General features: G+C 44.3%; 3 protein-coding genes and 1 long non-coding RNA gene across 8 annotated transcripts; 2 read left to right on the plus strand and 2 right to left on the minus strand.

Annotated features, from left to right (window-relative positions):
- The first annotated feature begins 11,774 nt into the window (after window positions 1–11,774).
- On the plus strand, window positions 11,775–32,889 carry Pla2g12b (phospholipase A2, group XIIB). Of its 2 annotated transcripts, none has more exons than XM_006256432.4 (4): window positions 11,775–14,734; window positions 23,092–23,180; window positions 28,972–29,137; window positions 32,361–32,889. In XM_006256432.4, exons 1-4 carry the CDS (start codon window positions 14,524–14,526, stop codon window positions 32,477–32,479), a joined length of 585 nt encoding a protein of 194 aa, XP_006256494.1. In that variant the 5' UTR covers window positions 11,775–14,523; the 3' UTR covers window positions 32,480–32,889. The 2 variants fall into 2 exon arrangements, with proteins under 2 accessions (XP_006256494.1, XP_346132.5); XM_346131.9 differs by having other exon boundaries at window positions 12,117–14,734; window positions 32,358–32,889.
- Window positions 32,890–34,260: 1,371 nt separating this feature from the next.
- Window positions 34,261–54,838, minus strand: Oit3 (oncoprotein induced transcript 3). Its single transcript, NM_001001507.1, is given in 9 exon segments — window positions 34,261–34,977; window positions 36,343–36,442; window positions 38,760–39,175; window positions 40,708–40,868; window positions 42,127–42,249; window positions 45,272–45,394; window positions 50,755–50,862; window positions 51,572–51,946; window positions 54,673–54,838. Coding segments are annotated over 9 exon segments (1,641 nt in total). The 5' UTR covers window positions 54,734–54,838; the 3' UTR covers window positions 34,261–34,803.
- Window positions 54,839–61,674: 6,836 nt separating this feature from the next.
- Window positions 61,675–224,258, minus strand: Mcu (mitochondrial calcium uniporter). 3 transcript variants are annotated; one of them, XM_039098623.2, is made up of 10 exons: window positions 224,102–224,238; window positions 209,024–209,137; window positions 208,370–208,418; window positions 104,342–104,411; window positions 79,898–80,068; window positions 78,776–78,880; window positions 69,931–70,091; window positions 68,068–68,271; window positions 65,767–65,883; window positions 61,675–63,507 (listed from the first exon to the last, which is right to left on the minus strand). In XM_039098623.2, exons 3-10 carry the CDS (start codon window positions 208,394–208,396, stop codon window positions 63,430–63,432), a joined length of 933 nt encoding a protein of 310 aa, XP_038954551.1. In that variant the 5' UTR covers window positions 208,397–208,418; window positions 209,024–209,137; window positions 224,102–224,238; the 3' UTR covers window positions 61,675–63,429. The 3 variants fall into 3 exon arrangements, with proteins under 3 accessions (XP_038954551.1, XP_038954552.1, NP_001099868.1); XM_039098624.2 differs by lacking the exon at window positions 224,102–224,238 and adding an exon at window positions 210,519–212,829; NM_001106398.1 differs by lacking the exons at window positions 208,370–208,418; window positions 209,024–209,137 and having other exon boundaries at window positions 63,129–63,507; window positions 224,102–224,258.
- On the plus strand, window positions 78,877–85,607 carry LOC134483912 (uncharacterized). Of its 2 annotated transcripts, XR_010061106.1 has the most exons (4): window positions 78,877–79,224; window positions 79,590–80,098; window positions 80,973–82,614; window positions 83,260–85,607. It is a non-coding gene; the product is annotated as an uncharacterized LOC134483912 (long non-coding RNA). The 2 variants fall into 2 exon arrangements; XR_010061105.1 differs by lacking the exon at window positions 83,260–85,607 and having other exon boundaries at window positions 79,590–81,379.
- Window positions 224,259–288,358: the final 64,100 nt, after the last annotated feature.

Here is a 288,358-nt window from a genome sequence, read left to right on the forward strand (position 1 = left end):
TAGAGTAGAAATGCCTTAGGAGAAAGTTGTTAGAAGTCAAACTTGTCACTTACAAAACTAGAACATGGTGGAATTTCTTTTTGCAATGTAGCCAAATGAAAACAGTTGGAGTCAACCTGTGCATGATCCCATACGTTCAAAGTTCTAGAGCAAGCATACATAGAATGAGAAGAAATAGGGAGAGAGGAGGATTAGAGACCTAATAGCCAAAGGATTGGCTTTTCTTCAGCTGGGAATGGAAACACTTGTGGGTTGTGTAGGCTGGGGGCGGTTTGCACACACTGGAGAAATGGAGGTGGGAGGCCAGAAATTCAAGGTTGTTCTGCTACATCGTTAGTTTGAGGCTAGCCTGGAGTACAGGAGACCCTGTGTCCCAAAAACAAATGTCTGGTGAAATTGTTTTAAGTGGTGACTACAATCCCATGACTAAGCCATTGGATTAAAACTAAAATGTGTAACAACTATATAAAACATAGGTTTCAAGGCAGTAACTTGGATGGTATGAAATATATGCTCAAAGCCATTTTTAAAAGCTAGGAAAATAACAGAAATAAATGAAACATATACTGGGCCAACCAGAGAAAACTTTTAAAAAGCCAAAACTTGTATTTTTACAAATGATAAACCTCCAGCTAAGAAAATTGCCAATATCTTTATGACAAGTTGGGAAGATTATGAAGTTAACAAATTCCTTAAAAGGCAAATTGTAAAATCTCCAAAACTCTCAATATCACCATTATTGAATAAAAAAATTAAATGCTTAAAAATGTTACCAAAAAGCAATACAGAATCCTAGATGGTTTCATTGAACTCTACCACACAGGAAGAATGCCACCAACCACAGACAGATGGCTTCAGAAGTTCCAAAATTCCCAACATACTTTAAGACACATCACTGATCTCTAAGCAGACTAAAGAAGTTAGCATTCTGGCCAAGAGAAGTGATGATAACTAAAAGGAAATTACTTTCTCTTCATTTGTGTACCGTGTAACTGGGTATATGTAGAAAAACATTGAGCTAATGTCATATAGAAGTCATCGTGGGGGCTGGGGAGACAGAGCCCTCTGTAACCCTGTGCTCAGGAGACAAGGACAAGACAACCCCGAGCTTGCTGGACAGACAGTCTTCCCAAATTGGTCCTGCCCAGGTTGGTGGCTGACTCTGTCTCAAAAGCTAAGGTGGGGAGATAGAGAGAGACACCTGACTTCGACCTCTAACCTTCTGACCTTCTGACCACACGCTTGCGCACGCACTCACACACGCACGCACGCAGGGTGCTCCATGCACATATACATAAACACAATAACCACACTCCCAAAACTTTAAAAGTGTTAAGAAGGCTGATCTTTAAAAAAAAAAAAAAAAGCTAGGTTCAGAGCCGGAAGAGAACCTAGCTTTGGAGGGCAGGGCACAGGGGTTGAGGATGGACAAGATGCTGGCTGCTAAGAAATGGATGCAGTTCAGAATGTAGACAGACAGTGGGAGCCGAAAAGTAAAGGAGCCGTCAGGGCAAGGTGGGAAGTTAATGCTCTGGAGTCTGCGGTAAAGGAAAAGAAGAAAACGGAAAAGTGAGGAAGTCCACCGTGGACTGGGAGAAGAACCGGAAGCGAACCCAGTAGGGAGGGTGTTCGCCGGGGCGTATGTAAGTGCGCATTTCAGAGTAGAGGCAGAAACACCCTGGTGCAGGGCCCTGTAGCTGGAGAGATGAGAAAGGTCAGTTCTCTAAGGGTTACAAAAACAACCTCCTCCGGTGGGGTGACTGACAATTCACCTGCAAGGTTACCTTTCTTTAAGCTCCTCCTTCTGGGGGGTCGGGGGTGGGGGAGGGCTCTAGATACTTAAGTTTAAAAACAAATACCAGATACTCTTCTTCCTCCAGTCACAACCCTCAGCCTGCTAAGGGCCTGTGTGCCTTATCTCAATTCTTTTAACTAGAGCCAGGAAATGGCTCTTTTCAGTTTCCTCACTTAAGCCCTTGGCAAACACTGGCCGTGTCCTCCCTTTTCTTCAGATGTTCTCCTGTGTAGACTTAGTCTGTCCAAAGTGCAGACTTCCTGCAGGGCCTCCCTTGGGTTAGTCCTGGGGGCTCCCTTGGCACAGTCTGTCCTTGAATTTCACCCACACCATTTCATTGCCCAGTGACTCAAAGCTCTGTGGTTGAATAAATGAGCGAAGCCTGCAAAGCCTGCGGGTCGAATGTCTCTTCACAGTCTCCAGCCAGTCCCAGGTCGACCGATCCTCATTATGCAGGGAGAAGAAGCCTTGCTAGAGACCAGGCAATGAATATGGAGCCCAATTCCCAGAATTCACTGAATACAGGAATGGTCTGAATGAAATAAGGAGAAACATTAAAAGGAGAGGTGGGGTTCTCAGTTTCAGTTTCTCAGCAGCAGTTCCTAGGCAGGTGGGGATGAAGATGGGAATGAGGATGGGGGTGAGGATAGGGGTGTGCCAGGAGGTTCTGAAAGGGGACAGGGGTGAGGGGTGGGGGGAGAAACCCAAACAACAAAACCAAAACACACACAAAATAAACAACAACAACAACGGTGAGCTGTGGCTACACCACGGGACTTAGCAGGAAACTTGGTTACTCTCAGGCTTCTCTTGTCCAGGGCATAGGACGAGGAGATCTACATACTGTCTCCTTTGGGCCTTTGTCAGGGGCTGCTCCAGGGTAACTGATTGCCAGGCTACTCCAACTGGACACTTGCAGATCTCACGAAGAAGGTTCAGGTCACTGAAGTCAGTCTCTAGGGAAAGCCAGCAGGGCTCCAGGGGCAGAACTTGGCTCAGGAGAGAGTGGGGTCGGCTACTACCCTAGAGGCAGCTGTACCACCCCTCATAGGATCGAGAACTTCTGCTCAGCACCAGTGAACCAGGAGCCAAGACCTGGCAGTGTGATGCAGGCCTGGGAACGAAGGCAGAGCTCTGTTGGGGTGTGTTCACCACTCAGAATCTCACCTCAAGGTACTCAGCCTGTTTGGATACCTAACTGTGCTTTCCCACGAACACTGGCGACAATATCTACCTTACCCAGCGCTGAGAAATACACCCGGAAGGACAAACAGAACATTTTAAATGCCAGGCTGTAGAGAGACTCAATGATCAGTAAGTGGACTACACATAAGTCTAACAGAGCTATGGAGGATGGGTCAGAGCCAACCAGGCACAGACAAGCTTTTTGGAAGTGATTCAGGACCATGTGGATGGACGGCTGGGCTTGTCAGCCATGGGACAGAATGCTTGTCCAGCATGCAGGGGACCTTAGGCTCATGGATGATGTGACATGGAAGGACTGTAGAACAGGACAGACACTGACTCCTATAGAGTACACTGCACTTCCTCCACCACTCATGGCTTCCTGCTAGGACCTGTGTATGCCACCGCTCTGCCCAGGTTGACCTACATGGGCCCTCTAGGTTCCCATGGGCACTTTGTCTTGTCCTCCATGCTCTCCCAGCAGGCTCACAGAACTGTAATAGAGGCTATAGTCCAGTGTCCTGAATATACAAAACACGTGTACATGTGTGTAGCACACTGAGCTCTGGAAAACTGCTGTAGAGTCGGGGTTACAGACTCATCTTACCCTGCAGAAATCCAGTTTATATGAGGCTGACAGACAAATTAGCATGGTTTTGAACATGCTACGTGGAGATAACTGTGTGTGTGGGGGGGGGGAGGGTACAATCTTTTAAAAATATTAGGCAGTCTAATTTCTATTATAAGCTTAAAAAAATTTACAGTTGTGAGGTTGGCCAGATAAAGCCATTGTTAAAGTGCCTACCAGACCTGGGTTCTCGGGATTCAGCCAGGCGTGGTGATGCATGTGTGTAATCCCAGAGCCTAGAGACAGAGACAGGTGGCTCCCTGGGCTTGCCGGGCAGCCAGCCTAGCTGAGTTGGCAAGTTCCACACCAGTAACAGACTGCGCTAGTTTAAAAAAAGTGTGTGATTTTCTTAATTTGCAACTTTAAAAAATAATAAAGTTTCAAATAAATAAATAAATGCAGTCGAGTGCACAATTTTATACTTTTAATCCCAGCTCTCAGGGGGCAGAGGCAAATGGATCTCTGTGAGATTGAGGCCAGCATGGTCTACATAGTGAGTTCATGCTGGCCATGACTGTACAGTGAGACCCTGTAAATATATAAATAAAATTAAAAGGTAGATGGCACCTGAGGAAGGACAGCTAAGGGTGTCCTCCACCTTCTACACACATGAGTTGGTGCACACAAAGGTACATGTACACTGTCTGAGTCACTCTTCTGTTGCTGTGAAGAGACAGCAGGACTGAGGCAACTCTGATAAAAGTAAGCATTTATGTGTTTGCTTACAGAGGTGGAGAGCATGGTGGTCCACAGGCAATGGTGAGAGCTACTCCATGGATGTGTATGCAGAAGAGAGGGAGAGACAGAAAGTCAGACGGAGAGAGAGAGAGAGAGAGAGACAGACAGACAGACAGACAGACAGACAGACAGAGAGACTGGAGCTCAGGGACTACCCCTAGTGGCACACTTCCTCCTAAATCTTCTAAGTTCTATTCCCCGATGACTAACCATTCAAATAGATGAGCCTATGGGGACCATTCTTATTCAAACCTCCACATATACACTTGCATGCACACACACATGTACAGACAGACTGCCAAACAGACACACACACACACACACACACACACACCATGTCACATTTGTGTTCTAAACTGCTATGCTGTCACCCATCACTCCAGAAACCAACTCTCTAGTTCACAGTTGCAGCTGAAGAGTTATCTACCCCTCAGTGGGCAGAAACCCATAGAGCACCAAGGAAACGATGGGCTTCAAAATCTGCTCTGGACAGTGTGCCCTCTAGTGGTAGAGCAAAGGCCCTCATGAAGCTAGTCTTCACCCACCCCGTAACTCATGTGAAAGTTTTCTTCAAGAGTTCAAGACAAGGCCTGCATGGCCACTTCAGAAGGGATGGCGTGATGGTGTGATATGGTCCTGCCCCTGTAGTAGAGTCCATTCTGGCCTGCTCATGAGCCTCCATGAGTGTTAATGGTTGCTGTAGGTGTAAGGCTTGTTCTTCCTTTGGAGAATGCTCTCCCTCCCAGGGTTGATGACTCCATGATAATTAGAAACAGCAGGAGTCTGAGAAACAAGAATGTGTCTATGTCCTCAGCAAAATGGTAACTGCTGTGACCTTCAGGACCGCCCTTAAGGCTGTGGGAAAGAACTCTGAAAACGAGTTCAAAATGTATAATTTCTCAACCAAGCAAAATATAAGGATGCAATATGAGTTATATGAGAGACTTCATGGACCTAAAAGAACAGAGGCAGCTGCACTATGAGCTTGTCAGAAAGATACTAAGGAAGAAGATAAAGAGATTTCAGGAGTGGTGATCTCAAAGTGAGATCCCACCCAGCTAAACTTACTGTCTTAAAAAGGCAGGCAGATCTCTGAGTTTCAATTGCTATGTTAAAAAAAAAATGTACTTAGTATCTTTTCTAAGAATCAAGGGGCTAAGGTCATAAAATGCTGGTTCATGGGATAATCAAAAAGGAGCCTGGGATGGAGGATTGAAGTGATATGCAAATAAAAGACTGGGCTTTGATGTGCAAGAGCTGAGCTGTCTGGAGATCAATCTGGAGAGCTGTCCTGAGCAGAAGACAGGGCTGTCAGCTTGCACCTACGATTAACTTAGAGTCATTTCTTTCAACACTCCCAAACACCCCTCACTCAGGACCACCCTCTCCAAGCCAAGACTGGTCCTTGGCATGTGGTGGTGCACGGCTTTAATCCTAGCACTGGGGAGGCAGAAGCAGTCACTTCTCTAAGTTCAAGGCCAACCTGGTCTACAGAGCACGTTCCAGGACAGACAAAGCTACATAGAGGAAAAAAAAAAAAAAAAGGTTTGAGACAAAATCAACACCATGTGTTTGGGAGACAAAGGTGCCTTCAACTGGCCTTTCTGAAGATGCCAATTCAAGTTGCAAGCCTGACAGTCATGTCCAAAGACTGCAGCCACCTGCTTAAGAAGCCATTGTGATGGGAACTAGTTCATCATGGAAAATGGTCTTCCTCTTCATGTAGCTCTGGAGTTATGTAATTCCACCACCTCCATGGAGTCAGAAAACTATGATTCCAAGTGGAAAAAATGAGGCAGACCTCTGCTGTTGCCAGGTTTTCTGTCTACATTCTCTGTAAGGTTTTGATACAAATGCTTAAATGTAAGGCATTAATATAAGAAAGTAAGAGAAACAATACATACCAAAGTGTTTCTGCGAACAAGATTTTACAATTCAACTTTGTAATAATTTAAATAAAACCATTAATTTTTCAGGACAATACTTTTATTTGGACTTTAAAGAAAAAAGTCAGTTGAGAACATGCTTAAGACTAGGATTAAATATGGCGTCCATTCGTTCATTTGGACTCTAAGTGGGGAAAAGTGGAGCATCATGGGACCACCAAGATGCAGCTGAAACAGTGGGATCTTTGGGTCTGTGAAATAAAACCTTCGAGGAGGTTTAGCTGTGAGCTTTGTAACACCCTGTATACAGGTAAGCAAAGATCACTGGGGTAAGTCAACTGATAACGGGGTTGCCTCTAAATCTGAGTTCCTTCCTGGTAAGAGGAGTCTGTCCGTCTCCGGCCTAGCATGCCAGTGGCCTGGCTTCTATCCCCAGCACTACCATCCCTAACAGCACTGGGAGAGAGTAAGCAGCACACTAAAAGACAAGGGAGCCACCTAAGCTCCCTTTGGGAGCGCAGAGCCTCACTCCACTGAGAGGAAAGCATCAGATGCTGAGAACCAAGATGCCAAGCCTGGAGAGACCTCCCTGGCTCTTCTCACGTGAGCTTTGTCCTCCTCCGCCTGTTGGGTAAATCTGGGGAGACGTTCCCTAGGGTGCTGCCGCCGCTCCCAGAAAACCTTTGGGCTTGACTATTGCCAGCGATCCTGAGTTCTAAAGTTCAATACAAAATTTTAATCAGAGTCTACTGAGAAAGCAGGGAGGGAACATATTACGGGGGTGGGGGTGTTTTCAGCCTCCAAAGTTACATGCAAAGAGCCAGGTGGAGGAGGAGTTTCAAAGGCCAGTGTGGGCGTGTCTCTAAACTGTGTGGTGGGCAGACATGATTGACAGCTGCCTGTAAGCTCTATACCCAAGGGTCAGAGTCAGCAGGATTGGGAGTTCAAAGCCAGTCTGGGCTACACATGATCCTGTCTCAAAATAACCAGCCAACCCAAGCCTTTCAACAGCCTTTATTACCCTTTGAAAAGTGGTACAGGCTGTTATGTTCTTAGATTTGGGTACCCGAGCTGTGGGGATAAAATGAGCCACTGAACGCTGAGCCTTGGGTACTCGGCTGTAAAATATTACAGAATGCCAATATTCTCCAGGCTTCCAGTTTTAATGTTCATCTTCAGTTGTAAATACTTTATGTAGTTATTTACTTACATCATACTGTTTGTAAATTTACAACCAGATGTTAGGCCAGATGACAAGCATTTAGATGACCACTCTGCTATTTGAGATTTATAGATATCGATACTCATAAACCAAACCCAACAGTTGTGTTTTATGCTTACAGAACACTGATCATAAACACACAAGTCATCCTATGTTACAAAATGGCAAGCTGATTCCTCGGTGCCAGCAAGCAGGCATGCAGACTCCATTGCCACTGTCCGTTTCTAACCAGGTTGTCCTGCCTGCAAGAGCTTATTTTGAATGCCCCCTGTCTGTTGTGCTTACTCTGTAATGGTAATTAAAGATACATTTCTTCCCTTAAAGCTGTTAGCTTTGAGCTTGTGTTGTATGAATGAATTCTGTTGGCACTGAAGCATGTCACCGAGCAGTGGTGCTGGGACCAGATCTGAGCATACAGGAAGAGTCCCCGGTGGCAAGCAGTGGGCATCAGGGTTGTGCAGGGCTTCAAGGGACACAAGCCAGCAGGGTTCATCCTCAATAGGACTGTCCAATGCCTCAGCAGAAGGCACAATGGAACAGGAGCAGAGTATCTCAAGAGGGGAAAGGGAAAGAGATTCTCGTTTAGTGAGAATGCTCTATCTGGCAAAGTGTGTTTCAAAAATGAGGAAAACATAATACGTTCCTGTTGGTGCTGTTTTTTTTACATTTTACTATTTTATTGCGTTCTTATATCTCCACCTCCCTTCCAACCTTTAATCCCCCAATCCTTTCCAACCCCCCAACAGTAGGAGAGAAAGAAGGTTAGACAGAAAAGGGGGCATAGATTTCTTTCAGCCAACAACATAGACTTCCTGCTGCTTAGGGGCCTGGGCTCCTTGGGGCAAATCCTATCTTTGTCATCAGGATATTTCCTTCTTCTTATCAAACCAGAGCCATAGCAAGCAGGAGCAGCAGGGACCAACAGCAACCACATTTTCCTCCTCCTCCTCCTTCTCTTTCTTTTCTTCCCCTTCCTCTTCTTCCTCCTCCCCCTCCTCTTCCTCCTCTTCCTCCTCTTTCTTCTTCAGAGTGCCCCAACCCTCTCTGAGCTCTGGCATTTATTCCCTCTCCTGAGTCCCCAGAATTAAAGTCTCTGCAGCTCACAAAAGTCACACCCTCCGAGTTAGCAATCACAGCGGCTGTGGGCAAACTGAAGCAGCCCCATAGCCCATACCTGGGATTAAAACAAAAAACATATTCACATAACATAGCGCCTGCACAAACCAAGGAGACAAAAGGCTTCTACAGTGAAAGGTTTAAGAAATTATAGAAGACACTAGAGGTTTGGAAAGACCTCCCACACTCAGGGATCAGAAAATTTAACACCATGAAAATGGCCATCCTACCAAAAGCAACACAAATTCAGTGCAAGCTCAATAAAAATTTCTGGGCCATCCTTTATGACATAGGAAAAAAAATCTTAAAATTCAGACGGAATCACAAAAGGCCCTGATAACCAAAGCCACAGATCCATCACATAAAAACAGTATGGTACCAGCACAAACACCCAGGTCCCTGGAGGAGAGGACACAGATATAAGCTTACACAGCCATGAGTAATACAAGACAACATGCAAAAGCTGCCCTAGAGAAAAAACAGGTCTACAAATGGTGCTGGGGCAACTAGACAGCAGCCCATAGACGAACAGAGCCAGACCCTTACCTCTCATACAAACGCAACTCCAAATGGATCAAGGACTTCAGCACCCTAAAACCTAGAGGAAAATGTTGTGAGCATGCTTCAAGATATAGGCAGGGGTAAAGCCTTTCTAAACAGGATTCCAACAGCACAGGAAGACCAATAATCAACAAGTGGGAGCTCATGAAACCAAAAGTCTTCTCTACAGAAGATGAAACTGTCAGGAAGGGAAGGGGCAGTCTATATGCTGAAAGAAGATGTTTGTTTTCTAGAGAATTATTGTCTAGGATATACAAAGAACTAAGCACAATAGAGCAAACTACCCAATTAAAAATGAGCTATAGAATTGAACAGAGTTCTCAGATGGAAACCAGGGATAAATTTTTTTTTAGTGTTTGAAACTTTTAACCATCAAGGAAATATGTATTAAAAACTTCTTTGAGGTTCCATGTTCCCTGAGGCATCATTGAGAAAACAAAAAGCAACACACACACCATGGATATGAGTAGCGAGAAAGCCTTTAACTCACTTGTAACTTTATATAGAGTGTGTGTGTTGCCTGCATGTATGTCTATGTACCGTGTGTGGTTAGTGCCTATGGGGGACAGAAAAGGGTGTTGTACCTTCTGGAACCGGAGTTACAGATCATGGTGAGCCACTATGTGGGTGCAGAGAATCGAACCCTGGTCCTCTGGAAGAGCAGAGAGTGATCTTAACTGTGGGCCATCTCTCCAACTCAAACTCTCACATACTATGGGTGCAAGTGTAAACGAGTGTCACTGTGGAAATCAGCCTGGAGGATCCCAAAACCCAAAAATAGACCTAACACATGACCCAGCAATGGCGCTCCTGGTCCTGTACCCAAAGGACTACATCTTACTGCAGAGTCCCTACATATCCGTGTTCATTGATGCTTCACTCACGCTGGCTAGGAAATGGAATTGGTCCCAGTGTCATAACTGATCAATAACAGGAAACACACCCATACATGAAACAGTTTTATTTAGCCTCAGTAAAACGTGAGTATGGTTGGAACTAGAATGATTTGCACTGAGCAAGGTAAGTCAGGCCCAGAAAATCAAACAGCACGCGTTGTCTCTCATATGTGGTTCTTAGCTTCACCTTTGAGAGGTGAGTAAACCGGAATGTCCGGTTAAATCTGGAGGCAAAGAAAAGGGCCAGAGAGGGAAGGGCTGAGGGAAGGGTCTGTGTAGGGAATGGAGATGATAGAAAACCGGAGACAGGGAAACAGAGGGAGGGAGGACTAGGGGGCGGCAAGGCTTAGGGAGAGAGGAAGGCACATGAGGAGAGTTAATGAAAGCCAAGGATGTATGGGGCCTGGGGAGGCAGCTTGGTGGCTGAGGAACTTGCTGGTCTTGCAGGGGGCCCAGGTTTGGTTTCCCTGCACCTACAAGGTGGCTCACCACCATCCATAACTCCAGGTTCAGGGGATCTAATGCTCTCTTCTGACCTCCTTGGCCATCAGGCTTGGAGGTGACACACACACACACACACACACACACACACACACACACACAGACACACACACACACACACACACACACAGGCAAAATATACATAAAATAAACAATACTGCCTTTTAGAAAGGGGGCCGGAGAGATGGCTCAGTGGTTAAGAGCACTGGCTGCTCTTCCAGAGGGCCCAGGTTTGATTCCCAGCACCGACATGGTGGCTCCTCGTTGTTTGCTACTCCAGCTCCAGGGGTTTCAGTGCCCTCTTCTGCTGTACAGGCACTAGGCACACATGAGACACAGACATACATGTAGCTAAAACATGCATACAATTAAGTCAACGTGGTGATGGAGAAATACACACAGTGTATGCAGAAGCTATGTGGAAATCTGCTACTTCAAAAGCTGATTTATAAACACAGTTCCAAAGAGAATATAAGTGAGCTGGGTGGCGGCGGCTCTCAAAGCGAAGCCAAAAAGACAAGAAAGGAGAATGGTCACTCGGTGGAAGGCGGGGTGGGGGCAGTGAAGGATAAATGTGACCACAATGTACTGGGTACATGTATAAAACTGTCAAAGAGTAATTTTTTAGAAAGATACGGAGAAATGGAAACCCACTACTCGCAGTGTCTTAGTAGAGCAAAGAACTGAGTAACAGCTCTTCAAAAGGCTAAATAAAATGAGCACATCCAGAAAACTCAATTCCAGACCTACACCGCACAGAACCTGAAGGCAGAGCTCAAGAATCTGTGTAAGGAGGCAGCGGCAGACACTGCAGGAAGACTGGAAACACCACGCTAAGCAAAAGAAGCCAATGCGGGAGCCAATTGCCTTAGGAAGCCAGAGGCAGAGGGGAGTGGAGGACGCCGGTGGAGAGAGTTTAGCGTAATTAAAACGCTTGTGTGGTGCTTGTCACACAACAAAGCATTAACATCCCTAGTGCCAGACACTACACCTTCAAAATAGTTCAAATGATAGCTACGTTTCCTTCCCTCAAAACTCAGACTGAAAAGAGCAGTCGCATAAGCTAAAATTCTCCTTGTGTCTGTTCAGAGAAACCGGACTTCCTTCAGCTCTACTGACCGGAAGCAGTGGAAAGACTAGGCTTGGTGACTTAAATGGATTTTCAGAAAAGTAAATAAAAAAAACTCATGACCAGCATAGCATGTATTATTAAAATAATACGCATTGTATATAAATCTATAACATGTATGGTACTCATGTGTCACTATTATTTTTGCACTTAAAAAGAAAGACTTTTTTTTCATTTCAAATTTGGTTTAATTGTAAAGAACAATATGATCTTAACATAATACCAGATTGTTTACATTCAAAGGTCTTCCCCTTCATTATGGGTTGTCCTGAATGTTTAAGGTACGTGAAACTGGAAGAACACTGATTACATGAATCACATTTATCCCATAATTTTTCTTCTTTTTTTTTTTTATCTTTATTAACTTGAGTATTTCTTATTTACATTTCGATTGTTATTCCCCTTCCCGGTTTCTGGGCCAACATCCCCCTAGCCCCTCCCCTTCCCCTTCTTTATGGGTGTTCCCCTCCCCATTCTCCCCCATTACCGCCCTCCCCCCAACAATCACGTTCACTGGGGGGTTCAGTCTTGGCAGGACCGAGGGCTTCCCCTTCCACTGGTGCTCTTACTAGGATACTCATTGCTACCTATGAGGTCAGAGTCCAGGGTCAGTCCATGTATAGTCTTTAGGTAGTGGCTTAGTCCCTGGAAGCTTGGTTGGTTGGCATTGTTGTTCTTATGGGGTCTCGAGCCCCTTCAAGCTCTTCCAGTTCTTTCTCTGATTCCTTCAATGGGGGTCCCGTTCTCAGTTCAGTGGATTGGTGCTGGCATTTGCCTATGTATTTGCTGTATTCTGGCTGTGTCTCTCAGGAGCAATCTACATCCAGCTCCTGTCGGCCTGCACTTCTTTGCTTCATCCATCTTGTCTAATTGGGTGGCTGTATATGTATGGGCCACATGTGGGGCAGGCTCTGAATGGGTGCTCCTTCTGCCTCTGTTCAAACTTTGCCTCCCTATTCCCTGCCAAGGGTATTCTTGTTCCCCTTTTAAAGAAGGAGTGAAGCATAAAAAGAAAGACTTTTTAAAGGGGAGGGGAAAAAAAACAGGGACCAGGGCTTAAAAGTTAAGAACTCATCCTGCTTTTACAGAGGCCTGAGTTTAGTTCCAGACACCTGTGTCAGGTGACCCCCAATCTCCAGCTCCAGGGCATCCCCCAGCCTCCACAGGCTCCTATACTCACATGCACGCCCCCATCCCCAAACACGTGAATACACGTGACTAAAGATCATAAGCTTATAAAAACCCCTTCCAAGTCTTTTTGTATCTTTAACAGCACGCTCTCTTTTGGAAGGCAGCTAGAGACTCACACACACTAGGTGAGTGGTCCACTACAGAGCTGTGTCCCCGGTTTTCCTTACCTTTGTAAGGACGAGTCCCACGGTTCTGTTTTGATATGATCTCATCAGTTATGGCCCTGGCCCAGCCTGGGCCTGACATGGGACCTAAGTAATGAAGTCATTTCACCTCTGCCTGATTTCTTATTCCTCAAATAAAAATATCAACCTGGCCTAACAGAATAGGTGTGAATGTGTGGAGGGAGGGAGCGAAGGAGAGAGGGAGAGAGAAACAGGAAGACAGGGAGACAGACAAACAGACAGACACACCCACACACACAGATAGAGAGACATAGAGAAACAGGAAGACAGGGAGACAGACAGACAGACACACACACACATACACACACGCACACACACACACACGCATACACACACACGCACACACACACACAGAGATAGAGAGACATAGAAAAACAGGAAGAAAGAGAGAGACAGCAAAGGAGAGACAGACAAGAGACTAGTTCAGAATGTGTGTTTTAAATACTTGTGGTGTGGTTGTCCCTATTCTTTCTTGTCACACAATCATGATGCACACCTGAAACACATTTTAACCACTACCCTTCCTGGACCTTAAATCTTTAGATGAACACAGTTCTTACTTAAAATGAGGATATTACTGTATTTAGTATTTTCTGCATGGCATTCCTGACCTCGGAGAAAGCAGCTGAATGATAATGTGGTCCACAGTGGGGTCGCTTCCCAGACTGGTGGTTTTGTAGGCATTTCTTCACGTGACCAAGAGCAAACTACACTGAAGGTGACGCCCAAACACTGGACTCCAGTGAGCAATCTCAAAGCGTGGAATCTCAAACAGGCTTTCTGATAGCAGCCTGGACTTTTATCTGCCTAAAAGGGAGGTGGGCGGGAGGATCACCACCAGGGACGACAACCCCAGGATATAGCACTGAGTGTAAAAAGACATTCTGCAGATTCGGGAAGGGATTCATCCCTGGGAGGACCTTTGCCAGATGGAGTTAGAGCCAAGGAGGGACCCAGGCAGAAACTGGGCTCGAAACCTGAACTCTCACCAAGGCACACTTGGAATTTAGCCCCTGGTAATCTGACCGCTGGTGAAGGTGACCCCAATAGGGCTGCGAAGTCTCACACACACCCTCAAGGGCCTCCCCAGGATAGGTATAGAGGAGGAAGTGGTTCAGGGGTGTGGCTGAGATCTTGGGACAAGCTCTGCAGTCAAGAAGCCTGGGGAGCCCAAGTGTGCTGGAGAATCCCGGGACTGCCGTCCCCCTTGCAGAGTGTGCAGTCATCCCCTCCAGCGTGTTGGGGTCCACTGGGAAGTCCCCTCTTGGGCCATCCTCATACAGCCCCTCCCACGGTTTCACCTTTGTCCTCTCTAATCGCTCGGATCGGCTCCCAGCCTCCATGGCTGTGTTTAAAGTCCACCTCTGGGGAACACAGACTGACTGTTCCGATAAGCCCGGGCACGGGGCTGTGCGTGTCCCCGGGCGTCCAGGGACCCTGGCTGGGGTTGGGGACAAGAGCAGCAGCGAAGTTCTACTTGTGCGAGCAAGATGAAGCTGCTCTGTGCCTTCTTCCTCCTGTGGCTTGGCCTGGTAGGCAGCCTGGCTCAGAGTGACCCCAGCCCCAAGGGAGAGGAGTCCTACTCTGACTGGGGCCTGAGGCAGCTGCGGGGCAGCTTCGAGTCGGTCAACAGCTACGTGGACTCCTTCATGGAGCTGCTGGGAGGGAAGAATGGAGTCTGTCAGTACCGGTGTCGATATGGTGAGTGGGTGCCTTCTCTGGGGTGGGGGTGGGGATGGGGAGTGACGACATGAGCAGCAACACGGGTCACATCTGTCCTACACTGGGTAGGCCAGGTTGCCGGGCAGAGCAAAATCAGGTGTAGTGACATCAGAAATCCAAGCAGACAACTAAATTCTGTGAGGGGCCCGGAGTGACAACTGGGATCGATATCTCCTGATGAAGTATGATTTGTCTGAAACTCAAGCTCTACTCAGCTTACTAGGAACCTTCGCTGAGAGGCCTTTTAGGAGTTGGGAGGCAGGCAGGGCCTTAAGGGAAGGCAGCAAGGTCTGAGAGGGACCTCAGAGACTCAGAGATGCTCCCAAGGGAAGAACACTGAACCTGAGAATCTGCCCGGGGGTCAAACAACTACCCTTGCATCCCCAAATCTCTGCTTCGGGCCTCTGACTGCCTGCGATTAGCCTAGATTCCACCAAGGGAGCCCTTGTCTAGTCACTGCATCACTGAACTGGCCTGCCTGCGGACCACCAGGGCTCCCAAGCACCGCCCCAGAGCTGGATACCAGAGACACAACTGGGAACCGGGGTGGGCTCCCATGCTTACCTTACAAAGTCAGCAAGGGCAGGAGCTGGGGCTGAGGCCAGTTCCCCTTCACCCTCCTGGGAAGAGACTGGAAGCTGAGTATCACGTCCCCCTGAAAATGTCGTGGGTTCAAATTCTGGGCCCCTCAGCCTCATATTTACTCAAGGTTATATGAATGAGCACAAGGCCAGTCACCTCATTAAGCCCAAATTTCCACCAAGGAGGCAGGAAAGGGTTAACGCCTGCCATTTGAATCAACAGGGATATTGTCAACAGCCCCAAGGCTTAGCAAACATCTCACAACAGTAGGGCTTACTTCTCGAAAAAAGACTTGAGTAAATTTTGGTTGGGCAGCCTCTGACTGGACGGCACCAGCAAGCTTTTCGATTGCTTATGGAGAAGGGTCTTGAGACTGTGGTCTCAGCTACTGGGAACCTGGCTACATAGTGAGATCCCCTCTCAGCCCTCTTCCTCCTAAAGGATGCTTAAGCATAAATCTTTAAAACAAATTTGAATCAACAAAAATAACAGTGGCTGTTTATGGGAAAGCCTGATGTTTTGGGCCATTGTGGAAAGGTTCAGGGCGTAAGGGAGCCTCCCACAGACTCACTGCTTATTTGTGGGGAGAACATTGGGCTACTTTCTCACTGGCTACAAATAATTTAAGGAGGGAAGGGCTTATGTTGGCCGAGGGTTTCAGAACGTCTCTGTCTGTTATGGAGGGACACCAAGGAAGCAACTGTGGGCGGTGGGAGCTTGAAGTGGAGGCTGGTTGGGAAGCAGAGACAGCTAGGCTGGGTGTAGCCTTCAGAGGTGTGGCCCTGGACAGCGTCTTCTGATACACAGGGCCTCTCTCAGAATTAATTCTTCAGCTTCCCAAAACAGTAGCATTGGCCAGAAAACATTTAAAGCAAAAACCTGTGGGGAGCTGTGTGTTTACCTGTCCAAATATGTACATGGAGGCCAGACATCTGTGTCGCAAATTATCACACTTCAGCTTGTTCCCTGAGTCAGAGGCTCTCACTGAACTTGGAGCTAAGCTGGCAGTCAGGAAATGCCAGCCATCCTATCTCTGTATTCTTACAGCCTTGGGGTGGCAGATGCATGGGCAGCCATGCCCAGCCTTTTACACAGAAGCTATCTGACCTCAGGTCCTGATGCTGCACACCAAGCATCAGATGTATTTACCCACTGAGGCATCTCCTAGTCCCCATGGTTCAAATTCTAGCAGAAATATATAACACGAAATCATTACCTATGGTCTTCAGTATACTAAACTACTAAAAATGACTCCTTCCATCAAAAATGGGCCCTTTGACCAAGATCTCTCTTTCCCAGTTCCTCCACTGCTCAGCTTCTCCGCTCTCTGCTTCTAGGAAACTAACTTCTCTCTCTTAGGTTCCACACTGGAGATCACACCATGTGTGCTTTTCTGATTCATCTCCCACCAGTGCAATGGCTTCCAGTTCCAGAGTGCAGGGTTTCCTCCTTCCGATGGTACAGCATCCCACTGTGCACACACATTTTCTTTACTCCCTGTAGGCGTGTGTTTGGCTTGTTTCTGTGTCACAGGTAATGCTGTGAGGAGCAAGAGAGAGTCGATGCATTTTCAGCTCGGTTTTGATGGATATGTACCAGGCGAGGGATTGCCGGGCTACACGGCAGTTCTGATTTCAGTTTTTAACTTGCCAAGGAGCTTCCACATTGCTTTTCAAAATGGCTACGCTCATTTTGAGTGACACTCCCACCTTTGGGGTATGAGCTCCCTTTGGCCATTCATTGTAAGGTGGTGTCTCTTGTGGTCTCCACTTGCATCTGTCTGGTAACAGGAATGCACCTTTTCAATCCACCCATCATTTGCTGGGCTTCTTCAAATCGTTTTTTGGATGTATTTATTTTACTTTATGTGCATGGGTGTTTTGCTTGCATGTAGGGGCGTCACATGGGTGCCCGGTGCCCATGGAAGCCAGAGAGGTTGCTGAAATCCCTGGAACTGGGGTTATAATCAGTTCTGAGCGGCTAAGTGGGTGCATCCTTTGTTTTGTTTTGTTTTGTTTTGTTTTGTTTTGGTTTGGTTTGGTTTGGTTTGGCTGAGACAGGTTTATCTGTGTAGCCCTGGTTGTTCTGGAACTCACTCTGTAGACCAGGCTGGCCTCAAACTTAGAGATCCACCTGCCTCTGCCTTCTGACTGCAGGAATTAAAGGCATGGGCCACCACAGCCAGCAAGGAACACGTTTTGGTCATTCTAAAGTCAGGCTGTTTTGTTTATGCTATTGCTGGGTTTTGGGTGCCAGCCCTTTCCTAGCTGCAGTGTATGTACGAACACCTCCTCCTGTCTCTCTGCCGTCTCTGGTCTGTCACTGCTCCTTCTTACTTCGCTGTAGCGAATCTCCCACCTTTTTAAATAATGTGAGACAATAATGTGTCTCATACAACCCAGGCTAGCTCCAAACTTTCTACGTAGCCAAGGATGACCTGGAACTTCCGATCCTCCTGCCTCCACCTCCTGAGATCATACACATGCCAACACGTCCAGTTTCCTCACATCTGAGGATCAAATCCACAGATTCATGTCAACACGCACTCCGCCCACTGAGCTACATTTCAAGCCCTATCAGTTTTATTTTTTTAAGAGACTTTTTTTTAATCTGTCTGAAATTTCATAGAAAAACTTCACATACTTGTGAGTTTGCCTATTTTCCCAGCAACAGACTTTATTGCAGCCTTCACTGGGTTCTCAGAAGCCTGTGGGAAAAAAGAAAGTCTGTTCTGTGGATGGGATGGATGATGCTGTCTTGCTGCCTCCAAATCACAGTGCTGGTCATTTGGGCAAACCTGGAGGTTGTCACGCATGTGTGTGCCCTGTGCCCTCGCAGGTATCTTCTGGAAAGCACCTGGATGAGGGCAGCCTCAGCCTCCACAGGAGTCATTCAGACCCCTGATCTCCACCTTTACAATAACAAAGATGAGAGAGGAGAAAGGCTGGTCAGGAGTGTGGGGCCCGTGGCCGGAGGCAGCATTGTTGGGCATGTAGCTGACTCTTCCTGGAACCTCCACCCTGATGTCTGTGTTTTATGGGGTTAACTTTGCTTAGGCTTTACATTTTATCAGGGCAAATTTGTCTTCTCTCCCTTTTTACGGCCCCTGACTTTTACATCTTGGTTAAAAAAGCATCCTCGGTTCAAAATTGCAGCAATCTCCTGTGATTTCTTTTCCCTGTGGAAACAGCCACAGCTAATGCATAATAAACGAGAGTGGCTGTGCCCCAATAAAACTTCTTTATGGGCACTAAAACTTGAATTTCATATAATCTTCACATGTCATAAAATATTATTCTTGTTTTGGTTCCGCCCCTGATCATTAAAATAGACGAAGCCCACTTGTAGCTGGCAGGCTATAAAAGGCTGGCAATGAGGGGAGTCACCATTTGCAAGCCAAGGAAACAGAGTTTCCAGTTCTCAACCGCACCAGGAAATAAATCTACACGTAAGTGAAGCGTGTTGGGGACACTCAGGCTCAGAGCATCAAAACTATAAGCAGCAGCTGGAGGCTGTACTGTCTCTGCCTCCGTTCAACTGACTTCGCTAGAACTTAGACTCCACGCTGCTCTCCCAAGCAGCTTCCTGCAGCGAATCCGGCAGCTCACCACACCAACACCGGGGCAGCCACTCCATTAGCTTTCAAACTGACTTTAGAGGCTTCTCTTTGGTGATTTCTGAAGTGCAAAAGACCAAGGGGCAACTTGGGAAGTCACCAGAGCCTGCAGCAATCACCTCATGCAGTCACTAAAATGATGCTTGGGGGGGGGGGGGGCTGGAGGGATGGCTCAGTGGTTAAGAGCCCCTTCCAGAGGACCAGGGTTCAATTCCCAGCACCCACATGATTGTTCATGATCATGCTAACTCCAGTTCTAAGGGGTCTGATACTCTCTTCTTGTCTCCGAGAACACCAGGCATACATGCAGTACAAAGACCCACGTGCAGGCGAAGCACCCATACACATAAAATATAAAAGGCAATTTAAAAAGAAACTTTAAAAATGCATTGCCTGTGAATTCAGACATTAGTTTTATTTACTTCTTTCCTGATGTCTATAAAGGTAGCTGTGTGGAACGCTTATAAATGAGCAATCTGGAGAAGAGATAAAATCCAAGAGACAACATTAAATTATACCACACGGCTCCATTGTTTGTCCATGCGTGACTCAACTACTGATGTCAGACTGTTCCCCAGTGTCACACACACACACACACACACACACACACACACACTCTTTCATACTCACACCCACACTCTCTCTCACACTTTTTCTCTCTCTCACAGGCACTCACACTCTCACACACATGCTCACACCCACTTACACACACACACACACACACACACACACACACACACACACACGGTGAGATGATAATGGAAATCTTCAGAGAGGAGGAGGACCTGAGGAGGTGATGATGGGCAAACCCTAATGCTGCATACCCTAGTGCTTGGGTTTGAGAACAGAGAGTAACGCCAGACGGAGGACAGGGTGTCCGGTGCTCAACACCAGGAGAGGTAACTGGCGCCTGTAAGAACTGGGATGCTGAGCTGAGCCTGCGCCGCTGCAGAAGGAACTGAGTTTCTTTCATTTTCACAGAGGCGTATCTGCTGTATACATGTTTTCTGAGAGCCCTCGAGTTGGTCTAATTTACTTAGGGTTTCAGAACTGGGAGCCAGTGCTGTCCTGTAAGTGCTGATGGCACTAGCACGGATACTTGTTAGGAGGAGGACCTTCAGGTCCTGGCCCATGTGGACACTGGGCCTGGGGGTACTTGCTTATAACCTAGCCCTGCAGGGCAGAGACAAGTAAATCCAGTCACCTTTCCCAACATGCATAACACACACACACGCACACACACACACACCACATTACACACACACACCACACAATTACACACACCACACAATTACACACACCACACACAATATACACATACTACACATACACCATACCACATACATGAACACACAGAACAAACATACCACACACATCACACACATGCACATAGATGTGCACACACATATACCACACACATGTACATGCATATATATATACACTATACATGCATGTACACACATACACTGCACAAGCACGTACACACACAGATGAACTCACTCACATGTGCAAAGAGATTACAAAATCTCAACCCACTATTATAAGAAGCATGAAGCCGGGGTTGGGGATTTAGCTCAGCGGTAGAGCGCTTGCCTAGCAGGCACAAGGCCCTGGGTTCGATCCCCAGCTCCGAAAAAAAAAAAAAAAGAAGCATGAAGCCTCTAGCAGTGATGAGGGTGAAGAGTGTCCGCCTGAAGCATCCCCAGCCCCAGAACGCCTCACACGCAGGGAATGAGCAGAACTCACCTGCTCTCCTATGGCCCCAGGAAAGCAGGCTGAGCAATACCTGTAGGTGTTAGTCAGCCTGAGACTCACAGTCACAACCTCGGTGTTGGAAGGATGGAGCAGAGACCAGCAGCAGGGTATACTCTCACAGTGTGCGAGGTCCTGGTACAGTTCTACAACATCCGCTGTCGAAAGCTTCTTTGTGCATAAGAGTTGATCAACTTAGACGAACTCTTAAGAGGTCCTTACCTGTCTGGGTTTCCAGCTCTAAATGTGTCCTAAAGCTGTGCCCTCGGCGGACATCAGCACGTGCCCACTGCACCACCATGCAGAGCCACAGGCATGCACAGAGCACACAGAAAACTCACAGAACAAAACAAGTGGTTTAGACTTTTAATTTTATTCTTTTTTTTTCTTTTTTTTCGGAGCTGGGGACCGAACCCAGGGCCTTGCACTTCCTAGGCAAGAGCTCTACCGCTGAGCTAAATCCCCAGCCTCTTAATTTTATTCTTAAATGCTGTGTGTGTGTGTGTGTGTGTGTGTGTGTGTGTGTGTGTGTGTGAAAGAGAGAGAGAGAGAGAGAGAGAGAGAGAGAGAGAGAGAGAGAGAGGTATGAGCATTTGAAGGACGTGCATTTGGGGTCTGTACATGCAGTGCCCAGAAGAGGGTGTTGGATCCTCTGGAACCAGAGTTACAGACGCCTGTGAGCCACATGATTTGGGTGTTGGGAACCAAACTTGGGTCCGTTAAGCCTCCTCTTTTTTTTTTTTAAAGAATTCTTACAAAAATTACATTCTCTGTAAATTATCTATCATGGGAAAAAGTGGATCAGCATTTAAAATGTGAGAAACAGCCAACTATGGTGGCACATGCTGTTGTTCCAGAATTCAGATGACTGAGACAAGAGAGCTGAGTTCAAGGCCACATATGAGAGAGAGAGAGAGAGAGAGAGAGAGAGAGAGAGAGAGAGAGAGAGACCCTGGCTCAAAAAATAAAACCTCAGGTCAAAGCCCAAACACACTGAGAATCAATCAGTGCCCCAAGGACTAGAAATCATAATATAATATTTCAAATTATCTATTAAAAAGAAAACAAAGTTTTACAAGCGAAAGCCAATGAAAAGTGAAGGCCCAAATCCGCAGGAAGAAATCAGTAGAACTCAATTGAAAAAATACAGTATTTGAAAGGAAAACTTCAGTGAGTTAATTAAATGGATTAGTTGACCTAAAGAAAATTAATAAGTGGAACAATGTAGTTCAGTATTTTAGATTAGAGCAGAAAATAGATTAGATGAGGAACGCCCGGATTCAGGTGAGAGAAAAGAAATAAAATCCGAAAGGGAGATTGATACGTATGAAGATATATGGAGGATAGGAAGAAACTCAGCCCAACATGAAAAAGGCAGCTTAACAACGAGTCAAGCAAAGATGTGTACAGCGGCCGCGGATGAATGGAAGCCACGTCTGTCCTCTGATCTGGGAAGCAGGGGAAGGACAGATGCCCTTCTGGTTAAGGACAAGGACGTGCGGAGATCGGAAGCAAGGACTGTGAGGGATGCCGATAGTGAAGGTTGGTGCAGCTGTGAGGAGAAACAGTGCCGGGTACCCTCAAAAAGGTCATGACCTTAAGCATGGGGTCATGTGACCCAGAGGTTCTACTCCTTGTGTACTGTGCACTTCATCTCTTCCATAAACACCTCGGAGGAGAAATTTAAAGCAATTTAAAGATTTATGTTGTCTCATGGTCTCAGAAGGTATCAGCAGGTAGGTCTGTGTGTGTGTGTGTGTGTGTGTGTGTATGTGTGTGTGTGATGGTGAGGACGGTATGGTAGAGCTCCTGGTTGTGGCAGGGGTTTCTCACATTCTGTTACAGCAGGAAGCAGAGACCGGGACAGGAAGCAGATGGGTCAAGGTTATGGGATGACTCACCATTACGCAATGGAACCAGCTTCTTTGACACATCACGAAACGATTCTTAAGCCCTATGACTAAGTTAAAGCATCCAGACTGTTTGCACAGAGTTTCTGAACACCAGGCACGGGCTTTGCTCGGTGGTCAGGGACGCTGTGTCTGCGCCTGCGGAGACGCCCCACGCTTTCTTCAATGCAAACTTAACCTCTTTGGTGACACAGCTGCCATTCTGACGCTGCTGATGTGTGACCTCCCGTGTGCTGTACTGTGTTGGGGGGGCATGGCCCCACTCTATCTGGAGGAGATATTCAACTTGTAAAACAGTAAAGAGAATTCCTCTGTGACCTCCTCCTCACTACCTATTTAATGGGAATATCTTATGGGAGACGGTGACATATTATGGGAGACGACACATACACTTTAAGGACATTTTTATTGGATGAGTAAGGGGCAAATGTTTGACTTCTAACTGTTTCTTCCGCTTTTCTCCTTCTTCCTGCTAGGAAAGGCACCAATGCCCAGACCTGGCTACAAACCTCAGGAGCCCAACGGTTGTGGTTCCTATTTCCTGGGTATCAAGGTTCCGGGAAGTGTACGTACCTCTAACATTACCTTCTGGATTGATATGTTTTTAAGTAAATAAGAGCAATCCAAGTGGTATCACCGACAGAAGCGATCATTTATGGAATCTACCAGAACAGTGAGATTTGGAATTTTAAATAGACGGGGAGAAGGGAGAGAATTTGGGGGGGGGATACTTGAGTTTATTTTCTCAAAGACTGCTGGTTTTTGTCAACTTCAATGTCACCATTGTAAGCATCAGCCAAGATCTACGACATCGGGAGACACATAAAGATGATTGGATGATGGTGGTTTACTTAAATTAGTAATTCATTCTAGTGGTGGACTCGAGTGGCTGGTGCTAGGCAGAAAGAACGGATGCTATGTTGGCTGACCTCTGCAAACAGTAGCTTTGTGTTCAAAGTGTGAATTCAACAACGTTTGCAGTTTGGGCTGGACAGATGGTCAGGGGTTAAGAGCAGAGGTCTTGAGTTCAATTTCCAACAACCACATGGTGCCCCACAATCATCTATAACGGGACCTGATGCCCTCTTCTGTAGAGCAGGCATACACGCTCATACCCATAAAATGATCTTTTAAACACTTGCATTTGACACACCCACTGCTTCCTGAGATTCATTAGCATGTCACCGACCCTTTCTCAAACTCACAGCCTCTCCCGGAATCAAGTGACTTGATCTCCTTAAAGATTTCCTGACCCTTTCTGGGGTTTGTAGAGTGCTTGCCTTGCACGCATGAGGTTCTAAGAAGCACCACAGAAACTAGGTGTGTGGCACAGGTCTGGAATCCCAGCGCTCCAGAGGTTGAAGCAGGAGGACCAGAAGTTCAAGGTCATCCTTGACCTCACAGTGAATTTGAGGCCAGCCTGGGCTACATGAGGCCCTGTCTCAAAAATCAGGGGATTATTGTGCTGGGAGGTAGCTCAGTCGGCATAGTGCTTGCCTTACCACCAAGAGAGTCTGAGTTTGATCCCCAGAACCCACATTAAGAAGCCCGGTCATCGTGGCACACACTTGTAATGCTGGCCCTGGAGGGATGGATGAAGGCAGCCAGGTGCCCACTGCTCCGCAGGCAGCAACTAATTTATTTGGAAAGTTCTAGGCAAAAGATGGACCCTGACTCAAAAAAAAGCAAGAGAGAACTGAGGATGGGACGCCTGTTGAAGGAATTAGAGAAAGGCCTGAAAGAGCTTGAAGGGGCTCGAGACCCCATATGAACAACAATACCAACCAACCAGACCTTCCAGGGACTAAGCCACTACCCAAAGACTATACATGGACTGACCCTGGGCTCCAACCTCATAGGTAGCAATGAATATCCTAGCCAGAGCACCAGTGGAAGGGGAAGCCCTTCGTCCTGCCAAGACTGAACGCCCAGTGAAGGTGATTGTTGCAGGGAAGGCAGTAATGGGGGAGGATGGGGAGGGGAACACTCATATAAAAGGGGAGGCAGAGGGGTTAGGGGGATGTTGGCCCGGAAACTGGGAAGGGGAATAACAATTGAAATGTAAATAAGAAATACTCAAGTTAATAAAGATGGAGAAAAAAAAGCAAGAGAATTGGTAGCTGGGAAATAATAGCTGAGGTTATTCCCCGGCCTCCACTCACAGGCCTACATGGGTGCACACACACACACACACACACACACACACACACACACACACAAGCACAGACACACACAGGCACACCTGAGCATGCATGAAAACAACAGAGAGGGGGAGAGAGAAAGAGAGAGAGGGAGGAAGGGGAGAGAGAGAAGGAGGGAGAGAGACAGACAAACAGAGATCATGCTTTTGACCTGCACTTTAGAAGCGAGGTTTGATATAAAATGGAGCCAGAGGGACATCAGCTGTGATATTGAGTTGTGCTGTGTGTGTGTGTGTGTGTGTGTGTGTGTGTGTGTGAGCACACACGCATTCTGGAAGGCAGAGGGTGGCACTGGATATCCTCTTCCTGTGCTCTGCACCTTATTTTTTCTTGTGTGAGTGTGTGCTTGTGCATGCTTGTGCACATGCACACGTGTGTGGAGTCCTGGGGTCAATGCTGGATGGTTTTCTTATTTACTCTCCAGCTTTAAGTTTTTTAAATTATACTTTTATTTGTTTTGAGCGTGGGACCACGCATGCCACAGTGCATGTGGAGGTCAGAGGGCAACATGCAGGGATTGTCTCCTCCACTGTGTGGGTGCTGGTGCCTTGTGCTTTTACTACGACGGGAGCCATCTTGCCTACCATCGGCCTGCTTTTTGGGTGGGTGGGGGTGTTTTTTGTTTGTTTATTTGTTTGTTTATTTGTTTGTTTTTGAGGTGGGTTCTTTCATTGCACCCAAAGCTCATCACGTGTCTAGACCCGCTAGCCAACCAGCTTTAGGGATCCAGCTGTCTCCACCTTCCCCTGCACTGTTGATTGAGAAGCTACAGTTCCTGGGTTTTATGTGTGCACTGGGGACCAGGACTCGGGCCCTCCGACGTATACAGCTGGCACTTTATCGAGTGAGCCATCTCCTTATTTCTTACCTAGAGCTCACCAATTTACCTAGACTGCCCCGCTCACACGCCTTGAGAACCCTCTTGTTCCAGGCAGCCAACCTTGATACGGACACGGAGAGTTACCTCTCAGGTCTTCGTGTGTGCGGCAAGTACACCACTAAGAGCCATCTCAGGTCCCAAATAGTGTCTTTTTGGAAGTTTTTTTTTTAATGCGTTTTTTCTTTTACATTTTGATTTTATGTGTTCGGATGGTTTTTTGTGTATGGATGGTTGTGCTTGCAGGTAGGTCTGTGCACTTCATGCCTGCAGTCCCTATGGAGGCCAGAAGAGGGCATCAGATCCTGGGGATGGCGTCATAGATTGTCGTTGAGACAACATGTAGATGATGATGCTGGACTCAAACTCCAATCTCCCACCTCAGTGTTCCTAGCCACTGAGCCACCTCCCCAGGCCCCTGGATTATATTTTAATACATACAGCTAAGCCTCAATTTTAAGCTGATTTAATAATTTCACTGGGCAATAGTCTTCTAAGCAGCTCTGGGACCCTTGTTCTATCTGACCTGCTGCTTGCCTATTAATTTAAATCCAATTTAATTCTGTACTAACTGCAGGAAGAGTCTCCACCCTCTAGGCAATTTCCATGCGTCTGTCAGAAATACGTGTTCACACACTGATTGGCTAGAAGAAGCTTGACTGCCATTGGCTGAACATATTTTCTTAAGTATGTGAAACTAAATGTCTTGCCTCTTTCCATGCAATGTTTTGGTCCCTTGCACAGCCTGGGACCAGCTTATTCACAATCGGTGGTAAATGTGTGAACACACTATCCTCTTGACTGAGTGTATTAGAGAAATAACACATTCTCCACTGTGAGCTTAACTCTTCTAGAAGTGACCGCACAGGGCAGCGGATGGCGCTCAGAGGTAGAACACTTGCCTAGCATGTGCAAGGCCTTGAGTTCAGTCCCAAGGGCTGCCAAAATCAATCAGTCAACCAATCAATCACCAATCAATCGATTGCTCAGTTAATGTAGTACAGTGTTGGTGCACACCTTTAATCTCAGCACTCAGGAGCAGAAACAGGTGGGCCTCTGAGCTAAGGCCAGCAGAGCTACACAGTGAGACCAGCTCAAAAACAGACAGACAGACAGACAGACAGACAGGCAGGCAGACAGACAGACAGACGAACAAACAGATGCACACCATTCAAGAGTCTCCCATTCAGTCAAGTGGAGTGAGTGGTGGTCACTATATTAGGTAATGGGCAGTTGCCTTGTCGTGTGTAATTCTAGTTTGGGGGCTGGGGCCAGGCAAAGTCCTTTTGCCTTAGGCATTGAAAGACCACGCCTATGAAGACTTACGGAGCACAGCCTGTGCCTCTGCTGGTGAGCTGGGCTGTCTTTAATGGGATTTTGTTGTTGTGTCGCTCAAAGGACATTTCAAATTGTGAAAGTCCTCACTCTGCATCAGGTGAGCTTGGGTTAAGAAGAGAACCTGAAAGGCGCTATCGAGGAGAGGCTGTACCATCACTGATGGCACAGTCCTCACACATGCCCCGAAAGCAGCTGTCCATCCCTCACCCGCATCCCAGCCCAAAGCCAGGTGTAGAGGCAGGAGGATTCATTCAAGGCCATAATGAGTTTGTGGATAGCCTGAGCTACATAAAAACCAGTCTGTAAAAACAATAAACAAGAAACCAAGCCTGTGTTATCAGGAAACTGCAAAGGCTTCTAAGATGCCCTCCCTAGTACTAACCTCACCTGCTCTGTAATTTCATGCAGCACTGAGTGCACCCATGCACCACTGAATGCACCCATGCACCACTGAGTGCACTCACTCATGCAGCACTGAATGCACCCATGTATCACTGAGTGCACTCATGTACCACTGAATGCACCCATGCACCACTGAGTGCACTCACTCATGCAGCACTGAGTGCACCCATGCAGCACTGAATGTACTCATGCATCACTGAATGCACCCATGCACCACTGAATGCACCCATGTACCACTGAGTGCACTCATGCACCACCGAATGCACTCATGCACCACTGAATGCACTCATGTACCACTAACTGCACTCATGCACCACTGAATGCACTCACTCATGCATCACTGAATGCACTCACTCATGCACCACTGAATGCACCCATGCACCACTGAATGCACCCATACAGCTCTGAGTGCACCCATGCAGCACTGAATGTACTCACTCATGCACCACTGAATGCACTCACTCATGCACCACTGAATGCACTCACTCATGCACCACTGAATGCACCCATGCAGCACTGAATGCACCCATACAGCTCTGAGTGCACCCATGCAGCACTGAATGTACTCACTCATGCACCACTGAATGCACTCACTCATACACCACTGAGTGTGCACATATACCCATGTTTTTGGTTTTTAACACCATCTCTTTCTTGCTCAGGATCATGTGTTAACTCTAACTTGGAAGGCAAAGCTATTTATCAATTTCATGAAGAGGAGCAAACTCAGGGCTTCAGGCATCACCAGTGAACCTGACCCTAAGGTCCACACAGCTTCTCCCGTGTGTGCATGTGCTTGCATGCATGTGTATGCGTGTATATTTCATGCTAACCCCCTTGACACACTAAGTAAATTGACTTGTTAACCTGCACATTCTCCTTCTGGGCTCTGATCTATTTTCATTTTACTTCATCTTCCTCCTCCTTTTTTTCCTTCTCCTCCTCCTTCTCCTCCTCCTAGTCCTCTTCCCAACCCTCCTCTTCATCTTCCTCCTCCTCCTCCTTTAAAGGCATGGTAGTCCAGGCTGGCCTCAAACTTGAAAGGTAGCCAAGGATGACCTTTTCCTTCCAATCATCCTGCCTCTGCCTCCCGAATGCTGGGATACAGGCGTGTGCTGCCAGGCCTGGTCTTTGCAGTTCTGAGGATAAAACTTCACAAACATGAGGCAAGCACTCTTCCAGCCCAGTCATTTCCAATCTTTTACTTCAACAGGCTCTCAGAACGTTGCTAAGTTTTAAACTTGAACCTCCTGGTGCCCTGTGGACTGTCCCTCTAATATGTTTTCATCACCACACACGGCTGTGGATTTGAAAATAACTAACATCACAAAAGGAAAGATGAAAAATAGGCTAGCGTCACTTACAAAGCTAGTAACAACGTTAAAATCAACATCCTGTGACTTGGAGCAGCTTTTTCCCAGTTCTTGGTGTCTCCGAACTGATCTAATACGTGGCACGCACTGGTTCACAGTGAGGGGGCAGGGTTGCCTCAGGTCCCTGCTCTTAACGTGGCACACCCTCCTGCTTCACTTTCACAGATGGACTTGGGCATTCCAGCAATGACCAAGTGTTGTAACCAGTTGGACGTCTGCTATGACACCTGTGGTGCCAACAAATACCGCTGTGATGCAAAATTCCGATGGTGTCTCCACTCCATCTGCTCTGACCTCAAGCGGAGCCTGGGCTTCGTCTCCAACGTGGAAGGTAAGTCTCTTAAGGACACTTCCTGGTGACGGGTGTGGCTGGCTGTGGGGTGGGGTTTGCTCCTGTCTTCACAGGGAGCCAGGATTCCCTGGACTGGAGAGATGATGGGAGCTTGCAGGAAAGGTGGAGGGAGAGATTGGGCACTCTTTCATTAAAGATCTCGCTACCCACAAGCCGCTGGAAAAGGCCACAGTGGCGCCTTCACAGAGAATAAAAACCTGCCTTTTAAGACTGGAGAAAAAGCTTCCATGCCCTGTTAAACATTTTTCCACTCAGTAGTCCCTCTATATGGGACCACGTGGTTTGGCCAACACCCTGTTTTCATAGTTCGCTCTTAGCTTGGCTTGGAACTTTATAAAAATTCTCTTCTGTGTGTGCATAGCTTTCTGTGTGTTTTTGAAGCACTGCCTAACTCCTGGGCGGCCAGCTCTGGCTCTCTTATTTTTTTTTTCCTAATTTACTGTTCAAAAGTTTTCATCGCTCTACTTCGGAAGCCAGAACATGATAACCTGGTGTTAATGTTCAAAGTTTCCAGATGGGAGAGGTTGAGAATCAGGCTCCTCTGAGTCACAGAGATAGCAACTGTGGGGATGTGGTTCTTTTATAAGTTTTTTTTTTTTTTTCGGAGCTGGGGACCGAACCCAGGGCCTTGCGCTTGCTAGGCAAGTGCTCTACCACTGAGCTAAATCCCCAACCCCGGGGATGTGGTTCTTAGAACGGTGTCTAGAAAATGGTCTTCATGTGAATGTGTGAGGGCCTGGGATGTGGAACACTAACCCGGCCTTGTAAAAGTGAGATCTTCTCTAACCCGTGTCCACAAAGGGTAGGAAAGAGCTGTTGTTGATGTAGGCTTGGGTCACGGAATGGCTCTAGGCCAATGTCCTATTGATTTTTCTTCCTAAATATCTCATTGCTCTCTCACTGGCCAAGTTGCTGCAAGTTCTGATTTTGTGTCCACCAGCCCAGGGGCACCCTCTGGGACCAGCTCTACTTCAATATCACCTAACTCTGACAGCCTTTGCCTACACTTGAAGTTGTCTTCTCTATAGGTTAAATGCAAGCACCATGTTCTTATCCATAGGTCTTGCAGGGTTCTGGGCTTTTTTGCTTTGTTTTGTTTTTTCTCTGTGATATTAAACGGAACTGTTTTCTTAATTGTCTTTTTAAATTTTGCTTTATTTTTCACATGTGTGTTAATGATGGAACCGCTGTGAGGCCAAGGGACAACTCCGAGTGTTCATCTCTCCAGTGACTCTCCTGACCTTGCCTCATCTCATTACAGGGGAGCTGGGTCCAGCCTCTGCTTTTGTTCTTGTCTACTGGAGACAGCATCTCACTAAATAGCCTTGGCTGGCCTGGGACTCACTACGTAGACCAGGCTGGCCTCAAACTCAGGGGTCGTCCTGGCTCTGCGTCCAGCGCTGGGATCAAAGGTGTGCGCCCCTACTCCCGACTCCAACTCTTGTATATTTTTGATTGTGAGCGTAGCCTTTAAACAGCTGAGCTGCCCCTTCAGCTGCCAACTCCAGCCTTTGTATATGGGCTCCTGGGATCAAACCCAGGCTGTGTCAGGTTTGTACAGCAAGTGCTGTTACCCACTGAGCCCTTCCTTCCTCCTGCCCCTTTCATTGTCTTGACCAATGACTTATTGATGCTGTGCAAAGAGATGATTGATTTCAGTCTATTGATTTATTCTTTGATCTTGCTGAATTCATGTATTAATTCTAGTAAGTTTTCAGGGCATCGTAAGATGTCATCAGCACGTCTTTCCATTGGGATTTAAATGCCTGCTTTTTGCTTGACTTTTCTGGCTAGAACCTTAAATACCCATTCAATGGAAGTGTTAAGACTGCCTATCTTGCTGGGGATTTAGCTCAGTGGTAGAGCGCTTACCTAGGAAGCGCAAGGCCCTGGGTTCGGTCCCCAGCTCCGAAAAAAAGAACCAAAAAAAAAAAAAAAAAAAAAGACTGCCTATCTTGTGTCTTCTTCCTGTTCTGCAGGGAAGAGGCATCAGCTTAGCTCTGAACATGAGTACGACCCTGGTCTTCCTATCAGGCATGGAAGTCCTCCTGGTTTGTTGAGTGTTTCTATCACAGAAAGGTCTGCAGTGTGTGGTGTGTGACTTTTATTCCATTGGTAGGGGATGTGCTATACTGAGCTCAGTGTGTAAAACCAGCTTGAATTCTTAGGATAAGCCCCACTTGGTCATGGGTATGAGTCTCGTTGACTGGAATCTGTTGAAGATGCTGCATTTAGCCAGGAGAGATACTTACCAGAGGTTTGCTGTCGCTCTGCTCTCTCTGTCTGATTTGGTTATCAAAATAATACTGACTGGGGTTGGGGATTTGACTCAGTGGTAGAGCGCTTGCCTAGTAAGCAGAAGGCCCTGGGTTCAGTCCCCAGCTCCAAAAAAAAAAAAAAATAATAATAATACTGACCACATACATACTCCTAAGTTTTGTAAGCACTTAGAAGTAATTGCTATGAGTTCTTTAAACATCTAGCAAACATTTCCTAGAAACCACATGTGGTGGATTTCCTTGGGAGATGCCTTTTTATCGACCAGTCATCTGTTTTCATTTTCGATTTCATTGGGTCAGTTCAGTGGAGAATTTATATTTCCTCTAAGTTGTTTACAATGTCTGCATGTCCGTGGTATCTGGTATACAAGTGAACCAAGGTCTTTTCCTGCCCTGTCCCTCAGAACTCCTTCTCTCAAGGGACAGAATCCTTTCCTCCAGTTCCCAGTCACCTTGTGGTTTCTGTCATCATGGTGTATAATTAGCTACTGTCCCATTTGTTTGCTCCATCTCTTGGTCCAAACTGAGGTCCTTGAGTTGGGATGATGTATTCTGTCTGTCTATCTCTGGTACCCTGGAGCAAGGCTGGTATACCTACATCTCATACACATATTCCTTCCATCGATAAATAACTGTACACCCATGGTTGAGCAGGGAAAAGTAGCTTTGCATTCTAAATGAGTATTCTAAAATCATGAGAGCATGGGACTTCTAATGACTTCCCCCTCCCAGGGAGGGCACGAAAGTGAGACACCAGCAAGTGTATCTGCTTCATTGGACTAGAGGGGAGCTTTTTTGAAAGTGCATCTCTTGAAGCACTTTAAACTCTATACTGTCTCTGTCACCCTGGGAATATGCTGCCTCACGTGCCCCTGGGATAGTCTGTGCTGGTCTTTACTTTTCTGTTTATCTTTCTCAAGCAGCCTGTGATTCTCTGGCTGACACCGTGTTCAACACCGTGTGGACCTTGGGCTGCCGACCCTTTATGAACAGTCAGCGGGCAGCGTGCATCTGCGCAGAGGAGGAGAAAGAAGAGTTATGAAGATGAGGCGGCTTTTCCAGGCTCGGAGGCACATCGGGGCTGTTTCAGAGACGGTGGTGTGGTACAAGTCCTGCCCTTTCTTCCAACCCTTCAGAGGTCACGAGCTGGAGAAGGGAAACAGCAGGCCTTGTCCTTTGAGGAAAGTTAAGAAAAAGACACACAGAGTCTGAAGGCTGTTTGCTCTAACACTGGTCTCCCCGGCCGAGAACCATGTGCCTGGAAATTCAGTTCTTAGTTGAAAGACAAGCCATAAGTAGACCCGGCTATTCCTCGACCTGGTCATGACAGTCAGAAGCGAAATCTGGGGGAGCCCAAACATTGGAGGCAATGACTTTTCTCTGGCCCGTGTTTCAGTTGCCAGTTGACACCTCACGTTTAATAAAGCACACTTTTTAGAAAACTCTAAGAGAGATGAACGACTTCCAGTCTCCTCTGTGGTTCTGTTTCACTTAATGAGAACGGAATCCAGGCCAGTGAGTAAGTTCTGTCCGTGAGGATCTCTCGGTGGGGAGCAGAGCCTGGCTGATGAAGGTCAGATGGAATTGGGGCCTCTGAGATTCCATTACTCCCTCCGGTGGCCTGCTCCCAGGGGTATGCTTAGACTTCAAGCTCTGTGAGAGCCATCTGCAGATCTGAGATATGGTGGGGATGTGTCTGGTTAGGGGTAGGGGATGTGCTTGCAGCTGACAGGGAGTGAAGGCCATTCCCTCAATCGTGGCTCTCAGCACTGACTGTGCATTAGGACTACCTGTGGACCCTTTAAACTAGGCCAGTCAAGACTCTGTGGTCTCTGTCCAGGCCACTTCCATTACTCTGCAGGTGGTCTGTTGCTCCAAGAGGGCCACTAATGAAGATTATAATTAGCTAACAAAGTCACACTGGCCAGATTCAGTCCAAGGCCCGCTGTTTTGTACAGCATTTCTGAACACAGCACACTCACTTTTATATTTGTTTCTGTTTGTTTAAAGCTGCTCTCACCCTGTCACGTCACAGAGAGAGAGAGAGAGAGAGAGAGAGATATTATGACAAAGACTAAAAGGCCCCCACGTCTAAAACAGTTACTTTTGACTATTTCTAGAGAAACGTTGCTTTCTGACCCAAAATTCCCACTCCTTCTATTTCCCTTCCTAATTTCATTAAGTTAAACCAGAATTGTCCATCACCCCAATGGCAATTAAAGAGTAGAGCAAAAAAAAAAAAAAAAAAAAAAACCACAAAAAACAAAAAACAAACTTGTTCACTGCAGTCATTCTGAGAAAGAAAAAGAGAGCTCAGTTGATCACATGTAAAGTCAGGAGTTAACTGGAGTATCAAGGAGCTGAATCCACTGCAGACAACACTTGTCTTTATAGTTTATGATATTTATTTCAATAAAATTTATTGAGCACCTGCAAAGTAAGAGTATGATATAGTTTTATACCTTTTCCTATTGTCTTGCCTAACCAAGGGCACAGAATACTAATATTCAGAGTACATGGGGCCAAGAATTAGTTTTGCTTATAATATAGCCACTGAACTACTTATGTGCATTCTGATAACTTAAATTTTAATTTATTTTACTTGTCTGAATATTTTGCCAGCATGTATGTCTGTGTAGCATATGAGGGTCTGGTGCCTGGGGAGTTCAGAAGTGGCCATTGGATTCCTGGAACCAGAGTTAAAGAGTTACAGATGGTTGTGAGCCACCATGGGGGTGCTGGGAATCGAACCCAGGTCCTCTGCAAGAGCAACCAGTGCTCTTAAGCACCTCATGGATTTATTTTTAGGTGAAAACATTTCACTCAAGGCAATATGAAAGCACTCAGAATTACTATGAGACGTTAACCTATTGTGTTTTCTCTTACACATTATTTTTATTGATAAACTTTCAACTCTCCTTTAAATAGTCTATATTGGGGTTGGAGTTAGGTCACAATTATTAGATGCTTAGGAAGCCATGGGTTATATTTTAGTAATTAATTATTTTAGGTTTTTGACTTGGAATGCCATCCCAACTCTCATGTTAGAGGTCCTGTTACATCATAAACGAGGTATTTCATTGTAAGAAAGGAACGGAGGAAGTGAAGGCGATGCCCTCCCATGAGGACAGATACAATTCTTTGAATCCAGAAGCTGAGGCCCACCTAGGCCACATGGGCCAGCAGTGCTGCGATTTGGACCAACACAGGCACAAAGCCAGCCAGTCCTGTCGTGGAGCGGGCTTGTCTAAACTCACAGTACAGGATTTAAAGAAGCCATCGTGGAATCTCAGGAGGTTCTCTGATGCTCCCCAAGGACACAGGAAGTCGTTCTTGAGAGGTCAGCTGGAAGCCAGGGAGCAGGAACTACTCCTCCCAGTCGATGCTGATGGGGCCGCCTGTCAGTGTCTGGCTCTGCAGCCCAGCAGAGTCCTCGTCTTCACCAGCCTCTCGACGCACTCGCCGGTGGCACCCCTGGGCACAGCGGGAGCGTTCATCCAGCACCCCACACACAAGGACCCGGCAGTGTAGAAAGACCTCCTGAGGGGGAAAGGACAGTAAAACAGCAGCGTCCACTGTCACTGTAGGCGACAGCAGAGAGCCACCCACAGTACCAACCAGAGGCGACAGGGACCATTTTGTATTTATGGACAGGAAGCTGAGACTTAGGATAAGAAAATTGCTCAGTCCACACATTAGTGGCTGGAAAGGTCCCTTAGAGCATTGTGGGAGAGAACGCGCTCTGTGCAGCTTTCCTTGGGCTGGGTTTCAGCACTGCCAACAGCAGCAAAAGCTCAATCTTGTCGCCCACGGCCTCTTGGGATAGCCTCTTGCCATCCCGACCCATGTGCACACACGCTGTTAGGACACTTCTTCACACCTGCTTTTCTCATGTTCACAATCCTAAAAACTGCTTACTGTTCCATTAAATTGACATAGTGTGGCCCCCTTGGTTGTATTTATTTGAGGCCTCCCTCTGCCTTCTTATGAGCATGGTATAAAACATATCCAGCAAACTGTTCTGTTTCTGTGAGACCGACAGACATGTAGTTAGACAAAGATCATGTGCCGAGTTAATGATTATGCACACTGGCGGTAACATGTGTGTGTGTGTGTATGTGTGTGTATGTATATATGTGTGTATGTATGTGTATGTATGTGTATGTATATATGTGTGTGTATGTGTATGTGTGTATGTATATGTGTGTATGTATATATATATGTGTGTATGTATATATATGTGTGTATGTGTGTATGTATATATATATGTGTGTGTGTATATGTGTGTATGTGTGTATGTATGTATATATATGTGTGTGTATATATATATGTGTGTGTGTATATGTGTGTATGTGTGTATGTATGTATATATATGTGTGTGTATATATATATGTGTGTGTGTATGTGTGTATGTATATATATGTGTGTGTGTGTGTGTACAAATATGTATATAAATTTTACCATTATTGTTCACTTCCTATGGCTTTGAAAGCCTTGTAATTTGTAGTTTCCCATACATTCCATATAGAACATTCCATGCTACAAAGTTGTGTCCTATGATTAGCATTCTGGGTTCTACCCTCTCCCCATTCCTGTGCTGTCTGTCCACAAGATTCCTGTCTAAATTCTGAACTGACAGCAACACTGGCTTTTCACGCTAGTCTGCCCACAAAGATCCCAAATTGTGGTCCTGTGATATTCTCTGTGCACGGCCACTTTATGTGGGGGTGGCATGGGGCAGGCAATTGTAATGTGTGTGAACCCCGACTTTCTCAATGCTAGTTTAACTATATTCTCCCAGAGGTCGTTCAGAAGCTAACCACAGACTCTTAAAATGTCAATGGACCAGGACAATGAGAAGGAAGGCTCAGGCATGGGGTTGTGAGACAAAGGTGTCCCACTTACCTTGTGGTCTTTGCCCACAAACTTGAAGACGGGGACTTGGAAGTGCTTTGCTAGGTGGTCCCTGGATGAGTATTGCTTTACCGAGTCATCGGAAACACAGCTAAAAGTAGGAGAGACAGCAAGTCAGACCTGATCGCTTCCATAGAGGCAGCAGACACCAGCAGCCAAGGCATTTGGCCCAAGGAGAGGTAAAGTGGGTGGGGTGTACTAGGCTGCACGCCAGCCTTGTGAGAAGAAAGAATAAATGGCTTCCTCTCCTGGAAAAGGCATCTTCAGATCTCCTCAGGGCTAAGTATGATGTCTGCCTGACCCTCCATTCATGGAGCCTCAGAGAGTACAGCACCCCCTGCTCAGGTAAGGGCTCTACGTAATTAGAAGCACTGAGATGTGCTCTTCAGAGAGACCGTTGGCTAGTAACGTTGTCTTTCCATCTGTGACATTTTGTAGGAATCTAGGTTAGTCTAGCTGTCGGTCTGAGAAGGCTCTCCCTTGATTTACACCTATTTCCTGGACGCAATCCCCCGAGGGTGGACAGAGGTGACGGGGCCATCTGCACACATACGTTTAAACTTCTTAGGTGACAAGTAGCCTCAAACGATTCCATCCCTCTCTTCCCACAAGTAACAGCAAGTCGCTATTTTACAGTCTGTGTCTTTTTTTTTTTTTTTTTTTAGTTCTTTTTTTCGGACCTGGGGACTGAACCCAGGGCCTTGTGCTTCCTAGGTAAGCGCTCTACCACTGAGCTAAATCTCCAGCCCCAGTCTGTGTCTTAATCTTGGTTCAGTTTGGCACATTGCTATGAGGTGCCTGCCATGGTAAACTGGGGAAAGGACTCATTAGCTGACACGCCAAGGCCATGGCTTTGGATATCAATGCACGTTTTCTCCTAAGAAGCTAAGGTGTGATTTGACCCATTCTCACTTATTTTATATCTTCGTACATGTACATACATGTGTGCACACACAGAGGCATACACACACACACACACACTCTACACACACACACATACACACACACATATTTTATATGTATTAAGGGTCAAGGGAGAAACAGCAGAGCTGGCTTGAACAGTCTGAACCGAAGGTTACAGTCCTTTACCCAGAGTCTATATGACAAGTACACGAGCAGACTTCCCAGCATAAGACAGCAGCTGACTCAGCAAATGTAAGAAATGGCTTCTAAGCTGACCTCATCGCATTAAGGGTCAGAAACCTCTGTTCGGGGCACTGAGGTCAGGGTGAGAAGGGAGCTGTGGGAGAAGAAAAGCAAGATGCTGAAGTGAACTGGAAACCTAGGAACTGGGCAACAAGAGGAGGGAAGGACCAAAGCCCAAGGAATGTTTGCACACTACATCCCTCCCCATCTAGGAGGCTGCAGTTCCTCACTGCCCGAGCTACTTCCCAGCTGTCATTTAGGCTAAGGAAGAAGGAGATCTTGGCATGAACTAGGGAAGCAGCTGGGTTCACTGACACCATCACACATCTAGGGCCTTTCAGCGACACCACAAAAATCTCCATCTTTCCCTCTAGAATCCACCAAGATGTCCTCCCTTTCCAGTCCTTCCCAATTCACTTCTCATTTCTATGCATGTCTGTATGATGTCTGTGCACATGTGAACATGTGGGTTCATGCATGCATGTCTGAAGGTCAAGGGTCAATATCTTCCTCCATTGCTGTCCAGCTTATTTTTTTGAGGCAGGATCTCTCACTGACCCTGGAGCTCATGGATTGGGGAGACTGTTTAACCGAGTGAGTGGGCTCCTGGATGCTAGGAATCTGAAGTCTTCTCTATAGGGCAGGCATTTCACATACTGAGCCGTATTCCCAGCCCCCCACCATCAAACTTCTTGAAAGTGGAGTCTGCACAAGCTGTTTCCGTGTCTTCCCACAGCCTTCCTTTGCCTTGACTCCTAGCACATAGCTCCTCCCTCTGAGCAGGCTAGTGGATCCTACTCTTAGGGACATGTGAACAATTTGCTATTCTCTGTCTATAGTTCTGATCATGTTCTTGAGACTGGCAGACATTTCTAGTGGCCCATCAAACGTCTTAGATATTCCACTGGTGTTTCACGTGAAAAACTATTTATTGGCTTCTGACCAAATTCAATGGTATCTCAAATTTGTGTGTATGTGTGTGTATATATATATATATGTATATGTGTGTGCGTATGTATATATGTATGTATATATGTGTGTATGTATGTATATGTATATATAGTAGTATATTATATATGTATATATTGTAGTATATTATATAATATGCAATATATTATAATATATTATATATGCATATATACATATACACATATATACATATATATACACATATATATCAGCACACACACACCATCACCATCACCATCACCATCACCACCACCCCCACGACCCCCACCACACCAAAGCAGCGCTGTGCTCACCCGTCCCGGATCAGGTAGTACTTGAGGATTTCGTCCACCTTCGCAGTGGGCGTGGCAAAGCAGCTCTCTACCAGGCTCTCCAGGCCGCTCACATGAACCAGGGGCTCGATGCCAAAGTAGAGTGAGTCTCGAAGCTTGAGCGTGGGCAGAGTCTCCCGGTACGGTTCCTCGAACTCGTGGTCCTTGAAGATCTCCAGTGTGAAGGGGAAGATGCCGTGGTTCCGGCTCCTGATTTCCAGTGGGGCGTTGCGCAGGTTGGGCACGTACCCTTCTGAGATGGTGTACAGGCGTGGGAACTCGCAGGTCACCGGGATCAGCAGTTTGCTGGTCCGAATGATGATGTCCCCGCTGCTCCCAGGGGTCTGCTTAGGCAGACCGGTCACGAGGTTGCTAGCCACGATTTTGTCATTCACCACCTGTGCCGGTAGAGGGTGAAGGGAGATTGTGAGGTTTGTTTCTAGTTATTACCCCTGTCCTCCCCTTGACATCCTCCAAACACCCAGTCCGTCAAATGTTACAGATTTAGTTCCTTAAACCAGAGGGGCTTTAGCTCTGAGTGTGTGCGTTTTGAGAGGGGGCTGTTTATGTTGCCCGGACTGGCCTGAACTGGCCTCAAGCAAATCTGCCTGAGCCCTTCCTCTTTGTTGGTTAGTAGGACATGCAGACTGCTAAGCCAGCCGACCCGCTACTTCTTGGTCAACCCAGGCGTCCTTCTGGTGCATTAGTCAGGAGAGCTGATCTAGGGAGATCATCAGTGATCCCCAAGCTCACAAGAGGACAGTGCCACATGTTCTCTGGCAAGAATCCTAGATCCTGTTGCACCGAAGCTAGCCCTGGATTCATCCCGAACCTGCACCCATACCAATATGGAGGGATTTCAGCTCTTTACCCCAGAAGTGTTTCTATTCAACCAACAGGAAGTAGTACCAGGCAATTATGGGGCTATTCTCTCAGGCTCTCCATAGAAACAATCCACACGGCTCGCCTGAATGGGGAACCCCTATTCCTCCATAGCTACCTTGTATCGTACCCAAAGTAATCAACCCCTGCGATTCATTTATCAGGACTCATAAACAAATGATCACTAAGACCTCTGCCCTGACCTCTATCCTGTATCTGTGTATATCCATCTTGTATGTTGTGAGGTCAGAACTTCATTCAATTTTGGGGGACTCAAACCTGCTCCCTCCCAAGCACCCAAGCCAGGCCTTGGAAACAATCTCTACCCCGTGTCCTTTCCAGCTTCATTTTCTGCTGAGGCTTCCTTGCAGTGCACGTTGCTCTGCCCGTTCACCTTAGCACCGACCTGAAGAGTCCCCTGAGGTGGGGCTCCTGTGTTCCCCATCACCAAGGCCCTTTGCCTCTTTCCTTGTGTGTATCACACACAGTTCTACCCATGTCCAAGCCACAGCCCTTTCAGGGACTCCTAGAGTCCGTGTATGTCATGTGTCAGTCATCCCAGCCCTTGTTTACATTTTATATCCTGTCATCTCAGGACCGCTGTGTGCTTCCTAACAGACAGACACTCATTCCATATTCCCTTCGGATTTTCAGCGTGGGGGGGGGGGTGAGCATGATTGGAAAAGAAAAATATTAACCTTTTACCTCAGCCCGGATCAATGTCTGGACTCATTCACCTGTCATAAATGAACCGCTGGTCCCCTATCCCATATCATCTTAGCCTCCAAATAGCTGACTACAGGGTGCATCCGGCCTCTTGCTACTGTTGGGATTGATGTGGGAAAATACCTTGCATACGGATGTCTCAGGGCTGTGCACGAACAGGGATGGCAGAATTAGTCATTCCATACCTCACCGTTCCAGGACCATGGCTCGGGGCAGCAGATGTCTTGAGCTCAGTTCTTTTGTGTGGACCTATCTCACCCTCTGTCAGCTACCTCCCCAAGTAGCTTTGGTCACTACCTAAGCATCCTCTAGGGGAACCTACGTCAACCACGGTGCCGCAGGTCTTGAGGGAGAAGATGATGTTGACGTGTGTGCCATTGGACACTCCTCGACAGGAGGTGTTGGTCAGGAAGAGCTCCAGGCCTCCAACCAGCTCCCGGGGGACACTCACTTCAATGGCGCTGGACTTGCACAACACAGGGACTGTGTGAAAAGGGATTCTGTTAGAACAGGAAACCTGGCTGGGGGAAGGCTAAGGAGGCTTCTATGGGAATGCTTTCTCCTCCGTGCAACCTGCATTCTTAGTTCTTTCCTCCAGGAAAGTGCTCGAAGCAAGTCGATGAATGTGATCAAGATCCCTAACGCCGGAGGTCGTGGTCAGTGAGGCTCCTCAGATCACACATTCTTTTGAACAGGAAATAGTGTGGTTAAGCTTCCGCTCAACAAATGCCTGTCCAAAGTGTGGCTGGCGTGACTCCATGGGACGAGACCTCGTAAAGATGAACTTTAGTGTCTACACAATTTACAGGCAGCCAGGGAAAGACACCGCTGACATAGCCTGGGAAAGACACTGCTGACACAGGATTAAATGTGAACAACAGAGCTACTTTGTTCTGACCATTAGTTACTGCTCCATTAAACAGGCAATAAACAGTGTTCATGCACTTTGGAAACCTTCCAAATTGTCCTTGAGCTACTCAGTAAACTGTAAAGTCAGACTATAAATCCCACTTTAACTCAATATTAAAAAGAGGTCGCTTTTCTGCGGCGTTCCTGCACTCATGTTCTCTCACCCTGTAAACATCCCGGAAGATCCTAGGTACTGCCAGAGTCCCGTCCATGAACACACATCTCGGCATCGAGACGGACAAAATCAGACATTGGTGCTCGGTCAGTGTTTGCTGGGTGATAGGGACACCAAGAACTGGGGGACAGTTCTCAGAACACTGTTGATGGGGAAGAATTCAGCAGTCATCACTGTTGGAGCTTGGCTCGGCCCCTGAAACTCTGCGGAATAAGGACTGGCTCAATAGTTCTAAACCGAGGAGCAGTTGCACTGTTGGTTATAGAAATCAGAGACCAACTCAGAGGCGGTCAGTGAAGCAAAGTTATCTTTTCTTGACAAGAGAGAGAGAGAGAGCGCTCTTCCCATTCCTGTCTGAGACAAACTCTCTCTGGTAGCTCAGGATGGCTTTGCTCTCTCAGGCAGGGTTCTGGCCTCCACCACCCAAGTGCTGGGACTACAGAGTGAGCTGTCACACCCTGGAGGGGGAAGGGTGGGCTTGGGGGAGGGGATGGGGGAGGGGTTCTCTGTTGAACCATTCCTGACTGGTGACTCAGGAGACACTTGGTGCTCAGACAGTCTTCAGAAAGATAAGACTCTTCCAGTCTGGGAGGAGGGAAGGTGAAGGTGGGAGGGAGGAGAGTGTGTGAACCAGAAGGGAGTGAAACCTGGCCCTACCTTGGCAAGTGTGGTTATCTTCGGACAGCACCAAACCCCGAGGACATTCGCACTGATAACCCTTCTCAGACCCAAGGCAGGAGTGGCTGCAGCCGCCATTGTTACTGTGGCATCCTTCGATGTCTGCAGAGGGAACCCACAAAGATGAGAGTCATCCTTCTGCAGAAATCCCAGCATTAATCACTAGAGATCATTCTTAACTCATGATGCAATCCCCTGTGGTCTGATGTGGTAAGTGGTAATGAGGCAAATCCACAAAAATGTTCATTAAATGTTATGACTGTCAAAAGTAACCCTCCATCCTCAGCCACACTTACTGAGGCTCTCCCGGCATTTTGTAGAGTGTCTTTCTAGTTTTCTCATGGCTTTTATGATTATGGTGAGGTCATAAATATGTACGAGACTGAAAAACCATTTCTTAACTGTTGTAATATATGAACACATAGATTGGAATTTTAGAGGCCTATTGGTGGATGAAAAGAGAGTGAGTAAAAGTTCTTCTGGGCCAGCTGGGTTAGAGTGGCTGCAGTCGGAGCACTGGCGCCTCTCCTAGACCCTCTAGGAATAAGAGCACCAGATATAAAGGTCTTCAGCAGGCTGGGGGCTGCGGAAATACCTGTCACAGTGTTTGCCTGCCGTTCCCAAGGCCCAAGTTCCACCCCTGCCCCAGCAGGTCAGTGACCATAATCTTTTTTTTTTTTCCAACTCACCCATCCCCTTTTATTTTCTTTTCTTTTTTTTATTAACTTGAGTATTTATTATATAAATTTCGAGTGTTATTCCCTTTCCCGGTTTCCGGGCAAACATCCCCCTCCCCCCAACCCCAGAACTTTGGAAGCAAAGGCAGGCGGATCTCTGTGAATTCTAGGCCAGCCTGGTCTATATACTGACTATATATGTACTCCAGGCTGACCAAGGGCACATAGTGAGACTCAAAAAGAAGCGTTAGAATCAGCATTAATGGTTTAACGCTGAGATCATACCCGAGGCCACACCTGACTCAGCACACACTTGGCTCCCTGCCACCCTCAAAATGACCTTTCCTACGTCAGTTTATCTCTCTAAGTTGCAGTTTCAATATTTGTAAGATGAAGAGGTAGCCCTAACCTCTAACCACACTGGGTATTTTCAGGTCTAAAAATGCAAAACAAAAAATAGGCCCCCTCCAAAAAATCCAAATTGTCTTAAAGGATTTAAGCCCCTCAGGATGGTGGAAAGAAGCGTTCAGGGTAGAAACATCTAGCAATAGACAGGGGGGGGGGTCACTTATATTTTTCCTCTTTTCCCTTTTTTCCTATTTATATAATAAAGCATTAAAATTTACTTAAAATGTAAAAGTATAATTAATTTTTAAAGAGCTATAACCATTTAATAGTCTCACTAAAGAAACAAATACACTTAGCCTTTCAATAAAAGTTAAATGTTATAAATAGAAACAGTATTCCTAAAATACTGCTCATATAGACACATAAAATCTTTATCATTTCTAAGTATTTTTTAGTTATGGTTATTAGGTTTTGAGATTATATGAATATTAACTATAATGGTCTCAATAATGTGTTCATGAATCATTACAAATGTTCTTCATGAAATATTTTATTAATATTCAAATATGCTAAAATTATTATGTAAAACTATTAAGATTTAGGGAGGATTCCAGACATTCTTTATTCAATAAAATTCAAAATAATTTAGCCTCATTATAAGGACAACAATTTAATACTCCATTTAATGATTTCTGAATTAATAATGTAAACTTTGTAGGGTGCTCCTCATAAATTTTTCTCTTTGGGATGGTATCTTATTATTTTGAATGTGACAAGAATAAGATGAGCTCTTATATATAGATTATAGCTCTATTAATAAACAAGTTCAATGCTACTGAAGGATGAATCATGTAGCCTTTGTGACAGGCTCTGCCGGGAGTGTTAGGGCAACTCAGACTTGTGAAAGCAGGTGTGAGGTCACTTTAGCTGTGGTGAGGACATGACCAGAGTCCCACAGAACAGTAGCAGATTACTGTCATTACCCATAAAAATGTAAAATGTTATATCAATTAAAAAGCAATAGAGTAACAACAGATACTTTTATTTCAATTCCTTGCAAATACATCAGTAAGGTTTTGGTAATTAAGCCATGCACACAGCAACTCTGTTATTAAAGGTAGGTAATAGGGTTAGGGAGCAGCTCAGTAACCAGTGAAGAGCCCTTGCTACTTTCCCAGAAGACCTGGGTTTAATTCTCCCAGCACCCACATGGTGGCTTACAACCATCAGCCACTCCAGTTTCCTAGCCCCTGTGGACACCAGGCACTCAAAGTTTTAAGTAGATCATTTTACCTCCAAAAATACACTAATCTCCCCAAAGCAAAGGAAAAATAATTCAATGTAAAAGGAGTTTCTCCAATTCTCCGTTTTCTTTGTTTGCTTGGTTGGTTTGGTTTTTGACAGATGTTTTCTTTGTGCTCGTTGCCCTAAAACTCCCATCCTGAGCCAGGATGGCCTCGAACTCAGAGAGATCTGTCTGCCTCTGCCTCTGGAATGCTAGGATTAAAGGCATGGGCTACCACCACCTCCTTTCCAAGTGTTTTCTCGAGTTTCTAAGCCAATGAGAATCACCGGTGCAATTTGTCCAAATTGTAAATTCTGAGGTCCCATCCCAGCCCGTCGAAGCAGACTTCCCCGCCTATAAGTGGGGGTTGGGTGGGAGCCCAGTCTCAGGCCTAGGAGGGTTGAGAACCTGGGCTGTTGCCTGTCACTGTCAGCTTCTGGCCAGCAGTAGCTGGCACCTAGACATTACTTAGCAACATAGAACCTCAGCCTGAGCCCAGACCCACCACCAGTCAGAATCTGCACCTTAACAAGATCCTATGGGATTTGTGGGTACATTTAAGTTTGAGGAAGTGGGTATTATCCCACTTCAGTTTCCCCACGATGCTCCACTTCTCGCAACACCCCCGCACCCTTCAATCTTGAATTCTGTTCACAGCTTGAGCACCCTCAGTGCCCCTGAAGCCCTGTAGTCATTTTCTTAGGCTGACAAACTTACTTTCCTCTACCGCCAAGCCAGCTTCCCAAATGTCAAAGAACAAGCTCGTGGCCCACTTTGGAGGCTGGGTTCGGATCCCCTCCTCACCCACTCTCACCTTCGCAAGTCTTTCCGTCGCTCCTGAGCACGCGGCCGACCCCGCATGCGCAGCGGTGTGAGTTTTTGAGGTTCACACATATCTCACTGCAGCCACCATTGTTGTGCTCACACTCATTTTCGTCTGTAGAAGGGAAACCCACATCATTGTCACACCGTTGAGCAACCTTACTCTGCCCTCAGCCCCAGAACAGAATCCCCTCCCCTGCGTCTTCTCAGACGCTATCGGGTAGCCCCACGCCCCATCATACAAGAGCCGGTATAGTCCAGTCTACCGGCCTGGTCTCCCTTAACCAAGCTGTTAGCTCATCTATCTTCTGTTCATTTGTCCTCTGTCAAGCAGAAGGTGCCCGAGGACTTGTGAGCTCCTATCCTTTAGGGTAGAGCTACGGGACTGGCAAGATGGCCCGGCAGAGAAAGGCGCTTTCGGCCAAACTTCACAGCCTGAGTTTGGGTGGAACGCATAGGGCGAAAGGTGAGAACGGACATCTGGAAGTTCTATGACCTCTACATGCATGGCATGGCACGTGGGCACACATGCACAATAAGTACATAAATGTAATAAGGTAAGGCCACGGGGGATGAGGTTCCTTTTGTGTGCTGGGCACACTTCTTTGTTTTAAGGAATTCCACTTTCTCCAGTAAGTTCATGAAAAACTGTTCTGTGCAAGGTAATAGACTGTGTTTAGCTTTACAGCATAGAAAGAACTTACAGTGAAGAAAGACTATCTAGTAAAACACTGTGTGAGACAGTCTTTGGTTATTGCATGATAAACTATCCTGAAAACCAACTTTAAAGATTGAAATAGTCTCATCCCAGCACTCAGGAGGCAGAGGCAAGCGGGTCTCTGTGAGCTGGAGGCCAGTTTGTCTATACTGGGAGCTTCAGAACAGCCAAGGGCTATACAGTGTGACCCCGTTTTTTAAATTCATGTTCTCACATTATATTTAAGAAATGGTTTCTAGTTTTTAAAACATCTGTGTGGATTCTTGTTGTAAAAAAAAAATTAAATGGACAATAAACACGGATCTCTCTCCTTCTACAGAGAAAAGGGAACCTGAGAGTAAATGTGTCTTTTTTCTCAGGAAGGAACCCGGATTCAGGATGTGAGCCAAGGGCAGGAGCTTAAACGATCATTGGGCATCAGATAAGCCGTGGGGAACTCCCCTTACACCCAGAGCCCCGTGGAGTTGGCAAGATGGCTCGGCAGATAAAGGGGCCTCCTCTCTTACAGTCTGGGTAAGTTCTAAGCAAACTCTAGCTCATGTATTGGATGTTCGTTCCCCAGTGTGATGTTACAAGGTGGTGGGCCTTTAAGAGGCGGGGCCTATTGGAATAGTGAGGGGCATTGCCATTGAAGGGAACTGTGGGATCCCCTTTCACACTGCCTTTCTTTCTTTGCTTGTGTTCTTGGTTGACCATCTTCTGCCAGGTCTTCTCTGGAGCTGAGCCAGTGTTGGCAACATGCCTGTGAGCCTCCTTGAACTAGACTTCCTTTTCTTCATAAGTGTCTGACTTATGTCTTTGTAAGTGTCTAACTTCATAAGTGTCTACTGAGCATCAGCTCTTTCACTAGACTAAGAGAGAGACCACTGCATATGTCAATAAATTTCAGAGTAGAACTCTGCCACAGTAGCAAAGAGGAGGCTCCCTGCAGGAGGCCTGAAGGGAGAGGGGTGCACTTCCCTTGCCAACAGTGGAACCCCTGGTCAATGCGCTGCAACGGCGGAAGCATACACTTCCCGCTCAGGATGTCAACCTTGAGTTGAGAAACTGATGTGCAACCTGACCTGAGCTACAGATACCCTTGGAGACCTGCTCTGGAGTTGAGCATCCTTGGAGGAGGTGAGAAGTGGGGAGAACCACAGAAAACCCTTAATGGTAGATGAGGGCATAAAACGTTGCAACAGCTTATGGTGGAAGTGGATAGGCAAGATCTAGAGGCTTTGAACTGGAGATAAAAGAATAACCCAGAGAGCCATACAAGCATTTTTTTAAAGAGAAAACAAAACAAACAAACAAAAAACCGAAAGAGGGGAAATGAACTAAATAAGGGAAAGCCAATGTTTAGAGCTTGCAGTAGAAATACAAAACAAAGCAAACAACAGTAGATGAGAGTCTCGTGTAGCCCAGGCTATCCTAGAATGCACTCTGCAGAAGAGGCTGGTCTTGTACTCTTGGTCTTCCTTTTCCACTTTCCAAGTGCTGGGGTCCCAGCTATCTGCCACCATGCCTGGGTCCTGAACTTCACTTCACTACCCGCACCAGAGAGGGCAGGAGGCTAGCAGCTACCTTGCAGAGGTGAGACCATACCCATGCTGACTTCTTCCTGGCCTCCATGGTAAGCCTCCATTTTTGCTTTTGCTTTTCTGTGAGGGAGAAATTAACTTGTACTTATTTAAGCTCTGTTGCTTGGGGTTGTTAGTTACAGCTAGTGGAGATATCTTGATCACTAGCAATTCCCGCTGTATGCTAACGCCCTAGAGAAAATGTCCGGCATGGAGTGGGGTATCATGTAGGCTAACTTTAAGCACTGATACAATAATTCTGTATGGTACAATGTTACACATACACACGGCAATAATAAAAGGTAGAGACAGGGCAGGAAGGAAGCAGGCTCCCATTCAAGCAGCAGCCACTGAGGATGACAAAGTGTGGTGGAATCCAGTGAGAACATTTAGCTCAAACACCAAATTCTATTTTCACCCATTTTTTTTTTCAAAAGAAAACAAATTTTAACTACAGTTCCGTCTGGGTACATGTGTAGCTACTTTGTTATTTTCTTCTCCCTCCTCTTTGCCGAAAAAAGCTAATTTAAAACAAACAATTAAGGGCTGGAGAGTTGGCTCAGCGGTTAGGAGCACCGACTGCTCTTCCAGAGGTCCTGAGTTCAAATCCCAGCAACCACATGGTGGCTTACAACCATCTTTGATGGGATCAGATGTCTTCTTCTGGTGTGTCAGACAGCAACAGTGTACTCATCTACATTAAATCAATCAATCAATCAATCAATAAAATCTTTAAAAAAATAATAATTAAAATTGTCGGGCTGGTGCTGGCCCCCTAATGATCTTGAGGCCCACTTGGCAGAGAGAACCAACTCCAGCAAGTTGTCCTTGACCTAGCACATACACAGTAAATAAATGTAACGAAAAGTTTAAACTTGTTTCATTTCCATGGAAACTAAATATAAACTAAACTTGACATGTGCTCCTAGACACAGAAGTCTCCCTACAGTCATCGCTCTGATGCTTGTGGGAACTTGGGGCTTCTGATAGGCAAAGATACTTAAGGAACAATGTCAAGGAGAGATAGGTATGATGGCATGCCACCTTTGATGCAGAAAAGAAAAGGTCAATGAATAAACATATATTTCCACTTTAATATCTGCCTGAAGAAGCTATGCATGAGACAACAATACACGCCTTTGGAACCGACTGTGAAATAACCTTATAGTGTATCTCAATTTCGAAGTCAGATTTTCTGTTTTTGTTTTTTGTTTTGTTTTGTTTTGTTTCTCTTTTGAGTCAGAGTCTTGCTTATGCAGCTCAGGATGGTTTCGAACTCACCACTCTGCTGCCTCAGACTCCTGAGTGCTGGAGCTACAGAATGCACCACTCCTTAATGGAGGCCAGTTTCCACCAGAAACACTTCATCTGTGTTCACAGTTAGTAAAAATGGACAGTTTTACTAACTTGTAAAATTTTAGTCATTTGAGTTTTCCCAAGCATTTTTGGTTGTCAATGACTGGATCAAAAGTCAGTTTTCATCGGCAACCAACAGATTGGGAAAAGATCTTTACCAATCCTACAACAGATAGAGGCCTTATATCCAAAATATACAAAGAACTCATGAAGTTAGACCGCAGGGAGACAAATAACCCTATTAAAAAATGGGGTTCAGAACTAAACAAAGAATTCACAGCTGAGGAATGCCAAATGGCTGAGAAACACCTAAAGAAATGTTCAACATCTTTAGTCATAAGGGAAATGCAAATCAAAACAACCCTGAGATTTCACCTCACACCAGTGAGAATGGCTAAGATCAAAAACTCAGGTGACAACAAATGCTGGCGAGGATGTGGAGAAAGAGGAACACTCCTCCATTGTTGGTGGGCTTGCAGACTGGTAAAACCATTCTGGAAATCAGTCTGGAGGTTCCTCAGAAAATTGGACATTGAACTATCTGAGGATCCAGCTATACCTCTCTTGGGCATATACCCACAAGATGCCCCAACATATAAAAAAGACACGTGCTCCACTATGTTCATAGCAGCCTTATTTATAATAGCCAGAAGCTGGAAAGAACCCAGATGCCCTTCAACAGAGGAATGGATACAGAAAATGTGGTACATCTACACAATGGAATATTACTCAGCTATCAAAAACAATGACTTTATGAAATTCGTAGGCAAATGGTTGGAACTGGAAAATATCATCCTGAGTGAGGTAACCCAATCACAGAAAAACATACATGGTATGCACTCATTGATAAGTGGCTATTAGCCCAAATGCTTGAATTACCCTAGATGCCTAGAACACATGAAACTCAAGACAGATGATCAAAATGTGAATGCTTCACTCCTTCTTTAAAAGGGGGAACAAGAATACCCTTGGCAGGGAATAGAGAGGCAAAGATTAAAACAGAGACAGAAGGAACACCCATTCAGAGCCTGCCCCACATGTGGCCCATACATATACAGCCACCCAATTAGACAAGATGGATGAAGCAAAGAAGTGCAGACCGACAGGAGCCGGATGTAGATCTCTCCTGAGAGACACAGCCAGAATACAGCAAATACAGAGGTGAATGCCAGCAGCAAACCACTGAACTGAGAACAGGACCCCCGTTGAAGGAATCAGAGAAAGAACTGGAAGAGCTTGAAGGGGCTTGAGACCCCATATGAACAACAATGCCAACCAACAAGAGCTTCCAGGGACTAAGCCACTACCCAAAGACTATACATGGACTGACCCTGGACTCTGACCTCATAGGTAGCAATGAGTATCCTAGTAAGATCACCAGTGGAAGGAGAAACCCTTGGTCCTCTAAGACTGAACCCCCAGTGAACATTATTGTTGGGGGGAGGGCGGCAATGGGGGGAGGGTGGGGAGGGAGACACCCATAAAGAAGGGGAGGGGGAGGGATTAGGGGGATGTTTGCCCGGAAACCGGGAAAGGGAATAACATTCGAAATGTAAATAAGAAATACTCAAGTTAATAAAATAAAATAAAATAAAAAGTCAGTTTTCATATTAAAATTTAGTAAATTTAAGAGCCGGATCCTCAAGCACACTGGCCACTTTTCAATGGCTTCATAAGAGAGCAGATGGTGTGGTTGCAAACTGTCCCTGATCACACCATGAGCTTGTCCTGCGGTTTAGTTCTGATCGACAAAGACAAGCTCAATTACAAATGCTCAGAGATACACTGGATGTCTCGTCGATCCTGAGGGGTCATTTCTGCCTTGTGACTAGTTCTTACCGAAGCAAGTCTGCCCATCTGGGCCCAGCGAGGTTCCCGGAGAGCATGCGCACTCAGTGGTGTCCAAGCAGCTGCCATGACAATCCTCATCACAAATGTCATAGAAATCTGTGGAAGGACAACAGTCACTTTCTGTGAGTGTTGAGGCTCAGAGGACCCTGTCTTTTGAGTTGTCTCATGAAGGCAGGCGTGGGCTACAGGTTCCTGCCATTTCTCGTGTCTCACCAATGGAGAGACAACATGGACAGTGTGGTCCTTTCAGATAGCCAATCCCAGCTACAGATCTCAGGCTCATGGTGGCCAGAGGACTTCAGCAAGCTGAACACGTCAGTGCATATGAGTTAGGTGCTCTGGGTTAGGTCATGCTTCACTGTGGACTTTCCAGAATGTGCACAGGAGCTGGGAACACCAGCTTCTGTGGGCCCTGGGCTTGAGCTCTACTGTTAAGGGTGTTTATGAGGTCCCCCAGATTTTGATGGCATTAGTGATGTGATGAAATTCACTTTGAAGGTTTTATTGACACTAAGTTGCTTCTTCCTGTTATATATTGGGTCTAAAAGGTAGTGGAAACAAGCACAAAGCTACCATGTAGATGTCTGGGCATCTGTCTGATGTTCATCCATTGCTCCTCTCTCAATAGGGAGATGACTGAGGGTTCTTCCTTACTCAGGAAGGTGAAAATCCATCACTTTTAACCTTACAGTTTTAATGAATAAACATAAAAGACACAGGCATCACAGTAACTGGGATTCACATTTCCCTTTAACTCCATCCATGGCCTTGCCGGGGAAGGAAGAGAGCACAGGAGGGTACTTACGTCCACAGTAGATGTGGAAGCAGACGCTGGGCTTGGCCAGCCGATACACATAGTAACCTCCAGGGCAGGCCTTGACCTCCACCGTGGTGTTCCACAGACAACAGTTCCCTTTGAAGCTGGCACAGGCCTGGCGTTGCACAATGCCATCCCCTTCTAGGGGGTGGCTGCCATTGAGCCAGACAGGTGCATGGGTCCCGCAGTGATTTTCTGGTATGCAGAAGGTGGGCATGGCGTCCCCCGCCATACCTGTGAAGCGGTACCACTCCCCATCCATATGGTTGTCGCAGAGAGGCTGACTTTGGGACTCATCGAACTGATGGTCAGTGTTCCTCCAGGGCTCATTCAGACTGATATAAGCAGAACAAGGATCTAGGACTGGGGATGAAAGGGACCCAGAGACACCCGGTGATGCTTCAGATCACAGTGCAAACAGCTACATCTACCTCAGTCTGTGTGTGTGTGTGTGTGTGTGTGTGTGTGTGTGTGTGTGTGTGTGTGCGCGCGCGCGCGCGCACGCGTGTGTAAGATATCAAAGGTGTACTTCCTTAGGAACCATTCGTTTTGCTTTCTTTAGACAGGGTCTTTCTCTGGCCTGGGCTCATTGACTAGGCTAGACTGTCTGGCCAGTGAGCCCTAAGAATCCTCCATCCTCCTGTCTCCACCCTCACTGTTGAAATTAGCAGTCTGTGCCATGCCTGGCACTGTAACAGCTTAAACTTGCTGTGCATGGCCAGCACCAGAATGAATGGACAAATGAATGAGTAAATAAATCAATATACCGAGGGGATCACGTGTCTGGGGATCTAGGAATTTTGATACAAGGATGGGAAGAGATGGTGTGGAAAGGCATTTTGCAGTTCAGCTATGTAATCATGGGAGAGGCCCTGTTACATGTAATTAGGCCCTCAGTTTCAGAAATTAAAAAAGAAAAGAAGGCCTTGAATTGCCTTTGCAGAAACGGCTGTCAGGTGTTGCATCAGTATGAAGTTTGACTGGATAAAGAATGTGGAAAGCTCACTCCACAGAAAGGGAAAGGGTCCAAGGCACTCAGCCAGTTGCTTTGAAATACACAGCAACCTGGGAAGAGGACTCGGGAAATAACCTCACGGTCTGGGGCAAGAAGTGGTCAGGACATTGCACTTTCTGAAAATGACATTTGCAGAATTGTAGGTAGCACAAGCAACCTTCTCTTCAAGTTTTGTGAATTCCTTCCAAAGTCTTTAAAATGCTTCTGAGCTATCCCAGCTCAGGGCTACCTAACCATTCAGTGTTCCCTGAAGAGGAGGAGGTGTCCTCAAATCCCCTCTCTTCTCCCAGGGGGCAATCTCGTTTGCCCCTTTGGCTATGGCTCTCCAGTAAGCAGGACTTCCAGAGCAATTTCACAGGTGATTATAACTTCATAGAAATATTCCACTCATCTTCCTGTCTCTAATTTTACAAGAAATAGACACTCAACCTTTAATGGCATTGACAGCAACTCCCATAATGACTATTCCATGATTTCTAAAGTTTTCCTTAAAGTTAAATGTCACTCCTTATACTGTTGAAAAGTTCAGCTGCCTTCCTCTTGTAGAGGACCAGTGTTGTGAAGAAGAGAGGCTGACCCTGTATGGAACGCTCCACAAACACGGTCACTGGATGTTTGCCAACAATAAATTCTTCCCCCTCTTTTAAAATGCCCATTCTGTGTCAAGTCCTCTTCTTACTCTCAATGTGGAGCCAAGAATGTGGCATTGCACACACTGATCCTAATGAGCTCGTACATCCTCAGCGTCAGGGCTTGAAAGAGAACAAGCCTGTGTGCTCCTCTCCAAGTCCCTCTCCCCCTAGAAGGCTCAGTGGCTCGGGAGAACACTTAGGGGCATCTTCGGTCTCCTACAAAGACCAACCATGGGGCCTGAGCAGACATATTTGTGCCCTATCTTGCTATGCTTGAGGCTGTTGTACCAGGAGCCCTGTACACTGCCCAGATCACAGTCTTCACAGAACCTGTGTCTTTGCTGTGTCTAGAAGCTCCCCTTCCCCTGCTGCTTACTGCCCACCTCCTCTTTCCTGTGTCCTAAGCAATGGACCACTGTTAAATATTATTACCTCAAGCCTATGGTCACTCCCATTGTCTTAGTTTTTATCTATAATGTTCCCTTCCCAAGATCCCAAACAGGATATTGCAATACATGTAGCTTCCGTAACTCCTCAGTGTCCAATCTTTTGTTGCTGTTGTTGTTGTTGCTTGGTTTCTGTTTTTCAAGACACGGTTTCTCTGTGTAGCCCTGGCTGTCCTGAAACTCACTCTGTAGACCAGGCTGGCCTCAAATTCACAGAGATCCTCTTGCTTCTGCCTCCTGAGTGTTGCAATTCAAGGCTTATGCCACTATTGCCTGGCTTCAGACTTTGTATGTGTGTGTATATGTATGCATGTGTGCATATATGTATGTGTATATATATGTACACAAATATATGTATGTATTTACTTACACATATATATATACACATACATACACACTTAAAGGTGCCAGAGCACGGCCCAATTCCGGCAGAGAAACCAATCTAGGACAGTCCCACCCTGAGCCACACAGACATGCCCAGGAGGATGGCTGGTTTTTGCTGGCTAGTTTTTTGCCAAGCCTGAGAGAACAGCTGAAGAGTTGGTTGGTCTCATATTTTTAAAGGTCAAATTTAATACTTGCTTTACCCAGGTCTGTACTCTTCGTGGGGATAGAACATTTGGTCCCTTTTATTCACTGAGGAAAAAGCTCTACTCTCCTCTCTAAAAGAAACAAAGTATCATTTCCATTCTTAAAGTTGGAACTCTAAAGTCCTTGTGCTAGACAGAGATGTAATTTCTTTTCACACATACTCCAAGAGCTCATGGGAAGGTTTTAGAGAAAAAAGGTCTTCGGACCTCCCGGACACTAAGGCAGGCAGCTAAAGGAGCATCACCAGAAACCTTCTGGGCATGCATCCGGGTGGGCTTGGTGACTGCTATTTTGCACAACCATAGGGCTGGATTTAAGGCCCTGTCATCCAGTTCTTTACATTTGGTACGCAAAAGCAAACAGCAACAAAAAATTACATTGTAAAATTTTTGACATGAGACTCACCCACGGGTGACTGCAAGGTGACAGTGGTGAAGAGGCAGGCGAGCAGCAGGGACAGAGGCATCTTTCTGATCCAGCTGCCAGAGCGGAGCAGAAGACGCCCGTGACAACAGTTCTGCCTTGCTCTTTTCTCAGGCACTTAGAGAAAAGTATCCCTCTGCAGTCTTAGGAAGAAACTCTATATCAGCACTGGCTGGGATGTTGTGGGACAGCGGAAGAAGGTGAGTGGGACAAAGCATCTGCTGCTCTGGCCTTGACTCCAGATAGAGGCCAGCTCTTTACTGTCGCCAGCAGTGTTTTACTGATACATTTCTTTAGAGGAAACAAAAACCAAAAACCCCCTCACCACCCCTCATCCTCCTATTGTGTAGTTTTTTTCCCCCTAAAGAACCTCCTGAAATGGAGCCTTCCTATCTTATCCAGAAGGGACTCTCACTCAGGGACATCCCCTCACGTCAAAGCTTGTTTTGTGACTTCTAGGAACTGAGTTCCTGATGCTGCAGCCATGCCATTGTGTGGCCTCCTGCAGCCGGAGCAGGGCAAGCCGCTCAGTTGGAACTAGGTACTGGAGAATTTTCTCAATTTAATGGGCCAGGAGCTAATAAGAACACACACACAGGGGTTGGGGATTTGGCTCAGTGGTAGAGCGCTTGCCTAGGAAGTGCAAGGCCCTGGGTTCGGTCCCCAGCCCCGGAAAAAAAAAGAAGAAAAAAAAAAAGAACACACACATACACACACAGACATAGACATACACACATAGACATGCATGCTCTCACACACAGACACACATAGATTCAGACATATATACAAAGACATGTAGATATACATACACAGACACACATGTAGTCAGAGACACACAGACACACAAAAACAGACACAGCGACACACACACAGATACACAGAAACACACACACACAGACACAGAGACATACACACATATGCAGAAGCACACGCATAGACACACAGAAACATACACTCACATACACAGACATATATACAGACACACACACACATACACACATACACACAGAGAGACATACAGAAAGACACAGACACACAGACATAGATATAAACACATAGACATGCACGCTCTCACACACAAACACACATAGACACAGACACACATACAAAGACACATAGACACACATACCCACACAGACACACATGCACACAGAGACACACACAGACACACACAAAGACACAGACACACAGACATAGATATAAACACATAGACATGCACGCTCTCACACACAAACACACATAGACACAGACACACATACAAAGACACATAGACACACATACCCACACAGACACACATGCACACAGAGACACACACAGACACACACACTCACATACACAGACACATATACAAACACATTCACACACACATACACACATACACACAGAGAGACATACAGAAACACACACACAGACATAGACATACACACATAGACATGCATGCTCTCACACACAAACACACATAGACACAGACACACATACAAAGACACATATACTCACACAGACGCACATGTACACAAAGACACACAGACACACAGAAACACACACACACATACACACATGCACTCACACACTCACTCACACACACAGGAGGTAGTGAGGGGTCTGTAAGGGGTCTGTAAGGGGCTGGTATTCTCTTGAAGAAGATTGCAGATGTATCTTATTCTGGTCTCCAGTCTCAAACCTTTTTTTTTTTTCGGAGCTGGGGACCGAACCCAGGACCTTGCGCTCGCTAGGCAAGCGCTCTACCACTGAGCTAAATCCCCAACCCCAGTCTCAAACCTTTACTTGGGCATTACCAACCCCGGCAGTGGTATCTGGTGGTGCCATGCTGGGGTCCTCCTCCATGGAGCAGAGGTGTCAGGGTTTTTATTTAACCAATTCTCACACTAAAATAGCACTAGGGACTTAAAATGCGAAACTACCCATTAATTAACAAGATCCTGGAAAGTTTAAAATTGCCTAGAGTTTTACTTTTGATCAAAGAAGAAAACCATGAGGACCAGCACACTAGACATCACCAGGCCTGGGTGTAGTAACTTCAGATGTGGGGTTCAAAGGTCAATGGTATTCTAGGCTGTGGGCACCCGGCAATTACCCTAAAAATACAAGGCAAAAGGGGCAGATCAGTGGGGTGGGCTAAAAGTGTGTTAAGATCTATTTTAAATAGATCTGAGGGAAATAAATTCTCTTTCCCCGCTCAACTTTAAAAGCCCCAAAGCCTGAACTTATCCCCACATCCCCTCGGTACCTGTGTTTGTTTTCTGAGTAAACATGTCTCTATCAACGGGTAAAAGAAGCCTGCTTGGGGAAGGCAGCCCTTTATGGTCTTAAACACTTTTTCTAAATGACCGTGTCGTTCTTCCAAGGGCTCCATTTCCAGAAACTATTAGTGCTTATTATCGGATTGCTCATTTCTAGATTGTGATGGTGAACGGAAGTGGAACCGGCTGGAGTCTCCAGTAGACAAGGGGTTGCATGGGTCTAACTGCGCTACTTCCTGTCCCTTAGGACCGGGGCAGCTTGACCATTAGCGCTGTGGTCTGATGGCAGTGATGGATGACCGTGGGACTCCACGGCAGGGGAATGCTGCTGTGCTTTTAACAGAAAGAAAACAAGCCTCAAGGTTTCCTGTCCCTGAGAAGACATCCGAGTGCTTCATATGTGTTTGAAAGAAACAGAGGACGTGTGCCCGAGATAAACCCAGGCTTGTTGCCAAGATTGATTGCCTGCCGGAGTCAAGGACTTGCACCAGATAGCCCTTTGGTTCAATAAACAAGAATCCCCGGATGCTAGGATTCTTCCCTCCCCCGCTCTTTGTCAAGTTTTTTTTTTCTGCTTTTAGTTGATCTGTCTTTAAAAATAAAGTTAGAAAATTTAAATATATTCAAGACAGAAGAGTAAAGCCAAACGCCCAGCAGCAAAGCTCACTGACATCTTATTAATTTTATTCTGGTCACAGTCCATGGTGCATTCCTTAGAGGTGGTCTCTCTTATGCACCCAGGAGGCTGTTACTTTTTTTTCTTTTTTCTTTTTTTCGGAGCTGGGGACCGAACCCAGGGCCTTGCGCTTGCTAGGCAGGCGCTCTACCACTGAGCTAAATCCCCAGCCCCCAGGAGGCTGTTATTACAGCTATGGAAAGCAGGAATCATTCTTCAGTATCTGATATCTATGTTTAGCTTTTCCAATAGTTTCAGACATCCATTTGTCTTGCTAGTATGAATCAGTTTTACTCTAGACTGCATTTGGAGATGTCACTTTTCCTCCTTTATACTATTGGCTGAAAATGGCCAGTTATTTAACCGTGAGCGTATGGAATGTTCCGGATTTCAGTTTTGGCTCATAGTTTCTTTGTTAGCACTTGTTTGTATCTCCACTTCTCCTAAAGTGTGTGTTATTAGAATTTAAGCCCCCAAATACCCTGGTGACAGGGAAGAAACTTTCCACTATACATCAGGGAGGGGGGGAAACCAGCTTGCTATTCTGGAGAGATCTCAGAACCATACCGGGACAGCTTTCAACATATAAATGGTATTTAGGGGAGTGGATGAGATTGCCTAAGGGAGGTGTGCCTCAGGTTAGAGCATTGTGGGAAGTAAACATTTAAAAATGGTCACTGGCAGGAGACTCTGCAGAGAAGACAGAGAAACTGAGGTCTTGGAGAGGGAAATCCAAGGGCTGAGTTGCAGGAGCCGTTTGAAGGACATGGCCCTGTTTAGCAGGTGCCATACTCATAAAGGATATGCAAATGATATGCAAATGTGAACATATAAAGCAGGTAACAACGTTCTGTACGATCCCAAGGAAATGACTCAAAAGGTGCTTTATGGAGGGAGGACATGGTGTGAGCCTTGTTAGGAAGAAGAAAAGGAAAGATGTTGGAAAAAACAATCAATGGCATTTATGTCATCCCCCTGTAAGGGTCAGGGAACGCTGAGGAAGAGGGGGCAAGGAGTGTGTAGGAGCCAGGAGGCAGGGTGACAGGCTTCAAAATGCCGTCTAGACTTAACACAATTCTAGTCGTGAACTAACAACCACGGCTACCCACACTGACCTGCACAAGGCTGGCCCTGTCAACCATCTGTCATGGCAGGGATTGGCTACTGATAGATTCTGAGAGAAGGGGCATCATTGTCATCACCAGGCTCTCATGGGCAGCTCCATGGTCACACAGATGACCCCTGTTTAAAGTACTCAGTGAGTCATTAAATAAAATGTATAGACATGACTTAAGAGAGAGATAAACGTCTATAGCAGGGACACGCCCCCGCAGTCATTGGCCTACACGTGATCTAGCTTTCTTTTCTTCCTGTTGTTTCTCTGGAGCAATGGTTCATCTGGACCACAGTCTCAAGAGAATGGGTGCGCAGAGGTCTAAGAATGTGCAGTTCTAGTACAGGACCCTCTGCTAGTCTCCCCTGTTCCCTCAGCCAAACTGCACTGCCCTACCCTGTTGCTGTAAAAATATAATAATAAAGCATTGTGGTTCTTTTACCCGCTAGGTCCTGCACCTCAGTGCCCCAAGATATCTGTTGGATATCTTGGCGGAAACACATCCCAGCCGCACACTTTCCTACACTCAAACCCTCAATAAAAGAACACACAACACAATAATCTTTGACCCAGTTGGTAAGATATAATTGCCCACTTAAACATACAAAGCCCAGTACCATCCATCCCTTAGGAACATTAATAACAACCTGTAAATACACAGAGCAGAATCTTAACATCACCGCCATGGCTTCTCACCCTCTCCTCTCTCCTGTCTCTTCCTTTCTGTTCTAGTCTCCTCCTCTTCCTTCAAACTTCTCTCCCGCCCATCCTTCCTTCTCCTCCAATGTCAGGCCTCCTTCTATCCTGTACCTGCCCCTTACCTGTACTTTACAAATTCAGTGGGGAGAAGGCTCTGGTGAAGTCACCTGATTCCTGAGTACTGACTAGGCAGCTGTCCTTGGGGCAGTGGAATTAGCATCAAAATACAGATAATTTCAGGGCAAACCACAACACCACCCAGTGACAGACCGGCTCTGATCAGTCTGTCTTTAGTGGCAATTCACGGCTTTAAATACAACAAACTATCCCTAACATAAAGATCTCCCCCAAAACTATCATTTATACCTTTGAATTTGACTAGATATTTCACACAAGTGGAATCGTAACGCGTTGTTTTAATGTTTTTTTTTCCATTTGGCATATTATTGTCACAGTTCATCCGTGTTAGAGCATGTCAGAACTTTTGTTGTTCATGGCCACATCCAGCCATCTGTGGCTGGAACCTCAGAAGTGTGCTGGTGGACACTTGGCAGTTCTTCTGAATAACGCCCTCATTATCTGAATCTTCAAATTCTTTCTGAAACATACTTAGAATTGCTGAGTTATGGCTGTTCTGTTTAGCGTTGCTTTTGACTAGTATCTAGTACTTAGTGGATAATTTGCAAAGCATCGTGTAATAGAACTCATCCATTGTCTAGGATTTGCCATGAACCCCCACAAGGTAGATGTTATACCCACATCTTAGAGACAGCACAGGCGTTTTCAGAAAGAATAAGTGCTTGCCCATTTCCCACGGAGAAGCCCAACCATAATTTACTCTTCATCTGCCTCAAATCCCCCAGGCAAACCCGAACAGAACTTTGAGTGCAGTTAATGGGAAAGTTTCACCTTTCCCTACTTTATGCTTCTCTTACCTCAGAGGTATCCTGTGAGGCTCTGTAAGCTGCAGGGGGAGGGACAGACTCTTCAGCAGAGCAGCCAGAGACCACATTGCTGCTGGGTGGGTTGTTTGTTTGTTTTAAAGATGTATTTATTTTATATACTCACATACACAGCAGTTTAGCTGTCCTCAGACACACCAGAAGAGGGCATCAGATCTCATTACAGATGGTTGTGAGCCACCATGTGGTTGCTGGGAATTGAACTCAGGACCTCTGGAAGAGCAGTCAGTGCTCTTAACCACTGAGCCATCTTTCCAGCCTCTTGTTTTTGTTTTTTGACACACCCTTTGATAATGGTGGTTCCCCATGATAATTTCCTAGTTAGTGATCATTATAAATTTGATTCCGTTTCTGAAAATAATGAATATTTACTTTGATTTGTCTTTGAACAGCTTTCTGGCATATCAGGTAATGGAGGAATGACATAGAAGTGATTGATTGTTTTCCTCCCTGTACATTAAAAGTCGAAGACACCAGTTTCAAGGATGCTTTCTACTTAACTACAGAGGTGACTTGACCTCTTGGTGTCTGAAGAGTTGGGGATATGATATCCATTTATGTTTGGGAAGAATTAATGACACATACATTCTAGGAAGAAAGCTTACTTTGATACTCCTATTTTTTTAAAGATGTATTTATTTATTCTATATGAGTACACTGTAGCTGTCTTCAGACACACCAGAAGAGGGCATCAGATCCCACTACAGATGGTCGTGAGCCACCATGTGGTTGCTGGGAATTGAACTCAGGACCTCAGGAAGAGCAGTCAGTGCCCTTAACCACTGAGTCATCTCTCCAGCCCCAATAGTCCTATTTTTATAAAAATCTACCTTGATTTATTTTTTTGTTTGTCTGTTTGTTTAGGTTTATTTTATGTACATGAGCACACTGTCACTGTCTTCAAACACACCAGAAGAGGGCATCAGATCTCATTACAGATGGTTGTGAGCTACCATGTGGTTGTTCGGAATTGAACTCAGGACCTTTGGAAGAGCAGACAGTGCTCTTAACCACTGAGCCATCTCTCCAGCCCACTGTTTGTTTTTGGAGACGGGGTATGACTGTGTATCTCTTGCTGGCCTGGAACTCTCTGGTCTAGAAATCACAGAGATCCACCTTCCTCTGCCTCCTGAGAGAATACTGGGATTAAACATGAGTGTCATCATGTCTTACCCATATAAAATAAAATTTTAGACAGAAAAATATTCCTAGCTACAATTACAGGAAAGGCAGTTTCCTTCTGGCTTTGTTGTAAAGAACAAGATGCCATGATTCAAAAATTGAATAAGTATTTATTGTTCCAGAAGGTACATTGCTTTTTATACATATTTCATAAATGATACAGGATTGTACACGTGTTCCACATCTTGCTTGCCCCCCCCCTGCCTCCCACACCACCCAGATGATTTGCTCATTGCACTGTGCCATTCCTTCTTAAGAACCCTGCACACAAACAGGATAGATGGCTTAAAAATACTCTACACAAGGAAAAGAATCAAGAGAGGTTGAACACCAGGAAGGAAGGAGGAGGCGGGCTGGGGACTGGGACATGCATCCTCTCACTCCGGCAGGCCGGTGACAGCTGGTGGTGGAAGCGGTGGCCCGGCTGGCCTACACCCCTGCAAGGCACCTGGAGTCTGGGTTTGTCCTCTGAAGGTTTTCTTTCATACACAATGATCCCAAAAAGAGGAGGCAAAAGAAACCCCTTGTCCCATGAGGAGGGGTGAATCATGTGAAGGAAAAAAAGAAAACCAAACACCCAGTCAGCTGTGTGGCAAGCCCCCGTCCTCACTGCCATCCTGTCCCCAGAACAGTTAAAAACAGGACGCTAGGTAGAGCGCTTTGACTTCGAGCGCAGGTGCCATCTGGTAAGATGATAGAAATCACTCTGATAAGAGTGTAAGAGTAATTCTTCTGTCTCTCGCTAAGATAAAAAGAAACAGGGTGGAGAAGACAGGCTACAGGAAGCCATAGAAAGGTATTCTGGGTAAAAAGAGAGCTGCACCCTTTGAGATCTGCCCTTGATTTACAGCAACTGGGGTGGTCGAGCTGTGAGGGCGCATGATGGTGAGGAAGCTTGTGTCTGATGACCCGAGAGCATCCTGGTTCTGAGGAGCCGTCTTTAGCTGATCTGTAATCCTTACATCCTCCTCCTTTGGGAACAGGGATGAGCACTGGCCTGATCCGTGGTGTGCAGGAGGCGAGGGTTATCATCAATGGGGTCGGTGTAGGAAGGAAGGGATCTCCTCCTCCTCTCAAGACTACTTAGTAAAAAAACAAAACAAAACAAACAAACAAAAAAAAAAAAACCCAAAATACAAAAAAACCCTCATGCAGTACTGCCACTGACTTCTAGACAGTGATTCGGAGCCCAGGGAGACAGACATGAGATCTCATTAAGAGATAATCTAAGTGTCAATTATCAAACAATTATAAATTAATTCCAATGATTACGTGGGCAAAAGCAGTGTAACCGACCAATTCCAGGAGTAGGTAGGTGGTCAGAAAAGGGTGCAGGACGGAGACAGTCCGGTAACCGCAGAGACTGGGTCCAGCTTAAAATGCAGGCTAACCGCACCGGCTCAGACTCTGCCAATCACGCATCAGAAGATTTGATTTTCTTATCTACTTATATATTCCTATGTCAAAAATAAGAAACTTTAAATTAAAAAAAAAAAACAAAATCTAGAGCTGAGTGGGATGCTGGTGTGTTCGTGTTTTGCACACCCTGCAAAGATGCACGAAGCAAACCCAGCACCCCCTCGAGCTGTGACGTCATCACTCTCACCCAGAATCGGGTGCTCAAGACGAGATTCGCAAAGCCCTTTGCACTTGGATTCCACGAAGCCTGATCCTCGGCATTTAAGATCCCCTTTCCCCTAAGATCCTTTTTGTGTTTTGTTTTTAGAATTAAAGGTAAAAACCCTCTACCCCACACGGCCCCAGCATCCACCTGCCATGCTTTAATTAAAAAGGCGTGAGTTACAAACAGGGGCGCTGACTGCCGGGATTCACGCTCATCTCTGATCATTCCTTTTCTCCGATCTGTCGGAGGGGCAGATGTACTTGTAGCGGGTCTCTCAGTCTCTTAAGATCCATTTCTGCCTAAAATAGAAACAACAGGTGAGGAAGGGCAGCTAAGGAAGCCCACAGGGACAGTGCCTACCAAGACCGCTCTCCTTCCTGACCATCCTCTCAGGGACTCAGAAAACCCTAAGTCAGATGTCTTTAGCCCAAGGCAGAGCTGCCCAGCCAGGCTCCCAGCAGAGCAGACCTGCTCGGGGGGGTAAGGAGCCCAGCCTAAGATTGCAGAGACATGGTGCGTGACAGCATTTCTCCATACAGCTTTAGGAGGAGCTGGTCTTAATCCCTGGCATTTAAGACTTCATTCATTCATTTGATATCTATTTAAGTATTTTAGTCAGCAAAGTTTAGGGTTTTGTTTTTGTTTTTTGTTTTTTTGTTTTTTAAAAGATAGGGTCTTTCTGTGTTGCCCTGGCTGTCCTGGAACTTACTCTGTAGACCAGGCTGGCCTTGAACTCGAGATCTGCCTGCCTCTGCCTCCCGAGTGCCGGGGTTAAAGGGTGCACCACCAGGCTTGGCTTTGCTGTTGACTTTTGAAGTAGTCTCACTCTGGAGCTTAGGTTAACCTCGAACTCATAGAATCCTTCCTACCTCAGACTTCACTGTGAGTCTTAAGACTGCTACAGCAGTATTAAGGGAGATGTGCAGTCAACGGAAGCATCCTTGAAGCCTGTCACATGCTTGGGTCTCATCCTTAGGTAGCTGTATTAGTTATCATGGGTGGGGCTAACGTTACTCTATTTGTATTGGTCCAGAGATGACTGGTCAGGAATACACGTGGCTCAGAGTGATGTCATGCAGCCACAGACGGCAATGTGAGTGTGCACTTACACACACTCTCTCTCACACACACATACATGTACATGATCATACACACTCACAAACACAGATACACACACATAGATGCACAGGCATACAGAGAGACAGACACAGAGACAGAGGCACACACAGACACACACATGTGCACCACACATACACACACAAGCACATGTACTCATATGCTCACAAACACACAGACACACTCACACAGACATATACAAAAAACACTTTCCTCCCCTCACAGACACACACACACACACACACACACACACACACCACACATACATATACACACACTCACACAGACATACACATATACCACAGACACACACACACACAGGTATGGACACACAAACAGACATAGACACAGACACACACACACTCACCACACACACACACACACACACACACACACACACACACATCACACCCCAGAGAAGGGCGGCCAAGCACTCTGAGGAGGGAAGGCCTTCTGGGGACTGTTGTAAAGCTCTAAAACCACAAGACTCTGGGGGGAAAGTGAGGGTTTACCCACCCAAGTCAAAGGAACTGCAGGAGTTTGAAGGAGGAGCAGCTTCTGTGAAAAGAAGCTCATATCCCCCAGCACGGCCTCGGCATGCACTGCCGAGCCCTCCCTGGCTCTCCTCAGCTCAGTTTGCTCTTGTGCAGCTGCTTCTGTCCAATTCACTTGGAAAATCTTTGGATCAGTCATTGTAGAAAGATTAAAAAAAGAGAAAAACAACAAGGAAACAGCAACAAAAAACTCTTCGGGTGACTCTAGTTCAAAACCAGGTGGTTCTGAAGAACCGACTATGAAAAAAGAAACATAGCTCTAAAATTTTCAGTGTGTTTGTGTCAACAATACAGTGGGGGCTCACCATTTTCATCTGCTGAGATGAGAGCTGGAGCCGGTGTGGTGATGGCACAGGGCGCACGCCCAGTGCTGGTGCCTGAGGCTGAGGTAGGAGGGTCACCTGGAGTTAGAGGCCAGCCTAGGGCAGGCGTCCGACTGTCTCTCCAACAACAGCAGCCAGCAAACCCAGCTGGGGTGAGAGCACCTGCCTAGCGTGTCTGAAGTCCTCATCTCAACACTCAGCGTCTCCTAAACCTTCGAGGTAGTCAGGCCAAACACTTGGAAGATGGAGGCAGGAGGACCAGAGTTTGAATCATCCACAACTGCTATATAGTGAGTTCAAGGACAGCCTGGGTCACAGACGGCACTGACTTAAAACAATCAAACAGAACAATATCCTTCTAACAGGAAACCAACCTCCCTTCAGAAAACCAAAAACCAACCTTCTAGGTAAACGTCCGTTGCTAAAGCTTTTTATTAACCACCTTAATACAGGAAATGGGGGCTGGACCCCTCCTTCAGGCTGTCTGATTGAAGGACCACAGTTACCAATAATAATGGTGCTGTGTAAGACGGGGCTGGGTTCATTTAATTCCTAGAGAACTTACCTGAGCAATTGCATCCTTGAGTTGATTGTATTTCTCTAGGTCGAAACGAGACTTTTTGGCTCCTTTATGGAAAAATAATAAGTATTGTCTGTCTCTGGCTTCAGGATAAACATATTCCTACAACACAAGGGAGAAATAGCCTATTAGTCGTCGGCAGTAGCACTCTAAAGACACTCATTAACTGTGGTTGGTAATTCGGACTCCATACGTTAAGTACACACAGACAGTCCAATATGCTGCGTGACACATTTAGTCATTTCCTACACATTTGTTCCAGGCTTTAGCTGTTCTTTCTCAGCTACTGTCTATTCATTTCCCATTGCGACCTGGTATTGCCCTGTAGACCCCCAGTGCTGCCGTCTCCTCTACCATGGCTAAGCTGGGACGGTGATAGGTATGTGCTAGCAGGCCTGGATTCACCAGCTTTCATTATTTCAAGGGGTTTGCTGTCTTACAAAGACCCTTTATGTTGAGAACGAATGTAGCCATCACTGTAACGACTCCGAAGTGTTTAGATGAAGCTTAACAGTCGTTTAGCTCATGGTGCTAATTAGAGATGCTAGTTAGGTAAGCCAATGTTTAGCCTAAGAAATTATGTAAATCGATTGGCTAAATGTTTCTGGTCAGAGGTGTGACCAAATTGTTTATATTGCTATGTCATAACTTGTCACTTGGGGGCAGTAACAGGATTCTGGAAGTCCAGTGGAGCATGGAACCCAGGACAGACACAGCATTAAAGATACAAGTACGTGGCAATGAAGGAGAGTTGCCACTGAGCTCCAGACTAGCACCGCGGTGCTGCAAAGCTCCAGTGACCGTGTACAAAGCTGAGCTTTCTGGGGCAGTGTCACCCCCGCCACCCCTCCCTCCCAGTTCAAACTGGCCTAGAATTCTCTGTGTAAATCAGGATGACCTTGAACTTACAACACTCTCCTGCCTGTTACCTACGTGCTAGACTATGGTTGTGTGACGCGTACCTAGCATCTTCCGTATTTCCACTGTTAGATAATCCAGATAAGTTAGTTTTCACAAACAGCTACTCACAAATGAACTCAACAGAAGAGAATGTGATAGGAACGTTTACCGGAAAGAAGCTTGGGGGCAGGACACATTTGGGTTCAGTTCACCTTAGCAAAAGGTGCACAGACATTTTGGCAGATGTGAGAGGGCTTAATCTTTTCATAATCGAAGAAATGCAAAAATCCACAAATGCCATTTTAAAAGTTTTAGACTGGCAAGAATATATCAAAAACTGTTTCTGAATTGAAATGTAGCTGGGAAGGTTCTAGTGTGTGCCCAAGTGTGTGGCTCTGTTTTTTCATCTGTTCATTTTATTCAGCCCTCGAGATGTAAGGAACCACGTTACAGGGCAAGGGAGCGAGACGTGAACACCACCAGGCTGGGCAGGCGTGATGGAGCACACCAGTAACCCCGGCACACGGAGGCCCAGGCAGGCACCAGGCCACATGGAATTACAAAGTGTGAACCTGTTCCCCAAAGCAAACAAACCACACCTTTTCACACGCACACACAAGCCAAGTAAAGGGGGATATTATAGTCTCCTTTGAAGGAAAAGACACTGAACCAATAATAGTGAGACAGCAAGAAATAGAAAAGAATAGTTCACCGCAGTGTCTCAAGAGAAAAGGGAGACAAGGAGCTGTAGAAAAATGATTAAACATTCCCGAAAGATGAGAATTTAAGTAAGCTTTGAAATAGGACAGAAAGGAATAGTGAGAACTTTCCAGACTGAAGATGGCATGAGAAGGGGAGGGGGTGGGAGGGCATGGCAGGGGAGGGAAGGAGAGGGGAGATCTTTATGTTAGGGATAGTTTGTTGTGTTTAAAGCCGTGAATTACCACTAAAGACAGAGTGATCAGAGTTGATCTGTCACTGGGTGTGGTGGAGTGTGGGGCTCAGGTATGGCTCAGTGGTAGAGCGTGGGGCTCAGCGGTGGAGCATGGACAGAAAATCAAGCCAGTAGGGCTGGGGAGGTAGCTCAATGGTAGGCCACCTGTCTAGGGTTTGAGCCTCAGAACTTTAAGAATAATATTACAAACAGCAAACAAATAACTAAATATCAGGCAAAAAGGCAAACATGTCCCCTACAGTGGCACACTGTTCTGTTCTTACTTGCCTTACCGTGCTCTTAACTCTGGAAGCATCTATGCACATGAATCCTAGTGGCCTGCACTTCCCTGTCCATGTTTAGCACCCCCGACCATGCCGACACCTAACTGAGAGCTGTCACGTGAACTCCATTCCCAGTCTGTAAAAGGAGGCGTGGAGAGGGACCCTCACCTGGCGCGTCATTACAAAATACGCATACATGGCCATGGCGCTCCCATACGTGATGAAGTAGGTGACCGGTTCCATGATGTCCCAGGAGTATTCCCACCAGGTAAGCCGGGCCAAAATGCCAAACTGTGTGGCCATGTAGGCAAGGCCTCCCCATAGCACCAGAGTGGTCCTCTTCTCCGCTTTCCTGCTAATTTCAATCCGTACCTATGGGGCACGCGTGGACAACATCAGTCACTTGCTTTTAGAGCCAACTCACAAACTCTTTTAACTGCTCTACGTCCATTAAAGGAACAGGGCCTTCTGGCAAGCTGGAGTCGATTCCAGCAACGTAACCTAATAACAGCTGCAGGGCTCACTGAACAGAATGTCTGTAGCGACAGCAAAGATTTCTGTGTTTCATTAGAGTTTTACCCTGGAAGTGGGTTCGTCCACCTGCAAGGCTAACTTTTGAAAGAGAAGAACAAAAGCCGCGACATCTGCTTATGGGTGTGCTGGACGTCATCCATTATCTGCTTCAGTTCAAACGCCGACGCCAGGACAAGAGGGTGAGCAGTCTGTGGGTGCTGAGTGAATGGACTCAGGACGACGTCTGCAGAATCCCCTCTAACAAGGGACACAGACAAGGACACCCAGGATTGTGCTACATGGTGGTATCGATGTAGTAACGACTGTCTTTACGAGAGCACAGGCACAATGTGAAAGGTACTTATTCTGCTCCTCAATCCTGATTATCCAGTTTCTTAAAATGAAAATATAGTCCCACGCCACACTGCCGTTTTGGTCAGTGAGGGACCCCATATACGACGTGCTCCCAAAAGACAGTGTGTGATTCACATGTTTGTGGCGATGCTGGCGAAAGTAAGGCCACTGCACTGTTAGCACATCAAAAGGTGATGTGATTCTTGAAGAGAAGCTAGGCTATGGGGAAGGTGATTCTAAACACCTCTGCTTTCTGTTGCTATGTTAGAGGCTGTTACACAAGCCTCATACGTGCAGGACGACCGGATCTTAAGACTGTAATGAGAGCCCAGCTGAATGAGGACCTCCACCATCTCTGTGCAAATGCACTCTGTGAGGTTCCCACAGTGGAATCTCGTAGAGACATTTCTCAGAATGTGTCCCCATCAGTAAGTGAGCTGTGGCTGCACTGGCAATGTTACAAACATTCAGGTTAATGTTTCTAAAAAGTGAAAGGAGAAAATCAGTCCTGGGCCTACAACTGTAGTGTCCTTCCTGTGTAAGTACAGACGAGTACAGGTACGTGAATGACACATTAAAACCTGAATCATAGTGGCTGTGAGGTGCTCAGTGGGTAAGGGAGCTTGCCAGCAAGGTTGATGATGTGAGTTCGATTCCTGGGACCCACACTTAAGGGAGAAAACAGACTCCTGCCTGTTGTCCTCTGCTGTCTGCATGAGCTCACTGTGTTGTGCGGGTGTTGGCAGATTTATAAATAAATAAATGAAACCTGGATCATATCTACACTGCTTTAGGGTTTATTTTCTGTATCAGTAATACCATAGACATTTCCTATAGCACAACTTTACATAAATAGTGTCCCATATACTATTCATCTGACACCCTCTACAACCAGAAGCTCTCGGGGTCAGCAGTAATTCTAGTCTTTGTATCAGCAGTGGTAAATCTGGTACGGGGCGGTACAAATGGACCTTGGGGTTCTTGGTCTATCGCTGAGCTTCAATTTCCTTTCTTCTGGCTGCGATGGAAACTTTTTTAGTGGTTCAGACCAAAAAGTTAATGGACCAATTTGAACGAGTGGTCCCGATTGTGTCACAGTGAGACACAGAAGCCCATGCGTACTGCGGGAAAGGGTAATGCAGGGGGAGGCTGAGGGAGTCTCACCTTCTCCAGGGGGGCCAGCTGCTGTCTGAGGTCCTCTAACCTCTCCACGAGCTCCCGCTCCTTATTAAGCTGATGCTGCTCAATGCACAGTGTGGTGTAGAGCTGCTGGACCAGCGTCTTCACATCGTTCAGGGTCTCTGCGTTTTCATGGCTCAGGAGGTCTAAAAGGAAGGGTTGTGATGGGGTCAGGATGTGATGTATGAGAGAAGAATAAAAAAAAACCTTAAAATAAAATAACAATTGAATATCTTGGCCAGGAGATGGCTCAGTGGGCAAAGGTGCCTGCCACCAAGCCTGATGTCCCAAGTTCAATCCCAGGGAACAACATGGTAGAGGGAGAGAAGTAATTCCCACAGGCTGTCCCCTGACTTTCACATGTGGACGAGTACGCACACACTCAAAGCATGTGAACCTGCACACCTACATAAATAAATACAAATGTAGGCAGCACTGAACACTTTAAATGATGAATGCTATTCCCAGAACTATTAGGAAATGACATGGCCATTCCATCCATTACAGGAGACCTCCGGCATTAAACTGAATAACTGCTTTTTAAAAAAATCAGTCTACATATCAAGGAAGTAAAGTCACATGAGGGCAACTCCAAACCCTGAAATCAACACCCACTATTTTATTCATGGACGTTCAAGTTCTATGAATACAGACATGGCCCAGGGAAACTCGAAGGGTAACCCTCGTGGTGGGTGTGGCTGGGGAGCTTGTGTAGCCAGTTCAATCCTCAGTCCTAAAAAGAGTAATATCCCAACAGACACAATTGCATAATTATCTCAAAAAGTTAATCACAGCAGTCTGTGCAAGGCCAGGATGTAGACTGGAGAGTAAATGATGAAGCCTTCAATGTGGGATCTTCAAGTCATCATGACAACAGGACCCACCCTGGGGCAAAGCGGCAATTTCACATGGGATACAGCATTTCCACACGAGGACACGCCATTCTGGATGGCGTTTCTTCTGTAACCTGTCTGGAACCTTCCTGTGATGTGGTGGAATCCACTGCTCCTAACTCCCAGGCCGAGAGCTGAGCCAAGGTGTAGCTGCTGCAAGCCCCTAGGACTCAGCCCTCTTTCCAAAAGATAAATCCTGAAGTTGACAAGAAGTCTCTGTGGATAAAGGGTTCTTTCCCAAACAGTACCCTGTGCTGTGTTGGTTTGAGTGAGAATGGCCCCATAGGCTCGGCTGTTTGAATGCTTGGTCCCCAGTTGGTGGCCTTGTCGAAGGAGTGTGTTATGGGAAGTGGGCTTTGAGGCTTTAAGCCATGCCCAGTGCTCATGGCCTCCTATTTTGGGTGGAGATGCAGCCCCCAGATGCGCTCTAGTTCCATGCCTAGTTGCCCGTGTGCTTCCATGGAGTCTGTTATGATGGCTGTGGACTTGCATTGCACTGGAACCATGCATGAGCCCAGACAAACCCTTGGTCTTGTGTTTGATCACAGTCTTTGGAAACAAGGTTTGCATTTGTTTTACAATAAAGGAAACTTCTATTAGCAAGTCATTAAAATGTGTTAGTTAAAAAACCCTCAGGCTATGGGTTCTACCATTCAGAATTAGTTAATTGATTAAGAGACAATGTCTCATTATGCAGCTTAGGCTGGCCTTGAATTCATCTCACGACCCTTCTGCCTCTGTCTCCTGAGCTGGGATCTCAGGCAAGCATCCCCATGCCTCTGAACTGTAATTTTCCATCAGTCTTCCGTGCTCACTAAGGTGGTACACTCCCCACCCCCACTCTGCTGGGTTGTTTTCTCATTCTGCAGTCATAGAAAAGTTTCTTCCAAAGTCTATCTTTTTAAACTTCTTTTAATATATGTTAATGTTTAATGGTGTTTTTTCTTCTTTAAAATCTGAACTCTGATCCACACTCCCTCTGTCGCAACAGTTCTACATCTTGTCCTCCCATACATTCAAAGTTGCATGTAAAAACTGTGTCAAAAGATCAAGACTCCAAGTCCTGCTGGCAAATCAGAAAACAAGCAATGGAGGACTGGGGTGGGTGGGTGGGTGGGGCACAGGACGGACAGATGATGGACAGGGGAGGGGGATGGAGGGGGTGATACACGGATACAGGACAGACCTCATCCAGACAAATACAGCAGGCGGTTGTGGAGAAGGAGGAATTCCTTACTAACTGGCCCGGAAGGGCCCTAGAGCCTCTTACTAGGTGAGGGAAGCGGGTTAGTTAGGCTTTTATGGCTGGTCAATGTGCAAAATTGGAGTGTTTTTCCCAGAATGCCTTTCTCTGCGTGGCTGTGAGATTTTTGGGAGGAGAAGTGAAGCCGACAGCACCACACTTGGACGATGCTGAGGTTAGGAGTGAGGCCGACCAGAGATGTCTGCTGCTACTAGCTGTACCCGCTCTCCCTCGCGTTTGCAGCATTTGTTGGTTAGCAGCAAACCCAGGCCCAGAACCTTCTAAAAATGGCCTGTCCAACATGGGGCCACTAGCCACATGCTTCTGTATATTTTTAACTATTGAGTAAAACGTGTGTGTGTGTGCGTGTGTGTGTGTGTGTGTGTGTGTGTGTGTGTATATACACAGATATATATGTATATATATAAAATCAATATGCTATTTTTGAAATACATACACTGTGAAATGACTAAATATTTATTATTTCACACACTTTTTGTAATGAGAATACAAAATCTACTCTTAGTGTTGTTCAACAATACAATGCGTTGGTGAACTTATTGAACTTCTGTCTGTCTGTCTGTCTGTTTAATCTTCTGACTAACACTCTATGCCTTCCCAGGTGTCAAATTTAAATTACTGAAAAATCCAGCTCTTCAGCTACAGTCTACTTACTTATGTACTATATTTGACAGGGCAGAAACAAAACATTTTAATATCACAGAGTTTTCTTTTGGGGCACTGGGAATTAAACTCAAAGCCCTGTGCCGGAAAGTTCCATTTAACAACACAGAAGGATTTCTCTACCTACATTAAAGTGCTTCATCACAGTCCTCCATTAAAACCTGGACATGCATGTATTTCCAGGTTCTTAACCACCATGGTTCATCCATGGTGCCAAAGCATCAACATTTCTGACTTTTCCCTGATCCTCTAAGCTCCCCTTTTAGATCCTCTCTTCTTCAGCTATAGCTGTAACTGTCAGTGGTCTTCTTCCTACCACGAATATTTTCATGCCTGTGTATGGGTACATGTGTACTCATGTATGTGCATGTGTGTGCAAAGGCTGGAGGACAGCCTCAAGTGTCATCCTCAGAACATGGTTCACTATCGTTGACACAGGTCTGACCTGGGCTTACCATTAGGTTAGACCACTTGGTCCGTGAGCCCAGGGATCTGCCTGTCTCTGCCTCCCCAGCTCTGGGTATGGCCACCACGCTGGGCTCTTCCTGCATGTTCAGAGAACTGCGAATGAGGCAAGCACTTCCTGACTAACTTTCTCCCCAGCCCCTTGCCATGGTCTTTATCTTATAATATTCACATGGCTCTGCTCCATGAACTGAAATGTGACCAATAAATGATACAAATAGTGTGTGATATGTCGCCATTTGCCCAAAACATGCTTCTGTGCCATAAAGGAAAGCTGGGGACAGGGATTGGGTGAGTTTATGTAAGAATATTTTAGACTTTTGGAGCTGAACCTTATGAAGGTGTTACCCATTACACCATAACAACAAAGTAACATACCACCCAATGCTTACTAACAGCAACTTAAAAACTGGACAGTGATAAGCTATAGGTCACAGAGATGGATTCTACCTGGCCGAAAGTGAAGTTATCTTTTGGAGTCTGCACTGGTAAAGCCTTAGTAGAGTCAGAGTTTATGATTCATTTGTCAGGTTGCCTTAACAAGGATGATGTGACTGTAAGGTACTGTCGAGACACAGGTGACAACTGAAACCCCAACCCCTGACCTGGAGAAGTCACTGAAGATGAAGTCATAGGAAATGCAAAAGCTTAGCAATGGCTTAGCAATAGAACTGAGGGCTGGATCCTGCATGCCACACACACACACACACACACACACAACACATACACACACACTGTTGTGTACACACTCTGCACACACCAGCAGTCCCAGAATAATAACGGCAGAGAGCTATGCTAATATAATGAGCTATGAGTTGGCTCTCTGGTCTCTAACGAGGCAGTCATTATCCCTGGTTAGTTTGCTTTTCGACCTCACTCCTGAGCCATATCATTAGGACGTGAGCTAGTGCTCCAGCTTCCCGGATGGCTAAATGGGAACTGGCTTTAGTGGTGCCAATCTTGATGATTCTCCTAGTGGGGAAGTCGGATCCTCTTGTGACACGGGTTCCCTTCCTTTCCAGGAAGAGAAAGGCAGTTAGCTGTGTTTTGGGCTTCGTGTTCCTTTCTATGGTCTCACTTCTGTTTGAGATGTCAGTGGCCACCAGCCGTGACTACTAAAAGAATGTGGCAGAGTTGGTGACTAGCCCTCCTGCTATGACACGTCTCCCTGTTCCAACCTGGAATACAGGTCCTCTTGTTCCCCTGGCTTAGGCACAGGGATGTCAACATTTAAGGACCCACACCACCTACAGCCCTTGTAAACATGGCATGTGGCCATTCTGGGCTGAGAATGAGCCCTCTGTCTCTGGATCCTGGCATGTGTGATAGTTTATACGACATCCAGAGTATTTTTAGTTCTCAAAAGCCACACTATGCCACCACACACACAATTTTTTAAAGCTATGTATGAAGCCAGACATGTGGTGACAGCAGAAGGGGAGGGATGGTAGGAAAAGGGGAGCAATGGTAGGAGAGGGGAAGGGATGGCAGGGGAAGGGGAGGGGGGAGGGGTAGGAGAGGGGAGGGTTAGGAGAGGGGGAGGGGTCGTAGGAGAGGGGTAGGGGTAGGAGAGGGGGAGGGATGGCAAGGGAAGGGGAGGGGCCGTAGGAGAGGGGAGGGGTAGGAGAGGGGGAGGGGCAGTAGGAGAGGGGAGGGGTGGTAGGGGAAGGGGAGGGGTAGGAGAAGGGAGGGGTGGTAGGAGAGGGGAGGGGTAGGAGAGGGGAGGGGTGGTAGGAGAGGGGAGGGGTGGTAGGAGAGGGGAGGGGTGGTAGAAGAGGGGGAGGGGTGGTAGGAGAGGGGAGGGGTAGGAGAGGGGAGGGGTAGGAGAGGAGAGGGGTGGTAGGAGAGGGGGAGGGGTAAGAGAGGGGAGGGTTAGGAGAGGGGAGGGGAGGGGTAGAGAGGGGAGGGGCGGAAGGAGAGGGGGAGGGGCGGTAGGATTGATAATCTGAGGCTGGCCTCAGCTCTATTGTAAGACTGGCTCAAAGACCAAAGATAAAAAAAAAAATCTTCCAGAATCCTGCTGAGTTTACCAAACCTCACCCTTTGGGTTACAGTTCTCTCCATAGATTTTAGACTTTTGACCCCTGAGAACTTCATATCCCAATCAATTTCTAGTGAAGCTGGGCAGATACCTCATAGTTTTGAGTCACAGAAAAAGAAAAAAAAATCGCCCGTGAATCAAATATTAATTCCTCCTACAATCAGTTTCTGCTTTAGTTTTCCTTAATCTGCTTGAGAGCAGCTTTATTAAAAAGAGAGAGAGAAAGAGAGAGAGAGAGAGAGAGAGAGAGAGAGCGAGCATTTATTTCCGTTTGAAAGCACCGACACATTATTGGATCATTACTGGATCATTATTTGGTCATAATGCCAAATGAAAGCCCTTAGTGTGTGCTCTGCACATGGAAACACATATTTACTTTCCTGAGTGTTACACTTCACTCGTTCACTCGCTCATTCATTCGTTTCCTGTTGTCAGACAAGGAAGTCTGGCCTCTGGCAAAGAAAATGTTCCCCGTTTGGTTCCTTAATTCCTTCAACATGGAGTGACCGTGAGTCACAGCCCGCCCTCTCGGAGGGCATTTACAGAGAAAAAGAAGAAGCAGAATTCAGAGGCTAATCTCTTTCAGTTTGTTTGGAGCCAGAGGAAGAATGAGCAGGATCCTTTGGGGTGTCATGGGCAAGCTGACATGATGATTTTAACATGAGAAAATGGAGGAGAGGAAGGAGTGGGGAGAAAGGGACCACGATGGGATGTGGGGTGATCTGATCTGGTAAGGCCAACATGGACTGTATTGGGGGTGTCAGACTTCCACGCTGAACATTTTCTTTGATATATTTAAAAAAAATTTTTTTTGAGACAAAAATTTGCGTGTTCCCTACTGTCCTGGAACTCACCGTGTAGATCAGGCTGGCCTTGAACTCATAGAGATCAGCTTGCCTCTGCCTCCTATGCGCTGGGGTTAATGGTGTGTGCCTCTATGGGCTGGCTTTAGTAAAATTCAGAGTAGGATTAAAAAGAGATGTCCTAGGAGGGTGGTTCTCAACCTGTGGGTCTCGACCCCTTTAGGGATGGCATATCAGACATTCACATTGAGATGCACAACAACGGCAAACTTACACTTACGGAGTGGCAACCGTAATTTTATGGTTATGGGTCACCAGACTATGGGGACTGTGTTGAAGGGTGGCAGCATGAGGGAGGCTGAGAACCTCTGGCCTAGGAAGTTCGTGTATGAGCAGAGACTGTGGAAGGGGCATTTGGAAGGGGAAATGACAAATATCTCAGGGCAAAGAGAGAGAGAGATGGTCCAGAGACATAAGAAGCAATGCTATTTCAGAGGGGCTGCTGGGCATCGACGCAGGGCAGAACCACACGGAGCTGGAGATGAAAAAAACCAGCAATACTGAAGCACACGGTTTATGTATGTGTGTGTGTGTGTGTGTGTGAGTGTGTGTGTGTGTGAGTGTGTGTGTGTGAGTGTGAGTGTGTGTTTATGTGTGTGTGAGTGTGTGTGAGTGTGAGAGTGTGTGTGTGAGTGTGTGTGAGTGTGTGTGAGTGTGTGTGAGTGTGTGTGAGTGTGTGTGAGTGTGTGTGTGAGTGTGTGTGAGTGTGTGAGTGTGTATGTGAGTGTGTGAGTGTGTGTGAGTGTGTGTGTGAGTGTGTGTGCAAGTGTGTGTGTGAGTGAGTGTGTGTGTGTGTGTGTGTGTGTGTGTGTGTGTGTGTGTGTGTAAAAACAGGCCATTGAAGTATTACCTTGCTTTGGTGCCCTCTTAAAATGTGTCCCCAAGGGGTTGGGGATTTAGCTCAGTGGTAGAGCGCTTGCCTAGCAAGCGCAAGGCCCTGGGTTCGGTCCCCAGCTCCGGAAAAAAAAGAAAAAGAAAAAAAAGAAAAAAAATGTGTCCCCAAGATGAACACCACTTTTCCCCTCCACACATAAATAAGTAAGTATGTGTATGTCAGAAGTTCCTAAGGGTCATGGACAGCCGTAGGACTCGGAACATTCTGAGTTTTATAGTGGGGACTATGAATTCAGCAGCAATCTGGATTCCTTGAAATCTGGTCCTTTTTTCATGTTAGTGATATTTGTCAGAGCCTGCCAATAGCTGTTTCCACTCAGTCATGGATCACAGAGATAATCAATCAACAGTCTATCATATGCTACATGTGTTGCTAGTGAGTTTTGTTTGACACCGTGTTTTACATATGTGCATTTAACTATGTCTAAAAAATACCCAGCTGTGTGTTGTAGATGAGATTATTGGAATTTTATGATAAAGCAGACTTTGTGTGAGATGATTTTGTTCAGTCATATGTGATGTGTTTAGGTTCTGTATATGCTTAAGGTAAACTTAGACATACTTTTTGTAAGTCAGGTCTATCTAATACAGTTTGTATTAATAATTCCCGTGCACTTACTAACCCAAGTCATGTCTGTACAATACCTGACTTTAGACTGCTGGATGTAAACCATCAGAGAAAGAGAAATGACTAATACCTAGCACAGTGTTTAATAGAACAGAGAAACCCTTACTTAAGCATAGAGATTCCCTGCATATTAGCTTAGTGTGTAAGAGTCACATGTCTCCGTCATGATAGACAGTGTTCCTCTGGAACTGTAAGTCAACTGAGATCCTTCTGCAAGGAAAGGGAAAGGCTGGTGGGTTAGTTCAGTGGGTCAGTGGGTCAGTGGGTCAGTGGGTCACCGTGCCTGCTGCCACCTGAGCACCAGAGCTCGGTCTGAGGGACTGCTGCCAGGTATTTGATCACACTGTGAACCTTGAGATCGTGTTAGTCACTGAAAAGTCCTGCTTCTAGTGGTCTGCTCAGCCCTTGGGACACACCTTTAACCCAGGAGCTTTCTGTAAACAGGATTAGATAAAGTCAGCCATTGGTCAAGAGGCAGAGCAAGCAACCAGCCACAGGGGTGGAACACACATGTGGAAAGGTGGCCATCGGGCTGGAGGGTGTTACGCCAGCAAGGAGAAGGAGAAAGAGCTTTCTCCTCTGGCACAACGGTGGAGCAGGAAGGTTAGCTGGTGCTGCTCCTGCCTCTGTGAGCTGTAGGCTGTCACCACAGTCTGGGTCCCGAGTTTTCAGTTGGTAAACAGAATGTTTGGCATTTTGTTTTAAAAACAAGGTACTTTCATGATGGAGGAAAAGAACTGATTCCCAAGAGTTGTCCTTTACTAGTATCCAATGGTAGACAGACAGACAGACAGACAGACACACACGCGCGCGTGCACGCACACACACACACACACACACACACGTATAATAAAAAATAAAGAGAAGAAAAAAATGGGTCAGGAAGGAGCTTATGGTTAGGACTTTCTGGTAAGTGAAATGGAATGAGCAGGCTCTCTAGGACTGAGGTGGAAGTCAAGTGTTGAAGGCATAGACAGACACTCATGCCCTCTGAACCAGAACGGTCCCCTGCACTGAGTGGGAAGACAGTGTTGTCTGTTCCCCCAGGCTACTCATGGGAAAACTAAGTTCTTCCCAAAGGTCTTCCACATTAACAAACCTTACTCAAGCTGTTTTTACCTCTCTTTGGTGGCCGTACGTGGTATGTTAAGTCATTAATGACAAGCTTAAAGTCATCGAGGAGCAGGAGGTCTATCCCCGTGGAGGCAGCAACTCGAACACCATCTGTGAACGATTTAAATAAAACGTGTCATGGGTCCATAATTATTTAAGAACGATTAGAAATAAAAACACAACATAAACCCCCAAATCTCAAATAGCTTTAAAGTGCTCTCATCTCTTCTACGTCTCTGTTAACTTTGCTCACCCCAGGCCTATGCTGGGCAGAGATTAGGTTGTATAACAGATGCTCTTTGTGTTTAGGCCAAATTGGATGATTTAACAGTCGCTCTCCCTGCAGCTGTGGCAACAAGCTGTGGCAACTGTTGCTCACAAAGAGACCGACCGGCTCAGCTGGAATCTGCCTCACCTATAGAGTGGTATGATGCCCGCCTTTACCTTGGAAGCTGGTGAGTAACCATGGTACTCAGCCACCATGGAGAAGTTGCTAATTAATTCAGCAGGGAGGGATGAGATAGGGAGCAAAGTGCAGCAAATGGCTGTGCCAAGGATGTGACTAGGTGAGCTTGGAGTGTTTAAAGCACGCAGTTAAAACTCAAAGGACAGAAGTCGGCAGCTTTCGTAGCTGGTGACACCAGCGAAGGGTAAATGGGTACTTGTCTCAATCTTTCTGTAGGTTTGAAAGACTTTTCTAAGTCAAAGCGAAAACAATTTTTTTGGCACTTAAATAAACAGATGTTACATCAAATGAGAGGTTTTAGTGTCTTATTGTATACTCTCAAATCACAGACCCTATTTTGGTAAACATTTGAAGGTTCAATTGCCGGAAAACATATTCCGCGCCTACGGTAATGACAAGAGGCCTCAAAGACATGAAGTGTGACTGCCTGCTGTCCTTGTGGTGACATTCGATGTGAGCTGCTTTTGAATGAGCCTCCCTGTGGGCACACATCTGCTGACATGGAGCCGTTATGTCCCCGGACCACTGGGACGGAAAGGGCTTTGTCTTCCACAAAGCAAAAACTCCCATGCGTTCTGATGCTAACAGGACAATATCCTTTTGTACCGAGCTGCTTGGGGTGGGGCATGAGGAGGAGGAATTAAAAGTGGGCCCGACTATACCTGGGGAATAGATGGCAACGCGGTCGATTCCCCGATCCTCCTCTTGCAGTTGTCGGAGAAACACCCCGACGGAGTCCGAGATAGGCTTGAGTGTGAACTGGCAGCGTTCTCGCCGAGAAGGTAGCCTCACAGATATCACCGGTAAACCATTTTGATAAACCACCGTCACGTCTGAGCAAAAAGACCCACAAACATATAACGGTTAGATTTTATTATAAGTAAAATCTCCTCATCGTTTTCCCTACTTGTGGTGGGAATACATACTACCATTAGTGTGACTTAAGATGTTTTTAAGGAAGGTTTAAGAACAAGAATTTTTAGAGTTAATCTGGGAACAGACTCATTGGAGCTTGAATAGATCAAGGGACTGTTTCAGATATGGAAAAGTGCACAAGGGACTTGTCTTCTGAGTGGGCCAGAGAGATGCTTTTGTGGTATACAACACAGGGAGCTCCGGGTGTGGCTGAGTCACGGCCTGGTCCTATCTGGCACGGTTCTAGTAAGTAGCCAAAGGAGCAGATGCAGGAGATTGACCTGGAGGAGGTCTTGCCATCCAGAGTCCCAAAGTCTGCCGAGAACTGAGGCTCTTCCTCAGAATGATAAATTTACGGTATAACAGAATAGCTAAATATTCAGTTATACAACACAGACACGCAAAGCGATAAGACACAAACCAGCCCCTTTGGGGTGCATGTGAGCATCCTCGTAAGATCACCCGGGAGTGAACTCAGAACAGAATCTCACAGCGTTGATGTAGGAAGGGGAGAACCGGAGCCACCAACAAGCTACACCGTAGGAACTGCATTGCTTATTTCCCTTCTCCTTTCTTGGCAGTTTTGATGCACAGAGCCTTAGTAAAATGAATCTCAGAAAACCTTCCCTAAGAATAATTTTCAGATATATTTTTAAAGCAACGTTTTCAGTCCCAAGCCTCACATTAGCAGCTAAACACTTAAAGTTGAAGCCAGAAGGAGAGGAAAAGGCTTTGGAGTAGGAACTGGGGTTGCGTCTTGGTGCGGGATCTTTGGGAATTACATAACTTCCTTTGGCTTCATGTCTTCTTTTTCCTACATAGAGAGTGGGCTCCTAATTCTCAGAATGTTGTAAGGAAGAAAGGAAACAAACCACTCTAGCAGCGCACTAACTGGCCACGAAGTGCTAATGAGCTCACTTGAAGCATCGAAAGGCTCCTCTGTTGTTCTCAGTAGCACTGCACACCTCAAAACTAGATCAGGAGGAACTGCCGTGGAGATTCAGAAAGCATCGGACTTCCCAGAGCTGCTACCCACTCCCGTGCTCTTGCCTGTCTCAACAACAAACCCCCAACCATTCTCATTTTCAACGGACATTTGATGACTGTCTCAAAAACATCCCTACGATTCCCCACAATTCCCTCAGCCCCGCCCCTGCAAAGCCCTAGGTTTTGTAGAGCTCCTGTATCGGATTTTGTTGTATCAAGGTGCTACTGGTGCTCTATGACAAGCAACTCTTTGTAAATGGCGGCTTTCCCATGGCATGGTTGACACATCCATGCTCTATGCGACCGTAGTTCATTTGTTTGTATCACTGAGCGGTATTTTTAAAAATTCTAGGTTAATGGAAAGTAATGGGTCCACCCTCGTATCTCCATCCTCCCATGCCCTATTCCAATGTAAAACCCACTGCAACTTCTCTTCACGCCCTTGACAGAAAGTCTTAGCTATCATCAATGAAGCTTCTACGATGACTGGAATGTTCTTGTGCCACAGTTAGCGTCCATCTGTGGCAGATTCAGCCTCCTGCAAATTGGTATTTGTGAAATCTTTGGGCCTATACTGAACAAAGCACGCATTATTCTCTAAATACTAAAGTGACCGTTTGCAAAGCATTTGTGCTTCGTTCAGTGCCCCAAGCCACCGCCTCCTTTCTGTCTGAAGAGCCACCTTAAACATGACTGCTGCACAAATGCACTGCCAGTGGGTTCTCTCCATTTTTGTATGTCTAAGAAAGTCACTGCACCTTGAGTTTTGGAAGATATTTTTAGTGTGTAAGAGAAAATCTAGCTGACAGATTCTCTTCTCCCCTTTTGGCACTTTTGGAAGAATTAGCTCCATCATCCTGTCGTACCTGGAACATGGAGTTCGGGCTTTTTGTATCTTTATTCTATCTGGGATCCGTGTTCCTCCGTGTGCTCTTTGTGGTCCCTGCTCAGCATGGTTTTCAATGGGCTGATTGTGACGTCACTTGTTTTCCTTCGTGATTGTTCTACTTAAACAGATGCATGTCGGAGAGCGGAGCATTCACCGTGTTCACCAAATTTGGAGAAAAATCTTATTTAATTTCCTGTCTGTCTTCCACCCTCTTCCTGAGAGCCCTAACTATGCTTCCGGTCAATCATGTGGTAGTCTTGACACTGAGAGCCCTAACTATGCTTCCGGTCAATCATGACACTTGGTGACCCTTCTTCATGTATTTCAAGTCCTTCCCGCTCAGCTTCTGGATCACCTTAGCACTATTCCCCTGTCCCCTACCTTCTTAATTCCTCCTGTATGGTTTTGTTTTAATTGACTGATTGACTGACTGACTGACTGACTGACTGACTGACTGACTGGTTGTTGGTTTTTCAAGACAGGGTTTCTCTGTGTAGCGCTGGCTGTCCTGGAACTTGCTCTGTAGACCAGACTGGCCTGGAACTCAGAGATCCGCCTGCTTCTGCTTCCCCGGCGCTTGGATTAAAGGTGCGTGCCACCACTTTCTGGCTCTATATGGTTTTTAAATTTTAGATATTAAGAAGCAAACTATGAGCAAACAAACAATCTCTAGAAAATTACTTTGTCTTTTCTAATGTCTCATCCCTGTCTTCACATTAACACTGTATTTCCCCGTTCCTTCCTGAGTTTAGTAAGGGCCATAGCCACATCTGCCATTTGAACACCAGCTGCTGACTTCATCTCTGTCATTTCTGGGTCTCTGTAGGCTGAGTTGGGGGATGGCCTCCCAATGTTCCATGGCTAGGTGATTTTAGTCACTCGTTATATAGCCTTAATTTTGTATTGCTCAGCACTGTACGACTCTTTCAAGACAGAGGTAGAGCAGTCTTCACTGTGGGGCTACTTCCTAGGTGGTCTTTCTGGAAATCTCTTGGGAGTGTCTCCATTTGTAGGCATTCTGGCTGGGTGCTGAGGTGTGCTCATTTTATGTTTTCTGCTAAAAATAATTTCTGAGAAAGTTTTTCTAGTCACTCTTGTGCAGTGGACTTTAGTCAGGCTCATAGGAACATGATTTCAGCCCCCTCCTCAGGATTTTTTGTACCACAATCCCAGAAGACGAGTTAGCCATCTCAAGGATGGCTGCCCACCCTAGTCTATTCTTCCTTTAACCAGACAACCTGGATCTGGCTGGTCACCGCTCCGCGCAGGAAGCTATCACACAAGCTGTCTAACTAGCAAGGCCTGTTCAGCGTCCTGGCTCGTTGTTCATCTCAGCAAGCCGATCGGGCCCTGGCTGTTTCTTCTCCTCATACATTAGTCTGGAGACTGCCTCCTGCGGGAAGCTGGGAAGATGCCTTTAGCTGGGATTGCAGGATTATGCTGCTTGACGTCCAGATGTCTGAAAACCGCTGCCACGGGTAAGTTGTGTGTTTGTGGCGGGGCAGACATCACCATTAGAGCTCATACTTCACGGACACAGATACGTGACTTGAGATTTGACATAGAAAGTTAAAAAACAACAACTGAGTACACACTCAAAGAATAGTGTTGTAGGAAATACTTAGTCTCGACCAGGGTTTCTATGCCGTCTTTGACCATTCAGTTCCTGGATAAAAGACACACAGCCTTTATATTTACAATAAGCCTTAATCAGCACAAGACCTAGGCAGATCTACTCTCTATGCCACAATGTCTATTTCTCTATGGACAAACCCACAGTATAACTTGCCATGTTCCATTTGGGCTGCTCTTAAATTCAATTGGCCAGCTGTCATAACTGTGATTTTATGATTCTTACCCCATGGCATCTTTTGCTCTCTCCACCTTCCTCTCTCTCTTCCTCCCCAGACCTGAAGCCTGGGAACCCCAGATCCTGTTCATCCCAATTCTGCCCAGCTCTAGGCTGTAGGCATCTATATTCACCAATCAGGGATAACTTGGGGGGGGGGTGACTGGGTACATCCCTTGGGTACATCTGTTTCAGGGCACTAGTCCCAAGGAACCGGTATTTAGCATTAGAATACTGACAAGCAGCGTCAGACCAACCCGCAACAGAGCAGAGGCTGCTTTCCCAGGAACAGGTCAAACAAAACACCCAATACCAACACCAGCCATATCTGCAACATCTAGACACGTTTGAAAAGATTATCATTTTCCTTCTCAGAAAGAATCCTTAGCCCAGCATTCCCAGCCTCTGGTATGTAAACACATAGGCTTCTTCTACAGACAGCAATGATGGTATATTAAGTGATTAGCGTTTTCACTTGGCATCTTTATAGCAATTATCTTCTTTCTGTTATGCAAAAGACAAGCTAACCACAGATCTCTAAAGGAGGCAGAGGGGATTTAAAGAAAAGATAGAATTCTTGGAGCTAAGGCTTGGAGCACATCATCACACCAACAGTTTCCACAGATAAACGCCCAAGGTTGCTGTCTTTAAAATAACGGAGCGAGACATAGTCAACAGGGAGTCTGAAGATCTTTGCATCTTCCTTTAAATACTAAGCCTTTGGAAGGAAAGAAATAGAAGAGTTTCGAGCAACAACTCTGCATGGAATACACAGACCTTCATTATAATACTACTTTCTAAGAGAAGCCCCAGGTCCTCCTCTTTCCCACACGTTGGATTGCAGGGCAAATGTTAGACTTCTTGGTTAACAGCCTACAGGGTAATCCCCAAAGGCTGTCAGCTTTAACTGTATCAAGAAAAGGCCCATGGAGGCTCACAGAGGCAGAACCTCCACCCAAGAGGACATAGGGGCCAGACCCAGGCCTTCTACACATTTGTAGCAGACGTGCAACTGGGTCTTCATGTGGATCCCCTAACATTGGAGTGGGGTTGTCTCTGACTTTGGTGCCTGCCATTGGATCCCCTTCCCCTAGCTGGACCGCCTGGCTGGGCCTCGTGAGAGTGGATGTGCTCTTAGCCCTGCTTTGACTGGATGTCCCAAGGTGGGGTGGTACTAAAGCAAGGCTTCCTTTTCTTTGGGGTCGGGGGATGCTGTAAGAGTGGGACTGGGAGGAGAGGAGGGAGGGGGTTATGTTCAGGATGTAAAGTAGGATTTACAAGGAGGGTCACAACACCCATTACTACAGAGACACTCCTTTAAAGTGTAAGTTCCACAAAGTAGCTTTGGCTTTGACTTCTATATTAATAAAATAAGAATAAACAAGCACATTTACCAAGAGTGTTGCTTCAAAGAGGCTTAGAAGTCACTGGGTTGTCACCATAAACACTTAGAGCCAGTCATAGTGCAACAAGGGCTTTAAGCATAAAACAGAGTATCTGGAATTCTGTAGGCAGAGATGGCTCATTGGTTAAGAGCACTGGCTGCTCATCCAGAGGACCCAGGTTCAATTCCCAACAGCCACATGGAAACTCACAACAGTCTGTAACTCCATCCCAGAGGATCTAACTCTCTCCTCTGACTTCTGCAGCACCTCACACAACATGGAATTCTGTGGGCTAAGGAGAGCAGTGCAGGTGCTCTGGACAGACTAGGAGTAGACTGGGAACAGACCTGTGGGTTGGGGTCGGGTGCTGGGGTGCAGGTGTGGGGGTTGGGTAGGGTGGGGCAGGAGGGAAGGAAGGAAGGTCAGTGGTAGAATACACATATTATCATTTGGTCAAATGTTTACGCTTAAAGGCTTGTAAAACCCCTGCCCCTTGTTCTCTCTCACAGCCTGTCAGCCTGGGGTAGTGGTTCATAATCCCAGAGCTGTCAAGGTGGAGAGAGGATCAGTTCACACGGAGCAAGTTCCGGCTCGGGATGGGTTAGAGGAGACCTTGACTGGGAAACAACCTAACTCTCAGACACCCGCCACTGCAAAGGGATACAGTTTCTCAGTTTGGTTCATGTTCAAAAGACTGGGTGGTATCTCTACAAATCAAATACCATTCATGAACAGGACTGTGTGTCTGGAGGGCTCACTGTGGAAGGGAGCAGTAGACAAAGCAGGACCTGTAGGGTGGGCTTTGTAAAGTTCCCTGGCTCTGAACTTGGTGTGACAGATGATTTCTGTCCCTTATGTTCTCCGCACACATTGCCTGCTTCTGGTAACACTAACGCATCACAAAACTGAGATGCAATGGCAAGGTTTTAATATCAGGAGCCAAAGAACCATGCGCTCTTCTTCAACAAAAAAATAAAAATAAAAATAAAAATAAATAGAGCTGCAAATACAGCTAAGAAAATTAAAGTCTCACAAGATCAGAGAATGACCCTGAAGGTCGCAGTTGGATTAAATGCAACCTAGTGTTCGTCGTTTGACTAATTCACTTCCTCAGTGTTTGCATCACATCTACCTTGCCTGGCTCAACTGTCATCTCTCTTAGATCACATACTATGTCTGCTGCTGAAATTAGTGGGGATTTCGGCCCATAGCTTGCTTCTTTTAGCAGCACTCCATGATGTAATTACTTCATTGGTTAAACATTTCCCTCTTTAGCTTTAATGGCTTTAATGTACTTCTCTAGTTGTCTGTCTGTCTGTCCATTTTTTTTTTGAGACAAGGTCTTGCTACATAGCCCTGGCTCACCTGGAACTCACTATGTAGACCAAGATAGCCTCAAACTCACAGAGATCTCTTGCCTCCACCTCCTAGTGCTGGGACTAAAGGTGTGTGACACTGTCTGCCTAGACCTAACTTTGAGTCATACTCAGCTCTTCCTCTGTTCACTCTTCAAAAGTTTCTAAGTGTTTTGCTCCAGAATCTGGGCTTCTCAGCCTACATATTCTCCAAGCAATTTTACATCTTTCCAGCTTCAGTTACCACACGAATGCCAGTGTTGTCTCAGTGCCCCCATCAGTTGTGTAGGACACACAAGCTTTCCGTACAGGCATTAAAACTCATGGCCCCAAAGAGAATTCATCTCCCTCTCTAACCATTACTACCTCAATTAAGACCATTATTTAGCTTTTATCCAAGGAAGAAAACTACCTCGTATCTGACCTTTCCTTATGCTGGAACCTGCACTTCCCTACTAATCAGTAACTGAGGCTTTTCAGGTCTAGCCTAGGCTACTACCATCTCTTTTATGAATGACAGTGACCTTCATCCCAGCCTTGCTACTATTTTATTATCCACACTGAATCAGGGTGATTTTCCTTCCTCCAAAGGAAATCCCAACTCTGAGATTAGAAGTTGGTGTTTACTACTCCCACCTACAACACACACATACACACACACACACACACACACACACACACACACACAATTGCATGAATACAGGCAGGAACATAGGCACACATACATGTCTGTGTATCATATGCAGTATTCTCTCTAAATATCTATTATGATAGAAGTCTCACCATGACAGCTCTCTCATCTGTAGGTGCTCACACAATATGTAGCCCCACTCATATCAAGTCAGGACAAGTCTGTAACCACATGGGGAAGCCGATATGAGGAAGCAGTGTCTCCCACTGACAACCCACTGAGCAGCCTTAGAATTGGCTTCTCTAGCCCAAGTCGTCTTCAGTGACAGCAGCCCTAGATGACACAGGACTACAATCTCGCTGGTCTCCAACGTGCTTAGCTAAACTCTGAATCTCCACCTCACGGAAACATGAGAATAAAGGACCCTTTACTCAAGGCCCTCCTCAGTAATATGCCAGAGCTAAATGCAGGTATTTTGTGCATTCAGACTGTGTGTGCGCGCGCGCGTGTGTGTCTGTGTCATATAGATATAGACGATATAGATACAGATATAGGTATAGAAATGGTCTTGCTATATGCAAACTTCTACAACTTGCTTGAATGTTCATCACTGTTTGGAGGTTTATTAGGGTGGAATCCTACTTCTGATTATTTACTTATACAGTTATAACAGAAATTCATTGTATGAACACAGCATTATTTATCTACGGAAAACAACCCAACACATTTCTCTCACTGTAAATACAAAAGGCTGAGAAGGATACCAGCTCAGTGCAATGTTTTAAGCATCTGGTATTTTTCCTTATGGAGGTATGTGTTTTATAACTTACTCCTTAAGCACCTGGAACTTGCTTCCCTGGTAATAGAAAGTACCATTTATTAAACAGCCTTCTCTCCTGCCTCTGATTTCTAAAACTAATTCTATCACATGCCAGCCTTCTATTGGCACAAGGTTCCTCTGACCTGAGGCAGTAATCTTTCCCACGCCAACATGTCACCTGTTTTGATGACAGCAGCTAGCATGGCCTTCAGGTACGCCTCGCTTTCCTATCCCTGAGCTCTGCCTGGGCTGTCTGTGCATTTCCTCACTCATGAATTCTGAGCAGCTTCATCAGTGTCTGCAGGGTTTTGACTAGTGTTAAACCCAGTTTACAGATTCCCTGGGAGAGAGGAAACATTTTAGCCACATTATCTTTACAAGCGCTAATGTGCCCAATCTGCATTTATTCTATGTCCTATGTCCTCCAATACAGTTTCTTCTTCCCAGTGGTGTCTCGGATACTTTTATTAGTTTTACATCTAGAAACAAATATTTTAACAGTACTACCCCCGTGGGCATGGTTTTTAGTTAAACTGTATGTTAGGCTAAGCATAAAATGATCACATTAGTAGAATGAATGAACTTTTATTGTGGTGATGACAAAAAGCCTCTTATGTAGTATACAGAAACGGTCTTGGGGGGTCTACAGTTAGCACACGTAGGTGTAATGTATAGTGTTGAGTTTTGCTACACTGCTGGCTCCTGGGGATTTCATGTGTGCACCCACCCTGGAGCTATCTTTGGGTCTGTGAATGAAAGACACACACACATTAGCTTCTTTTTAAAATGCCTTGGCTACCTCAAAGACTGTGCACTCCTAAACCTTCCCCTGCTACCCCAGGTGCGATTGGGGAAAAGGCTGGTGGAGACTTTACCAAAGTCTCACATCGCTGGTTGGCTTTCTCTCCTGTAGCTCCTGCGTCCCATCTCCTTCTACCCAAAGTCATGGTGATTCTCCTCTGTTCCTCGCTGCAGCCTAGCCCAGATGACTCTGAGGGACCTGCCCCATGCCCAGCCATTGCCCATTGGCATCGTTATTGATTGATCAAAAACCAACTGGGAATATGGACCATTAGCATTTGGACATACAGATTCCTGATTGAATCAAAGCATTAGAACTAATCTCCAACAAAAATATACTTGCCTCAAAATACCCTCAGAACAATCACGTATATAGAATATGTCTTTATTTAAAGTACTCATAATATATAGATGTAAAAACACATTTTACCTACATGTGCTAACTGTAGACCCTCCAAGAATGTTTCTGTATACTATATTTTTAAAAAGGCTTTTTGTCATCACCAAAACGAAAGTTAGTTCATTCTACTAATGTGACTAAATCTGTCTCATTTTCATTTGAAAAATAACCATGTCTTAAATCATTTTGTGTCACTATGACAAAATACTTGACATTAAATTATAAAGAAAAGATTAATTTAGCTCTCAGACTGGAAACATTTGCTGAGGATATCACATGGCTTCCTTCCACAGTGGATGACATCACATGGCTTCATCCCACAGTGGATGACATCACATGGCTTCATCCCACAGTGGATGTCATCACATGGCTTCATCCCACAGTGGATGAGATCACATGGCTTCATCCCACAGTGGATGTTATCACATGGCTTCATCCCACAGTGGATGTTATCACATGGCTTCATCCCACAGTGGATGTTATCACATGGCTTCATCCCACAGTGGATGACATCACATGGCAAGAACAGGTGTGAAACAGCACGTGTATATATATGAAGAGAGAAGAAGGGACATGCCAGCTTTGTAACCATTTGCTCTTGGGGAAGCAAACAAGTTCTTCAGGAAAAGCCCAACTCGTATAACACATTTTCCACTCTTGAGACATCTCGGTCAGTTTGTTGACACATAGCCCAAACCTTTCTGAAAACCCTTAAGCCATCACCATAAGGGTGGTGATCCCAAGACCCAAGCACCTCCCAAAGGTCTCACCACTGACAGTACTGCATCAAGGAAGCAGCCTCTCCAAGAGGTCTGGTTGGAACAAGTAAGTCACACTGGACCACACCAACGTATGGAAATAGTTACAGAAAATATCCTCCTAGGCTAGGCATGGCAGAACATACTTGCAATCCTATCACTTCAGAGGTGGATGCAGAAGGACTGCCAATTCAAGGCCAGCCTAGACAACCTAGCAAGTTGGTGGTCAGCCTGAGCTAAGAGTAATATCCTGTTTCAAAATAGCGAGAGTAGAGTTGGCAAGATGGCCTAGGAGATAAAGGCATCTGCTCACAACCTATATGGTAGAGTGTCCCATTCCCGTCGAGTGTCCTCTGACCGCCACATGTGTGCCATTGTATGAATGGCCCTATTAATAAATAAATGTAATCCCCACCAAAACACTGCTAGGGTTGGGGGATAGTGCAGTGATGGAATACTTGACTGGCATGTAGAAGCTTTGGACTTGATCTTTAGCGCACACACATACATACATACATACATACATACATACATACATACACACACACACACACACACGGGGGGGAGGGAGCGAGAGATTTATCTTTCCACAGTAATATTTGATTATTTGATTACATTTCTTTCTTTATATGTACATACCATCATGCATGTGTGTGGAGGTTCAAGGACAACTTTCAGAAGTCAGTTCTGTGTCTGGGGACTGGACTCTGTATCAGGTTACTATGTGTGTCTGGGGACTGGACTCTGGTTATCAGGGTTACTATGTGTGTCTGGGGACTGGACTCTGGTTATCAGGGTTACCATGTGTGTCTGGGGACTGGACTCTGGTTATCAGGGTTACCATGTGTGTCTGGGGACTGGACTCTGGTTATCAGGGTTACTATGTGTGTCTGGGGACTGGACTCTGGTTATCAGGGTTACTATGTGTGTCTGGGGACTGGACTCTGGTTATCAGGGTTACTATGTGTGTCTGAGGACTGGACTCTGGTTATCAGGTTTACTATGTGTGTCTGGGGACTGGACTCTGGTTATCAGGTTACTATGTGTGTCTGGGGACTGGACTCTGGTTATCAGGTTACTATGTGTGTCTGGGGACTGGACTCTGGTTATCAGGTTACTATGAATGTCTGGGGACTGGACTCCGGTTATCAGGGTTACTATGTGTGTCTGGGTACAGGACTCTGGTTATCAGGTTACTATGTGTGTCTGGGGACTGGACTCCGGTTATCAGAGTTACTATGTGTGTCTGGGGACTGGACTCTGGTTATCAGGGTTACTATGTGTGTCTGGGGACTGGACTCTGGTTATCAGGGTTACTATGTGTGTCTGGGGACTGGACTCTGGTTATCAGGGTTACTATGTGTGTCTGGGGACTGGACTCCGGTTATCAGGTCTACCATGTGTGTCTGGAGACTGGACTCTGGTTATCAGGTCTACCATGTGTGTCTGGGGACTGGACTCTGGTTATCAGGGTTACTATGTGTGTCTGGGGACTGGACTCTGTATCAGGTTACTATGTGTGTCTGGGGACTGGACTCTGTATCAGGTTACTATGTGTGTCTGGGGACTGGACTCTGGTTATCAGGGTTACTATGTGTGTCTGGGGACTGGACTCCGGTTATCAGGGTTACTATGTGTGTCTGGGTACAGGACTCTGGTTATCAGGTTACTATGTGTGTCTGGGGACTGGACTCTGGTTATCAGGTTACTATGTGTGTCTGGGGACTGGACTCTGTATCAGGGTTACTATGTGTGTCTGGGGACTGGACTCTGGTTATCAGGGTTACTATGTGTGTCTGGGGACTGGACTCTGGTTATCAGGGTTACTATGTGTGTCTGGGGACTGGACTCTGGTTATCAGGTCTACCATGTGTGTCTGGGGACTGGACTCTGGTTATCAGGTTACTATGTGTGTCTGGGGACTGGACTCCGGTTATCAGGTTTGGTAACAACAGTTTCCTTTACCTGCTGAGGCATTGTCCCAGCCTTCCAGGTTAACATGTGAAAATCCAATCATAATATTCACATCAATAATTTGATGATTACAGTTGTTTGGGTCTTTCTTATAAGCAACATAGTTGATTTTAATCACATCGGCTAAATATTTCATTGTGTACGCCAAATAAATTAGACAACTGACTTCCTCTGAAATTATATAAAATCCTGTCATTAAGGCATTGTGAGGTTTAAATTACAAATGTGAAAAAGCATCCTTTAGTGTTTGATAAAACAGCAATGTGACCTCTACCTTCCTAATTATAGTTCTCTTAAAGTCAGTTTATGAAAATAATTCATTCATAATTAAGTGTCAGAGAACCTTTGTATTACATAAAGGCCATTGTCTTAACTACGGTTCTAGTGCTGGGCCTGGCACGGGCTTTGGAAACCTCAAAGTCTACCCCTAGTAGCACGCATACCTTTCGGACACTTCCACTCCCTGGTGACCAAGCAGTTCCATACATGAGTCTATGGGGGCCATCTGTTCTATGTCGAGGATGGCACTATAGCTATCCTCTCTCCTTGTACTCCATGGAGATTAAGTAAGGGATTCAGTATTTTATTTTGGTTTTATAAAAATGAAATCCTGCCAGGTCGGGTGGCAAATACCTTTAATCCCAGCACTCAGGAGGCAGAGGCGGGTGGACCTCCATGAGTTCCAGGGTAGCCTGAGCTACACAGATGCACAGTGAGACGGTGACAAAAACAAAGAAGCAAAAAGAAAATAAAACCTCATCTTAATTCTGTATATTTCTCTTTTAAAATAATGCATTTGATGGTACTGTTGGGAAGTACTTTTAATTATACTTTGATCCTCAGCCCATTTTAATTTCTGAGTGATTAAAAAGCTAAACACACACTCAAATACAGACAGTGGAACAGTAGCAAAATTATGGGTCCTGGGGTCTCGGACTTGGTAGTGTTTAGCTCTCCCAGAAGGCAGCACTGTGGCTCTGTGGCCAGGCATTTAAACACGAGTGACCCTGTGATCCTCACCCATCATTCAGCTCTGCTCACGCTGCTGGGGCTGCTGAAAAGACTCAATGAAAACGTATGGGAGGCATTTCTGGCTTAGGAGTTTCTTTTGCTTTTCCTAGAATTGGGAGTCTAAAATTATATCACAAATGCCTAAGAAAATTCCCAATTATACCTTTGAATATCACATGAGCAAAACAGACTTCTTCCACTCAAGACCAGGAGGAGAGAAGGGCATCAGTTCAGACTGATTTGCCACGGGTATGGAGATGGCAGGTCATGGTGGATCACAGAAAGAACACACTCTTTCTTGCTGACCATGCTTCTTGATACCTGCCCCAAATAGTGAAGGTTTATGCTCACACGGAAACCAGCACACAGTGTTTTAGGAACTGTTATGGTTAGGTCTAATGGCCAACTTGACATAACCTAGAGTCATCTGGGAAACAAGTCTCAGAGACGGCTTGTCTGGATCAGGTTGGCCTGAGGGAAGACCTGACGTGTTTGTGGTGGAGCCGGTCCCAAGCTTTGGGCCCCGGGGTGTGTGAGAGCAGAGAGTGAGGTAGGTACTGAAGCACGCATGCGTTCACGTCTCTCTGCTCTGGGCTGTGGGTGCTCCCTCAGAGGAGGCCAGTGTTGACTAGGACTGTGATAGCCCTTCTGCCCTAAGTCGCTGTGTCAAGACGGTCCATCTCGGCAGGAGAAAGGGGAGCACTTGGCTCTGCTCAGGGTCACGAAAACCTTGGACATAACCAAGGGGACAGATCACTGTGGCGTACTCGGACTACTGTTTGGTGCGAAAGGGAAAAAACTCAAACCAAACAAACAAAACCCCACACTCTCCCCATCCCCGACTCTGTTTTTCAAGACATTACATTATATGTCTTCAGTTGGCATTTCTTAACATTTTTGGTTTGTTGACCAAAATGATGACCCTGATAAATTGTAGACTTCTTTAAATCTAAGCAGTTTGCATATAAAACTTTTATGTATAATTTATTTTACTGCACTGACAATTAATTTCCTTCATATTTCAAAAGTAAATGCTCAAGGAAGCTGAATTCTTTTCTCATTTAAAGCCAATGTCATGAATATTTCCTGTTTATTTAAAGAAGAAATACATCACCTGGGCAGTGGTAGTGTACGCCTTTAATCCCAGCACTTGCCACACAGAGGCAGGTGGATCTCTGAGAGTTCAAGGCAAGGCTAGTCTGGTCTACAGAGTGAGTTCCAGGACAGTCAGGTCTACACAGGGAAACCCTGTCTCAAAACAAACAAACAAACAAACAAACAAACAAAACACCCAAAACCAAACAAACTAACAAACAAAGAAATCATACAAAATTTAAAAAGTAATTCTAAATATTTAATTTAATAAAATTTAATTATATGTGAAGGATCACTTCAAGGCTGCTATTGTTTGACTGGAGTAAAGAAAACAAATATCCAGGAGTGAATGATGACCCACAGCAGTAATCCCTGTATTGGGGGATTGAGACTGGACGACCGGGAGTTCAAGGCCAGTCTGGGCTATGCCATGGGACCCTGTGTCAAAGCCGAAGACAATACAAAACCCCAAACAGACAGACACGGACATGAGCCAAGGGCCTGGCTTTGGAACTCGGTAACTTGCATATCCTTCTTGGCACCGGAGGTCGTGTGCCTTGCTCTTTAGATTATGGTGACAGGCTTGCATGGGGAACCTGAGGACTGTTACTCCCAGGGGTAGAGTCTTACCACTGTTCCAATGCCAGGTCACAAATGGGGAGATTACAAACCCACATCTCAACCTGGGGTTTTCTGTGTGTGGGTAATCCTCATCGCTCTGAGGGATTTCCCAACACCTGCAGACAGACTATTCCACAAATGATCCTCTACCGAGGCACTTCCTCCGCTGAGGGAATCCACTTGCTTGGCCTTGTCTAGCTGTCTAGTTGGGAGACAGCTCAGCCCCAGGGTGCATCATCTTCCTGCCAAACCAGTAACAACAGTCTTGAGGTCAAATGAGAAGACCATATTCATTCATGGAGCCCCACACTCTCCCAGGTGACTTCGGCCAGGAAGGAGTAATCCCGCACGCACCTCTTCTCTCATGAACACAAAATTCCACCCAAAGTCTAAGAAAAGAACTTTTATATTTTGATCTACTCTGTGGATTTATAAAACCTCAAAACCCTCGTTCTCAAGACCTGGACACCTGTGCAGAAGGCCGGACTTCATTTTGGCCTGTGAGAGGCCTCTTCAGAGCCATCGTGAATGGAAGAGTAAGGCTGTCACACCGGTGGGGCAGAGCTGCCTTCTCCCTGACAACCTAGTTATCCATGTTGCTAAGTATGGAGAATGCACCATCTGTGTAGAGTCCCGGGATCTTCCTTACAGTCAAAAAGCGTCTTTTCCCTCCCTACACGGTGTTTTAGCAAAGAAATGGAATGTTTCTTCAAAGATGGTAGCCAGTCACAGTGAGAGACCTTCCAGTTTCCTCCAGAACCCACACCTCAGAGGTTTTTTTCTTTGGTTGGTTTTTTTGCATCAGCATGCATATCAACAGAAACACCAGGATCTAACTGCTCAGAGCAAGGGCGGGTTCACCAAGCTGCATTGGGAGAGAAATGAGTTTCTAATTCCCTAAAATACTGAAAAGGATGCCGTCCCCTGAAACCTGACACAAGCTCGCTTCCCCCCAAACTAAGCCCACACACACCCTGTTGGCATGTGAGGTTTGCATCCTTTTCGATGTGGGGTGGCCATTCTTCAGTACAACGTGAACAGCGAGGCTTACCACATCCTTCAAGAGAGGGCGTCTGTGGCAGAACAAGTCTAACCTTATATTTTGGTAAGGATTCAAACTGAAACTCCTGCTTACAAAAAATGTCCAAGCTGTTGGACATGTCTTTTAAATAGGAAAATATAAGGTGTTGTAGGAAGTAAGGCTCTGTAATCTGTCACCTTCATGCTAAATAGCTTCCTTACTTCCTCTTTTTGTGGTCTTTTTAAAGGGAAGGTGAAAGATGTGTACTTATGTGTGTCCTTGGTGTACAATATTTGTAGTTGATAAGCGATATATATACTCAATATATTGTATGTATACTCAATATATGAGACATGTACTTGATATGTGATATATGTTCTCTATATGTAATGTGTACTTGATACATGATATATACACTCAATATGTGGCATGTGTACTCGATATGTGATAGATGCACTCTGTATGTGACATGTGTACTTGATATGTGATATATACTCTTTGTATATGACATGTATATTGATATGTGACATGTGTACTCTGTATGTGACCTATGTATTTGATATGTGACATATGCACTTAATACATGACATGTACTTGCTATGTGATATATATATATATATCACTCTACATATGACGTATGCACTTTATATGTGACATGTGTATTTGATGTGATATGTGCACTCTGTATGTGACACGTGTACTAGATATGGTAATAAGGAACTTTAGCTGTGCATGAGTGGTTACTAACAGTGCCATTCAATTCAAATCATCTTTCCCCTTTAAACCATTTTTATAAGTGACATATGGTGGCTGTGATGGCTATGCTCCTAGGACTTAGGTGGCTGAGGCAGGGGGATCACTGAGGTAGGTCAGCCTAAGCTATATAACAAGACCTGTCTCCAAAAATCAAGAAACAGAAAAAAAGCTAATCTTGGTTGTTGATTTGACTACATCTGGAGTCCACTAAATCCCAAGCATCTAGGCATGCCTGTGGGAAATGCTCTTGACTTGATCCCTTGAGGTCAGAAGTCCCACCTGAAATCTGGGCCACACTTTTGGGTGGCAGCCCATATAAAAGAACGTGGGACAAGGAAGCTTTTGCTTTTTGCCTGCTTGCTGTCATTCTTGCTGGCAAGTTCATCTACTCTGTTGTGGAGGCATGCCTTCACTGGTGTTAGGACCTACTTCTTCAGGACTCCGATATAGACTGAAGACCAGCTGAGACATCCAGTCTCATGGACTGAACAGCTACTGATTATTTTCCACTGGGAGACAGTCATGGTTAGACAAGCTGGACTACAGTCTGTAAGCCACTACAATAAATACCCCTTTTAATGTATATGCATCCATTCTCTCCTAATGTTCTCTTAGAGAACTGTAACACAGAACTCTTATGACTCAGTTGTAAGAAGGTAAATATCTCTTCCCCCCACTGGCTGATGCTAGATAATGTTTTCTAGACATGACAGGGAAGCTGCAGCCACAGTCTCAACAACATGGCTGCCTAACCAAGTCCTATATAATTAGAATAGCAGTTGACATGCCAACACGGAGAACGGAGACTTCGGGGCCCCAGCTCTAGATGAAGAGCCACAGGTAACTAACGACTACAGAGAAAGAGAATCAACGTTCTCTGGGGTTGAGGCCCTAATGGGTTATCCAACCCCAGATGGTCAATCCTCAACACACGTACATGCCAGCTACACCAAATGGACTCAGTGGTGTGTGTGAATGCGTGTGTGTGTGTGTGTGTGTGTGTGTGTGTGTGCGTACACGTGCGTGTGTGAGTGCGTATGTGTGCATGTGTGAGTACGTGTGTGTGTGTGGGTACGTGTGGTGTGTGTGTATGTATGTGTGCATGTGTGAATGTGTGTGCATGTGTGTGAGTGTGTGCATGTGTGAGTGCGTGTATGTGTGCATGTGTGTGTGTGGGTGCGTGTGGTATGTGTGTATGTGTGTGTGCATGTGTGAGTGTGTGTGTGTGCATGTGTGTGAGTGTGTGCATGTGTGAGTGCATGTGTGTGTATATGTGTGTGAGTGTGTGTGCATGTGTGAGTGTGTGTGAGTGTGTGTGTGCGTGTGTGAAACAATCATAATTAAAGACAAAGAAGACTTGAATTTGATAGGAAGTTATGGGGACATAGGAGGAGTTGGAGAGGAAAAAGGGAGAGAGATGATGTCAACACAGTACTAATGTATGGAATTGAACACGCACACATATTAAGATAAAAATGAACATGTTAGGGCAGAAACCAAAGTGAGGGGAACTAGGCATACACCTAGATCTGCACCCCACTCACAGATCCGAGCCTAAGAACTACAAATTCTTAGCTATAATTACCCTTGCCCAGGGCGGCCAAACAGACGTGTGTATAGCACTATACAGGATTTTCACTATGAAAATTGCCCCCAAATGATTTTTATGAGGCAGCCATAACTTCTACTGATTACAGAGATCATATAATTTCTACCACAATTCTTATGACACAGTGCCAAGTGAGCGGACTGCATCTCTGGACAAAGAAACGGAAGGCAGTGACACAGATTATTTTTCTCCCTCTTTTCTAGTTGGCCTTCCACTCTCCAGTTAGAGAGGAAGATGGGGTCTTGGCCTATACAAATCAGCTGACCTCACAATTTTTAATATCACCTTCTTTTTCTCTCTAAAGCCTGCCAGGCTCCATGTTAGAACTGCTTTCATCCTTGGCCTTCATTAACATGGAGGGACCCCTGAAGGCCTTAAGCAGGTCCAAACCATCTGCTACAAATGTTTCGCTATTAGTCATTTATAGCTGGGGGTCTGGGGCCAGAAAAACTGAGATGAGAAGCTGAAGACCAGCTTCCTGGGTGTAGGGCTTTGCTGTCATTGCAAGCTCCCCTCAGGTCAGCAGGGCTCTTTCTGCAAGGCAAGCGCATGCCTCTCTTTCAGTCATCACTTCACGGTGAGAAAGCAGGCTGTGAAGGACGACTTCCTGAGGTTTACATGTTCACACAGCAGAGCCAGGCCACACGTGTAGCTTGTACTTGTAACGTTAACCATACTGTTGAGAGAAGATGGGGTGAGGGTTGGGTGTACATGCATTTGCACCCAGGCTCAAAGACTACAGGATGGCTCTCCAGTTGGGGACTGCTACTATGGAAGCAGTCTAGGGCTTCACTCAGTCATCAAAAGTATATCTGACCCAACACAAGAAAAGTGGAGAATGTGTTAGATTGCTTTTCTTAGAAAAATTAAATGTTTAAGATAATCTATGTGGTCTGGAGAGGTGGCTCAGTGGTTAAGAGCACTGACTGCTCTTCTAGAGGTCCTGAGTTCAATTCCCAGCAACCACATGGTGGCTCACAACCATCTGTAATGAGATCTGATACCCTCTTCTGGAGTGTCTGAAGATAGCAACAGTGTGCTTACACAATAAATCTTTAAAAAAGCTAATCTAGTTTTTATAATATAGTCACAACTAGAAGGTCTTTCAAATGATACTGTTCATGAAATTATTGAGAGGCGGCATCTTTAAATTTGTAATGTTACACAACGTATCATTTTAGGGTGTATATTTTAAAACTGAGGGCCAATTCACCTTGAGATACTGAATATGACCCAGCAATAAAGACAAAGTAGAATGAGTGGTGGCGAGAATGTTTTTTTGTTTTGGTTTTTTTTTTTTGAGAATGTTTGTTAACGGTGACTTAACCTTCTTCACTGTATGTCAGGCAAAGTTTCTAATACACTATACTGACCTAAGGCAATATTAATTTTGCATGCAAAGTAAGAGGCTGAGGGTGTGGCTCAGCGGAAGGGTGTTTGCTTAGCACTTATAAAGCTCTGGGTTCAATGTCCACCATCACACGCACATGCACACAGGGCAGGAGCATGAAATAAAAAGACGTACAAGGAAGGCAGCAAGAATACGGAGTTGTAGTAAACCAAATGATGTTGTGCTTCTATTTCTTAATAACTAATATAAACTATGGGTTTTAAAAAGCATTTATTTATTCTGTGTCTGTAAGTGCCTGTGGATGTAGATGGGTACATGCCGTGCCTTATGTGTGGAGTTTAGAAGCAAACCATGGGGTTTGGCTCTCTCCTTCTATCACGCAGGTCCTAGGACTCAAACTCAGGTCATCAGACTTGAGGCAAGAGCTTTGACCTGAGCCATCTTGCCAACTCCAGGAAGGGTTTTTTTTTTTTTAAAGAGCAAAACTTAGTAAAAATTTGGGGAGCACCAGTCAGTAGTAATATACTTTTTTAACATGCCCAAACCCTGGGGCTGAATCCCAACCAAAATATATACACACGTACAAATTTGCATTCTTTTATTTTTAAAAATAAAATTATTTTAAAAGTGTGTGTGTGAGAAAGAGAACATGATATATATATATGTATATATATATACATACACACAGAGAGAGAGAGAGAGAGAGAGAGAGAGAGAGAGAGAGAGAGAGAGAGAGAGAGAGAATGCACACACAAATATGAGATGTGAGTAAGTGAGTGTTGTGTCTGAGGAAACCAGAAGAAAGGGTCTGATCTCCTGGAGCTGGAGTTACAGGTAGTTGTGAGCCACCTGATGTGGATGTCAGGAAGCAAACTCAGGTCCTCTGCAAGAGGAGTACATGCTCTCAACTGCTGAGCCGTCTCTCCAGCCCCTAGCTCCTTTCTTTCTTTCTTTCTTTCTTTCTTTCTTTCTTTCTTTCTTTCTTTCTTCCTTCCTTCCTTCCTTCCTTCCTTCCTTTCTTTCTTTCTTTCTTCCTTCCTTCCTTCCTTCTTTTTTTTGGTACAAATATTGTTTTTAACCTCTTGTGGAATATGGGGACAGCCTATTAGCACCCATTAATTCAGATAACATTCAGTCATACCCTTAAACAACTGTATCATTATTAAATTACTAGAGGTCTTCATATGGATTGATATATAGGAACACTTAGACTCAATGATTGGTAAAATAATACAGATGCCTATAATGGATTCATTAGCTCATATCAATCACCATGAATATCCCACCAACCAATGGCACCCAAGCTTCCTCTATTTAACCCTGATTTGGTTGATCTTAAAAATATATTTTCTAAACATATACTGTTAAAGAAACACTAACCATATAATAACTTCATAAAATCTAAAGGCTAGACATTTTTGAATGAAATACTCTTAGTTGGCACAAGCTAAGAGACTCAGTACTGTGGATTATTTCTTACATGAAGAGAACATCTCTAAATTGGAAAGGGCTAATGTTGACTAGTAGAGGAAAGGAATGGGACTCAGGAGTGAGATATGTGCAGATTTGGTTGTGTATGACATCAAGACCATGTTGGAGGAACAGAAATACTCCTGCTTTAGAGGGACTCTCGGAGAGAAGGGAGTAGGAGGTATTTCAGACTTCTGGCTCTTGGCTAGGTGGCAAGTTTTGCTACCTGGTGTACACTGGAACTAGGCCTTGACACACACATGTTCCCCAGCTGCAACACAGCCAAGTTCTGCTTCTTAGCTTACATATTTATCAGTGTTTCTCTGGAAGCCGTTTGTCTTCAGGACACAGGAACAAGGATGCCAGGTCGTATTTTCCTTGTTTTGCTTCAGCCTAATTTCCCTCTCAGTTGCCTCTGTTCTATAATTGAGTAACCACAGAAGGGTTTTGTCAAAAGCCAACTAGGAAAGGCTAAGGCACGCAAATGAATTTTCTGGTGATGGCCCACTATTTTGCATGTCCTTCGATAGGTAAGCTCTGAGATGCAGGGTCCTTAAAGACTTTATCCCAGGATTACTTCTTGTTGCTGATCTGTCTTTCCTGTCACTATTGCATAGTCTAATGATTCCTGAGCAACAGCCCACCCTATTGGGCAAACTTCCTGCAAATCAACATGGAGATGTACTCTCATATAGTAATGCTGTATAGACGAATTGATTTCACAATTTCTGATAATGATATAACTCTTAAATTGAGACAAGTAATCCCAATCCCCCTATAGAATAAAGCTGCAAATAGAGCTCTGTAAACCTCCATGTGTCATGGACTAATTTCACTAGGATAAGAAATTAGGCTTGAAACAAATTTGTGATCGAGGAAAACACTCATTCTAGGTCAAGTCCAAGGATGAAGCCACAGGTGTGCACCATGATAAAGCAAGGCCATGTTGTTTTGAACTTATAAGGAGCTTACAGAATGAAACACTGCTTTGAACTTACTATCAACATCCTTCTGTAGCTCCCCTATTGTGTAACATTTTATTTATGAGGAAATTCTTTTTTACATACAAAATTTGTCTAAAGACTATAAAAAGCTAAAAGCAATAATAAAGTTTTGGTATAGCCATTTCCACTATATCTGGTGTACATGTTCTCTGCGCAAATGACTTTTCTTCTTTTCCTTTTCTCTTTCAAAGTGTTAATGAACTCCAAGCCTCTCACATGGCCAGAGAGGGGTCCCTAGGTGGGGTCCCTGAGTCATAGAGAAAAAGGCCCTAGCTATTAAGCCTTTTTTTTTAAATCCCCTGCTGCTAACTACAGGAGTTAATTACCAGAAGTCAGTGGCTTTTGGTCTTAGAATAGCAAAGAAAGAAAAAAAATTAAAATTAGTAAGCAACTTTTGCCCCCCACAATCACTGATGTCACCCACAACTGTTGGCCTCCATCTACCTAGAAGCTGGGCTGGTCCCCAGCAAGGTTTCCTCCAAAAGCTGAAGAATCAGCAAACATGAGCACATGGTTATGCGTCCAGATTACCCAACAGCACTGGGGAAGGATTCCTGCTACAGTGTAAACTTAAACTGACAGATACAGAGGACTCTGGGGCTTGCATGATCCATTTTGGGCTTCTTCAGTTTTGGTGTTTTTGTGAATTTGCAAGATGCTCTTTTAATGCATGCCGTCTGTGAATTAATGTGTATAGAGTTGAAATTAGAACAAGATCAAACCGAGGTTTACACAAAAATGTTAACCCCTAAGCCAAACTCTGAATTGAAAATTTATGGAAGAAATGGTAGCAAAAGTTAGGAAACATGACCATAGGGGAGGAGGTGGGGGGCATCTCCAGGACAAGGATGAGATGTGGCCTAGGACAAAGGAGGTGCCCAAGAATCAATGAGGGTGACCTTAGCTATGACTTACTACATTGGGGATATGGAACCTGAAGAGGCCACCGCCCACCTGTATCCAGAAAGGAACTCCAGTGCAGTGATAGAGACACCAACCCACCCACAAAATTTTCAACTCCAAATTTACCCTGTCTACAAGTAATACAGGCATGGGGGTGGGAGCAGAGACTGAGGGAATGGCCAACCAATAACTGGCCCAACCTGAGACCCATCCTATGGAGAAGCATCAATCACTAACACTATTGATGATATTCTGGTTTGCTTGCAGACAGAATAGGAAAAAAGATTGTGGGACCCGAATGGGATAGGAACTCTGCAGGAAGACTAACAGAGTCAACTAACCAGGACCCTTGGGGCTCTCAGAGTCTGAACCACCAACCAAAGAAAGAACAGACAAAGGCTGGACCTAGGCCTTCCTGTACCTATGTAGCACATGTGCAGCTTGGTCTTCATGTGGGTCCTGAACAGCTGGAGCAGGGGCTATCCCAAAAGCTCTGGCCTGTCTGTGGGATATGTTGTTCTAGCTGGGCTGCCTTGTCTGGCCTCAAAGTGAGAGGAAGCACCCAGCCTTGCAGCTACTTGAAATGCCAGGGTAGGAGAGATACCCAGGGGGAGCTCCCACTTGCCCAGAGGAGAAGGGGACAGGGGAAGGATTGTGGGAGGAGTAACCAGGAGGAAGGCAGTGAGTGGGATGTAAAGTGAATAAGAAAAAAAATAAATAAGGAAAAAAAATAAGCCAAGTTTCAATCCTGTTGCTAGTCTGTGACACTGTGAACATTTACAAAAGCCTCTGCCCTTCCCTCAGAAGCTCTTCCCTATATAATCCAGACATTTTGGTCTCCCCTCTCTTTCTTCTTCCCCTTCTCTCCTGCTTCTCTCTGCATTCGTGATTTCTTTCTTTCTCTTCCCTGTCTTCTCTCTCCCTTCCCATGCAACTTCCCTGGCTTCAGTCCTGGGGGCCACTGAACCTATCCAAGAGCAGCTTCCCAATAATCCTACATTTAATTTAATCTAAACTGACTGAACTGGCTCATTTCACTGGCAGAGAAATAACTTATCACCTGTTTCTAAATGTGAACGGACATCCAGGACCTGGGAAGACTTGATGGACAAGCTAGTTTTTCATGGTTAACTCTCTGAATTCTTTGTCTTCCCAGTTCTACACCCCTCCTCTAATCGCCCCTTCCCCTGATCTCCAAGAAAACCACAAGAGGAAGCATGATTTGTAAATCAGTAAGTTGGGCTGGAGAGGTGGCCCAGCAGGTACAGGTGACCTCAGTTCAATCCTCGGAACTTACATTGTGGAAGGACAGAACTGACTCCCCTCAGGTTGTCCTCTGACTTCCAAACGCATGCCATGTCATACATGCACACACACACCCCAATAAATAAATGCAAAAATATTATTTAAACATATGTATGTGTTGACTAAAAGAATCTGGAAACACTAAGCTAAGGAGGGAAAAAAGGTAAGATATAGAAATGGATTTGCCAAAACTCACCATCAGAGGGCACAACCGTACTGCAATATGCAGCACCCACGCTCTGCCAGGACGCCGGCCTCTGGTGTGCCTAAGAGACAAAAGCCAGGCAAACTGTCAGGGCAAACTGATTCTAGACACATGTGCTCCAAATAACGCTAGCGTTTGAGTAAGAATGATGGACTCTTCATGGAAAAGAAGAAAATGCAAATAAATGGAAACAATAAAAGGTATTCCTAGCAGCCTAGCAACAAGCACACTGCAAACAAACACATCCTCCCATATACATGGGTAGTCTCACACTAAACAACATGAGAACCATACCTAAGCAATTGTCTTTACTGACTTTTGCTGTTAGACCTCAGACTGGCATCTTCCATCAGTTATGAGAACGAGATGCACTGAGCATTTCCAGTATTGAGTGGGCTCTGAATCTTGCTGTTTGCTTTCCTTATTAAAATCTCGGACAGGCAGCCTCAGTGCTTGAGCCCAGAGCATTAGAAGGAAGCCACAGCCGCACACTTTAGCCACATCTTCATAGCGCAGTGCTGCAGCCAGGAATCCAGACTGAAGTCCTCAGAATTAAGCTGGGCTTCAAGGAGAATACTGAATACATTTCTAAGTAAGTCTTTCCTTTGAACCTCTCTCCCAGTCCCCAAACGTGTGACAGGAGGAAGCTGGAAGGCACTAAATAAAACCCATCCGAGACATTTAGGATTCCAGAACAGTGCACAGGGTAACTCAGCTGTGCCACAGGACGCACGGATCTCGTTACCTCCCACCTCCTAAGACGTGGGGGACAGAAGGCTGAGTGTGGTGTCTGGATTGAGAACAGCCCAGCAGACTCTTGTGTTTGAATCTTTTGTCCCTAGTTGTTGGAACCATTTATGAAGGATCAGGAGGTGTGGCCTTGTGGGGGTAAGTATGTCACTGGGGGTGGGCTTTGAGGTTTCAAAAGCCCAAGCCAGGCCCAGTGTCTGCTGCTTCTGTATAAGAGTAAATAAACCTCTAGTTATCGGTCTGGCACCACGTATGCCTGCATGCCACCATGCTTCCTGCCATGATGATTATGGACTAACCCTCTGAGTTCCGAAAGCAAGGCCTAATTAAATGCCTTCTTTTGTAAGTTGCCTTGGTCATAGTGTCTTTTCCGAGCAATAGAAAAGTACCCAGGACACTAATATTTAAAAAAAATAAATAAATCATTTAAATTACTGGAGAGAAAGTTTGTGGATTGTTTTTTCTTTCAGTTTAAAATTTTGATTCATAGGACTTAATTTCGGTCACATTTAAGAAAGAAACACAGCTAACCTCTCTTCCACGACACCACAGCTAACGGATGTAGTGAATAACCCATCTTCATCTCACCTCAGACGGCACCTCCCTCCCTTTCCAAATACTTATATGAAATTTCAATCTGTTTCTGAACCTTTGCTCTGTCCAGAACTGTCTGCTCGCATCCTGACAACCATGATGGTTTCACGTTCCGGGTTTATGGTAAATTTTAGTATCTGATTTGGCTAGCTGTCATGAGAAATATGTGTGTGTGTGTGTGTATCTGGCACGTAGAACAGTACCTGGGCTACAGTAAGGGCTCAGGAAGTACAAAGCATTTTGCTTTGAGACCATGCTAATTCCACAGGCCTGGCACTGACTGGGTAGACCAGGTTATCCTCAAACTCACAGGGATTTACTTGCCTCTGGGATTACAGGTGAGTACTGCTCTACCTGATGGAGCCTGGAATTCCATGTCTCCTTTTGAATCTTTATCTGTATACTAGAGAAGCATTTTACAGAGTTCTCATCACAGAGTCTGCATCTGTTCCCACGAATGCTTTCTGTGTTGTAGTGTAGTAGCCAGCGTTGAATGCGTGACCCTGAGTCTTGATTTTCTTCGTGCACATCTGCTCTATTGGCCTGTTATCTCACTATCATTTCTGAGTTGCTGTTTTCTTTGTGATCTAATCTGGGAATTCTTCATTAGGAAAGTCTAGCCTCCTTACATTTATTTATAGGTATATAAAACATATATTTAGTCTTTTCCACTATGCAATTTTAGAGTCTTTTGTGTTTGTAATGTTTTTCTCTTTGTCAATATGGAAGATTAAACCCAGGGCCTTGACCATGATGGGCAAGCAGTATTGTTTGAAATTTTATGTGTGTTCTGACTGCTGCTTTCTTGTTTAAATAGTTTACTTAGTGAACTAAAGCATGGGGATGGATGCTTGCTGTCCCAGCACCCAGGAGAGAGAGGCAGGAGGATCACAAACTGCAGTTTATAACGTTGGTTTTTGTGACTTGGCTCTGTCTTTCCCCTTAGCTCTTTAAATGTTGTTACTGCTCAGTAAGGTCTACTCTGGCCACTCCTGTCAAACATTGATCCAGCATTTGCCTCTCCTGATGGCCTTCAGGTATATAGTCCTACCCAAAGTTAAGTAACTTTCCCCTGATTTTGGTAGGCCCAATTCTTTTAAGTAAATTACTCACTTAGTTTATGGCTGTATTCTCTGACCTACAGGACAAGAATTTTTGACTGGTTCAACCACTGACAGTGCTTGTGAAATAACAAGTCCTCATCAAATAAATGCTAAGTCAATATTGACAATGACGGCTTGTAGAAAGTACATATTATATTAAAACAAAGGTCTTCCCTCTGTTATGAGCACAGAGGCTTTTTTTTTTTTTTTTTTTTTTTTGAGCTGAGGACCGAACCCAGGACCTTGCTCTACCACTGAGCTAAATCCCCAACCCCGAGCACGGAGGCTTTTTATGTCCCTTTTCCAATCAGTTTAGTTCAGGTGTCAATTATCTACCCGCCTTCCTGCTTACCTCAACACTCATTGTGTGAAGTTTTGGCTGGCCTTTCTTAGATGACCATGGGTGGCTTACATAAAGCACGAGTTTATCCAGTATTAGTCCTTTGTTCTCCTCACTGCCCTTTGGAGGCCTCAGGGATTCAGACTCTGATCTGAGGGTATGAGCCCACATTTGTTTTCATCTTAACTCTCTAGAGACTGGGCTCCATGCTAGCTGCTGATTCTGTAGCTAGAGTTTCTGCTTTTATTGCTTCAAGGACCAAACTTCTTCCTGAAGAGGGGGTCTTGAGAAATGAATTTTCTGAAGCCTGACATATGAGTTCCTAACAATCTTTCCTGGAAGACTTGTTAAAGTCCTGAATGTTGCTTTTGGGGAGTCTGAGGCCAGCCACCAACTCTGGAGAACTTGCTTGCCTGGCTTTGCTGGAGATCTGCAACCACAGGTGTCACCGTTTGAGGTCTCTCTGGACGTCTGTCTGGCCTTCGCCAGGTTTGGCTGTCACCCTCTATACAAAGTGCTATGGGACCACTCCCATAGCATGGTTGTGTTGAAGACAAAGCTTAGAATTCAGTTTCTTACTCTCCTTTATGCTTCGGTGTGAGGAGAGAAGGGAGGGACGGTTACATTCACTGGGTCATCGTTATGCAGTTTGATATGCAGTTATGACCATCTGTGAGCAGGAGAGAGCAAAGTGGGAAGAAATCCCAGGCACTGAGCACTCCCTTCAGTAACATTTTGTCAGACTCAGTTTATCTAGGTCCATCTAGTTTGCTCTCTTCTTCCCCCAGTCAGTCAGTCTGCCAGTCAGTCAGTCTGTCTCTGACTCTCTCCCTTCCAGCTCCCTTCCCTCTGTCTCTCTTTTGATGTTTATGAAATACAGTTCCAGGAGGTCAAAGCTGGCCTGAGTCTTGCCATGTAGTCAACAGTGATGCTGACCTCTCACCCTCTTCTCTACACCTCAGGTGTTGGGATGATAGGCAGGCAGAATTGTGCCTCATTTCTCCCAGAACATCTTAAAAGACGTCCAAACCATCAGAACACTTCACCTGAAAATACTTCAGACCACATTTGCTGGAACACTGTAAAAACCAGAGGCCTCTAGGATTTTTACAAATTGTCCTTGGCAATATTTTCTGTAGAACAACAGTACAGGGCATGATTTCTGTTAGATGCTGCAGGGCATGGATTGGCAGGCCAGCCACCTCTGTCTGAAGAGTTTTATTGGAACACAGTTGAGCTTACTCATACCTACCACTGGTCAACGAACACTCTAAACAGCAGATTTCAATGGCAGTGGTGAGAGGGAGGAGTAATTGCAACAGAAACCACGGGGTCTTAGAGGGGTAGACTCTCTGCTGTGCAGCACCTTAAGAGACCCTTAGCTGGCTCTCACTATAGAATGAAGCTTATATGATGTGGGGATTAACTCTCCAGACCACGTCTGCACTGATACTGACAATCACAACTAAAAATTACATTTAGAGGCAGGTTTTCACTGCTGCGCAGGCCAGTCTCAGACTTCTGGCACAAGCTATTGTCTTCCTCAGCCTCCCCAACTTACAGCCACCATCCCAAGCTGTTATCATAAAAACGTCCAGACACACATATAGGTCTGTAATTTTCTTTAAGATTTCTCATGAGAAATTTGTTGAGACTAACATAAACAAGAAGGATTTTGTTCTAGCTGCTTCTCCTTGAAATATGGTAACACTACAGAGGAAAAACAATAAATCAAAAGCAAGCAGGAAATTGGTAATGGATGCTCAACACCAAAGAAGTGACTGCTGCTCACCCCTGCGTCCTGTGATCCCCACATCAGAGTTATCTGTGCTGCATCTCTTTATGTTACAGTAAAACAGTAAGCTTTTTCGTTTTCTTTTGTTCTAAAGTAGCAAGCATCTCATAAGTATTTGGCTAATATTAATATAAAAAACCTACCGGGAAGTTTGCTGGGAGCCAAGAATGGTGGTCTATGCATATCAGCACCTGTGGCCAGAAAAAGCCTCACTGTGCCATAGCCTAGATCTGTCAGATTCTATGTTCCTGTTACCCTCCATCAGTATGACCCACGTGCTTACAAAGATGGATCCCTTCAATACTGTCTCCAAGTGTCTTTTTCAAGACCAGAGTATTCATCTGGCTGGGCTAGCTCAGTGAACAAAGTGTGTTGCCTCTTGAGGACATAAGAACTTGAGTTTGGTCACCATATCCTAGCTGATATTCCCGAGGAAGCTTCCTACCCAACCAGAGGCAAGGCCAGCATTCTGAAACCCAGAAGCCCCTCGGCCAGATTAGAGACCCTTGGGTGGAAACCCTGTTCTACCAGAGGCCATCCAGGCCATCAGAAATCCAGTTCCCAACTCAGGTAGAGACCCTCTACTTAACCACAGGGCACTCCAGCCAGAGGACCAGAGGGAAAACAGAAACCAAGGACGAAACACCCATCCCAACAAAGACAAACCCAGCACCTAGGCCTACAATCGCTCCAAAGCCAAATGCCCAAAAGTCAGTGTAAAAACACAGTCAACAACAGCCAGGACAACATGTCACCAACAGAACACAGGAGAGGAACGGAAGAGGGAATCTCAGCTGTTGACGATACAGCAGAAGAGATAGAGACACATTGATCCAAGAAAATGTTAAATCTAAAAAACTCAAAATCAGGGGTACTATGACAAGGTCAAACCTAAGAATAATAGGAATAAAAGAAGAAGATTCTCAGCTCAAAGCCTCAGAAAATATTTTTAACAAGATCATAGAAAAAAAAAGATTTTAACCTAAAGAAGGACATGCCCATAAAAGTAAAAGAAGCTTCAGAACAATAGATTGGGCCAGAAAAAAGAATGCCCTTGCTACACAACAATCAAAACACCAAACACACAGAACAAAGACAGAATATTAAAAGCCGCAAGGGAAAAGGCCAAGTAACACATAGAGGCTGACCTATCAAAAGGACACCAACTTCTCAAGACTGATGGAAAGCCTGTGGAAACGTAAGAGCAGTAGATCCATGGGTACTGGTTTCCAGATGGACTATAGGCACTGTGATCGGAATGCAAGCCAGCTGTGACTTCCTGAATATCCTTCCCTCCCTCTTGTGAAGGGAGGGAAGGGAGAGAGGGAGGAAGGGAGGGAGGGAGAGAGGGAGGGGAGGGAGGAAGGGAAACAGGAAGGGAGGAAGGGAAGAAAAAGGAGGACACAGGATAGGAGAGGGCCAGTTGGGAAAGGAGGTTAATGGAGTAGATAGAAGGGACCTGAGAAAGGATGGACAGTGGATGTAGTCACAATGTATTACACACGAGTATGGCATTACACACACACACACACACACACACACACACACACACACACACACATATCACTCTTTAAAAGCAGACACAGTGAAATGCGTTTATAGTCCCAGTGCTGCGGGGTTGGGGAAGAAGCACAGGAGGAACCTGGAGACTTGCTGACCAGACTATCCAAATTGCAGTGAGCCTATCTCCAAAAAAAAAAAAAAAAAAAAAAAAAAAAAAAAAAAAAAAAAAAGGCGGCAGATGGTACCTAAAGAATGACACCCAAGGCTGTTCCCCAACCTCCCTCCTCTTCCTCCCTCCCTCCTTCCCTCTCCCTCCCCCCCCCCCCAGAGTCTATGGCATTCTATAATTAACAGTATAAAACTACTGCAGTTGGCCTACAGCAATACCAGTGTGCTCAATTTGTTTTTTTCCACGTTTATCTCCTGACGCAATAAAACTATTGAAGCCGCACACCAGTGACAGACTCTTACTACCTTCAACCAGTGTACCCACCTCGACAGAATGGGGGACCCTGGAGTTATTAGAAAAGTTATTCGTTATTGCGACCTGGAACTTCAGGCCCCAAGATGCAGTTTCTCACCTGTTCTATTAATCCTACCCCTGTCGATGATTTCACTTAAGGGTGAGCTTTTGTTTGAACTTTAATTTTCTCCAGTAACTCACTCACCAGCCATTTCCGTAAGGGATCTGACTCTTCTGAAAAGTCTCACTCGTTAGAAAGTATAGTACATTTTCAAAAGCACGAGGATCTGTACCCTGAAATCAGTGTAAGGTTAGCCCTCCCATGTGAAAGACAGAGAGTCCAAGTTTTTCAGAAACGTCCCTTTAGACAGCAACAAAAACAAACAATTACACTGAACTTCAGGACGTATTTTCTGTTTGGATAACAAGGAGACAAAGTGTCTTATGAGACCAAGTGTCTTATGCAGTTTAAGTTAGAGGGCTATTAAGATTTGTGACTTAGTGCTTTAATATCAGAAAGTTACTCATCCTTTGCTTATTTAAAATGATTGTTAGACTTTATTATATCTGGACTAATATTTTCCCCACTAGATACATTGTAATGTCATAAAAAAAGTCATGCTTAAATATATAAAGTATATGCCTTCAATTCCCAAGGCAACTTCTGTTCTTAGGAAGTTACTAAATCTATCCAAGAGAAGTGACTTTAAAAAACACTTACTGCCAGGAGCTGGAGAGATGGCTCAGTAGTTAAGAGTGCTTACCCCTCTTTCAGAGAACCCAGGATTGGTTTTCAGCACCTACACCAAGTGGCTCACAAACACTTGTAACTTCAGCTCCAGAGAGATCAGTGCCCTCTTCTGGAGTTCTCAGGCATGCTGGAGGTGTACATGAACTCACAAGAACCCACACATACACATAAAAAGAATAAATTAAAAACAACAACAACAACAACAAAAAAAAAAACCCGAAGTCTTAGCTGGGACCAAGATGGTGATCAAGCCTATGTTCCCAGCACCTGGGAGGTAGAGGCAGGAGGATTTCGAACTTAAGGCTATCTTTGACGATGTACTGAGTTTGAGGCCAGTCAGAACTACATGGGACCCTGTCTCAAACAAACAAAACAGGGAAGAGTTTTTGTTTTTGTTTTGGGCTGCGGTTCTCGGTTCTCTGTAGCAAAGGATGACCTTGAATCTCTTCTCCTGCCTTCAGCTTGAAAGCATGGAGGGTGAAAGGCAAGCATTTCCTCAGGGATCATTTGTGATGCTGGGTACTGAAGCCACAGCACTGGCACTGAAAACGTTAGGCAAGCGTGCTTACCAGCTCGGCTACACCCCAGTCCTTGTACTACTTTTAAACAAATTATATCTTAAAGCTCATCTTCTTTACCAAGTCCGTACACTGTTCCTGGATTCTGTCCATGCCCCTTTTGTTCCATAATGCTGTCTTCTAATATCTGTTCTGATGACCGACTTCCCTTCAGGGCTACGGTCAGCCAGTAGCCTGCATTAATCTCCTTACATATTGGTACCTCTCAGTATGCCGGGAGGATAGAAACTTCATAAAGACTTACTTCACTGAATCCTCGTGCCTTCTTTTTTTCAATCTCAGCTTCTTTGACAAGCTTTATGACGGCTTTGTACTCTACTCTTTCTGCTGGGGAATTATTACTGATGCTTTATTTACTGCGGAGGGATTCTGAGAAATGAGAAGAGATGACGACGGCTACAGACGTTTGGGGATACTTAGAGCATCCCTTATGTATATATTAAAAGTCTGTTTTACTTTTGGCTGCTGCCGGCGGATTCCACGTTACATTAAGGTGGTTAATAACTATACTGTTAACTATTTTTAGATGGCAAAATACCCAACCACAAAAATTCCTAAGAATCCTTATCCATGAAAATCCTTATCGTCATATAAATATTAGCATTTGTTCTTGATAAAAATGTATACTGTTCAAAAAAGAATCAAAGCAGAATGCCACCTGTCAGATTGACTGAAGAGACACAGTTTGGAAAACGCTCAATCGCGTGTCAAGAGTGGAATGTGATGTAGTGTTCTCCTTGGAACTTGAATCTGTGGGTCCCTCTCTATTCCCATTTAAGTCTGTGAAGTCTCCAGTCACCACTGCAATGACCCTGAGAGACAGTTGCATCTAAATGAACACACCAAAGTAAAACTTCTCTCTCTGAAGAGACTTAAAGGTAGAAAAATAGAGAGAACTTCTGGAAGTATTCGATTTTGGCTCGATGGTAGGTCAACAGGTGTTAATTACATCAGTCTGTGGGTTTTAAAGTACAGTATTGTGTGGTGTGTGAAAATACTCTTTCCCGTTTGGGGGACTCCTGGGGCAGTTCTGACATCTGCTCCCTGCACTGTGGCATCTGCATGACCCAGGAGTTTGGCAGACAGAGGTGCAGACTCCCAGCTCCCACCTCAGCCCTCTGGCATGGTAACCAGGTTACTAGGAAATTCTTAGGCACACAGAAGCTTGAAGAGCCTTGTGTAACTCACCCAAAGGAGATTCAAGGGCACTGGGGAGCAATCAGTGTGGTGGTCTCAGACCTCCACCTCTCTCTTGTCAAGACCCTGGCAGAAGCAAGAGAGTTTCACAGAGAATTCATGTGACAGAACAGAAAGAATGCTGCTCAGACAGCTTGTAAACTAGATTCTCAAGTCATATCTAGTTCCATGACCTTGAACCAGACTTCGTCTGCGAAATGAACGGGTCTTACAGCAGACACTGTGAGTCTTTACAACTCGGAAAGCTCTGAATTTGTGAAGACAAATAGCGATGTGTTCTCTCCCGACATGTGTCACACACAATGAAGTAGTTGAGGGAACTGATTTAACGGTTCGTGCAGCTGGGAGAAACGGTTCAAGAGGCCTGAGTATCGCGTTGGGGCCTTGCCCCTCTAACACTTGGGATTAATTCAGCTCTGAAGCTGAGCCTCTCTCTTTTTCACACTTGAATTCTGAAAGATGCACAGTGGTGAATAACTTAGGTGGTGGGTGGCAGCTATTAATAATCCCACCTGCTTCCTTTGTTCCCGAATACAGATAAAAACACAGGTAACAAAAGCGTTCCAGAGATGAAAACAGCTCTTACATTGTGCACCAGAGCTGGAGAATGAGAGTGTTCTTAGGAGATCAGGGTTAAAGCGTTTAGAGGTAAAGGGTCGAGGAAAAAAAAAATAAAACCAATATGTATGTGAACATGTGAATGCACCCATGTAGAGAAAATGACACTAATGTGCATTTGTACATGTGAACACAAATATGTAGATAATATGAAACTAATTGCATGCGTACACATGAATACACATATGTAGGGAAAACAAAACTAACACATGTGTACACATGAATGCACATATGAACAGAAAGGAAAACTAACACATGTGTGTACACATGAATGCACATATGTAGGGAAAACAAAACTAACACATGTGTACACATGAATGTACATATGAACAGAAAGGAAAACTAACACATGTGTGTACACATGAATGCACATATGTAGGGAAAACAAAACCAACACATGTGTACACATGAATGCACATATGTAGGGAAAACAAAACCAACACATGTGTACACATGAATGCACATATGTAGGGGAAACAAAACCAACACATGTGTACACATGAATGCACATATGTAGGGAAAACAAAACTAACACATGTGTACACATGAATGCACATATGTAAAGAAAACAAAACTAACACATGTGTACACATGAATGCACATATGTAGAGAAAAGAAAACTAATACATATGTACACATGAATGCATATATGTAGGGAAAACAAAACTATCATGCATGTGTGCATTTGAATGTATATATGTAGAGAAAATAAAACACACATACACACGTGTGAATGCACATACAGAGAAAAATAAAACACCCATACGTATATGTGAATGCATATACATAGGGAAGATAAAGCAAATGTAGCAACATATTAATAACGTAAATCTAGATGGGGTATAGGACCATATGTACATTGCATTCTTCCTATAATTTTCTTTAGATTTGAGAATATTCAAAATAAAAAACTGAGGGAGAACAAACTGACATGACTATCCACTGACTCCAATATGCTTCTTGCATTATTTTTTTAACAAGTAAAATGTATAAGATTTAATTTTTTGGGTAAACATAAAGCTTCAGAAAAGCTAGAATAGGGTGGAAAAAGGCAGTAAGCAGGGCATTTTAATAACTCGCGGTGCTTCTTTAATGAAGTAAACAATATCCAGCCACAGGGTGGGAGATGGCCCAGGCAGGGGGGCTTGTCAAGAAAGTGCCCTGGACCCATGCAAAGGCTCAGTGTGGGGCTCACTGCAAGCCCAGTGCTGGTGGAGGGGGCAGGGACTGCGTGCAGGGGACTCACTGGCCAGCCAGTTTAATCAAACAGAGATAAAGAAGAAAGTGGTAAGGAAGAAAGGGAGACACCTGAGGTCAACCTTGGGCTCTACACAAGTGAACTCACATAAGTACGCATGTACGTATACACACACGTGAACATGCATGTGCACATGAACACACACACACACACACACACACACACACACACACACACACACACCCCACGGGGGGGCAGTACATAAATAGGCCTGAAGTGACTTTCATTTTCGCTCTGGCATCAGCTAATATTGGAAAGAACACAGCTTTCTCTTCCTGCCCTGTGAGGAGAGGGGTGCAGTAGGTGCGGTGAGCATCGCTCTCCCGTATCGCTCTCCCTCCCACGTGCGCCTGAGCGGAAAGGATTTCTACTCAGGAAACAGACAACAGGCGAGTTCCAGCACTGCAGTAGGTGTGCTTCAACACCCTTTCCATGCGCTCATCACTTCCGGACCCAGTCAATGAGCGCATGGCTTTCTGGGATGATCACCCTGCTGCGGCACTGGTAACAGACACAGGGACCAGGAGCAGCCAATGCTCCTTCACCACTTCCAGACGGTCCACAGCGATGCCACCCAGAACAAACAAACAAACTTTAGTTAATGAGATATTTAAATACATTTGTTCTTAATACCCCGGGGCTTCATAAAAACATGTCAAATTCGAAGACTTTTTTCTTGTTTCTCTGTTAGCTAAGTGGATGGATTTGTTTTATTTTGCTGTTAAGCTTCACAAAGAGGCTGTTGTTAAAACTCTTACAAATCAAACCAGCACAGCGTAGTGTAAAGGGATGTAGACAAGGCAGTTGGGGTGATTTTCATACATAATTGAAAGCCCAACTCACCATAGCTCTTTGCTTATTCTGCCTGAAGGCAGCCGCGCTCCACTGACTGACTGGCTGGGCGTCACGTGCGACTAACCTCTCGGTCAACAGTTCGAGTCACAGCCTCACAGTCTAAGCAGGACACAGGCTCAACTACATATTAAGAATGATTCTTCTTACAAACACCACTACCATCTTCATTCTGCAAGGATTATGGACACCTAGGAATGATAATTCATGACGTTTGCTTAGTGCCAAAACTATCCATTGATTTAAAAATGAATAAATCTCAAAAGCAATGTATAGTAAATGTGTAAATTATAGTGTGCAACATATAAACACATTATTATTATTTTACCTTTACAGGTATATGAATGTATAGATATTAATGACTATTGAACATGTGAAATATATACATATAATAGCTAATTGAATATGTCAATGTGATTACTCTTAAGACACATGGAGGTGGTGTATCATTTTTACATTATGTAGCTCTGGAGAGAAAGGTTTGGAAATTGGGGATGGAAACAAAGAGCGTTGACAATATTGTAATATGCATTTTCTGTGGTAGTATTAAATGTCAATTTACCAGAATCTAGAATCACTTAGGAGTCATCTCCAGGAGCTCATGAGGGGATATGGACATAAAGGTTAGCTCTGAGATTGTCTACAAGGTATTATCTTAATTATAATAATCGATGTGGAAAGTCCCATCTTAACTGTAGGCCACTCCCCAGCCGAGGACTCCGGCCAGTTATATATAAAGTATAAAAAGCGAGCTGTGTGCTGGCACACACGTATGCACGCACGGCTCTGCTCCTTAAGCTTTTTCCATACAATACAGTTAGAGCATATTCTTTCCCCTCCCCCAACTCCCCCCAGATCTTCCCCTGCCTCCCCAGTTTCATGCTTCATGCACTCTCTCTCTTTTTTTTTCAAAAACAAAAACAAACAAACAAACAAACAAACAAACAAAAAAACCAAGACAGAAACAAAGCAAACCCACCCCAAATGATGGATACAGAGTGATCGGCTACCACAAGCTGTGGGAGGTGCTGTGCCCCTCCCCCACCACGATGGACAGTACCCTGAACTGTGAGCCCCCATAAACCTTCTCTTGTGTTGCTTTCCACAGAGCATTTTATCTCTGCAACAGGAAGTGAAGTCATCTTCTCAGTTTAAAAATAAAAGCTTTGACACAAGATAGACCAAATGTAGATATTTAAGAGTGATAAGTATAGAGTCTGTATTATAGAATCCTTTGTAAATTGTAAAAGTATTTCCAATCTGTGTTTGTTTGTTTGTTTGTTTGTTGTTTGTTTGTTTTAAAGCACTGTGCATCTTTCTGAGTCCCCGAGTCTGCATGCTTGCTAAGAGACGTGGGGAAGCTCTTTTCTGATGAGGCTTGGATTGTATGTGAACAGAGTCAGACAGCATTTATTGATGTTATCTTGCTGTGTGTTGGCCCACATTGGCTCCCCCAGGCTCTCCCCTGCTGGCAGGCACAGAATAGCTCCGATCCACTGTTGCAGACTTAGGCATCCGTTAAACAAGTCCACCACAATGGGCTTTTGGGCTATCTCTAGGTTGACCAATACACTGTAGTGTACATTCATTTTCTAAACTCTTTGAGATAAAACTAGGAGACGAACTTCAGGGCTAAGGGATGTGTGTATGTTTGTGGGGCCACACAGTGAGTTCTACCACAGGCTCTGCTATCAACACCCAGAGTTCCAGACTCTTTGCTTAAACAATTTTTTTTAAAATTACGTGTGTGCATGCGCATCTGTATGTGGGCATGTGCATGTGAGGGAAGAGCCCATAGGGGCCAGAGGCATTGGATCTTCTGGAGCTGGAGTTACAGGAAGTGTGAGCCTTCAGGTGGGGGTCCTGGGAACTGAACCTAGGTCTTCTGGTAAAGCGGTAAATGCTCTGACCTGCTGACCCATCTCTCCAGCCGCAGGCTTTTTCTATTTTTATTTTATTTTATTTTATCATGCCTAATATTGTCAGCTTGGCTAATTTCGGACTTCAGGTAGGAATGTAATTGTTTTCTAGTAGCTTCTTTTCCCAATGACCAATGTTAAGATCTTTTTGATACATTTATAACTCATTTGGGTATCTTCTCCTATGGGTGCCCCTTCAAGTATCTTGCGTGTTTTTTTTTACTATGTTACCTTTTAAAATTTATATAAAATTACTTATGTATTGGGATATAAGCCCTTTGTCAGGGCCTCATAGGTATACATGTGTAATATATGTATTTATTTATGTACATATAAAATGCATGTGTGCATTTCTTTTCCCACGATGGCAAGCATTTTAATGGAACCTCAAAGATGAAATGGAAGCTTTTAATGTAGCCCGACTGGTACTGTTTTCCTTCATGGGTAGTGGCTTTTCTAGTCTGCCTTAGGTATTGCTTCCTGTCTGAAGGGCAGGAAGATACTCTTCTGGTTTCTCTAACAAGTTATGCTCTTCTAACTTGGACATCTGTACCTGTGTTTTATGATTAGTTTTATTTGGTATAGGATTCAGCCAAGGTTAAATTTACTTTCTTTTGTAGCAAGCTGGCCATTTTCCCTCCCCTGAGAATATACAGAACCTGCAGATGAACCTGCAGGACAGAGAAGCAACAATTGAACACTGTTAAATCTCTCAGGCATGATCTTGACACTCTTTCCTTCCTGCTCTCCTCTGCTCTCCTCTCGGGAGGTCCGACATTTCTTTCACAGCTTCCTTATGACACATTCGGCTCACAACTGGTTTACCATGCGATTCACTTTCAATCACTTTGTAGTAGTCATAATTTATAACTTTCCTGTAGATTCTTTCAGATTTTCCATATGTACAATTGTGTCATCTGTATATGAGGTTAGACTTTTCTTCTTCTTCTTCTTCTTCTTCTTCTTCTTCTTCTTCTTCTTCTTCTTCTTCTTCTTCTTCTTCTTCTTCTTCTTCTTCTTCTTCTTCTTCTTCTTCTTTTTTTGGAGCTGGGGACCGAACCCAGGGCCTTCTAGCAAGCGCTCTACCACTGAGCTAAATCCCTAACCCCAGACTTACTTCTTCTTGAATACTGAAGTTCATTTCTTCTTCAACTTAATTAAACTGGATGACTCTTTAAGTTCAAAAGAGAATAATCCTACCTCAGCCTGGATCTTGATTTCAAGAGAAAAGTCTTCAATATCTCATCATCAGTTATAAACCTATTGGAATCTTGGGGTAAATAACCCCACCGGTTCCCCCGCATCCTCCTCCTTTGCTGGGGGGGTTGTGGTGGTTGCCCATTTGTAGAGAGCACTTCTATTTATCTGTATGAAGAGGCCCTTTTCCTTTCTCATAATGTCCCGATAGATAGTACATTATAAATTAGTCACATTTTTACATTCTCTGGGGAAGTTTAAGATTTACTATGTTTTATTTTAAGTGTATGAGTGTTTCGCAAGCACGAATGTACATGAATCACACGTGTGCAGTGCCTGATGAGGTCAGAAAAGGGCATAAGATCTCTTGAGTTGGTGTTAACAAGTGAGCCACCTTTTCAGCTCCCTCTGGAAAATGTCTCAAGCCTAGAGTTTTATATGTGTGAGGGGTTTTAATAATGGGCTAAACTTCTTTTAGAGCTATAAGACCAATCAGACTTTGTATCTCTCCTGGCATTGTTTTTTCTTGGGGAAGGTTTTGTTCTTGAGAGGCTAAAGCAAGAGAAGCTCAAGGCCGTCATCGTGGGCTGTACAATGAGCTTGAGGCCAGCCTGAACCATACAGTGTGAGTCCATCTGAAAACCTGTGACGATATGGTGGCTTGAGTACATACACAGAGTTGTATATGGCCCACCTCAATCAGTGGTACCATCGTTCACCGTCCTCACAACCTGACATCCGCTGGACGCCATTTCCCATTTTCCCTACTCCTAATCTTGACCACTACTTTCTGTTTGTATGGATTTGCCTGTTCCTGACATTTCATGTAAGCAGAGTGACTGAGGATGTGGAATTTTGCCGAGTGGATTTTACTTAGTAACATGGTGTCTTCAAGACAGAACTATATGGCATTGTGTACCTGTACTTCATTCTTTTCAATGCCAAACATCGCTCCACTGCATGGAGACATGGGATTCTGTTAACAGTGGAGGGTCACTGGGGTTGTTTTCACTTTCTGGCTAAGAGGAATAATGTCCCATGAATATTCATATGCAAGTCTCGTGCTCGGAGGTTCTGTCTATGTCCTCATCAATACTTCTCACCACATCTCTCTTACAGTTTCTTCCTTTGTAGATATGAAGTTGTACCTCACCGTGCCTCCCGTTTCCCTTTCTTAGGTAACCAATGCTGTTTTGTCCCATTTCAGGCTCTGGGCAGCCATAAAGATAGGAGAAATGTCTGCTCTGATCTTTTGACCATTCTTTTTTCTTTTTTAAAGGAGCCATCTGACTTTTTAAAAAGTTATTTATTTTATTTTTATGAGTATGCTGTCACTGACACAGCAGAAGAGGGCATCGGATCTCATTACAGATGGTTGTGAGCCACCATGTGGTTGCTGGGATTTGAACTCAGGACCCCTGGAAGAGCAGTCAGTGCTCTTAACCACTGGCCATCTCTCCAGCCCCTGGATCATTCTTAAGATCAGGCTTGCTTTTTAAAGTCTAATGTTAGTTTGGGGAATTATGTTACTCTAGGAACGTTTGAGGGAAAATTTAAGTTTATAGGCATCAAGCTTTTCTAGCTCTTTTTGGTTGTTGTTTTTCCAGTGCTGGGTACCAAGCCCAAGGTTTCCTGCTCAGCAGCAGCCTAAGCCGCCATCTTAGTGGCCCAAGGCTTTGTAGTGATATTCTTCTTTTCTGCTTTTAATCCTGGGAAACTGTGTATACTTTTAATCTCTTAGTATGGTTACTATTTCTCCTTTGATACACATTTCAAATCTTGGAGGGTTTCCCAGAGAAATGATTCATTGTTGCAGTGATCTCCTCCCTGGTTAGAGAAAATGCTATATGACTCCAGTCTTTTGGAATTTATTAGTGTTTGCTTTATGGCCCGATCTGAGGTCAGTTTCAGAAAATATTCCATGTGTGCTTGAAGCAGGAAGTATTCTACAGTGGTGGAAGTGGTGTTACCATGGGCTTTTAATAGCACATGATGGAGAGTTGGCTGTGTGTGTGTGTGTGTGTGTGTGTGTGTGTGTGTGTGTGTGTGTGCGCATATAGGAAGGTATGCATGACATGTGTGTGAATGGAGGCCAGAGGAGACTTGCCTCACGCACAGAGACAAGGTCTTTCACTGATCCTGGACTTTTCCGCATTGTGAAAGGCTGGCAGCTAGCAAGCCCTAGTGTTCTTCCAGTCCCTATGTTCTTCCCCCATCCCCATGCAAAGAGGTGTAGGGGGTTGTGAGCTTCCTGACATGGGGGCTGGGAACTGAACCCAGGTCCTCTTCAAGAGCAGCAAGTGCTCTTAGCCATTTAGTCATCTCCCTATCCACTACCCATGGCTTTTTATTATATGGATGCTGGAGAGCTGTCCCCAGCCAGGCTCTCAATGCTTGCACAAATGCTTTTACCTATCAAGTCCTCTCCCCAGCTCTATGCTCGTTTCCTTTTTTGACAAAGGCCTATTTCATGTTAAGAATACAGACAAGCACATCAATCTTATTAAAATCAATACTGGATAAAAGGACCAGAGTGAATCTAATTTGGAAAAGAAGCTCATCATGTAGCCGAGGCTGGCCTTGAATACCCAGTCTCCCTCTTCAGCCCTTCTAGCGCTGAATTACAAGTGTTCATTACTATGCTCAGCTTAAAACCAGCCTTTTAGAAGAAATACATATTATTCAAAACGTTTCTCACATACAATTCAAAATATTTAAACACCAGATGAAATTTAAAATTAGCCAACTATTTCACTACATTTTATATAGAGAGAAAACTTCATTAGAAAAGTGTCAATCTCTGGATCTCATGCAGATTTGCAGAATCAAATGTTTAGTGTGGGGGAATAAAACCTTAAGTCTTATGAGCGTCACCATAGATCTTTGCTTCCTTTCTAGTCTGTCTCCAACAGCACAGGAGGGTACTGTTCTCACGGACGGTAACAATTATTAGGAGGTAAAAAGACAACAGAGAGAGGACGATGTTTGAGATAATGGAATCCAGAAATAGAACCTGAGGCAGAGAGGCCAAGTTCAGGTGTCAGTACTGAGTGACAGGGCTGATTGTTGTGTCAAATCTAGTATGCCACCATTTGGGGGGAAAGTCCAGGACAAGAGTATAGATGGGACATGGTAGGGACTAGCTATTGACCCAAACACGATCCCTCTCTTATCGCAGCCCTCTAAGAATCCCTCCCACCAGGACGGAGGAGGAATCCAGAAGGCTATCCACCAGGACAGAGAGGAATCCAGAAGGCTGTATGCTATGCTGGATCATCTCCTGCAACGCAGCAGCTGCTTTTCAGCTTCTCCTCAAAGTAAGGCTGGAGCAACCGTGACAAATGTGGCAAATCACCCAGACAGCTGTCTGGAAGCTACAAGCACAAGGTCCAAAATAAATGTAAGGAATAGCCGAAAATTATATTTCTATCCACAGATTAGGTCAGGCAGTCTGTGAGTGAAGTTTGTCTAGTAGGAGGGTCAGACAAATGGAGGATTAGAAGTCAATCGGATCTGTGGCACGTGGCACATTATCCCTTATGCTGCACAGATCTAAGTTATGGAACAATCACAAAGCACGGGGCACATGAGATGGCTCAGCAGGTAACAGCATTTGTCACACACACCAAGACTCGAGGTCAGCACCAGAACCAACAGTGGAGGGAGCATCAACCACTTACTGTTATCTTCAGACCCACACACATGTGATGTGGCATGCACGAACCCCCCCAGTCCATAAAGAATGTGAATCTGTATTATACCCCTGCACAGCGTAGATGAATTTTGTTAAGCATAAATGGACCGCGTGTTGACACATTTACACTGACAAACACTGCCTACCTCAGGCACAGTGATCTCCCTACCCTGTCAGAAATATATACTACTCAGTGTCACAGAGTAAACGCCACACATTTCCCCCTCAGTCTTGTCAGCAAGGAAGAAAAGTGTTCCTCATTTAGGTGGGCCATAAAATAAACATTTTCTATAGGCCAACAACTCTGTCGTTTTTTCTCAGGTGACTGCCTGGTTCTGTAGAAGAATGTCCTTCTTAGAAGACTGAGCACTTCATGGATGGAACATCAGTGAGACCTCTCAGAAGGCTCAGTGGAGGAGAGCTAGCTGCACGGGCAAACCGTTAGTGAGAGTGCGCAGGCGAAAAGAGGTGCACGGCTACTGTGCTTTTTTGTCAGTGTGATTTTTTTTTCAAAATAAAAACTTAGGGAGGAAAGTCCCCATTAAAAATCCAAAAGTCCCAAAGATTGACAAGTTACCACATTGAGGGAGCTGCAATGCTAACTATTGACGGTATGGTAGCTTCTTGGTATGACAGCCTCTGCCTCCCATGTCAAAGGCAGAGTGTGCTAACATCAGACACTATGAGGTCTGAGTGGTTAGTATACTGATGTAAAAGGGAATGAATGGTAAGATATAGGAATGGCGACAACGAGTTAAAGAGTAATGGTCTGTCCTAGCTGTTCATGTGTGCACAGGTCTTAACTCTTATTTAAACCCCATGTCTCAAATTCTTCCAACTGGGGACATGCTAGGACTATAGGCATCCCTCAGCGATACCTTAACCAGAGCAGAGGAAGACAATGCAGTCTTTCTTTATGCAAGCCTGGTAGAACCTCGAGAACCATGGGGGACTATTTGCTAGTGACATTGATTTAGGGAATCCACTTGGTCCCATCAACCTCTGATAGGACATTACCAGCGTCGCTTTAAGGGTTTCTGCATGAAAGCATTTGTCCCCAACACCAATGCCAATCTGGTGTTAATAAAAATGCAAACGTATACCACAGCACCAAATGCATGTGTGGGTGACAATGACATCGCTTCCAGTCTCCATCACTATTTCCCTTCTCCTCAAACTCTAACTTGTCATAAAAGCTGTTTGCTCCAAGTAGCTCTTCCTTTAAGTTGTTAATAGCCGACAGGAGGATGACAACTCATTTCCTGTATTGATCTTAAGAGGTTGGCTGCCCCAACTTCACACTTAAGAGACTGCATCTCTGAAAATCATGTATGTCATCAAATATCCAGCATTTTCAATCATTTTCTCCTTGCCCACCAGAAGAGAACATTCTAGGGAGATAATGCTGTACAACATGCGGTCTGTTTACATGGTAGATTAAAGTTTCTATAAAAGAAGGATTAAGATCATTAAGCATTAGAAGTAACTTTTCTTTCCATTGAACACTGAATAGCACTATGTTTAGTGTCACTGACACGGGGACACAGCCCTGGAGTTGATGCTATCTCGTGTTCTGTCTTGACAATACGAGGTCTTTGAGGATGGCCAGAATATTACCTGATTGTTCTTAGAGTCCACACACTAAATAATGCAATGGTTGATTTTCACTGACAGTGGCAGTAAGTGAAAGCTGACCACCTCTATAACAGGGCGTATCAAGGACATTTACATTTTTAAAATGAAAGTCAAGAAGGATGAAGAATGTCAGTCAGTTCTCAGAATAGTATTCTCTTCTTTATATCCATAGAGAAATTGGCATTCTATACACAGTGAGCCCCACAGAGCACCAGTGGCTAATTCACACGTGACCTCTCCCCTCCCACTAATTTGGCCTGAAGCCCATGGAAATCTAAAGAATCACAAGAAAGAACAGTGACCCAGAGGAACTCCTTGTTCTAAGTCACATTTGCAAATCCATTATAGCCAGAGCACTGACTTAATTACAGGCGGCTGATGCCTTTCATGGTCCCTATTATTTTCCTATTGTTTAATTCTGTTCCAAGGGAGAAAAGGAACACTTGTTGACTTTGCATAGTTTAAACAGCTTCTCTCCATTTTCCATATTTCAAAAGAATAACACAAGTCAAAATACTCTCCACATCTGGAGGTTAGAGCTAGTATCAGATTTCATTTGTTAAGGAGTTGGGTATATGAAAGGCTACTCACTAAGTGTTTGTTTTCTTTGGGACAAAAATCTGAGGTCCCTGGGTCATTGACACTCACTACAGTGGATAATCTACTAATTATCATTATTGCTTTAGCAATAGGAAATGTTTCCAGCTTTTACTGACATTATTGATCTATTTGTGTCTTGAAAACAGAAACAGCATCATATTCTCCTGATAATCACTTCTAGTCACCATTTACTAATACTCCTGTTCAAGACACTAATAATTCTATCCTCAAAGATGGAGGTTACTGCAAACAAAGTCTTAAGACTCGTGTCACACCCTTAACTATGGTTTCCTTGTAGACCATAACAAGCTGTCACACTTCAAGTTCTCTTAAGAACAGAGTAAGAAGCTGGGCCTGGTGGTACAAGTTGGGACCTAAGGACTTCAAGCTTGAAGTCCACCTGTGCTACAGGCTGAGCTCAGGGTTGGCCTAGACAACTTAGTCATAAAGAAAGTTTAAAGGAGGTTGTGGGGAGGCTTTGGAATACAGCTCAGTGGTTCGAGCATGAACAAGGCTCTAGATTCAACATCTAAAACTGGACAAAAGCAAGGAAAAAATAGGGGGGTGGCATTGGCGAGTTCAATTAAGCCAGATTGGTGCTCTTTGAGGAAAGGCTGCAAGGGAGGAAGCTATGAAGGCTAAGCTATCCTGTCAATAGCTGACACAAAGGTGAGAAACAGTGGAATGGATGGACCCCCTCACCCAGGGCAAGCTTCCTCATAGTACTTACTCTGCCTGGAATGGCTATCTAGCAGGCATTTGCTTTGAATAGAGGCCTTGTGTTTGATGTAACAGAAATCACAGAACAAGCAGAGGAAGATGAAGAGAAACAGTAACCAGAGACTATTCTCCAGGACACTACAGTGTTTTTAGAATGTGCATCAGGGGATGAATAAGAAGACATTGACTCTATTAAGTAACAATAAGTAATTATAAAGTCACCAGTAATGAAATGGAGAAACCATATCAGCAGTAAGCTGGCTGCAGACCACTTGGTGTTAGTAATTAGGTTGTTAAGTGTAACTATTTAAACAATGACATTGTTTCCAGCCCTCCTCAGTATAGAAACACGCTGTTTCTCCTGGCTGCCAAAGAGCTTTTTGGCCTTTAAGTTCCTGACCTTGCTAAGTTACATCTTTACTCTAGTCATCCTATGTGCCTGTTTAAAACACAACAGCAGGATCTGAAGGAAGAGCCTTTAGTTACTGAGGCCAGGAAGCCTGCGGACTCCCTGTTTGCTGCAGAGATTACTGTATAACTGACTAACCACCACCACCCACGCTATTTTTAAAGGATTTTGTTGTTGTTGTGGGACACTTCTGTGCATGGCAACGGTTGTCTTGGAACCAGAGCAGCTGTGACCACTAACATAAGACCCTCACAAGGTCAGGCTCACTTACATTCCCTGGTGGAAGGGAGAAGTGAGTCATGAGGGGCTTTGAGCCACCGGAGGATCTGAGGATACTTAAGGGATGACTGTGGGGCAGGAGACTTTTCCCTTCTGGCTGGTGCGGCAGCCAGGTGTTGCTCACGCTCCTGTGAATAACTCACTGGGTTCTCAAGCTAGACAGAGGAGAATTATCTCAGTGCCTTACCTAGGGTTGTTCATATCAACCCAGGGAGAGTGTATACGATATTTATTTTAAACTTTCGTTTGTTTTTATTTCTGACAGGGGCTTGTGGTTGAGGCTGGCCTGAAACAGACTACATAGCTAAGGTGAGCTTTGAGCCACACTCCTCTCCCTACAGCTTCCCAAGTGCTGTGGTTACAGGCCTGCATCACCATGCCCGGCTAGGCTTAAAGTATTTTTATATTTGCACTGAATTATCTGGAAAAAATTATCTAATGAAAAATGGAAGGCTTGGTTATGAGTCTTGATTCATGGCTTAACAGTTGCTGAAGACCCTTCTGGGGTTAAAGAAATAAAATGATTATAAAAACATTAAGACACTGGCATGATTTTTAGTCCTGTTCAATAGTCAGATTGGTTTTAGTCACTTACTACTGAAGATAACAAGTTTGTTCTCCTTATTTTCCATGGCTTCACTTGATTATCATTATTTTCATAACAAAATCCATAAGCTTATAATTTATCCTAAAAGAATAATTCCCACTAAGGCATATTATATCTTCAAAGCAACATACTTACTTATCTACTTTTGAAATCATGTTTAACAGAGGGCAATGGGTACGGTGCCCGAGATCCCTGGCGGAGGGATTTAGTCAGCTATGCTCTAACTTTATACCTAAGCCCTCGTGCCTCAGTTCCCCAAGGATCAGCTATGCTCTAACTTTATACCTAAGCCCTTGTGCCTCAGTCCCCAAGGATCAGCTATGCTCTAACTTTATACCTAAACCCTCGTGCCTCAGTTCCCCAGGACAGACCTCTCTTCTACTTTCCTTTCTTCTTGGTTTTTTTGAATTTCAGAAAGTGTAGGGAAGAGTAAAATAGCTTCTCTTCCTGACATGTATTTTAGGACGAGGTAATCATTAAAGTTACAGGCGATGGTGTCAATGCACCGGGGAGCAGACTAACAGACCCCACCGCAGGACAAAGGAACGGTGTGGGGGAAGGGCTGTGCTGGGAACACTGGTGTGGAGATCCGTGCAGCTCTCGGATCAGTCGAATTAGGAGCACGAATATTCTACTAGGAAAGGCTTCTGTGTGGTCCTGCGGTTTACACCAGGATATAGATGAGCAGGTCACGTATCATCACTGACGTCCTGTGAAGCAGGATGGATTCAGGACCTGACCTTAACCCCTAGGGCCCACAGGACAATGCTAGATTTGATGGTGCATGCTTACAATCCCAGGGCTGGGGAAGTGGAGACGGTGGATTCCTAAAGCCTACAAAGGCCAGCCAGCCCAGTCTATGGTAAGCTCCAGGCCAATGAGAGACCCGTCTCAAAATAAGGTGTTCCTGAAGAATGACACTGAAGATGACCTCTGGTGTTTGCACACATGTGTGTACATAGACTGTGCATCTTCCGACCCATGAACATACATGCACACACAGTCGTGTGTGGCATTCCCTATTGATCTGATCCTATCTTATTGACATTTGTGTGTATGATTACCTTGTTTCTTGCATCCTCCATCATTCAGGTTGAACATCCCCCACCCAAAACTTCAGAAGGTTAGATTAGTTGATATTTGAGATTTATCATGCTGTTAGTTACAATATATTTTGTGGGGTAAGAAAATGAATTAAGTTTTTAAAATGTCCTGTAACATACTAGAAGAACATGAGATAGATCTATAAGGGACTATTACCATACAGTTTACAACAGTTATGTATTATTTTGCAATCAGAAAAAGAATCACCAAAATTAATATCCATTAGTGCAGGAGAGATGGTGCTCAGATTGACAGGTGTTTATGCATCTGACCTAACGTTTGGGGGTCTGCAGTTGGTGGAGTTGTTCATAGCTCTGGACTTCACAGCATGTGGCAGCTGATGCCATTGCTCATGAGAGACACTGACTCTAAACGTCCATTTCCAAATTGGCTGGTCAGCGGCTGCTCATTGCAGCCCGCAGCTGGCCATACTGTGGGAATTTGTGTGCTAATGGACTCTGCCCATCTCAGTAAAAGCCGTCTCATTTCGGCTGCCTATGAGGATCCCCTTGGATTCCCGCCATGAGTCAGCCTCAATACATGAAACATCCAGGATCTTGGATGGAGATGCTGGACTAGGAACTATGCTGCATTCCAAGTGCTGGCATTGGAAGCAGCAGCAGGCCATTGTGCTAGTTAATGTTTAGTACGGCTCGGAAGTGACAGTGGTGAAAGTGATCCCAGCATTAGATGTGACAGAGCACATCTTTACTCTGCAAGCCACAGATGACCAACATGTCAAGCTACACATTCTGAGTTTCCACAGAGCTCAATGCTCCCCTTCAGAAAGCTTGGATGGGGACACCACCTAGCAATAAAGAAATGTAAGCAGCTGATAAAATATTAGTTTGCTTCTTTTTCTATTGTTTCTACAAACTGATCTAAACTGTAATAGAACGTTGTATGAAGAAAAGTCCCTCACTTGCCATTGTATCTTTAACCCAAAAGGAGTCTAAATCCTAAAATATTACTTGCTTCATGTTACTGATGATCCTGATCTCTTCAGAGCCAATGCTCTAATCCCCATTCTAGAATTCCACTCTCTCTGCTCCATGAATCAGAGCTCTCTGCTCTCTTCTCTCTTCTCTCTGTCTCTGTCTCTGTCTCCCCCCCCCCCCCGTTTCTACCTCATCAATAATAAAATACAAGATGGGGTTGGGAAGTGGATCAGTGGGAGAGTACCTAGTCAGAGTAGGAGAGGCCCTAGATTTGACCTGAAACATGTGTGCAGGCATGTATACACACACACACACACACACACACACACACACACACACCCATACACGCACAGGCACATACCACACACCACACTCACGCACAGGCACATGCATAAACACACATATATGCACACACAGAAACTTTTGTTTTAAGCACAGTAACATCCCACCATGAATAGGTTAAGTATTTCCTAAAAAAATGTTCTGTACATGAAAGTGAGAGACAAGAAACAAAGGCTTTGCTGAGTGAAATTCATTTCACTTTTATCTGAAAAGCGAGGGAAGCACAGGGAATGTTTCCGGTTGTCCTTGTGATAAGGGAATAAGATAAGATGTAGTGTAGAACTGTGTGATTGCCAAACAAGACTAAAAAAGCCAGAAGGACTTTTGGCAAAATTCTTTTTAATGCTATTGGAATAGGCTATCATTTCTCTTCAAAGACAAGCTGCTTATTAAGGAATGCGTCTTTTAGTGATTTAAACCATTACTACTTAGCCTGAATTCAGAGACAGAAGGAAATCATTAAACAGCAAGTTCAACGGTAGCTTTAATTAACAGTGGGTTCTTCTATCAAATCAGACCAAGGCGAAGCTCCCTCTTGTTAAGGGATTCTAATGCGTTGGTTGAAAGGAAAAAGCAAAGAAGAGGAACTTTGTGTCTTCCCAGTTAAAAGAAACTCCTACTCCAAGGATAACCTGGAAGGGCCCCGCTGATCTCACATGGCCACCCTGTTACTGGGGCTGCTGGAGGACCAGTCTATTGGTTACACCAGAGCTCCTCAACATCCATCAGCACCGCAGGCACAAGAAAAATACAAAACTGCCGACTTGGTTCATCCAACACACACATCAACAAGAGCTCAGCAAATCTGGTTTGGGCTCATTGAGCCTAGAATGTGAGTTCCCTTGAACACCAATAACCATTTTCTCAAAAACAAAGCCATGCAACAGAAGCGCAAAGGCAATGCAGACTTAAACCCAGTCAGCAATGTGATGGCTTACTCTCCTGCGTTATGAGTGCACCCTCACTTTAAGACCCAGACGTAGGAGATCTGGGTCTTAACCATCTGGGACAAAAATGTGACCTTGTGGGGAGGAAAAGTGACAGGGGGCACATGGTGCAGCTGCTTCTGAACACACACGCACCTCGCACCACGTCCTGTGCAGTACAGCATTTTCTGCCATCTTACCTTATGAAACCTTATCTCCCAAGTTAGCCACAAATTCCCCCCACAAGGCTTTCTCTTTCCCCATCTTATCATACTTCATTGTTTGGTGAGCTCAACCTTCCTTAGACCTCCTATTACCCTCGATGAGAATAGTACATCTAGTCTTTTCTGTATTGATTTTCAGATCCAGACTTCCAAGTGCTGATTAGTTATCCCCCTGGTTCCTTGATTAAAACGGGTCTCCAAAACCTGTTCCACTCCTGTATCCCGTGCTTTGATTAACTGTAACCACAGTTTTGCTCAGCCTCTCACGACTAAGCTGCACAGTTTTTTTAAGAGTCTTCGTCTCCTGTTCCTGGGAAGTCCGTCATAGCATCTCCCCTGCCAACACTGTTGTAGCCCAGTGGTTAGGATCATAGCCTTTGCATCCTGGCTTCCACTGGGCATGCCTTGCCCTTTACCATGTATTTCTGCTGTGATGCCTGCAGGCTACATAGGTCCAAAGTAATGGTGACAATCAGCATAGATGGAAAGCCGCAAAACTGTGAGCCAAAATAAAACAGCTCCTCTTTTTTTTTTTTTTTTTTTAGATTTATTTATTATATATAAATACTCTGTAGCTGTCCTCAGACACAACAGAAGAGGGCATCGGATCACATTACAGATGGTGGTGAGTCACCATGTGGTTGCTGGGAATTGAACTCAGGACCTTTGGAAGAGCAGTCAGTGCTCTTTAACCACTGAGCCATCTCTCTGGGCATCAGCTCCTCTTTTTAAGTCGATCCTCTCGGTATTTGCCCTAATAGCAAGAAGGCAAACCAAAGAACCCTGGAACATCTGCTCATCAGTGCTTGCACCTTGGACGTGCTTCAGCTTTTGGCCTCAGGAGAAAATAAGTGTCTATGGTTTACGCACCCTTTCTTCCACCCGAGCACACATTAAATTAGTATGAAATCAGACAGGAATATGAATGGCCACAATCACTAGAACTAGCTATGAAAACATTCCACATATCCGTCTGGAGGGACACGAACAATCACACCTTGAAGTCAAACAGATCTGAGTCCTGGTCCCTTCATTTTGATGGTGATGTTGAACTCTGTGATTTTTAAAGCAAGTCTCTAAGCTTCAGTTCTACATCTACAAACCCAGATGCTGAAAGATTCCAGAGCATCGATATATAGTACATCGAGCAGAGTATCTCACGCTAAAAGTAACTGTTACTGTGATCTTCAGTCCTCCCGGTGCACACTCCAGGGTGCACCAGTTGCCTGAGTGACGTACCCTGTCTTCAGACACGCCCACCTGATTATTTAAAGAACAGAGCTGAAACTGAGATTGTTTTCAAGGACTTCTAGAAACAAACTCCAGTCCTAACTTGTCTTTCAGTCACCTAAAGGATGTCTCCTAAAACTGACCTTCGCCACGTATTAGAAGAGGCCTGCTTTCCCATCTAACACTGATGTACTATGTGGATATCAAGAAAGACCCTGAACTCACAGATTCTTGAGGTAAAACTTTGAACTATTTCTCAGGGTTCTGCAAGCCTCCGTGGAGAGTGCTTTTGGTCCCCACAGTTGTCCTACAGCCTACAGGAGGGAGAATCATCTAACTTCAGGGTAAACATTTACTTGAGTCTCTTGCTCATCTGGTCAGCAATGAGTGCTACATCAGAGGCCAAAGGCAGAAGGGTCTGGCTGAGTCTTAAAGACTTCAGGCAGTAGAAAAGGCAAGCCAACTACAAACCGTAACTAAAGAACCGTAATTCACACTGCGGTGATCATGCAGCCCAGTGAGACATCATCATTATTCCTTAATTAATACTGTCTTTCCCTATGCATCTCTCAAAGAAACCATCTGATTACCATTTAATAAAACAAGCTTATCAATAGATTGCTTAAAAGTTTCCTGCTTCAGGTTGCTTATTGATGAGATTTCATTTAAGTGCCTCCTTGATTTAGAAAAGTAATTAAATTCTCAAGCATCATTTGACAGAGATCAGGGAGTCTCTGCATTTTTGGATTTCCTTAGATTATCCTACTAATATCTTGCAAAATGCATGCCAACAGAGTGTTATTTTATGAACAGTACATAGTTCTGAGTGAGAAGACTGTCAGTGACCTATGTGTCTTCTCTTGGCTAACATTAGGCTAGGCAATCAAAACTGGGGTGGGGAGGGGGTGTTTGCATATTTCATTTTGTTTAAACATATTATATTTCAGACACATCGACCTCAAGGTGACTATCTAGCCCAGAATGACCTTGAACTTCTGTTCTTCCTGCCTCTGCCTCCCGAGGGCTGGGATTCCGGGTCTGTGCTACCACCCTGAGCACGCGGTACTGATGACGGAACCCAGGGCCTGGCTCCTTCCAGGTAAACACAACCAGAGCCACTTCTCCAGCTGCCCCACGTAAAAGAGATCACCATAGCATTACTTATGTGGAAGAGGTGAGAGAAGACAGAGAGAGAGACGTGAGCATCTGTGTGTCTGTCCAGACTGCTAGGAGGGAGAGCAAACAGTGCTAGACTCTGTCCAGTGAATGAATCAAACCAAGTTGCTTCAGAGCAAATGTCTTGACTTTGATTCTCTCATTATGAATAACCTCTTTGACTAAAAAATAAAGATACACGGAATTTAGGCAAATTTCAAATTTCATTAGTTCTCTTGGCATAAAACACATTCAAGTTACCAGCTCTAAGGGCAGGTGCTGCAGGTAATTTTTTAAGAAGAGTTCAGAAAAAGTGCATTTGGCATAATGGAAGCTATTAAAATGTTATTAACCTTAGATAATTTTAGTCTTCTAAGTTCTTATGTTTGACTTCAACCAACAGTATTGTCCTTATCTGACTTGCTAGGACCAGAAACATTTTGGATATTGTTCATTGTGTTGAATTTATTATATCTGCATATATATTTAATATATAATACATATAATATACAATATAATTATAATACTATATGATATATATAAGATATAAGATATAATGAGATTCTTGGGAGTGGGTCTAATTTTAAACATGAAATTGAACTGTGATTCATATATCCCTTACATATGCAGTGTCAAAATAATCTTGCCCAGCATTTGTACCGCTCCTGTGAGTGAGGTATGGAATTTTCCACCCATGATGTCACTTCAGCTCTTAAAACAGTTCAGAATTTTGGAGCGTTTAGGACTTTGAATTTTCAGAGCAGGGCTGCCGAAACCATAAGTCAAAATAAATCCTTCCTTTTAAAAATTGTTTCCATCAAGTATTTCTCACAGCAATGAGAATCTGGCTAACAGGACTGCTAAAGTGAAAACCATCCTTCAACGTCGTGTTACCCACACTGCAGGGCACGCTCACCCCCATGTTTGTATCTTACACTGAGCTGTGTTACCCACACTGCAGGGCACGCTCACCCCCATGTTTGTATCTTACACTGAGCTGTGTTACCCGCACTGCAGGGCACGCTCACCCCCATGTTTGTATCTTATACTGAGCTGTGTTACCCACACTGCAGGGCACGCTCACCCCCATGTTTGTATCTTACACTGAGCTGTGTTACCCGCACTGCAGGGCACGCTCACCCCCATGTTTGTATCTTATACTGAGCTGTGTTACCCACACTGCAGGGCACGCTCACCCCCATGTTTGTATCTTACACTGAGCTGTGTTACCCGCACTGCAGGGCACGCTCACCCCCATGTTTGTATCTTATACTGAGCTGTGTTACCCGCACTGCAGGGCACGCTCACCCCCATGTTTGTATCTTACACTGAGCTGTGTTACCCGCACTGCAGGGCACGCTCACCCCCATGTTTGTATCTTATACTGAGCTGTGTTACCCGCACTGCAGGGCACACTCACCTCCATGTTTGTATCTTACACTGGATTTGTGAGAAGGCTTGGTGTCACCAGGTGGAATGATGGATAGATTGCCGTACGGCCTAACACAGTCTCTTTCCTCTGTATTGTTTTTGTCTGGTTATCTTCTTCATCATTCCCAACCTCAGAGGATGCTGTCCTTCCATGCTGTGTCAACTGGCTTAACTGCACGACCACTCAACTTCATTCTACTTGCACGTCACCCTGTGTGACACTTCCTTTCTTACTGACCCATTATTCTTACCTTCTTCCCTCCTGCCTGCTTCTCCACAAGCATGCAAGGTCGACAACTGGTTTCACTTCACATTCCTGGCACCAAGAGTTTTGCCTGGTGCCTAAATGATATATTCATTCTAATAATCACTGTGTATTTGAATGAATTAATGGAAAAAGCTCTCCAAAGGAACTGACTGAAAACACCAACAGGATAGTCAGGAAGTTTTAAGCGATTGGTAGATATTTGATGCTATTAAAGTGTTACTGTTATTCATTTGGTAATGGCATTGTGGCTACTCTTAACTTTCAGAGAAATATTGGAGCATTTATGGAAACATTCACAGGATAAGTGATTTGCACAGAGTAGCCCAGTATCTGTATGTGTGCCAAGGACAATGACTGAAGTGAAGACGAAGTTAAGACTGTCCACACAAACCCAGACCAGTGGCTGTGCCTGTCATTCAGGGATTTGGAAGGTGGAGGAGTCTTGAGGGTCAAGAGTTTTCCCTTCTTCAAACTGCCGCAATACTGAATGGAGCCTTCTGGTGCTCACTGAGTACTTATCAAACAGGCAGTGTAGTAGCCAAGCAGAAGGTGAGAGGCGACAGAAGACAGCTGGATAAGGGATGCAGGAAATATCAGAGCTGCTACCAATCTTGTGGAGAAAGGCTTCTAAGACAAACAGCAAGCAGGGCAAACACTGCCAACGAACTGTTGTGTGTGCCAAGTTGTCCCCACAATGATACAAACCAAGATGGATAACCCAGACGGAAAAGCCGGCTTCATTTTGCTCCTGGAAATTATTGTCTAAGTCGATCTTGTCTTACAATAGGACTCAGACAGGAGATGAGGGGGAGTGTTACGCTGTTGTATGAGGACTCCAGAAGCAGCGTGTCATGAATAATACAAATGAAACATGAAACAATGCTCTTGGCCCCAGGTCTGAAGGTTGTTACGGAGAATGAAATCATCGCCGGTGATCTAGAGAGAAAAGTGGCCCCAGTTACTCCCAGGTCACGATCCGTGTAAGATGAGGTCTGCTAGTGATGTCTACCTGGTAACCGACTGAACAGAAAGGCCAGAACACGCTCCACAGCAGGTATAAGGGCATGAACCCCAAAGCAGAAAGAGAACCTTCGCAGATTCAATGCTTGGTTGGCTGGTTAAACCAAAGAATATTAGAAGACGCACAGACAATGCATTTGAGGAAAGCGGCTCTGGGGCAAGATTCTGGCCAGTTTCAGTGAAGCCACGGTTAAGAATTCCTGACCAAAGAACTGTCATCCCTGGGTTGCTCATAAACCTTTCCTTGTAAAGGAAAGCAGGTTGATTTATACTTTGATTAAGTACAAAATTATTTTAGAGACTAAAAATATGAGACTAACAAAAACTGCCTAACCTAATTTTTAGCTCTAGTCCGTGTCAGTGCTGAAGTTAATGGGCAATGGCTTATCAGTATTGCAAAAGGGACAAACAGGCCGGGGCATATGGAGGCTGCATGCTCTTGCTATGTGAGAGGTCTTAGGTTCAACCCAGCACTCCACCCACCCACCCACAAAAGGTCACAACACACTGACATACAGCTTCTCCCAGAACCAGCCAATCTGTCTCCCTAAAGTGTGCGGGAGAGACACACAAGATCGCCAGGAAATGCCTTAGGGTCCATAACCCAGCCCTCTTCATTGTAAGAGTTTCTGAGCTCAATGCTTCAGCATCTGGATTCCTCAAAAGCTACACCAGTGTCCTGAAAGGGGACTGCAGAGGAATGTAGACAGAATCAATTACCTAGAAGCCTCACCCAAAAGAACTTTCCTATTTTTAGTAGCAGCTGTAAAAACAAACTGACAGAGAGGTACCAAAGGTGAAAAGTATCTGGGTTAGATGGAGTCCAAATCCCTCAAGAGAAGGCGGCACGATGGAAAGAACAGAGTTAGGGTCAGAAAGCCAGCAGTGGGCAGCGGTAGCTCCAGCACTGGCTAAGGCTGTGGCCTCCCTCAGAGCCCTCACCACTCCAGACTGCTTTCTCTGTGTGATAGAAGACTGGATCGTATGACCTTCAAGGTCCTGGTTAGAAAATTCTAACAGGCCCTGTCCATCCTGAAGCTTCTCTGCTATAATTGCACGTCATTAAAAGTGGATTTATAGTCATAACAATGTCACTCAAGTACCCAGCAACAGAATCATTCTGAAGCTCTATTCGACAGTTACCGACCTTCGTTACCCAGCATCACACCCGTGGTAACTGAGAGTACACATTCTCTGGAGAGAGAAGCTGAACAAAGTCCTAAAGGCCCTTTCTCAAATCCTCCCCTCCCCCAAATTAATGAAACTATGTGGATCATCTAATAAACCCTGTGCTGCTTTGTGTTACGGTCAGTTTTGGGTTTGGGTCTTCCTGTGTAGACTAAGCTGGCCTTTGACTTACAGAGCAGTGCATGGCTGCCTCTCTCCGGAGCACTGAGCATGTGCAACCACACCCAACCCGTTCTTGATTTTCATAGACAAAGAGGTTTGTCTGAGGAAGTACAAGTCTCTCTTCCTCGGGTTTCGGGTACTCACACACCTTACCTTCCAGCAGCTGTGCCTTGCCGAGGAGAGCATATTTCAGAGCCCATAACTTTTAGGAAGGATCTCACAAGGCGTGCAGATTTATTAAAGCCATCCAGCAAATAAATCCTAATTTAAACACGAATGATGGGCTTCTCCATCTTTTCTGCATTATTTGTCGGATCGATTATAAAAACAATTAATAATCACAGAAACAACAGCTCAGATAAATGTTGGATGTCCAACAGGCCTCGAGAGAAACACATGGCCACACTTCTTATTTACTGTTTGTGGTCCTCGGGGTTGGGGTAGAAAATCCATGAAGGGAGAGGCTCGAATGGCAAGAAGTTGGAAAATGTTTAACTGTAAGAAGGGACAGATGTTTACATTGTAATGACAATTCTAAACTGAGACACAGTACATTCCTGTATTTCTATACTCAGGAGTCTAAGTCAGGAAGATGCTGAATCTGAGGCCAGTTTGAGCTGTATGCTCACTATGGTGAGACCCCATAGCGGGGAAAACACACACACACACACACAGCAACTACAACAAAAATAAGAATGAATTGTTTTAAAAGTGGAAGTAGGCCAGAGATGGCTCAGTATTTAGAGCACACTACCTGTGAAGAGAACATGAGTTTGGCTCCCAGCATCCTCTTTGGATGGCTCCCAAATATCTGTAATTACACCTCCAGAGGACATGATGCCCCCTTCTGGCACTTGTGGGCACTGCATTCACATATATAGACACACATATACACATAACAGAGAAATGTTTAAATCTTTAAAAAAAAACAACCCACAGGCGAACAGTAATGAACTCAATCCAAACACACATCTTGGAAAGCTGATCATTAAGATCTTGACTGCTAAAATTAAAAGGTAAAATAGCCATAATCTGATAATAAAATATCACTTGACTTTATCCGAATTAAAATGCAGAATGATTCTATTGTGTTTAAAACATAGAAGAACCAATAGCAAACTGCTAAGGTATCACACAAGAAGACAGCCTTCCTGCCTTTCAGTCTACAGACCTTTGGGTGTTGTGTAACTTGTTTATAAGTTTCATATACAACCCTAATAAATAATTTATAAAAACTAAAAGAATAAAGGCACCTAGGGGCAATTCCTGGAAGGATGACACAGATCAGGTGGTGGCTGCGGGTACAGGAATGTCACCTCTGTGTGCCTTCGTTTGCTCTTTTAAGAGGCCAGGCTGGGTACTTTTCATTTACAGTCTTGGGATACTTCTTTTTTCTTTATGCATGCAGGCTTATGTCTTCTTCCCTTTACACATTTCTGGGCTGTATAAATTTTAGCTATTATTACCTTTGTAATTAGAGGAGAGAGAAAGAGAGAGAGAGAGAGAGAGAGAGAGAGAGAGAGAGAGAGAGAGAGAGAGAGAACGAACTATGGAGAATCTCAATATGCAGATGCAGATACTATTTTATGACCACGCTGGAACTCACATAGGTTAGACCATATAAAAGTCACACAGCTATCAGGGTAAGCCAGGGTGAGCGCCAAGGGAGCACCCTTGGGGGTGGGGACAGGGCAGGGCAGCTATGAATGCTATGCAGAAGGATGGCATAACAGCTGGTTACCATGAACAGAGGGAAGCATGAGGGGAAGCCTCACAACACAATAGTAGGATTTTCCTTCACAGCCTGAGCAGATAAAAGTAACAGTGAACAGGCCAGGTAGCTCAGCCAGTAGAGGACTTGCCTAACATGTGCAAAGCTTTCGGTTCAATCCCCAGCACCGAATAAAAACAAGCCCTGTAATCCCACACACTGGTATCACACATGGTGATCCCAGCACTGCAGATGTGGGGGCAGGAGGGCCAGTTCAAAGGTTGTCTTTCTGACAACTGCCTGCTCCCCCTTGCAACAGGGGATCAGGATAACCCAGAAGAAACCTCATCCCTACAAGAAGGGACAAAACCCTATGAAATGGACTTATCATATGAACCTGCGAGATCACTCTGGGGACAGCCCTGGCAGGTTCCAAGTCAACACTGCACAGCACTATTGCATGACGTTTCTCAGCCCTATTTGCCATAGCAGAGGAAAGGACGGAGAAAACGGGGTGCGTGCACATGTGTAAGAGCTTCTTCCGCAGCACAGGGAAGAACGCAAGAGAGCTGTGGGCAGCAAAATGGACACAGCTGAAAATTATCATATTAAGCAGTCACGCCACTCTCAGAGAGAAAGATAATCTCTCATCTGTGGTTCCTATACTTTATATAGTTATATAAAGTCATGTGTGTATGTGTGACTTGAAAGTCATAGCGAAGCTGTCTAGGGGAAGAAAGGGCTAAGAGGGACCGGAAAGAGTGAGAAAATTGGGTTGAAGGGCTTGGGTCCAAAGAAAAAAACACATGTAAAATCATTTTTCTTTACCAATCTGTTTTCTAATTTATTTTGAACACAGGAAAACCAAGGCAGTAGACGTATAGATCTAATATATAGTAACATTACTTTGGAGAGAACTGTCACAGTCTCCTTTCACAGCAGACAATAAGCCTTCCTCCACCCTTGCACCTTGGTTGTGCCTGCTTTGGCTTTAGACTCATCAAGACAGGAACCATCGTTTTCGGTTTCAGAATTCCTAAAAGACTTTCATTTATTTATTTATTTATTTATTTATTTATTTATTTATTTATTTATTTATTTATTTTTAAGAACAAAACCGTACTATCCAATATACATGCATTTTTAAGTTCAAGTAGTTTTTTTTTTCTTTTTTTTCGGAGCTGGGGACCGAACCCAGGGCAAGCGCTCTACCACTGAGCTAAATCCCCAACCCCAAGTTCAAGTAGTTTTAATGAAAATATTTCCACCATTTAACTCACTTTCTGTAAAGCATACTGAATACACAGCAGATTTTATTTGATAACTCAGAGTTGATACTTCAGACATCGGATGCTGCCTTTTGAAAGCACGTGGCCCTGATACTGGGGTGAAGAAGCAGGTGTGGTGGGACCCAGGAAATGCCAAGAAGGGCTTTCTGGGAAGTGAGAGAATTTCACCAGAAGCCAAATAGTACTTGACAATGACAATACTACCCACCCCCCAAGGGAATGTGGGGGACAGGAGACTTATCTAATGACCCATCCCCCCACTCCCAGAGCAGACTTTGCGGCTGAACTTGGAAGGCTCTTTGCTTATTCAGCTGTCCACAGAACAACACAGCTCAGGGGATGAGCTGGTGGCAGCAACTTCCTTTGTTTGTAAGGACATTTTGGAGGAATTACATGATGGGTATAAAAGAAGTGAAAACCCACACAAACCCTGTGTCTCATTCTGTCACTTCTCAAACAGGTTCCAGGCAAATGTATGATACCCAGAGTAGACTTCTTATGACACTTAGTAGGACCTCAAATTTTTGGTGGTACTTACAGACCTACCCAACCTAAGGGTGTGCCTCAGACACTGACCACTACACACCTTTTCTAAGAAATGTAAGGATGCTGTCTTTATACCATACCACAAGGAATTCGAGGTGAAGAGGGTTTAATCCACAGATTCTGGACTGTGTTGGTCTAATGAAGCAAACTGTATGAGCTTGGAGTGAAAAGAGGGCAGAGGCAGAACAAAACTAAAGAGGGCCTTTGGAACTCTCAAAGTTGTATTGGAAGAATCAGGCTTTGTAATTATAGCAACCCTGGGGAGGCTGAAGCAGGAAGACCACAAGTTTGAGAACAGCCTGGTCTTCACATCAGGTTCCCATCTCAAAAATTCAAGGCAGGGTAGACTCTGGGTGAGGCTCAGTTGAAGAGCTCTTACCTAGCATGTGAGAGACCCCGGGTTTGATCCCCAGAGCGGCAGAAACAACACAAATCAACAACAAAAGTTGTGTAGGCAAAGGACAGTCAAGACAGCCACTCAGATGCAAAATCAGGCTCCTTTCACAGAAGAGCCCGGATGCCCGTGGGGTAAAGAGCCCAGTGGGTTCAACCTTCAGACACTGCACAGGCAGGAAGGCAGCTTCAGGAGAACAGGCAAGGAGCATGCTTGCTGAATTCTGGAAATGCTTTAAATCTCTTGGTTTCCCTCTAGGAATTACAGGATTTAAAGTGGTCGCTGATATGCCACGTGTTGTGGGGCAGGTGATGTAACCCTTTAGTAACAGGTCTTCAAATCCACACGTGGTTCTCAAGGAGTGGCTGGGGGTGAGCCTCAGAAGCCTCATCCACACAGGGACTTGACGGAGGTAGTCAGATAAGTCATAGACTTGATGTTGAGATCAGAATAGAATGTGAGTTGGGACCCTGGGCAGAAGGGGTGTGTGTGTGTGTGTGTGTGTGTGTGTGTGTGTGTGTGTGTGTGTGATGGCATAAATGTGTCACAGGGTATGTCACAGGAGTCAGGAGGTGACTACAGAACCCATCCTCTCTGTTCACTTCCACACAACATTGAGTTAGACCAGGCCGATAGGCTTCAGTGGTAGGTCCTTCACCCATGGAGACATGAATAGGCTGAGGAGTGCGAATTCTTATGGCTAAAGTCAGACTGGTAGGCTGTTGCCACAATACAGTGACGGGGATGTCCCTCCCAAGAGGTGGGGGACAATGATTCTCTGAATGTGGACAGCCTACAGATATGGAGTAAGTAATGACGTATCATTTCTAAGACTAGGTCATAAAGGGAAATGTAGTTTCCACTTGGTGCTTTTGTGACGGTCACTTGTAGAATCTAGCTACCATGCAAGTAAGAAATCCAAGTCACACACAAAGACCAGATATACACTGTCACCTACAACATCAGCATTGGAGCCACGTGTCAGCTGCCATTTGACTGCAACCACATAAGGTATGCCATTCCAGAAAAAAATAAAGAAAGAGCAAAACAAAGCCCTTCAAAACAAAAAACAAACAAACAAACAAACAAACAAAAAACAAATCAAACAAATGTGGCATTGTTTAAGAATTGAGGCAGAAGGATGGTAAGTTCAATTAGCAAAGAGGGCACAGAAACACCAATCCTGGGTTTTGGTTTTGGTTTTGTTCATTTTAGGATTTAGAAATAGGATCTCATGTAGCCCAGACTGGCCTAGAATGCACCATGTAGGAAAAGATGGCCTTAATTTAATTCCTGATCTTTCTGCTCCCACCACACAAGTACTAGGATTCTAGGTGATGAATAAGACATTGTGTTTAAAACAAAACAAATAAGAAAAGCAGAATACCCCAGTCCAGGCCCCAGCAAGTGCAAAACATTATGCCAAACAATGATAAAATGACTGTCCTCAAGCTGGGCACTTGGGAGGCAGAGGCAAGCAGATCTCTGTGGCTTCAACGTTAGTTTGGTCTACACAATGAGGTCTAGGACAACCAGGGCTAAATAAGGAAATTCTGTCTCAAAAAAAACAAAAACAAAGATAAGAACACGAAAATAAAACCATTGCTCTAAGTCACTAATTTTGATTAGTTACACAGCAATGGATAACCATATGCCAATGTATTCATTTTTGGCTTTGTTTTCAATGCATGGTTGTATACTGCAGCCCAGTTAACCTGATACCTGGAGTGACCCCCCGCTCTGCTCCTCCAGTTCTGAGACTGCTGAACCCCACCATACTCACCTTCTACCCCTGTTTTAACCAAGTATTTCCTCAGGTCCAGAGAGTTACAGAGTAGTAAGTGGGTCACCGGGCTCCTAAAAGGCATCTTCATGGTCCCCGTCTCCTTTTTTGGGAGGCAATCACTGTTTTTATGAGTGGTTTAACATCTGGCTCCCCGTCTGTTGCTTTACTTTGCCTATGGGAGGGCCTGGGGTAGGCTCTGCCTCATCTCTGTGACAATAGCTATTTCTAGGTACTCGGTGTATTATTGCAGTGAGGCCTTGAAAATTGGCACAATCACGCAGCCACCCATGTCTACTCAGTACCAAGCCTTGAGATATACTGTCCCTTCCTGTGAGCGTCTGTCATTTAGCCGACCAAGAGCCTCCTGAGGGGCTTCATAGAGAGATGGAATGTGAGTTCAGAAGCTCAACTCTATCATTGCTGTACTGATGGTGTTCTGATAAGGGACTGAAGCAGCAATCTCTTCTACATACAGTGGAAAACATCGAGACGGGGACATTTAAAATAAGTTTCTGTCTTTTCATATTCTGTGTGTGTGTGTGTGTGTGTGTGTGTGTGTGTGTGTGTGTGTGTGTGTTTTCTAGACAGAGTCTCACTATATAGTTCTGGCTGCCCTGGAACTCGCTCTGCAGTCCCAGCTGGCTTTGAACTCCCAGTGATCCACCTGCCTCTGCCTCCCGAGTGCCAGGTTTAAGGGCGTGGGCCACCACACTTGTCCCTAATACTCTTATTTAAGAGTGAAGAGGTGACTTTTCAATCAATATAACTACATGCAGATAGTATTTATTCAAATGAATGGGTGAGCTGTAGCATCGAAAGACCTGTGAGGGAAAATACTGGGTTTGGAAGGCTTCTTTGGAATTACTGTAAAATAAAAACAACTTCTGTAGATAAGTAGGTAACATGACTAAGAATAAACAGCAAAGGCAGAAAACATAGAGCCCTGTAAAAACAGAAACAGCATCTAAACCACTGAGCTAGGGTAAAGGTAAAGACTGGGGCACTGTGAGAGCTAAACTCAGAAGGAAGGATGACTGCTGGATACCCAATACCTAATGGTCAGTCCCGAGAACACACATGCACCTCTGTGCAAACCAGCCCACATGCACACACACACACACACACACGCCCACATGTGTCAACAACAGCCAAGAGGGAAATGACATCACTGTACTCCTAAAAACAAAACAAATAATTTAAAAATATTTTCTATTTAAAATATGTTTTAAAAGGAAAGAAGAGGGGTTAGTGATCTCTAGTGATTAAGGTTTAGAGCCCATGGGTGACATTAAGTTACAATTTCTCTTTTGCCCATAAGTACAACTTAACTATGGCAAGAAACAACTGCTGATGGAGACCTAACTTTAAGACATTAAAATCACTCCACAGAAAGGATATAAAATGGCAGAAGACCCATTGATCATTTGAAAATGCTGGGAATAGGTAGGGCAACAACCTCTTGGTTCCCACGAGGAGGCTCATCGACGCTCTGCCCCGCCTCTCCCCTTCACGCCCCTCCCCCACTTGCTAATATTAGATCGAGCATGTATCACTTCCTGGGGAGAATCAGTGGGCCTAACGAGCATGCACTGGGTGGGCGCCAACAGAGCAAGGCTTTCAAGACTTTGAGGAGCCTCCAAGATAGCTGACCTGTCTTACCATTGTTATACCACAATAAGTCTTTTTGTTTCTTGATTCTCTATATTCAAAATGAAAAGCATTATTACAAGCTAAGATATACAGTGGCTTTAAGGCCGTAGGAGATTACATTTCAGCTGGAATGCTTTTATTCACAGAAGAACTCCTGCAATCAAGGCTTTCTGGGCACAGCGGCGTACAGCATGCCTCGTGGCTTTTATGCTGCTACAGTACAGATCCTAGATACAGATCTATAAATAAGTAAGCACCCGGGAGTCCTGGGGATACCCAGAGTTATTTTATCAAGCAAACAGAGATTCCATTTAACAGGCGTTATGGATTTCACCTGTACACTCAACAGCTTCATCTGTAAAATGACAATTTAAATAGAAAATACACCAGGGTTCCCTCAGAGAGCCTCCCTCATCGTAGCAAGGCTTCGGAGAGTGAGCCTGAGTCGCCTTCGTCTCATCTGGTTAACCATCTTCACACTCGTGATTAGGCTTTGGGAGGACTGTGGTACACACAACTTCCTACGTAGCTTCTTCCTCTGTCACAGTGTTTCTCAACCTCCCTAATGCTATGACCCTTTAATATAGTTCCTCGTGTTGTGACCTCCAACCGTAAAATTATTTTCATTGTAACTTCATAAATTGTAATTCTGCTGCTGTAATGAATTGTAAAGAAAATATCTGTGTTTTCTAATGGTCTTGGGCAAACCCTGTGAAAGGGTTGTTTGTGACCCACAGGTTGAGAATCGAGGCTCCACATCCATCAGAGTTAAGGGAAGGAATTATTTAAAAAATGACTACTTTCCATGGAAAAGACTAGCAGTTGCTGGATAGAGGTGAGGAGTTACCTTTTCCTCCTGTCTATGCTGCTGAATTTTGCAACACGAAAGACAAACAGCAGACATATAAACAATCCACATGAGTTGAGAACTTTGGGGTACATTTTAAATGGTCTACAATCTGTATGTCATGGAATGGGTTCCCATAAAGTCTGTGGCACCGGGGGCACTTTCAAAGCAGAACGAAAGCCAGAAGATCTGTGTCGCAGTGCAACCAAAGATGGCTGCTGGGTGTCTGGTGGGCCATGGGCTGAAAAGAGAACCGGACATTCTTCTCCTATCTCTGATCACTCGGAGTGGGTTTCCCAGGTCCTGCCCAGTAGCCCATGTTACATTTGCAGTTAGCTACTCTATTTACTCAGTGTGGTCCGCTCTGGAATCATGTTCAAAGAGGACGATAATTTTCCTATGATTAGAAATAAAAAATCTAATTTCAGAAGCCAGGGAACACTGTGGATGTGGACATATCGATAACCTTACTTAGTGCTAATATGATGGAGAGTAACAATAGGCGGGTCTTCACAAGGATTGGTGGGAAACAGGAGGGGAAAGGTAAGGACCGAGACAAAAGCAGCCAACGTTACATTTGAGGAAAAGGAGTTAGAAGAGTTCATACTGTTTGTCAAATATGGTTTAAGCTAGCTTCATCTGGATGTAGTTTGAGGAATGGAATAGCTCCACATAAAAACTGACAGCTCAAAACATGATTGGACTATAACATACAGAATTAGCAATATAAATTCTTACAAGCTTTTACTTGACACGAAGCTAAAACTACCACAGTTGTAAATACACCACAGAGGAAACACACATTTTGGAAACCCTGTAATGTGTGATAGTACCAGATCAATTTCAAGCCTTTAGACTCCGTTGATCATTAACTGGTCTGTCTACTACCAAGAAGAAAGCATGGATTATATAATATTTAGATCTATAATACCTTACAACCTAACATGTTAAGATTATAGTTTTAAAGTTCTAAGTGGTTTCCAAGCCTCCACTCATTTAATTTCCTTTGTGTATTTGCTCAAATGGCTCAAATTATCAGGCTGTGGCAGATTGAATGGTGTGAATACTTAGTCCCCAGTTGGTGGACCTGTTTGGGAAGAACTAGGTGTGGCCTTATTGGAGGAGATGTGTCATTGGGATCTGGATTGAGGTCAGAGCACTGCTGCCTCCTGCTTGGTGAGTCAAGCCTTCACTCCACCACCATAGACTCTACCCCTCTGGAACTATTAACCCAATTAAAATCTTCCTTTTATAAGTTGCATTGGCCATGGTGTTCTGTCATGCAATACGAAAGTAATTAAGACTAGCTGTTTTCCAGATTTTCTTACCTAATACCCCAAACCTATTCCCTACAAGTCTCAAAGAACTAATTCAACACTTATTCCAGGCGGCACAGAGGAGCCAGTGTCAGACCTCATAAGTCTAGTGTTTTTAGGTCATAGGAGATTTATGAAACAGCACAAGTGGTTCTAAGACAACACACTCAATTCCCACACGGCCTGTGACTCAAAATTCTTTTGCTTCTGGTTCTCTGGAACTTAGATTATAGGCTGCCACACTCAACCCTGAGGAGTTTTTAAACACATTCGTCTCTGCTGCCTCTTAGCAACGTGGGCAAGGAACAGAATTTCCACTGCTGGTTTGTACACACACCAGGCTCCTGCTTATGTCCTTCTGCCCTTTTAAGGCTATGCTGGACAGCAGCTGCTGACTTCTTTAGCTAACTAGAGGTTTACACACGAATTCAACTGGTCTTTGTTTAGGGCAGAGCTGGCTGCTTACTGAATGAATAAGCAGGGTTTGTTCTTGCTTCCTGACGATTATAATCACTAGCCTCGGGGAGAAGGTATGATCAACCCAAGTGCCTGTGATGTACAATGTATCACCAATGAACTATCAAGTAAATAAAAGATTAAAACACAAGGTCAAAGTGGGCTGAAGAGTTGGCCCAGTAGTCAAGAGCACTTGTTCTTGCAAAGGACCCAGGTTCGATTCCCAGTACCCACATAGAAGCGCACCAACTCCTTGGGCATCAGGCATGGATGTGATACAAAAACACTTATATACACATAATAAAAAATAAATCTAAATAAATAAATTAAAGTAAAATAAAACGTTTTTTTTTTTTATTTAGCGGTCAGTGACCGCTAAGTGGCCACAATCTTTTTTTTTTTTTTTCTTTTTCTTTTTTTTTTTTTTTTTTTTTTTTCCGGAGCTGGGGACCGAACCCAGGGCCTTGTGCTCGCTAGGCAAGCGCTCTACCGCTGAGCTAAATCCCCAACCCCAAGTGGCCACAATCTAATGAGCAAGGCAAGATACATGTATGAAAACAGATATGCCTTGAATTATAACAAAACTGAAGTAGGGGGTCTGCTCAGTCCAACTTATATAACCAAAAGAAGTGAAATCTTCAGTAAGGAAAAGAAGGCTTTTCCCGAGGCTGGAGAGATGGCTCACCAGTTAAGGGCATTGACTGCTCTTCTAGAGGTCCTGAGTTCAATTCCCAGCAACCACATGGTGGCTCACAACCATCTATAATGGAATCTGATGCCCTCTTCTGGTGTGTCTGATGACAGCTACAGTGTACTCATAAATAAATAAATCTTTAAAAAGAATAGAAGGTGTTTTCCCATAGCACCTCAGCCAGGCCCAGAACGGGCACACATTATGTGCCGTAAAGTGCAAATTCAGCAGAATTGTCTTTCAATTTATATTTTCTTCAAGTTGATATAAAAATAATTTATAGTATTAAACTTGGAAAAGGTTTATTGTATGCTTAAGATGAAAATATGTCCCTCCAACAATACCTCGCTTCCTACATACAAATTTGTATGTGCTACGTGAGGCCCAGGCCACGGTGACTTAGAAAGAAGGCAGGGAAACATGAGCAGGTAGCGAGGAGACATCACTGCAGCATCTCTGCCCACAGGGCACGTCTCCAGGAAGGCTGCATTTAGTCAGAAATCCGGGGACCCTGTATGTGAGTGATTCCACGTAATTTAATCCCGACCCTCCCGTGACCTTACCCTTTCTATAAACACTGACGCCCAGAGCGAGCACAGAGCAGAGCCAGCCCGTGACTGAAATCAGACACAGCTGATTCTACGCACACTTCTTCCCACTCTGTGACTCATCTGGGGAGAGCAAAACAATGGCTGACTACTCCCTGCCATTCCAGTACAATCCATAGCAGCCTAGCTATTGAGCCAACCCGGCCGAAACCCCACAACCAGCTGGGACTACAGACTGGTGTTACCTCTCAACATGCGATTCCTATCTGCTGAAATGATCTCTCAGCAGATCCGTCGGCTAAAGAGTTGTTTTTAAAAGACAGGGTTTAACTATGTAGCTCTGGCTGTCTGGGACTTGCTATGTAGGCCAGGCTGGCCTTGAACTCAGAGATCTGCCTGCCTCTGTCCTCTGAGTGCTGGGATTAAAGGTGTGTGTTACCTCGCTGGCGATACGCCACCTTACATGTTCCCTGTGGTAAAGCGCCTTACTTGAGTCTCACAGGGGAGAGAAGCAGGTTAGCCGGGAGGACACTGTTACTCTTCAGGGTCTCTAAACTGCCCGACTGGTCCCTCTAACAACACACTCAGTAAACAACTATTAACTACGAGTTGCCGAGCAACGCGCCTTTGATTTCTATAAAAATCTCCTCTGTACCAGGAATCTCTTCATTCATTTCCATGCTCACACCGACAACTGACACTAGATTAAAACAAATGGCTGCACGTGCATGATAGTGCTTCTCTTGCAAATTAAAGTAAGATGAAAACTGCGGCCTTGTGAGGTCTTACCAAAGCCTGGCTCAGGGACACTTGGAGATGGAATTTGACATAAACACTCAAGTGAAAAAAGCTGCAAGTCTCGACCACACACCAACACATGGAAACAGCTCTTCTCAGCCCAGATGAATGGCCACCGAGCAAGCGTGCCCTCCTAGAGCACCTCTGTCTCTTTGACATTCAGTGTCCTTAAGCTGCCACTAACTGTGGCAGTCACAGAATGTTTTTGGACACTGGGGCTTCTATTATGCCCATTTTTATTTTTTTTTTTAAACTCAGAAGTAGGTTTTTAAAATGTCACCCTTGGGGCTGGGGATTTAGCTCAGTGGCAGAGCGCTTGCCTAGCAAGCGCAAGGCCCTGGGTTCGGTCCCCAGCTCCTAAAAAAAAAAAGAAAAGAAAAGAAAAAAGAAGTCTAAAATGTCACCCTTGGTCTCTGCATACCACCTGCAAGCTTATGGACCCCAGTGGGAGGGGTGACTGGGGAGGTTCGTGTTGAAGGCAGAGAAGGCTGAAGTGTTGGTAAGCTCAATCGCTAACCTTGCTGCAGAAACGCCAAGGTTATGAGGAAAGTCCTGGCAGCAGCGCAGACAGGGCTGTCTGGAGAGGCGGACACCACCGGCTCACTGTGTGATACTAGGGGACTGGGGAGATTCTCCTGCTGGATCACCAAAGGGCAGCTGCATGCCTAGAACAGTGGTTCTCAACCTGGGGGTCGCGACCCCACCAACAAACCTCCTATCTTCCAAAAATATTTATGTTACAATTCATAACAGTAGCAAAATTACAGTTAGGAAGTAGCAACAAAAATAGTTTTGCGTTTGGGGATCAGCACAGAATGAGGAACTGGATTAAGGGGTCACAGGATTAGGGAGGTTGAGAACCACTGCGCCTCTGAGAGGCAGGAGAACTCTGGGTGAGGGGAAACAAGGGCCACCCCTGCCTGTGTGTCGTGGAATTGCAGCCTCATTTGGCAGTGGCAAGATCCTGCTTCAACAGCTTCAGCAAGAAGTAAAAGCTGAATTCCAGAAGCTGATTGGCGTTTGAAGTCATTCTCTTCATGCTCTCCTGCTACCAAGAGCACTGTCACTCTGGCGCTGAAATGCAGGAGCATTTAGGAATTACCCAAATTGCTCTTGGTGGGAGGGATCCCCGTGGCGAGACATGGCTGCCGTGCAGCACACTTCAGGCGGAGTGCGCCCAGCTCTCGCCCACGCACACCTAGGGCCAGGCTTTCCCTGCTCTGAAATGAGCAGGCTGCAGCTTGGCCTCCCGGGACAGCACCACATTAGCATTGATGGGAGCTGCCCACAACCCAGAGGGCTTTTCCTGACAGACAAGGACAGTCTGAGATTTAATCCCTGCAGACAACTGCTTTGTGGGACTTTCCAGCATGCTTGCTGCCAATTCTTCAACCTCTCTTACAGCTAAAGGAAAATACTCCACTTGCTCTCGACAGAATTCAGGAAAATCAGACGTGACTACATGGAAGCTTGATTTTTAAGTTAATGAGTCGCATTCATGTTGGTTTGCTTTAAAACCTGCAGTTGCTATCTGCCCTGAGAGACTCTCTTCCAGAACATCAACTACAGCTGGGCAGCGCCCTCCCAGTGTCGCACTTATTACTTTGATAGCATCTGAAAAACCAAACTAAGAAAACAAAATTCTTCATGCTCCTCTTTGACGCTGATCAAATCCTGCCCCCTCTCTGCAAATCACTGGCATTGGGTCTCAGGGCAAAGTCGAATAAAGTCTTCTCTTGGAATGCTACCACCTCCTAGATCCAGGCCAGTGGGCTATCCAACCTTGCAATAAGATGGGTTAAGCCAGAAGCCACAGCACCCAGCAGTGTGGGTCTCCCCCTTGCACTCTGCAGCAAGGTTAATCGTGTGGAGCAGCCAAAAATGGTACAGTAATTGGATATTGACTTTTGGGGGTTGGTAATTTCTTTAACGCCTATGGCCTCAGACTTTCTAATGAGCTTTTCCTTAATCTACGGTTGAAACTGAAGAGTTGAGGACTTGGCAAAAGATTTTCTAAGAAGGAAAAGAGAGAGGGCAGAGCCAACTGAACATTCTGCCCTGTCACGGCCCAGCCTTTGGGGGTGAGCATGAAGACCCTTCCCCCAGAGCATCATCTCAGGGCATGCAGCATCTTCCCCATCACCCCCTAACCTGTGCACTTCACCTGGCACACTCCACTTTCTCCCTTCTTTAGAGAAAGAAAACCCTGTCTGCTCTGTATTAGCGATTTACAACAACCCCTCCATGTCTCTCTCTATCCTGTAAGGTTTAACTTGGACGTTCCACTCCTGGACTTTTCGCACAAAAGAGAGCAGGCTAGAAATATAAGCACACAGTGTACTTCCACCAAGAGATAAGACCCATCTTGAAAGCAGTCTCCCCGATGACGTTTGTAGCCAGCATGGAGGATGTGCAACGCGGTGACACCAATCAAACTATCTAATGAAGTACTTAAGGTAGATATCGATTATGCTTAAAGTGCATTCTGTAGAACTTCACCTCACTCAAGTTACTGTTTCCTTTTTTATGGATGGGAACTCCCTTCACACTTTCCTGTAGAACTGCAGGCTGCAGGTTAGACACCACCAGCCTCAAGCGCTTAGCTAGGTCTGCGCTGTTGGTTCAAGGCTAGACAGCTGCACCTCTCAAGGCAACAACCTCTGCTGTCCCCAGCTTGACAGCCAGCGCATACACACGGAACTAAACACATAGTGAGAGAGACAACTAGAGGCACACCGAGATGGAGCAAAAAACACAGCGACCTCCAGAGAAAAGGGTTTTGGGGTTTTTGTTTGTTTGTTTGTTTGTTTTTGTTTTTGTTTTTGTTTTGAGTCGAGAACTTCTGAGTTACCAAAGCTGGTCCGATCCTCCCGCCTCAGCCTCCCAGTGCTGGGCGGTAGGGATTTGTAAGTAGAGGAGGGAACATACAGACTGTGAAGGCAGGGATGTAGTCACACTCGAGGGCACAGGAATGAGCACACCTAACAGCCCACATCGCCCACCACCATTCTAGGTCCTGGTTCCTGAATACATGGCCAGGCAGCTCTTGTCCCTTGTTTTTGTTTTGATTCTGGTCGGCGAGGGTGATGGAAGATTCCGGAACACAATGCAGAGATTCTCGATCCAGGAACTGGAGCGAGAATGTCTGCAGCATCCTGGCAGCCCTCAGAGTTTCTGTCATGGAAGGGATCCCAGATATTTGATGGAGATGAGGGGGTGCTTCCTGCCTCTGCAGATGCTGCCTGGGAATTGTGCTAAATCAGTGTGGCTCTGTCAGCATCCTCTGTACAGATCTTTCCTCAACCGGACTGGAGGAAGTCCATGACTGTATCACAGCCACCAAGGAATGGGGGGTGGGGAGAAACTGATATGAGAATATTCCCATTTTCCTAAGGAATGGTGGAAGTGAAACAGCTTTTTCTCATTCTTTACCTGGGAATTAGCTTGAGGAAAGTTCTCTCAGTGGTTCCTAAGACAAAAAGTCAGCTATAGGACTCTCCAGACTGAGTCCCAAAGGCTGGTTTTAGCTAAAAAATGGGGTAAGTAAATGATACCCCCACCATCTCCAGCACTGTTGTTTTTGGGGGAGGCAGTGGCAGGGAGCCTATACCCCCTAGAACCCAACTAACCTTAAGCAGGCTTTAACTCCACACTGGTTCATTTAAAATCTAAGAAGCTGTATCCAAAAGCAGTCAGAGGCAAAATAAACCACTGGGAAATCCTGAATGTTTGCAGCCAGGCTGAAAACACCATTAGTCTCCAAATCCAAACAGAGAGGTCCCTGGTGGCTTCAAGCTGCCTCCACCTTGACAAGTTCAATTCCAGACTCTCCTGATCTCTAGTAACAAGAGGCCAGGTCCTGCATGCAGATCACTTCTCCTCACTGAATTTCTCCAGAATGCCAGCCCTTTCCTCCCACCCAGCGCTCCACTTCTGAGAACTGTGCTAAGGTGGGAAAAACCCCCCCAAACAAATATTAACTAAATGATGTCTCTACATTGCAGACCGTCGCAGTATATAGTAAGTGGCCACCACAATGTCACCAAGTTAAACATCATTCAATATTTCATGGATTTGTGTTACAGCCTCTAGGCTGTGCTTAATTCTTTAAGGTTCCTTTTCCCATCTAAAAAAATTGTTGGGGCTGGGGATTTAGCTCAGTGGTAGAGCGCTTACCTAGGAAGTGCAAGGCCCTGGGTTTGGTCCCCAGCTCCGAAAAAAAGAACCAAAAAAAAAATTGTTTTTAATTTAAAAAGTTTAGTGGAAACAGTAGCAGTGGTGTGCACATATGCGTGTGTGCACTTGCTTGTTCCAGCACGCAAGTGTGTTGGTCCTTAGGACTGCTTCACAGAGCTGGTTCTTCTTCTGCATTTAAGGGATTGAACTCAGACCAGCGGGCTACCGTGACAACTGGCTTTACCAGTTTAGCAATCAACAAGCCTCCATCTAAAATCTGATTTGACTCTCAAAATAACCCTGCGAGTGTAAGGAGATGTTTATATGGAGGACAACTAGAATGCATTTGACACGGAACATGCGGGCACTGCTATTCCAAGTCTTTCCTAGACCTTCCTTGGTAACGGGAGTTTAGGAGGCCAAGCATAAGAGCGGCTGTGTGGTCTCATCTGAATCACGCAGCCCCAGTGCCCCTGCTCCACCCAAGACACTGCAGAAACTGTATTTAACAAGTGATGACTATGGTATCTTGCCTCCTCTCTTCCTAACTCATTCACATCACTCACACACACACACACACACACACACACACACACACACACATCTATACTAGACAAACATTACAGGAACTGGCAGATTAATTTCCCACAATCCTTCCCCAGTGGGAGTTTTAAAGCATACATTTGATATGTAATTTATATTTCATAAAAGTCACATTTTAAAGTGTGCACATCGGTGGTTTTGTTACACTTGTAGTTATGTGACTGTCACCAGTCTGCCATTTCAGACAGTTTTTATCTCGGCAAAGAGAAATCCTATGCTAATTCTCACATGTCTTTCCTGTTTTCCCTGGCTTCTGGTAACCACCAATCCACTCTCCGTCTCTATGAATCTTCCTATCCTTGAACACTTCATACAATGCGATCAGATAGCTGGCTTGCTGTCAAGGATCACTCGTGTTTCGTCCCTGACACGACTTCTCTCTTCCTGTGGGTGAACAGTCCTGCTGTGAGGATATACCGCATTCCACACTCGGACAGCATCAGAGAGGTCCCTTCCTGTCTGTCTTTTACTGTCGTTATGGGCACCCTAGTGAGTATGAGGAGGAATCGGACTATATTTTTCAGTTTTGTTTCCTAAATGTCTAGTGAAAGTGACCATCCTTTCGCCTGCTTACCGGTCATTTATTCCTGAGTCTCCTCTGGAGAGTTTTGTCATTAAAACCATTCTCTATCTTTAAATGGAGTGTCATATTTTCATTATTGAATTGTAAGAGTTTTGAAAGCAAATATTTTAGGAGCAAGTCCTTGGTCACATCTAGGATACATAAATATTCCTCCTGTTTGGGGTGGGGCGGAGTACACTTCTAATTTTGATTTTGATGGCATTATTATTTAATTATTTTATTTTTAGACAGAGTCTTACTAGATAGCCTTAGCTGGCCTGAAACTTACTGATGTAGACCAGGCTAGCCTCAAATTCCTAAGAGATTCACCTGCCTCTGCCTCTCAGGTGCTGGGATTGAAAGCCTGAGCCATCAGACGCATCACTGATAACATCATTTTGAGGACCTGATTTTTACTTTTTTTACTTATGGTTCTGATGTCACAGCCCAAAGATCATATAATTAATTTCAGATAATCAAAAATAGATAGAGAAAAGGGGGAGAGGACAACCCCTGGAAAATTTATACCCATTTTCCCTACGAGTTTTATTGTTAGGCATTTAGACCTTCAGTTCATTTGGAGTTATATTTTCTCTGTGATATGAGGATTGTTCTCTTAGAATTTAAATTTGATCACCTTAACATAATTTGTTGGAAAAAAACCCACTCCTTCTACCAGTGCTTTGTCCCGGCCCCCTCCTCTGCAATCAGTTAGGGGTCTGGACTGGTTGACCTCGTGTTAGGAGTATCCATGGGTAAAGTGCTCATCCCCCAGCACCCACGGGGAAGGAAAACCATGAACCATGGATGTCGTGATTCATCTCTGGGGTCTCGCCTCTGTTCACCTTCATGCTCGGTCCGTGTTGCTTTGTAGTAAGTTTCGAAGGTCAGACTCATGTGAGTTTTCATGTCAGCTTTCAAGTTATGCAAAAGTGGAGTGGGATTTTGATAGCAGTCACGTGACTAGGCAGGATGCTGGCTGTCGCCCTCACAGTACAGCCTTCCGATCTGTGAGGTTTTGACGGTAACTGTTTGAGGCTGTCTTGCGTTCCGTGTCTCACAGTGTTGCCTATCTAGCACCTCTTCCACACCCTCCATACTTATTTAGGTCACAGAGACACAATAGAACTGAGGTTAACCTATTAGCAGGTACGTGATGGTCCTGGCTGTGTTTGGAGGGTTCCTGCAGTGCTGTGATCATGGGCAGTATGCATGCTAAGCCCACGCTCTACCACTGAGCTACTCTCTAACGTGCCATAGGCGTTGACTGATGAATTGCCTTCCACCCTATGCTTTTGTTAACTGAAGAGTCACATAATTTAAAGCTTCATGTAACCTTTCAATTTGTTGCAAAACCAGCAGACCCTGACCACACCCCATCGTCACCCCAACTCCTGACTTCCTAATCCTATGGGTAATTAATTACTTAGGGATTCTATTTGCTGTTCTGAAGAATCACTTGGAGCTTTCGATCACTGTTTCACATCTCTAATACAGGTCTAGTACCATTTTGCTTTTTTGCATTTTGACTGCATGCATCATTTACTGAGTGATTTTTTTTTTCTATGTATCCCTGGCTGGCCTGACACTCGATATATGATCCAAGAAGCCACAAACTCATCAAACTTCCCTTGCCTCCGCCTCAAGCATGGATGTTATGGGTGGCCGCAGGCCTGGTTTCTGCTGACTTCTTACTGTAAGGAGCACCTCCACAGGTGCACATCCCCTCTCCAGTTTCCTCCTATGATGGACAGGAAATCACCCACAAGGTGTGGTGTCATTGCTTTCCAACGAATTTTTTAATTTTAAGTTCCCTGTGGGAAGACTCTGCTAATTAAGGTCAAAGTCCACCATGACCCTGGCTTGAGAGCAATATGGGAGACTCCCTTCATTAGCACAGTCTCTCCTTCTCTGACCTTCTCTGGGGGATTCTAAGCCCCCAAACACACCTCTACCTGAGGAATGTCACATAGCCTCAATTAGATTACAGGACCAATTTCCTTTCTCCTGAGAAAATCTGTTCAGTCAGCATCTGAGAATCCTGAAATGCTTCCTGGTGCTAATGAGGCGTTCTGGGTGCCCTAAGTCCCCAGCCTTTGCCCATTCTGGATGTCCCTGCCCTCAATTCCCCAAAACGTTATAAGCCTTCAATCACCCCCAAGTAAAGTTGATCTGCCTACTGTCTGTGAGCCCCAGTGTGGTTTATTCACCACACATACACATGGGGCTTCCTCACACCCTGTTTGCGTCTGTCCCCACTGCCCTCATGGACTGTATCAGCCAACAACCCATGAGAACAGGGAGACCCACTGTTTCCTATATATCTAAGTCATCAATTCAACTCCAATCCTTCATCTATACTTATAGAAATCTCTTAACATATCTAATATTACCCATCAATCCTTTTTAAAGAAAAATCTCCAAAACTCCTTCCTCATGGATTGCTCTGGACAACATCATAATCTTAAGGCTTTCCTTCCCCTATAAGGTCCTAGTTTTCAGTTACATTTCCTACTACATATACTTTTCCATTTTTGTAGCATACATGCTCTAACAGCTCCTGAAAGCAAGTACTTAAGAGGGAAAATAGTAGACTGTACATGTCCAAAGATCTTTTTACTTTTCCTGGTGCAGCAGTTTCTCCTAACTGAAACATTCTATCCCAGAGGGAAGTTCAATTAAGAATCAATCAATCAGACAAACAAACAAACACAATTTTACCAGGTTCAGGAAGCAAACAACTAACAAGTCTCAAGAAGTTCCTGAAACCTAAACTCACAAGGCCCCATCCCAAAGTGACATAAGCCTCCATCTCAAGTGCTGAGATTATAAGTGTGTGCCACCACACCTGGTTAACTGCTGTGTAGCCATGACTGACCTGGAACTGACTAAGTAGTCCAGGCCTCAGGAAAGAAGAGACTCTGACAGGCTTAGCTGCCTACAAGTCCTACACGGAGCTTCAGAGACACAGCTTTCCTGAGCTCTCAACTATACTGGGTTGGGCCTTCTCATGATGCAGACACCTTTTAGATATCCATGTTGCTATAATTAACCCATCACTCATACTCCTGTAAGTTATAGCAATAAACTCACTGGCTCACTGAGCTAGACATGAGTGGAATCATTTCTTTGATCTGTTCTTGGTGCCTCATTAGTGATGAATAGATGTTTATTCTAGAGGTCATTTCTACAATGCCTACTAGGTTCTGTTGAGATGAAAGCTCTGATTTCCAATCCTCAATACCATTTTGTCTCTGTTATAAAATGTCACAACGATGCCTTTGACTTGAAACTTGTGCACGGCAATTGCTAGACCATCTCAGCTTTGAAATCTGCCTTTCAGTTACAGGAAGTTTTCTTGTAGTGTTTGTTTGATAATATCGTCTCCATGTTTTTTCTCTGCTTTTTTCTGGAATTCCTATTACTTGAGCCTCCTTTAGTTACTGGATCTTGTGCAATTGTCTCTTAAGTTCCCCACTTTCCTTCCCCAGGTTTGTTTATTTCAGGCACATGTACTGAATCACTTCAAAGTTTCCTATGGTTACTTATACACTATCTTAATTTTTATTATATTTTGAATTTCTAAATTCTTTGGCTTGGTGAAGGCCCTTTTAGTATATTTTATATTAGTTTTAGGCTACATTTATTTGTCTTTTTTTCTCCAGAATATTAAATATTAAAAAGCATATAATTCTGAGTCATTAGCAACTGAAAAAAAAACTTTGAAGAAAATTAATTACTTTTATTCAGAAGACATTTCCTCAATGTTTTTCCCAGTGGGTATTGTACTATATAAAGAAAGTATGGGTACTGAGGGTGTCCCTTAGTGGTAGAGCACTTGCCTAGATGTGCAAAGTTTGGGCTCAACACAGCATACCTGAGAGGGAAAGCTAATCTAAGTTGTAAATACATTAAACCTTAACAAGATAACATTTAAAGTTTCCTAAAACCTATTCTAAATGACTCTTTCACCATGCAAGTACACGTGTGTGGTAGAACAATAATCTCTAAGAAAGGAAACTGAGGGGTACACAGAACAAGGGAAATATGGGGAGGCTTCCCCTACACGTTGGACTTCCAACACCAAAGCAAATGAAATAGCACACAGCCCCCAGGATCTAGAAGAAAGTAGGCAGAGAAACCGGGAGACCCTGCCCTCACACTCCCCTGCTGTTTATCTCGGATCATCCTGTCTCCCACCTTCAGCTCCCATCAGGTTTAGACCTGGTGTAGATGATGTCTGGGTGCCTTGCATGCCCAGGGAGGTGGAAGCAGGACTGCGCGTAGCTGCCGCTCCTCTTGTTAAGGGGGCAGAACTGAAGGCTCAGCAGCTTGCAGAGTAAAACCTTAGTAAAGAGCAGCATTTTCTTCTCCCCGCCCTCTTCCAACTGGGGATGTCACACAGAGGAACCCTTTTCTTGTGTTTATTTTCTTGGGGTGGAATCAGGATACAAGAAACACTCACAGGCTTCAGGAGTCAGCTCAGTGGTAGACACACCAGGCAAACACGAGGCCCTGGGTTTGGTCCCCAGTGCCAGCAAAAATAAATCTCAAAAAGAACACAGATTTGTCCTCTCTTCCTGATTTCTGGCACAGAGCTCCTAAAACTCTGGGGATGTCTAGGATGATGAGTGCCTCTTGAATGTTAATGAAAAACCTAGGAGCCCCTAGAACGCTTCAGTGTGGAGCCGATCACCAGAAAGACCAGGGCCCCATTCTCCATAGACTAATGCCCATAGAGAGGACCAGGGGTCTAAGGATCCAGACCTGGGAAACACTGTTCAGCCCGCGGCAGCCAGCAAACTAAATTACTTTGATCATCACACAAAAGGAATTTCAGTTTCAAGCTTGTTACCTCATTTTTCTGCCGCAAGAATAAGGAAAAGCAAAGAAAGAGAAGGACCGATCTCCACAGAAAGCAATGAGTCCAGCCCCTGTTTGGGTGTTGGTGTCTCTGGGTGAGCATTTGGCAATAGAGCAGCAGAGCCCAAGAGCAGCAAAGGCGGTGACTCAGCAGTGTAAAGCGTGTGTGTGTGTGTGTGTGTGTGTGTGTGTGTGTGTGTGTGTGTGTGTGTGTGTAACCTCCAAAGGGCTCACCTTGCCCAACAGCCTCTTCCATTGGAGAAAAAGTAACAGCAGCAAAGGAGGGCCTTCTAGGCTGACCAGCTGGTCGCAGACAGCCTGATTCTTAGGGCTTCCTCATTCTACGTATGTGTGTTAAGGCCTGAGGATAAGTGGCTCACACACAGTATTTTCAGTATTAGAACACAGTAGGAAACTGATTGCTATCTGGCTATTTAATATATATATTTTTATCCACATATGTACAATTTTTAAAACTGCTTTGCTATATCATTGAGATTTTCTCTGACGTTCACTGCTTTGTGTTGTTACACTTTCGGGGTGGAGGTAATAAGACAGCATCACCCAGCACTTATGCACGGACAGCACGGACTCACTCTGGAGACCGTTGGAGACACTTAGCCTTCCACTGTTTGTCATGGGAGGCGGGGGTCCATTTATAGGCTGTTAATAGGTTCAGGGGGGCACTCTGATGTTGTAGCTACTACTAAGAGGGCAACAGCTCTGTTTTGGCACTTCTTTTTTTTTTTTTTTTTTTTTTGGTTCTTTTTTTCGGAGCTGGGGACCGAACCCAGGGCCTTGCACTTCCTAGGTAAGCGCTCTACCACTGAGCTAAATCCCCAGCCCCTGTTTTGGCACTTCTTGTCTTAGCTGGCTTTTGTTTGTATAGTTTAGTTTACAAACATGAACCATGATGAAGTTGGGTGAGTAGGGAGGTGTGGGGAGCAGGGGGGAGCTGGGCAGAGCTGGGAGGAGCTGGGTAGAGCTGGGGGGAAGGGAAACATCAAAATATATGAAAAATGTTTTAAATAAAAAAATGATGGGGCTGGGGATTTAGCTCAGTGGTAGAGCACTTGCCTAGCAAGCGCAAGGCCCTGGGTTCGGTCCTCGGCTCCGGGGGAAAAAAAAATGAAAAAGAGAGGGCAGCAGAGGTGGGAGCCATCGTGTGAATGTATGAAAAGGTCATAGTAAAACCATTACTATGTATAATTAACACATGCTAATGAAAAACAAAGCATAAAAACAGAGTAATCCAAAAGTATGAAGTAAGATGGTAAACAGAGCTGAAGTGCAGGGCTCCAGAACAGTGATCTGCACTACTAAATCATCTACTCAATGAAATGACTGTAACGGGAAAATAGTCATGGTCGTTTAAAGTCTGGAAATTGTCCTAAAAGCATACAATGAATGAAAAACTAGTCAAGAGAATCCCCCAAATCTGTCCAAGAACACAAAAATCCATAGTATCTGAGCCACAATCCGCTCCTTTTTTGACCCCTGACCTCCGGTTTGGCATGATGGTGTCTTCTCAAGAGGAGCCGGCTGCCCACATTTCTCAGCTGCAGTGCTTGTACCAAGCAAGGGTTGCTGAGACATCTGGGCTGTACCCAGGCTAGACTCTGGGCTGTACTTCCTCAGGCTAGACCCTACTACTAAGACAGACCTGGGTGGCAGGACCGCCATACTGGACCCCAATTGTCCTTGCACCAGCTTATCCAGGAGGTGAATCTTGGACAGTGGAAGAGACCAAGAAGACTGAGGAGAGGCAATTCTCCGGCATCACCTTCCCCTCTGGTTCCAGAGAAGCAGCAGAGGCATGGCGCAATCTAAGGCAGGGCGGAAGCAGAGAGCTCCAAGCCTCTTAGCAACAACGGGACACAGTGGAGAAGGTGAAGCAGGGCAGGACTGTACGAATAACAGGATTTGCATGGGGAGCACTATCAGAGTCCCACGCCACCCTTGAGCTCCTGGAATCTGAGAAAAGAGCAGAGAGAGAGCGCTAAAGCAGGGTCTACTTAGAACAAGCCTCACAGACTCCTGGGGTGAGATCAAACTGGCTTTCAAATGTGGCAGAATTAATCCCACTGATAACAACAACCAGGTTGGGCATGAGGTCACTTCCATATGGGTGTGCTACCTACAGAGGCAAGCGACTAGGAGAGAGACCCAGGAAAGCAACACCCACAGGCGCTGAATCATCTCCATCCCAGAGAGACAGACATGCCCAAGACACCGGTGGCGGGACACACAGACTCCCCAGAGATGATCCTGCCAGACACTGAACACAAAGCAGACGACCATGACGACTATGACGATGAAGACGATGACCACGACACCCAGCCGGGTGAGGAGGCTGAGAGGGGAGTCTATAGCCTCATTTGCTCTAATGTGAGCCACGCTGCTGGTTTTCAACAAGACATCAAACAGGGAAAGTATAACCCAAAGCAGGAGGGAAAACGAGCACAAAATCTGCCTTTGTCAGACTTAAAACTTAACAGGAAAACACGCAAAGCAATGGCATACATGCGTTCAAAGAACGGAGAGAGGCAAAGCTTCAGAAAGAGGGGAGACGTTGCAAGTGTAGCTTGGTGGCCTTCATCCTCAGTGAAGCACCCCAAAGGACAGAGTAGCCAAAGCTATAATGACTTCCTTACTAAAGAAACTATGTAATTTGAGAACTGCTTGGAAATGGAAATTATCCCTAGGCTAAGTGCATCTTTAATACTAGTTTTGGAAGACAGACACAGAAGATCTGGAGTTCAAGGCCACCCTTGGCTATGTCTGTGCCTGATGCTCAAAGAGGCCAGGAGGGGACACAGGATGCCCTGGAACTGGAGTTACAGGAGAATGTGAGCCACAATGTGGGTGCTGGGAACCAAGCCCCAACTGTCAGCAAGAACAGCCCGTGCTCTCAAATGCTAAGCGACCTCTGGCCTCTTGGTTTTGTTCAATAAGCATGCAGTTAAAATGTATAATAAGAATATCCTAATAATATCCTATGTATATTAAATGTATATATAAAATGTATAATAAGAATATCCTAATTAAAATAAATATATAAAAATATATATAAAATGTATAATAAGAATATCCTAATTAAATGTGTTTGGCCATGAACCCAAGGAAGGAGTTCTACCTAAGAGAGCCAGGCCTGTTTGTCTTGCCGGAGAGCTGACGGTCACTGGAACCCAGATTCCTGCTATCAGGAGGCTTCTGCTGTTGAAGAAGGAACTTGTGCTTTCAAACAGTGTCACCCGCTCCTGTAGCCCTCTGGGCCCCACTCTTCTGCTTAATTAATGAAACATGCTCTTTGCAAACCCTTGACCCGAAAGAGAGCTCTGAAATGTTGGTAATTATGATGTAAGTAGACTACAGTCACCCTAGAAGAAAGGGAAATCCCCTCTGTAAGTGAGCTCTGTGCAACACTCTGAGGCTTTTACAGTCAGCGGATACAATGCCTTAATGTAGCATACACATTGTTACAGAAGGGGTGTGAAGGCACAGTACTAAGACTGATTCGAATTTGCAGGATTTTAACATGAAAAGTGAACCCCAAATGCACTGAGATAGTAAAAAGTTAAAAAACAAAACAAAACAACAACAACAAAATTACCAGAACCCTTCAGAGACCTATTGCTTTTGAACGAAACCTGACTTTTGAAAGAATATCTAACCATCCTGCAGCCTGGAAAAGAAGCATTAATAATTTAAGAGTTGGTGCTGAGCACGGTAGGGCACACTTGTGAACTGAGCACTCAGGCTGAGGCAGGAGGGTCATGGTGAGGTCAGGTCCTACACGGGCTACATATGGAGTTCAAGGCCATCCTGGACTACACGGCTATGCCAATTCAAATATAAAATGAAATAAACTTCATAGTGAAGTAAATTTGCCCAAGAGGGTTCAAAGTCTTTATATATTAAGGATCCCACAGTAATTGGATGCAGGGAAAATGTAAATGAATATCGTTTTTGGGTCTTCTCCCCCTTTCTTCTCCAGCTCAAAGTTAACTAGTCTTTATTTTTCAATTCTCTTTTTACTTCTTGGAAATGTTTTGCTCCAAGGGGATGGTATAACTCATTTTAAGAATCTTGACATTTTCTGGGTTGCCTTAGAGATTGTTTTTTGAAGTTGATCTGATCATGTGATATCTGCCTAAATTCAAAGCCCAGGACCTGGGAAGACGCTGGTGAAACAGCTCATTCAAGCTCCCCAAACCGAAATGAGCCTCTTTCTGTTCATATGCTCCCTTTTAACTCCTTCACAACTCTGAATTTTTATTTAAGAAAACTCAAATGACTAGACATTTTGGCCAGACACCCAAAATGAGGAATAGGGGGGAATGGAATGCAAGACTCCAACTCGAGCCTTAAATCTTTAATTGACAGCTTTTATAAATTTTCCAGAACCTAAGAAGACAAACATAGACGAGAAGGAGCAAACCGATTTAATAACAAAACCCAGAGGCATGGCCCACTCAAAATACCCCTCTGCCTTTCACATTCTTCCTGAGCTTCGTTTGCAAAAGCAAGGGTCCCCTTGTCCCGGCGACCGCTGCGCCTGACACCTGTGCCAACTTCTTAGCTGTCAATTCCTCTCCAAGGCAGCCCAGAGACAACGCCACTGCACGCCATAAGGGAGTAGGTAGTAGGAACCCTTAAAATAATAAATCAGAATAATCCATTAAAATAATAAGAGTATAAAACAACCCCGGCTTGAAATAACGTTGTTTTTTATTTTATTTTATGTTTTTACGGAGACTCTAAACCTGTAGTCCATACAACAGACAGCAGCCCAGCGGTAACTCTGACTGCAGAGGGCGCAAGGGTGCTTCTGCGGTTGGGGGATGCTCATCGGCCTGATTTTGGCAGTGATTACACGGGCATGAACACTTGTCAAAGTTATTACTTGTACATGCAAAACAAGTTTAGTTCATTACATGGCAAATTATACCTCAGTAAAGTTGATTTTTATCCTGTAAGATCTCTCCTGAAAGAAGAATTTTTTTTTATTCTAACTTTATATCTAATTGCTGGGGAAAGCTGTTTAATGAATTTAATTTTGTCACTGATACTATCAACATTATTTATCTATTCATCCATTCATTTCTTTCGGGACTTTTGAGACGGGGTCTCATAGACACCAGGCTGGCCTACAGCTATGTAGCAGGGGTTGAACTCCTAGTCTTTCCTTCTCCACCTCCCAAATGCTAGGGTTATAGGCACCTAATACCACACCTGGCATGGATTTTATTTAAACCAGAAAAAAAAATTATTTATCTTTAAAGTTCATTTGAAGACTCTTAGAGTGTATTTAAAAATCTGCTTTCTGGGGTTGGGGATTTAGCTCAGTGGTAGAGCGCTTACCTAGGAAGCGCAAGGCCCTGGGTTCGGTCCCCAGCTTCGAAAAAAAGAACCAAAAAAAAAAAAAAAAAAAAACTGCTTTCTAATAGAGTAATAAACATGCAAATAGCAATAAAGGACCAATTTCAAAGGAAGTCAGAAATATCAGGAAATGGATGGCGATTTAATATTCAGTATCAATGCCCTAACTGTAAAAGACTGCAATATACTTAAGGTGCACGTAAGAAAGGAATTTTTTCTAAATTATTTAAAGGTAAAACTGAAAATAGTTCCTAGAACCAGGAAGTTTCTGTGAGTCGACGCAGCCCCATGGTGTAGACACTAATTTATGACCTCAATAATCTAAATGTGGACAACAAACATAAATTTTGCACACCTCCACCACTGCAGTACAGAGGCCGGCAAAGGGAACGTGCCAAGCCCTGCACTAAGAGGCTGCATCCCAATCAAAATGGCCGCGGTTAGGTCTGAACCTGAAGGGAATCCAGTCTGTCATACTTCTACTAGATGTAAAAAGACAACAGTCCACAGGGGACATGCAGCTTCCAACCCTCCATGCATTTCCCTTTACCGACTATAAACCTCAGCAGACAGAAACAGTAGTGTGAGTTGTTCTCTCTCTGGGCAGTTTTGAAAGAACTGTCGTGTGGTGAGGACAGGGATCCCTGTTCATAAATGGAGACATAGGCCTTAATGTCATAGGCAAGAGGAAGCCGTTCAGGTTACTAACATAATAATCTTTCAACTTGGAAATAATAACTTCACAGGAGATGGTGGCACAAAACAGAACAAAAAGCTGATAAAACTCAGCTACATGTAAAAATCTCTCCCATCATCTCTCATTTCTATAAAACCTCTAGCACAGCAGATTGGCAGATTCTGCAATATTTTACAGACAAAAGTGTTTTAATTATTGTTATCTCAAAACAGTCATAAATGTACTAAGCATTCAACAGCCGAGTTCTAGTAGACTGGGTTGACTTGGTAAAACACTGTGCTTTCCCATTCTGGGGGTGCACTGCTCTTGCAGAGGACTGAAGGTCAATTCTCAGAACTCATAGTGAGACACACACCCCAGCGCCAGGGAATCTGGTGCCCTCTTCTGGACTCTGTGGGCACCTGCACTCACATGCACATATACTCCAATGCAGATACACATAGAATTAAAACAAATATTCTTCAGGAAAAAAAAACACTTGTTCCGAATATACTGATATCTTACTAATATATCACATTTTTCTCTCTTATAATTTGTGTTATTAACAAATCTATATAACAGCTTTTCTTATGAGCAGTAAATTCATGCTTCAGAAACAGGTCAACCCCCGGCCGGATCAATATCTCTTCATACAGTCATATCAAGTCTTCTTGGGTTTTGTGGCAAATATATTTATATAAAATATATCAGTATATATAATTATATATTACATCAATATATAATTATATATTCTATTATATACAAATAACCATATACATATATACTTACACATTTATATATAATATATACTAATATAAATATATTTATATAATATAATATATACATAAATACAATGCAGTTATATATATTTATATATAGCATATATATCATAATATATTATATATAATATATATTATAATATGCACATTGTATAATTATATACCTATATATGATTATATTATGTATCTGTTCATAGACAGAAGCCCATATCTACTTAGGAATATTAAAAACAAACTCTAAATCTGTTTAAGAGAGTACAACTACTTAACTTCAAATGATACTTATTTTCCCTGAGGAAAAGTCCTAATGAAAATGTATAGTCACCTTTGCAGTATCCTGTAAGTGAATCCACAGCATGTAAGAAATCTTAGTTGGCTATTAAATAGAAAATACCTGTACACATGAGCTACATCACATGTTCTGTGAGCTGTGAAATAATAGATTTAAAGGCTGCATAACCATGGGGGGAAATACCATGTCTGCATGTTGTCCCAGCCCACATCGGTAACCCCTTCCCCTCGTTTTGCTGTCCTTACCTTTGGTGTGTTGTACTTCAGCCTCTGAGATCACACTGTCCATTAACCTGAGTAATGGACTACTTGGCAAGCCAGAAACTGGCTCCACCACCACAGCCCAACAAAGGGAGAGATGGCAAATTGAAGTAGACCTCTATAGTGCCCTGATTCCTTAAATCATTGAGTAGAGCTGAAAGCCACAGGCCAGGGGGAGAATAGAACATGTGCGCGGGCAGTCAACAGTACGAAAATGGGGTATGGACGCCAAGGGGAAAGAGCTTCTACTTCAGAATAGGAAGTCTAACAGGTCAACCTAGTTTTCCCTACATGCTAGGTTTTAAAGAAGTGAGGAAGCTTTGAGCTGCTGTCTGTCTGTAGCACTGGGAGATGAGAATCGATTGCATTCCTTGGGCTTCCCTGTGCTTTCTCTCCTACTGCAGATGGTATGACCCAGCAACCCAGGCCAAAACCATATCCAATGAATTATATATAAAGACACCTGAATGGTACCGGCATCTCGCTCGGCCTCCAGCCCTGTCCTCCCACCAGTTGCAAATGATCTCTCTGAAGTGAAATCTGATCACGTCACTCCCTGGTTCCAGATACTTCAATGTCACACAACTATTTGTCCATGGGATAAACAGGGACTCTGAGACAAAGTCCGACCAAGATAAAACCTTCTTTTCCATTTCTCTCTGGACTTCACCACCTCATACTACATTTGGAACTTTTTTGTAGGTTCTTGAACATAAACTTAGAGCCAGGCAGAGGGGAGGCACACATGTAATCCCAGAAGTTTCTATATGATACCGGAGGAGGGTGTCAAATCTGAGGCAGCCTAGACTATGTCATGAATCCCCATCCCAACAGTAAATACATATATAGGATATAAGTAAGAAAATGTACAGCATTCTGTGCATACTCCTGCATATACTCAGAGTCCCTGGAACTCAAATCTAAACACTGATCTTGGTATATCAATCCAACGACCATCTCTCTACTTCTTCATACGATCCAAGGTCCAAGTCATCTCCTCTCAAAGTCTCTCTGTCTTCCTAACTTAAGTTGTTTCATTGGTGTGCTGGACAAAATAGCAGCCCTCAGATATGTCCACATCCTAATCCTCAAAGCCTTTCACAATGCTATCTTGTTTGCAGTAAGAGACTACAAACATTGTTACACCCCCATCCAGGCTGGTGCAATTCAATCTGATCACATAAAACCAGAAACCCTTTCTCGATTATAGAGAACCTGAGAGATGGCAGCCTGAGAGAAGCTGGACCTCCTCTGTAGTGTTAGAGGCCCCCAGGCAGGAAATGCAGTGTCACATAAAGATGAGAAGAGGCAAAGTAGCAAAACAAGCATCTGTGCTACAGTGAGCAGAGGACACTGCCAGACTGACATCTTCATCATGGGGCAGTGCGATCCCGGGCAGGCTTCTGACCGACAGACCTGAAAGACACTAAGTCTGTTGTTAAGTTTATGGTGATCTGTTACCCAAGCATCGACAGAGAAAGACCAAAGAGGTCACAGGGGCTTGACTTAGATGGCACAGTGCTTTCCTAGCATGCGCAAAGCCTGGGTTGCATGCCCTGTGTTGAATGGCCTAGGTTGCATGCCCTGTGCTCATAGCCTGGGTTGCATGCCCTGTGCTGCATAGCCTGGTTGCATGCCCTGTGCTGCATGGCCTGGGCATGGTACTGCATGTCTGGAGGCCAGCCTGGAACGCATGATATTCTGTTTAAACAAACCAAGCCGCCTATGCTTGGGCACCATTTTGTAATGTTACACCGTTGCTGACTGCTCCCTGATTAGCACATACTGCTGCTTAGAGCAGGGACTCCACCTTACATAGAACAGTACTCTCAGTACAGACTCCTTCCTGGCGTGTGAAGTCCACTGCAGGACGTCAGAAGCAATAACAGCTTGTGACTTAACTCCAAAGAAACTATTACTATGATTAAAATGTGTTTTCCTCAATCCAAAATCAGAAGTATGAATTTTGTTTGCTAGCAAGCTATTCTGGAAACCTCTGTGGTTCTGATCACTTCTGACCCTCCCCTTTTGTTATCAAGGAAGCTTTGACCCAGTCTTCCATGAAACTCACATGTATATAGTTGTGAAAAAACCAAAATCTAAATTCTCAGACTAACGACTCGGCTATGACGATACAGGTGCCTGCTACGACTCCAGACCTGAGCTTAATTCCTGGGACCCGCAGGGAAGGAGAGACCGGAGTCTCTCAAGGTTGTCCTCTGACTTCCATCTGTGCGCTATAACACACGTGTGTGTCACCCCCTCGTCCCCACTGCCAATGACAACAACAAAGAATGTAAAAGTAAAATCTGAATTCTCTTGCTTCATACCTGATATGTTTTAATATCACATATAATCATAGGAACTCACTTTTTCTTTTTGTTAGTTCTAAGAAACAGCAAGAGCTACCCATAAGGCTTTGCACTTGGGTCTCCAAGGTATCAAATAAAACAAACTAGTGTTCACGCTTCATCTCTTGAATCAGGATTTAGAAATATTCAGGAGTACTAAAATGCCACTTTATAATCCTCTAAAATTGACTTTATTTACCCCTTTTAATAGGCAAAACCGGGCTGGAGAGGTGACTCAGTGGTTAAGAGCACTGACTGCTCTTCCAGAGGTCCTGAGTTCAAATCCCAGCAATCACGTGGTGGCTCACAACCATCTGTAATGGGATCCGATGCCCTCTTCTGGTGTGTCTGAAAATAGCTACAGTGTCTTCGTATACATAAAATAAATAAATCTTTAAAAAATAGGCAAGTGTGTGGGTGTGCGCTCACACGCGACTGCACGAGTGCACGAGTGTGAGTATGAGTGTGTGTGTGTGTGTGTGTGTGTGTGTGTGTGTGTGTGTGTGTAAGGGTAGAGTATGTGCCCATCACCCATCACTGTGCTAATTAAATCAATATCAGCACTGAAGTAATCACCCATCAAGCTGGTTCTATATATTTTCTCCCTCCTAAAGTGCACTGGGAAGAATGGAGATTCAGAGGCATTAGGATCCTGCTTCAGATTAATTTACACAGTTTATAAATCACAGAGCTGGGAATTCTAAAGGCAGGTCATTAGTAAAAAGCAAATTGCACAAATCAACATTTATATAGCTTAGTCTCCTTATCAACAAATGGAATTTGGGAAAAGCCAGCCTTCCCAGTTGACACAGAATTTTCAGGATGGCAGGGAAGGACAATGGCTACTCTATAAGATCAAAGGAACACTGAGCTGCAGCCCCGCGATGGAGCATCTGCATAGTGTGTGCAAGGTCTGAGTTCAGTATCTGGCAGTACACCAAAATCAAACTAACCAAAAGGGAGCCGAGTTATAAAGCGAGACAAGGTTCTCTGGACACAGATGACTCCGTCGTGACACACCTCTCACATGATGAAGCCATGCCTGTCCTGAAAGTCTTCCTGCCAATGACTACTTCCATTCTGTAGGACACAGAGTAAAGAGTCTACTTCAGACTCACTTTGTAACTTAAAATGGGTTCCACATCGAACCTGCAGGCTTTTGGGGAAGGCCACCTCAGGATGGGATCCCTGATGTGCTGATAGCTTCACATTAAGAACATTGGAGACCAGCAAGCTCAAAAAGAAGCTTTCGCATGATTCCAGAAGTGTGGAACTCCTTCTTTTAGGCATAGCAGGGACACTGCCATCTTAATCAGACCTGCCCAAGACCTCCCAAGGTAGGGCCTGTCTCCTCCCAGAGAGAGAGTATGGGTAGGTCCGTGAGCCTTGCCTGAGACCCCAGCCATTCTACCTTTCCCATTTCCTCTCTTCTCCTCCACGTGTGCATAATTCTGCCCTGCTAGATGTGCTCTTGGATGGAACAAAGTAGCCCCTCTCCTCCAGTATGCAAGCTTGGGGCTGGCAAGCATAGGGAATGGTTCGGCGACTCCGCTTGGTCTGGGCCTCTCTCCTAATACTGCATTTGGCAGCCTAAGGAGTCTTACCTGCAGGTACTACACAAACACACCCCTCTCCAAACAATGAAACAAATCTCTCTTCTTGTAATGATCATCAAATTTGAGACAGAATACTCTATGTTCAGCTATGAAAATAAGGAGGTCAACCTTGGCCAAACTAGTTTTGGGTACATGAGTAATAAGTAAACTATGTCAGTGTGAGTGAGGTTTTGAAAGAATCCACTGTTTGCTATCTTATGCCTGTGTGTGATTACGCACACATATGATTAAAAAGTCAGATGCATTAGGGGAGAGGAAATTCACAGTAGAGAAATAGATTCATAATGCAATCTATCAGAGATAGAGAACCACCTAGACAGTGCCTCGGGTAACTAAATGGCTTTTTCTTTCTCATCCCATGCAAAGAAGCTCCAGACAGTGAGGCCTTGAGGACCTTAGCTCATTGGATCTGCTGTCAATCTTGACCTGTATTCCTGTCTAACTTATTGTTGCTTCACTGTGAATAAAATTTTATTGCCACTTTTATAATCTATTTCAACTCTTTGAGTAAAGAGGCCCCAGGTCTGGAAACACATAGTCCAGGCCCTGAGCAAACTCAATAAAGTCACTGGATGGACTTGGGTGGGATTTGTCTTTGGTCTGTAGCTGATGCCCTATGTAGCTGAGGTAAACAGACATTTGTTAGCCTCAAGAAAAGTTCATCCAATACATATCAGCTTAAAGTTTAGATCCAGGAGGAAAAATACATACATACATACATACATACATACATACATACATACATGCATGCATACACACACACACACACACATACATACATACATACATGCATACACACACATACACACACATACATACATACATACATACATACATACATACATACATACAATGTTCTTCAACCGTGTCCCTGAGATTCCGCCAGCCAGAGAAGACTAAATGTTTATCTGGAAGGAAGAGGAGCATCCCCACACTGAGTCTGATTTTAACATCCATGATCGTCATTCACCTTTCTTCACAGAGAACCAATTACAAACCAGTCTGTTCTTGAGTCCTCTGTGTCCCCTGAAAATCATGTCTCCCCTCAAATCCCCCACGTTCCCTACCTCCTGATCCCTTACAAAAAGACTGCAGAAACGTCTATTCTCATTGGCTCGTAAATATGGTAATATGGATGGAGTAATAAATCTGTACGCTTTTTCTGCTAGTCATTTATCCACTGTCCGTTCACTTCAGCAACCATCAGAGGACAGAGGGGAAATTTTGTTATTGATAGTTAGGGTTAAAACATGTTTAGATTTGAACAACAAAACATTAGTGGTATTGATCTTCACACTTGACTAATTGCTACATAATCTTAAGTGAGTCCATTAACTCTCTTGTTGAGCCTTCTTTCTCATCCGTAGAACAAAAAGTTGGATTAACTGAACTAAAATCTTTTCCTAATTCTAGCATCCTAAAATGACGATAATCTTGCACTCTGCCGGGCATCCTACTGAGCTCCTTAGATGGATAGAAAGAAACGGGGCATAATGAAAAGCTTTAAAGCGCTAGGCCCGAACCTTAGCCTTGCCCTGTATTAACTATAAGACTGTGGATAAGCCTTGGGTGCCTCATCTCCAAAGCGAGATAGAAATGTCTTTTATCTAGGTTTCTTTTTTGTGAGGATTAGATTATAAAATACATTTGAAAAATACATCTAGGTCTTGAGGGAGGAGCCATAAGTCAATGGGAAGGTGTACACTCGGTTTGATTCCTAACACCAAAAGACAAACAAAAAAACAGAAAAGCCACCTAAAACCTACAACAGCAGTGTCCCTCAGTGAGTGCCCACTGCACGTCCTTTCTCTCAAAGCCTGACTTCTACACATCAGCATGATTTTCTTCCTTGAGAGGCATTTCTTAAGCCGAGATTTTTAACTTAATGAAGCATTAAGTGCGTCTTAACAAAACATCCCTGAGTGGGAAGGTTAAGCAGTAGGAATGGGTTTTCTTTCTCTCCTAGAGGCTCACAGCAGGCCTCAGGCTGGTGTCCTCTTTGGCAGAAAGAGCTCATATGTCTCACCTGGACAAGCTGCCACGTCTGTGGTGCAGGCCTCACTGTTAGGGCCCCATTTAACCTTTCTCATCTCACAGGTCATGTCTGCCCACAGCCAGGAGATCGGGCTTCCCTCAACAATGCAAGGAGAGCTGGAGACCCTCCATCTGTAACAGAGTATCAGCTCGCCGCTGTGCTGAGGGGCTGTCTTAAGGCAAAATGGCCATTAAAACTTCGTGTTAAGTTTTGAAGATGAGCAGAACAATTATCCTACATGCAGACTTGGGGAGCAGGCAGAAACGTACCTGCTAGAGAACGATTAGCCAGGCTACAGATTTGGGGCCTTGGAAGCTCATTCTATTGAATACTGCATTAAATTTTCTTTTTAAATGCATTATTTATCATTGTCTTCGCTCACTCAAACTCTGATTTTAATAGAAAGTTTAATTATTATGGAAGGGGATACTAAGCAATAAGAATCACCGAGCACTGGAGAGCAGAGGCAGGTGCATCTCTGAGTTCGAGGCCAGCCTGGTCTACAGAGTGAGATAAAGGACAGGCAGGGCTCCACACAGAGAGAGCTGCCCACCAGTGCTTACTGGGGAGACTCACCCACTATCCACCCACAGAGGACAGGACAGATGGATTTCACCAAGGTGTTTCAGTTTTGCCAGGAGACTTTGTGTGTCATCTCTCTGTGTACCAGCATACAACCATGTCAGTGGACACAGAGCAAAGGTCTCTTTAAAGAATATTCTTGAAGGAAGAGAGGGTAACTCTTTACCAGGGAAAACGCTGGCATGTATTTGACAGATATTACTAAAGCTTTCACACAATCTCATCAGGCTACTTTTACCAGCAAGGCATACACTATCCCTCTCTTCAGAAGAGTGTGTGTGTGTGTGTGTGTGTGTGTGTGTGTGTGTGTGTGTGCGTGCTGTTATCCTAATTTTTATGTGTATTTTTTCTACTTTTATCCTTTAGCACCGGCATGCAGGCTGGCACCTCGGCTAAAATGTGCAAAACTTATATTCAGAAATAGCAATTTTTACAGAGTTTTCTGTACTTTGGGGGAGGGAGAAAGATGGAGCATATTGTACATGTCCTTATCCAATCAAAGACCGTCCTTCCTTCCTGCAGTGTCTGGACCCCCTGTGCAACCATGCTGCGCCCATCTTCCTGCATTTCTCCAGCTGGAAGAGGTGAAGGTGGCGACTTCCTGTTGCTAATCTCTACATTACCTCCCTACATCCTACTTGGCTCTTGGCTCCCTCAATGCCTGCGTGAGAATTTTCCTGTTATAAATGCCTTCTGCTGTAAGCGTCAGAAACGGATTCTCTTTTCTTGAAACCCTCACTAATAAACCCACCTACTAGACAGTGAGCCATTCACTGTTTTCTGAATGCTTATTTACTTTTTCATACATTTACCTTGCTTTCATAAGGTCAGGGATTAAAATCAAAACTCTGATGCAGTGGGGCACACATCAAAAGTACAAGGACTGAAGAAGAGAGAAAAAGGACCAAGAAGATCACAGTGTGAAAGACATGGCCAGGGCTACTTGGGTAACAGGCTGGCTTTACCAGCACACACTCAGACCGACAGGTCTCAGATTGTCTCTGAATACAAGCAGAGTACTATTAGGAACAGCTCAGAAGGGACACTGCAACAAGCCACAAGACTCCCATTGTAGTTTCTCTTCAGAAGCTCGCCAAATAGACAAAGGATCCAAAAGAAAAAAAAATGTTATGAGTAAATAACTCTTAGTGGCTGTAACCTGGAGCGATGTGTTGAAAATGCAGTTCTTTAAACACTAAGCATCCAAACACAGACTGGTGGACGACATTAGAGCATGCAAACACCATGGCCTCAGTAAACCGGAAACAGCATATGGTTGTGGAAGCCTTGCGTTTAGGAGGTGGTTTCAGAGAGCTGGGGACATAGCTCAGAGGTAGATCATGCACATAGCCCGGTATTGCCAAAGATCAAAAATAAAGAACTGGTTTCAGTTGGAAGGGCTGTCCTTCAACCAAGGACTCTGATCGAATCTTTGCAAAGAACTGTTGGGTGCATGGGCTCATGCACACATACTGCAAGAAAGACTTCATTAGGATGCAGATGAGGTTTGCATCTCAGCAATTCAAGCTGCCTTCTGTTATACTCTTTGTCCATGAATTATGATGATTGGATGTTAGTAATACCAACAGAAGAATTACCTCATCTATGTGCCTACCAAACATAATGTTGCAAATTTTCCTAAGGGTCAAATATGAAAGTTTAAGCGCTTCTTGTTGAGCAGTGTTTTAGACATGTAATTCACTGGGATAGGAGCTTAATGTCTCCTTTAACATTACACACAGGCCCGAAAGACGCCAAGTAAACTGCCTTGGGTTTACAGCTCTAAGTTTATTCTTCTAACCACACTATACGATACTCTCTTAGTCAAAAGTAGAAGGTCAAACCAAGAGTGTATTTAACTGTTGAGCAATATTTAATGAAGAACACAATCATTCAAATCCTAAAGATTTTGTCATCATCCTCAAAAAGAAAAAATAGTGCTGACACGGGGAGGATAGGAAGACAAAACACAGGACTCCAGTGTCGTCTGTAATCTGACGGTATGGGCTCTACAAAGGAGCATGAGGAGAGTTTGAATTCAGAACTTACACTGAACTCTTTGCTTTCCACAAGAACAGTGCTGGAATTCGACCTCCATGGACACCCTGGCTTTAAGGTCATCAGATAGAGGCATTTGGTGTAGCCCACAGTGAGCCACTTGGATATCCATCCTGGAGAAAGGACACAGGCTGGAAGAGACAGCAAACCACGGACTCCCAAGTCAGTGAGCCGGGTGGAGAGCCAGGCCAGACCTACCTGGCTCACCACAGGAGGAACCTTTTTCTTTCAAGCAAAAACGTTTCCTAACTACTGGTGACTGCCTGCTTTGTATGACACAGCTTTTGTAATCAATAGCAAGTTACTTACCCATGCCAGACCTTAGTTTCCTTAATCTCAAAGACAAGGTTGAAAATCGTACTTGCCTTAGTGTGGCTTCTGAGGGTTGCATAAAATGATGCAATATAATGTCCTTGATAGTGCCTAGCAGTTAGCAAGTGCACAGTGTCAAGATCTGCTAAAATGAATACCATGTATCTTACTCAGGGTTACCACGGCTCTGATGAAACACTATGGCCAAAGGAAGGGTTTGTTTGACTTGCACATCCTGAGCCACAGTCCATTGAGGGAAGCCAAGGTAGGAACTCAAACTGGACAGGAACCTGGCTGGAGGCAGGAGCTGATGCAGAGGCCATGGAGGGGTGCTGCTTACCACAGCTGGCTCAGCCTGACTTCTTATACCACCTGAGACCACCAGCCTAGGCTGAAACCACCCACAATGGGCTGGGCCCTCCCAAATCAATCACTGATTAGGAAAATGCTCTGCAGGCTTGCCTGAAGCCTGATCTTACAAAGGCATTTTCTCAGTTGAGGTCCCTTCCTCTCAAATGACTATAGCTTGTGTCAAGTCGACATAAAATTAGTCAAGCCACTATCCATGTCAAGCTAGGGTGGTAGAGTATTTCCTACCATGCACAGGGACCTGGGTTTGATTCTGAGTTAGCACTGCAAAAAGAAACCAGACAAAGCCCTAAAAGACATTCTAAGTATGTTCAATTAAACTTACTGAGAATGGGCAAGCATTTTAAGGAACCATGGCATGATGCATAATAATTAGTAATTACAAAGAGCTCTTCGTGCCTAACAGTTAATAAATGTTTTATATGGGAGCTGGAGAGATGGCTCAGTGGTTAAGACCTTGTGTTGCTCTTGCAGACAACCTGGGTTTAATTCTCAGCCCCCACACAGTGGCTCTCAAACATCTGTAGCTCCAGTGCTGAAGGATCCAGCCTCCAAGGGAGGGGACCAGGCATGCAGGTGGCACGCATACATACATGCAGGCAAACACTTACATGTACAAAAATGAAGTAAGTCTGAAAGGAATGTATGTACAGTGGATGCTAAAATAATAATGTTGCTGTCAGCTGTCAAGAGCTCATTTGGAATGTTCACATTTCATATTCTTGTCTGGGTACATCTTATTTTAAGGATGACATCGTGTCCATGTGTCATTCTGCTGTTTCTTCAGTCTGGGGATGGAACCAGAACCTCACGCATGTTAGGCAAATATGTACGTAACCAGTGAGTTATGCACCCCTAGTCCTCCCCCAGATCATCTTAAATTGTGAAAGAAAAGTGATCTCACTGAGGAGAGCTGGAAACAAACCTAAGGGGTCTCGGTCCAAGAGAACTAAGAATCAGAGCTTCCTAACAGACAGTCGGTCACTTTATATTCATTCTCCAGGATGCACAAACCACCAGACGCGCTCAGAGTGGCCTCCATCCATCTTCTCTAGATACAGCTTTCGTCAGAACCTCATTGTTGATTCATTCCAACCCCAAAATAGATGTCTGGCCCTAGTCCCTTTAAAGAAAGACTTCCTTCTGTCCATACTGCAATGTTTGGGATATTTAAAACTTCTGTTGCCATAAATTCCTTGCTGACAGTCTCATAGCAGCCATAATTCAGTTGCAAGGAACACACATTTACCACAGGCCTGCAGACTAGAAGATTTAATAGACCCCTAGCTGTATAAATGAATGGAGCTCACTGTGACCCAGCAGCAAGCAGGACCCAAACAGCTAGGACTTGTGTCAGCTCTCGCAACCCTCCAGATGTGCGCTCGGCCTTCCAGACACAGATCCAAGAGCCATTGTAGTCTGTGCAGCCCTCCATCACCAAACTGGTAATATGTGCCACGTGCTTGTACTTCAAACACCGAAGCCCTACGTCTTATTACGCACCTTAGCGCTAACAGGGGCTTTAAAATAATGAACCTCTCAGAGAATGCTTGGGATAGACATTGCTCCAACAGACATAATTCACATACTGTATCTATATAGAGTTGGATTCAGTCAGTCTGAAACAGAGATAAAAATATTGACACAATATTTATGTTTCCTTGATACTAAGCATCCAGGAATATTTGTGTAATATATTGTGTATTTGTATTTGCTTTGTTTTCTTAAGCAATAAGGGGGGAAAATCTATGCTTTAGATCTGTGGTATCACTGGGAATTTCTATTCATCTATTTGTTTCCTATTAGGGCACATACCACACTTCAGAGACTTTATTGAGGATTCTTCCTTCTGGTGTTTGAAAACCTGCAGCCAGACCAGTATGGCTGGTGTTAGTCCCGTATTCAAGCCAGACACTGACAGTGTTACCGATCAGTTTTTATTACCCCGGGCCTTACTGTGTACGCAGAAGGCATTCCACCAACACTGGCTGAGTCCATGAATGGAGGAGGGAGTATCTCTACTACTACCAGGTTGTGGAGAGTAACTGGATACAAGGAAAGAAAACATAGATAGAACCAAGTGGGATGCCCTATGGCAAATCTCGATTTTTCAACTTGGCAGGATGTAGAATCACCATGGAAACCCTCATCTAAGTGTTTTCAGAAAGATTTCACTGAAGGGGAAGAGCCACCCTGAATTCGGGAGGCGCTATCTCACAGCCTAGGTCCTGGGGTGCAGCATAAGTGAGAACGATTGCAGCACAGCAACGTCTACGCTGTGCCTCCTGACTGTGTACACAACGTAACCACAACGTGACCCATTGCCTTGACTTCCTGTCACCATGCTTTGCCCACTACGGCAGATAGCATCCGTCTCCATGTTCTTCTCACTGTGGCATGCTGCACCTTTAGACCGTGACAACCCATAAACTGGGTGTGTGTGTGTGTGTGTGTGTGTGTGTGTGTGTGTACAATCATGGAGGAGAAATGAAGACCCTAAGCCACATATACACCTACAAATATCCAATGGCTGACTGGGAAAGCCCGAGAGTTCAGTACCACAGCACAGCACACGCTCAGCCTCCCAGAGTCAGAGCTCATCAGGTACTAACCCCAGTAGAAGGAAAGTTACTACACAGAGCTAAGGGATCTTCAAGCTTAATTAGTCCCAAACTCCATCATAGGCCCCAAAATAATCAGGGTCCCTTCACTGCCATTCTTCAGAAGAAAGCATCTTCGACTCCAGGTAATAATGCAAAATGAATTTAAATCGAAGTTTTATCCATCTCATTTAAGTCCAAAGTATAATAATTTACATAATAAAGACTCTATTGAAGCCTAAAGAGGTAGAAACAAAACCAGCACCTCACCTTAAGAGAACAATGTTTTTAAAAGCTCCAGTAATTAGAGAAATAGCCGACATACTAAAGGGATACTAAAGGAGTTGTTGAATGGATAAAGGGATTAATTATTATAAAATTACCATTTCCTCTCCGTAAAGATGGCTGTAGGAAAGGAGCTCTAAAAACCCTCACCTAAATAGCTAACCATGGGGCAATGCAATGCAGAGGTCAAGGGTCACACGTGCACATGCTCATACAGTCTGACATACACCCGCTGGACACCTAAGCCCAACAGAGGGCCTTCACTTCCCCATTCCCTGACTGCCTTGACTAAATCCCTAGCAGTGTTTATAGCTCTGTATGTGATGTAAAAACAAAACACAACAACAACCACTCCCCTCAGTGGTTGTGCAAAGAGGAGACTGCCCTTAAAACCACATCTTCAGAAAACAGACCTTTCCAACCTGGATCTCCAGGGTCTCATCCAGTGTCTGGAATCTATACCTGCTTGAAGACTTTAGGATTAAAGGCTCTTGAGCAGGACAGAGCAATGGTGGGATGCACCAGGAAATCCAAGCTGCTCAGGAAGCCAAAGAAGTTGGGTCACTTGAGTCTGGGAGTTAAGGACAGCCTCAGAAACAGACCGGAACCCCACTTCAAACAAACAAATGTGCTAATAATCCCTCGTTATTAGGCATACCTCCAAGTATGAAAATGTGGGGGCAGAACATCAATCAGGCTTACCTTTCACTGAATCCAACATAAACGCTACCAGGTATGGTTTTTCACACAATTAATCCAGTCAGTGAACAGGCAAGCACTCAATAAACACAGGAAGGGTGGGGAAACAAGAAGAAAATTCATTTTTTTTAGCATTATTTAAAAAGCTGTGCAGTCCTGTCATTAAGTGGTTGGAGATTGGAGAGAAGGCTCAGCAGGTAAGAGTTCGCTGCTCTCAAAGGAACTGAGTTGGTTTTCAGCGCTCAGTTCAGGTGGCTCCCGACCTGTAACTAGGGGCTCGGACACTCTCCTCTGGCCTCCGAGGACACCTGCACTCAGGTGCACACATTCATAAACACAGCTTTAAAAGATTGTTTTTTAAAAGCCGGTTTCAAAATCGGCTTGATAGTAGCGGAAGCCTAGACTTTCGAAACCATTTGATGACCAGGCCCACGGCACACAACTAAGATTCGCTCTGTGAAGTGGAAGTGGAAGAAATAAAATAACATTTTAAATAGCTGATAAGATAGATCAGTAAAGCGCCCGCCACCAAGCCTGCTGACTGGAAATTGATCTCTGGAACCCATACGGTAGAAGGAAAGAACTGACTCTGGCAAATCGTCCTCTGACTCCTACATGAGTACCATGGAATGCATGCATACATGCGCGCGCGCGCGCGCGCACGCGCACACACACACACACACACACACACACACACACACACACGCTGACAATAAATGCAGGAACACTTCAGTACAGATGCCTTCCATGCTCCCTGCTAAGGAAACACCTTGCACTATCAACAGATGACTTTCTGCTTCCCTTCTCCAGGAAGCATCTATAAACCACAGGGTGTGTTTGTGATTCCAGCTACTCAGACTATACAGCAAGTTCAAGGCCAGCCTAGACAACTAAATGAGACTCTATCTCAAAAGAAAAAAGAGAAAAAGGTTAGACTGTAGCTCAGGGCTCAATTCTACTACCCCCCTCCATAGCCTCCCTCCCTCCCAGCCCCACACTGTTCAAGACTAGTAAATAAGATATCTTACTTTCTAGTGTTTTAATTAGAAATTAATTTCTAATTATTTAATTTCTACTAAATTAAATTGTCCCACTCACAAACAGAAGAACTTCTTATCTTGGGACAACAGAAGAGGAAAGAGATAACACTCTTCCTAGGCAGACCACAGAACAGTGAGCAAGAACCTATTCCAGTGAAAGGAGAAGGCACATGTCAGAGTACACAAATGGAGGTCAGAGGACAACTTTGAGGAATAGATTCCCTCCTTTCATTTTACCCAGGCTCTAGGGACTGAACTTGGGTCTTCAACCTTTCCCACACTGAGAAATCTCAATGGTCAGAAGACATTGAATGGGTTGAGGTGGAAAGACAGAATATACAAATTTTCTTCACTGATCCAAGCCTACTTTTAAAGGGAAGAAGCTGCTCAACCACACACACACACACACACACACACACACACACGCGTTCTCTCTCTCTCTCTCTCTCTCTCTCTCTCTCTCTCTCTCTCTCTCTCTCTCTCTCTCTCTCTCTCTCCCCCCCTCTGGAAAGAGCCAGTCTCTGAGAGAATACAAAGCAGCATTTTTTAATGGAAAATGTTTTTCTATTTTATACACAGGGAGGGTCTGCTCCAAGGAAAGCTGTTAAAATATTAAATGGCATTCCTGTCTCTCCAGACTTCCTCTTAGACTACTACAGCAGCCTGCAGGAACCCCTTTTCCCACTGTACCTCTCTTCCCTGGTGCTGATACAGGATCCCCTTAGCTCTTTCCCACTGACCCTCTCAGCATTCCCTTCTAGCCCATCTCTGTTTCTATGTGTCATCTATCAACCCTTTGAAACACTCTCTACCAGGAACCCAACAGCCTAGGAACCATATTAGGCAACAGCAAACAAAGGACAGAACACCCAGCCAACAGAGATGAGACCAGATACCAACACCAGGAAATATCGCCAATATAACTCCAGATGCCCAGATCCCAGCACAAAACACAAACATAAACAGTCAAGATAATATGTCTCCTTTAGAAGCTAGTAGCCCAACTCTATAACAGGCCTTGAGAAATGCAATTTAGCTGAAGCCAAAGACAAGGACTTCAAAATAGCAATTATTAATACACTCAAGAACTCTTAAAAGCATATGAATAAATGCCTTAATGAATATCATGAAAACACAAATAAAGAGTTGAGTAAATTAATCAAGACATGAAAGTAGATTTTAACAAGGAACTACAACCACTAAAGAGAATCTAAATAGGTAATATTAGAAATACAAAACTTAGAATATCAAATAAAACCTCAGAGGTAACCAGAGGTAAGACACAGAAGAGAGAATGCAGATGTTAAAAAAAAAGGCATAAAATATCTGGGAAATCTGGGACACTATGAAAAGACCTATGAATAATAGAGCTAGATGAAGAAGAAGAAACCCACGTCAAAAGTGCAGAAAACATTTTTAACAAAGTCAAAGAAGAAAAATTCCCCCAAATAAGGGAAAAGATATCTATTAAGAAACAATAAGCATAACAGATACAAAATAGAAATGGAAGAAAAAATCCCTGTGACCCATAATAATCAAAACATTAAATGTACAGAACAAAGAAAGATTATTAAAAGCTACAAGGAACAAAGAACAAGTCATGAAGGCAGATCAGTTAGAATAACATCTGACTATTTGATGGAGACTCTAGAAGCCAGAAGGGTCTGGATGGATATATTCTACAAATCTAGGAGACCATAGGTACCAGCCCAGACTTCTATACCCAGCAAAACTATCAATCACAATCAACAGAGAAAGGAAAGCATTCCATGATAAAACCAAATCTAACCAATCTGTCTACCATTCCAGCTCTACAGAAGGCACTACAAGGAAAACTTTAAACAAGGTTAACTATACCCTAAAAGACAGGAAAAATAAATAATCCCAGTACATCCAAAGAAAGGGAAAATTCATAAAATAATTATATAAACAGCAATTATCAGTAAATACAGCTCATTGACAACTCTCAATATTAATAGTCTCAATTCCTCAATAGACTAGCAGACCAGATTAGGAAACAAGATCCATCTTTCTGTTACATCCAAAAAACACACTTCACCATTAAGGGTGGACATCACCTCAGTGTAAAAGCATACAAAAAGATTTTCCAAACAAATGGACCCAAGAAGTCAGTAGGTATAGTTATTTTAATTTCTGACAAAATAAACTTCGAACCAAAACCAATCAGAAAAGGTAGAGAAGGTACATATTCATTAAAGGAAAACCCCACCTAAAAGATATTATAATTCTAAACATTTATGTACCAATCACAAAGGGGAATGGCCCACCTTACATTTGAATATGAACTTCACTGCAAAATACCATTTGACTTTTTGTGGTTGGTTTTTGCTTGTTTGTTTGTTTGTTTTGTTTTGTTTCTGTAAACAACTAATTGGTCACTAATCTAAAAAAACATTAAGGTAAATGACACTTGCAGTCTCTACTTCAGTAATTTGATTACAATTAACTGTGTGTTCTCTTTGTGTGCACCACCCCAGCAGTTGAGATAAGAAGGAGGACAGAGGGTGACTTATCAGGCTGCATCCACTTCCTTTTTTAAGACAAGTAAGAATCCACATTTCTTTGCTTACCACAAACTTTCTGGAAAGTCTCTTTTGTCTTCCCGCCCCACTTTATCTAAGACATAGCACAGAGCAGTGGAACTAACCCTTGTTCTCTGTATAAGCTAAGTCCTGCCGGTCAGCTGTACACTGCCCCACCCACCATCCCCCACCCACCATCCCCCACCTGTCTGCAGTGCTGAGCTGGAACTCAGGGCCTCAAGCATGTACTCTGTCACTGAGCCACCCCTCCGCACTCCCCAGAGGTTAGCTTCTATTTGTTGGACTTATAATGAAGGAGGAAAAGTGGGAGGGATTTTTCAGTGCCCCGAGGACTTTATACCGTTTCACTCTAGTTTCTCCACCTAAATAAATAATTTTATAATTATTTTATAATTACAAGCTTTATTCCATCAACTGTGAAAAGATTTTCCAGTCTTTTATAACACTATAATTCTGCCCCAGTTCCAGTGTAGACTTTCTTATTCTTTTAATGAAGCCTCTGAGACCCAGCGATATTAAACAACAGTGTCTACAAGAAGCCCTGTCACACCTCGGATCAGTTCACCTTTCAGAGTGAAGGATGTGGCCATCGGGTGTAGTAACAGCCTGTGTGCAGCTGACCCGTAGGACTTGGCTTATACATGAACGAATAAACACTAGAAGGATCTTTTTCTGCTGGTTTGTTCTACTGTCTTAGATTAAACGTACAGGAAGACAGAGAGAATTTGCAGAAGTGAACAACAGAACAATACAGAGTAGCCAAGGGCATGACAGTTGCCTGCTGCCCTGGTGAGCACATCAGGTCAGAACTTAGAAGGTAGAAGGGAAACAGTGCCCTTGGCAGCTGCCCTTCTAAAGAACTCCTAGAGGATACTGCATGGGACTATAATAATTAATATATATAATACAATAGATATGTAGTAATATAATTTAGAAACTATTTCCTTTATTCTAATTTTAAATTTTAACACCATACCAAGACATGGTGGTGCACATCTGTAATCTCAGCACCAGGAGGCTGAGGCAGGGGGATGAAGACTTCAAGCCCAGCTTGGGCTACAATAGTGAGTTCAAGGCTAACCTGTGATGCTCAGAATCTGAGATCAAGGACTAACAATGAGCCTTTTCACAGAGAAATACAGAATGTTAGCTTTAAATAAAATTAGTGCTCTGTGAATGAAGTTCCTGCTCTATGCCACCACTTTTGTTCCTGTGTTGCCCTAAAAGAATTTCTGCTGTTACATTGTGACTCTTTGTTTTTCCTGGGGCTTTTATGTTTTACAACACATGTTAACACATTTGACCATATCCAAAGGAAATGACAGCTGTAAGTCGGTGTTTATTGTGAACACTGTTCACAACAGTTAGAAAGACATAAAATCAACCTAAGTATCCGTCGACAGATAACTATTGTAAAAACGAATATTACGAGGATGTTTAAGGGGGAGAGGTTTTAGTGGGGGGGTAACACCCAGAGGAGGGTTTCCCCTTTTCAAAAAGGGAAGGTGGAATGGGGGGAAGACTTGCATGAGGGGGTCCTGAGAGGAGAGGAGGGGCTGATATTGGGTTGTAAAGTGGATACATAAATAAGTTTAAAAAATAAAAAACAAAAAAAATATTAAAAATGTAAAATGCAGGAGGATGGGGAGGGGAACACCCATAGAGAAGGGGAGGGGGAGGGGTTAGGGGGATGTTGGCCCAATAACCGGGAAAGGGAATAACAATCAAAATGTAAATAAGAAATACCCAAGTTAATAAAGATGAAAAAGAAAAAAATGTAAAATGCATATATAAAAAAACCAGAACAAAATCACAACTATGGATAAACCTGGGACCATGTCAAGCAAAGTGAGGCACAGAAGGACAAATCCTGTGCGATCTTATAGAAGGGCGTTTAGCAGAGAGCTGGGGTTAGTGGGAAAAGTGGGTTGAGAAGCTGTGGGTCACCTGGTTATAGTGTTAGGAATTTAAAAAAATATCTCCAGAAGGGTGGAAGGATTTGGTCAAAGGTTACACCATTATAATTAGATAGTAGGGATGTTTTCTGGTAGTTCCACATCCGGAGAGCACACGCACAGACGTGATGACAGGGCTGGGGCCGGGGTGGTGGACTGTAGGTAACTGACGGTCTCTCTAACGTGATAATAATGGTCTGGTATTTCCAGTGCCACCTCTTTCTGTTATCACTCTAGAAACATCGCTTAAACGATTTGGATGATGGATGATCTGAGATAACTTGGTGCCAACAGAGAGCTGCCTGGCATTTGACACAGTGTGCTAGAAGAAACTGTTCCGTTAACATTTGGTCAAACAGTACTTACGGGGGGTGATTCGTAAGACACAGAATCAGAGCACCAAGGCTGCTATAAAAAACCCAGCTGGATGTAGTTAGTGCTAGAGGAGGGACTTAGCAAACCCAAGGTCTGCGTTCAACCCCAGCACCAATCCGCACCCGACTGCCAACACACGTCAGAACACAGAGCAGCCCGAGACATTTACAACTGCCACAGCGTCCCAACTCCCACAGTAACAACTGAGGGTTTCTCAAGTTTAGAGAAAACAAAGTCAAGAAAACTTTTATGGCCATTTAGAGCTGCCGTCTTATACATATCATATACTCTATACACCTTATTAACAAGCCCTCTCCCCCCAAAAAAACCTTGGGGAACATCTTTAAAACAAACAGATCTTGGCAGAAACTTTAGAAATATCAAAAACAACCAGCCCAGGAAGGCATTCTGATTAAATATTAACAGATTAATATTAGAAGAAAACTCTCTCCTCCTATCATAGTATATCAGACATCAAACAGCAATGCCAAAACTATCTACCGTGGGACTGCTAAACGGCTGGCCTACGATAATCAAAGGCAAAGGCATGAAAAGTCTCTTCACTGGCAAAGCAGCGCCAATCCTAAGAGCATATGAGAGTCCCGCTTTGATGTAAGGCATCTTCTTTGGAGATTATAATTTAATTACAACATTTCTCCCTTCTCTGTCCTCCAAACTCTCCCATACACTCCTCCTCACTCTCTGCTTTGATGTTTTTATATATCAGTTAAAATAAATCTAATTTCAGGAGTCAAGCATGTCCACACAGCCATGTTATCCCAGAGCTTCAGAAGGCGAAGACAAGAGAATGAAGAGTTGAAAGACAGCCTGGGCTACATTAATGATATCCTAAGACAAAAAAAAAAGTAACTTAATTTTATTTAATTATAAAGCTACAATCCAGGATAACTTCCCAGAGGGTGGTAGTATTTCCTCCTTTAAAAAAATATATGTGTATACATATTTAATGTGTGTATACATATACATATATATTAATGTGTACTTTTTTTTTTCAGAAAGGGTCTCATGTAGCCCAGGCTGACCCTAACCTCCAATTACTCCTGCCTTTTAAGAGATGGGATTACAGGCAAGTGCTACCAGGCCTGGCTCTGACATTTGAAAGCGCCCGAGGGAAGTACGGAAAACCTGAAGAGAGATCTGGGGTAAAAAGTCCTATTCCCTCTCTGTCTACTTGCCTTCCTGTGCATCTGCAGTAACACCAGGACCACTGCACTCCTAACTGAACAGGAAGAGCTGCTACTAATGATTTTCAATAAGAGCTACACACACCCAAAGCGCCCGGCCACATCGTGATGTTGGTGATGTTCAAATCTGCTCCTGCCAGATTCGTCATTTCAGTTTTCAAGTTCTGAGTCAAGCAACAATAAAGCCTCCTAAATCTTTAAGTAAAATTGAGGTGCCTGAACCATTTAAATAACCCCCAAATCCTAAACTAACATTTACTAAGATTAACAGGGAGGAAGAGGGTGTGGCTTGGGGTTTCATTTACAACGTATTGACTTAAGTATCTTAGCAACACTTTCCCTAAACACTCCCAGAAGGCAAGAGCTGGTCATAGTCCCGCTTACTCAACAAGCATTAGGGGCCAGCCCTTGGTCTCTGAGGGATGTAAGAGAAGCCATCTGAGGGAAAGCAAAGATGTCTGCCTTAGCAGGAAATATTTTCAGGAGAGATACCAGCATTTTCTCCCCCTCGCTTCCTTTTAGAACTAGCAGCCTCTGACATTACAGCCATGCTAGGCAGCAGCAGTCGGGGAGGAAATGAATCACAGAAATTAGTCAGGATTTCCTTTTAGTTACTTAATAATCCAAACCCGGAGGCTGGAGGTAACCCTGAGCAAGCAGAATGATCTGCCAAAGCCTGACTTTCTCTAGCACTAAACAAGCTAAAGGCAAAAGGAAAACACGCATATCCCAACCCAGCGTCCACGTGTGCACTTGGGTCTGAGAGCACATGTAGACCTTCCTGCCCACCCCAGACACTGAGGGCTGACATTCTTAGAAGACAGGCTAACAGGAGAGAAGCAGAACATGTGTATTTGATCATAATTTTACAGAATTGAAGACCCAAAGACCAAGCGAGAACCACACATTTTTTTAGGCTTAGGTTTGATGACTCACAGACAGCCGTGTCAAATTATGACTAGACAAAAAGGCATGACGGAAGACTATTGGCCATGGTGTGTCCATTTGCTTCTTTCCCTCCCTTGGTAGTGCTTTGAACACCTCCCCCCAAAGGCTGGGACAAGACCCCTGTGAGCTGGTCTTATGGCCTTATCTTTATGGCTAGCTGTAGGACAGATCAGCAGGGGAAGATTAATGCTTTGTGGGTTTTATGACTGGCTTTGGAAGAAAGGTTCTGGTTTCTTGCTAGGGGAAGAGGAATGAAGTCTAGTTTCTGTGGTTTGCCTTGGGAGAGAATGAGGGAGGGATAAGACACAAGAGAAAGAAGAGAGAGCAAAAAGAAACCTTAGCACACTGTTTTCTGAACTCCAGCATCTGAAAATGCTGATACAAACAAAAGATTTCTATTTACTTGCTAAGGGTTTTTTTAATTTTGTTTTTGTTTTGTTTTTTTAAGAACTTCAAGCAACAGGTTTTAGCCTGTTGCAACTTCAGCAAGAGTTTTTAGAGACAGTCTCATAAAGCCCAGGTTTACCATAGGGCTGAGGGTAACTTTGAACTTCTGATTTCCCTATCTCACTTTCTGCTGGATTATGGGCATGCAACACCACACCTAGTTTATGCAAGGCAAGGCATTGAACCCAAACACTATCATCGGAGCTGCATCCTTAGACCTAAGTTCCTTGTGTTGTGGCTGTTTAAAAGTATTATTGTTTATTTGCAAAACAAGAGCACTGCTTTTTTTATGGAGTAATATATTCACTATAAAAGCTAAAATTACATGCAGACATACATAACAGAAAATGAGTTTTCTGCAGTCCCATCAACTAGGAATGCTTTAAACTCAAAACTGTACCGTGTTCTATTATTTTAAACTCTCCGATGTGCAGGACTCACAGGGTATTATGCAGATTCAAGCACGTTGTCTGCCTCTGCTGGGAAGTCACTGGTGTTAAACAGTCAGCAATGCACCCTCACATGCTCATCACGGTCGGTGCACAGAAATCCTGTGACCAAGACCTGACGATCCAGGCAGACCACTAAGCTCTGAATCTAGTGAGTGGCTACTCGCTTCCTATAAAATCATCCTGGTTTTTCTTTTAAATACACACATTTTAAATATTTAACCCTTAAAGTATGGTGGTGCCCAGCCATGGACACAGCCAAGGCTGGACCACAGTCCATGTTCCATTACACTTCTTCTAACAGAGCCCAAGTCCGCCTGCAGCCCGAGGTCATCATGGGAGGGTGTCAGGTGTTTATCGCATTGTAACTGAACCACATCACATTCCTTTATGGTTAGCCTATTGTGTGAGAATCACATATGGATTTAACACCAGTGCTTCCCACAGCTTGACGAACACAGTCTATCCCATAACTATCGTCCATCTCTATTTGGAAAACTCAAAACTTTAACATAACTGCCAACCCATGCCATTTATGGATTGCCAAGCAAATCATTAATATTCCATCCATGTTATTAGTAAAAGTACTGCACAGTCAAGAACTACTTAGTTATAAAGGGGAGTAAAAGTTTGATACTGTTTGACACAGTATCTATGGGCCTTGGACACATTATGCTTGTAGAGTAGGCCAGACTCAGAAAGATAGATATTGTATGATTCCTCTTGCATAAAGTATGTAGACCAGGCAAATTCCTTGAGGTGGAAAGTGGAGTAAAGGTTACCAAGAAAGAGGTGGAGGGAGAGGAGTCCTTGATAAGTGAAGTTGTTACCGAGGATGATGGGAGTATTCCCTAAACAGATGGTGAATTTCTTGTCACTGAAATGTACACTTGCAAATGTTAAACAGATTGCCCATATTTTATTGCAATAATTGTCCAATGGAGTAAATTACTGGTCTAGACAGCAACTTGGATGAGTCACAAGGTTACTACCATGCTAAGAGAAAGAAGGTAATCTCACAAGGTTATGCATTGTGCGATTCTATTTTTATAACATTCTTGAAATGACAAATCTATAAAAACGGAGAACAGATTTTCAGTGGAAAAGAGGAAGAGTGGAAAAGAAAGAAATCAGTGTGGTTATAGAACGACCTGAGCAGGTTTCAGGTGACAGATTTGTTCCGTACCTTTTTGCTCCTTGTTGAGGTTTGGTCTTTGCTGTGTATTATAATGGTAACTAGTGGCCCCTATGGCCTGGTTGCCCATAAGGAGGAGAGAATCCAAAGTACAATGTGACCTTGCTCCTCTAATTTAAAACTATTGGCTAAGTAAAGATGCCTACAGCCACTAGCTGAGCAGAAGAGAGGGAGGTGGGGTTAGGGTTCCAGGGCTTAGGGTCTGAGGAGACCACAACTTGAGGAGTGAGTGAGAAGAAAAGGCATCATGGGTTAGGTGAGTCATAAAAATATGGCTATGACGGCTGGCCAACTGGAGTTAAGAGCTGCCCAGATAGAATATGACAAGTTATAATTCAAGGTTATCAATGGAGGGATAAATTCTAACAGTTTAGAGGGTAGATAGCTGTCCAGCTAATTAAGGCTTATTATACATATAAAGGTTGTGTGTTTTTTATCTGGGAACTGAATGATTAAAGGTGGTGTAGAAGCCCTGGATTGAGGTTAAATATTTGGTACAACAGCTCCTCCCCATTCCCACCCAGGGATCTGAACGCAGGACCTGTGGCCTGCGGAGACAAGCTCTCCCTGGCCTCCATCTCCATTGCTGTTCTGTGCCTTGACTGTGATACTAGAAGCAGGGCCCACACCAAATGAGGACAGTGTCACTCCGAGACAGGTGAGTGATGGCAGTAGCTGCTTGTGACGTAATACTATAATTAGGCAAATGTTGCCACTGGAGAAGACGGGTTAAGGGTATAGAGACCACTCTACAGTACTCCTCACCGTTACATAAGTCTGCAGTATTCTCACAGTTTAACTTAGAAAACAAAACATGATTAATCTGGGCATTGGGGCAAATGTCTTTAACCCCAGCACTCAGAAATGGAAGCAAGCAGATCTCTGTGAGTTTGAGGCCAGCCTGGTCTACACAGAGTTCCAGGACAGCCAGGGTTACATATATACCCTGTCCCCAAAACAAACAAAACAAACAACATCAGTAGAAAGGTGAATAGACGAGGAGAAAGTGTACTGTCTCACAGCTGCTACCATTTCCACTTACTGCTGTTACCATGGTTACTAAAACTGCAACCCCCCTCATTAGACACTTCCATCCTTTTATTAAAATTCTTCACAGTTTTGTTTAATCAATTATAAGTTTACTTAGGTATGAGAATGCAAGTCTTGTTTATTAAAAAGTTATTAAAGTCTTGGTTTAATATTGAACACGTTAACTTAAAAATTTCAAATTTCTCAAAAATAACTTAGTAAATAGTATAACAGCTAACACAACATCATTCGGAAGAGATATGGGAGCCGTGTGCAAGTCTAATAGTCAGGCTGACAACAACAGCGAGGAGCGGAGGGTGCGGTACCGTGTACACAGGGCCTCGAGTTCAATTCCCAGCATCAACAAACCAACCAACCACCAAACAACAACAGTAGTCAAAAGTGGCAAAAACAGAACAACGCAAACAACGACAAAGATACAATATCTTTTAATTTTATTATTTTGTTTTCTTGAGACAGGGTCTCTCTATGTATTCCCAACTATCTGGGAGGTTGCTATGTAGCCCAGGTTGGCCTCGAATTCACAGCAATTCTCCTGCCTCTTCTTAAGTGCTGGGATTAAACGTGTGAGCCACTATGCCCAGCCCCAATTTATATAGTGTGTATGTGTGTGTGTGTGTGTGTGTGTGTTTATGTGTGCATGTGGTTGTGTGTGCGTAGTGTACTCCTGAATATGTGTGTGTGGTTGTATGTGGTTGTGTGTGGTTTTGTGTATATGTGTGTGTGTATGTGTGGTTGTGTGTGTGTATGTGTGGTTGTGTGTGTGTGTGTGTGTGTGGATGTGGATATATGTGTGTGTGTGTGTAGTTGTATGTGTATGGTTGTATGTACATGGTATATTCCTGTATGTGGGGGGAGGGTTGTGTGTGTATACTCCTATATATGTGGTTGTGTGTAGAGTATACTCCTGTCTGTGCATGTGCACTCCTCTGTGTGTGTGTGTGTGTGTGTGGTTGTATGTGTTCACTCCTGTATGTGTATCTGGTTGTGGGGGGGGAGGAATGGGAAGGGTATACGCCTGTATGTGTGGTGGTATGTGTATATACTCCTGTAAGTCTGTGTGTGGTTGTGTGTGTGTGTGTGGTTGTGTGCCTGTGTTTATATACATATATACATGTATGGGTACACACGCACATGCATGCTCATGTGGAGGTCAGCGGTTGACATTGGATAGCCTTCTCTATTGCTCTCCACCCTGTTTTTTTTTGTTTTGTTTTGTTTTTTCGTTTTTTGTTTTTTTGAGGCAGAGTCTCTCACTGAACCTAGAGTTCTGACGTGGCTTGGCCAGTTGGCCAGAAGCTCCAGGGGTCTGCCCACCTCTGTTCTGCTTTCCCAGAGCCGGGGTTGTGGCAGTGCCTGGCTTGTGATGTGAATGCTGGGGAACTGGACTCGGGTCCTCAAGCTGGAACAGTGAGCACTTTACTGAGCCAGCCATCTCCCAGCCCTGTAAAATGTAACTTTAAAAATAATCTCTTTAAATAAGCACATTTTATCACAATAAAAAAAATCCTTCAAGAAAGAAAACCAGACTTGCTTTATGTGCATTTTATAAAATTAAATTACCAGAAAGGCTTGTTGGCATGATCCGATTTAAACAATGTAAGATTTTCTGACTCTTCCCCAAAGACACATCATTGTAAAACATTTTTAAAAGATGGTACCACCAAGCACAGTTCCACAGGAGCCTGTGTGCGCCAAGGACCAGCCCAGAGGCTCCTTACATACTGCCTTGTGGTAGCTTCACAATCTTACAAGAACAAGGCAAACTGTGGTCCTCCCTTTTTCACGTGAGAAGACACTGCACGCATGAACATGGGTTGGCCAACGTCATTCGGGTCAGAAAGCAGAGTCTGGTACCAAAGCCTGTGCCCTCCCAGCTCTCCCTGCCTTCCCTCCCACTCTCCCCACAGCTTGTTGCCTTATACTTTCTCCATTTTGTAGAAATGGCCACAAAAGCTCTTACTGAAAGATTACACCCAGATTAAGGCCACTGCGTGTAGAAAAGGCACTCAGAACGGCTATTTTGATCTCATAGATGGTCTCTCCCATAATTTAATCAAGCTAACCGATAGGCTACATTTGCTATGGCTGGGATAAAGTATATGCTACAGATGTAAATCGCTATCTCAATCTAGTTAAACTAGTTTCGAGTTCTTTAAACATCCACATTCCTCACGAGGGAAGGAAAACAAGCACACAGTCAAAGCTGCACACAGGAGACCTCGCAATACTTGATGGATGTGTTTCCTGTGTTCCAGATAAGGGACTGTGCTTAAGGAGACACAGAAACCAGCATCAGCTGTTGGATAAAGTGAGCACTGGAACAAACCTGCTCAGGCTCCCATGAGTTAGACTCTCTCAGATCATCAGTGGGAACCCTTCGCGTTAAATTCAGTTCGCCAGGTCTTCTCCTGCCTGCTCTGTATTACCAGGGCCTCTTAGTTTCTTCCTCTTGTCTGTCTTTGCACATCAATGATCTCCATTTCGATTGCTTTAATTATGACACTCTCTTGGTAATAGCATCCAAGGCTCTGAATGACACTGAAAAGGACATCACTGCCTTCTTTGAAAAATGATTCTGTAAGTTATCAGTTCAAATAAATTAATGGATTAACTAATTTAATTAATTCATAATGAAATAAAGGATTTTAGAAAGATGTTCTTATTCTTAAAACCCAACAATACAAAGTAATCCGATTTTAAAATGGACTAATTTGGGAGGTTAGAGATGGCTCAGCAGTTAAGAGCACTGACTATTCTTCCAGGGGACCCAGGTTCAATCCCCAGCAGCCCCTCAGAAGCTAACTCAATGCCAGGGTACTCAGTTCACCTTCTGGCGTCTGTTGGTGCCGCATGCATGTTGTACACACACCAAAGCAGCCAGCCATACACATAAACAAAAATAAATAAGTCTCCAAAAATACTTTACAGGCTACATTTTAAATGTATTTTTTAATAACTTCAAATAGCTAATAAGCACGTAAAAAGTCACTCAGTATAGTCAGTCAGTAAGGAAATGCAAATCAAATTCACACTGGCGATCTGAGAGAGTAAGGAGAAGAGATGCTTATTGATAAGTACAAAGACCTGGATTCAGTCAGGCCCTGGTAGCTCCCAAGTCCTAGCACTTGGGAGATAGAGGAGGTAGATCTGTGAGTTCGAGGCTAGCCTGGTCTACAGAGCAAGTCCCAGGTCAGCCAAGGGTACACAGAGAAACCCTATCTGGAAAGATCAAAAGAAAAGACCTGGATTCAACCCCCAATATGAAACAAACAAGAATGAGAGACGCCAGGGAGAGGCCACTTCATATTTGCCGGGAAGGCTAAAACAAAAACAGGGGTAAGCCGCGGACCCTATATGGTACTCCTATATTCTCCTATATGGTACTCCTATATGGTACTCCTATATTCTCCTATATGGTACTCCTATATTCTCCTATATGGTACTCCTATATTCTCCTATATGGTACTCCTATATTCTCCTATATGGTACTCCTATATTCTCCTATATGGTACTCCTATATTCTCCTATATGGTACTCCTATATTCTCCTATATGGTACTCCTATATTCTCCTATATGGTACTCCTATATTCTCCTATATGGTACTCCTATATTCTCCTATATGGTACTCCTATATTCTCCTATATGGTACTCCTATATTCTCCTATATGGTACTTGGAGAATTTTTAAATGGCCAAATGCTTTGGAAAACAGTTTGGAAGTGTTTCACGAAGCTCTACACAGAGGAATCCTGTGACTCAGCAATTCCACTCCTAGAGAAATGAAAACACACATCCACAAAACAGCCACACACGCGTGCTCAACAACACTGCTCATATCAAAGAAAAACATGGAAAACACCCGCGTGGGCATCAAGAAACTAATACATAAATGAAATATTCATATTCATATGATGCCGTATTGATAAGCAAGGAGGAAGCATAAATAAATCCTAAAAGCAAGTTTAAGTGAAAGAGTCCAGTGCATGCGTCTACTCAAGGAAGTATTCAAAGAAGATTCATAAAAATGAGAAAAGCAGGCTGGAGAGATGGAGCAGTGGTTACCAACAAACCCTGCTATTCCAGAGGAACAGCTCACAAAGAACCTGCAACTCCAGCTCCAAAAATCTGATGCCCTCTCCTGACCTCCTCACTCAGACACACACACACACACACACACACACACACACACACACACACATACAGATAAAATTAAATGTTTAAATTACAATATAAGAAAAATGGGATTTTGCCAGGGTCTAGGTATAAGTGATACTAGGCACTGACCATTGAAAGTTTTCTAGAATTTAAAACACAATGGTGCTATAAGAGAACCTGCGTGTCTTTAAAACCACTGTACCATATAATTTACGTGGGCAAGCATCACCGTATGTGGACCAGCTCTGCAGAAAGCTGCTGTTAGAGAGGAGACAGAGATTGTCAGTCCAGTGGGAGCTGTCTAATACCCACTGCCCCGTGCGGAGTTAGAAACTCTTAGTTTGAATACCAAAAGCAGTGCTTCGCAGGTGAGGATAAAGGATCCATAGATAAGGACAAGACTCGATACACAGTATCTCAATAATAAAAGATTTTATATATAAAGTATCTACGATTCATAAAGTGGCACATAGTGCAAATAATGAGGTACTGAGTTTAAACGAAGCTGGCTGTTTTGTGAGTCTTGAAGTGACTTATTCCAATCCAGCGTTGCAGCATCTGTCCCAGAACAGCACACCTCTGTCCAGTCTGACGAGTCTCTTGAGCCGCAGCTAGAACAGCTCAAAAGCGTCAGAAACATACTGGGAGATCACAAGGAATTGGCTTCCCGGCTGCTGAATCTCACTTCCGCTCCCGGGTTACACCCAGGTTTAACACACCTGCTTCTCTGTCCTCCCAAGGCAGAAGAATGAAGAAACACATTCCACAGAGAGGAAACGAGGATCAAGAAGAAAAGAGATGACCTAATCCAAAAGCCTTTCCTTCAGGATGACGCGGCCAGCTCAGAACACAAGGCTATTCCAGAATCGACGCCAGTTCCCAAACGGGAACTCCGTGTGCAACTCCCTTCAAGCCGAGCTCCTCACTCAGTCACGGGCAAGGATGGAACTGACAAGATTAGCTCGCACAAAGCTCCCTAGCGTCTTCAACTGAAAGCTGCAACAAGAAACACAGTAGCAGACACCTGGGATCCCGCCACTTGAGAGGTGGAGACACTCTGGGCTATACACAGTGGGCTTGGGCCAGCCTGAGTTACATAGCAAGACCCTGTTTGAAAGTACAAAACAACAAATAAATAAAATCCCCAAAAGTCCTGCCCTGCTTAAGGATAGAAGACATTCCAGGAAACGCACTATTAGGCAAGCCCGTCTTGTGCAAACACGAGACCCAAACTAAGTTATTAATGAACTCAGTCATTATAATTATGGAATATTATTGCGTACGAGTTTGGTCAGTTACAAAATGCTGTTGTGCCACTTATAGCTGCAGTGTGTAAGGCTGGGTTCTCGCAAACGTGACACTGATATCCGTGAGAGAACACTGACCCCGCCCGTGCACAGTGCACTCTGGCATCTTTGCGTTCCTTTTCCATGGCCCTGTGTAGCCAACCTCAGGATAACTGGCTTACCTAGTCAGAGATCACCCCGAGGGAAGGGCAAAACGCAGAAGCCATCCTGCCACTGCATAATGGAGAAAAGGCTCAATGATTTGTCCAGACTAAGTCACTGCACCCACAATGTCACCCACAGGGAACATGGGTGACGCAGTCTCTCACTCGATCTTACAAAACATCTAAATGAGATGCACAGAATACGGATAGAGTTTTGTCTTCTCGTTTCAAAACTTTCAAGTTTCCTAGAGAAGAGTGTGATATATGGTCTTGACTATCTAGGAGGCTAAGGTTGCAGGCTGACGTCATCCCAGAGTTCAAGGCCAGCCTGGGCACAGGGTAAGACCTGTTCCCAAAACAAATACAACTTTCTCAGGGTATGGCCACCAGGCACTAAAACCACAAATAAGTTTTAAAAGACAGGCAAAGGGAAATGGAGAGGTGCTTCTCAAACAGAAATGGTATCTGTCGATGCCCAAAGCCACAGCTGAGACAGAGCATGCTACTGAACCTGCTGGGTGGGGACCAGGAAAGCAGCTACACATTACAGAGTACCAGAGTACTAGGTAGATCTGGATGTGCTCCTCTCCTGGGGGCCAAGTTTTACAAATGGAAAAGACTTAGCAGGAAGCGGGCTGACTTTACTCACTGTTGAGATTCTGCCTTCCAAAGGGAAATTCTGGTTGGCACAGTAGCTCAGCAAGTATGGGTGCTTGTCACCAAGTCAAGCCTGACAGCATGGGCCCCATGCAGTGGCAGGAGAGAACCAACTCCCACAGGATGTCTTATGAACACCTTGGCAGGCATGCACACAAAACAAATGCAAGGCAAAGTCATCCTCTGATAGGACTACTGTAAGTCATCTACTGTAGGACTGATTTTTTTTTTTTTATAAAAGGAGTCCAAAAGGCAGGGTTTTTAATCACTTCACCACATAATACAATTATTCTTTTGTTCATGACGGTGATGCTGGGGATCACCCCACAAGCACGGTCAATACGCAATCCGTCACTGAGGTATATCTCCAGGCTAGGCTCGAACTCTCTCTCCTCCTGCCTCACTTCCCCAGCGCTGGGATTCCCCAGCATGTGCCATCACACCCAGGTCATTATGCAAACTGAAGGCTCACTTTTGAGACTCCAGGCTGCACTTACACCGAAGCAGTCAGGAGACCTAGCATAGCGTAAGCAACTGCCACCACAATGGCCCATCAGGATGGGACAAGGACATCCCCCTCATCCCTTCCTCCCATCCCTTCATCCCCCTGACTTGTCTTTGCTAGATTCTCGTGTCAGTCTCCTGAACCAAGCACAGATGTTAGTCACCCCCACGACATCTTACAGCTCATGGTGGTTCAGTTACATAGGTGTGTCCTGTATTCACACTGACAGTCCCCACCCCCTTCTCTACAGGACACCTCAGAGGAGGAAAAGGGGGTAAGATGAGTGACCTCAGACTTTAGTTCAAAAAGTCTCTCCCATGTTACTTTGCCACACACTTCCTCTTCTTACCCATAACCACACATCAGCCAATCGGCTCTTCCTCCAATTGGAAGCCCATATAACAGCCAGGCCACCTTCGGTTGCTCCAAACTATAGGCCAGGGGCTTTGCACTTGTCTCTCAGCAGGAATGCACCTGTGTCCTTCCCAGAACGGTAAGCCTTCAGTAAGCCCTTCTGTAACTACTCAAATCTAAATTGATCTTCTAATTACTCTACCAAATTCCCCGTGGTTTTTAACTACTTAGTTCTTTTAAATAGCCTTTTTGTCGGGGGAAATTATCATCTTATAAAGTCTGCCGCCTGTGATAGAAATCGAAAGCTGACTTTCCCAGACATCTTTGCAAACAGGTGGCAGCTATGTGGCCATCTCCTGCCACTCTGGTATTTTGATTAAGAAGCAAATGACATCATGGAGATGGCCTTGTGGAATCCACGCTGACCAGAGTGAGACTAGCTTTCTTTAGGAAGCGAAAGTGGCAGAAGCCCTCGTGGTTCATGTGACACTTAGTAATGACCAGGCAGGGCCAACACTTGTTCCCAGTGCAAACGCAGAACAGGGTCTTCGGTGACTTTAGTCCAGTGGTAGGACGCTGCCATTGCTCCTGCTGAGTATATCCGAAGACTGATTCTCGGGTTTCTGTGAACTCCCCAAAGCACTCTTAAAATTACTTTTTTCTACTTATTCTAAGCAGAGAGGATTCTACCATTTACGACTAAGAACTCTGCTCGTCCTTGAACGTTTTTTTTTTTCACATAGTTCAAATGATGACGTGCTTCTTTATTATTTGTTTCATTTGTTGGCTGACTATGAAGACAGGGGTAGTGTGTACGCTGCGCATTTCTATAAACCCAGTATTTAGAACAGTGCTTTACATATGTGAGGCCCTCAAGGACACACACACACACACACACACACACACACACACACACACACACCCTAAAACCTTTCAACTACTATGCAAATACATACTTGTGACCCAGTAGAGAGAAACTCAAAGTTATCAGTGCTATGGGAGTCAAAATCGAAAAACTTAGGATCAACCTGGACCAGAAGTCACCCAGTTTATGAAGAAGAAGAGGCATCTGCAGACTGCTGAAAAGGTAGCCTGCAGTCGGGGTACGGCATGGAAAGAGAGGTGCGTGACGTCGAAGGGATGGGGAGAGTTGGCACTGGGAAGGAGGGCAGCAAGCGTGGAGAGAGTCTGTTAAGGGAAAGAACTCTGAGCTCTCGGAGTACATCATCAGCCATGCAAAATGAGCAAGATTCTGAATGGCCCCAAATGCTAGGCCTGGAGAATGCTGGATTTGATGATGTTTTAAGAACACTAATCCTCAATGAGTATTTTCATCTGTTCTTTATTCTAGATGTTATCTTCTGTGCAAAACTACAACAGCTACCCACACATTTTCTACAGCTCCCTCTCCAAACACTGGCGCTCTATATTTATCTGTTCAGCTGAGAGACTACAAGAGGAGAAGATCCTTATAATTAATCCTCTTGCAACCAAGCAAATATCCAATTTAAAAATAAAAATCCATTACCAAAATGGCCTTTATTCCTCAAACCCTAGCTACAAACTCAATTTTAAAATTTCCCAACTCCATTTATCTTCTAATCTATTAAAATCTTGCACTGGTTCCAAGTATTTAAACTAAGCTCCTTGATGAAATTCTATGCTAAAATCACAGTCATGCTGAAAACAAAATGTGGTCAACTTTCTAATAGACGTTTTTAGATAGATTCTTTTAAATGTACAGCAAACCTGGGCTGGAGGTGGATCTCGATTGCTAAAGAGCCTGCCTGGCATCCACGAAGCCTTGGGTTCAATTCCCAAGTTCTACATAACTCAGGCATGGGAGCTCACCTCCAAAATACCAGCATTTAGGAGTCAGGAGGACCAGAAGTTCAAGGTCATTCTCAAATACACAACAAAGCTAGCTGAGGCCTGTGAAACCCTGTGTCAATTAAAACAAACAAACAAACAAACAAACATTGCAGATCCTGTAACTATAGAAAGCCTATGTAATTATTTTCTGGCCTTAAATAAACCCGAAGAGATGTATATTACTCCTAGTTACGCCACTAGAAAACATATGCCAAGAAATGGACCATAGCATTCAGAGAGGCAAAGACGGAAACAAAATTAGGACAAGATCAGTTTGCTATGAAGCCACCCCACGAGGCTGGTAAAACTCAAGGGTGAACGCCTGCCTAGCGGGAGTGATGGCTGGGGTTATGCCCAGAGCAGGAGGAGGAAGGAGAGGAAGACTACAGCATCGGCTACGTCAAAAGTACAAATTTAATTTGCTACGTTGAAAGTACAAATTTAATTTGCATTGGTATACCTTGTTCACATCATAAGTCACAGATCCAAATGTTTGATAACACGGGTTGAGAAAGATGTGGGCAGAGAGTAACCCTCCTAACTTCCATTTTTAGGAACACATCCTAAAATTCACAGTGAGCCATGATGGTTATCCACATGGTTGTCACCTTAGCACTGCAAGAATCAGCAAAAGACTGGAAACACATGCGCAACAGAAGGGAATTCACTGGTCAAAGGGGGTGCCATAGGCTGAGAACAGAAACTTGGACTTTTTCAAGTTTTTGCTTGTATACGATGAAACATCTTCAGGCTAGGAGTCAACTTTACACACAAAATTCATTTGTCTCACATGTATTTTATGTTCACAGCCTGAAGTACATTTATACATTGTATTTTCATATTTTAAAAATGTATTTATTTAGGATACATTACAAAGACTTGCTTTTAAAAAAGTCAATGGAAACAAAAACAAAGCCCACACACAATGCCACAGCAAGGGATACAGAATCCAGCCCAGACATAAAGGAGACACAGGCGGTCTAAAGAGTGAGCAGGCACACAGATGAGGTGGAAGGAAGCGCAGGGTGGAGGCAGGAGACTTGCCTTCAGTGCGTTTTGTTGGTGGGTGGGGTACTTCTCAACAACAGTGAAAGGTCAGCCATTTGTCCTCCTGTACATTCAGGTGGAAGTTACCCTGGATACCCGTGCTGGGAAGCTAGCAGGGAGCAGGCCCTTCACCAAGGGCACCATTGGAGAAGCCACCAAGGTGCTACAGGAATAGCTTAACCTCTTCGGAAACGAGGCCAGTTGCCCGTTTAATAAGCTTGCCTGATTCATGATATCAAATACAGGCACGGGGATCTACACTCACCTTTGCTCTCTCTGAGAATGTGGACCTGGAAACTTTTAATGGCCTAGTTAAGGGGCGAGGAGCAGAAGAGGAAGAGGAGGAGAAAGTGGGAGGAGACTCACCAGCAACTTCTAGACGATGCTTTCTGGAGAAAATTGTAACAGAACAGAAAATTAAGCTCTGATAAAGAAAAAAAAGTTTTTCCCAATGTGCAATTAGCTTTGAGAAAAGAATGGAGATCTTAGAGCGCTGCTGGAGAAGGTGACGGCTCTCCCAAAAGTCGAGCAGACCAGGCTGAGAGGTAGCTGGGGCAGAGCGTTGGCCTGCAAGTGTGAGGCCCTGAGTCTAATTCCCACACAAGTAAAAATGGGACAGAGAAAGAAATGGGAGGAGGGAGAGGGCTGGTGAAGAAGCTCTGGCAGTGCTAATAACTGTCAGGACATTGACTACCCCCAGCCCAAGCCAAGTGGAAGCTTAATTTCTTAATAAAATAGAAAGGGGTAAAAGTGGGGCTGTGGAGAAGGCTCAGTGAGAGAAGAGAATGTCTGTATCAAGTCTGGCCACCTGAGGTCTGTCCCTGAGGAGAAGACTGACCACCAAAAAGGTTCCTCAGTCTCCCATACATGCATGGGGGGAGTATGGGAGATCTATCCCAATCAGTCAATCAACCAATAATAAACAATTAAAAATAAGGCAGCAGCTACTAGTTATAAAAAGATAATATTCTAATATGTACGTGACTCTGTATGTGCACATGTTCATGTATGTGCATGTGTTTACATGTGTATGAAGCCAGATCAACATCAATATCATCCTCTATCATTCTCCACCTTATCTCTTGAGAGCATCTTCACTGAACCCGAGGCTCACAGATTCAGCAGATCTGGCTAAGCAGGGAACTCTGGGGAATCCTCCCGTGTCTGCCTCCCAGCACTGGGGACTATAGGCCTGCTACCACATTCGCCTTCTTATATGGATGCTGGAGACCTGAGCCAGCATTCCAATCAAACAAAAGTGTGCATAGAAAGCTGGGAGGCAGGTGCATGGCTAACTTTTTTTTTTGAGGCACGAAAGGGGTCAGTACTGCAGGAACAGAGTGGGCCAGAGCAAGCAAGGCAGCAGATGGAGTCGGACCCGAGCCAAATGTTCAGTGGTGGCGCTGGAGAGCAGACTGTCACACGTTCTGTAACTTCAGTTAGCCCGTGTGGGAGGAGTTATATCAGGCAAGGAGGCAAAAGCTGCAAGTCAGAGGCTCTCCCTGGGAAGCTGGCTTCTCGTGACCACCTCTAGGCCACCTGTGCCTTTTACTATGACTAAGACCAGAAGATACGGGAAGAGAAAGAACTTTCGCCAGGCATTGCCACTCTGAGTTCTGACCACTGGGAAAAGGGGACAAAAGTCAGCCGACTAATTTGGTAGCTGTTAATACAACCTGGGTGGGATGCTTTAGTAGCCTCACCCATGGTGCCAGTGGTGCGAGAGTGAGAGGCCGTTGACCTCAGCATTCGAAGAGTCGCTCAATTCTGAATCAGGACCAGGTTTCACATCCACAAGTCACAGCCTGACCCTGTAACCCCAGCCTCTAGGGAGACTAGGGTAGGAAGATTGTATGAGTCCAGGAGTTCACAGCTAGCCTGAGTACCTACCTCAGAAAACAATACCAGGGCTGGAGAGATGGCTCAGCAGCTAACACGCTGGCTGCTCTTCCAGATGAGCCAGGTCCCAGTCCCAGCACCTACATGGTGTGGCTCACGATCAACTCTAACTCCAGTCCCGAGTCCCGGGAGATCTGACATCTTCTTCTGACCTCTGTGGGTACCAGGCAGAGCACATGGTACACAGACATACAGATAGACCAAGAAACGTATACACATAAAGTAAAAATTTAAGTAACTTTAAAAACAAAATCTCCAATTCTAACCCCAACATCTCCTTCCCAGTTCTAAAATGAGGCCCACTAGTCAAATAGGCTCAGTGAGTTCAAACAAGAACAAGTCTGAAATGTAGTAGTGTTGGTTTGACTTCCGTCACAGTGACAAATGTCTGAGACAAACTGTAAAAGAGTTATGATTGACTCTAAATCCTGGTTCCAGCAGTTCAGCTCATGGTTCACAAGCTCTCCTCCATCACTACGAGCCTGGCCATGGGGATCAGAATGTCAGGGCAGCAAGGTGCGTGGCAGGGGAGGCTGTTCACCTCACGGTGACCAGGAGAGTCGGCTGTGCTAATGGCTTCTTTCTTCCTTTACTCAACTCTCAACTCATTAGATGGTGCTGTCCGCATTCCTGCCAGGCCTTTGTCTCTTAATTGGTATCCCAGATGAGTTACCTCTCGACATACCCTCAGAGACACATCCAGAAATATGCTTTCCCAGTGAAGGCCCCTGTCAACCCAATCACTGACTATGACAATGAGCCAACACAGAGGCCCGTCGGGTATCTTTAGCTAGGGTTTTCTTATCATTAACTGAACAACACACTCACTGATTGAATGACTATCGCTTCTGGTGACTCTCTTGAGAAGCTCAGCCCACTCTAGGCTCTGTAGTACCTATTCTTTCTTTCTAAGAGTCACTCTCCACGTTTAAATTGAAATTAAACCTTCTTAATAAACCCAAAACAAACAATAGAATTGATAACAAAAGACTCAAAATGAGAAAGTTCAAAAGATTTGACTATCATATATAATATGAATACACAAGTATTAATGTATGCATATTAATATATTGGTATTGACATGTGAATACCTAATATGCTTATATTAATAGACAAGTAGTAATTTCTGGGTGTTAATTAATATGATGGGCATTCTGTAAGCTGCAGATGAGAGGGAGGAACTATTAGCCATCCGGGACTTGAGCCGGTCAGAGGAAGCGGGGAACTGGGCAGCAGCCCTGTTCAATGCCCACACCACCCCAACCGAGGGGAGAATGGGGGTTTGCAGCTGGCCTAGGCAACACTGTAATGTCTTTTCTTTTTTAAGGTAGGATGCAAGACACAGGGAGACAGACATTAACAACTGTGAGATAAGTGAACACGTATTTGAGCTCCTAATTAATTCCGTCATTCATTCCCTTCCCTGACAAGTTATTAGACACCTCCTGCCCATTTCCTTCGATAATGGCAATCGAGTACCTACTCCAATGGTCTCTCAAGAATAAGAATACAGTAATAAAAATATTACTATAAAACTTACTAATTGGTTACTACTTATCGAAATAAAACTAGTATCACTAAAGATGAAGACGGATTAGAATTTAGTCATAGAAGGTCATGAACTTCAGGCTAAGCAGGATATGCATTAAATTTTACGGTAGTAGCAAGGCATAGTTTTGTGTGGGAAAATGAGAAGTCAGGTTCGGTGGGTTCATTTACTTATATCTGTGGTGCTAGAGATGGGACCCAGGGCCATGTGCATAGCAAGTAATGTAAAGAAATCTACCCCAGGACCACCACTGACGATTTAGGAAAGCCAATCTGTGGGAAGCCACAAAATGGACTAATTATAGAGGAAACAGGGAGGTTGGGACCTGCGTAGTACAAGTCCAGCTACGGGATGAGAAACTAAACAAGAAGGGATGCTGAGAGGGGGTGCTGGTATGTGGAGAGGCAGGACTCATTCACAGATCTAACCAGGGTGGTCAGTGGGAAGGACAGAAAACCGCAACACAGACACACTGACAGACCCAAGTTCCAGCCTGGCTTATAAGCCTTTAGCATAGAAAGTGCGCTAAGGAGCATTGAGACTTGTTGACCCTATGTAACACAGATCAAGAAGAAAAGAAGCTCTCCTCTAAGGGGTCACCAGACCTGGGAACAGTTAGGAAAGAAAACAGAGGCTCACTTTGTCTTCTAGTACAAACAGGCCCACATCAGCTCCACTAATCCACATGTACCTGCCAGCCCCATTTATCCTAAGCCATAAAGTCAATCCATTCAACTTGTTCAGTAGAGCCCTTAAACATCTGCAGGGGAATTCTGTGGTGCTTTTAGAGTACTTTTTAAACTCTGTACATGTATGCCCTCAAAGAATTCCAAGCACATGCAAAGTCTAAGTTCATTGTCTGTCATGGGGTGGGCACACACCTGTGGAGCGAGGACCTACCAGAGACACAGACCACTACTAGTATCCCAGACTCCTTCACTGTCACAGAAACACGTCTCCAGCCCCTCAGGGGTAACCGGCCTCCTAAGTTCTGACACTCGGATTAGTTTGCTAGTGTGAAAGTGATGCCAGTGAGACTGTAGAATGTTGGCATGGGGTTCCCTTCACCCAACAGTATACTCCTAAGATGACAAGTCTCCTTCCACAAAGCTCCGGTTTGCTCTTTCCGGCCACTACCCAATATTCCTGGGCATTTATTTCACAACTAATTTTCGCATGCTACTATTGATGACCGGGTGGAAAATTCCTGTGTGGCCCTTCATTTGGCATGAACGTTCCTGCCCATCTGCCTTGGTGACTGTGTGCACACAGTTCTGTTGTGTGCAAATTCACAGTAGAACTGGAATCCGCAGCAGAACTGCTGCATCGCAGGGAACGCGTGTGCTCAGCTTACGTCAGCCACTGAAAAGCTTTTAAGGAGGAAGTATTTCAAGGCCTTTGCAGTAGCATGTGAGTTAGAGTAATGACTGAGGAGAAGGTGCGAACTCCCTCCGGCAGCCTAGTGAGTAGAGCTGAGGGCTGTGGAAGGCGGAACTTCTGAGTAGCTTTCAGTCGGAGGAGCGGATTGCCATGGGGGAGCTTCCCCACCTGGTCCTCAGAGGCCACTCAATTTAGGATACTTTTAGCAGCTGCCTAGCATGTTCATGCTTGCATGTATGCATGTATGTGTGTACACACAAACACACATGCCCTTAATGACAGGACATAAAAAAAGGAAAAAGGCAGGGAGTCTGAATAAAGTATGGACCTTAGTACTGAAAGATTATGACTGGTTCATTAATTACAGTAAATGTGGATGACAGTGTAAAAAGATAAGAAGAGGGGAAGGGGAGGAAAGAAAACATAAGGAATGAGGAAATATAGGAATTTAGTTTGTCTAAAAACCTAAAACAGTGCTGGAAAAATTTTAAACATCCACTTGAGACATAATCTCCACATTGTAATGTAGCTACAGAACTTCTTTCAGGTCACACGTTAAAGGCTCTAGCTATGTACACAAATGTGCACACACATACATGCATGTGCACTTTCTATCTATAAACAGATACACAGACAAACAAGGGGTGCATTCTACCTGTGCAAATACTGAGGTTTGTGCCTTATGAATAAACCTTTCTTTTCCATTCTAACTAGTCTAGCCTTTCTGACTTCACACTGCACGCATTGATAATTCATCAGGCAGCAATCTTCCAGTAATTTCTAAGCAATAACGAGCCAAACCTCCAAGCAAAGCTAACATTCCAAAGGCCATATATTAATAGTAGTTTCAAGTCACGGAGTCCTTATTTACACCATGGGGGTGGGGAGGAGAAGTGGACAGGCCTTCAGCTGTTAGAGAAAATAGCCACTAACGTGATAGAAGACGTAGGAAAAGGAACCTGGGCAAAGGGCGAGAGATCCGCCTCGTGCAGCCCTACACTGCTTGGGGCCACTCAGCAATCCTTGACCATCTCCAGCCCTCAGTACTCAAGACTTCAAGTCTATGATCAACTGTAGAGTCTCTCTGCGAGCCAGGAGGTCCTTCATTCTCACTTCTTACCTGTGCAATTATCCTACTTAAACCTTTTCTCTCCATTCTACAAAACATTGAGAGAATCTAAAAGAGGACATCTCACCACTGAATGAACGCCTATGCCTAAACACACATACACCCACACACACATACCCACAGACAAACAGACCCACATGCTTATACACACACACACGCACACATACGCTCACACACATACACACACATGCTCATACACACACACATGCTCACACACACATACATGCTCACACACACACAAACACATATACACACAGACCCACATGCTCATACACACACACATACACACATGCTCATACACACACACGCATACACACACATGCTCATACACACACATATACACACACATACACACAGGCTCATACACACACATACACACACACATGCTCACACACACATACATGCTCACACACACACACAAACACATATACACACAGACCCACATGCTCATACACACACACACACATACACACATGCTCATACACATACACACACGCTCATACACACACACATGCTCATACACACACACAGCACGTGTGCAAGTACACATATAGACACACAGACCTACATGCGCACACACATGCACAGCACAAAGCACAAGCACACACATAGACACACATACTCATGTACACATACCCACATGCTCATACACACACACACACACACACACACAATGCTCATACATAAACACACACACAAACACACAAACACACACACACACACACAAACATGAGGGGGATGAAAAATGAAATGAAAGATAAAGTTAGATATCAAGTTTCCATTTCTTTAACCTTGCATTAGAAAACATAACACTACATAGGCTCAGTTTGACGAATGTTTGTCCCAGGTTCTATCCCTGGCATTACATAATTCAGGAGTGATGTCTCACACCCGAAATTCTAGCACTCGGGAGGTGGAGGCAGGAGTATCAAAAGTTCAAGGTCAACCTCAAGTAGGTAGTGTTCAAGGCCCACCTGAACTACACCAGACCCTTTCTCAAAGTACCAGCCTCAAAAGACACAGTACCCACGCCACTCCATGGACTGCAGACATTTACTTTAACATATCGAGGCTTTCTTGGTTTGTTCCCTAGGAGCTTTTAAATCAGCTGGGGTTCGAGCAATTTTATGCGTTTAAAGTTTGTTTCTCCTAGAGTTAAACAAGCTTCTTGTTAAAAAGCCAAATAATATTTATGAGATCACATAGTCTCTGTGGTAAGAACACAACTCTATTGTTAGACGAGGACAGACAGACAGACATGAAAATGAATGGACCTGGGTTTCGATAAAACTTTATTTATAAAAATAAGCAGCTGCCGGCTATAGTTTGCTAGTCTCCTCCTTAGAGTCACACTAAGACAACCGTTTTGTTTGCAGGGGGAATGCTCATGAGTCGGGATCTGCACATACCTGCGAACGTTCAAGTTTCCCCTGCATGAACAGGTCACACCACCAATACCTAAAGACAGAGCAGGAAAACACTCTCCCTTACATGGTTGTTAAGACAAAATAGGGATGTGTTAATTTACATAGGCAAAATTTACAAGATGACCTGCAAAAGTAAAACACCAGGTTTCAGCAAACTTTAGCGGTAAACACGGAAACTCAAGTCTGGTCATCCCTCTACATATTAAGCAACTGATTAGGATAAATGCCAAAGTTGTTGGCTTTCTTGGAAGACCTACTCTGTTTGCATTCAACCCAGTTGCTTCAAACCTGCCGTCTCTTGGTCACCCTTAAACCGCTCAATCTACAGACAGCCGGAGTAATTACTATTTGACCTGATGTATTTGGGGCTGCCACAAGAGTTGCTCACCAGAGTGAATGAGTGGGTAGTCGATTCTACCTTCCTTTGGGTCTACCCTAGCAAAAATGTCCCATCTGTAACATCACCTCACTAAGTCCGGCCCCATGGTAGCTAGCGGGTGTTCAGTAGCAGGCTGGAGCAGAGCTGGCCTGCCAAGATCAAGCAAGTGCCTTTTTAAAAACTGACCTTAAGAAGTTTCTCTACATGGCTTTGCCAAGTAAGCAAAGACCACGTTAAATAGTAAAGAAGGCACTTACTTGACTCCCACAGGCCAGCTCCACACTCTAGCAGCTAAGATGTCACTGGCATGGACAGTGGACAGTGAGGTGGGGATCTTGCCAGCCACTGAGGAATGGTCATGAGAGAAAGACCTAAGGAACAGAGAAAAGTAAGGTCAACGTCAAAGGCGCAGGCCCTGAGCCTACCAGCATGGCTGCCTTAGCCCGCCATGCTGGGAGCCTCCAAAGACCTTCTGAGAGCGCTCTTGGCATAGCTCCAGACGGATTGGGAGAGACCTTTCAGAGAAGTAAAGTATTAATTCATCAATTGCCACCCGAAAAGCTCAGAGATGGAACAAGCATGGATCCGAAGCAACACCCGCACACAAATATTTTCTGAGACACTTGTGAAGACCAGCAATTTTTTTTTCACTTTATTTCCTGGATTCAGAATATAAAGCTAAAACAGAGAGTTCTAATAAACAATGAAGACATAACCATTTCTAATGAAAGTGTCTAACAATAGAGCTGTGGGGCTTATCTCAGCACTGCGAGATCTCGATACACTTAAAAACGTGACAGGAGCGAGGGCTTGGCAGTTAAGAGCAACCCAGGTTGCTTTTTCGGAAGACCCGGGTTCAATTCTCGGTGTTCACATGGAGGCTTAAAGCCATCTGTAACTCAAGTTCCCTGGGATTCAACACACTGCTCTGGCCTCAACAGAACACCAGGCACACTCTACGTGACACATAGGAACACCAGCAGACAGAACACCGATATACATTAAATAAATAAACAACAAAAAAGTTCTTAAAAAATAGATGCAGTCTATCGGCCTAACCACAAAACTCTCTGGGACCAGCGTTGCCCTTGACTGTGACTGGGGAGTCCTAAAAGCTAAGAACAGTAATAAAAGAAATCTGCATGTATCAGGATAAACACCCCCCTCCCCACACATAAACTATACCCGTATCTGTTAAAATGTGTGGTTTTCTGAAAAGCATCAACAATGAAGAACAAAACTCTCATCTGTCCTCCATACAATCCTCCTTCTAACTAATCATCCCTGAAAATAAAAGACAGACTGATGGACTGACAGGCAGGTAGACAGACAGACATGCAGACAGGCAGACAGACAGGTAGGTAGATAGGTAGACAGACAGACAGACAGACCTACCTCTGCCTTTACCAACAATCCATTCGGCACTCATTCTCAGACAATGGACGAAACACACAAGCAACTGAACTCAGGCATTCCTGAGCCTCTAGAACTGACAAGTTCCTCAAAATGCAAATATAACTTTTTTTCATTCTAAATTAGTATTTGTCAAACAAATGTTCTGAAGTGCCCTTTCTTTGTTTTTCAATGTATTTATTTATTTAGTGAGAATTTCACATGAGTACTGAATATGTATCACTCCCCTGTCCAACCATTAATTCTAAGATGCATTAAAATTGTCCACTCTTTCCAGCAGACAACTGGTGGCTCAAACTGTCCAGGTCCCAATCAGCTTAATTACAATCGGCTACTCACTGTTAATAGCATTTCTGGCCAGACTACAGCTTGAATGCCTAAGTGGCGATTTCCCCTTGGTCTTGGCCGCTCTCGCCTTGCCTTAAGACCACCCCTGGAAGCATCCTGCTGGCTTGCCTCCCCTTGCTGGCTCAGCACTTCTGGTTAATGTGCGGCAGAGCAAATCACTTGGAGGGCCAACCCCGATGAAGCTGGGCACTGTGGTTCCTGTAAAAGATGCTCAGATTGTTAGCATGGATTCTGAAACTGTAAGATAAAGGTAGGAGACTGAGATGATAAAAATGTACCCAAGACTGTGCCTTAAAACAAGGACTATAACCCAGATTCAATCCCGGCTCCCATATGGTAACGCCAACCATCTGGGACTGGACCTCTGTGGGCACTGGGCACATGTGGTACACATACAGACAATACACAGAAAATCAAACATAAATACATTAAAAACTAAGGACTATAAAGTAAGAATCTCCATGGACTAAGACTGATTATTAAAACAGGTATTTATTTCACATCAACTATCTTAAGAAGTCCTCCTTGTCCTTCTGGAACTCAAGTTTCTTCGGCTTGCTCTGGAAAGCTATGCCACAACTTAACAACCAGCTTTTTCTTTAACCATGAAAGGCATTAAATTCTTTTTACAAAATAAAGCAGCATCTATGCACTGCAGAGCATGCCAAACACGGAGAAACAAGTTGACACCAGCAGGTTTCATGCGCTGTCTACCCTGGGAAAACCCTCGGATTTCAGTGGAGTGAAGCAAGCTGTCCGGCAGCAGCCAGGTCCCCGTGAGCTCGCCGTTAGAGCAGATGCTACTGTGCACCCTTCTCAAGCCACGTTTGCCTGTGTGATGAGATACTACTCTCTGCCTTCTCTGGGGAAGCACAAAAGGCTTTCCCAAGAAGATGACAAAGGAGGACACTGCACACCAAAAAGGAGATTAGCTTTTCTGAAAGGCAAAAGAGCATTCCAAGTCTAACCTTAAAAATGGCAGAATAGATCCCTGCCCCTCACAATCGTCAGTGAAAAAATACTGTTAGCTAAGAAATGATCCTTTACATGAGTCAGACTCAGAAATGCCACAGAGCACTTAAAAATGAATGAAGTGGGGACTCGATTGATGGCGCTGGCTAATCTTCCGAGGACCTGGATTTGATTCCCAGTACCACATGGTGGCTCAAAACCATCTGTTCCAGGAGATCTGATGCTTTCTTCTGGCTTCCACAAGTACCAGGCATGCACATGGTACATAGATACACATGCAGATGAAATACTCATACACATTAAATAAATAACAAAATAAAAGTGAACTAGATAATGTATTAACTAAACACAATCTTATTCTGCATTACTTTTATTTGGGGGGTGCAGGTAGAGGTCAGTGGGCAACCTGCAGGAACTGGTTCTCTCCCTCCTCCGAGTAGGTTCTATGGACTAAAGTCAGGTGATCAGAATTGGTGGCAAGCACCCTTACCCACTGAGTCATCATGATGACCCCCAATTAAAGCTTTTTCAAGTGTTATGCCAAGAGAATAAACTGGAGGAAGACACAGAGTGTAAGGATTTCTACCTAGTTTTAAAGCACGTGGACAAGACTCTGAAGGGTTTGAGGATGAGCACATGCACGCACAGGATGATCACACACTGGGTGGGAAACACCAGAACCCAGAGAGTGTTACTCTGGGAAAGAGGTCAGGAAACAGAAGGAGCTCCTAGGGGAATCCACTGAGCATGATGTAATCTCCTTATGACCCGCCCCTCTAGAAAACTCGCTCCGGTGACAGAAGGTCTTTCCTAGTGAGTCCTTGGTGAACTGGAGGGTCAGTACTTCCTGCTTTCTCCTATGACTTCTCTGGTGCTGACGTGATGTGACCTTTGCCCATAGCTCAGGGCCTCCGCCCACGGCTACTTTTCATCTTACCAGAATACTCATTTTAGGTAAAAAATAAAACATAAAAACTACCACAGTTCCCTTTCATTCTCCGTCCTTGCTGCTACAAGCTCTAGCAATCATTAAAAAGAAAGCTATTATATAGTTCAAGCTCACCCAACTTTGTGGTATTGGCCATGCTAAGAATTATAATTCATTCGGAGTCACAGACCAAGGCAGAATGAGCTATTAAAATTAAAGAAAGCACTGACTAGTGTTCAGCTCTCCATTACATAAATCAATATTCCAAAATTCTGTAATGTGTTACACTAACAGTCTGTCTTACCACCTCAACCGTACTTAGAAACCATTTGTTTTAAGACGTAGATCAGAGCTACAGATCTGAAAAATTATTTCAGATTTTACTTTCTTGGGGATTTAAAGATAAAGTAAAATCACCAAGCATATAGATACACTTGGATTTTCTTTAAAAAAAATTCAACAATAGCTTCTGACCGAAAATTTTCTTTTTATATAGAAGTTTCTGTCACCAGCACTTACAGATCAGTGAGAGAGGAGGAGGAAGAGGAGGAGGAGAGGAAGAAGGAGCAAGAGGAGGAGCCAGAGAAGGGTGAGGAGGAGCAGGAGGAGGAGCAGGAGGAGGAGGAAGAAGAGGAAGAAGAAGAAGAAGAGAAGAGTTCTTAATACCCTCATAAAGCTTTACTGTTCCGCTATATTCAAACTATCTTTAAACATACTTCTTTAAAGTATCCTAATATCTGAATTCTGTTTTAAAAATAAAAAGTGGGTTTTTACCACAGTTGGCCACCTGTCACAGCCTGATTGGTGGCAGCTAGCAGGGTGGGTCCTGGCGGTGCAATGACAAAACTGTGGTGGGGGCAGGTTGGAGATTCAGAAGGTTAACTCCAAAACAAATATCTGCAAAAATCTGCCACCTTTGGAATGCGCAAGGAGTGTGGGCTGGCAGAACCTCTTCAATCCGTCCCCTCCTGTCTTCTGCAGAACCCAGTTCAGCCCAGCTCCCACCACCACAGGCTGGATAGCAGTTTCTTTTCTGTGTGGGGCCAGGGAGTAAGCAAACACCCTACCTCTCAGTCCTACTTGCTCTCCACCTAGCAGTTGTAGAAGCCCTTCTAGACTGCCAGGACTGGTACATTGCCTTTACACCACCCTGTTTCAGCACAACGCAGACTCCTTCAAGACCATTTGCTGCTACATGAATCAGAAGTCATTCCATCACTGTAATGTCCTAGCAGAGAATGAGATGATCTACAGCTACAACTACCCCGGAGCAAAGGGACTTAGACAATCGTCTTTGGGGTTGTTTAACTCGCTGACTCTGGTCCATCCAAAAGTGATTGAATATCTAAGCTCTTGAAACTGTGCTCCGGTTCTGTCCATGGACCTGGGAGAGTTTATGGGCTTCTAGTTGCCCACCAACGCTATGCCTGCTATTAACACATGGATATCGTGAACAGCTAACCACTTACTAAGGTCTTCCTGCTACACTTTCAGCTAATGTAACTACAAAGGGGAAAAGAAACATTGTATTTCAGGCTACACTCCTGGATGCATTTAGAATCCATTCACTAGTACAATCCTACTGCATCACACCAACTTTGCTGCTTGTACCTTCTCCCCAGTATATCTGCCCCTCCTCTGCTGTTCTCTCAACATTGTAGATTACAAAGAAGGGGGGAGGGGCAGGGAGGCGATGACAACCACAAAAGAGAAAGATGAAGCTCCAGTCATAAATGACTCCCTAAGGGGGGTGAATACAATGTTGACCAAGATATCAGATGAAACTGTGGAAATTGTCCTGATGAGGAACTAGAGGGCCGCTTGTCTTACTCCAAGCTGACCTCATCGTGAAGACTAGACACGCGTACACAGAGAGAGAAAGGGGGAGAGAGAGGAAGACAGAGGGGGGGAGGGAGGGAGGGAGGGAAGGAGGGGGGAGGGAGAGAGAGAGAGAGAGAAAAGGAGGAAGGGAGGGAGAGAGAGAAGGATGGAGGGAGGGAGGGAGGGAGGGAGGGAGGGAGGGAGGGAGGGAGGGAGGGAGGGAGGGAGATCTTTTGCAGCCAGATACCATGGCACCTTAATCCTAGTCTGAGTACCCATCACAAACACATACCCGCATGTACAAACAAGCACATACAAATAAGAAGAAGACCCTCTTCAAGATCACCAGATTGCTGAGCACACTCAGCTAACTGACCAAAAACAAAACAACAACGACAAACCCACCAAACGTTAAGACCAAAGAGGTTAAATGTTTTGCTAAAGTTCATGGAAAACAGAGGACAACTCACACCACTGACTTTTTATTTATTAATAATCTTCTTTGTTAATATTTCAAATGATATCTCCCTTCCCTCTTTTCTCTCCGCAAACCCTTGCCCCATCCCATCCCCCCTCCCCAACGGAAGGGTTAGGGGAAGGACTGAAGGACCTGAAGGTCAACTAACCCGTCCACCCTGAGCTCCCAGGGACCAAAGAGTATACTGATGATTATACCACATAGAAGCTTCCATTTCATTTTAGTGGAAAACAAACAAATATATACACATTACCTCTTCACTTAAGTATCCCAGAGAATAGCCTAACGGGACAGCTATCCTTTCTCTGGCGAGTTCAAGTTCACCAACAGCACCACAAGCACCCCCTCTTCTGTAGAAGGTCTCAGTGCCTCTGAAAGACTGTCAGTTACTGAAGAAACAGATGCCCACATTCATACTACAATCCGGAGAAAACCAGAGAGCTGTGCTTTTTAAACATTCTTTTTTAATTAATTAATTAATTAATTATTTTATGTATATGAGTACACTGTAGCTGTCTTCACACACACCAGATCCCATTACAGATGATTGTGAGCCACCATGTGGTTGCTGGGAATTGAACTCAGGACCTCTGGAAGAGTAGTCAGTGTTCTTAACCACTGAGCCATCTCTCCAGCTCCCGAGCTGTGCTTTTTAAACGAACAACTCCAGACATTTTTTTTTTCATTTTACCTTTTAGGCAATGAGGGAAGTAGAACTAGGAATCACCTGCATTTATGTTTCTAGTGTAGAAAGGAAGACGGCTAAATTTTTTAAACAAAACAAAACAAAACCTCGAGATTAGGAATGCCCACTTAGAAACGTTAGACAACCATGTGCTGGATTTGAAAGTTCTTCCAACCTGAAAATAAACATTTAAGGAGATGGGTATGTTTACTTATTTGAACATCACACAGTGTGCACACAAACCAAAACAACCTATAACAGTTACCCATAAACAGACAGAGCTATGATTTTTATTTGCTAATTCAAAACAAACTAAGTGAAAAAAAGAAAAAGACAAGACCATTACCATACCATATTCAACAGTTCCTTAAGGGAATCAAACCTTACGGCCATTAAAGAGCTCTTATCAACACATAAATCAAAGACAAAATGGAAGCTAAGGAGGACTAAGTCCAGGAAAATTACTCTAAAGTCCTCCTCCGATGAGCGGAGTACAAAGGGCAGGACACTGCAAACCTACGGGAAGTACGACACACAGCAGTCTTTGTTCAGAGGTGCTGCGTGCTCTCCATGCGTGTGCACCTTCTCATGCCGCTGAGAAAATCTAAATTCTGTGGGGAAGACGGGGAAGGCGGGTACGTGAGAAGGCAGGCATCTGACTTGATATATAAATGTAAAAGTGTCTTAATAAAAGCACAACGACACATTTTAATACAAAAATAGAAGCCCAGAAAAGAACTCGAAGGAGCACATTTAGTAAGAATATGAAATGGGAACTTTCAAGCGTCAAGAAATAATCTTCGTGCCTAAGGAATAAAGTCGGACCTTGAATTAAACTATCCTCAACCTGGTGCTGGCTAAGAACTTGGCAGACGGACACAGCCCATCATCAATTCTGCTAAGGAAGTTCTCTCTTCTCTACTCCCTATCCTGCCTCTCCTGTCTCTAGCTAATGTCCTAGTTCAGCCATCCCTTCCTGAGCCACTGAACTGGTTGGCTCTTATTGCTCTTACCTCTCTGGTCCCGCCCTCTCTACCTCCCTTTACAGCAAAGCCAGCATGGCCCGTGTAAGAGAGTACGCTTGGACAAGTGACCTTCCTACTTTATATCCTCAGCAAGTCTACAGACAGGCGACGTTTGGGTTTTGTGTTTTTCACACGTGGCTTCTTCAGTGGCAAAATCAACTTGAAAGAGTCATGGTACCTCTTGAGCAGAAAGGAAACCACGCATATTTCTTCGCTTTAACCTGTTCGCAGGCGCACTCATATACACACGGTGGGGCATTTCTAACATGTTCCACGACAGCATTGGCCCACGAATGGCCACTGCTGTACAGAATAAACTTCCAGCTCTTTTGCAAGTCTCTTCACACTCACAGTCTGAGACACTTGACTACCACAGAGGCTGGAGCCAGGCTCTCTCAGGATGACGTACCAAGTGTGCTTCGGCTAATGTGTGGTCCTGGACAAGCGTTCTCAACTAGGATCCTGGGCAACCCACGTAGCCAATCAGAGGTAACACTATCTGTGAAATGAGTACTCCCATCTTGAGGTACCTCAAAAACCGAGGGAGATTTAATATAAAGTGTGTGGTGAAGCTGATAAATATTACTATTGGTATCATCTTACCTGATCTTGTCCATACTGTGCTGTAACAAACCCCCTTACACTGTCGTACCACATCTCTATGACCGGAAACACCAAGTTTTCCAGTCCCACATGCATATACTACTTCATGCTTTAGCACTGGGAGGCCACCTCAGTGAAGCCTTCGCTTCCAACAGGTAGCTGTCAGGGCTCCCTCTCAACCTCCACAAGCAAACAACAGCAAAAAAGGCCTGGTGTTGTGCCCCATGCTTTTAATCCCAGCACCCACCCAGAGGGGAGAGGCAGGAGGATCCTGTGGGTACAAGGCTAGCCTGTTCTACACGGTGAGTTCTAGGACAGCCCGGGGCCTATCTAGAGAGACCCTGTCTCAAGAGAAAAGAAAAGAAAAACTACATTTAAAAAGCAACCGCAACACACCTGTCACAGTGCTTGCACCATGTCCCCTGGCCAGACTGTGCACTCTTGTTTGACCCACCAAAGGGAGCATCTTCCCTAGCACGGTGACTCACAAGGAAAAGTCTACGCATCACTTCCAAGTGATTCTGGGTAATCCTTTATAAGTGGAGCATTTTGTCAGAGTCCACTAGAAAACATTACAGAGCTATCCAGTATAGAGCCAATACCCAACAATTACCTTGTTCAGTAGGACTATTTAACATTCCAGATTAAATTACCAAGATCCCTAGGAAGCAACCCTGACTCAGACACAGTCAGCCAGCTAGCGCCCTAAGGGAACGTAGAGAAAGATTTAAGGACTGAAGATGGTAGGAAGGACCTTGAGGTCTCTTGGAAAACTACAGCAGATGCTTAGGGAGGGAGAGGCAGGAGGAGCAGGAGACAATAGGCAGGTGGAATGAGATTCAGCTCAAAAGCCAAAGTGTTCCTTCCACCCATCGCTAGCACCGAAACCATTTGTGGTACTTAAGGACAAGTAAACCCATCCTCAATGTCTGCATCCACAAAACTGGGGTAGCAATGCCTCCCGCGGGGTTAATAGTGAGGATTAAAAGATTCGCCAGTGTCCTCGGATCCTTCTACACTGCAAGGTCGGGTAGTGCAAGCTGGCTCGCTGGCTCTACTGTTATTTGACAATTTATCAGTCACTTTAATTTTCTCTGCATCAAAGTTTAAAGCAGACATTAATATCTTGAAACGCCCTGTAACATCACTCATAATAGACAAGAAGCGTGACACAGACCTGTCTTGAGAGGCAAGACAACTTAGGGATTTCGGTGCCTGTGAAGACAGTCAGGACTGTGAGCTGCTGGTTGCCCACCTCTGTAACCTCCTGGAGATTGTTATGAGGATTCCGCACACGATCAGTTAGACAAGAAACAGCAGAAAACACGCAAAACCGGAAAACTTTAGCAACGATGCGAGGAAGGCAAACACCGCTTCCTTACAGACTAACAAATTTAATATCACCAAAAACAACCATTTGAAAAAGTCATTGCCTTTAAGAGATGTCAAGATATGGTGTCCTATTATCTAGATACTTCAGAACCGCATTAGACAAAGGTTCCCTTTAGCATTCTGTTAGATCCAGTTGGTGATACAATTTACCAAGTTATATTTTTATGATGATAAAAAATTCAAGCCTGTATACAGTTTATGGGCCAGTAGCTCACTAAACTTATTAAAATTAATTTGCTTGACGCCAGTCTTCATTTTTATACAACTGTCTTCCCCGCAAGCATTTAACGAAGTGAGCAGAAATAAATGGTTTGTTTCCCCACTTTGTTTTCAACCTGCAGGAGACAGCTTCCTAAAAGATTTACTTTTTGGTTTTTAATTATGAATGTGTGTATTGGGTATGCGCACGTGAATGCAGATGTCCACAAAGAAGATCAGAGGCACTGGACTGCCCTGGAGCTGGAGTCACGGGAGGTTGTGAGCTGCCTGACATGGGTGTTGGGACCCGAACTCTGGTCCTCTGCCAGGGCAGTAAGGTTCTGAGTCACTGAGCATCTCGCCAGGCCTGGCAGGTGTTTCTTAAGCATCTGTTGTCAAGCTTGATATGTATCAGAGAACATTTGTTCAAGACTGACTCACACGCTATGCACTTACTCTAAGAACTCTACCCCAGTTAACTTTTTTTCCCAATTCACCTTTTAGAACCGGTGTTAACACTATAAAGCAGGAAAGGAGGGAGGGGGATGGAGAAAGTAACAAGCCTTCTCAGCTCTGCACTCACAGATACCATGAAAATCCATTCCATCTCCTGCGTCCTCTAAGGCAGAAGTTCTCAACCTTCCTAATGCTGCAACCCCTTAGTATATAGTTCCTCATGGTGTGCTGACCCCCCAACCATAACTGTATGCTACTGTTATGAATTGTAATGCAAATACCTGTGTTTTCCGATGGCCTCAGGAGACCCTGTGAAAAGGTTGTTTAACACCCCACCCAGAGGTCATGACCCACAGGTCGAGAACCACTGCTCTAAGGACTTCTGAGTTCTGTTCTAGAATGGCTTGTATACAATCGTTATAATAATAACATACTCTAGTAGTTTGAATGTGCTCATGAGCACTAGTTTTATCGTTAATCAGTCCAATTATGGAAAAAGGTTCAAAAGCTGAGCAGATATCCTAAAATATTTAAGTATAACCTTGACCTTAATCCCAGTGGACAGTCACATAATGTCATTGTATTGTAGAAGACCTAACAGGAGGTATGGGCAGCCCCAAAATAAAATAAAGAGGGTGGCTGTCGATTCATTGTCTTTCACTATATCATTCTTAATGGTGAATTTTCCATTTGGATTTTTTTCTTGTATGAAGAGTTTCATAGGCATAAGATAAAGTCCTCAGAGCCTTAAAACGATCAGATCATCAGAATTTGATGAATAAATCCAAGTTCATTCCCTACAATATTTTATGGGATTCAAAATAAGTAAGATTTTTAAGATGAATAAGAAGATATCTGCCTCCTTGAAAATAAAACAAGTGTGTTCTAAACTAGATCATCCAGGATGATCTAGTCCAATACTTTAGCAGACTGAAACAACATGTTTGAAATGTGATGGACGCAAACGGTCCTAACAAGCTGGGTAATTACTGTTACTTTAACCGACTGTGAACAGAAAGCTTCTGGTACCAACTCTCCCCAGCAATCCATCATAAAGAAATGCCAACAACCAATCACCAGGCTTAAAGAAAATTTTCAGATTTGACTTCCTTGACAGCAGGCTAAAAGAGTCAAGAGGGGAAGACTAGTAAGATACACATCTTCGCTTTATCTCCCCAGTAAGATAAGGAGTCCAAAAATGAAGCCTTCACTGTTGTTCCCAGATTGAATACACTGTTAATCTGCATCCTGAATGTAATAAATTCTATTAGGATTTAGATTGGAGAATGGAAAAAAATCAAGAGGCAGGAATCACCAAAGTTAAGATATAAGCCAAGCCTTCCATTTAAAGGATTCTCAATCCCTAATTTCTTATTTGCTACAAATATAACCTCATAAGTCAGTCCTCTGTTTTATTAGGTTTATGAAGTGATGGTGTTAGACTTATAAGGAGTTTTATTTATGTCAGCCTTTGGCCTGAAATGGACTTTAGGCATGAAAGGAATGACTGAGGGTTGTTATGACTGAAATTCGGCCACAGAATCTGATTAACAGCACATATGTATGGAACATTTGAGGCCGGCGCTGAAACCAGCTAAATATTGAATTTTTGTGCATGAATACAGCATAGGAAAAAAAATAACAGACCAGGAGAAACTCGAGAGAATTAGGGTTTGAGACTAGAATTCTCATCCAGGATCTCACGTAGGAAGATCACTGCAAGTTCAAGGCCAGCTTGGACTGACTGCATAGGTAGCTAGAAGCCAGCCTTGGCTACAGACTCCCTTCAGGAAGGTGTGGGGTGCAGGGTGGGAGCTGGGGGTTGGTTCCTAACTCAGACGGGATCTGTGTATCAAACAAAGCAGCCTCAGGTAAGTCGCAATAGTATCCATGCCAGGACACTGTGATGTGTGGAGGAAAGCTACAAATTGTAACAGTGTAACGCCCGCCTATGATTTTGTAACTGGGCCCAGAGGCTGACCACTAGGAACTGCCAACATTCAGGCTGTCATAATCTGAGATGATTTAGCAAAGGAATTGCACAGCCCACAGTGAAAGGCAGTTCCCCTCCAAGGGGCTTCTTTGCAAACTGCCACCGTCTTCACTAATCGCACGGGAAAGTACGCAAGCAACAGTTTGCATTCACTGCAGGTGCTCGCCAATCGGATGACAGCAGGCTCTGTACAGAAGAAGAAAAACACACAAAACAAACAAACAAAACCCCCAACCACTGGGAAAGCCATTTGCCTTCACTCCTGTTTATTCCACCGGCAGCTATTCTAAGATTGCATGGGTGCACATTTTTAGTCTCAGCTAGGTGGGAAACTGAAGCAGGAGGGTCTCTTTAAAGCCAGGAATTAGAGGACATCCTGGGTGACAGAGTAAGGCTTGATTTCAAACCCTGTGTTGGAGAGGAGGGCACTACATTTTAATGTGGGAGTTATGAACAGTCCCACTTATAACTGTGCAATCATATGGATGGTTTTGTTCAAGTTCTATTTCATCTACACTCGTTTTAAAACAACAACTCTTGGCTGGGCTGAGCATGGTGGTCCCAATGCCAGGGAGCCAAAAAGTAGGAAAAGAAGAAGTCACTTAGCCTCAGCTACATAGCAAGACCCTGTGTCAAACAAACAAACAAACAAACAAACAAGGTGACCCGGGTCAAGAAGAAGCTTCAACTATTATTAGCTATGACCCTTGGCTCCAATTTGCTGTGCCACAAGCTGGGCTTGTGCTCGGGTTCAATGCAGACTGCCATCTGCTGCACACACAGTGGGGATGTCTCCACTCGGCCCAGTGTCTCCTGAGGTAGGATCAAGTGGTTTATTCCATACTCAACCACATGTGTATCAAAACCATTATCGGCTTAGAGATTCTGACTCCTGGAGGCTTTGGAATACAAAGACTTCCCTGGCAGACAAATGGTTAATCTTATAAGAGAAGGGAGAGATGCAAAGGTAACTGTAGTTTATGATACAATAAAAAGAAAACCTAAAGAGACTAATAATACCTGGGCAGGAGTTTTACTGGCTGTGCAATCTTGGCCAAGTCTTTCTCCTTTCTGGGCCTCAATTCAGGCTTGAAATAGCAAGAGTTAAATCCCTAAGAGGCATCTTTCAAACAGAATGCCATGTGAGGAATCTTAGAAAATCAGATGGGGATACTTTTATGATGGCTTTAGAGCAACTGGACAGAAATTCAAACCCTGCTTCCACGTATTTAAAAAATCAGGCTCACCTCTTTTCAAACCTTGGACTCCTAAGTTCATTTACAAGTCACCATTCCCATGACAACACTTCTGCCCTTCAAAAATAACACTTCATTTTTAATTGTGCTTTCAGTTACGAATTCGGTTCATCACTTTTACCCACCCCAGAATAGCACAGAAGAACATTGTCTCAAGTATCTCTACAAGGAAGACACGCACAGACTGGTGCATCTGAGGCACACATTTTTAAACACCACTTGAATACCACACCCAAACAGTATCCAGAACAAACTGCAAAATCGGAAGATGCCTCATTGGAAAACAGAGATAGCTTAGGAAGTCTTCCAATAGTTCAGAGGGAAAAGACTGCCATCACATTTTGGGGGTGGCCTGTATGTCTTTCAGAGAGCATAACTGGAGGCTATCAAACATGCAAATCAGAACTGAACTATAGAAAAACTCGGCTCTCTCCCAAAAGCTTTAGCAAAGCAATGTCAGTATGCCAAATATGAAAAAGTACAATTTTCTCACAAGAAGGAAGCTCGGGTCCGTAACTATCGCTAATAATAGCAATACTATCTTGTATTCGCAGCGCCTCGTTTGTTTGTTTGTGGTTTTTTTTTTTTTTTTTCACAGTGCTTCCCCACAATTTTATGCTACCACGGGTCTAGGGCTATCCTCCTGCAAAGCTCCAGTCCTTTCCTCTTAGGAGACAAGGAATCAGAACAAGACAGGTCATGATGCATGGGCTAAAGGCACCACCTTCTCTATTGGGCCGGCTGCAGCGAGCTTCCCATCAGCACACTATACAAGCTCACCTTATAAAATTAATCCTACACTTGTTCTCTCAAGAGTTGGCCAGAGACCAACACGAATGGGCCTCGAAAGTCCAAAGGAAGAGAACATTCTGACCTGTTAGGTCAAGAACTCGATGCCAAGCTCCAGTACTATACTGCCACCACTACACATGCACACGCCCCTAGGCTGTTGAGGCAGAATTCCTTCTTTGCCAGGCAATGAAACCCGGCAAGAACTGGTTAATAGAATCACCAAATCTCTGCCTCTGTGAACAACTTGCCCTGCAGCCTCTCTTGTGCCTGCTGCCCTTCCTTTGGGCACCGGTGCAGCCTGAAAGCCAACCCTCCGAAGGGACCACCGGGACCTTTAAGCACCCGAGGGGATGGTGTTTGCCTCCTGAAGCAATGCAGCATCCACCTCGAGGAAGCTGGTTCCCAGAACACGCACATGCAGGGACCTGATCAGAGAACGGATAAAGTTTGATTTTCCTTCCTGCGTGCTCCTAAGGGGACGAGTGAGGGCGAGGCAGAAGCCTCCTGGGGTCCCGGGCTGCTCTCCGGGGACAGTTCCCAGCAGCATGGCACTGCCACTCTCCTGACACACCGGCAACCGCGGCAACTCCGGACGCCCCAACCCGCCCAGAGGAGGAGAGAAGGGGACAACTTGCACTGGGCTCAGTTTGGGAGCATTGGAGCAAAGCTGTCAGAAACGACGGAAGGAGGGACGGAGCCCGGAGGCGGGTCGGGGAGAGGTTCAAGTCCCGTGCCTTCCCCGCCCTGGCGTCCCCAGTCCTGCGGGAACATCCCTGCTGTCGCCCCTCCTCCTCCTCTCCTGCCTCCCGCCCGCCCGCTCTGCCTTCCCAGCCGCCGCCGCAGGCGTTGAAGGACACGGCGGCTCGGTGGCCCGCCACCCCGGGGCGGCCGCGAGTTGAGGGAAGTCGCCCGGCTCCCCGGCCTGCCCGCGGCTCCCCACGCCGCCCCGCCCTCCCTGGAGCCGCGCTCGCTCACCGTCCGGTGCTGCTGGTGCGGCCGCTGGCGGCTGACGCCCAGCCCGGGAAAGCAGCCGGCAGTCAGCGCTCCGCAGCCGCCGGCGCCCCCGCCGCCGCCCCGGGAGCAGAGCAGCAGCAGGAGCGATCTACCTGCGGCGGCCGCCATCTCTCAACTGGAAACGGCGCTGGCCCAGGCAGCGCAGCGGACGGCCGGGGCGTGGCCAAGGCCCGCCACTCAGCCGTACCAAGCCAACTGCAGCCCTGAGTCAAGCCTCCGAGGCGGGGCTTCCTGTGAAGCCCAATCAAAAGGCGGGAGAATCCCGGCTTCGGGCTGTCTGTCACTTCCAGAGTTACCTTTCGGTCAAATTCTAGGGGACCGGTCTCTGGCACTTGAGCCTCTTGGAATGGAGCAGTAAGGGATGGCACGTTCGATTTGGCTAATCTTTACCAAGTGACTTGATAAGAGAACTAGGGAAATAGAAATCTGTGCTGTGCAGAGCTTGTTCGGAATCGAGTTCTGTGTGTTCTAAGTTGTCTGCATAAGCACCCAACTGGTCATTTTAAGTAGGTTGGCTCCAACTCTCAACCGCATGCCTAAAGTTAGCATCCATACCAGATAGCATTTGGATGTGCTGAAACTAACCCTGAATTGTAAAGTAATCCAATGACAGTGCTGTATAACATGATATACGGTAGAATAGAATGGTTGTAGCTTCAAACTCCCAGGATGAGTACCTGCCATTGAGCTGAATGAACAGAATTGAAACACAATTGAAACATCTGATTCCTTTTCCCTGCACCTTTAGATTGACATTCCTCTCTAAAAGCAACACTGTTCTTTACTATATTTGACCTTGGTCTCGTTTTTTGTTTTGTTTTTTTTTTTAAATAAACTACAGAAACAGAAGAAGCTGGCAATGTAAGAAAACCATTTAAAGATGAGCCAAGTTTCATAATTTTGCTAAACTAGCAAGTAGAACACAGTTCAGAGTAACTTTTCTTGCGGGGGTCCGGGGGCAGGATACAGAGGAGGATGTCATTATGTTGCCCAGGCTGGCCGGCAATGCACTATGTAGCCCAGGATGACCTCAAACTCACCTCCAACCTCACCAGCCCCAGTGCTCACACCCAGCATAGAATTACTTTTTTGTTGTTGTTGTTCTGTTGTTGCGGTTCTGATTTTTGGTTTGAGATTAAGTCATGCTACATACTCAGGCTAGCCTTGAATTGAAAATCATCCTACCTCAGCCTCCTGAGTGATATGATCACACGCACCATGCCTGGTTTTAGATTGACCTCATTCACTTCCTCTTGAAAACACAACTTTCCATAGGACAAGGTTTCTCAACCTATGGGTCGCAACCTTTTGGGATCAAAAGATTTTCTTAGGGAGTTACCTAAGACCATCATGAGGCACAGGTATTTACCTTACAATTCAGAGCAGTGGCAAAATTACAGTCATGAGGAAGCAACAAAATAATGTTATAGTTTGAGGTCACCACGATATGAAGAATTGTATTGAGGAGTCCCAACATTAGGAAGGCTGGGAACCACCACACAAGAAAAGAGTTCCTAGCAAGAGTTCGCTGAGTGTGGTGTAACAAAGGAGGCCTGTGGTTCCTCTGCTTCCTTAGATTTCCTAGCTGTTAGAACGAGCCACTCGTTTGTTTTAGCTCCTTTTAAAATCGTGGGTGGGGTGGGAGTTGGGGCGTGTAGATATTTAAAAATTCTACTAAACATCACTGTAGCTTATATGAACCTACATGAAGTTTTTTTTGTTGTTGTTTTTTTTTTTTTCTTTTTTTCGGAGCTGGGGACCGAACCCAGGCCTTGTGCTTGCTAGGCAAGCGCTCTACCACTGAGCTAAATCCACAACCCCCTACATGAAGTTTTAAAAAGCAAAATTTGTATTACTTGTTCAATTAATATTCTTTAAAGTTTGACTAAAATTGCTTCCTTGGCCAAACACTGAAATAGAAATTCTGGGTTAGTTCTCCGATCCTAGCCCAGGACAGTCAGATGATGGGTTTCTCCTGGTGACCCCCAAAAGAGCTTTATGTTCCAACAAGTGGGACCTGAGAACTGAGGGATGTGCTCCATCAAAACAGCGGAATACAGGAAGCCCCCATTCGGAATTCTTGGCATTGCTGGAACAACTTTAGCCACAGCTGCCTTTTACCCATCTAGAGTGATGGACGACGCAGCATCTCAAGTATTTATCCATACTCAAGTATAATCGCCCCTCTCTCTCCCCTCTGGGTCTTCTTACTCCATTCACCATGGGTTTTAGTCTTTTCAGTTTTTTCTTCTTTGCCAACCCTAGGACCTGGCCAAGAGCATCCCATTCCTGTCTCTGCTTTACACTTTGGGGAATGTTTCTAGAATCGCCTTTCTTCTGCTTTTCCAAGTATGGAGGTTAAATGTCCACCCTGCAGTACTGAGATTTAGTCCCAGGCACTAGAAAAAGGAACCAGATTAAGCCAGTCCTGGTAGCACACACCTGTAATCACATAACAAGAAGCTGAGGCAGGAGGACTTCTGTGAATATGAGGCCAACATGGCCTACATAGCTAGATGTTTGGGGAAAAGATAAAAGAACCTGGGGGAAAAGGTCACAGTCTTTCCTTTTTCTTCTTCTTCTTCTTTTTTTTTTTTTATGTACAAATCTGAAGGTAGAGACATTGCCACATTTCAAACCTGTATTCCAAAATGTATCATCTCATATCTGTGAAAATTAAACCTCTGACACCCCTATGTTAGGCCACATATAGGATCTGCCAACGACGCCACGTCTTATAATGTAGATCTAGCAGTTTCACTAAACAGCTGTCATTTCTCTTCTCCCAGGAAAAGAAGCAAAGTAAAACCTTCCCTCAGTGGCCAAGGACTGCAGGAGCTGGTTGGCCGAGCTTCCTAAGGAGAAAGCTTTAGTCAGAAAGGAATCCTCAAACCTAAGATTGATCCATTGCCATTCATGTGCCAGGGAGCATGCCGGTCAGTCTAGAGGTAACAGATTTTTAAAGAAGGACATACACTCTGTGAGAAGTTGAAGATGACCTCAATGTCTTCTGATGAAGTGCCTGCCAAGCATATTAGACATCAATCTCTTAACAAAATATTATTCAACCTCATACAAAAGTTAACTGTCCATGGGTCAACCATAATGGTACACATACTACACTTGGGGGGCTAAGGCAGAATTGCAAGTGCCTGGGCTGCGTAGTGAAAAATTATCTTAAAAAAAAAGAATTTTGGCATGTTCTTATAAACCGACATTGGGAAAGCTCAGGTAGGAAGCTGAACAAGTTAAAGCCAACCTGGGCTACACAGACAAAACCCTAGATCACCTATTTCAAATACAAAAATAAACAACAATGGAAAGAGTTGTCCCGTCTGTATTTTCACACTTAATCAAAATACCAAGAAATGATGCATTTATTCTTTATTAAAAGTGAACTGAGCATAATGACACATACCTCTTACGTCAGTGTTTGGGAAGTAGAAGCAATAAGATCTGGAGTTCAAGGCCATCCTCAGTTTATAGAGTTCAAGGCCAAGCTGGGCTATGTGTGGCCCTGCCTCAGAAAAAAACAAAAACAAAAAGATGAAATATAGTAGTTCTGAGATTTTTGGTATGGTTGAAATCATGTATGAGCTATAAAACTATAAATAATTAGTATTCATGATCATTTTTACATCACATCTAACTTGGGAGTTGGTGAGACGGCTCAGCAGGTTTGCTGCACCTGTCATGACCTGAGTTTTGTCTGGTACCCACGAAAGGCGAAAAAAGAGAACTCTCAAAAGTTGTCACAGAACCTCTGCCCATGCTCTGTGGCATACACTCATGCACACAAAAATAATAATAAAGATAAATATGCAAAACAATTTTAACATCACATATAGGGTTGAGCATGGTGGCACATGCCTTTAGTCCCAACACATAAAAGGCAGAGGCAGGAGGATCTTTGTGAGTTCAAGGCCAGCCTCTTCTACCTCAAACCTGTCTGGTTCCAAGCTGGCCAGAACCCCATCTTTAAAAGGAAATTATATATATATATATATATATATATATATATATATATATATATATATAGAGAGAGAGAGAGAGAGAGAGAGACATATAGACATATGTATGTATATATAGACATATATACATATGCATGTGTATATATAATATTATAATATATAACTTAGGTGGTGATTCTAAAGGAATAAATAGGAAGACACATTGCCTTGGGGAAGTTTTGAGGGACACCTGCTCTTTTGAATAATTTAAAGTGTTCCCACCTGCATATTAATTTTATAATTTAAAAACATGATCATTAAAACATGCCCAGTTGCACAATTTTTCCTATGCCAATCCTTTAAAAACAGGTTGCTTTAAAAAAACAAAAAAGGTAAAACAAATCAGAGCATATTTCTTGGAGCATGAAACTTTAACCAGTTTCCCTGCTAAAGTACACTGAAGTCAGCTCCCAGCTATGACTCAACTCAAAGGAGTATTTACCCAAGGGCTCCACAGCAGGTGGGGTGGACGGTGAGGCACACGCTGACTTGAGCAAGCAAACACGAGAGGTTTGGGGGCTGTGCTCCCTGGTTCATTGGCAACGTGAATTATCATCCGAGTGGTGTCAGCAGTTCTGAGTGGACAGGAAAGAGTACATCCAAAAGGAGGACAGAAGGAAAGGCTGCAGCCTTCAGATGTTATGGGCAGCCCCAGGCCAGCCATATCCACTCTTTATTTTTGCTTCACTCTCTCAGAAGGTCACCATACATTTCTCTTGCCTGCTCCCATTGGAAGTTAGAATTACGTCTCCATCACTACAGCCAAGTTCCTGTGACTTCCTCCCTGCTGTGCCCCCTGAAATTCTTTCTCTGACATCTCTGGCAGCTCAACCGCATAGCTAATATTTCTAGTCAGTGTAGTTGAAAGAGGCTCGAGAACTTTTAAAGTCTTTTTTTGTAATATATATATTATATATTATAAATTATATTAATTATTATAAATATATAAAATATATTATTATAATATATATATGAAAACACTATGATATGCAATATAATGAGATATAAATATAGCAGTGTACTATTATGATATGTAATATAACATATATCATAATCTATGTAAACTATATTATTTTACATATATGAATACATGTATGTGTATACCATTTACATACATACATCTATGTATATGCATGCATTTATAACATACATACTATATCATGTCTTTTCCTCTATAATCTACTTTCACTTCATTAGACACATAAACACACCCAAGTTCTCCTTGTTTTTATTTCCTCCAATGCTCCTACTCCAAGCCAGAAATATATTTACATATTTCTCTAAAAATGTTTGTTAGTTGGGTGGTCCTTAGGCTCTGATTCCAAAGGACAGCTGACTCTGTATTTTATAACTCAGTTTCCCTGTGGCCTAATCTTATTTTCTGTCCGCAACATGCCTGCCTGGATTTTTTTTTTCTTTCACGAACAGAACCCCCAAGGAGACACTGAGGTGAGAAAGACACAGCTTGTTCAGGTAGATTGACTTTCTTCCCCTTCCTCAGAGTCTGGGAGCCTGGCAGCAGATTTTAAGGCTGTCTTCCTTTTTGTCTTGGCTTGGCTCACGCCCTTTTGCAGTCTTTGATATTTACTAGACTTTTGGATCAAGGAAGTCTTTTGTCTTTCTCTCTAGAGTGATCAAAGTTATGAATTTTGTACTCAAATACAGCACACCTCCTAAGAACATAGGAATTCAGCTCACGTGGTCATGAAACCCAGCACCATCCAGAGTAATAAAAAGACCCAGCTGACGTGTAATGGAATTCAACCAGTGGAGTGGCTCCTTGCTAGCGGTCCCTTCTGCATAGACCTGTTTCCCACGCCCTGGGTTCTCTCAAAACTGCCATTCCTAGCTTTTGCTGTCCCAGTAGCCATCTGTGCTTTTGGAGGGGAAGCGGGGGTAGGGTACAGCCTTCTCTGAAAATAAATGTCTAGGTAAAACTTAAGTCTCCTTGCAAGTGCCCATAATTTACTGTTGACTTTGTATCCCAGTTGCTTAGCACCGGATGCGAGTGGTCTGTTAGTGTGATAACACTCTGTGATCATTAGGCCTTTTGGATTGTTTGAGACCGAGCCTGATGTAGCCAAGGATAACCACACACTAGCTAGCATTACTGATAGGAGAAACTACTCGAAACTCTCTCTAGACCTGTCTGACTCGGCCACACTTCCTGCACAAGTCTAAGTGTATCCTGCAGCGGAATTCCTTCGGTCAAGGCCTTTGTCCCACAGTGGGCTGTCCTGTAACAGGACTCCTCATGTCCACTGCCTTTGTCCTACAGGACTGCTCCAGGTTCAGAGCCGCCAATCTGGCAAGTCAACTAAAGCTTCTCTTAATGATGTCAGTTCTTCCTTCAACTGCTCTTCATAACACTGAAATTTATAGACAACTTCCGATAGAACTATCTAAAGGAACCTCACAAACAGAATAATGTAAGAGCCTTCTTGGGCTGGTTTCTAGCCACATGAATCTGCCTACATCAAGGTGAGATACATCTTTAATATTATGCTGAGTTTGGCCCAAATTTCAGCTCCACTGAATCTAAACTAAGTTACTGTCAAAGCTAATATATTTCTCCTCCGTTGTGATGGCATGGACACCACGATTATCAGGACCGACTTCCAGGGGAGAGCACGAAGGTTCTGGGCCACAGGCTGCAGTTGGTGGGAAGCAGGAGGTGGAGGAAGTTGTGGGTGGGAGCGTGGGCATTGCCAATGAACAACAGGTGCAAAAGCCGCTCTTTAAATTTAGCCACTGCACTTGGCATCCTGTCTCCCAGCCGTCACTTACAGCAAGCACTGGTGATTTGGAAAGGATCAGGGGACAGATAGGAGAAGGGATGGAATTTATTAAAAGACGAAAGGGGGAAATTAACTTTTACAAAAAAAAAAAAAAAAAACAGCCTAAAGAATGAAAACACCTGCCTTCGGAAACGATACACAGTTAAAAGGAATCCAAGGGGAGGGAAATTATTCAGAGATGATAATCGTTAGCAGATCGGCCTTAATTAAGCACTTTGGAATGTGAGAGCGTAGATGGCCTAAGATTTGGGTGGAGACTCAGAAAATAATATCTAGTAATCCAGAGTGTGGGTGAGAAAGGGGAAATGACTGGGATAGGTGCAATGCATCTGTCGTCCCATCAGCCTGTCAATCTATTGAAGGCTCACATGTTAGGAGAGCTGGGCAAAGCATGAGACACGAATGCTCTCAAAATTCTCGTTCCTTATACAATGCAGTTCTTTTCCTGAGATATTCATTTAACTCTAATGACCTTGAGCTTGAGATGGAATCCATTTTTTTTTTCCCATCTAGCATTTACCCATCAGTGAAAAGAATGAAAAATCCCGCTCTTTCCCCGGTTGGCAGTTTGGGGACCACTGCCATCACGAACGACGCAGTAGTCATCCGAGCAGGACGTTCATGACTGACCATCTTCTTCAGAGGAAACAAATGGTCCTTGGTGTCCTTCATCCTGGGAAAGACAGGTGGAAAAGACAGGAACTTGAGAAAGGCTATCGGAAATGTACAAAACCACGCCAGACGCCATCTTTGCTTTCAGACTCAGAAACCTCTTTGGGGGGTTGGGGATTTGGCTCAGTGGTAGAGCGCTTGCCTAGGAAGCGCAAGGCCCTGGGTTCGATCCCCAGCTCCGAAAAAAAAAAAAAAAAAGAAACCTCTTTGGTAGTGGTGGGACGACTGGCTTCACATGGTGTACAGTTCTTTGAATTACACAAAAAACAATGAGCCTAAACACAGGCCTGCAGGGCCTTTATTGAATGAAATCGAGGACATAAGTACTTCAGAGCATGTTTGAGGAGAAGAAGGATTTTTTTTGTAGATCTGAGGGGGAGTTTGGCTAGAGACATCTGGAAGGATCCAGACTGAACTGGGCTATGGGGGAGGGGAAAAGAGAGACAGAGGGAGGGAGGGAGAGGGAGAGGGAGAGGGAGAGGGAGAGGGAGAGGGAGAGGGAGAGGGAGAGGGAGAGGGAGAGGGAGAGGGAGAGGGAGAGGGAGAGGGAGAGGGAGAGGGAGAGGGAGAGGGAGAGGGAGAGGGAGAGAAATCAAGGGCCCAAGAAAGCATGTGGCAGATGAGGCAAGATTATACAGGAACAAAAAGCTGGAGGAAGCTATGAAGCCCAGCCCCTGGGCAGGAAATGTTATGGGTAGGGGGCAGAGTGGGCAGTGTTGGAGGAACCACAGGTACTGAGCGGGCCTTGTCTAGGGTTTCTTTGGGATCTGACATTTATGAGAAGAAAGACCTCCAGAAAGTGGAGAAGAGAATGCAAGAACAGAATGAAGAAGGTTCGGGATACTGCAAAGGCCAATGTTGGTGCTAGCAAAAAGCGAGTGGAGGCTGGCTGCAGCTAAAGGCGGGGAGATTCTGCAGTGCCGTGATCTGGTGCCATGGTGCCAACTTCTAAGGACAGGGCTAATATACTAAAAGCTTGCCTGTGTCAACAAAAAAAAAAAAAAGAAAGAAAGAAAGAAAGAAAAGAAAAGAAAGAGAGAGGGGGGAAGGGGGAAAGGGAGGGGGAAAAGGAGGGAGGGAGGAAGCAAGGGAAGACTTCTAGAATGATCTTTGAGCATTAACACAGCATAAACTTAAAGCACACTACTAATGTAATAATCACCCGCCCAACATTACTGAAGTCATTAAAAAAAAAAAGTACAGGGTTTTTTTTCTTTGCTTGGCCTCTGCTTTTGCCATTGTTTTGCGTTACAGAGTCTAATTCTATTTAACTAAAGCTATTTCACCATTCGAAGGACAGGCTAAAACCAAGGGTCAGAAAATGATGAGAAGACATGGTGCCTGGGTGTGCTGGAGCCCTACTAGAACCCCTCCACTTGAGAGCTCAGGACCTGCCCGGCTACACAGTGATCTTAAGCCAGCCTGAGCTGTCAAAGGAGACTGTCTCACAAAAGCTGAAATGTCAACAAAAAGCACTATGTTCCTTCCTTCACGTCTTTCTTCCTTAAAATGTCGTTCTTAAGCTGAGTCAGGGGCTTTGAGTGTATCGGGGTCAGAGGAAGATAGCTCAGTGAGTAAAGTGCTTTCCAGGCACTTTAAGATCTCAGTTTGATATCCAGAACCCACAGTTTTAGAACCATGAGCAAGAAGATACACACTTATAACGCCAGCACTAGGGGGTGGAAGGAGACAGAGACAAGGGGACCCTGAGGCTTGCTGGTTAACCTAGCTGAATCAGCAAATTCCAAGTCTGTGTGAAACTCTCATATGCCTAGACATGCACACATGCGCACACATGCACATGCACACACGCGCACGCGCACACACACACACACACACCACACATACCACACTCACACACAAACACATGCCATATACACACATACAAACCACACATACCACACACACACACCACACATACCACACTCACACACAAACACATGCCATATACACACATACAAACCACACATACCACACACATACACACACACCACACACACACATACACACACCACACATACCACACACATACACATGCACTACACACACACACCACACATACCACACACACATGCACGCATACACACACAGACACACACAGACACACCACTCATATACACACAAATAGACACATCACACACACACCACTCACACACACACATATCACGCACAACACACACCATAAACCACACACAACACACACACAGAGACATACGCACATACTCCTACACACACATTCACAGACAGAGACACACACACAGATACACACTCACATACACACACTCACACAAACACCACTCATACACACAAACACCACACATACACACACGCACACACAAACACACACACACACACACACACACACACACACACACACACACACTCCTGTCCTCTCACAAAAGGGAGAACGGGAATTTAGTAGACAGGTTTTTGTTTGTTGAAGCATTACAATGAGATCAACATGGTAATTTCATTCCTGGGACCATTTACTCAGAAGAAGTCTATTTTGAGCTGCCAAGGCTGCTCAAGCATCATGGAGAGCAGTGGGATGACGGATTCCAAAGAGCTGCTGGCCAAAATACACAAAGAATCCTTACAAACCATGGGCAAGAGACTTGAATAGATACCAAAGAGGGCTTCTAAACAACCCGGAAAACAATCAGAAGCGGCTTGACTTCTTTACCAACCAAACAGTGCAAACCAAACCCACAGTGCCACAGCACTTCAAGCCCACAGAAAGGGTTAAAATGAGAGATACAGAGATGCTGTGTTCACAAGACCCTGGAGTAGCCGTGATGCTCATGTGCCAACAGGAGTAAACCCTGACAGACTGCCATTACCAGAAACCAGACACTGTTAACCAACTGGACAGAGATGGCACGAGGGCCCCTTTTCTAAGGTTTAATAATTCCAGCCGTAGGGGACAGAACTGTTTCTAACAGCTGTCATGTAACCTTTATCCATCCATTTTCTTCCTGTCTTTTCATTGGCCTAAGATAGCTGTGGCCTGGCTGGGGTGTAGCTCAGCGGTAGAATGCCTGCCTGGCATGTGTGAGGCCTTGGGCCTTGGTGATCTGTAGCATGCAGGACAGGGCTGCATAAACTGACTGGGTATGCCAGGCTGGTGTTACTGGGGGTGGATGTGGCAGTCAGGATTTTGAGATTAATGCTATACACCCTTTAAAAGTGTTTTTTGCTCATTTTAAAAAGTTTTCATGTACTATACTTTGATCATATTCTTTCCCCTCCCCCAACTACTCCCAGCTCCCCCACCCCCTTCCTACCCACCCCACTTCCTGTTCTTTCTCTCTCTTACTGTGTGCCTTTAATCCTAGCACTCAGGAGGTAGAGGGTAGGAAGATGGAAGATTCAAGGCCGGCTTCAACTACAAAGAAAGTTAGAGGCTAACCTGAGCTACAGACCCTGTCTCAAAATCTATAAATTGATAATTTGCATTAAATTATGTTTGTTTGAATCTTAATATGAAGCCTTGTTGCATATGTAATCCTATCATCTTGGAGGCTGAGAAAAGAGGATCATGAGTTCAAATTTAGCCTGAGCTACAAAGAGAGTCCCTGTCTCAAAAGCTTAAAAGAAAAAAATCTGAGATAGATTTTGTCTCCGTATTTAAGGATAATTTTTTAAAGATTTTTTATTTAATGTATGAGTATCTGCATGAACACCTGTGTGCCAGAAGAGCCCAAGATCTCATTGTAGATGGTTGTGAGTTACCATGTGGTTGCTGGGATTTGAACTCAGGACCTTTGGAAGAGCAGCCGGAGCTCCTAACCACTGAGCCATCTCTCCAGCCCTTAAGGATAGTTTTGATCCATCTTTGGACTGAGCTTCTCAACAGTGAGAAAATTGACACTGGTGATCTATGTCGTGTAAGACAGTCCACACGTAACCTAATTATCACCTACGGTGAGTGTGACTAAAGCACCTGTTTGGCAAGTGTCTTGAGGGCACACATTCCCGATGCACACTCCCAGCATGTGGTAACAATGGTTTCTAGGACTGCCCAGGTGCCCACACCCCAGGCGCCTGATACTGTGGCAGTGAGGACTTTGAGATTAAAGCTATATGACTTAAAAGTGTTTTTTATTCTTTTTAAAAAACTTTCATCCATAAATTTGATCACTTCTCCCAACTCTTCCCAGATTATCCACCACTTCATGTTCTTTCTCCTCGAAAACAAATAAGCCCACACACACAAGAACGACAAAAAACAATATGGAGACCAATTTGTGTACCCCAAATACTCCCATCCAGGGGTCCTGTACAACTTCACGTCTTGGCTTTTAAAAACAGATATGAATCAAAAGAGCCTTGTAAATAATCTAACCCTGCTACTTGGTTGGATCTCCCTGACCCCTGAAATTAAGGCCACCTATCCATGTGGACACAGCACTCAGAGTTTTGTGCACATTGGCCCACTCACCATTCTCACCAGCACTGGAATATGCTGTTTCCCTCTATGTGGGGAAAACTCTGAGGTTAAGTCATTTGTCCAAACTGAGTGCCCAAGCTCAAGGATTCTAGCCCCTACATCAGTAACACAGTCTGCCTTTCCGGAAGCCACACTCTCAGTACACTCCAATACAACCCTCTTAATACTAGCGTGTAGCATGGCCTTTCTTTTCATGCCTGGGATGGAAGCCAGTGCGTTACATGCTGAGCACATACAACAACACTGAGCTACAACCACAATCCAAGCAGTGCCTGTTTTCTCTCCAGGACATTCATTGCAGAGGAGGGAAAAATATCAACACGGAAGGTTTGAGCCGAAAAAGACTTCTCTAGCCACAGAGAACTCATTGAGCTCTAAGTGCATAACAGCCTTTATGTGGGTCACAAGGCTACTTAATGGGCAGGCAGGACTGAGAGACAGTGTTCCCAGCTCTAAAGGCACTTCTCTTTCCCTACACCACGAAACCCTCCCGTCCACATCCTGGTCTTTCAGGTTACAGGGTCCAAAGTTCTTATTGACTCTAAATGGAGTGGCCAAGGGGGAACAGGAAGAGTGGATAATTCAGGCAATAAATGCTTACAGCTTCCACTTCCTGATCTGTATTTAGGATGATTTCCAACTGCACCCAATCAAGTGCTATATGCTGGGCTGGAAAGTCCCCTCTGTCTTCAACCCACATCTTGATTGCATGAGCTGCGTCTTGACACTACAAACCCTGACACAGTTTGCTCCTTTGGGTTGAACACTAGAAACAGCTGTTAAAATGCCAACAACTGAACGTCTAAATAAAATCTTGTCAATAATACATTTGCAGGACTTTATTTATGGAAGCAGCCATTTGTCTGCTGAGAAAGTCCCTAAGGAATGTCCCTGTTGAGTCGGTCTTAGTGGGATCCAATGGCCATCGGGACAGAGAGGTGGATAAAGTTGTAAGTACAGGGAGAGGCCCTTGGATGAAGTTATGGAGCACCTGCGGAATAGAATAGAAAGGGGAAGGCAGTGGGGGAGAGAGAGGAGAAGGATGGAGTAGCCCTGTACACCTCGCAGAATGGAATACAGATTCAGTTTCTACTTCTTCTGTGCCACAGGGCCATCTTGATGGACTGCCCTGCTTCCTGTTGCTACTCTTTCACCCATTTTGAAACAAAGTCTCAATATGTAGCTCTGGCTGGCCTCCAACTCCCAGAGATCTACCTGTCTCTGCCTCCTGAGTGCTGGAATAAAAGGCAAGCCCCAAGACTGGAGAGATGGCTCCGTAGTTAGGACCACTTGTTCCTTTTGTAGAGGACCCAGGTTCAATTCCCAGCACCCACACGGTGGCTCACAACTACTTGTGACTCCAGTTTTAGGAGTTCATATATTGTCTTCCAGCCTCGGTGGCACACATGTAATATACAAGCATACATGTAGGTAAAACACGCCTACACATAGGATAATAAAATAAAAATAAAATAAAGACATAGGCCACCGAGCCTTTGCCAGAGTTCCTCTCTTCTTCTCATGAAAGTGGAAGGGGAAGAGACTAAATGCTCAGTGCCTGGCTGTAGCCTTCAGCTTGCCGAGACCCATCCTGTGCAGTCTCTGTCAAGATCGGACATCACCATCCCAAATGTACAAATGAGTAATGAGGAGCCTAAGAGCTTACTCTAGGAAGCCAAGCACTGAGTGCAGACTGAATGAGGCCCTCTGACCCAGGCTTGCTCATTTTCCCTCACTACCTCCATAGAAAACCTGTTTTCTATGCCCTTCCCCTCTTTCTCCTCTTTCTCCATCCTACTCTCTCCATCCCTCTCTTCCTCCCTCTCCCCCTCTCCCTCCCTCCCTCCTCCTCTCCCCCTCTCCCTCCCTCTCTCCCTCCATCCCTTCTTCCCTCTGTCCTGCCCTCCCTCTCCCTCCCTTTCCCTCTCCCCTCTCTCCCTTTCTCTCTCCTCTCTCTCCCTTTCCCTCTCTTCCTCCCTCTCTCTATCCCTCTCTCCCTCTCTCTATCCCTCTCTCCCTCTCTCTATCCCTCTCTCCCTCTCTCTCTCTCCCTCTCCCTTTCTCTCCCTCTCCCTCCCTCTCTCCCTCCATCCCTTCCTCCCCCTGTACTGCCTTCCCTCCCTCTCCCTCTCTCCCTCCCCCTTCTCTCCTTCTCCCTCCCTCTCTTCCTCTCTCTCCTTCCCTCCCTCTCTCCCTCTCTCTCTCCATCCCTCCCTCTCCCCCTCTCTCTCTTCATCCCTCTCTCCCTTCCTCTCCCTCTTTTCCTTCCTCTCTCCCCTTCTCTCTCCCTCTCTCCCTCCTTCCCTTCCTCCCTTTGTCCTGCCCTCCCTCTCCCTCCATCTCCATCTCTCCCTCCCCCCCTTCCCTCCATCTCTGTCTCTCCCTCCCTCCTCCTTCATAGTTCCATATCCTTATTTATGGCAAACCCTATTCTTTACTACATGACACTGACTTCGCTGGTCTAATTTATCATAGGGAGGCTGGCGTTTCACTTGTAAGTGGGCCATCTGGCAGGCAGCATGTGGAAATAGACCCTTTGACAAGGTCATAAGAACATTTAAGTTTGTAATTTAAAGAGTTTCCTAAGCTGGGGAAGTACATGTGGTAGAACACTTACTCAGCATGTGTAAGTCCCTGGGTTTGAACTCTAACACCATAAAATAAATAAGTGGTTTTCCTAAAATCTGTAAGAAATACTGCCAATGATATAGAGGGCCAGGAATTAGCAAGGTATTGTATTGTGTGTCATGTGAATATTACATTATAGTATCTGGCTTAATCCTTACAATTTCCCTGTGAGGAAAATACTCTACTAGATCCTCCCCCCTTTTTTCTTTACTGATAAGAAACTAAAACACGCTGGAGTAACTCGTTAAAGGTTGGCTGGCTATTGAGTGAATGAATTCATGGATGTAGACAGACACCAGAGCCCACACAGTGAACCTAGAGTTTATCCTGTAGACTCTCCAGTGTAGAACCCTATACTATTAGCCCACAGGTAATCATCATGAGACCACACAGGGCTCCAGAAGAATGATCAAATGAAAAGGATTTCTTTGAGGTTTGAGAGTTGCCTGATGGGTTAAGAATGTGCACTGGACTAGCAGAGGACACAGGTTTGGTTCCTGGATTCCACATTGGAAAGAACTGACCCTTGAAATGTGTCCTTTGACCTGCACATATGCACTGTGGCATGCATGTGCACACTTTCAGATGATGATGGTGGTGGTGGTGGTGGTGGTGGTGGTGGTGATGGTAGTGGTGGTGGTGATGATGATGATGGTGGTAGTGATGGTGGTGGTGGTGGTGGTGGTGATGGTGATGGTAGTGGTGGTGGTGGTAATGATGATGATGATGGTGGTAGTGATGGTGGTGGTGGTGGTAGTGATGGTGGTGGTGGTGGTGGTGGTGGTGGTGGTGGTGGTGGTGATGGTAGTGGTGGTGGTAATGATGATGATGATGGTGGTGGTGGTGGTGGTGGTAGTGGTGATGGTGGTGGTAATAATCATGATGATAATGCTCTATCTACCGAGAGCAATAGGCTGAACTACTATCAAAAGTTGTAGCTTGGGGCTGGAGAGATGGCTCAGCAGTTAAGAATACTTGCTCCTCTTTCTAAAGAGCTAGGTTTGGTTCCCAGCACTTATACGGAGACTTACAATTCTAGTTCGAAGGGATCCAAAGACTCCTCTGGCTTCCGAAGGCAACAAACACATCGGTGGTCCACATACATACATGAAGGTAAACACTAATACACATTAAACATTTTTTAAAAATAACAACCATTTTTTTTCTTTTTTTCTTTTTCTTTTTGGAGCTGGGGACTGAACCCAGGGCCTTGCGCTTGCTAGGCAAGTGCTCTACCACTGAGCTAAATCCCCAACCCCCAATAATAAACATTTTTAAAGGTATAGCACAATTAATTCACATGCACCTTCCTCCTTATGTTGGAAAGTATAGGATTTTGTTTATTTAAAGCATGGTCAGCTCACGGTTCTAACTTTAGAATTCTGCCAGCAACCATTATGTGTAACTTATTGTTGAGCTCCAAATGAACAAGAATATAGTATCCAGATACTCGAAGAAATGTGTTTGTACATTACAGCCATCAAAAGATAAGTAATCTATTCCCTTAAGCATTTACATCGCTGAAGAAATGTGCAAGAAAAATAGACATGCACCCAAAACATCCCTTTTCTATTACTTTAAAAGCCATGAAGAAGTCTAAGCCCAACATGGTAGGCCCTGCCTGTGGCTTAAGTAGCTGAGGCAGGAGGATTACTATAAATTCAAGACCATCAGCTAATTGGGAGTCCCAGGCCAGCCTCAGGATGGAATGAGATCCTGCCCCAAACAAACAAACAGACAAATAGAACTCTGAAGTTTATCTAGACATTGCCCTGGAAGGAAACAACAACAACAACAGCAACAGAACCCCAAACAACACCATGGTCTCTTGTGACAGATCACAAAGAATGCTGGAAGTGGTTTTACAGACCTAGAACCTAAATCTACATGCAGACTGTGCAGTGTGTGAGACCTTAGGCTCACAATCTATAGAAAGATCTTAGGCCACTGTCTTAGTTAGGGTTTCACTGCTGTAAAGAGACAAGGCAATCTTATAGAACAACACTTAGTTGAGGCTGGCTTACAGGTTCAGAGGGTCAATCCATTGTCACCATAGCGGGAAGCATGGCAGCATCCAGGCAGGCATGGTGCAGGAGGAGCTGAGAGTTCTACATCTTGATGTGAAGGCTGCTAGGAGAAGACCAGAAGGAAGAGCTAGAAGGAAGCTCTCTTTGCCGACTCCCACAGTGACACACCTCCTCCAACAAGGCCACACCTCCTAATAGTGCCGCTTCCCATGGGCCAAGCACATTCAAACCACCACACTCACTGGATCTGTAATAAGAGAAACTCAGACTTCCAGGTTGTTGTAAAGCAGTGGTTTTTAACCTGATGCTGCATTCCTTTGATAGTTCCTTGAATAACTCCTTCTGTTACAATGACTTTGTAACTGAAACTTTGCTACTGCTATGAATTGTGATATAAATATCTAACATGCAGGCTATCTAATGTGAGACCCCTGCAAAAGGGTCATTTGACCCTCAAAGGGGTCGTGACCCACAGGTTGAGAACTGCTGTTGTAAATTAAGCGATGGGGAGGAGAGGGGAGGGGAGGGAGGGAGGGAGGAAGAGAGAGAGAGACAGAGACAGAGACAGAGACAGAGAGACAGAGAGAGAGAGACAGAGAGACAGAGAGAGAGAGAGAGACAGAGAGAGAGAGAGAGATGAAACCATGTAGCTTCCTAAAATGTTATTAATTAAAAGCAAGGATGCTATATTTAAAAGTTCTCTTCAGGGGTTGGGGATTTAGCTCAGTGGTAGAGCGCTTGCCTAGGAAGCGCAAGGCCCTGGGTTCGGTCCCCAGCTCCGAAAAAAAGAACCAAAAAAAAAAAAAAAAAAAAAAAAGTTCTCTTCATTGGCAAACGTGTTAGCAGAAGAAAAAATACAAAGAAATAGTCTTTAGTTTTTAGTTTGGGGCCTACCTTTCTGAGACAGGAGCTCACTTTTTAGCTCAGGCTAAGGTGGAACTCACTTTGCAGCTTAGGAAAGCCTCAAACTCATAGTAATCCCCCTGCCTCTAACTATCAAATACTGAGATTACTGATTTGAGGCACCATATCCTGAGAAATTACCTGGGAAAGGGACCATGCAAAGCCCCTTGGTTTCTGAATTTTTGACTGGACTCATTCATCGGCCCTTAGAGGGCTGGCCACAGATGTCTTAAGCGTAAAACAAAAAATGCCCACACCCCGTCCTCTTCTATTTATTTTCTGTTTCCCCTGGTCTATTTTAAGAGCTTGGAATGGGCCATATTACCCTAGAGACTGGCACATCAGGCTAGTCAGCCCACGGAAACAATGAGCTCCACTAAGCTCTCTGACTCACAACCCTCTAAGCAGAAAGGCCACAGCCAGGAACTTCTCTTGTCTTTCTCTTCCCCAGACTCCTAACGAGCTTCAACCAACCAAGATCCTTTTATATGACACAAACAAATATTGAAATAGATGACATTCAATGTTAAAAAAAAATTCAATTTAAGATTTTCTTTAGGTAAGCCGAAAAGACAGAATTATTCTTGCCTGCCTCTAAGGGAACATTAACTGAACTGATAATAGGTAGAGCCTTATAGCATTGCGCTGACCGCCCTTTTGTGAAATTCAGTGATTCCGTCCTGTGACCCAGAGGTTTACACTCTGTTCTCAGGTCTAATGCTGGCTCATGACCGCCAGCCTTCTATTATTATAGGGGCTCTTGGTTTTGCCACTAACACAGAAAGGTTTCATAAAGTCAGTGTGCCAACAAATAAGTGGTTGCAGGAGTCATTGTGGCAATCAACATAGCCAATTGTCTCTAATGACGTCCTAGCTAATGGGGCCAAATGTCTTAATGACGTCCTAGCTAATGGGGCCAAATGTTTCTAATGACGTCCCAGCTAATGGGGCAGGTCTATAGACACATAACTATAAAGAAAACATGGTAGACTGCTTGCCTGGGAGAGGATGTAGCAGCACATGTGAGGCCTGAGTTCCATCCGGGACCACAAAAGATGCATCTGATTCTGCTTCTCCTCAGTTGCCTCACAGATACAAAAGGATGATCAGGGAAATAGTATCAATTCTATAACAGATGTTTTTAAATCTCTCTAAAATGTTGCTATGTAAAGAGAAATGTCCTTTTTATTTTATACTTTTTTATTTTACAAATGTACTTGTTTTTTATTTTATATAATATATAAGATTTATATATAATATATTAAATAATTATGATATATAATATTATAAATTTTATTTTGTTTAATATATTTATACAGGTAATATATATTTTTATTATATATATAATTTTCACTAGCATTTCTTGGAACATCATCGTCTCTGAGCTTTGGCAAAATCAATTCTATTTGGAAAAGATCACTATTTATATTGACACCATTTACAGAGCTTCTGCAGAAAAAATATAGGTGGAGGGGGGAGGGGATGCTTAAAGAGAACCAAATTGTTCCACAGGCTTGCTGGAGGTTACAATTTCTCCTCATTCACGTCATTGTTCCTACTCAAGAGGCAGTTTATTAATTCGGAGCATCCATACCATGTAGATGTCATCTAGACAGCGAATACCTGGGCTGACAGCTGAGGATACCACTCTAGTTGATCCTAGTTATGCCGGGATTTCTGCAAAGTGCTAAAGCAAGGTATGTAGGCAGCCAGGAATCTTAATATCTAACAACAGCTGGCGGGCTGCCTCTAATCCGTTTAATTCTCTGTGTGTGTCAAACCTGAATTTTGTTGGGATTTTCATGTATCTTATCCAGAGAGCAGAAGGCTTGACAGATAAGTCATCTCCTATCCAATTGCTAAAAGAAGGGTTATCCTTATAATGAGCCATTTTATTTTGTTTTAAACACAGCATCTCATCGTATTATCAAGGCTGGCCTCAAACTGGACTCAAGCATCCTTCCTGCTGTGGCCTTCACAGCTGCCACACTACAGGCTCACACCACCACACATTTTAAGTTTTGGGTTATTTATTTTGAAACAGGATCATACTACATAGCCCAGGCTACCCTCGAACTTGCTATGTACCACAGGCTAACCTTGAACTTGTGACTCATCTGCTTCTTCTACCACGTGCTCAGATTAAAGGCAAAGATGATAGCTAGCACACTTGGCTTTCATTTTAAGTTTTAGAGATGGTTTAAAAAAAACTATATATTTTGTCATAAAATCTGTTACAATAGAATACTACCAGATCCAAAGCTCAACCTAGAGATGATGTTCAATGGTAGAGCTTAAGATGCAGAAGGGGTATTTTTCTAATAGCAAAAAATTACAAAGAATTAAAACAGAATAAGAAGAATCCAGGTGTGGTTGTGCCTATCTGTAATTCTAGCAGCACTTGGAACATGGGGATCATGACCTCGAGGCCTGCTTTGTCTATGTAATGAGATCCTCTCGCTCTCTGTCTGGTTCTCTCAAGAAAAGTAGAAAGACACGAAGCTCAGACACAGCACAAATGGTGTTTCTAAGAAGTCACCCAAGGAACAAAAAAGCCAGCCACATAAAGCCCAAGTACAGGACTGGGCCGGGAACTGACAGGGAGCTTAGCAGACATGTCAGAACTGCGGATGCCTAACAACAATGTTAGGGATTAGTAACCAGGAGACCAGAGTGTAAAATCAGAAACCGTGATTACACGGGGACAAATGCACCCATGATCAACCTGCAAACTATTGGTTGACGTATGTTTTCCTTCAGTCCAACACACACACACACACACACACACACACACAGAGAGAGAGAGAGAGAGAGAGAGAGAGAGAGAGAGAGAGAGAGAGAGAGAGAGAGAGAGAGAGAGAGAGAGAGAGCGAGCAACTAACATACCAGAGAGTAACTAACATACCAGAGAGTATTTTTTTTTTCTTTTCTTTTTTTCGGAGCTAGGGACCGAACCCAGGGCCTTGCGCTTCCTAGGCAAGCGCTCTACCACTGAGCTAAATCCCCAACCCACCAGAGAGTATTCTAGACACTGGAGAATCCTTAGTGAATAATATATTCTAGTTGGGTTGGGATGGGAGGAGTCAATCCACAGGTAAAGCTCACAGTAGTTTAATACAAATGAGTCTATGTGGTGGAGGATTCTGTGGGTAGTGAGTAGAAGCACAATCTTCATTCCTTTGCTTGTTCTCGAGACAGGGTCTCAACTGTGCAGCCCAGCTCTCCTGGAACTCACTCTGTAAATCAGGCTGACCTCGAACTCAGAGATTGGCCTGCCTGTCTTCCTGCCTGCCTGCCTCTTCCTCCCCATGCTAGGATTAAAGGCACACTCCACCACTGCCTGGCCAGCCGATTTTAAACAATGTTCTGAGGAAAATGTTCTCTGGAAAAATGGTAAGGAATAGCTGTGTGTGTGTGTGTGTGTGTGCGCGTGTGTGTGTGCGTGCGTGCGTGTATGTGTGTGTGTGTGTGTGTGTGTGTGTGTGTAGAGGTGGGGGGAACTCAGCAGTGGCATTCTGAGATAGCGGGTGAAATGCCTTGCACTCCATCCTCAGAGTTGCAGGAAAAAAGAAAATAGACGGAAGCCAAGCATGTGAGCCCCGATGGTCTTGGAGAGAAGACCAGATGGATTACACTGGACTCAGACTCTGCTGAGGTATCCCTGCAGGCTCCAGGGAGGAACACACATAGTTGAGCAGTGTGAGCAGAGCGGTAGGTAAGGGCAGATAAATAGGGAGACTTGCCAATGACGCTGGGTCCCTGGACCACTGTGATGACTTTGCTCTCACTTGGCATGAGGTACAAGGTTGTCCGAAAAGACTGAGCAGAAGAAAAGTGCAAATTGCATGATGAAAGGACCCTCCTGCCTTCTGCTTTTCTGAGTATTCGCTCACCATGCAAGGGTATAAGCAGACCATGTTGATGGCAGTGTTCTCAGGACAAAAGAATAACAGCTCGCACAGGCTGGCGGTGATGGAGGAAGAGAGGTGATGGGAACCTGGATGTTGCTGGAAAGTGGAGCCATCAGGATGTGGCAAACATCTGGAACCGTGGAATGACATGAGAGGAAGGGGCAGTCAAATACAACACCGAGAGTTCCAGCCTAAAAACCAGAGAGAGAGAGGAAGAGAGAGAGAGAGAGAGAGAGAGAGAGAGAGAGAGAGAGAGAGGTGCTTTTTATTTTTTCATTGAAATGGGGAGGAAAGTGGGAAGAATCTTAATCTTTCCTGAGGCATAATAGCCTGGCACGACACCAGACACATTTCAGTCAACATGTTTGCTGTTAACCTCATCCAAATCAGTGTCTGTGTATTTGGGTCAAGAGTTGTTAGAGAGAGAGAGAGAGAGAGAGAGAGAGAGAGAGAGAGAGAGAGAGAGAGAGAGAGAGAGGAAGAAGAAGGAGGAGAAGGAGAAGGAGAAGGAGAAGGAGAAGAAGGAGGAGGAGGAGGAGGAGGAGGAGGAGGAGGAGGAGGAGGAGGAGGAGGAGGAGGAGAAGAAGAAGAAGAAAAAGAAAAGACTTGTTGGCTTCCAGACTAAGCTTTTGTTCCAGACTCTGAGATAAACTGAAAACCAGAGATGTGCTACAGAGACGGGGCTCATTCACGAGCCAGGCTATTGGAAAGCATGGGGCACATTTAATGTTTCTTAAGCATTACATCATATGGATTTACAGGTGGGAAAGTATAGAAAAACAGAGGTGAACATATTAAGCCATCACTTATTTTCTACATTCCACTGCGCCTGGGCTTCTGAAGCAACATCCACGTATGTGGCTGTAGGGTACAGTGCTTATCGTCGTAATAGTGAGCCACAGTTGATTTCTGGGGCAATAAAAAGAATACTTAAATCAAGTAATGATGCTCACCGTGAAGTTTTACTGAACTATGGACAGCGTTTTTTTAAAAAAAGAAAAATGGACTGAAACTCTAAAACTGAAAGCCAGTAAGCACCAATGGCAGATGTCAAAGGCTTTAGCTTGGCCAGGAGATAGGGACTTAGGACACAGGCATTGACAAATGCTATACAGGGGAGTGTGAGCAAACTGTCCGTGTTTTACAAATATCTACAGGGACAACAGCATTTCATTGCTGTTATGCAGCATATCTTCCGCTCTAGACAGCAAGGGCTGGGAACTAAAGAAACCCAAGTGGGACCTGCAAGGAATTCCACACAGCTAAATGCCCTTTACGTAGTCCCAGTTAGGAATCACTAAGAGAGACGAACATCTACGTTCAATCAATGCTTAGCAGAATAAAGCATGAGCCGCAGTACCAGCTGTTAACAGGGTGGATTAGTGGCTTCGGACTGCTTTGTACTTGGTTTTGTGGCTAAGATGAGGAAAAGCAGGTAGTCGATGCCAGCAAGATGCCACTCACAGACTTCTTTAAAAAGAGATGTCAAAGACTCTAACGACGTTGGTTACTTCTTTGAGGTGGCTAGAAAAACAACTGCAGTCCGTTGCTTTAATGTTACAAGAAAGGCAGCTAGGATCCAGAGAATAGCTGTGAGTTACTGAGAAAAAGAGTCAGTGAGTCATTTTGTTGGAATGTGGGGGGAAAAAACTGGAAAGAGTCTTAATGCCTTGCCCAAAACCCAGTGGACAACAACAGAGAGCGCGCGCACAGCATTTGGCACTCTGGTATTTCACTGTTGGGTAGGATTTAAGACTGCTTGCCTAGCATGCATGGCCATGGGTTCAACCCTCAGCATCTCGTATACTGGGGTAGTGGGGCACATCTGTACACCGAACAAGTGGGCCATGTACAGGCTGGATTGTTTGTCAACCTGACACAAGCTGAAGTCACCAGATAGGCCAGCTTTGCCAGCTCTAAGGCATTTTCTCAATTAGTGATCAATGCTGGATGACCCAGTCCATTGTGGGCGGTGCCATCCCTAGGCTGGTGAATCTGGGTTCTATAAGAGAGCAGGCTGAGCAAGCTGTGAGGAGTAAGCAGCACCCTCCACAGCTTCTGCATCAGCTCCTGCCTCCAGATTCCTGCCCTGTGTGAGTTCCTGTCCTGACTTCCTCCAGCGATGAACTATGAACTGGAAGCGTTAGACTCTGAATAAACCCTTTCCTCTTTAACTTGCCTTTTGGTCATAGTGTTTCGTCACAGTCATAGAAACCCAAACTATGACAGATGATCAGAAGTTTAAGGTGATCGTCAGCTCTGTAGTGAGTTTGAGACCACCCCGGGCTATAGGAGAGCCTACATTAAAAAAATAATAAAAAAGTACTCAATGTCCTATGATTTCAGCAAATGGGAGGCTGAAACAGGAGGATCAGGTCTATAAATTCTACAAGCATGGTAGTTACAACTTGACAAAAGAGTCCACCCTCGATCTCCACCTTTCTCCAGCTTTTCCCACTTTAATAACTCCTGAGTGGTGCTAAAAACCACACTTCCCATTTTACTTGGGTATATCCATTCTCTATCTCCCATCCTTGCTCACTGGGCTTTGGTTTTGAAGCGTCATTGTCTTTGTACTTTTCCCGTGAACCAAGATTCAAAGCTCTCCGCTGCCCCTCCAGCGCCATCATGGCGCCGTGCTCCTCCCCTCGGCAGATAACGGCTTAAACATGTGCAACTGTAAGCAAGCCCCTATTTAAACGCTTTCTTATATAAAAAGTTGCCTTGGTCTTAATGTCTCTTTGTGGCAATTAGAAGTTGAGCCTGTACTCGGTATCATTTTAACCTACCTTCATGACCCTGAAGGGAGCACGACAAGAAATCTTTTCTTTAACTCTGACGTTAAATTGAGACCACTCAGGATGGTGCCTGCCTCTAAAGTGAGGTCGTTTAGGCTCCCTACACTAAACCTTCATGCTTCCTTTGTTTGGGGTCGGGGGCATTGCTTTGGAAATGGCATCTGTGCTCTCCTTAAGTGCTGCACGTACCAGATCTTCCTCCACACCTATATTCCTTGACCATGCTTGCTTTTGTCTTGGTGCTCGCCAAGATTTGCTGAGCCTGTTGATTTGATTACGTTACAAAAACCTGCTTCTTTTACTTTCCTTTGAGGTCATTTTGGTTTTTTGCTTCCTTTAATTTGCTTTTTTTTTTCTTAATTGTTTTTCGGAGCTGAGGACCGAACTCAGGGCCTTGCGCTTGCTAGGCAAGCGCTCTACCACTGAGCTAAATCCCCAACCCCCCTTTTATTTGCTTTTAAGTATTAAAAAAATCACCTTCCAGAAGTTTGCTACAATCTTCAACTCTGTTTTCTTCTGATTTTTCCTACTCTTTAACTCAGCCAAGATCGATAGTGTGAAGGGATGATCTAAGAAGCTTTTTACAAATTGAAAAGTATTCTGCTCTGTTTTGGTTTTGAGACAAGGTATCATACCTTAGTCTGGTAGGGAATAAATTCTCTATGAAGCCCAGGTTAGCCGTGAACTCAAGATCCTCCTGCCTCAGCCTCTTGAGTGCTGAAGTTACATGTGTACCTGGTCTAAACTTAATAAGATTTTTGGAATGGTTGTTCCTTTCCTTATTTGACTATACATGGCATTTATTTATATAATGGTTCTATTTCTGCTCTATGCTGGTTTTTCATTTGTGCCTTTGTTTTAATGCAATAGTTTTAGTAGACTGTTAGCCCTGCTTTGTCACTAGAGAGATCTTTTGAACTGGTGAGGTGGCTTTGCAGGTAAAGATGATTACTGCTGGGCCGGATACCTAAGTTCAATCCCCAGATCCCACATGGGCAAAGAAAGAACCCACTGCTGAAGATTGTCCTTTGACCTCTACACGTGCTTTGTGGCATAGACAATGCCACAATAAATAAAGGCAAAACAATTTCTTCCATTGCGTGTATCTTATTCCCCCAGATCAATGTTTGTACCTGGTTCAAAGATTTGACACTAATGACAGTCCTTCATTCTTTGATAGATCCAAGCCTTCCACCCAACCCAGCCACTTATATTAACAATGACTAATTAGGTTAGCAATAAGGAAATGATCCTTGGAGTTGACTAGTGCTACTGAATTTTGCAGTGCTGCCTGAAACACCTGCCCAAGTCTCAGAGTACTATAGAGAAGGATTTGTTTTTTTAAGACTTAAAAGTAACAAAGCATCTATACAGAGCTCTCCCTGGGAAGCCGTTTGATGATTTGGAAGAAGAAAGATTTCTCTTTGAAGCAAATAAATACCAAGGTTGTGAAGCCAAAGTGATTGAAAATATAAATTTAATGTGCCCTTGAGTATGTTATATATCTTGCAATAAACCTTTCATAATGTTCTCAAAATGTAAGCCTTGCCCTGTCAACAATTTGACAATACAGCCCCATGTGCTTCCTGGCCCACGCAAGCTATTTTCCACATACGTTCATTCGCCTAAGAATCACTTTGAGCCTTGAAGGACAAGATTTTCTTCTTTAAAAATTGAGAACTTCTACATTTTGTGGTATTTCTTGGTATAAAGCAAATGTTTTCATTGTTGTAACATATGCAAAAATGCAAAAACTGTCACACTTTCAGATGGGGCTGTATACTAACATATGAGCATGTCTCAGATGAAAAGTAGACATTTTCCTGGTTTTTTCTTTTGTCAGTACTGGGCTTGAAAAAAAAAAATAGAACTTTTTTCATCTCAAGTATTTTCCCAGGATCTTATGGGAAAGGTATGGAGTCTCACTAGAAATTGTGCTTAACAATGTTGAAGTCTCCTATTATGGAACAAAGAAGGCTCTACACACTGAGACGTAGCCAGTAACAACAGGGCAGTGACTTGTGCATGGGAAGCACAGTAGGTGGGTGGTCAGCTTTAAGTGTTCTTTTTAGCTCACAGCCTTAGGGGTTCCAATCTAGGAATGTGTCTCCTCACTCAGCCTGGCATGGACATTACCATGTAACCTAGGCTATCCTCCAGTTCACAGTCTCAGACTCCCACTTCCTAAGATTACAGGTATCTGCCACTGTGCCAGGATTCCTACACTTGTTTTCAAAATGATTGTGCTGGCCAATTTCATGTAAAGTTGTCATAAGTTAGAGGTATCTGGAAGGAGGGAAACTCAGTTGAGAAAATGCCCCCATAAGATCTGGCTGGGGGACGTTTTCTTAATCAGTGATTGCTAAGAGTGAGCCCAGCCCACTGTGGGTGGTGCCCACTCTGGGCTGGTGGTCCTGGGTTCTATAGGAAAGCAGGTTGAGCAAGCCACTGGGAGCAGCACCCCTCCATGGCCTCTGCATCAGCTCCTGCTTCCAGGTTTCCACTCTTAATGCTTTTAATGATGAATTATTTGTTGTATGGAACTGTAAGTGAAATAAATCCTTTCCCCAAGTTGTTTTGGGTCCATTGGTTTCATCACAGCAATGGTAACCCTAACAAAGACAACGATCCCACCAAAGATATTTCGTCATAAAAATAATCCTCAAGTCTTCTGAGATATGAATTCCCTTTTTCCTCTTGCCTTTTATACTCACCCACTTACTGATAAAACTCTGGGATTGTTGTGTTTGCTCAAGCTGAGTACATTTCTAGATCTCTTTATACTTGATTTCCTGTGGCTCAGCCTTGTTGTCTTAGTGAAGCATCAACGGTGACTGTGTTTACTTGTGTGACTGGGTCGCCACACCCAATAATTAGAGACTTGGTTGCCATTCAGAACTAGTACAGTCATCACTAAAACATCACAACACGGGTGCTTATGCCTCACTGGGTTTGGGAACCACTGAAGCACTTCACCACACCTGACGGGTCTGTGAAATTATCAAGTTCAGATTTTTGTAAGAAAACCATCCCAGTTCCGAGGGAACTGTTCTCTCTTTCCAATAGCTTATGAAGCCAGCTTCCTCTTTTCTCAGCCCAGCTGACAACCTGCGAATATTTAAAGGTTCAGAAATGCGCAGAGAAGGTCTGGAGTTAGGCACTGTCAGCAAAAAGTGTTAAGAAGTCTATGCACGTTAAGGTGTATTGCTTTTTCAGAAAACAAGAGTATGTAAGAGGCGTTTGAAATAATGGGGGTTGGGGTTGGGGATTTAGCTCAGTGGTAGAGCGCTTGCCTAGCAAGCACAAGGCCCTGGGTTCGGTCCCCAGCTCCAGAAAAAAAGAAAGAAAGAAAGAAAGAAAGAGAGAAAGAAAGAAAGAAAAGAAAAGAAAAAAAAGAAAGAATGGGGGTTACATGTACACAATGGAGAGCCAACCTTTAAAAGCAATGCGGTGCATCTGTGCCCATTGCCCCCTGACATGTGCGGGTCCCAATTCTCTCATAGTAATAAACAGACAGTCAACTACCAGAAGGAAATGTTCATCTTGTCCATCCTGCCTACATGCAGTGGTTTGGGGCCTGGGGTGAATACCATGGTGGACACACGTGGCAGAGCAGGACCGGTCACCTCATTGCCTAGTGACAGAGGGAAAAGAGAAAGTAGCTTTGAGGGCACACACCTTATGACCTACAGCCTTCTTCACAGGCCTGCCACATTCAGGTTCCGCTGCACCCCAACAGTACCACAGGAGGCGCTGTCCAAACCACAGAAGCACAGGAAGCCGTTTTAAAGGGAGGAAAACTACAAAAAGACTCTTACTTTTGTTTGAAGTAAGAGAGAACAAAACTAGGGAAAAAAAGTAGTTTTTGTGTGTCTCATTGGTGGGCATACATCAAAATGATAGGTGTCTGGGTTTTGAATTCGAGATAAGCTTTATACTTTCTGATATTTTTGTTTTGTTTTATGACGGACACTTATTACTTTTACAATAAGACAAACAAGAATAATGTTTCTAGTAAAATAATAATAATAATAATAATAATAATAATAATAATAATAATAATAATAATAGAGGTGTCAGAGAAATGGTTAAACATGTAAAGGCACTTACTGTGAAGGCTGGAGACCTGATTTTGATCCTTAGAACCTGCAAGGTAGAAAGAAGGAACTTATTCCTGACAGTTGTCCTCTAACTTACATACACACATGTGCCACAGTATATGCATATCCATGAACATCACCAAAACACACACACACACACACACACACACGCACACACGTGTAAAATTGTTTAAAAGAATGAATGAGCTAAATGAGAAAATTCTCTCTCCCTTCCTCTTTCTCTCCCTCTCTCTCTTCCTCCCCATCCCTCTCCTGTGCCCCTGCCCCAACTTCTCTCTCTCTCTCTCTCTCTCTCTCTCTCTCTCTCTCTCTCTCTCTCTCTCTCTCTCCCCTGCTTGGAATTCTGTTTCCCTCTAATAGGCTTGCTACTACATATAGATTCTAGCCTCAGAGTAGGAAAGTTGAGGACACCTGGCTCCAGGCTCTAATGAAATCATCCTCTGGCAAATAGAGACAATCTTCTTCATTAGCTCCAGCGGGAAAGTCACAGAATAGATTGTCTTCAATCAGGACTCCATAACACCATTAGAAATGAGTGGGAGTCAGCAGAGAACAGATTTTTCTGATTAGACAGGTAGGTCTTGGTCGCTCTGGTTGAGAAGAAGGAATTTATAGAGGTGGTTCCTGTTATAGCATAGACCTTGAACATTGCCCAAAGGCCCGTGTGTTGCAGCCTTGGCCCACAGAGTGAGGCTGTACTGAGGGATAGTAGAGCCTGCAGTATGGGACTTGTGGAGATCCTCCTCCCCCATCCCCATCTTCATCCCCATCCCTGTCTCTATCTCTCTCATTTTCTGACCACAGTTGGCAATTTCTCCTGCTACCTGCTCCAGTCGTAATGTGCGACTAGGTCACACTATCATTGTTAGAATAAACTTTGAACACACTCCTGCCAAGACTCTAGCCCCTTCCCTTTCACTGATATTTCCAAACTCAGTCGCCCATTAGGACCCTCATCTTGATAGCTACACCAAGGCAGTTTCTAAAGATAACATGACCTTGGGCAAAGAACTCCAAGAGAGAGAAATTGCAGGCTCCCGCATAGCGCCTGCAATTGCATTAACCTCCCCTTCTCCAAACTCCCTATATAAACTCCAAGTCTCCCCTTCCCCCTTTGACAGACCCCTGCCTGCTGTGTCTGCCTCTTGCTACTTGAAATACAAACAGTCTATCTGCTGAAGCCGACCTGGTCTTTCTCTGTCTCCTGTCTCTTAAAATTGCCATGGAAATCAAACATGACACCATTTCAGAAATCTGATAATCATAGTCCCGGAATCTCCAAATTCTGAGTCCAAATAAACCTTTTAAACACATGACTTCATTTTCTCTGATATTTTGCTATAATGAAAAAATGCTAACGTGTTATCATGTGAAGAAGAGAGATCCAAAAACACTAAAATAAGAGATAAATAATGTTCATTATAGAGTCTCCTGGTAAGATTGACGAATTTTAAAAGGTAGCCACACTGGGTTTTTCCAGTATTTGGGAACTAGAAGTCACCATTCAATTTCTAAACTACAAAACACATTCATTCAACAAGTACTTTGTAGGTATCTCTTATGAGCCCAGGAGTCTACATCCTGCTGGGCTGAAAAGAAAACAAAATAACCGTAGGCTCCTGGATCTCATGCGTTCAGACATCAGAAATAAATCTATGTGAATGAATCTAAAATCGTCCTTGGACTGGAATTTTTGCTGAAGCCGAAGAAAGTCCAAAGGCTGAGGAGAAGTCTCCGTGAGACAAGTGCTTGTGGAGCAAGCTCAGGGACCTAAGCCAGGACCCCAGCATCCACATCGAAAGCTAGGAATGGCAGCCAACGCCTGCAACCCAAGCCCTGGGTGAGCAGAGCGAGGCAGATCCCAAGGTCTGGCCAAAATGGTGAGCTGCAGTCTGTGACAGAGCCTGTTTCCAAACTAAGGTAGAGGAGACTCGAGGTTAAGATGTCCGAGCCCATCTCTAACCTCTGCAGCCACAGAGGAGGACGGGTGAGCGCACCCACTCCTGACACACGCACATGTGAAAGAAATACAAAAGAAGATGCCTGGAGATGAACACCACCTGAGACTGACCCCTGGAACCCACATAAAGATGGGAGACACAAGAGGAGAGGAAGCCGGCTCCACAAAGTTGGCTTCTGGCTTCCGCAAATCCGTGCCTCCACTCTCCCCACACAATAACGGTAATAAATATTTTTTAAAAGTAAACTGCAGCTTAGCTTTCGTGTTACTGGTCTCAGTCGCCCATGAGTACACTGTCGAGATGCTGCTCGTGAAGAGAACAAATGAGCCACAGTACTTAACCAGTCTGAAAATAGCACAGGCTTGTGTGCCCGGCATCTGTGCGGAGCTGCATTATCGAGACACGCCCCAGGGCATTCTGCAGCATCCTCGAACTCTGACCTGTGTTCTTTAACCTTTCGGTGACAGAAGGAAAGGTAATCTCTTGGTATATATTAATTTCGGGGTGGGGGAGGGGGAAAGTTGTTTTATGATGACTCAGCACTGAGTGAACCTCCCAGCCAGTAGGTGAAGTTGTATAGAACAGAACAAGACAGTCGCTTGTATCTTGTTGGCTTTTACCCTTGGCACAGCAGATTCTCAGCATGGGGTTTCAAATCTTGGAAAGAGGCTCGAGAGCAAACTTTGGTTATTTGGATCTTTATGTTATTTCTTTTTTTTTTTTTTCGGAGCTGGGGACCGAACCCAGGGCCTTGCGCTTCCTAGGTAAGCGCTCTACCACTGAGCTAAATCCCCAGCCCAAAAAAATGTGTAGCCCAGGCTGGCCTCGAACTCGTGATCCTCCTGCCTCTGCCTCCTTCAGCAAATCCTACCGGCGTGCGCCACCACAACCGGCATGTTATTTCTTCAGTCGCTAAGATCACAGGGCTGAGAAGACTTGGGGATATAGTTCAACAAAACTCTCACCTGGTATGTGAAAGACAGCACGGGGCTAGGGTGGGTGGGAGGGAGGAAGCTATGCATGGTGGAGTAGCCTATATTGCAAACCCTTGGGAATCCGAGACAGGAGGGTCACGGATGCCAGCCTGGGCTCTAAAATCATAGGAAGGTGTTGGAGAGAAGTCTCGGTGGTTAAGAGCAAGTACTGCTCTCACAGAAGACCTGAATTCAGTCCCCAGCACCCAAGTTGGTGATTTACTACTGCCAGTTCTTCTGGACTCTGCAGGCACACACATACACATTTAATTTTTAAAAATGCCTTTTAAAGACTATCATAATGTAATTTCCAAACATGGTGATTCTCAGTTGGCCACAGAAAAGAGATACAGTAAACAAGAAGCCTGGGATGGGAGTGCAGGACGGTGTGTGGTGATTTGAATGAGAACAGTCACATAGGCTCATATGTTTGAATACTTGGTCACAGTTGGTGGAACTGTTTGAGAAGGATTGGGGGTGTGGTCTTGCCACTTGTCACTGGGGCAGGTTTGAGGTTTCAAAAGATTCAGGCCACCCCCGCCCCCTGCTTCTTCCCCTCTCCAACTCGTGGATCACGATGTGAGCTCTCAGCTGTTCCTGCCACCATGCCTTTGTTTCACCATCATGGACTCTAACTCTTTGTAACTACACATCGCCAACCACACTTCCTTTTATAAGTTGCCCTGTCTGTGGTGTCTTGTTACCACAATAGACAAGCAACTGAGACAGATGGTTACTGGACACTGCTATCCTTTAAAATCCTTGCCCAGAGAATGGGGTGCCACTCAGGGTGTGCATAGCATGTGCTCGCCATGGGCCAAAGCCTCGGCACACGCACGGTACATATTTCCTGTGGTGATTTTAGCATGTGGGTATATTGAATAACTGCTTAAAAAAGAAGACAGGGGCAGTAGCAGTGTGGGGGAAGGTGGAGATGTTGAGACTGAAACTCTTAGCTACAGTCATTTTATGTTGACCTAAATTTCTTCAGCAAATCACCTAACTCTTACCATTTACCTGCTCTTTTTTTTTTTTTTTTTTGGTTCTTTTTTTCGGAGCTGGGGACCGAACCCAGGGCCTGCCTTGTGCTTCCTAGGTAAGCGCTCTACCACTGAGCTAAATCCCCAGCCCCCATTTACCTGCTCTTTAAAAGAGTGTATGTGTGTGCCTGTAATCTCAGAACTCAGGAGGCTGAGTTTAAGGCCAGCCTCGGCTGCATGGTGAGTTCTAGATCGAGGTGGGCTGCAGGAGATCCCATCTCAAAACAAACAAAGTGATCTAACGTCTATATTATTCTCTTTCTGCCTATCATTTTCTCTTTCCCATTTACCAATTCAAACATTCAATCATTAACAATTATTTGATGACGCTATCGTGCTAGGTAATAAATCAAAAATAAAATCAGTACTTTTGTTAACAGTGTTGGGAAGGTCATACATTTAGTAGCGCATAGAAATTTGCCATCCTGGGATTCTCAAGTGAAGCTGAATTAATAACATTTTTTGAAACTCTACAAGAAAATGAAAGTCATCCTGTACTGGACTTATTAAAAGTTGTGTTGAAGCCTGAGTTGTGGCAAACAAACATCAAAACTCCCGACGTCACATGCTGTCATGAGTCACACAGTAGGCTGCCTTCTGTCACTAAATGACTGTCTATCTCATATTGGATGCGAAATCATAAACGCCTACAATTCCTCAGGTCCTAAATAAGAAAAGACTCTGGAATATCATCAGCGTTCAGAGCTATCCTAATTTAAGACTCTTCAGGCGCCTTTGGAGTATAGTATGATGTTCTGTTACTTCTGATTTATCAAATCTTTCCCAGAGAGTTCAGCAATGTAGCTTGATGTTTAGACTCTGTCCAATCCCCAAATCGAGTTATTGTCTAGGCAAAGGAAGAAGCCCACTTTGTTTAACGGTAAACGCTTCCCTCTGAACCGTTTAGGCTGTTTTAAATTCAAGTTGCAGCTTCACAGCGGGCTAAGAATCAACTTAATGCATACTAAGCATGTGCGAATCCTTGGGGAATTCCCAGCATATGCACCAAAAATGATCTTAAAACACTACTTTACAGGAGGGGGCTTTTCAATGGTAGAGCTCATACTTAAGCTTGTGTGAGGTCCTGGGCTCAATCCCCAATACCGGAAACAAACAAACAACAAAAACCCACAAATATTTCTATGGATAATCCCAAAACTAGGATTGTAGCTCCCTCCGAGAGACCTGGACATCATTATCATATAGAATCAGCCACTGGTGTATGTAAAAGTCTTTATTCACCTGATGTAATTGTCACCTTACAGGTTTACTGCCTCTGTCAGCTAATGTAGACCTAGTCCTGGAGGCTTCTAGTTTCCATACAATCTTATCTAGGTCTAGACCGTTTTCAGCCTCTAAGGCTTACTGCTGAATACTCTCACCCTTTCCATCTCTTTCTGAACTCTAACTGGCTGATCAACTCAGCTGTTCTGACTCAAAACATCTCTTCCTCGCTGACTGATTCAAACTGGCTTCTTTCAGCCTTTGACTGAATTGCTGTGCTTGGTTGCACACTAACTCTTAGCAATCTGTTCTGATCTCTGGCTCCTTCTCATTCTCTGGTTCATTCTGTCTTCTTCACAGCTTGTTCTCTTCTCTGCAACCTGCCTCTGAACAACTGTCACGGTAAAAACTGTCCTCCTCCCCTCTTCCTCTCTGCATCGCTCTCCCTTAAGTAGCCTCCTTTACTCGTTCTTCTTGTGTGTGTCAAATCTTTCTCTGATTTGTCACTTTGTCTGCCATTCAATTAGACGTCACTTTCAAATATGGGTGCTTCCTTCTACAAACTTACTTTACCTTCATTGTTTGGACTTATATCATATAGTATATATTATATACTAAGGGTATGCCTGTATTCCAACCAGAGTAGCCATGTTGCTGGATTAAAATCTCTCTACAGATGGAGTAAAACTGCAAACATGTCTATTGTGGTGATTTACACATTTAATCCCAGCACTCAGGAGACTAAGGCAGATTTGTGAGTTCAAAGCCATCCAGGACTACATAGTAAATTTCAGGTCAGCCTGAGCTACATGGCTGGGCCATGTCTTTACTAAGCAAATGGGCTAAAGAGATAATTCAGTGCTTAAGAGCATGTGCTGCTCTTGAAGAAGACCTGAATTCTGTTCCCAGCACCCCATCAGGCGGCTCAGTTGAGATAATAGAATGTTCTCTTCTGGCCTCCATAGGTACCTGGATTCACATGCCCATATCACCACCATACATACATACAGCTTTAAAAAAAACTAAATATTTAATAAAAAACAACTAAATCAAACTAAGAACAAATGAAAGTTTGTCTTACCACAGATGCTCTACAGTTGTTGTTGGCATAGTATACTCACTTCAAGTCAAAGAGCAAGAGAAATTCTTTAAAACCAGCTTCAGAGGAAGCAATGAATGGGCATGGAGAAAGAGCCATCTTCTTGCAAAGAACAAAGTGAGGCTGATTGCACCGAAAAGACTAAGTCGTATCCAAAACATAACATTCCTTGTAACCACACATTTTTATTGTAACTGTCACATAATTATTATAAAGTGTGTTTGCTCACATGAATCAAAATACAACCAAGGTGGATAGAAGAAAGCCAACATGTAGAGAACGAAGTTAAGCTGAAGTTTCGGGGTGCTGTGTCTGAATCTTTTTTCTCCCTCAAGAAGTTATACTGTGGCAGGGGATGGCAGCAGGAGAGAGAAACAGAGAACCACAAACACAAATTGTCACAATGACACAAAGTGTCTGAAGTTGCGATCCTAAAAACCGTTACTTTGTATGTGAACTTTAAAAACTAAGGAAGTTCAATTTCTTTATTATTAGGAAAAGGAAACCTCTTATGTTAAAAAAGTATCTTCCTGGTGTGTTACTATTTGGAAGAAATTAAGACTAGACAGGTTTAGGGCTCCGAATGGGGGTTTGTATCATAAGAATGCAGGCTAACCTGAACATATTCTTGGGCCCAGTATCCTGATATGATGGCAAAAATCCCAACACACAGAAGCCAGAGGCAGGAGGACAGCTGTGAGTTAAAGTTCAGCTTCGGCTACACAGTGAATTCAAGTCCAGTCAAGATTACAGAATGACATTCTTTTTCTCTATAAATAAAAAGATCAAATGTTAGGATTGCAGCTCTCTAGTTGAACACTGAAACAAAACTTATTGACATAGACTGTGGTAACTAAGAAAAACTATTGTCAAGACTAGTTGTCCTCTTTACAAATAAAAAATTAAGTCATGGCTTGAAAAAAAAAAAATCCTTTCAGGGCTGGAGAGATGGCTCAGCGGTTAAGAGCACTGACTCCTCCTCCAGAGGTCCTGAGTTCAAATGCCAGCAACCACGTGGTGGTTCACAACCATCTGTAATGGGATCTGATGCTGTCTTCTGTGAAGCAGGCATACATGCAAATAGAGCACTCATATAAGTACATAAATACATAAATAGTCGGGCAGTGGTGGTGCACCCCTTTAACCTCCGCACATGGGAGGCAGCAGCAGGCAGATCTCTGAGTTTAATACCAGCCATCCTTCCACATTTGGAAGTAAAAAGCAGCAGATACACATCCACATGCAGGCTATTGTGGATTCTGTTAGTGTGACAAGGATATCCTGTGTCTCAGAGTTGTTCTGAGGATTGCTGTGAGATAGCCCTATTTGGTGGAGGTTATACTAGTCATGTGACAGGCAAGTCAAAGAGTCTCAGGAAATTTAAAAAATGGTTTTGATGTGTCTGTGTGTGTGTGTGTGTGTGTGTGTGTGTATCTCTGTGTCTTTGTCTCTGTGTGTGTGTCTGTCTGTCTCTTTCTCTGTGTGTATTTGTGTGTCTATATGTGTTTGTCTGTCTCTGTGTATGTATTTGTGTGTGTGTGTGTGTGTGTGTGTGTGTGGTGAGCATTTGTGATATACATATTCAGGTGCACAGATGCATGTGTCTTGAGTTTTAGGAAATTTTTTAAAAATAAAGTTCCTCTGGCAATAGCAACTCCTGTATGTTGCACCAAATAGAATCAGTTAATATACATATATACATGCATACACATCATATACATGTGCTACACACTCACATACACACATAAACACACATTAGGTCTTTCCATTCAAACTCTGAATTTTAAAACCTTTTCCTAGTTTGATCTAGTTTTTCCTAGTTTGAATTTCCCTATTCATAATCTTAGCTTGAACATATTTACGTCTATAATATTACTTCCTCGCACATATTACAGTTGGGTTTTTTTTTTTTTAATCACTAAAGCTGAGGGAAAACTTAGTAGATACGCTTCAGGAGAAAGAAATACACGCTGTTCAGTTTGTGTTGCCAGTTTCTGGACGGAGGCTCGTGGGGCATTTCGAATGAGTGTGGGTAGGCTTTTAGCTTTCGTAGGTTTTTTATTGTCTTGGTTTTTCAAGACAGGGTTTCTGTATAACCCTAGCTGCCCTGAAACTAGGTCTGTAGACCAGGCTGACCTTGAATTCAGAGTTCCGCCTGTCTCTGCCTCTCAAGGTCTGGGATTAAAGGTGCACGCCATTACTACCAAGCAACTATGCAGTTATTTTTACCACCACAGAGGGATGTACTTCCTGCAGTCCTGACCTTGGGAAACCCAGGGCCGATAATTCTGTCGCTGCGTTCCCTGGCGGTGTAGTGAGTCGTGGTGCATGAAGCAGACATTGCAGTAAAACATGGCCGCTGCAATCCCATTTAGAGCTTCAGACCGTCTGTGACACTTGAAGAACCACCGGGAGAGATTGTCAGGTCACGGTCCCTCCAGAGACTCGGGTTACAATGATGTTGGAAAATGGACATTTCCAAGTTCCTGAGTGCGATGGAATGTGCCGCTCAAGGACCACGATCTGAGGTAAGCGCGTTTAAAAGTATCAGGTCAAGGTCAAGGGTCACGGCTGGTTTTCAGTCACACTCCTGTTTGTGTATATCCGGTAGATGTTGAAGGCATATTACGGAAAACGTAAAGATTGGAAAAGGAACACAGCCGTTGGCTGAACTCTCACAGGGAGGCGAGCTCACCTTTCTAAGCACTGCCATTAGGAAGACACTGCTGTGAGAAGGAAGCTGTTTAAGTCTAACCCTCAAACGGGTAGTAGTGCTGGCGGCAGCAGCGGCACACACCTTTAGCACCAGCACTGGGGAGGCAGAGGCTGGCAGATCCCTGAGTTCAAGGCCAGCCTGGTCTACACAGTGAGTTCCAGGACATTGAGAGCAACACAAAGAAATCTTGCCGGGGCTGCTGCACTGAGGGAGGCAAAGTTCGGAGGACCCATTTAGACCATAACAGAAGACGCATACTGAAATTAAAGGGACCATTCGACGGCCTGATAGATATTGGACATAAGAATAGCAATTCTTCTCAAAAACTTCAAGGATTTAACATGATGTCATTAGACCAGCATCAGCACCAGCCGGTGGAACTGAAACCCTTGGGTACCACCCTGGATTAATACGGATTTAAAATTCTGGATTGAAGGGGCTGGAGAGATGGCTCAGTGGTTAAGAGCACCGACTGCTCTTCCCAAGGTCCTGAGTTCAAATCCCATCAACCACATGGTGGCTCACAACCATCTGTAATGAGATCTGATGCCCTTGTCTGGTGTGTCTAAAGGCAGCTACAGTGTACTCATATATAATAAATAAATAAAATATTTTTAAAAAATTCTGGATTGAAAGCCTTCCAGTTCATTATGATGCATGATGACTTCTGAGATAACTGACAGCCCACAGTGCTCAGGGTATCCACTACCTGGTAACATTTGTGTCAGCCTAAATTTTCAAGATCCAGGGACTTCTGATGGTGGAAACATTTTGAGAGACACTGTTCTACACCAGAAGCTTTCAAAAATTTCCAGCTGGATTCGTATGTTACATCATGGCTGTCAAATATAAGCATACTTATAGCTAATGCAGGGGTTTCTCAAAGCACTTGTTCGTCCACACACAGTGAATACTGATCCTTTCTCTTCTTTGGTAGTTCAGTACCGTAGTACCATGTACTGACTTCATGACCCACTCTAATAGGCTGCAATTGCAGCTTGAGAAACAAGTGTGGGATCATAGCTTCTCCAGGTTTCCAATGCATTTGCAGGTTCTGATTCAGCGAGATAGGGTGGGGTGGGGCCTGAGGTTCTGCAGTTCTAATAAGGTTCCATGTGCTGTTGCCTCCGCCCCTACTGCTGCTGCTACTGCCGCTACCCACCCCCTTCAGTGCCCTTGTAACTTTAGAGAAACCTGGAACTAAGTCGCATGTAGGGGTGAGGAGGGCACTTGCCCTTTGATCCTAGTGCTTGGGAGGCAGGGACAGACAGAGCTCTGTGACTTGGAGGCCAGCCTGGTCTTTATTATAGAGAGTCCCAGGCCAATCAGGGCTACATAGGGAAAGCCTGTCTCAAAAAAGGAAGAAAAAGTAAAGAAAGAAAAAAGAAAGGGAGGAAAAGAAATTACAAGTAGCACAGATGTAATTTATAGACCACAGACCATTGTTATTATATTATTATGTCCTGATTTAATGAACAGTGCACTCTCATTACGCCCATTACCACTAAGCCAGGGGCAATGGCACACACCTTTAATCTTAGCATTCCACCCAGAGGTAGTTAGATCTCTGGGAGTTCAAGGCCAGCCTGGTCTGTATGGTGAGTTCCAAGACAGCCAGAGTCACATAGTGAGACCCTGACTCTAAAATAAAAAAGCAAATCATGGGGCTGGGGATTTAGCTCAGTGGTAGAGCACTTACCTAGGAAGCGCAAGGCCCTGGATTCGGTCCCCAGTTCCGAAAAAAAGAACCAAAAAAAAAAAAAAAAAAGCAAATCATTGCCACTGTTTACGGTTATAAGGTGTCCACAAACCGCACGATTAGATGGCTGCAAGCAGTGGTTTCAGCAGATGTCAAGCTAGTGTGTTTGTGAAAACTCACAAAGAAAGCTTGTCTTTGTCTTCTGTCTGAATTAATCCTAAAGAAGTCTACCTGCTTCTGGTTATATACCAGAATTGAGAAAGTCTTCCAAAATCAGGTCAGGGCTGAAGAAAGGCTCCACATTTAAGAACACTTGTTGCTCTCACAGAGGACCCAAGCTGGTTTTCAGTATCCACATGGTGGTTCACAATCATCCAGACTCCAGTTCCAGGAGTTCTCCGTCTTCTCTGATCTCCATGGGCACTGGGCGTGCACGTGGTGCACACAAGTATACCCTGGCCAAACACTCACAGACATAAAATAAAAAATAAATCTAAAAAGAATTTAAATCAAATCAATTAATTCTAGACCAGTGATGTATGACCTGCATTGCAATTCAAATTCCTCTTCACAAGTGAAGCAATTCAAGAGGTCTAGAGAGATCAGGATGTTGTCCAATGAAAGGTGACCAGCCCCACCTTAATAAATGCAGACTGGCTGTCAGTCCTGAAGGCTCAGAAACCTGAAATGTCAGTTGGAAAATGGTGCCCAGACTCTTGAGGGTATCAGCTGATATTAACCTAATACCAGGGTCCCAGATGCTGCACATGTATAAAATAAGGACACAGGCTGGGAGTGGTGGCGGCATGTTCCTATGACCCTAGCACTCGGACAGGAGGACCATGAGTTCAGGGCCATTTTAATGTGGAAAAACAATCAAACAAAAGGAAGTTAAGAACTCTGGGCTGTTTCTTTGGCGACAGAAGCTGCCGGGAGGATCTGCACTCACACCCTGCATCTGTCCCTTACCTTCCTGAGAACTGTGCAGGGGGGCAGCCCGTCAAAATGGTGAGATGGCTGAAGAGTGTGAAAGCAGGGGGAGGGAATTTTAACTATCTCAAAGAATTATGGGTTATCTCCCTAATAGGGAATTGATTGGCTAAACAGCACCTTTCCAGCCTGGTGTGGTAATACATGCCCATAATCCCTGCACTCTGGAGGTAGAGGATTATCACGAGTTCAAGACCAGCCTGCACTCCTAGAGGCTATCTAGGGCTACATGGCAATATCCTATCTCCTTGTCTCTCTTGAAGCCTGCTCCTTTTAGCGTAACTAGCCATTTTGTATTCAGACTCCACGTTACTCACAAGGTGAAATTAAGTTCATAGTTATTAATTTATCTGACACTAAAAATAATGTTACTAATAAGCCAAAAAGTTATGGCTTGTCAAAGTTATGGTTATCACTTGTACCCTGTTATCTCAATGTTCTGAAATTTCCCTGTCCACCATCTGTCCACTGTAAGGCTCGAAGTGAGTCTTAACTACAGGGAGACCTCCCAAATGAGACAGGAGAACGAGATCGATGCAAAAGCAAGAGGTTTATTTTCCGGCACTTGGGGTGGACCTTCAATCAGACCCTCATGGTGAGTGACTAGAAGGTGACCCCAAATGGCTATAACAAGCAGTTTTTATACTTTTTAGGGGTACAGGTTACATCAGCAAGGTTACAGTTTAAACTTATCGGCTAAGCATATTGACCTTTGAATCTATTGGCTAGCAAGCATATGACAAGCATTCGGACTCTATCTGGGACCAGAGGGTCAGATGACTATCAGTTCATTTTGCAGTTTTTCAAGAACGTCCCTGCTCCTCCTGAGAACTGTGGGTGGAGATTGGAACTTGGCCTAACCTTGACCTGAGGCAGGAAGCTGGTACTTGGCCTAGTCTTGACCTGAGACAGTGGGTGTAAGACTGGTGAAAGCCCCTAGGGTCCTTCACAGGAACCCTATAACTTTCCTACTTTCTACCAGGCCAAGCTTCTTACACTTCAGTAAGAAGTAGGGTCCTTCACCACCACCTCTTACCTCACACAGGACCAATCAGCTTGTAGCTTGGCTGATGGGTCTTTGTCTAGTTAGCCAAAAAGTACCTTTCACTGCTTGCCTTTGAACTTTTGAACCTGGTTTTTCCTATAAAAAACCCTGCCCTGAGGACAGACTGGTGCCACAGTTAGGTTTTTCCTTCTTGTGGTCCTGGACATCCAGTATTACAGTGTGTGTTCAATAAACTATTCTTGCTTACCTGAGATTGGTGTATGCATGGTGTGTGTGGTGACTCCCAGACCCCAACAGTCTCAAAAGGAACAAACAGCAGACTATACTAGATGTGGGGGTCCCTGCCCGCCATCCCGGCACCTGGGAAATGGAGGTGTAATACAGGTTCAAGATCGGCCTGGGCTGCATAGAGGGTTGACTTTAAGGCCAGTCTGGGCAACATGGGACTCTGTCTCAAACAAGGAGAGAGACAGACAGGTAGGTAGGCAGGGAGACAGATGGATAGATGACAGATTGATAGAAATAAATAAATAAAAGGTACCTTTCCCTTGGCCAGCCTTGAGGCAGGCCTCAGCTGTCAGAATGTGTCTCCAACATTAACAGATCTCTAGACTCTACTGTAAATGACCCACATCCTAAGCAAGTCTAACTCTATAGTCAGTACATTGTTTTCAGCTTGTTTCTTTAACTTTTCAAAAAACTTATCTCTGCTCTAACCTATATTATGTATAATTTGTGGAGTCCCTCAGAGAGGAACACAATTTCTATACTTTTAAAGGACATTTTCCTAATTACTATAAGTTTAGTGATTAAGGAACTATTCTCCCTCCAATTTGGTTTATATATTTTAATCTGAGTAATGACTACACTTCTTTTGATTTTTGTTTTGTTTTGTTTTGAGACAGAGTGTCATTTGGTAATCCAGGCTGGGCTCAAGCTCATGACCTTCTTTCTGTCTCAGTCTCTTGAGTCCTGCTCAGCCATGTAAGGGATGGAATGACATGGTTCCCACCCCTGGAACAGGGCCAGCAGAGCGTGAGCCTCCATGAGCATGGATGGTTGCTGTAGGTGTAAGGCTTGTTTGTATAATAATGTATATATGTTCACATTCCTCCTTTGAGGAATATCCTCTCTGCCAAGGTTAATAACTCCATGATAAGGAGAGACAGCACAAGTCTGGGAGGCAAGGGTGTGTCCAATGTTCCAGGAAAATTGTAGAACATTGTGACCTTCAGGATAATCCTTAAAGCTGTGGGAAAAAATCCTGAAAAGACAGTTCAAAAATATATATAATTTTTCAACTATGCAAAACATAAGGATGCAATATGAATTATATGTGAGGCTTCTTGGGCCTAAAAAAGTAGAGGCAGCCGCACTATGAGCCAGCTTCTCAGAAAGATGTCAAGGAAGAAGATAAAGATATTTAGGGGCTAGAAGTTAGGAGCACTGACTGCTCTTCCAGAGGTCCTGAATTCAAATCCCAGCAACTACATGGTGGCTCACAACCGTCTGTAAATGAGATCTGATGCCTTCTTCTGATGTGTCTAAAGACAGCTAACAGTGTACTCATATAACTAAATAAGTAAAAATCTTTTTTTAAAAAACAAATTAGTGAGTGGGGAATCACAGGGCAAGGTCCCACTCACCAAAGCCTACAAAGGCAGGCCAACCTCTAAATTCTTTTGCAATGTTAAAAAAAAAGTTTTCTTGTCCATTTCCCAAGAGTCAAGAGGGATGGTCAAGAGGGAACCTGGAGTAAACGACTGAAATGAAATGAAATGAAAAGACTGGGCTTTTGCTCTGCATGAGATAAGCCAGCAATAGCAGTTCTTTTTTTTTTTTTTTTTTTTTTTTTTTTTTTTTTTTTTTTTTTTTTTAGAATTTTTTTTCCCAGTGCAAGCTGAGCTGTCTGGAGATCTCTGGATATGGAACGCAGCCCTTTTTTCTAACAGGACTTTTTTCTAACAGGATTTCTGACCTTGGTCGGAAATCCCTAGAATTACTTAGAGAGCTAACCCAGCTCATTTAGAGTGTTTCCAGCTATCCAGAGAAGGCTGTCTGAAGAGCGAACACAGCTCTTTTAGTATGTTTTCTGACTTTCTGATTTTGGTCAGAAAACCCAAGAATTACTTTTAAATTTTTTTCTGACAGGATTACTGACTTTGGAAAATCCATGAGCTATACAGAGAGCTTTTGGAAATTTTTTTCTAGCAAGAGAGAGCTGTCTCAAGAGAAAGCTGTCTTGAGCAGACAACAGAGCCAAGAGCTATCCACAGAGAGCTGTCTAGGGAGCCATCTTAAGCAGAACATAGGTCGTCAGCTTGTAACCCACAAGTCATTTGTTTCGCAGTTCCCAGAAATCCCCTTCCTCAGGATCTCTGACGAAGCTAAAGCTGGTCCTTGGCAGAGTGCTGGACTTACAGGTCTGAGCCTGGCTCTACACAGATCTTTAAACTCCACAAATGCTAAACAAACAAACTGTAACAAAGCAAGTGAGCACCTGTTCTTCTACTCCAATACCTTCCCCAAAAGCAGCTACTCAGATTTGCCATGTTCAGCTGTGTGTGTGTGTGTGTGTGTGTGTGTGTGTGTGTGTGTGTGCGCGCGCGCGCGCGTGTGTGTGTATGTGAGTGTGTGTGTGTGTGTGAGTGTATGTGTGTGTGTGTATATGTAGGTGTCTGAGTGTATCTGTATGTATAAGTGCATATTTGTGTGTGTGTTGAAGGATCATGTGTATGTCTGAGTATGTATGTGTCTGTGTGTCTGTGAGTAGCTGTGTATATGTGAGTGTGTGTGTGTCTGTTTGTGTGTAAGTGTGTCTGTGTGTCTCTGCATATATGTGAATGTGTGTATAGGGTGGTGGTGAAGGGTATGTGTACCTGAGTGTGTCTAAGTGTATCTGTATGCATACATGTGTGTATGTATGCGTAGTTCAAGGGTCATGTGTATGTCTGAGTATGTGTGTGTCTGTGTGTCTGTGATCATCTGTGTGTATGTGAGTGTATGTGAGTCTGTGTTTAAGTGTGTCTGTGTGTGTGGTGAAGGGTATGGGTGTGTCTGAGTGTGTCTGTGTGTGTCTGTGTGTATATGAGTGTGTCAGTCTGTGTGTGTATGTTTATAGCATGTAGCATTGGGATACATGCACCCATGTCAGCAGGTGCAAGCCAGAGCAGGGTTTTGCTGTATCTCCCTTCACTATGCTCTGCCTTATTCCTTGGAGATGGGGCCTCTCTAACTAAACCAAAAGTTCACTGTTTCCATGAAGCTTTTCAGATGGGTTCTAAGGATCTGAACCCAAGTCCTGTTTGCACAGTAAGTGTTCTTACCCCAGTGAGCCATTTCCTAGCCCCCATGTTCAACTTAAATTTCTTTTTATTTGCTTGTTTATTTATCACGGTGGCAGGGAGGACATGAACTTGTGCTGAGGTCAGAGGACAACTTAGTGGTTAGTTCTCTCATCCTGCCATGGGACCCAGGACTCAAACCTGGGCTGTCAAGTGTGGCAGCAAGCACCTTCACCCATAAGCCATTTCACTGACTCCCACGACTACCTTTTAAACAGTTTTCTCTGGCTCTGAGCTCCATCCATGGTGCATCTTTATGATTTTCTCTTCTCCTTGAGACACCATAGCTTAGGCTGGCCGCCTGACGCCGCCTCCCAAGCCTCCTAACACGTAGAGCAGCTGCTGCTTTGCCTGCCTCGGTTGCTATCTCTTGAGTCTTCAATGTGAGACATTACTTACTGACTTCTCTCTGGAGAAGGAAGGTGGAAAAATGTGATGCCTACACCCATACATGCCTTTCCTTCTAACTCCGAAAACTTGATATTAGATGCATAGAAAAAGGAATCCCTCTGGAACACTGGTAGGAAAATAAATTACTCCAACTACTATGGAAATGAATGTGCAGGCCTTGAAAATAAACAAATAATTTTTATACAATACTGGGCGGGCATACACCTGAAAGACGGTTAGGAACATAGGCAGACATCTGTGTCTGTGCTTATTCAAAATAACTGAGGCTTGAAATCACCTGTCAACAGATGCGTGGATAAAAAAAGTGAGATAAAGATACGGTGGAATTTTATTCAGCTCTTGTGGTGGTTTGAATATGCTTGCCCCAGGAGTGACAGTAGTAGGGGGTGTGACCTTGTTGGAATGGGTGTGGCCTTGATGGAGGAAGCCTATCATTGCTGGGGTGGGCAAAGAGCTTCCTCCAGCTGCCTGACGATGCCAGTCTTCTCCTGGTTGCCATCGGAACAAGATGTAGAACTCTCAGCTCTTTGGCATTGTGTCTGCCTGGACACTCGCTGCCTTGCTCCCACTATGATGACAATGGACTGCACCTCTGCACCTGTAAACCAGCTCCAATGTTGGCCATGGTGTGTCTTCATGGCAATGAAAACCCTAAGACAGCCATAAAAAAACAAAATTATGTGCCTTATAGGAAAATAAATGCAATTGGTGATCATCACATAAAGCATCATAATGAGTCAGACCCACAAGCACGAGGCTCATTGGCTTTCTTCATCTGTAGAGCCCAGATTCTACACCGACACAGACTTGTTTATATGCATGTGAGAGTTGAAGCAAGACTGTTCAGGGAAGCTGAAGGACTGGTAGGAGTGGGGGAAAGAGGGAGTGGGTGGTGAATATGGTTAACGTGTACGATCGACGTTCTTTAAAAGTCCTTAGGATAGCCCACACTGTGCACAATGAATATATGCTGAGAGTTGTCCAAGCCACCATTGTTGATGCTGGGAATTGAACCTCAGGCTCTGGCACTGACACCACAGCAGACCTTTATTTGTGTTTGCGAATTGCTAGTTTCGTCATGTCATGGGATTTCATTTAAGTTAGTAAGTGGTGCTTACTGCATTCATAGAACTATTTCCTCATTAGGCCCAAGATATATACTATCTAAAAGAACTTTTTCCTTTAAAAAAATAATTTATTGGATCTCCTGAATTCATGATTATTTTCCTCAACTTTCCCACCTCCGGTTAGCTCTTTAAACACACACACACACATGCACACACACACACACACACACACACACACACATGCACAGACATGCACAGACACACACATGCACGCACATACATGCACACATGCACACATGCGCACACACACACACACACACACACACACACACACACACACACAAATGCATACATGCACACATCCCAGAGCAGTCTTAGACGAACAGACCTGTAAAGTGAGCACAAAGCATCCTTATTCAGGTTCACTAACTAGTAATGTTTCGCATTACTATGGTACATTTACTGCGACCCCCACCCCCCCCAGTACACTGTGAGGAAATACAGCTTGTGTTTTATTCAAATGCCCTTACTTTGTTTCTGTTTTGTTTTGTTTTGTTTACCTGACCTAGCTTTTCTGCCCCTTAAGTTACTGCTTATCTATTTTCAATCTCCCATGGGCATTTCTTAGGCAAGTACTACACCATGACATGAGACCTTCTAACGGCATTTCCTCCGGGACCCTCTACTGTTTCTGTCTGGTTCTCGCTGGTTCTGCTGGTGTCCTGGGTTGTGTCCTCATGGGCTTATTGGAGAGTCTCTTCACATTCGCTCTGGGTTCTATCTCCCATTCCCTGTCACTCTGCTTCCTGGCTTGGTTCTTGCCTGGGCGGAGGGTATCCCTTCAGGAGGCCCTGCAGGAGGGACACATTGCAGGCAGTTATATGCCTGTCATCTAAGTATTCTATTGTAGCAGTATTCTGTTATACCTGATGATAAGTGTGATATTACTTAATAACTTCTTCCCAGTGTTCTCACACCCCTTCTCAACAAGTAAACTATCCTCAGTAAAAGCCTTTTTCTGTTCTGTGGAATTGTTTGTGAGCAACTGGTTCTGTCCATCTTCTCTTGTCTGTGCATCAGCCTCTCCCCTGCCCCTACCTCCTGCCAGGACATAGCACCATGCCTAGAACATAGCCACAGGGGGCTAACATACTCAGCTCCTAGGTGCCTTTTCCTTTGTAAAAAGTCTTGTTAGACTCGGTTATTTAAGGCCATGTTCACACACGTATACTGTGTACTTAGAAAATATTCCCCACCTGACTGTCTTTCTCCCTTACTCCCCTTTTGCCTCCCTCTAGTACTTTTGTCCATTAGGGGTTTATTTCTATTTTCATATCCTCGTTGTCTGTCTGTCTGTCCATCTGTCTGTCTGCCTCTCTGTGTCTCTCTCCTCTCTCCCTTTCTCTGTCTTTGTGTATCAGTCTGTCTGTGTGTCTATCTGTCTCTCTGTGTCTCCGTGTGTGTACAGTTTTATGTATCTATAAAGCCTATGCCCCACAAATAAGAGAAAACGTTCATTATTTCTTCCTGACATTGAGTTCGCTTGGTATCATTATCTCTGGTCAGCACACGCTCTCCAGTCCTCTGCTGCTGAGCACACAGGCTCGTTCCATACTTCCATAGTGCGAGCCAGGCTGCAGGACGCACGGCTGTGCAGATACAGTTAGGTCCTTAGTACAAGTGAGCTGAAGAAACGAAGGCGAGGCATGAGAAAGCCGGGGACATCTAAAATGGCTCCGAGACTTTGCTCAGGTCCTAATTACAGCAAGTGTACATAGATACACTCGCAGGCACACATGCATCCCTTTATTGTAACTAATGACGACCAGAGAGACACACTCAACAGGGTGACAGACCTGACCCTGGGGCGATCAGAAGCTGGCTGAAATGTGATTCCCCAGAACGGAGGGATTGTTACGTCTTTGCTGACCGGGGCTCAGCACTCATACATAGTAACTGTTGTATTAGTCAAGGATGCCGACAGGAAACAGATGGCTCACTCAAAATAGGATATCTTGAGGAGAGACCATTTGTAAGCTGTAGGGGAACCACAAATGACTGGGAAGCAATTCGGGGCTTAGCACATGAAAAGCTGTGGCCGCTGCCCCAGGTCTGAAGGGAGAGGTTACACATATATATGATCAGTCTTGAGAAGAGCAATGATGACTGCTCACAGCCACTGAACCACCCGCAGGGCCACGCCCAGTGAGGGTAGTCTCAGCCAAACCATTATGTTCCATTATAAGTGGCTGGTGCTAACGTGGAATCTACTGTGGGATCAAGCATTGGACTAAGACAGGCTGGCACACTCCCAAATCTAACTTCCACAGCATGCCTTTCTAAAAACATCACATTTTTTTCCTATTTTACGAGGAAAACTACACACAATGTGCTGAGGAATGGCTACTAATAAACAGCAGGGTTTTGGGGTTTGAGTTTGTTTTGTTTTACAATTATAATTATTGTGTGTGTGTGTGTGTGAGTGTGTATGTGTGTGTGAATGTGTGTGTTTGAGTACATGTACATGTGAGTGCATGCACATGTGGCACAGTGTTCATGAGTATATGCATGTGTGTGTGTGTTCATGTACATGTGTGCTGTGGTGCACATGCATGTTCAAATGTGTATATGCACACACATGTGTCACTGTGTATGTGTGTGCACGTGCATGTATGCCACAGTGTGCATGTGTGTATGTGTGCATATGTGTATACATACGTGTGCCACAATATGCATGAGAGTGTATGTGTGTGTGTATACACATGTATGCCTAATGTGCATATAGAGGTCAAAAAACAATTTATGGGCATCTCTTCCTTCCAGCACACAGATTCTGGGATCAAACTCCAGTTGTCAGGCTCAGCTGTCGGTGCCTTTCTTACCTGCTGAGCCATCTTACCGGTCTCCTATGTTTTGGTTTTGTTTTGATTTTTTTTTGAAGTCTGGCCTGGAGCTTGCTATGCAGTACAGGTTGGCCTTGAGTTCTAAATCCCTCTGCTTTCTCCTCTGAGTGCTGGGATTACAGATGTGAACTATTGTTCTTTTTTAATTTGTTGCCCCATTGAAGGCATGTTTGCCAAGCTGACTCAATTAAATTAGAACAGTGGGCGTTTTCCAATTTTTGGTTGTATATGTTTGTTTTTTGTTCTGTTTTGTTTTTTTATGAGACATGTTCTTGCTGTGTCGCTCAGTCCTCAAATGTCTAATTCTCCTGTCTCTGCCTCTTGAGTGCTGGAATTGCAGGCATAGATGACCATTCCAGGTTTCTGTTGTTTTGAATTTTTTTGAGATAGAGTTTCACTATCTCTATATTTGAGTCTGGCCTTAAATCTACAATCCTCCAGCCTCAACCTTTTGAGGCAAATAAAGTGGAGTCTGTGTTAGGTTCTGCTAAGAGGAAGTAAAGCCCCAGCCATCACTTGGGGATACAAAGGTTGGATCCGTTCCCAGGGAGAAGGGACTGCCAAGTGTCTGACTAAACAGTGTGCCCTCCAGTCAGACACCCGGCCTAGGATTCCAGCTAGGATTCCAATCCTCAAGGAGGGAATCAGAATGCGGATCAGCCCCCAAGGTAAAGTTTACAGGCTGGTCAAACAGTGAGAGTCAGGGGGAGACCACAGTGTGTGCACACACAAGATCTGATCTCACAGGGGTGCTGATGAAAGGCTATTTCTAGCATGCTATTGAAATAGCCCATTGTGTGGGTAGAATACGATATTTGGTACTATTAAACTTGCAAGAAGACAGCAACTGCTTTTTTTCCCTTAGCTTTTAAAAATCGCCCTTTCTGCTACCTTTTTAAATCAAACTATCCTAAAGCTTTTTGGTGCGTGCATGTATGTGTGTATGTGTGTGTATATGTGTGTGTGTCTGTTTATATAGAATCTTACTATGTAGCCCAGCCTGACCTCAAACTCCTTTCCAGCATCCCAAGTGCTGGGATTACAGACATGTGCCACCGTGCTCAGATAACTGTAAAGTTTAAGTCCTTAAACTAAGATAAGCCAGACTCAGATCACAGTATCTGTCCTGTTTTCCTCAGCATCTCTTATATGCCTTTCTCATTAGCCTGCATATTAACTTTAAAAGTCAATGTAATCGAACTGTGCAAATAAGGGACAAGAAGTTTAGCATAATGAAGAAACGAGCATACAATTACTTTAGGGTTTGATACAAACTTTCTGGGATCCAAGACAGGTATTACCTCTGTCTCGCACACCAGCTACGTGAGCTTAGTGGACACGTTTTAATCAACCTCAACTGTCTCAGGCTCATCCTAAATAATGATGACGAGCAGGCTTAATGTATTAAGGGAAGATGTATATTCTCATATTATCGTTTACCTGCTTGGTTAAGAGGGCCCAGCTATTTTATACATCTTTACATTTTTATATCAGTTGCTGTACCTACCATATTTAAAATACTTTCTATGAGAAGACATTTTCCTCATAGCTTCTGGTGGCAGGGCAGTCTATGTATTATAGTGTGTTATTTCCTGCTTTTAGACTGCCCTGTTCCAGACATGGGACCCAGAGACAAGCATCTCCCCTAAAAGCTGCTAACCTTTATTAGCTGATAACCTCCCACCAAACCTAGCATAACAAAACCAACAGAATCACCTGTCTGGGCTCCACTCTGATGTTAGACTGGCCAACACAGATTCTCGGGCAACAGAAGACGTGAAACCTGTTTGAGTCAATGCTGGATCTGAAGCTTAAACAATAAAAGCAAATAAAACAGACAGCACCTGGGGAGCCCTTCAATGGTAGATTGAATTTCCAGCATCCGAGAGGCTCTAGGTTCATGCCCGGCCCTACCAAAACAAACCAAGAAACGATTCATTTTACTTCCTCATGTGTACAAATGGTGCCCATACAAGCAATCTTGTAGGAAAACGCTGCTAATTAGGTTGAAGTCTACCATTGTCCCAGTAGTCTTCTAAGCTTGGTACAAAATGGCAGAATCTCTTTACCAGCAGAGCACTTCTTCTTTGTCGTTGTCTGGGGAGCCCAGAATGCTTTTACCTGTGGAATGCCATGTAGCCTTGGTTAGATTACAGGTTCGACTTCCTTATTCCTGATAAGAATTCGTTCAGCAAGCCCCTGAGATCCCTGGAATGACTCCCCAGTGCTAACGGGGCATTTCAGCACTCTAAGCCTCCAAGCCTCAGCCAAAGATCTTTGCTCATCCTGGATGTTTCTACCCCAAGTTCCCCCCTTGAATCACTACAAATGAAGTTGGTCTGTCTCCGCAAAGCTGATCCTGGAAATACATATTTCCTGTCCTCCTTCATACTCCCCGGCTGTCTGAAACCCTAGTCATCAGCTCTGCTTCCTTCAACCTCATGGGCCTGTAGCCATTAGCAATGATTAGCCATCAAAAACTCTTTTTTAAAAATTTAGGATACCTTCAAGTTACAATAGATTTATCACGTTGGAAGCATCATCTAAGTCAGGGTCTTAAGAAAAAATATGACATGGGGAAATTGAGATAAATGAATGGAATTAATTACAAATATGTGGCTGAGTGAAGGAGGGAGATGGGGATATAAAGAAACCCACCCTGGGCAGGAAGGAAACTATTACGACCGTACATAGGAAGGGCTGCAGAAGTCTGTGAAAGGACAGTTGGTTGGGTGAGACATCTCGAAAGAGCCTTGGTTGAGGTATCTGAAGCTACTACCTTCCAGGGTGGAAAGAGGCTGCGGAGAATAAATACACTGGCCTGGTTTCTGCTGATCCACCCCACACAGGCCAACCTTCCAGGAAGAGAGAGCACCACAGAGAAGGGTAAAGGTGCGTCTGGTGGGGCATACTAAAGATATTCTGGGCACAGCGAGGTTTAAAAATAACTAAAACAATAAGTAAAGGCGACAGAGCAGTTCAGACGCAGACAGTGAAAGTTCTCTGTAGATCAACTGCCTGAAAAAGACAGGAAGGGAAGGTCTCCCTGGAGGTCCTTCCATATTCAGGACTTGGGCTTTGAGGCTCCGCCAGTTTTAGCCTGGTGTAACTTCGTAACAGGGTCTCCCTTTAAAGAAGCCTGTAAGCCATCCTCTGTTATTTCCTTTTTGTAAATCCACATGCCCAGGAAAACACCGGATACAATAAGAGTTTATCTCTCTTAGAAATCCTGCAAACAAAGATGTGACAGACAGGCCACTTACTGAGAGTGAATTATAACACTCACCTCAGCTTTCTGTAAAGTGTCCAGATTTAAAAATAAAGGTGCTGAAGTCGTGAAAACCACTTACTGTCAAAACAGAGAAAATCATAAAACTGACCTAATTAAATGGGTTAGAGAAAACATGGCCAGCTTTTGAAAGAATCACTCTAACGAAAATTAAGACAGCTGTACTTTTTTTTTTCTTGAGTTGTGTTCACACTCAGCTAAATTTTTTCTCTCTTCCCCCTCAAGCCCCATCCTTCCTTTCTCTAAGGTGACAAGGATTTAACCCAGGGCCTTGTGCCTGCTAGCCCAGTAAGTGTACTATTACCAAGTGTATCCCCAGCCTTTTAAATGGATTTATTGATGCATCGACTGCATGAATTTAAAGTCTGTAAGTTGACCAGTTTCGACACGAGTTCCATGACTATGATTAACATCATATTCCCATGTGTTCCAAAGGTTTCTTTGTACTGCCTCGTAAACCCTACATGTATTCATAACCCCAGCCAATCAGTGATCCATTTTGATCATTACAGATCTGGATGCATTTTCTAGGCTTTTATATACATAGACCAAGTGGGATATATTGTTTTCTTGCACTTTAGTTTTGTTCTTTGGAGATAGGGTATCACTTTAGCTCAGATGCCCAGCCTTGAACTATACAGCCCCAGGCTAGCTACAATATGTAGTGCTGATTATGAACTTGATAGACTCTAGAATCACCTGGGAGATGGGTTTCTAGGTATGCCTAGGAGGAAATTTCATAGGTTAGATAAGGTGGGAAGAGAGGTCTACTGTGGGTGGCCTCATTCCCCTGGCTGGAATCCTGGACTATGCAAATGAAAAAGAGGACAGAGATGCCAGAGGATTCACCACTGATCCTGAGAGTGACTGTAAAGTGGCAGCTGCTTCAGCCTCCTGCCCTGACTTCCCTGCTTGATATATTGTGCCCTGAAATAAACCCATTGCCCACTATGTTGCTTTTCAAAGGTTATTTTATTGTGATAACTAGGAAAGATACTGCGATACTGGCCTTGACCTCCTGACAGTCCATTCTGCCTTGGTCTCTGGGAGCTGAGACACAGGTGAGAGCCGCCATGCCTAGCTCTCCTTGCCTGTCTTTCTTGAGTTTTGCACACAGTATTGTGATTTCTGAGATCAATCCATGCTGCTGCACATTTAATTGCTGAGCAGCAATCTTTATATAAATTTACCTTCATTTAGCTGGGAGTGGCACACGCCTTTCATTCCAGCACTTGTGCGGCAGAAGCAAGTGGATCTCTGTGAGACCAACCTGGTCTACAGAGTGAGTTCCAGAACAGCAGGGGTACACAGAGTAATCCTGTCTCAAAACAAACAAACAACAACAACAAAAAAAGCAATAATAAATTACCTTTGCTTGCTCTTCCACATAGGATCGGACATATGATTCACATATGATGGATGTTTCCAGTTTGGGCTTCTATTCAACTGTTGATTTTTTTTTTTCTTCTTCTTCTTCTTTTTTTCGGAGCTGGGGACCGAACCCAGGGCCTTGCGCTTGCTAGGCAAGCGCTCTACCACTGAGCTAAATCCCCAACCCCCTCAACTGCTAATTTTTAAGATGCCAACAGGAATGATATTCTGACAGGTGCCTAAAGGTTAGTAGTAATTGCTTCAGTAAAATGAAAGTAAAAGTCTGGTCCCTTGATATCTGAGGTGGTCATTGTGGTGTTTGAATAAGAATGTCTCCCACAGTGGCACTGTTTGGGTAGACTTTGGAGCCTTGCGGAAGGAACTATATCACTGGAGCAGTCTTTGAGGTTTTGAAGCCACACACCTTTGCAGTTCACTCTCTCGGCTTCATGCTTGCTGCTCCAACCGCCATGCCTGTCTATTGCCTTGATTTCCTGCCATTATTCCTCTGGAAACTTAAGCCCACACAAACCCTTTGTCATGTATTTTATCACTATAATGGAAGAGTAGTTAATACAGTTACTTACTGGTGATGACGCTCAGGGCCAATACATCAAACTTTCTGAACTTCGATTCCTTCAACAATAAAAGAATATTAGTAATACCTGCCTTCTCCTATTGCACCATTTATAATAGTTAAGATGTGAATTCAAGCAAAGTACCCATCAACTGGTCAATATACTGAATACACCTAAAATATAAGAAGAATGAACTCATAATTTTTATTAGAGAGAGAGAGAGAGAGAGAGAGAGAGAGAGAGAGAGAGAGAGAGAGAGTTTATTGTGCACTGGGTTTCAGGTTCTAGGGAATGGACTTAGGTCATCAGTCAGTCTTAATGGCAAGTGCCTTTACCAACTGAGCCATCTCACTGGCCAAAAGTCCATTTTCACAAAGTGGATGTTGCTAGAAATCGTTTTAAGTGAAACAAGCAGGCACAGAAAGCAAATATTGCATTTTCACCCTTGTTGGAAGCGAGAAAACAAATTAACATCATAGAAGAAGGTAGTGGGTAGTGACCCTTGGGGACTGGGATGTGTGATGTGGGACAGAGAGGGGTGAGCTAATGGATATTGAAATACAGTAAGAGGAAGCCAGACATGGTGGTGCACACCTGCAGTTCTCTCCCTTGGATAAAAGGAGGAGGATCAGGAGGAGTTCAAGGTCACCCTCAGCTAAATAGTAAGCGCCAAGGCACCCTAAGTTATGAGACTTTATCTCAAAAAATAAAAACACAGTAAAAATACAGTAAGAGAACTGGAGCTAGCTTTGGTGTTCTACAGCACAGCAGAGTAACTTTGATCTGATTTACAAATTATGATATAATAACTCTTTGACACAATTAGAGGAGTCTAAAGTTCACATAGGGATGATAAATATTTGAAGAGATGGAAATGTTAATTGCTCCAACTTGATGATCACACATCATAAACATGCATTAAATTATACTGTATCTCTTAAATTTGCATATTATGTTTCAGTTTAAAATGATAAAATGTAAGTCCCAGGATTATTATGAAGATTAAATAGCAAAACTCATACATTCAACTTTTCATTCAAGTATTAACTAGCATTTACTACTATGGAGGTAGAGTTAGTTTACTATGGAGCTTGGTTAGTTTTTGAGGCTTAGAAGTCCAAGGAATGGTTGTCATCATTGTCAACGTCTAATAAGGATTTTCTTCCAGACTTACAGATAGAAATTTTCTGTCTTTATGGGACAGAAAGGGAAAGGGAGAGCATCCTTGTTCTGTGGTGTCTCATTCTGTGAGGGTACCAGCCCTACCAGGCCACTACTCTCTAGCCGTTTGAATCACCTCCCAAAGGCCCCATTCAGAATGCCACCATATTCGATAGTTCAACCTATAAATTCAATGGTGCTGGTTGGGCATACAACTCAAATCACGTCAGAAGACTTTTACTTTTCTATGCCTGCTTATTACCTTTCTATTAAGGCCCAAATGATGATGTCAAGTATCATGGCTTTGAGCAACAAGACATTCTAGGTTGGGCTGGACAGGTGGCTCCATGGTAGCGTACTTGCCTAGCATGTGTGAAAACCTGGATCCCCTTCTCAGCACCATTTGATTTTCTTTCTGGAACTAGCCACGAATGCCATCCTATGAATCTGTGTAAAACATTGGGTCATATTTCTTACTTTCTTGGTGTTGGGGGGTGATTTTTGTGAACAAAATAGAGGGAAGAAAATTGGAGAATATTGTGTTAAGTAGTTCCCAAGAAGCCACTGTATTGGAAACAATTTTTTACTTATTACTACATATTTTATCCATTAATAAATCAAAACTCTTGAGGCCAAGGAACCTCTAAAAGAGGAAAGTTTATTGAATTATCCATTTTGATTTGTTGATTAGTACCTTATAGCACTCTAAGCACGACAGGCTATTGTCAATATTCTTGGCTACCCTCCAGGAAAGTAAAACCCTATTGCTGAAAACACCAAGCTCGAGCTTGGGCCCAACTGCTGTCTCTGATGTAGCAGGCCGGAGGGTGAAGCCCTGAACCCAGTTTCAAACATTTGTAGAGGTCAGCAAACAAGCAAGGGGATTTCTAGCCTTGAACACATCCAATTGAGCGACTATTGTAGAATTTTGTTTCCCTTTGACATAATTGGCTGGGGTTGGGAACCAAACCATAGACTTAACTTCTGCTTTCCTCCTGATTGGTGGTTATGAGGAAGTGACATGCCGGGGCAGTCTTGTAATCCGGAAGTGCAGATTTGTTGGGGGTAACCTAGAAACTGGTGCTAGATGCAGGTTTGTTGGGGTTCCTTTCTCTAAAATGGAGTCTGAACCCAAGATCTGATCTCTCAATAGAAACCATCCCTGGCACTGTTAATTAGGTCAAGAACCTGTGTCCTAAGTCCTAGGGGAGAAACGAATGTTATTCTGCTAAATGGTCATGGTATTAAAATGACTCCTAATGACTGATTGCTGTGCTCATAGGTTGGAGCATCTCTCAATCCTCAATGACATTGATCAGTGTGTCCATTTAACATGGAAATAAAATGACAGTGTAGCTTGAAGTCTATTGAAGGCCATTTTGGACAGCCATCTTGTTATCATGAAGCCTACTATTATGAAGAACTTCCAGGCGACCTGTATTTACTTATTTATATATGTTTTGAAGCAGTATCTTGCACTATAGGCCAGCTGGCCTTGAACTGTTTCTCGGAGAAAAGTACAACTCAGTCTCCTAAGTAGAATTACAGGTATGGCTACCACACCCAGCTTCTCTTTGTCTTTAAGATCAAGCAAGATAGAGCAGGGTATACAAAGAGGAGTGAGTAAGGCCATCTCTGCAGAAATTGTACTGGGAGAGAGACCATCATTAAGGAAGACCTCGTGTTGCTTTTTGATGAATGGGATGAAATCTAAAGGCTCAGCTACTTGGGGTCTTGAGTTGGTTTTAACATATATTCAGAAATACATATATTTAACATATATTCAGAATTCTGATGGGATAACTTCCCTTATTTTCCCTCCACTCCATCCTCTGGCTCTTGAAATTAAACTTAGGAGATTCCAGAAGTATTCTTTTGTTACTGTGGTTTACACACACACACACACACACACACACACACACACACACACACACACACTTTACCACCTCACCACCACCACTAACAAGAAACAACTCCAGTAGAAAGTTCTATTTGTTCTACTGACATGGATTGCATTTGGGAGAAGGAAATAGTTGACATGCCATATCTGTGTTTGTTAAAGAGGCTACTTTTTCTTATATTTGTATCAGAAATTTTCTTTAATAAAATATATTTACATTACTTGGCTCTCTCTGGCCACTTCCTATAGCTGCGTGTGTTTGTTTCTTAGTTATAAATCTGTTATAGCACCTGCTATTACTTCATGCAAAATTATTTATTGTAACTTAGCTTTCTAAAATCTGTGAAAAACTACTTGCTAATGCCAGTTAAGAGCTTGGAATTTGTTGGCTCCCATGTCAATATTCAAATAACCTTCTTTATAAAGGGGCTTACTAATTCATCTTTCAAAAATAATTTGCCTTTCAATAATATGGTTTGGAGCTGTTTGCATTCATGGCCCAAATTACCTAAAAGGAGACTATGTAGAAAACAAAACTCAGGGCTAGAGAGATCCAAGAATAAAGTGCTTACTGTTCAGGCATGAGTTCAGATCTCCAGCATCTACATGTATGTGTATGTCAGTGTGCCTGTAACCACAGCACTGTGTGGGGGAAGGGATAGGACTGATCTTGGCGTCTTGTGGCCAGTCAACCTAGCTACCCCAGGAGTGCTAGGTTCAGAGAGAGATCTTGTCTTGAAAAATAATGTGATGGGGTGGTTAAAGAAGACAACCATGATGTTAACCTCTGGGGTCTGCATGACCCTGATGCACCCACATCATGAATACATCACATGCACACCTACAAGCACGCATGTGCACACTTTCTGTGACCTCAGGTATGTAGTCTTACCCTCATGCTGAGCAATTTTCAAAACTCAGAAGTTAGATGTTGTGGTAGTTTGAATGAAATGGCCTCATAGGCTATAGGGACTGGCATTATTGGGAGGTGTGGCTTTGTTGAAGTAGGTATGGCTTGTTGGAGGAAGTGTGTCACTAGAAGGTAGGGTTTATGGTATCAGATGTTGAAGCCATACACAGTGCAGCAGTCTTTTCTTGCTGCCTCTGGATCAAGATGCAGAACTCTCAGCTCCTTCTCCAGAACCATGTCTACCTGCCTGTCTCCATGCTTCCCTCCATGATGATAATGGACAAAACCTCTGAACTGTAAACTAGTCCCATGAAATATCTTCCTTTAGAAGAGTTGCCAATGATCATGGTGTTTCTTCACAGCAATAAAACCCTAAGACTGAAGTTGGTGCTGTGGACTGGGGTATTGCTGTGATAGGCTATACTGGGCTTTCGTTCGGAGGAACTTGGCCTTTGGGTTAGGAAAGCAGTGGGATGCTTTAAGTGGGACTTAATGGACCACCCTAGTAACACGGAAGACATTGGTCCTGAGGGTGACTTGAATTGGGGGTCCTGGCTCAAGAGGTTTCAGAGGAGAAGAGTGTTAGTTTGTGGCCCAGAGACTGTTCCCGAGATATTTTGGTGAGGAATGTGCCTACTTTTGCCCTTGTCCAAAGAGTACGCCTGAGACTAAATTGAAGAGTTTTTGGATTGGTTATGTTGAAAAATTTCAAAACAGCCTAACATTGACTGTCATGTGGTTCTCTTCGTGTTCATTCTTATAGAAATTATAATGGAAAGGAGAAGCTGAGCAAGGAAAATATAATGTATAGTTCAAGGAAGAAGGGGGCACCAGGAAGTGGGATAGAGCTAAACCCTGTGTTCAGTGAGGTAAACAGATTAAAGAAAAGCCTGATGCGAAATGGAATGCTGAGCTCAGCTGAGATTCCAATGTGAGAAAAGGAATTAAAGCAAAGATCAGAGCCAGGTATAGTTGTCCGTGCCTTTAAGCCCAGAACTCCAGAGACAGAAACCGGTGGTGTCTGAGTTCAAGGCCAGCCTAGTCTACAGAGTTCCAGGACAGCCAAGCTTGGACAGTGAAGGAAATCATCAAAACCAGAAAGCTAATGAAGATGTCATTGAATGAGGGAACATGCTCCAGCCCTAGCAAGCAGCAGAACTTGGCTGTTTTACCCATGAGGCTCTGGTTTTATAGTCAAGGATAGAAGAAAGGAGCTATGGAATCTCCCTCCATTTCTTAGGAAAGTCATTGAGGCCAGGTCTGTGGCAGAGGTGTACCTGCATGGAGGCCCAGAGAGGCCATTATGTGAAGCTGTGAAAGTGAAGCTCAAATTGCCTTGGAGAGCCCAAGATATTAGAGATGCCAGAGCCACAGGATACCTGCCAGGGAGAGCTGCTAACAGAGTGGAAACAGCCCAAGAGAAAGAAATGTGTAGTAGTCAATAAAGCTAAAAGGAGTTGGAGATCCGAAGAATGTTTTGACATCAGACATGGATATAAAGAGTTTGAAGTTTGCCCAGCTGGTTTTTGATCTTGCTTTTGTCCAGTATTTCCTCACTGAGCTCCCTTTTGGAACCGTAACATATATCCTATGACATTATATATTGGAAGTATGTGATCTCCTTTTCTTTTTTCTTTCTTCCTTTCTTTCTTTCTTTTTAAACAGGGTATTACAGTTAAGAGATTGTATGGTCTCAGAAGAGACTTTGGACTCTGAATCAGTGTTGAGATTAGCATAGACTATGAGGACTTTTGAAGTTGAACTAAACGCATTTTGTATTATAATACACCTTAAGCCTATGGGGACCAAAAAGTAGAATGTGGTAGTTTGAATGAAAATGGCCCCATCGGCTCTTAGGGACTGGCAATTTTGAGAGGTATGGCTATGTTGGAGAGGTATGGGTTGTTGGAGGAGGTGTGTCACAAGGGGCAGGCTTTGAGGTCTCAGATGCTCAAGTCAAGGCCGGTGTTTTTTCTTGCCTGTAGATCAAGATGTAGAACTCTCAGCCCCTTCTCCAGCACCATGTCTGCCTGGATGCTACTATACTTCCCACCTTGATGATAATGGACTAAATCTCTGAAACTATAAGCCAGTCCCAGTTAAATGTTTTCCTTTATGAGTTGCCATGGTCATGGTGCCTCCTCACAGCAATGAAACCCTAACAAAGGTACTTAATTCAGTCCTGAAACTACCTGCTTAGAAATATCAACTGATTCACAGGTTAAGGGGCTTGATTCCCTTTCACAAGCCAATCACAACCCTTGAGCTGTTTTACCTACATGTGTTTCTAAGGAAATTGTCTCATTTAGCTCAGGCTCTGGAAATCTCAATATAGCTAAACATGGCTTTGAACTCCTTGATCTTCCTTCCTTTTCCTGCCAAGTGCAAGGACTACAGGGATATCACCATGCCTGGCTCTGGCACCTTACCTGTGCTTTTGACCAATTAGCTATAAATTAGGGCTCCTACACTATCAACCTTGGGCTTGTCTAAATTGTTGAGCATCTCAAGGGACTCTGTGAATGCTGAGTTCATTTCTTGATTTCTCATGAAGGTTGTTTCCAGTGATATGGATGAGAGATGTGTGGAGTGAGGTTGTGGGGGAGGGGCAGGGAACTTCCTACCGCTCCTTGGCCTATCCAGAAGCTTTTCAACCTTTCCTTTGGAGAGTCTATGAAGGCTTTATAATACAAACATAACAACTTAAATAATTAATGATTTGTGATCTACTCAGCCTTTAACCCTTCTCCTCTTCCTGGATATTACCAGGGTGTGGTTAAAACTCCAAACATTCCAATCAAGATATGGGCTTTCCTATAACAAGGGTCCATCCTGAAATTGCCTAGGACTTTCTGTTGCCCAACATCATAACAGCAGAAAATACTCCAATTGCCCTGGAGAGTCCAAGGATTTTTAGGAGCAATAAATCAGGAAACGGGGCAAAAAAAACCCACTTACTTTGCCTTATCTTTTGACTGGCAATATAAGACATTTTCTTTACACTGCTATGGAAGTAATTTTAAAAGGCAAATGAGTAGGAATTTCTCACATTAGGACCATTAACACTGAGAACCATTAAAATCTATGCAAGATAACTTGTACAATATTTCAAACTAAGCAAACAAAAATTCTGTATAGGAAAATAATAGCTAATAGTTGCAGAAGAAGCAATAGAGTGACTTTGCAGCTCCTAATGAAATAATGGACATAGGCTGTGACTAACAGGAGATGCTAAAAACCATTAAGAGAGACTTTGATGGAAAGCATTATAATAGCCCATGTGACTGAAAATACTTGAACCCACTGGTCAAAAGCAACACCATTCCAAGTGAGACAGTTGTAGCATTCTGGTAGGTACCTTGCAACAGAAAAAGACATTTGGCAAAATCAAAGGAAATCTGAAGAAAACATAAACTGTAATGAATAATAATGTATCAGTTATTGATTGTAACAAATCACAATAATGCTATGTGCTAGTCACGTGTCTGACCCTCTTGGGCCCCCTCAGTGTTTGCCCCATGCTGAGCCTTACTGATGCATAGGAAACTTTTGTTCTTAACTTGTTCATCTTGCCCTTTTCTGTTTAGCCACGGGCAGTAACACAAGGGCAGTAATACCTGGGCGGTTACACTGTTGAGTCAGTTCCTGTTTTTTGTTCCTGTTTTTATCCTGAGGGGGTAAACTTGTTTTTCCACTGTGCTTCCTGGGTTTTTTCCACCCAGTGGACTTGGGGTATATATTCTGTGAACCTCAGTAAAGCTTTAGCATTCTCATAGCACGAATGACCCAAGTCTCTATCTTTTCTTAAATCCCCCAGGCCTACACCTGGTTCTCAGTACCATGGCGGCAGGGGTGCCATCAGTCATGAAGCAAGGAAGACCTGTTAATTTAGAAACTGTATTATTTGCTTAATTTTTCTGAAAAATCTAAAATCTAAAGTCTGTTACTTTGGGGTGTGTATGCTGAGGAATAAACACAGGGCCCTGCACACTGCACTACATTCCCAGCATAAAATAATGTTTACTGACAAAAGTTCTACCAGATATTATGTCCCACAAAGTAACTAAATAGGAAGTAAATATGAGTCACTTAAAGGCATTCACAATGAAAGGGTTGAACTGGTTTGTAGATCAACATGTGTGGTGATTTGGTTTCTTAAGAGACAGAGGTAGGGAAGGAGGAAAAATAGACTAAGGACATCTACCAACCAACTAGACATACTGATCTTATCTGAGCCATGATTTGAAATCATTAATCTGTGAAAAAGCATTTGGGGGAATTTCAACATGGGTGAGTGATGAAGTAACAGGAAGTACATGTGATAATTTATTAAGTGTGAAAAATGGCACTCTGGTCTCTTCTTTACCATCGATTCATTCTATTGTATGCATATGAGTGCTTGTCTACATGCACCTATGTTCACCACATGCATGCCTGGGACCTGCAGAGGTCAGAAGAGGGCGTGAGATCCCCTAGACCTGGAGTTACAGATGGTTGTGAGTTACCATGTGAGAGCTGGGAACTGAACTCAGGTCCTCTGCAAAAGCAACAAGTGCTCTTAACCACTGAGACAATGCTCTAGCCCCTGGCATTGTGGTCTTAAAAAAAAAAAAGTCTGTGTTCTACACAGATATCTCTGTGTAGCGTCTCAATTTAATGTGAGAAAGATAGAAATTTTTCTTTTTTATATGTAAAAAAAGATAAATCAGACCTCTAGGTCAGCATACATAAAAGTAAATCCCAACTAAATTACACCTCCTTGAAAACTTCCATTCTCAGTTGTTATAAACTAGACGAAGTTATGTTGATAAGTCTAGAGAAAAGGGAGCATTGCATCATAAAAGTTGAAACATTGGAAACACTGAGCTGTACAAACTAGAAGAGATCAGTCAGTTCCATTCAGTTAAAACAACAGAAATCTGTACAACTCCAATTGTAGCAAAGTTATTGATTGTTTGATCGATCGATCAATCGATCGATTGATTGAGTCGCACTGCGGACTGACCCCAGGGCGTATGCTATGTAAGCACTCTAGCACTGACCTATCAGCCCTTTGTTATTTTGAGACAGAGTCTTACCACATAGCAATAGGTATCCTGGGCTTACACCAGGAAGGCTTTGAACTTGTGGTAAGCCTTTTGACTCTGCCTCCCTAGTGCTGGGATTATGGGCATGACACTACACCTGTCATCATAAATCTGTATAATGCCTTATTTTTACAGTAGAAGTTAAAATATGCAAGTGCTTTCTTGGTTGGAGAGAGGGGATAGCTTAGTTAGTAAAGCAAATTGTCTTCCAAGCCTGATGGCCCGAGTTTGAGCTCTGGAGCCCACATGAAGTGTCTAGAGTTGGTGGTGTGCATCAGTAGTCACAGAGCTAAGGAGGCAAAGGAAGAAAGATCTCAAGGGCTTGCTGTTCAGTTGGCCTATGAGTCCAGGTCAAGAAGAGACTGTCTCAAAGGAGGTGGATGATAACTAAGGCTATCCTCCAGCCTCCACAAACATGCATGTACATGCATGTGCATAGCACCTATATATACACACATGTACACAAACAAAAATATGCATCAATCTGCCAGGAATATACAGCTTAATGCCAAAAATACTGTATTCTTTTTTTTTTCCAAGTGGAGAGGTTTAATGAGAGAAGAAGAGGAGAGGAAAGGAAAGGAGGCCGGCCATGAGCACGTGGAGGGAGGGGGGATGGAGAGAGAAGAGACAGGGACAGAGAGAGCAAGAGAGAGCAAGAGGGGAGTAAGAGCAAAATACTGTATTCTTAATTGATGCATATGAGTTACAAGTTTAAAAACAACCAAGACAGAACATATCCCACCTTAAGGTAAACGGCAATCTTGATGAAGGGATAGGATTTTCACTTTCTAAAATATTTGGTTTAGTATTTTAAAATTCAAAGCAAATACGGTAAAGTCCAAATGGTGAGGTTATAGGTTGTAAATATAGTTGTTACTTTGATTTCCTCAGTTAAAGTCATGAGATGAGAGTCATAACCTAGCTTTATAAAGACATGGCTTAAGCTGAGCCTAGAGCATTTATATCTAATTATTCCTAGGCCCAGAAGCTTCTAGCCTCTATATAATCTAATCTTCTGCAACCCTGAACCTTGAAGGCTTCAGCTTGAAGCCTCTGTCTAGTAACCTAGGATTAGAATGTTTCAGCCTCCAAGACTTACTGCTGAGGGGTTGGGGATTTAGCTCAGTGGTAGAGCGCTTGCCTAGGAAGCTCAAGGCCCTGGGTTCG

Source organism: Rattus norvegicus, chromosome 20 (genome assembly GCF_036323735.1).
Source record: "Rattus norvegicus strain BN/NHsdMcwi chromosome 20, GRCr8, whole genome shotgun sequence".
Lineage (NCBI taxonomy): Eukaryota > Metazoa > Chordata > Mammalia > Rodentia > Muridae > Rattus > Rattus norvegicus.

Coding starts and splice junctions, on each gene's coding strand:
- Pla2g12b (XM_346131.9), top strand. CDS start 14,524: ATGAAGCTGCTCTGTGCCTTCTTCCTCCTGTGGCTTGGCCTGGTAGGC. Junction 14,735..23,091: donor TCAGTACCGGTGTCGATATG/GTGAGTGGGTGC, acceptor TCTTCCTGCTAG/GAAAGGCACCAATGCCCAGA. Junction 23,181..28,971: donor GTATCAAGGTTCCGGGAAGT/GTACGTACCTCT, acceptor TCACTTTCACAG/ATGGACTTGGGCATTCCAGC.
- Mcu (NM_001106398.1), bottom strand. CDS start 224,248: ATGGCGGCCGCCGCAGGTAGATCGCTCCTGCTGCTGCTCTGCTCCCGG. Junction 104,412..224,101: donor CGCACCAGCAGCACCGGACG/GTGAGCGAGCGC, acceptor TTTGTCTCTTAG/GCACACCAGAGGCCGGCGTC. Junction 78,881..79,897: donor CGTTGCCATCTATTCCCCAG/GTATAGTCGGGC, acceptor AATCGTTCACAG/ATGGTGTTCGAGTTGCTGCC.